At 37.1% G+C, this 250,310-nt stretch overlaps 2 protein-coding genes across 4 annotated transcripts; one reads left to right on the top strand and one right to left on the bottom strand.

Annotated features, from left to right (window-relative positions):
- The first annotated feature begins 12,023 nt into the window (after nucleotides 1-12,023).
- riox2 (ribosomal oxygenase 2) lies at nucleotides 12,024-88,614 on the top strand. 2 transcript variants are annotated; one of them, XM_028800232.2, is made up of 11 exons: nucleotides 12,024-12,175; nucleotides 15,506-15,591; nucleotides 19,296-19,720; nucleotides 20,146-20,265; nucleotides 47,805-47,933; nucleotides 58,197-58,300; nucleotides 63,601-63,703; nucleotides 83,818-83,983; nucleotides 84,135-84,223; nucleotides 84,511-84,612; nucleotides 88,266-88,614. In XM_028800232.2, the coding sequence occupies exons 3-11, from the start codon at nucleotides 19,298-19,300 to the stop codon at nucleotides 88,422-88,424; spliced, it is 1,395 nt and encodes a 464-aa protein (XP_028656065.2). In that variant the 5' UTR covers nucleotides 12,024-12,175; nucleotides 15,506-15,591; nucleotides 19,296-19,297; the 3' UTR covers nucleotides 88,425-88,614. The 2 variants fall into 2 exon arrangements, with proteins under 2 accessions (XP_028656065.2, XP_028656064.2); XM_028800231.2 differs by lacking the exon at nucleotides 15,506-15,591 and having other exon boundaries at nucleotides 12,025-12,175.
- A 3,843-nt stretch (nucleotides 88,615-92,457) lies between these two features.
- Nucleotides 92,458-241,596, bottom strand: LOC114650539 (uncharacterized). Of its 2 annotated transcripts, XM_028800230.2 has the most exons (22): nucleotides 240,773-241,596; nucleotides 237,930-238,020; nucleotides 225,076-225,518; nucleotides 204,642-208,014; nucleotides 204,509-204,556; nucleotides 198,476-198,594; nucleotides 176,947-177,097; nucleotides 174,050-174,189; nucleotides 163,082-163,202; nucleotides 160,711-160,746; nucleotides 157,660-157,781; nucleotides 156,216-156,342; nucleotides 149,835-149,980; nucleotides 148,937-149,063; nucleotides 146,947-146,979; nucleotides 141,977-142,086; nucleotides 140,367-140,493; nucleotides 134,888-135,027; nucleotides 128,027-128,150; nucleotides 109,326-109,484; nucleotides 105,601-105,760; nucleotides 92,458-94,459 (listed from the first exon to the last, which is right to left on the bottom strand). In XM_028800230.2, exons 1-22 carry the CDS (start codon nucleotides 240,898-240,900, stop codon nucleotides 94,371-94,373), a joined length of 6,114 nt encoding a protein of 2,037 aa, XP_028656063.2. In that variant the 5' UTR covers nucleotides 240,901-241,596; the 3' UTR covers nucleotides 92,458-94,370. The 2 variants fall into 2 exon arrangements, with proteins under 2 accessions (XP_028656063.2, XP_051782798.1); XM_051926838.1 differs by lacking the exons at nucleotides 225,076-225,518; nucleotides 237,930-238,020; nucleotides 240,773-241,596 and adding an exon at nucleotides 210,084-210,155.
- Nucleotides 241,597-250,310: the final 8,714 nt, after the last annotated feature.

Genomic DNA, 250,310 nt, shown 5'->3' with positions numbered 1-250,310 from the left:
CTGACGATGTTGCCGATGTACACTAATGATGTTTTCCACATGGATGAGTCTCTGCTCAGAAGGTGGACCAAAAAAAAGCTGGAAGGACTATGTGAAACATTCTTTCAAGGCATGCTCCATTCCACATAGGCAGCTTGAGACACTTGCTGAGGACCATGCATTTTGGAGACCATAAATGAAGGAGTCCATGACTCTGAACAACAACAGACACATCAACAAGGAGAGTAGAGAATGTCAAGACATCACCACTGAAACCTACCCACTGTGTCTGGGGGGCAGTTCCCTTGCCCATCGTGCCCCTGGGTCTGCCTTTCCTGAACTGGCCTGCTCTCGCACCAGTGCACACACAGGAAGGGGGAGTGATAGAGATGGATAAATGGATGGACAGCCATGACTTGAAATGGGTCCAAATTGATGCGAATGCCTTCAATGAAGCTTTGGTGATATCATGATCACGGATTGGTTTTAGACTTTGGCAAGGTGACAACAAGCTTGTAGTAAATGCATTGTTGTTATTTATGCAACTTTTCAATGTGTCCTTTGTTGTTTTGGATTGGTTTTGTTGTGAGTAATGGTCATTTTTCGTAAGATGGAATCCAGAGTGCATTATATTCTTCCATGGTTTCTTCATGGCTCAAGGTGGCAAAGCACAACAATGGTTGGTGAAATACAGGCATATAATTAGTACTGTATGACTTGAGTGAATTTTAATTTGATTAATTAATCATCAGTCTTACCTTCAGCAATACTGGTAATTGACTAAATACTTTGGCAAGGTTCCTACTTTATTTACCTCATCATTCTCTGCTGTAGGAAGCAGTTCTCTGGCATTTACACTTGTATATTTTAAGGTAACTGAGGGGCACTTGTTTTAAGGAAAAGAATTGTACAATTTATTAATAAACACAATGATTATAGAAATATGATAAATACTTATATATATCTTTGGACATAGGCTGGATACAGGCAGACTATACAGACAAACATATAACACAGAATAGGCTGGCTGATTACTGGTTATTTAGAGTTCTAATTTATCTTGGCACAGATAATTAGTTTTATTATGCCAAGTTTTTAAAGATGATGCCCAATGTTGTGTGGAGTTGTTGCTTTGTTGTTGTTCCAGGTTCAAGTGGAGGATTCTTCATGTGTTGGATTGCTCTTTTTCTCATTGCTTCATGGTCCCTTATCCATGGTATGCTTTGCCTTCACTGCTCACCTTCTGATATTTTCTCTGCAACTTCATGGAGAACAGCATCAGTCCTTCTGGCACAAGACTTCAGATGCTGATGTTCCCTTCTTGAAATAATGGCAGCTCCTTGGCAGACAGGACTTGGTTCTCAGCTTTCATGTCCACAGAAGGGAAGATTGGGCCACCTGTCCAGGAGGAGAGCAGCTCAAAGCTTTTTTTAGAATGTGATTTTGGAGAATGTGCCAAAAGTACCCCTCCAGGATTTTAATGAGTGTGTCCTGAGAGAATTCCATGAATGTGTCTTAACTTGCCATTCTCTGCAAAACCTGTAGGGTGCATTTAGTTTATAAAGGAAGGTTGAATCCTCCTGATTGGATTAAAGTCTCTTTCAGTTACAAAATCATTGTCTTCTAAGGGGCGGTTTATACTTCATGCTCAAAACGCATATGCACATGCATCATGGCTGCCACGCGTTCCCAGCATTCATTTGACGTTTCCTCTGACCATATCCTCCGAAATTAACGCAATGCATGCAGACATACAAACGATTTCGTGGTGCTTTTATATTCAAGTGTCGCATATTCCACAATGTAATGACACGATACATTTTAAAAGTCTCACTATACCATCTTCTGTGTGTTTTTTGTTTTTTTTTGGCACCTTCACAACAGCATCAGAATGTACGGCAGTGTATTTGAGCCACTGAGAAAAAAAATTAAGGACACAGTGAAAAAAAGTATTTTGTGATTAAAGTGGAAATTTTGGCTTTAATCTCGAAATGTCCACTTTAACCTCATAGGTTATTTTATCATTAAAGCAGACCATCGTAAATGTCATCTTAAAACCGACCTAGTTATTAATCGTTACGTGCTTCTGGGGCTTCCTCCTGAACTGACCACAGCGGCAAGCAGTAATAGATCACCACACAGAACACATTAAATTTATGATATTCCAGCTCTCTGCCATTTAGAATCCTTAAATTTATACTTTATTTCTTTCATGATGAAATGCGTTAAAGTATTTTTGTTACATTTTACAAACAAATAATTAACTTAATTTAAATAATAAATACTCTTAATAATTACACATTTAGGGGTCGGCACGGTGGCAAAATGACGCTAGTGTATGTGTATGCATGTGTTCAGTTTGCGATGAGCTGATGGCCTGTACAGGGATTTTGTTTCTGTCTTGCGCCCAATGCTTGCTGGAATGGGTGCATCCCCGGATTGATGGATGTAATCATTAAACATCATTTTCAGAGATATTGCGGCAAGGTGTCCTCGGAATTTAATGGATGTTTCAGGCAATTCACAACACAGCGAAACCAAACATTTTCTCACCGGGATATCTCGCACTGCCACCTGGTGGAATCTTCCACATTTACGTAAAGTATGCGTGCACGTTTAAACAGTACAATGCTTGCGTAGCAGTAGTGTCTACAGGTGCATGTGTCGTGTGAAGTATAAACCCGGCCTAATAAGTGAGTTATTCTGTCCATCCTAGTTGTCATCCCTTAAATTATAGTTCTTTGTCCTACCCAGAGTCTATTTTCATGCTATTTTGCTGGAGCGAGGGCTTTGGCAAATATGTCAGATTAACTCTGATTTACTCCTTATTACCTGCTGAAGTGCAGACATATCCTAGTAATAAGAGTTCAGCCATTTTCTGGAATGTACTGTAGCTTGGGAATCTAAATTGGAGGACTTGTGCAGCTGGAGGTCTGCTAAATTTGCTTCCTTTACTGTCCTTGTTTGCTCCTAAGGCCTAGCAATGCCCATTTAGTTCTATAGTACTGACAACAGTGTTTAATAACACTTGGAAAATTCAGTCATTAATAAGAAAGTATAAAGGTAAACTTCACAGAAGATTAAAGAAATTGGCACCATACATGACATAAAAGAGTGCAGGGAGATAAATAAAAAATAACACGAGTAATTTCCACTACCTTCTATATAGGCAGGCTAACAGGCACACCTAGAACCAGGCTCCTTGTTTTAGTGGAAATGTGTCATTAGAATAATTACATATTATAAAATTCTCAGACTCATTTAATCCTATTCTGAGGTCCACTGGGATCAAAACCTATTTCAGCAGCATCGGGAACAAGGTAGGAACCAGCACAGGACAGGTTGGAAGTTAATCAAAGGGTCATCTCCACGACATATACTTAACTAATTTAGAATCGGAGGTCAACCTAAATGTGGAAGGAAAACACACAGAAACAATGGCTATACACAGGATTTGAACCCAGAACACTGTATTGATGAGGCTGCAGTGCCTACCACAGCCTATTAGGATGACTGTCTGCTCTAAATTAGCACTGTGTAAGTAACTGCACGTGTGTCTGTTATAGTAACCCCATCCAGAAATGTGTCCTTCCTTGAGTCCTGACAACTTTCTTCAGAAAATGTATCGATGCTTAAAAGCACACACATTTTAACAATCTCTTAATTCTCATATGATCTTACTATAGGTGGCACAGTAGATAGCACCAGTCTCTCATAGCTACAGCCAGTTCAAAACCAATGTCAACTTTCCATAGTAAGTAGAATAAATGATTCCTTTATTAGCTTAATGTATATGCATTTTGGGTTTATCAGTTATAACATTGGTACACCTGTGCTTTTTGCATTCTCTTTAACTCTGTTTTGTACTTTTGCAATAATAAAAAGGCCACTATGTACTGTCAGAACAATCTAGTGTGTCGTTCATTTCATCTTCACCAGTGTTCACCATTCTCTTTAAAAATCCTGCAGATCACATTTCTAAGTAAAAGACCACTTTCTGCATATACAGGGTGGACAAACCTCTAACTCCTATACTTTAGATATTTATTTAAACATCCCAAACAATATTATTAGCTACTGGACTATTTACAACATTAACTGGTTTCTTTAGCTTATTTTTGGGCTTTTGCTTAATAAAACCAAAGTTGAATTGAGTTAGCTCCAGTTAAACTTTACTGGCATGCAAAACTTTATATTAAAGTTGCAAGTTAAATGTATGCTTTTCTGATCCATTTTCTTTTTTTCCACTCATTACCCCAGTACGTCATTAGCAACAGGCAAGCCTCCTAATCTGAAAACTGACAAAATGCCCATGCTCACAATAAACAAAATGTTAAAAATATCATGAAAATAATAAAATTAATAAAACCGGGTTGGACAATCAAAACTAGAGTGCACTAAAACGCAGAATCATTACAGCTATTACTTTAAATGGACACAACACATATCAAGAAGTCTGAGATACCTGAGGGAACTTTAAAATGGCTCCATTGATACACACGAACATCTATAATGGCATAGTGGAATCCATCCTAACTGACTTTGTTACTTCCTAGTATAGCACTTGTTCAGCTTAGGTACTACAAAGAACTGCACAAGGTTGTGAAGCTATGCACATAATATCACAGGCACACATCTCCCTTTTGTTCTAGATAATTATAACACATTGTAAGAGAAAAGACAGACAGCTGTGAAGTGCTGGGGCACCTGCAGGCAAACCTCATATAACTGAAATAAAACACGAGTTATAAATGTGTTGAAAAAGAAAACGCCTTTGCAGATGCGAGTCTCAAAATTGACTGTCTCAAGATGGAGGAACTTCCAGTGAAAAGGACTTCTGGCAGGAAGAGGTGGGTCTGGGTGGGCAGACACCAGAAGTGACATCAAGGGTGGTAAAACTGTCAGTCTTTATGTCTGCAGAGGGAGGAAGAGATAAGGTGTTGTTATGGTAGTAAACAGGGCCATCCTGTGTTCAAGTGGGAAATTATCATTATTCAAGCCTTCAAGCTGTCTCCAATTCACATGCGCCTGACAACGTGCTACTTTAGGAAGGCTAACTGCATTATTACTGACCTCCTTCAAAGTCCCTTTTCTGTTTTTTTTTCCATTTTGGTAAAACAGTACAGAACTGTTCACACTTGTTCCACTAGACTTTAAGGCTACTCAACAGCTGCTGTACTTCCGTCTGCATGAATTTAACTGATGTTAATTTCTTAAATTTATCATCTGATGTTATATCTAATGTATGGTGTTGCATTTCTGGAAAAGATGCAAGTAAGAATCTCAATGTACTGTGTACACATGACAAATCTGAATTTATCGGTTAACCTCAGGAAATATAACAAAATGAAATACTGAGACAACCAATGCTGTGATTTGATAAACTTGTAATTTAAATCTGAAATCACTGGAAACCTTAACAGTGGACAACATCAGTTTTCATGTCTATCAATTATTCCCCATACAATAAAAATGTAAAAATATTTTTCTGCTTTGAACTTTGTACTAAGTCATCCAATTAACTATAAAGCCTATCAAGATGAGACACAACAAAGCCCACATCCAAACATCGGCTTCCTGTTGAATGTAAGTGGTTTAAATACATTATCTTCTGTATGAAGTATGCTTTGATTTTTTAAATAATCCGTTACCTGTTCTGTAATGAAAGTTTTCACCCATTAGTGTGAAACTGGATGTTCAGTGAGGCTGCAACATGGCTGTGCAGTGTTTTGTTTTTTAATGTGGCTGACACAGATCTTGACTGTAGGTTAAATGAAATGCAGGCAGTGATCTTGAAATTTCTGTACTTAAAATGGCCATCAGAGAAATGAACAGAGCAGATTAAAATATGCTAATCTGATGCAATATATATTAAAGCCTATATGTCAAATGCTGCAAAACTAGGGATTAAACTGAACTGTCCGTACAGTATAATCCAGTATTAAGTGGTGTTATCATATTTGTTGGAGTGCTTGAAGAGTTTTTGAAAGTGGATTGCAGATATTTTGGTTCAGTTCATACTGTTCATGTTTTGTTCTCTTGTACAAAAATGATGACTGTGCTAAAACATACCTTATTCAAAATGGCTGTTAATGCAATGTGTTGGCTGTGTTGAGTAAAATTCTGGACTGCATTTTTTTTTTCATTTTCAGAATTTAGGTTGCCTAAAAGTATGATAACAGCTTTTGTTTAAGTGACATATACACATTTGTGGTAAGTATGATTAATAGTCTCTGAACTACAATGTATAAGCATCATTCCAAAAAAGTTCCAACTGTTTCTCAAAGCTGAAAAATTAATCTCAGAAAGTTACACACATTGTTCAAAACTGTGTATGCACACCCACACAAAACAATACTTTGCTGCAAAACTGCACACACAGTTTAACAAGTGAATGTAAATCATCACCCTTTACAGTGCATGCTTGATGAATAAATTAAAAACACAATTTACATTTTACTTTCTCTTTTTGCTTGTAAGTCAGTGTGTAGGTTGTATACAAAAGATATAATTCCCACTACAATAATAAACACAGCAAGAGTTCTAAGAATGGTTTTTAGTTTCCTTTAATAAGGGAAGTAAAATCCTTTACATCTTCTACCATTCAATGATGGACAATGAATCGTGCTGGACTGATAACATCACTTCAAAAGAGGAGCACCAAATCAACAAGTTAATTAAAAGGGCAGACACAGTTATAGAATGCAATTTAGACCGCCTGGTGGTAGTAGCGAAGGAGAGAATTAAAACAAAACTGGGTGCCATTAGTAACAATGCTGCACATCCTCTCGCTGACACACTAACACGGAGGACTTTCAGCCAAAGAATTATTCAGCAGAAGTGTGTAAAGAAACACTACTAGGGCTCCTTTATACCTCTGCATAATGCCTCACTAGGACTGTGACATCCAAGTTAGAACGTTTCTTTCTTTATAGTCATTCTGGTGTGTGTTCAGACCATAGGGTATGTGTATACAGTCATATGAAAAAGTTTGGGAACCCCTCTCGGCCTGCATAATAGTTTACTTTCAACAAAAAAAGATAACAGTGGTATGTCTTTCACTTCCTAGGTACATCTGAGTACTGGGGTGTTTTCCGAAGATTTTTAGTGAAGCAGTAGTTAGGTGTATGAAATTAAATCAAATGTGAAAAACTGGCCGTGCAAAAATTTGGGTACCCTTGTAATTTTGCTTATTTGAATGCATGTAACTGCTCAATACTGATTAACTGCAACACCAAATTGGTTGGATTAGCTCGTTAAGCCTTGAACTTCATAGACAGGTATGTCCAATCATGAGAAAAGGTATTTAAGGTGGGCAATTGTAAGTTGTGCTTCCCTTTGACTCTCCTCTGAAGAATGACAGCATGGGATCCTCACAGAAACTCTCAAAAGATCTGAAAACAAAGATTGTTCAGTATCATGGTTTAGGGGAAGGCTACAAAAAGCTATCTCAGAGGTTTAAACTGTCAGTTTCAACTATAAGGAATGTAATCAGGAAATGGAAGGCCACAGGCACAGTTGCTGTTAAACCCAGCAGATCTGGCAGGCCAAGAAAAATACAGGAGCGGCATATGCGCAGGATTGTTTGAATGGTTACAGACAACCCACAGATCACCTCCAAAGACCTGCAAGAACATCTTGCTGCAGATGGTGTATCTGTACATCATTCTATAATTCAGCGCAATTTGCACAAAGAACATCTGTATGGCAGGGTGATGAGAAAGAAGCTCTTGTTGTATGCAAATGCTCATTTAGACAAGCCAGATTCATTTTGGAACAAAGTGCTTTGGACTGATGAGACAAAAATTGAGTTACAGTATTTGGTCATAACAAAAAGTGCTTTGCATGGCAGAAGAAGAACACCACATTCCAAGAAAAACACCTGCTACCTACTATCAAATTTGGTGGAGGTTCCATCATGCTGTGGGGCTGTGTGGCTAGTTCAGGGACTGGGGCCCTTGTTAAAGTCAAGGGTCGGATGAATTCAACCCAATATCAACAAATTCTTCAGGATAATGTTCAAGCATCAGTCACAAAGTTGAGGTACGGAGGGTTTGGATATTCCAACAAGACAATGACCCAAAACACAGTTCGAAATCTACAAAGGCATTAATGCAGAGGGAGAAGTACAATATTCTGGAATGGCTGTCACAGTCCCCTGACTTGAATATCATCGAAATTCTATGGGATGATTTGAAGCAGGCTTTCCATGCCTTCAAATTTAACTGGAGAGATTTTGTATGGAAGAATGGTCAAAATACCTCCATCCAGACACTCATCAAAGGCTATAGGAGGCGTCTAGAGGCTGTTATATTTGCAAAAGGAGGCTCAACTAAATATTGATGTAATATCTCTGTTGGGGTGCACAAACTTATGGACCTGTCTAATTTTGTTACAATGCATATTGCATATTTTCTGTTAATCCAATAAACTTAATGTATTCACTGTTGAAATACTACTGTTTCCATAAGGCATAATAATAAATAATAATTCATTACATTTATATAGCGCTTTTCTCAGTACTCAAAGCGCTATCCACACAGGGAGGAACATTAAACAGAAGTTGCTACTTTGAAAGCTCAGCCAATGATAAACAAAAATCCAAAGAATTATGAGGGGTTCCCAAACTTTTTCATATGATTGTATATATTTATTTATCTACCTATTTATTTATTTTTTAAAGCGGTTCTGTATAAAGACAGATTTCCCCCAGGCACACACAAAGATCTATCTATCTATCTAAAAATGTTTTATACTAGTAATTTAGTGTATTCTTTTCCTGTATGGATAACATGAAAAGCAAAAACAATGAAAAATACTTCAAGTCAGCATCCAGCAGTATTTCAAATCAAACATTATCTGGCCATATATCAAAAAGAGGCAATAGAATTTGAGCAGCATCACAGTTGAATGTTGTCACTGGACTGAATAATCCATGCTTGGTAGGACTTTGGCCTTATATGCCTCCTCTATGGCTTGCAGTAAGGAGATGTGGTCATTGGATTTATGATTGTAAATGTTCCATTGCCACACAGAAAAAAAATTGTTGGGGGCATGATATGGAGTGAGATACAAAGATATAAAACTGTGGTTTCTATGTAAACAGATTTTAAAGTTGAGCTGCTTGATGGAATGCTGCAGTGTCAGAAATAACATATACAGAACTCTCTGCTCTATCATTTTCACCGTCATCCAGACAAATGAGAGCAGCCTTCAAGAAACAGCATTAGGTATTCAGTATTATAAGGACCTATTGTAGCAATGGCAATAGAAGACTAGCTGGTGGCTAATGGCAGCACAGAGAATAAGATTACCCTCACACTGACCTAGGACGTCTAACATAGGTTGATGGCCAATGTTCTACATCTCATCTTTGTCGTGTCAAACCCTGCCTCATTCAGAGAAATATATTCATAGGGAGCTGGGGGGTATTTTTCGTACGTCGCTTAAACCATCCGAGATCAGGTGCCTCATCTTGAATGAGTTAATGCCGGTGACACTCATCCAGATAAGTCATTTTTTCAAACGCAGCTGTGTATTAGATTAGTGTAGCTGGATCTAATCATACGAGATGAATGCGCGCGCCCGCGCTGAGTGAAAAGCCCATATATATTGAGTCTAGAAAACATGATCAGCAAGTCTTTGATAGGCTGCAACAAAATGATGAAAGAACGGGCGCATTTTTTTCACACACGCGGCGCAAGACCTTTTATTCGAAGGACACGAAGAATTTCAAGATTTAATTTACACAAGGGGTAACACTGCAAAAGCAGCCCAGACCAGAAAAGACGGCTGGCAAAAAGTGGCCGAAAAAATTAAACGCTAAGTAGTGTACATTGTACTTAGTGAATGCAGCGTTTCATTTCCTATGTGTCAGATTAATTATTATTTAATATGTCATAATTCCAGATCAAACGTGAGCACAAGGAGAACATGGGAACAGGTTAAAGTGAAGTACAAGAATATACTTCAAACTGGTAAATATTGGTATATAACTATTTAAAGAATTGTTGACATGAAGAATCATATATAATATAAAAAACATTAATTTTAAAGCTAATAAGGAGGCAGACAAGCAAAAAACAGGTGGAGGTCCACGCGGTCCAGACCTAACCCCTGCAGAAGAGTTGGCTCTCCAGCAAAATGCCCATCGCCCTGTTTCTGAGGGCATTCCAGGGGGAAGCTCCTCCTCAGAACCAGTGGCAGGAAGTAGTGGTCACTTCATTTCAGGTAAAGGATGGTCATTGCATATTTGTCCTCCATGTGTGCTATAGGTATGTTCCATATAGCCCTCTTTTTTGTTGGGTCAGTTGCAAGGAATGTCATATCCCTTGAACCTGTGTCTGACCAACGAGATATTAACGAAGGTCAAATATTTGATGAAGACACTGTGTCTGATTATTCATCAGGAGGAGAGGTACACTTTCCAAATAATGTTTGATCAAACTCCACTCTGATCAGTTCCATGTGACCCAATCACATTTGGAAATCCTGGTAATGAGAATGTTAGGCTGATTGAGATTCTTCGTGGAACTGTGGGTGTTTTAGCCTGTGTATTACCTACCTGCAATGGCATGAAACGCCTCTTTTATTGTCTGCACACGCAGGTGTCCAGGAAACACAATGAAAACCTGAAGGAAATGTTTCAGAGCCAAACAGACTTTACGAATTGCCTGGCAAACTGCACTTTTCGATAGATGTTCCACATCGCCTACAGTATATAAAAAAGTGCCGCTTGCAAGAAACCTCAAAGCAATGCCTACTGTCTGTGTGGTTGTGAGAGCCCGACTTCGCCGAGTTTGACTTCGAATATACGGAGCTAATAAATCTTTGAGGTACAATATTCCCCCTCGGCTAAAGCGGTATCTTTCGTACAGAATTTCCTCCGGGGGCAATAAAGGATCTTGCCGATCACGCAAAACCCTCTTTATATAAAATTCTCTTCCTATAATTTGCACACCAATATCAATTGGTCGCTCATTCATGAACGGCGAAGCCCTGACTGGATGACTTCCACGCACCGTCACTGATCACGTGTGTAAACTAATCCTTGTTTACGCAGAACAAACCTGCTCCGATCAGGTTTGTGGATTTGGATGTGTTGCTATGACAACACTTCCAGCAAGAGTTTCAAAAAACCGACAGATCCAGGATCAGGCCAAATCGTCAACAATTACATCCGGCTAAGCGAGTAATCCACGTACGAAAAATACCCCCCTGGACTTGTATCAAGTTCAAACATTATCTGGAAAAGAACCAGTAAAATATTTAAGCAAGTACAGCAAAAATTATTTGACATTTTCTGAGAGCAAGAATAGTTTAATTTTTGATTTTTCTTTTTATCTTATTAGGGGTCAGTGCTGGGCTTGCTGCTATTTTTAATATATATAAATGACCTGGATATGAATATAAATAACAAGCTGATTAAGTTTACGGATAATAACAAACTAGGTGGAATGGCAGATAATAAAGAATCAACTGAATCATAATGAAGGGACTTTGACAGCATACAGGTTTGGGAAGATTTGTGACAGACAGAAGTTAATGCGAGTAAATGTAAAGTATTAAACATAAGAAGTAAAAATGTGAGATTTGATTATACACTGGGAAATCTGAAAACTTAAATACCCCCTATGAGCAGGACCTAGGAGCTGTGTGTCTGTCTCTTTATAACAGAACTCCTTCTACCAGCAGCATCGCTTACTGTTCCTGCAGTCCAAAGGCAGCTGCCGGCACGTCACACTGTTTACTTGATGGGATAACTTAGCTGTTTTACTTGTAGTCTTACTGATTTAAACAAAGAAGATTTTCTCAAGGAAAACGTGTGTAATAAAGAACATTTTCTCAAAAGGGGTAAAAAATAACATAAAATTTGTGTGTAAACAATTGAAACGTGCTTACAGTTTTAAGGGATGTGTCTTTTTTGCCTCACTCACCTGTCCTTTGCCTTGTTGTTTTTATGATATCACTTTCAGTTTCCTAAATCACATCAGCCGCTCCCAAAGGTTGATCGTCGGCACTCTCTATAGTCGATTGAGAAGTCTGCGTGACGCAGGGACAGAGCCACGCGTTTTTCGCTTCCTGTTTGAGGCGGGGCTTCAGTCCTTAAACGTGTTTTTGAAACACCACGCGTTATGACTGACCCTGACTGTGTTTAGCTACGTGGGGAATAAGCGACGTCTCTTACATTTTATGGGTAAGGCGTTATTAATAATGACGTTTTACACAACGTTGAAATAAGTACATTACTGTACTGTGTACAGATCTCATATGGAAGAGCTGCATGGTGATATTACATTTTTGCTCTTCAGGTGATACGAGTACTGTAGTTACTTATGCGCCTACGTAAAGTGTAATTTATAAAAGCCGCTGCACATCTAATAATGAACACTTTGCAGATTGCTATAATTTGTAAATTAGTAAGACTCTTAAGAGATTGACCGGGGCGGCGCAGTGCTTAGCATTTCAGCCTCACGTGTTTCGCGTCTAAATTTCGAATTCCGTACCATGAGTTTGAAGAGTTTGTTCTTGCAGAGATGGTGTCGCTCCTGCAAAACAGTGCAGCATGTACAGTATTCCGGTTTTCCCTCCCACAACCCCTTGCGTGTCAGGTTAATCTAAACTGTCTTGAATTGAGCAAACGTTGAAATGTTTTCATTTATGAAAGCAGGAAGCGCAACAGTTTTTTGAAAGACTGGCGTCTATGATCTACTTAAATTCCCTTGTGGCCACAGAGAGACACTTCTGATCCCAAAAGGGATTCCAGTGTTTGGCCCAAAAAGTGACTCACAAATGGAGTGAAAAGCTTACCCATTTGGCATGTCGCATTGAGTCAGTATTAGAAAGTGGGAAAGTTCAGAAACAGCTCCTCTAATGTGCATGGCTTTAGGAACTGCTGCTTATTCTTTAGAAGAGGCTAAGGCTAAGAGTGGCAACGTACACTTTGTTTGTTTTGCATTTTTCTGTTTTATTCAACCTTGTTTTTACTGTCTGTTGTGTATTTTATTTTCATGGAATATGTATCGTAATAATCTACTAATTCCAAAAACTGTACATACATCACAGATGGGAGAAAAAGTTATATGCAGTAGTATTCCAATATTTTTTTCTCTGTGGACAAATATGATTTTTAATTCAGTTTAAGGTCATTTTGATTTTTTTTGGTACTTGTATAACAAAGTGTATTCATTCAAAAATCCCGAAACCTTCTTTTCTTTTGAAGGAACAATAATAGCCTGTGAACAGTTTTATTTATTTGTATAAGAAGTAACCCTTAATACTAGCACACTTGCAGAGATAACAGATATAAAACTACTGTTAATTTTTCATTTCATTTAGGTTTTTCATAAAATGAAAAGAAGAAAGAACATGTAATTAAACATAATTTGCAAAGCTTGTCATGCAAAACACCCAGAGTGAATTTTCAGAGCCTAATTACTCTGGAAGCATCATACAAGTACAACAAAGCAGGATTTTTTGTTACTGCCATCTCTTCATTACACATCAGTTACAGGAACAGCTTATTGATTTTTTTTTATATCTACTATTCTGTTTTCATATAAAAAATTACTCCTTGGCCCCAACCTTACTTTCAGCTAATAAATATGTGACTCTTCTCTCCATCAGAAGGATGTACTAATAGGCTGATTTAAATTTCATACAACCATCTACACATCTTCCAAACCCCCTTTATCCTTAGCGGGGTCATGGGAAAACTGAAACCTATCCAAGCAAGCATTATGTACCTGGATTGGGTGCCAGTCCATCACAGGGCAAATACGCACATACACTGGCCAATTTTTTTAAACTGAATTTTGGACTTTCTAATGCAGACAAGTGGAAAAGCACACACATCATGCTAGGGGTCCTGATATTCAACAGAGATATTGTGTAACAGATATTGAAGGTGAAGTCTGTCATCTTCAGCTGCAGTGTTCATATGTGTCCTGCAATCATTTGGTTCTCCCCTGCTCACACTTTCTGTACTCATGAAGTATTAAATTGGCTTGAACTGCAGTTTCAAAAGAAAAGCTTAAAAGATATTATGCTTCATCCTTTTCTCACATTGTTTGCATGTAATAATTAATTTACATGGTAGTACATATATATGCATTTCAAGAATATTTAAATGCATATGTTAACATTCTAATCTTACGCCCAGAGGTAAATTAAGACAAAGAACTAACATATGTGTCTTGTACCATAACTTACACTCACTGGTCACTTTATAAGGTACACCATGCTAGTACTGGGTTGGACACCCTTTTGCTTTCAGAACTGCCGTAATTCTTCATGGCATAGATTCAATAAGGTGCTGGAAACATTCCTTAGGGAATGTGGTCCATATTGACATGATAGAATTGTGCAGTGGCTGAAAATTTGTCCTCTGCACATTCATGATTTCACCACATCCCAAAGGTGCTCCATTGAATTGAGTTCTGGTGACTCTGTAGGCCATTTCAGTACAATGATCTCATTGTCATGTTCAAGAAGCCAGTCTGAGATGACCTGAGCTTTGTTACATGGCGCATTATATTGCTGGAAGTAGCCATCAGAAGATGGGTACATTGCTGTCATAAAGGGATGGAGGTGGTCAACAGTAATACTCAGGTAGGCTGTGGCATTTAAATGATGCTCAGTTGGATTAAGGGGCCCAAATTGTGCCAAGAATATATCCCCCACACCATTACACCACCACCAGCAGCAGCCTGAACTCTTGATACAAGGTTGGATGGATCCATGCTTTCTGTTTTTTCAATCTTCTATTGTCCAGTTTTGGTGAGCCATGTGAATTGTAGCCTCCGTTGCTCGTTCTTAGCTGCCAGGAGTGGCACACGATGTGGTCTCATGCTTCTGTAGCCCATCTGCTTGAAGGTTCGACCTGATAGCCCATCTGCTTGAAGGTTCGACCTGATACGCATTCAGAGATGCTCTTTTGCATACCTCTGTTGTAATAAATGATTATTTGAATTACTGTTGCTTTTCTATCAACTCGAAAACAGTTTGGTCATTCTCCTCTGACCTCTGGAATCAACAAGGCATTTTCACCCAGACAACTGCAGCTCACTGGATATTTTCCCTTTTTCAGACCATTCTTTGTAAAGTCTAGAGATGGTTGTGTGTAAAAATCCAAGTAGATCAGCAGTTTCTGAAATACTCAGACCAGCCTGTCTGGTACCAGCAACCACACCACGTTCAAAATCACTTCAGTCACCATCCTGATTCTTGCATTGAATTGGTGCCATGTGATCAGCTGATTAGATATTTGCATTAACAAGCAGTTAAACAGGTGTACCTAATAAAGTGGCTGGTGAGTGTATTTTACAAGTCCTACTGTGAAGATTGTTGAAATACTCAAAATTTGTTTCTACTTTGTAAAGAATCATAATGATTAGTGGATGAATTGATTTTTGTGGGAATGAACAGATTAGAAGGAAAATAAAAGACAAAGGATCATGAATTGGTGGAGGAATTGTTGGTTTGAATGTACATTGGATAAAAATTTTTGTGCCTTTTCTTGCCTTAGTGAATTGGAGGGAAGAGAACATACACAGTTTGAAGTAAGAGCAAATCCTATTGTAAAGGAAGAAAGAATTTAGAAGTGGTGGACAGGTACATTTTTTATTGCTTCTTGTAGAGGGAGTATATATTGTACTGTGTACACATAACATTACTACTAATATAGAATAATAGGAGCAAAATAATGTGAATAGTTTATAAATAAAATAATGGATGAGGATTGCTAATGTGTACAAAAAAACCAAGGAAACAGTGAAAAACGACGTGTAAAGGAAGAAACAGCTTTTGAACAGACTGCATAATTGTACTAGATCAGATATAAAATAGTGTTGTCAGTGAGCAATGTTTAATTGAATTTCAACACACAAAAAATAATTTTAGGTGTAACAGAGTAAACACATTTTTGCCCATTCCTGTATAATTTTGTACTTTCACCTTAATCAACATAAAAAGGAACTAAATTGCTGGATAATTAGGAATCTAAATGCAGTACTTAAATTGTGGAATCCATAGCACTTCCTACTTTAACTTTTTTTTGTATTATTGAAACTGTTTAACACAGAATCTTTTCTCATCTTCATTCAAAATTAATATATTAGGTGAAGTTAACAAACAACTGGTACAATGTGAAAAAATGGTTTCTTTCTTACACTTAAGAACTGGTTGTGCCACCTTTACCTGGAATGACTGCAACCAAATTCTTATGATAAATCAATAATAGTCTTTCACATTGCTTCAGATGAATTTTAAGCCACTCTTCCTTGCAGAATGACTTTAATTCTGAAACACTGCAAGGTTTGTTTCAGGTCATGCCTACAGCATCTCTGTAGAGTTTAGTTCTGAACTTTGACTGGGTTAGTCCAAACATTAATCTTGGTTCTTTTTTCAGCCATTCTGATGTGAGTTTGAACTTGTGTTTTTGTGTCATTGTCATGTAGCATGGCTCAACTATACCTCAACCTCTGCTTACAGCCAAATGGCTGGACATTCTTCTCAAACATTTAATGATTTAGAATAGAATTCCTGGTTTCTTCAGGTATCCAAGTCAGACATGTCCTGAAATAGCAAAGCATCTTCACACCATTACATTTTCACTACCATCAACTGTTATTGTTATTATTTTACTGTCAAATGTTATTTGTGCATTAACCTGGATATAATGGGACCAATGTTGTCAAAAAGTTTAACTTTGGTCTTACCTGTCCACATTATCCTCAAATGCTTGGGGCTCTTCTAGGTGTTTCCTATCAAATTAGAGAGTAATATTTATGTTCCCCGTGGTTAACAATGGCTTTTGCCTTGATAGTCTCATGAAGCCCAATTTGGTCAGAGTTTTTCTGATTGAGGAATCATGAACACTGGCCTTTGCAGTGGCATGCTTTTGGAGGCAGCAAGACTTCATTTTGGAGACTGCCCAGGAGTTCCCCTGAGAGTTCTTCTTTAGGGATGGTGCAGTTAGTTTTGAAGGAATGTATAATCTCTCATGACTGAATTAAAGTCACGTCTAGGTTACAAAATCAATGCCTTTTTATTGGTGCATTATTTTGTTCATCAGAATTGTAGTTGTAGCTCTTTGTTCTTTTGTGTCTATTTCATGCCTTCTATCCTGAAGAAGTCTCTGCAAAGAGACCTCTGCAAAGGTGTCAGTTCAAGATGGAACTACACCTTGGTTATCAAATGAAGAGTTCAATCACTTTCTGGAATGTAGGTTGGGGCAAAGTGAAGCTGGATATCTACTTACCTGTTAAATGTGCTGTCTTAAGAGTCCTGGTGTGCCACTAAAGGTTAGGAGAATGGGCAATGCCCACTTTGTGCTACAATGTACAGTTACAACTTATTTGGCAAACTGAAAAAAATGTAAATAAAATAAAAGAGTAAATGTGGCATCAGCAAATGTTTGCGCACCAACTAAGTCAGTACTTAGTAACATCCTGTTTGGTAAAAATCACAACATGCTAATATTTTTTATAGTCAGCTATGCATCTTTTGAATTCTTGTTTTGGAATTGTTCATAAAAATTGGAATTGCTTTTTACTACAAATGTAAAGACAAAATTGAATTATATAGTGTACACATGACAATAAACTAAAAAATCACTAAATTGGCCTGTGTGTGTGTGTGTGTTTTCCCTGTGAGGGGCTAGTGGCATGTCAAGGTATTGTTCCTACTATGTGTCCAATGTTTGCAGGTATTGGCTCCAGCTACCTGTGACCCTGATCTAATTAAGCATGTTTGGAAGAGGAATGGATGGATGAACTTGGCATTATGCGAGTGACCATTCTTGGGTCTGTTATATTTCACTGCTTTGACCAACCATTACTGACATGTACTGTAATCACAATTCTTTATTTCTAAATTTCTTTATTGCTTCATTGTAGTAGTAATTTTATGTGTACAGAGTACTGTGACATTTTTGCTTGCATGTCCTATCGACTTACAACACATCATCCCTACATAATGTGTAAAAGAAATTCCTGCTAAGGGTCAGTTTATGAAATCATCAGAAAACCTAAAAAGCAAACCTACTTTAGCTTCAAGTAATAATAATATATTCCTCTTTTTCTAGTGGCAAGAATAGTCTATTTTTTGTGTCTTGAGTGAAACTTTTATTTTCAGTGCCTAATCTGAAGAAATTAAATTTACTGTTGACCTGTATTTTGACAAGATTTGTCAAAACAATAAAATATATTATGGAAAACTTGTAAATGTTGAATAATTAATGAATGATTTACCTCTCAGTTTAATAGTAAGATAACCAAATAATATTCTTTTAGCATTTTTTAAATTTACAATAATTAATAGTTTTGACAAATAAGAGAATTAGAAAACTGATTTAAGTAATGGATGATTTAATAACAATATATAAAAATAATAAAATACGTTTCTTTCAGTTTAAAATGTTTGTCATATAATTAAAATTGTGTTATATTTTTAAGTCTGTCATGTTATAACCACAGCTGTATTTTGCTTGACATATTTTAACATCTAAGTGTGATAAATGAATTTTCTTACTCTTCGAGTGTGTCTGTATAGTTTGTTTCATTTTCCTGATTCTGAAACAATTTGCCTTTGTTCCAAATCTAAATTTTCTTGTATTAGGGATGTCTGATGGGAAATGAGCCTATGTAGGAAGTAAGTGGCGCAGCAAAATGCCATTTTAGGATTTTTTAGTTTAGTCTCCCTGAAGGCGAATGACTTCTTGCGAGTCACACCACTGCACCATTGCGATTGACCCAGAAGTACTTCCATTAGGTTATGTCCTGGCAGCAGAAGTACTCCCGGATCCAAGATAAAAGGAACTGCTCAACCTCATGTAATTGGAGTTGTGAGGTAGAGGAGTCAGAAGAAGAGAGAAGGAAGAGAAATCCTTGTGGTTATTTGTGATTTTGTTTGTGAAGAAAGGTATTGAGGATGATAAAGCATCCTTTATTTGAACTTGTGTGTATCAGTTGTGTCTGGGTTTGGGATGCCACACTATTTAAGAAAAGAAAAAAAAAAAATCAGGTACCTGATGTTAGTGGGTCATATGTAGGCTCATTCCCCATCAAACAACCCTCGTAATTTACCTGTTCATAAAACTTGGCTTGTATTTTCTTAGAAAGTTGATGTCAGGTAAATATTTATGCTATTTAGATTATTACAAGTCTTTGTAAAACATCCTAATAATATATTATTTTTTATTACTTTGTTAAAATATCAGTTATTGTAAGTATTTAAAAACATGATTAGTGTTTGACGTTTTAACTATCATGACTGTACATTGATTGTTGCTAATTTAAGTGTTTTTATTTATATAGCAATGCCAAAGAAAGTAGGAAAAAGACCCACAGAAAATGTTGGAAATGTTACTCCATTTAAACAAAGCAAGACTGAAACTCCGTCACCCCTGAACTTTGAAAGTCCCCCTAGCCTCTTTGAAAGTTTAATCTCACCCATAGGAGTGAAGATGTTTTTCCAGGATTATTGGGAACAGAAACCATTACTTTTACAGAGGTCTGATGCTTCTGTGGCAGCATATTATCAGACATTGTTCCAGCTAGCTGATATGAAAGACCTGTGCAGTAAAGGCATTTTCTATGGTTGGGACATCAACTTTTGTAGGTCTGTTGATGGCAAAAAGAAAGTTTTAAATAAAGAAGGAAGAGTGAACTACACCCAGCTGAAAAAGGACTTTGATAAGAACAAAGCTACCATTCAGTTTCATCAGCCTCAGAGATTTAATGTGAGTGCAATAACTGTAAAGCATAAGATACAGTTGTTTCTAGAGTTAAAGTGGTGGTTATGAATATTTAGTAATAACCATGACATTTTCTTCATATTTGCAAAATGTAAATGTTTTTGAAGAAAAAATAATTTTCCAAAATTATTAAATTAATGCCATTATGATTTCAACAGTTTTAGCTATTTAGTTTAAGACTATGTACAGCATGTTTAAATTTGATTTAAAAAGGGAATGTGTATATATAGTTACCTTTCACTTAAAAAAAAAATTAATTTATTGTTTGAATATTTGTTCTCATATTCAATTTTAGCAATAAACAATCAAATTTGTATTTTTGCAAAGATTATTTTTTAATAAAAATATTTTTTTGATTGATTAGTGTTTTATTCTAACATTTTAATGTATTTTTGTCATTTTAAAAATAGGATGAGTTATGGAAAATACAGGAGAAACTAGAATGCTTTTTTGGTTCTCTAGTGGGCTCAAATGTGTACATCACACCTCCAGCATCCCAAGGACTGCCTCCACATTATGATGATGTTGAGGTAAGGTTAAAATGATGGATAAAGATATTTTTTCTGCTGTCAAGATGTACTTTGCCATGTTGCTTTTATGTAATTATTACCTACTAGCAGTGGAGATACCTGGGTATTGACAGAATGCTTAAGAAGTGGAGTTGTTTCAGAGATCAGATATCCCCTGACAGATTACTTTGGTTTATATTTAGAAATGTGCAAAGGTAGGGAAGGAGGTGTCACTGCTCATTTGTCATCAGATGGCCTTCTTTTTTAAGAGGTATTACAGCTTGAATTATTTTAACAATTTTTCAGCATAAGCTAAATATATAGACAATGAAGTATATGGATATTATTGATCTGGGCAAACAAAAGAAACACATCACCTAATGATAGTTTGAAAACTCTGCATTATTCATCAAGTACATAAAAGAGACTGACCTGACAAAGACTCACTCTACTTACATGACTACATATCAGAAATCCATGCCCTATAAGTGCTCATAAACAGGCTGGCCAAGAGTACATATCTGGATAAGTCAGGACAGGTGTTTCTTGAGGCAGTAGGAAACTGGATATCTATTTTCAGAACACACAAGACTCTCTGTAAACATGGAAAAAGATCTACAATGTATTTATTTAAAAGATACATCCATTCAATGATGTTTCCCAGGTTAAGATGAGTCAAAACTATTTTGTAACATGACATTTGTATTTATTTCAAGTGGTATATGGTACATTTAAACTGTTACAGAAGAAATAAAACAACAAAATTACAACATTTTTTGATACTTTAAGTAATGATAAATGTTGTAATCATTATACTGTAAAGTACCAGTCATTATCAGCAATAAATTGTTTTCTTGGTTATATCTCTAATGATAAAATGTTTGCTTTGAAGTGACTAAATGTATGTTGTCAAAGCCTTGGCAATGTTTTCTGCTGAAAAGAATAGCGTTCTATGGGGTTTATGTCACTGATATCCAGTGTTTAAATAGATTAAATACATTTAAACAAATAAAAATAATTTAATATTATATATAAACCATATACACATAAATGATCTTACTTGTAGGATTGAGCATTTTAATTAAAGCTGCATTACACAATAAAATAAATGCTGTGGTAACACTAAAATACAACATAGTTTGTATGACCTTGTAATAGTGAATAGAAATTTGTCTCTTAAACCTAGCAGCTAAACACATGGGGTTTAGTTCTGTTTTGATAAAATGTATCTGATGGACTGGTGTCCTATCCATGGATATTTCCTGAGTTACACATATTATAGTGGTTAGAAAAAGTATGCTGACCCTTTGGAAATAACTGTATTTATGTATAAGTGTGGCTTAAATATAATACAATACAATACAATACAATTTATTTTTTGTATAGCCCAAAATCACACAAGAAGTGCCGCAATGGGCTTTAACAGGCCCTGCCTCTTGACAGCCCCCCAGCCTTGACTCTCTAAGAAGACAAGGAAAAACTCCCAAAAAAACTCTTGTAGGGAAAAAAAATGAAAGAAACCTTGGGAAAGGCAGTTCAAAATGAGACCCCTTTCCAGGTAGGTTGGTCGTGCAGTGGGTGTAAAATTGAAGGGGGTCAATACAATACAGTACAATACACAGAACAGAACAAATCCTCAATACAGTATAAAAATAAAAATTTTAGTACGGAGTAGAATTTAACAGTAGATGATATCACATAATATGATTTGGATTTGTTTAGAGTCCTGGAGACCTCATTCATCAAGCTGCCGCCCCCATTTGGCCATGCCACAGCTGAAATAGAGCTAATTTGATGAAAGGACCTCTCTTTCTCACGATTCTTGCAATCCTCCATCAGGGATGACTTTATCTTAGGCAGGCAAAACAACTTGGCAAGTGGGCCGTGGCACCAAGTGCCACATTTGAGTACCGAGAAGAGAAACAGAATAGGTGAGAGTTAGTATCAAATTATAACTATCATGTTACTTATGTTTTAGTGCTAATGACTAACAACAGAGATGCAGTCTGTACAGTTAATCAGCAGCTCTAGTCAGGATATGCTAAACTGAAGTAGTGAGTCTTCAGCCGGGATTTAAAAGCTGAGACCGAAGGGGCACCTCTTATAGTAGCAGGCAGACCATTCCACAGTTTAGAGGCCCTGTAACTAAAAGCTTGACCTCCCACTGTTATTTTATTAATTCTTGGAATCATAAGCAGACCGGCATCTTGAGATCTTAATGTGTGCTCAGGTTTGTAAGTCATGATAAGTTCAGACAAGTAAGCCGGACCTTGGCCATTTAATGCTTTATATGTTAAAAGGAGGATTTTGAAATCTGCCCTAAACTTAACCGGGAGCCAGTGTAAGGATTTGAAACTGGAGTTATGTGTTCATATTTTCTTGTTCTTGTAATAATTCTTGCAGCAGCATTTTGGATTAACTGGAGGCTGTATAGAGAACAGTTTGAACATCCAGTGAACACCGCATTGCAGTAGTCAATCCTACTAGAAATACATGCAAGAATTAATTTCTCAGAATCCTGTTTATTTAGAAAGCGCCTTAATTTCCCAACATTTTTAAGATGGAAGAAACATGATTTGGACAACTTTGTAATATGCGTTTTAAATTACATGTTAGAGTCAAAGATAACTCCTAGATTGCGGATTGATTCAGTAAAATTAATGGTAATTCCAACTGAGTTAAATGATAACAGAATATTGTTGTTGTGATGATCTGTTCATCATCTAAATTACAATAAATGAACACAAACAGTGGGGTTTAACTAATAACTAACAAACTATTGTATTCTACTCATTCATATTGAATACTCCATTCAAACATTCACATTCTCTCTCTCTCTCTTTATATATATATATATATATATATATATAAAATGCAAAGTTGCCTCACTAACTCACTAATCAACAAAAACACTAGTTCCCATTTAGTTAAAAAGCTGATATTTGACTGATATATCAGTATTTAAGGATATACCCCTCAAACACACTATAGATCAACTAAATACCGTATTTTTTGCTCCATAGGACGCACCTGACCATTAGACGCACCTAGGTTTAGAGGAGGAAAACAAGAAAAAAAATATTCTGAACCAAATGGTGTACTAATATGTTTAATAAAATATAGCAGAATAATATTTTAACCATGTAAATTCAACAGCGATATTAAGAAACATCATCACTGTCATTAACAAATAAGGAGAGACTTTAAGGTTCAAGCACTCTTCTAGTTTTATGAAAACCCCAAGAACTCCTCATCGCTAGTGTCAGAATTTATGAAGCCCAGTTGCTCACAATCACTTTGCAGGAGCACTACCTATCATCACGCGGCATAACCTGTCCAAAGCCACCAGGGGACAAAGCACGTTTGGACCAATGCTCCCTGAAGTTATATCGCCAGTCTAGTCCCATCTACTGTATATTTGTAATGACACAAAGCCCTTCATCTCGTGTTTTGTTGTGGGTTTCCAGTTTGAAAAACGAGAATGCGGTGCAAGCACAGCCCTCGATTCAAAAAATTGCTCTGCATACCTGCCTTTTTCATCTGACAGTAGCTGAAAGGCAGCTTCAGGAAAGAACAGCCTGAAGTAGTCCAGCGGCTGGTAATCTGTCGAGTCCAACAGCAAGCCATACTGTCTTGTGAAGTCCGATAGCAAGTTTGACTCCCACGGATCAATGTCTAGGTATTCCTCCCACACGAACCTTGCCATAGGTGCATGGCTGCACGAATGCGCTCAGCTGGGGCGGCATCGGCTGGTGTCCCGATCAGCTGATGCCAGTTCCTCACTCTCTTGTTCGGTCTTCTGATCACTCTCAACAAAATCAGATTCTGAAAAATCAGAGTCCGACTCAGTGATAATGCGCAAAACATCGTCTGCTGAGTATTTTGTTTTCTGCACTCGCTTTGCTCCCTCGTGAAATGTCGATGCCATCTTGCCTTTGTTTACATTTGTTTACATTTCGCAACTCATGCACACGCAAGGATTAGATGCCGAGTCAATGAGTCTAACATTCCTCCAAGCACAGAGGGAATGCCTGTAACGTAACAGTGAGTTTTGTCGCCCTCTACCCCTGGATGTCGACTTTTGTCAGGTAAAATACACATCGTGGTCAGTGACGCAGTATTCGCTCCATAAGACGCACAGACATTTCCAACCTTCTTTTGGGGAAAAAAAAGTGCGTCTTATGGTGCAAAAAATACGGTAACTGCACATCTCAAAATTGCTTTTTGGATGATTTGATTAAAATGTAGTGACATTATTGAAAAAAGAAAATTAATCAATGTTTTATTTGTCGATATTTGTTGATAATGGTTCAAATGGATGCTAGGCACAGCATACTTCAAGGCCAAAGTGAAAGTTCTGCAAAGCTCAAAGAAAATGTTCTTAGCAAGCAGCATCCTTGAATACTTGCAGTAGTCCCTAATCCACTAGTTTCTTCTGACTCCTCTATGTGGTATGAAATATGTACAAATTCAGGAGGTCAGATGTGATGCTGTGCAGAAACAGGGAATTTGAATTTCCCATTGGGATTAATAAAGTATCTATCTATCTATCTATCTATCTACTGATATGGGGTTCCGGTCCACTGCAAGCCCCAAGTATAACAAAAGCCAAGAGTGACAGTATGCCTTGGTCAGTTTAAGTGATTCCACAATTCAGAAATGGGTTCCCTCACGGGCAGAACATAGATGGGGTGGACATTGCATATAGTTCACCATATTACTTCTTTTCACCTGTTCTTTTCTATATAGTGCTTAAAATGTTCAATTCATTGCATGTACATTACATCCTGTAAACATCAATGCTGCATGTTTATAAGTTAAAGTAAAACATAATTCACTGTATATTGCTTTTGATCTAATCCCTCCAAAACTTTGCAGCAGTACAAGATTGTAGATCAAAGAGCTTCTTTCAAATCTGATTCAAGCTACCATTTTTACAAGATGTCGTACAGGGTAAATTATATTTATACTCAAAATTAGAATCCCCATTATTCCTACTAATTGTCTGTTTCAAATCAAAAGAATACAGTTTCCTGTATAATGGTGTTTTCCAGTCAGTAGGAAAAGCAAGAAATGATCTACGGCACAAATGCTCTTCTTATGGCCAGAGTACAGAGCTCCAGTAAACTAACAATATTAACCTTGGTTTAAAAAAAAACATATTGTATGCAGAAAAGTACTCAAAAATTTATGTAGTACTTCTGATACATCTGATTAACTGATGGCACAAAGCTGGTTAACATAGCTTGTTATATATAAACTAGGGGGCTTCGCCCCTGGCTCGCTTCGCTCGTCAACCCCCGTTTGCTTTTTATGTGTTTGAATTGTTGGTATTTCATTAGTTTCACTTTTATTTCTGAACCTCTGTAAAAACAATATTTGGTATCTTTCGAGTCCCAATGTGCTGAATCTTTTAAATGAGGTCCATTTGATGTGTTTCATGACTTTGTACCAATTATTCAGGATTCTCTGTTTAGCATTTCAGCACAGACCAAACAATTTACATCATCAGCGGTCAATAATTTCTTTTGCAAAGTAACCAATAAATGCATGTGTGGTATTTCTCTTTCTTTGCGCTAATGCAGTGTTTACTTTGGTTGTCTTGACACTGTCTTTTTTTTCTGCTTTCATATTCTGTGTCTTGCTCTGCATGTGTTTCGTGCCTACGTTTTTTTTTAAGCTTTTGCATTTGTAGGAGCCTGCGTTGTTTTGAACCCGTGCTTGCCCTGCTTCTGTGGTTTGAGACACGCGTTGTAGGCGTCCATGTTCATTGCATGTGTCTACGCGGGCTCGTTTCTGTAGCTCCGTTAGTGGAGCTGTATGGTTTTGGAGCCGAGACAGTTATGCTTCCGTGGTTTCAGATGCGCATTGTAGGCGCTTACGTGTATTGTGGAGCTGTATAGTTTTGGAGACGTGATCGTGACTCCAGTAGTTCTCCGTTGTATACCGTTAGTAATAACCTCTTTATGACGTTTTACTTTGTTTTCTACTCTGTCTTTCATTTCTGACCTCGCTTTATCCTGCTTTTGTTTCAATGACACCTGGTCCGTGGTGATTATATTTTCCTTTATTCGAGTAATAATTTCCATTTATTTGAGATACTGTGATCTTTACCGTACTGTTAATAATGCATCACTGTAATGTGATTCACCTATGCTGTATAGTTTGGACATGTGAGGATGACGTATGTTTAATACGGAGCGTTCGCCCGTGTCACTCTGGGGCCCCCCACTGTTAATACGGAGCGCTTTCCGAACTATTATGCGGTGCATTGTGGACCACTGCGGACTCCGTAGTGTTTCCTGTTTCACTTTGTATCTCGGTTAGTTGTTGAGCTGTTTGGTTTTGGAGCCGAGACAGTTTTGCTTCCGCGGTTTCAGACGCGTGTCCGTACTATCTCGGGTTTGATGTATGAGCCTTTGTGGACTCTGTAGTGTGTCCCATTTCACTCTGGGGCGGGGCGTTGACTGCTGTTGTTTTACTATGTCTTCTGCATCCATGGGTATGTACTTGCTTCCATATTACTTCTCACCCATTTCCTGGGGGGGGGGGGGATTGGGGCGGGGGGTTTTGGGGGGGCTTTGTGTGGCGCCTGCGCACATTCATAGTCTCTCCCGTTTCACTCTGGGGAGGGGGGCTTTGTGTGGCGCCTGCGCACTAGGTCTCCTGCGTCCACGGGCATGTACCTGCGTCCATATCCGGTTTACCATTCTCTATAAATGGAGATGATTTACTACTGTGGCTCCTCTTCCCAGAAGTGAGTGTCCAACTAAGATGACTCAAAAAGAACCACACAGAATGCTCAATGAGTTATACGAGAACCATAGAGTAACAGTAAAAGGATTGAAGGAATCATTAGAAGAGGTCAGCATCCATGTTAATGAGTCTACCATCTGCAAACATTGAACAGGAATAGTGTCCATAGCAGGGCACCAAGCAGGATTCCAAGCATGATTGCCCTATTCTTCAAAAAACTTCCCTCCATGCCCGTAGTTTGCCAAAGAACACATTGACACTCCACAACACTATTGGGAAAATGTTTTGTGCACTGTTGAATCTGGTGCTGAATTGTTCATGAAGAATATGCACCAGGGCAACACATACCAACATGAAAACATCATCCCAGTGATTAAGTATGATTGAGGGAGGTCCTGCAAGAAACAAAGAGAAAAACCGAGAAAAACACATTTCACTAGCCTTCAGAAATCACTACATAAGTTCCTACAGTAGTACAGAGCATGAATGTAACACTTCACATAGCCTAGTAACATTCAACCCATAATATGTCTAAATGTGGTGGTAGTAGTCCATGATACAGTGATATTTTTTTTTTTTTTTTTTGGTGACGGTATATGCCATGACAGCTGGTTGTTGATTCTATATTTACTTGTGTGCTGAGTCTTAGTTTTATTCCAGTTTCATCAACTGAGTGTGAACGTGGGTTTTCACAAATGAATCTAATTGTTACTCTAATGAGAGCCTCATTACTGACAAGCACTGTATCCACACTTCTCTTCATAAGATTGGTTGGCCCTCCACTCACACACTTCGATCTTGGGAATTCATGGCTGTTAGGAGGATGATGATCAGCCATTGACACTCAAAGCAAAGAATGAATTAGAAAGACTGAATTTGATAAAAACATGCAAAAATTCAATCAAATTAAGCATTGATTGCTTTGCAGGACTACATAACAACTTTTTTGTAGAATGTAGAGCTCGTTATTAACTTGGGGTTAATATTGTTTGATTTTTGGAAATTCTATGTTTGTAATTTTAAACTATCAAGCACAATATTATGCAGTACAGTATGTCTTTGCAGATAGCGTAATGGTAGCGCCGCTGTCTCACAATAAGGAGCTCTTTAGTTCACGTCCCGGGTCCTTCCAGCATGGACCTTGCAAAGTGTTTTGAGTAGTGGGTAAAGTGCTATATAAATATAAAGAATTGTTGTTGTTGTTATTTTTTTTTTTTTATTATTGTACTTGATGATTTGTTAATTTCAAATTTTAAGCGTTATGTGTTTTAACCAGTTAAACAAAACATCTTGGCCTCTATATACCATCACAGTACCTCAGACTTCAATGTATGCATAACACCACCTTTATGTTTACAAAAGAGGCACTGATAATCACACATGTGGTGATTTAATATGAATCAATGTTTCCTTAATGTGCAGTAGACGTTGTACTGTATGTGTGTTAGTTACTGTTGTCACTTGCTATGGGGTTTGTGTTAAATGCATTTTGTGATGTGCCTATGACCAATATAATATGATATAATATATGACAAGATAATTATTTATTTCAAAAGGGAAACACATGTTATTGCTAATACTGTACACTTTTTTGATTTTATGCACTTTGAGATGTGTCTGGGTCAGATATGAGCAAAATGTTGTTTATTTTTTTTATTTCAAAAATGGAAAAAGTACTGCTACCTCAGAATATGTTCAGTTATAGCTTTTTATTGTTTTTGCCCGCACTATCTGACACTTCTGTGTCAGATGTGACCAAATGTAACAGTGAAACAATGAATAAATATTACTTGTTTTTCAATACATTCATTTGTGTTGGTTTAAAATTTGTTATTTCCTCCTGCATACTGGCTGCTGAAATTGTCTGGCCCAGCAAAATTTCTTAGTTTGAATATCTGGCCTAACTGAATTTTTAATTGAATAACCCTGCGATAGGGTAATGTCAGGGGGTGGCTCTCCACCAGCTAAAGACAGTAGAAGCTGGGTGAAGCAGCAGGGCAATAACCGTAAACATCAAAATAAATCTACTACAGAATGGGTTCAAAAAATGGAAATCTAACTTTTGGAGTGGCCCAATCAAAGAATAGACTTTAACTCAACAAATATGCTGTGGAATGAGCTGAAAGCCATTTATACTAGACATCCTAAGAATACGACTGAACAGAAACAGTTCTGTAAGGAAGAACGATCCAAGATTCATACAGAACGTTGTGCAAGTCTGACTTGTAGCCACTGGAAGCGCTTGTTTAAGGTTATTGCTGCCAAGGGTGGTTCGAGCAGTTATTAAATTCACATGCTTTTTCCACTTGAACACTTTGAATGTTTGATGAGTGTGTTTAGTAAAGACATGAAAGTTTAAAATTGTTCGTGTGTTATTACTGTAAGCATATTGTGTTTGTCTACACTTGTTACTTACATGAAGATCACATTACACAGAAATACTAAAAAAAAGAAAACTAATATTAGGAGACAATGAGGTTAACTAATACATTTTCTGATGATGAATAAATGATAAAAAATTAAAATTAGTCAAAGTTATTGTCTGTCTGTAATACGCCATTGTTATCCCTCTTTAATTTAATATTGTTCTTTATCAGTATGCTGCTGCTGGAGTATGTGAATTTCCGCTTGGGATTAATAAAGTATCTATCTATCTATCTATCTATCTATCTATCTATCTATCTGTCTGTCTGTCTGTCTGTCTGTCTGTCTGTCTGTCTGTCTGTCTGTCTGTCTGTCTGTCTGTCTGTCTGTCTGTCTGTCTATCTATCTATCTATCTATCTATCTATCTATCTATCTATCTATCTATCTATCTATCTATCTATCTATCTATCTATCTATCTATCTATCTATCTATCTATCTATCTATCTATCTATCTATCTATCTATCTAAATGAAGTTACACCAATTTGAATTAAGCATGGCCACAATAGTGACTGACCACATGGTCTGCCCAAAACCAACTAAATGAAGCTGTTCTTTTAGACAGTGGTATAACTATTAAGTAATCGGTTTAAACATGGTGTGTTGGCAGTACAGTAAACCCTCGTTTATCACGGTTAATCCGTTCCAGACTCTACCGCGATAAATTAATTTCCGTGAAGTAGGATTCTTTATTTATAAATCGAATATTTTCGCAGTTAGAGCATAGAAATCCTGTTTACTGCCTTCTAAATATGTTTTTAAACATTATTAGAGCCCTCTAGACATGAAATAACACCCTTTAGTCAAAAGTTTAAACTGTGCTCCATGACAAGAGAGAGATGACAGTTCTGTCTCACAATTAAAAGAATGCAAACATATCTTCCTCTTCAAAGGAGTGCGCGTCAGGAGCAGAGTCTGTCAGAGAGAGAGAGAGAGAGAAAAACAAACAATCAAAAATCAATAGGGCTGTTTGGCTTTTAAGTATGCGAAGCACCGCCAGACAAAGCAGCTGCAAAGAAGGGAGAAATGTGAAGGTAGTCTTTCAGCATTTTTCAGAGGAGCATCCGTATCCTCCAGGCCAGTGTGTGAACAGCCCCCCTGCTCACACCCCCTCCGTCAGGAGCAGAGAATGTCAGAGAGAGTGAGAGAGACAGAGAAAAGCAAACAATCAAAAATCAATTCGTGCTGTTTCGAGCTTTTAAGTATGCGAAGCACCGTGCGGGAAGCATGTCTCTTGACAAAGCAGCTGCAAGGAAGGGAGCAATGTGAAGATAATCTTTCAGCATTTTTAGACGAGCATCCGTATCGTCTAGGGGTGCGAACAGCCCCCCTGCTCACACCCCCTCCTTCAGGAGCAGAGAATGTCAGAGAGAGTGAGAGAGAGAGAAAACCAAACAATCAAAAATCAATACATGCTGCTCAGTCTTTCAAGTATGCGAAGCATCGCGTGGGAAGCATATCTTATATCATTGAGGAGTTTTATTTAATACGTAATACGTGCTCTGGTTGGGTAGCTTCTCAGCCATCTGCCAATAGCGTCCCTTGTATGAAATCAACTGGGCAAACCAACTGAGGAAGCATGTACCATAAATTAAAAGACCCATTGTCCGCAGAAATCTGCGAACCAGCAAAAAATCCGTGATATATATTTAGATATGCTTACATTTAAAATCCACGATGGAGTGAAGCTGCGAAAGTCGAAGCGCGATATAGCGAGGGATCACTGTATTATATAAGTGACCAAAGTGCGATTGAAAATTACTAGACACTACTTAATTTTTCTAAGAAAAACACCTTTTCTCCATGTTGATCAAAGACATGATATAGGTAGAAAACAATGGGTAAAGCAAATAATGCAGTACTGAGCATGCATATTGAAGAAAGACATTATGAGATGTGTGATGCAAGGACAGTTTTTAATTTTTTATTTTAACTTTAACTGTATGGGAGTGAAATATGTATCATTGGTGGGGTTTTTTATTTACAGTTCTTCGTTTGTTCTTCCATAATGGTAATATATAACAATCTCATTTAACTCTTCATTTCCTGTCAAATGCTGAAATGTTAAATTCTTGAATGTTCAGTAAAGAGAAGTGACAAAGAAATTTAACAACACTGCAGAAGTGAATATGACCATCCTAGAATAGTTCCCAGTACATTATGTGAGAACAAGCTTCCTCCTTTGGAAAAATATTTTAAACATCCATTGTTCAGTTTTCTGAAGTTACCCATCCTTTCCTCCATAGACTGAACCCATTTAAGTCAAGGTTTTTATCCAACTAGCCACTTCACCTGTCAAAGACAGGTAAAAGCAAATATTTTAAAATTTTTTGTCCATCTCTCTACGTGTACCTTCAGCACATTTTCTCGGTACCTGCGTGTATCTGAACCTTTCTAGACATATGATTCTTATCTCAAGCATGTTCCTGTAAAGCCTGCTTCTCAGATTATGTCATTATTTTCAAGTCATTTTTCTCGTCTCCTGTCTGGTTTTATTCTTCCCTTCTTTGAAGCCAAGTCTCTCAGCATGCCCCCTTGCCTGTTTTTCCTCCTCATGTGTCCCACACTTCCTGTTTTGATCATGCCACCAAAGCCAAACTGACCAATCAGATTGCTCTGATGGACTAGACACACACACAGATTTTAGTGTTTGTACCAAATCTTGTGTAGCTAGAAAGTGCCAGCTTTAACCATTGTGCTGCCCATTTTATAAAAATATTTAAGCAAATTTGAAAATGTATCCATAATGTGACATTCATGTGCATTTGGAAAGTTAGTTAACTCTTTTGAAAGGTGAATTAAATATTTTTTAACAATATGTTATTTTCAAAAATAATAATAGATTGTAATTATAAGTATTAGTTGAAGACATAAAATAAGTGTTTTTAATAGCATTGAACAATATTGTGTATCTTAAAAACTGGGCTCACACAGACTTGTGGTGGATGAGACGGCGTATTCCAACTCAGGTTAGTCAAAACTGCATTTTTGTACTATTGTTAGCTGTTAGTTATGGGTGGTTTATTACTAATTGTAGTTCACATTTGGAAAGCTAGAATCTTTGTTAAAGTCTCTAGCGAAAATTGTTGGTGTCAAAAGACCATGATAGATAGCAGGTTACAGATAATGCAGCTGTGATGTTGATTTTATCCATCCATCCATCCATCCATCCTCTTCCGCTTATCCGAGTTCGGGTCACGGGGGCAGCAGCTTGAGCAGAGATGCCCAGACTTCCCTCTCCCCGGCCACTTCTTCTAGCTCTTCCGGGGGAATCCCAAGGCGTTCCCAGGCCAGCCGAGAGACATAGTCCCTCCAGCGTGTCCTGGGTCTTCCCCTGGGCCTCCTCCCGGTTAGACGTGCCCGGAACACCTCACCAGGGAGGCGTCCAGGAGGCATCCTGATCAGATGCCCGAGCCACCTCATCTGACTCCTCTCGATGCTGAGGAGCAGCGGCTCTACTCTGAGCCCCTCCCAGATGACTGAGCTTCTCACCCTATCTTTAAGGGAAAGCCCAGGCACCCTACGGAGGAAACTCATTTCAGCCACTTGTATTCCCAATCTCGTTCTTTCGGTCACTACCCATAGCTCATGACCATAGGTGAGGGTAGGAACATAGCTTGACTGGTAAATTGAGAGCTTTGCCTTACTGCTCAGCTCCTTTTTCACCACGACAGACCAATGCAGAGCCCGCATTACTGCGGATGCTGCACCGATCCGCCTGTCGATCTCACGCTGTATTCTTCCCTCACTCGTGAACAAGATCCCGAGATACTTGAACTCCTCCACTTGAGGCAGGATCTCGCTACCAACCCTGAGAGGGCACTCCACCCTTTTCCAGCTGAGGACCATGGTCTCGGATTTGGAGGTGCTGATTCCCATCCCAGCCGCTTCACACTCAGCTGTGAACCGTTTCAGAGAGAGCTGAAGATCACAGCCTGATGAAGCAAACAGGACAACATCATCTGCAAAAAGCAGTGACCCAATCCTGAGTCCACCAAACTGGACCCCCTCAACGCCCTGGCTGCGCCTAGAAATTCTGTCCATAAAAGTTATGAACAGAATTGGTGACAAAGGGCAGCCCTGGCGGAGTCCAACTCTCACTGGAAACGGGTTCGACTTACTGCCGGCAATGCGGACCAAGCTCTGGCACCGATCGTACAGGGACCAAACAGCCCTTATCACGGGGTCCGGTACCCTATACTCTCGGAGCACCCCCCTACAGGATTCCCCGAGGGACACGGTCGAATGCCTTTTCCAAGTCCACAAAACACATGTAGACTGGTTGGGCGAACTCCCATGCACCCTCCAGGACTCTGCTAAGGGTGTAGAGCTGGTCCACTGTTCTGCGACCAGGACGAAAACCACACTGTTCCTCCTGAATCTGAGGCTTGACTATCTGACGACCCTCCTCTCCAGAACCCCCGAATAGACTTTTCCAGGGAGACTGAGGAGTGTGATCCCTCTGTAGTTGGAACACACCCTCCGGTCCCCTTTCTTAAAGAGGGGTACCACCACCCCGGTCTGCCAATCCAGAGGCACTGTCCCTGATGTCCATGCGATGTTGCAGAGACGTGTCAACCAAGACAGCCCTACAACATCCAGAGCCTTAAGGAACTCCGGGCGTATCTCATCCACCCCCGGGGCCCTGCCACCAAGGAGTTTTTTGACCACCTCGGTGACCTCAGTCCCAGAGATGGGGGAGCCCACCTCCGAGGCCCTGGCTCTGCTTCCTCATTGGAAGGCATGTTAATGGGATTGAGGAGGTCTTCGACGTACTCCCCCCCACCGACCCACAATGTCCCGAGTTGAGGTCAGCAGTGCACTATCCCCACCATATACAGTGTTGACACTGCACTGCTTCCCACTCCTGAGACACCGGACGGTGGACCAGAATCTCCTCGAAGCCGTCCAAAGTCGTTCTTCATGGCCTCCCCAAACTCCTCCCACTCCCGAGTTTTTGCCTCAGCAACCACCAAAGCCGCATTCCGCTTGGTCTGCCGGTACCTATCAGCTGCCTCCAGAGTCCCACAAGACAAAAAGGTCCTGTAGGACTTCTTCTTCAGCTTGATGGCATCCCTCACTGCCGGTGTCCACCAATGGGTTCAGGGATTGCCGCCACGACAGGCACCGACCACCTTACGGCCGCAGCTCCGGTCAGCCGCCTCAACAATAGAGGCACGGAGCAATGTCCCCCACCTCCCTCGGGATGTGGTCGAAGTTCTGCCGGAGGTGGGAGTTGAAGCTACATCTGACGGGGGGCTCTGCCAGGTGGTGATGAGTTGACAGCTCCGCCCCTCTCTTCACCCGAGTGTCCAAGACATGTGGCTGCAAGTCCGACGACACGACCACAAAGTCAATCATCGAACTGAGGCCTAGGGTGTCCTGGTGCCAAGTGCACATATGAACACCCCTATGCTTGAACATGGTGTTCGTAATGGACAATCCGTGACGAGCACAGAAGTCCAATAACAAAACACCAATCTGGTTCAGATCAGGGGGGGGGGGGGCATTCCTCCCAATCATGCCCTTCCAGATCTCACTGTCATTGCCTACGTGAGCATTGAAGTCTCCCAGCAGTACGAGGGAGTCCCCAGAAGATATGCCCTCTAGCACTCCCTCCAGGGACTCCAAAAAGGGTGGGTACTCCAAACTGCTGTTTGGCACATACGCACAAAAAACAGTTAGGACCCGTCCCCCCACCCGAAGGCGGAGGGAGGCTACCCTCTCGTCCACCGGGGTAAACCCCAATGAACAGGCTCCAAGTCAGGGGGCAATAAGTATACCCACACCTGCTCGGCGCCTCTCACCAGGGGCAACTCCAGAGTGGTAGAGAGTCCAGCCCCTCTCAAGGATATTGGTTCCAGAGTCCAAGCTGTGCGTCGAGGTGAGTCCGACTATATCTAGCTGGAACCTCTCGACCTCGCGCATTAGCTCAGGCTCCTTCCCCTTCAGAGAGGTGACATTCCACGTCCCAAGAGCCAGCTTCTGTAGCCGAGGATCGGACCGCCAAGGTCCCCGCCTTCGGCCACCACTCAACTCACACTGCACCCGACCTCCTTGGCCCCTCCCATAGGTGGTGAGCCCATGGGAAGATGTTGATTTTAGGGTAACTTAAATACTGGGCGCAATATATATTCATTGTATACTTACAGAGTGATGCTTACGTATCTAGGAATGAATGGAAGTGGACTACTGTACAGCCAAGTGACATTTTGCTGTTTTTTTTGCTTTAATGGTTAACTTACCTCAAGCAGAAGGAGAAGTGACCGGTATCACAGAAGTTCACTCAAGCTACCACCACTGCAACTTTTTGTACAGCTAGCATCAAATACAAGCCACTGCACATACAATTCTCATGGCATTTCACTAAATTATGCTGAAGACCTGTTTTGCTACCAGCAGTGCCAGACACTTTAAAGGGGAGATACAAGTTGAAATAATTTCTCTCAAGGTAAATTTGAAATCTGTATATATAATTCACTAAGCAGCTGACCATGGCATGCAAGACAGAGACAATGGGATACGCACGACAGAGCCATGCCCGCTAACTCACAGAGCCTCGCCCACCAACAATTCACTAAGCAGCCGACCATGGCACGCAAGACAGAGACCATGGGATACGCACGACAGAGCCCCGCCCACCAACTCTAACCCTCCTCCCGCGTCATGGGATATGCACGACCGTGTCCACCCTCGCAAACTGTTTTACACGCTGCATACAGCGATTCCCATCTGCGACAAACATGCTTCTTCTTAGATGGTCCTGCAGGAACAGGGAAAACCTTTGTCTACAAAAACCTGATTCATACCATACTAAGAGCATAGTGTTTTTGTTGGCTTGCCTGCCTGCCCGCCCGCCTGACTGTTACCAGCATCTATCTATACTAATAAAAGGCAAAGCCCTCACTGACTGACTGACTCACTCACTCACTCATCACTAATTCTCCAACTTCCCGTGTAGGTGGAAGGCTGAAATTTGGCAGGCTCATTCCTTACAGCTTACTTACAAAAGTTAGGCAGGTTTCATTTCGAAAGTCAAAGTGTAACGGTCATAACTGGAACCTCTTTTTTGTCCATATACTGTAATGGATGAAGGCGGAGTCGCGTATTGCGTCATCACGCCTCCTACGTAATCACGTGAAACGCCTTGGGGCCGATCTGGAAGAAGGTGGCGCAGTGCCTTTATTTAAACGATTCCATGTCTTGGTGGGTTTAATACTGTGTAAGCATACATATTAACACATGTGCAATTAAACGTGTGCATTTACGGGGTGATTTCTCAGGCTTAAAAGCTCGCCTTTTATTAAAAAAGAAAATGCAAACTGTTTTCATTCTGAAGGGCACAAACCACGTTGGATTTTGTAATGATAGTTGATTAGTAAGGTCTATTAAGGGATACTTACAGAATGATTAGTAATGCCTGTGAATGCCGATGCAAGTAGGAGAATGGGCGTGAACTAAAGAACGAGTAGTAACATGTACAGTAAATGTCTCTAAAGTCTGTCTATTGGAAGAGGAATGTGAAGAAGAGGTTCAGCTTTTCGACGAGTCTCGTGTCTGTGAGTAACCCGAAAACGTGGTCAGAAAGCGCTAAGACGTTCTAGCAAAAGGGAAAAAAAAATATGGAAGGATTACAGCCCCCACCAAATCTCCAGTTAAAGGGACATGTAGCTGAAAATTGGAAAAGATTTAAACAGAGATTCGAGTTGTATCTTGCTGCGATTGAAGCAGATAGGAAAAGTGAAAAAATGAAAGCGTCTATGCTTCTGCATGTAATTGGCGAAGAGGCGCTAGAGGTGTATAACAATTTTCAGTTTGAAGAAAATGGAGACAATATGAAATTGAACAAAATAGTTGAAAAATTCGAAACGTATTGTAACCCAAAGCGCAATGTGACGTTTGAGCGGCACAAGTTTTTTACATGTTTCCAGAAAAGCGGAGAAACAATAGACCAGTATGTGACAAAATTGCGTAATAGGAGCTGTTCTAAGAAGAAACCGTCGAGACATCAAAGGACCAATAACCTCTAATCAGAACACTAACACCAGCGAAACAAATATTAATGAGAAAACAAGTATAAATCAGGAAATAACATCTCAACTGCAAACACAATTAACCAGAAGATCAAAACATCAAGTAAAACCACCAGAATGACTCATTGAGACATGTTGAGGATTAAAGGAACATTTTCAATTAAGAAATGCTGAATTCCTTTAACAGTTGTGCTTTTTATACATAGTTTGAATGCTGGATGTATGCCTGAAATGTTCTGGATAGTTCAGTTGTTTGAAGTGATGAAGAATTAAACATGTGCATTTACGGGGTGATTTCTCAGGCTTAAAAGCTCGCTTTTTATTAAAAAGGTAAATGCGAACTGTTTTCATTCTGAAGGGCACAAACTATGTTGGATTTCAGCCGTTAAACGCGCAAAAATGTCGGTACACCAGATAAATAAGCGCAACATATTATCAGTTGTATTGTATGCTTACAATACATATAGAAATGTGTTAATCGTTAACTAATAGTATCGGATGGTGTTTTTCGAATCGCGCCATGATTTAAACGATTGCATGTCTTGGTGGGTTTGCGTAGCTTATTGTCAATATCTTTACACCTCTTTTTAAGACTTATTGACTGAAACGGGCTTTCACGAAAAAAGTTAGGGCTTTGCTACAGGATACACCCTCCACAAGTTAAGGAAGTAAAAATAAAAGGTATATATTTCTGTTTTATGTAAACCTTTTAAGTTCGTATGCATAGCCCCATTTAGCTGTTTTAGTTTTTTTTTTTTCTTTCTTCAGTAATATTTTATCTCCTTAAAGAAAAACAACATATGCATTTTACTTTTTTTGTATCTCTTTAGTAATATTTTAGTGTAAAAGGATAACCAGTATTTAAACCTTTTATGTTACTTTATAAAGTTATTTTACACAATGTTGAAAAATTAATAAGAAAGCTACATATTTTGGCAGCTGCTGCTTTAATTTTCAATGAAATGAAAAAAGCTCTCCAAGAGAAAACCTCAATGAAGAAGAAACAGTTTGCACTATCTAAAAAGGAGAACCCCTCATTTATAAAGGTTTGCTGCAGATGACTTAACTGAAAATAAATGAATAGTTCCTATGTGTATAATACATATTTATCTATTTGACTTATGCCTTTATTCCAGCAACTTGCAACATCTGAGGTACAATTTGTTACATTACTTTTGTTTTTTGCAGCACAGGCAGGTGAAGTGACTTCCTCAGGGTCACACAGTGGTGTCAGTACCAGGATTTGAACTGACAAGCTCCGGGTTTGCTGAAATATTACTGAAGAAAGAAAAAAAACGAAAACGGGCAAATGGGGCTATGCATACAAATGTCCATCCATCCATTATCCAACCCGCTATATCCTAAATACAGGAGCCAATCCCTGCCAACACAGGGCACAAGGCAGGAAACAAACCCCGGTCAAGGGGCCAGCCCACCGCAGGGCGCACACACACCCACACACCAGGGACAATTTAGAATCGCCAATGCACCTAACCTGCATGTCTTTGGACTGTGGGAGAAAACCGGAGTACCCGGAGGAAACCCAGACAGACACGGGGAGAACATTCAAACTCCACGCAGGGAAGCGAACCCAGGTCTCCTAACTGGCACCTTTCACTGCGCCACCATGCCGCCCGCATACAAACTTAAAAGGTTTAAATAACACAGAAATATATACCTTTATTTTTACTTCCTTAACTTGTGGAGGGTGTATCCTGTAGCAAAGCCCGAAGTTTTTTCATGAAAGCCCCTTTCAGTCAATAAGCCTTAAAAACAGGTGTAAAGCTACAGTGGTGTGAAAAACTATTTGCCCCCTTCCTGATTTCTTATTCTTTTGCATGTTTGTCACACAAAATGTTTCTGATCATCAAACACATTTAACCATTGTCAAATATAACACAAGTAAACACAAAATGCAGTTTGTAAATGGTGGTTTTTATTATTTAGGGAGAAAAAAAAATCCAAACCTACATGGCCCTGTGTGAAAAAGTAATTGCCCCCTGAACCTAATAACTGGTTGGGCCACCCTTAGCAGCAATAACTGCAATCAAGCGTTTGCGATAACTTGCAATGAGTCTATTACAGCGCTCTGGAGGAATTTTGGCCCACTCATCTTTGCAAAATTGTTGTAATTCAGCTTTATTTGAGGGTTTTTTTAGCATGAACCGCCTTTTTAAGGTCATGCCATAGCATCTCAATTGGATTCAGGTCAGGACTTTGACTAGGCCACTCCAAAGTCTTCATTTTGTTTTTCTTCAGCCATTCAGAGGTGGATTTGCTGGTGTGTTTTGGGTCATTGTCCTGTTGCAGCACCCAAGATCGCTTCAGCTTGAGTTGACGAACAGATGGCCGGACATTCTCCTTCAGGATTTTTTGGTAGACAGTAGAATTCATGGTTCCATCTATCACAGCAAGCCTTCCAGGTCCTGAAGCAGCAAAACAACCCCAGACCATCACACTACCACCACCATATTTTACTGTTGGTATGATGTTCTTTTTCTGAAATGCTGTGTTCCTTTTACGCCAGATGTAACGGGACATTTGCCTTCCAAAAAGTTCAACTTTTGTCTCATCAGTCCACAAGGTATTTTCCCAAAAGTCTTGGCAATCATTGAGATGTTTCTTAGCAAACTTGAGACGAGCCCTAATGTTCTTTTTGCTTAACAGTGGTTTGCGTCTTGGAAATCTGCCATGCAGGCCGTTTTTGCCCAGTCTCTTTCTTATGGTGGAGTCGTGAACACTGACCTTAATTGAGGCAAGTGAGGCCTGTAGTTCTTTAGACGTTGTCCTGGGGTCTTTTGTGACCTCTCGGATGAGTCGTCTCTGCGCTCTTGGGGTAATTTTGGTCGGCCGGCCACTCCTGGGAAGGTTCACCACTGTTCCATGTTTTTGCCATTTGTGGATAATGGCTCTCACTGTGGTTCGCTGGAGTCCCAAAGCTTTAGAAATGGCTTTATAACCTTTACCAGACTGATAGATCTCAATTACTTCTGTTCTCATTTGTTCCTGAATTTCTTTGGATCTTGGCATGATGTCTAGCTTTTGAGGTGCTTTTGGTCTACTTCTCTGTGTCAGGCAGCTCCTATTTAAGTGATTTCTTGATTGAAACAGGTGCGGCAGTAATCAGGCCTGGGGGTGGCTACGGAAATTGAACTCAGGTGTGATACACCACAGTTAGGTTATTTTTTAACAAGGGGGCAATTACTTTTTCACACAGGGCCATGTAGGTTTGGATTTTTTTTCTCCCTAAATAATAAAAACCATCATTTAAAAACTGCATTTTGTGTTTACTTGTGTTATATTTGACTAATGGTTAAATGTGTTTGATGATCAGAAACATTTTGTGTGACAAACATGCAAAAGAATAAGAAATCAGGAAGGGGGCAAATAGTTTTTCACACCACTGTAAACTTGCAGCACCACTATTCAATTACACTTGCCTAACGCCTCTCCTAAGGGGACATACTGTGGGATCTAGGCATCAGTCAAACCACCAATCACAGGCCCGATTAGAAAGCGGGAAGCTGTGATTTGTCGTCTCCCTCCCATGTAACAATCACAGCCCGTGTTACAACGCACTATGTATGTATGTATATATGTATATATGTGTATGTGTGTATATGTATGTGTATATATATGTTGATATGTGTATATATATATATATATATGTATATATATATGTGGGTGTGTATATGTATATATATGTGTATATATGTATATATATATGTATATGTAGATATGTGTATATATGTATATGTATATATATGTTTACATAACCTCTTTAACACACTACTTCTCCGCCGCGAAGCGCGGGTATTTTGCTAGTATATATATAAAAGACCAAGTTGCCCGACCATGGGGTACGCATGCACGGGCGACACAGCCCCGCCCGCCAACTCTAACCCTCCTCCCGCGTCATGGGATATGCACGACAGAGCCCCGCCCGGCCAAATCTAACCTTCCTTCCGTGTCCACCCTCACTCTTGAGGCATGCGCACTGCCTGCTCATGTGCCCGCCCCCAACTCCTCACCAAACACATCCGCCCGCCAACTCTAACCCTCCTCCTGCGTCCACCCTCGCTCTTGAGGCATGAGCAGGCAGTGCGCATGGGGTACGCATGACAGAGCCTTGCCCACCAACTCTAACCCTCCTCCCGCGTCATGGGATACGCACGACAGAGCCCCGCCCACCAACTGTAACCCTCCTCCCGCGTCCACCATCGCTCTCAAGGCATGCACATCCTGAGTCGCTTTGCTCTGTGCTACAGTCCACATACACCTCTGAGCCATGTTGACTGTTCATTTTCCTAACATGGCCACCGCTTCACATGTATTTCATGGAACCAACTCTTCTTTCAAGGTTATACAAATTCCTGCATCAGGTAACTGTTTCTTTCTATCAGTCGGATATTTCTGGAAAAATGTCATCGACGAAACTGTTGCTCTCGAACTTCGCAACATGGCTGTAACCTTTGTTTGCCAACATTGCGATAACTTCCGTGACGTGCTGTCCGTTGTTCTTAGTCACGGAAGCATAGTCATACAGTCTGCTCAAGAATACGCTGACTACATGAATACTTCCAGTTTATGGTGGCGAGGCAGAAATTGTGGCGATGTCCCAAATACTTCCAGCTACTATCACCATTCACTTCCAAGAACGTCCTTCATTCCTCAAAGAATTTCTTAGCAGTCTTACTCCCACTGGCATGCCTCCGCATAAACTCAAAATTAAAATTGGTTCAGTCGTCATGCTTCTCAGAAACCTCATGCCAGCAAGAAGTTTCTGTAATGGCACTAGACTGACTGTTACCAACATTCACTGCAGTGTACTGGAGTGTAAAACTATCGCAGCTGCTACCTCACAAACTGTCCTTATTCCCCAGATTTCTCTGACCCCATCAGATTCAAATTTGCCTTTTACTTTTACAAACAGACAATTTCCTGTTAGATTAGCCTTTGCAATGACAATTAATAAGGCACAGGGCCAAACTTTCAAAAAGCCTGTATGCCTGTATCTGCCAAAACCAGTTTTCAGTCACGGACAATTGTATGTTGCTCTCTCCAGAGTTCCATCTTTTCATTCACTCACAGTCGTATCCTCAAACCCACCCCATTTGGACAACTGTGTCTTTCAGGAAGTGTTCACCCATCAATAAATAATTATGCGGCGTATACTACGCCGTGGGTCGGCTAGTAGTATATAAATCTGTAACTGAAGTTGCACAGACTGTTTCAAGACTGATGATTTTGAAAATTAGTTACTGCTTTTCAGTGAAAGTTTTTAGTACTAGGGTGTTGTACTGTGTTAGCCATTATGGATGTAGTGAGAAGTTAAGCAAAATGACACCTTTCATTGGCTAACTAGAAAGATTACAATAAGCAAGCTTTCAAGGCAACGCGGGGCCCCTTCTTCATCTTGCCTGAAGAAGGGGGCCTGAGTTGCCTTAAAAGCTTGCATATTGTAGTGAGAGTTTTTGAAATTTCAAACTTTTTATAGCATGCTCTATTTGAGATATCTCAATGAAACTTGAACTTTTCTGGCAAGTTTCCCTGAGGAATAAGTGAACCAGATTTCAACAATATTTGTTTACTTGGTTCCAAGTTGTTTCATATGGCCAGAAAGACATAACAGCACATTTTTCACATTTTATGACAGCACACTTAAAAATAATCTAATGTAGGATCACATGATTCCTTTTCAGTGTAGCATAGTGTGAGACCTCCAACCATTTCAAATTAGCTAAATATTGACACCATGCTCCAAATTAGTATACCTTTATTATGGATAACTGTACTTACCCGTGCTTAATACATGATGATATATTTCACCTTTAGAACCTGTTCAAAAGCCTTTAGCTGTCCCAGACAAGCACTGTTTTACTATGTTGTCAGAGGGCTTCAAATTTCAATAGGTCCTCATTCCCTTTCTGCCTTCTTTGGAATTATTCTGCAAGACACTCACAAATATTACTGCATCATGTTAACTTTTGACTATAATTATTTGGAGGAACCCCACACTACTTCAGTTCTCAGTAGGACCACTACTACCCAAACTTTAAAAAAAATATTTGCTCACTGAGGAACTGCTCAGTTATTTTGTAGAATGTTGATAAGATTTTTTGCGTACAGTTTTTCTTTTTTTATTTAAATCTCAGTGCAATTTTAGACCTTACTTCTTATAGTTTTTATTTGTGACAACATTGTTTTAAAGTATCAATAAATAGGTGGGGTATTGCTATAAAAATTGGAAAAATAATACTAATTATCTTATGAACAAAATAATGTAATATTGTATAGTTCTGCATGGTAGCACAGTGCTTTAACCCCACATATCCAACATCTTGACTTGGAACCCTATGCCGGATTGTTGTCCATGTGGATTTTGTGCATTTCCCCTTGTTTTTTTGGGTTTCGCTCTGAGTTGTCTGGTGTTCCTTTTACATCCATAAAGACATTTAGTAACATTTAACTGGCAACAAATGGCCCATAGTAAGTGAGTGCTAGGGTTTGTGTGTTTGAGTGTTGTTGTGGGATGGTTCCAGCCTTGTGCCTATTGCCACAACAATATTATGTCATGTAGCATTGTATTGATTTGTTACCTAAAAACTAAATAAAGTGATCTTAACAATAGTTTCAGATGTTTATTTAGAGATGTCTCCACAGCAAACACAGCTAATTATCTAAAGGATTTGTAAAAACCAAACAGATAAAAAAATGTATTTTTTATCAACACACAAACATGTATTAGTCCACAATTTTTTTTTGCTTTTTGCCCCCCTACATAGTGAGGTGATGGGGAAGCAGGAGCCAATACTGCCAGCAGCATACTCTGAAAGCCTCCTTTTTATAATAAAATATAGGACTAAAAAGAAAAGAGGTAGTGTCAGTTATAATCAAATGTGATTGCATTTACAAAGAGGTCAGTGCACAATGATGTGTACAAAACAACAATTGCAAATACTTTTTGCCTGATATTGAATCACAGATGGAGTTTATTTATTGTTATAGCATAGAATAGACACATCTCTTGATGCCTGGGTTTAATTATCAATAAGTATTTCATCATCTACTGACAGACAATGAAAATGCAAACTGCCAGTGCTGAAATTAAAGGAGAATTCTCGTTTATGATCATATAATATCGTATAATATGGAAAAATTATGAATATAGTTGACAGGCTAACACTTTGTTTAAAATTATAGATTTTAAGTTCACAATTTCCAGTTTTAGCTGAGGTAGGGTGTAATGTTTGATACAAAAGTATGAAAATGTTTGATAAAAATACAAAAGTGAAGCAGAACAATGAGAAAGCAGTAGGGAAAAGCACTTCCAGTGTACACTCCCTAATGCAAAAATATTAATTTTTAACTCTGAAAATGTCTTTTTTGAAAGATAAAAGTGTCATTTGTTTCTGCTTTGGATGTAAATTTAATGGAATTTTCATATTTTGTTATGTACTCTGACTATCCCCATAACTTTGTGCATTAGCTGGTGATTTGTATCGTGCAATCTGGCAAAACCTGAACCAACTGAAAAAACATATATATTGCACTTTGACAGTTAAACAGTTATAGACTAAGAGTAACCAGCAACCACTTTAAACTTTTTAAAGATTACCATTAGCACAAATTAACTACTGCCTGTAAGTCTGAAAGCTGTAACTGGAAAAGTATGGACATATGAATTAAACAGAAACAAAGAAATTTAATTGCCAGGTATTTGTAGAGCGAAACACTTTAGATAAAATGTAAGCAGTTTGCTGTTACAGCAGAGGGCAGTAGTGCATTTCTGTCTGTTACAATGAGCAAAATTTAAGGTAGGGACCAACCGTAGATAAACACCATGTGCTGAAAGAGCCATTAGCTAGGTTTTTTCAGTTGTGAAAAGATGTGCACATGTAGTTTATTTTTAACTACATAAAAGCAAGAATGAGAATGAGGTATATTCACAAATTAAAGAGAAGTTTGGACAACTGCTTAAAAAAGTGCTTTAAGAGAGCCAAAGTTTTCAAAACTGTTAAATATCACTCGTACAAAACAATGTCAAAATACAGTCTGTTTGAAATTATTAGCTGTTATTAACTGCATTCTGCTGTTTAATATCAGAAATGTTAGAATTTAATTTTGTTACATTTTATTGGCTTTGTTATTGTCGAATTTGGCTGTAGTTAATACTGTTTCGCTTAAGGCTAAAATCATTATAGTGCTCATTTTATCAATGCTTTTATTTAAAAAAACTTAATTTGCTTACTATTTTGTTAAAAAATCTGTTTAGAAAAAAACACTGTTACCTTATGCTAGTAGAGATGAGCCCTAACTTCTAGAATATTTAAGAGACTATGCTATTTAACCTCAGGGATGCTAAACTTCTCATTGAAAAGTAGCAGTAGAAAGAGTCAAATTCATTGTGATATTTGCAAAGTAAGTACACTATAGTAATACTTTTAGCAGAAGAAAATTATGTACACATATACATTATCAATATCCAATGTATATATTCATTTCTGTATATTGGCAGTTTCAAATTGTATATACCATTAAGATGTTTCTAAAAAGTAAGCATTTTTTCACTGTGATAACAAACACTTGTTCTTAGAATACAGTAGTACCAAGAGCATTTTTTAAAGTATGTATATAAACTCAATATAGTCTGAATATACATGACAGAGTTTTTTCCAAAACAACTATAGCAAGTAACGTAGTAGCTGTAAAGTTCCCTATTAAATGGATTTAAACGTATACTGTGAGAAATTAAATGAAGAAATCTTATGACTAACAAATGATTCATCATGAGGGCTAGTTTTGGTTATTTGTGCTAGCCAAATACTTAATGCAGTAGCTTGTATGGGAAATACTTTAGTCAGAGGGCATATTACCCATTTTTAATGGCTGCATTTAAATTTGCATTTTATAAAGTGAGGAGATACCTTGCCCGTACATGCTTTCAAAGTGTAGTATTTAATAACCATGAAAAAATAAAAAATGAATTTTAATACTCTAATGCAGGTTTTGTATTGTTTTATTACCAGTGTTAAACAGAACATTGAAAGCAATCACAGTAGTGTCAGTCACTTATTTGTAATTTTTAATTCTCAAAATGTATGTTAAAAATTGAATTCCAGCTATCCATCCATCTTCTTAACCTGCTTATCCAGGTCAGTGTCACCTGGCTGCTGGAGCCCTCAGCATCAGTCATTGAGCAAAAGGAAGGGAAAACAACTGGACAGGGTGCCAGAAAAAAAGAAGCCTTGATAAAATAAAATGGAATATTCAAAACAGTCAAGTTTCAATCAGGTTACACTTCTTTTTTATATGCTAAAACATGTAATTTTCCTGGTTTTAAAGGAGAACTTTCATATTGTTAATAATCTCAGATTTTTCTGTGGGTAGTGTACGTATCACAAATGTAAAGTGGATCTCATATTTTGTATTCATTTACTTATGTACACATATATCAAACTGTTGCTGCAATTTTCTTTTTCCCAGGAAAACTGCCTATTTTAAAATTTTATTTTTTCAAGAACAGTTGCAATCTGTCTTCAAGAATTGCTGTTTATAAAATATATTCCAGATTATGTGGTAGTTTAGAATAAGTGCTTTCTTAAAATTTGGATTATGATAAATACTCTGTTCAGCTCAGCATTTACCAGTGTGATCCTCATGGTAAATAAAAATTGAGAGAGTCAAGACTGCCCTGGAAAAATAATACCTGATTATAAATTCACAATTTGCCATTGCTTGTTAGAGTTATATCTGTCAAAAAGTACAAAATTTAATCTTCAAGCTAACTTTACATCTCTGTTACAAGTTGAAGAAACTTTTCATTTCACCATTTTCTGAACAAAGAGTTGCTTATATTGAAAAGTAATATATGTAGAACAAAAGATATTGGCAGGAATATTTGCTTACAGTTTTTCAAAAAATGTTTCTTCGGTTTTTAATATTGTTATCTAACACTTCATTAAAATAAAAGTAGACTATCTAAGTCTCACTATTGCAAAGACGCTTTTTACATTTTTTTTCTTCCTCCTTAATACAGCTTTGCCTCTGAGAAATCAGCAGTGCTAATGTATAATTGAGGATTATTTTGCACAACTGATGCATTTTCTAGGTGAAGAACACAGTGGTCATCATACCGTGATAATGTTTTTCAACAAGTCAACCAAACAAGCACATTTTTCAATAAAACTGTTTTTTAACATGTCAAAAATAGTGTATGCATTTTTTAAATATAAGGCATTTTACAATGGTTTCTTAATCACTTTTTCATATTTAATGTAGTGGTCTATAAGATACAGAGTAGAGTTTCTGTTTTCTGATTTTTCTTTTGCCTCATTTCTGGGCAGGTCTTTATTCTGCAGCTGGAAGGAGAAAAACACTGGAAACTCTATAATCCTACAGTGCCTCTTGCTCATGAATACAGCCTAGAATCTGAGAACCAAATTGGGAAGCCAACCCATGAGTTCACACTGAAGGTAGGGTATTTTGAATAAGTAACTATTTGCATTTTAGGGTTATAAATTGAAGTAAGGTAAGTTTAAATGCATCCTGTAATATAGTGTACAAAACTCTGTAAAGTGTTTAGATGCAGATTTATGTATATACGGACAAACATTCACAGTTACATTACATTTAAGAATTTGAAGGAAAACTGTAGTTGATTAAATATATGGTTCTTGAATACAGTCCTGAGGAAAATGTAAAAGAGGTATTTTGTTTAAGAAAATAACACATTTCTAGTGGTAGGCATGAGTAAATATTTGCCATATACAGGTGGAATCCCATTATAACGAAACTCCTGGTACCATAAAAATATTTAGTTACGATGGAAATTTCGTTATAATGAATGTGGGGAAAATACGTATACTATTGTGACTGGGGTTGCCATCTCTAACAGCAATGGTGCAAGGACAGCTCCGTAGCTGCTCTGCTGCATCTGGTAAACAATAAACCAAGGGCAAAGTAATTGGTTATCTTCTGCAGTATCAGGCTTACCATGTAACATGCATGTCACACAATGTTTAGAATGTTTAACATTGGGCTTTGAAATGCTCTCCCTCGCAGTCTCCTGATCTCTCTTCTCTAGACAGTGTCTACCACAATGGTGATATGAAGGCAAGATTCCGAATGCTTTCACCACATCATTTTTCTTCATTCTGGAATCAACTTTTTCTAGGATTGTTAATATTTCTTTCGGCGTAAAGTGACATTTTCTCATTTTTTATGTTCATCTCAAAGAAAACTTTGAGAAGCAGTATGAAATTCAAACAGTATAGTATCTGCACATGACATAACTACCCATGCGGACGCTAGGTGGAATGCTGATTCTGAAGTTGACTATACCTGTATGATGTTGTGCCTACACTCTTACCGAGACTACCTGAAACTGAAAATTTCACAACAGACTGTCTCCTTTTTTGAGACGGCCTGTTGCAAGATTCTCGAGACTTGGCGCAGAACGTGAAAGAATGGCATTAAGTATTTTTTGCATCATATTGTCATCTTCGATGGCCGTTTTTGACTGAAAAAACGTTTGTTATACTGAAATTTACATTTTGTTAAAACAAAATTTGTTTAACCTGATGTTGTATGAACCTTTGTCCGGTTCCACAAAAAGTATTCATTATTCTGAAACTTTTGTTACTTTGGTATTTCCTATAACGGGATATCACCTGTAGTACAGAAGTTTGGTTTTAGCAGTTGTACATCTCATGAGACATAGATGGAGAATATACAATTTAATAGAAGTCATACAACAAAAAAATTGATATTTATGTGTGTTTGATTCTTACAGGTTAGACAATCAAAACCAAAATTAAAAAAGAGCATTTATTAGGGAGTGTTACATTCACTGAGTCACTGCTCCAAATCACAGTGCATCAGCTGCTTTCTCTCTCTCTCTCTTTCTCTCTATGTAAGCTCAGCTTTTCCCTTTGAAGTTGCAGCACTGACACTGTCTTTGCTGAAATGCATTTAGCTTTACACTGTAATTAACTGTTACAGTTGTTAACAATCCCGGTATATATTATTCTGCCACAAAAAGTTGTGTTGTAAAGTGAAGTATTTTTGTAAGTTTAAAAAAATAGCATGCCTATTATCACAGTTTATAATGGGTTTCAAGGGTTTAGGAGTCGAACTAAACCAAAGCTCTTAAAATTGGCCAAATACATCCATTTTCATGCCATGGGTGTTATCGAATATTGATCCATGTCTTCAGAATGCAGTGTGAGACAGTTTAACCATATTGGTTTAGGAAGACTAAAAAAACAAAACTTAGCTATTTTAAACGATGACTGGCTGTGTGCTTTATTCACCTCACTACTTGTCTCCCTCCGCAACAACTTTCCAGCCTCGGGGATATAGCTTCCTCTAGCATAACTTCTTTGAGATAAAAGTGTATCTCTAAGTGCTGTCATTGAAATTATTGAATGTTGAAATCGGGGTGTTAATTGTTGTCTCTGTTCTATAGACCTCTTGACAGTAATTACTGAACATTGTTGCACTTAACAATCCACTTATTTCAGCCATAGACCATGAAAAGCTTCTGCAGTAGGTAGGGTGTTTGTGGATACTCAGATACTACTGCAGGATGGGAAGTAGGACAGCACCAGTACCAGTGTTTGCCAATGCTATAAAGTTGATTTAAAATTGGTATAAATTAAACTCAGAACTACCTTATCATATTAAGGGCTCATGTAAATGTCTACCGAGAAGAAATAGCGAAAGTTACTGATTACTTGGACTGACTCAAAAATGTTGTCCCCTTTTGTTATTTTTTTATCATATTCTCAGTAAGAGCATCTTGGTGTACACTATAAAGTTTGTTAATTGGTCTGTGGCACTTCAGTCAGTTTCAGGCTGTTTTAGCTCTATGGCATATTCTGCCCATTGTCTTTTCCTCAGTATTTTTTATCATGTGTGCACACAACACACAACAAAAAGTGTGTAATGTTGAGTGCTTAGTATTTTGAAGGCTTGAGTAAAAAATGCAATGTAGCGTAATCAATTCAGATTTATTGTCATAACTACATAAAACAGTGGAACTGTTATATGCAAGCTCGAACAATATCCAAACTGGCCACTGTGAGCAGACAAGCGAACAGGAAATATATCCTTACCTCAAAAAAATACTCCAAGTGTACCAAGTGTCCGCAATAAATGTATTACTTCTAGTTTACTTTTGTTGTCACAAACATGCCTAAGAAATGTGGAAAACACATTTTTTTTAAGTTGAAACCCGTGCCACTTCAAAGTGACATATTTGGAAGGTATAAAGGCTTTTGTTTTTATTGTTGGACTCCTGCCCCTTGACCTCTATTTTAAAATGCAAGAACAGGTTAGATGTTTTATTAAAATTTATTAAAAATGATTCACTTTAGAGTTCAGTTTTATGTGTCAAGTTAATAAATACCGTATTTATGAAGAAATTACTTTTAGCCTATCCTTCAAACCATTGCTTGGCACTGTTTCTGCCCCATTGCTACTACATGCAGTTTAAAGTTGTGCTTAACTGTCAACTGTGAAAAGGCCCTCAAGATGACATGTAATTGTCTGCATGTTTTTTTTTTTTGCACTGATGTACAGTATGAACACATAACTAGAGGAAGTAATATCATTTTTTCATTAAGGTGTGAGGTGATGGATGGAGCTGCTTGTTAAGATGCCACACACTTTACTATTGTTTTGGTAATATACAGTATTTCAATTTGCTCTTACTTTTGCTTTGACTATTGTATTTTTGATGTGTAATAAGCACATACATTACATTGCAAGTGATAAAAATGAAAAATATCCAGTCTTTTGCCATTTTAATGCTATTTGGAAATAAAGTGCAAGTGTGTAAATAAACTTCATTTGTGTCATTTTAGTAAATATTAAGAGTTCAAGTATTATGAGTGCAAGGATTTTAAGAAAATTACAACTTGAATGATTTTTAAAATAGTTAAAAATTGGTTAACTATGTTTTGTTGAGTACAAGTCAATAGATAAAACACCTAAGTGTTTTGTGAAGTTATGAATGTTCTTTTAAACAATTACAAATTGGTAACAGTGCTCTGTTGAGTACAAGTCAAGGCATTATATTGTTAAGATTTATTATGAAGTCACATGTTGAATATCATTAAGTTTTAGTCTCAATATTATAAAATATACTTTACATACAGTAACAGAATGTTAAAATTACTAAGAGAAAAATGACTACACCTATTCCAAGGTTGCATGGGTTTGAGATTTCGGGCTAGATTAAATGATTTGAATCTTCTCAGCTTAAGTAAATGAAGTTAATTGATGGAATGATAGAAGTGTTTAGGAAGAGATTTAGTAAAGTAAATATGTCTATTACTAAAATTATTTCTTTATGTGCAACATGGGGAACAGCAAAGGAGCTGATTAAGGGCGAGTTTTGCACAAATATTAGCTTATATTTCTTCACACAGAACCAAAGACAGAATAAATTTGTTGAAAATTGTTTAGTCAATAGTACTACTTTGAAGACCTAAACTCGACTTGACAAATTTGCAGGGTTAGCTGAGTAAGGATTGATAATATATTATGTAATTGGCTTATGAAAGCCTTCCTTTTGTCCATGAAAAGAATGTTTTAATTGAGTTGTTTTGCACTTATGCTATGTTTAACTTAGCAGTAGTTTATTGATTTTAACTCAATGTTATGATTTTATAATAACCAGCTTGGTATTGTTTACATATAGAGTTGCGTAACAGTATCTGTGTATTTTGTTTATGTGTAGAGTTACATAGTGGTATGAGCACATATTGTATTATATTGAATGTTGGGTCAGTTTTTTTTCCCCTATTTTTATCGGTATTTGAGTCAGTTAAAATACTTGAACTGATTCCTTTTGGTGTAGTTTTACATTTCTTTTGAATGCTGTCACTAGGTGGCAGTATAATAAAATTTTTCAATTACATTTCTTTATCCATAGGTACAGTACTGTATATGAATTTTATGATCATCTTCAGAACTTTATGCCAATTTTGAAGTAATTTTATAAATACTATATATAACAATAATGAATTAATAATTAAGATCTGTTACTACTGGTTTCAGGACTAAAATAAAGTACATTCCAAGCTGGGTCGGTTCATGTTACAATTTGTTGGAAATATGTTGACGTTTAACATTAATTATTGTGTCTATATATTAGTAATCTACATAATACAGTAATACAGTACAGTAATCTGTATAATATAACAAGAAAGTGTAAATGTATTCAAAATTGGTGTATTTATTACAAAAAAGAGAAGCAAAGTAATAGTGAAATTAACCCTACAGCTTTAGTATGGCCGTTGTCCACTGTTTATCAGGTGGATTGGGATTTCCAGTAGCATAACAGCAAGCACTACCTTTCTAACCTGATTATATAAATTAACTGAACAGTTAGTTGATAACCTTTTGTAGATGTGGTTAAAAAATCTGTGTAGAACCTTTACCAGTAATTACCTGGATGAATAGTTAGCTATTTAAAGTAAAGATTGATTGATTGATTGATGGCTATGTGAGCTTTTATGGGGAGCGCAAAATCATTTGTTTTCACTGTCACCACAGAGGTTAAAATCTGTTCTAAATTCTTTACCTAGAAGAGTAACATTATACTCAACAAACTGCCTCAAGAAGGTACATACGCAAACAAATAAATAAAAAGTCTGTGCATTTTTTAAAAATAATGGATAGAAACACAATTTAATAGTAAAACAAAATATGATGTAAAAGTACTTCAGATGTTTTCTTCTTAAAATTTTTTAAAGTTCATTTTTTTTAAGTTTTAAATTGTATCTGTCAATACAAATATAAAATGTAAACACATTTTTTTACATGAACTGTAGTATTCACTGTAGGGGAATTCCACAAAATGTGCCTATGAAATCAAGACTTACCTGTTGTGAGATTTAAGCAGCCCTGACAACAGATTGTCGACAGTATCAGTCACAGTTCAAAAAGCACAGAGGAGAGTGCAGCATCTGAAAATTGAGTACCTGTGATGTTAAGCGTGAAATTGAAGCAATGAATGTATTATAGGACAGCTGTGAAAAGTTACAGAGTTTTATTTAATTGTCATATAATAGAAGAACATATAACTGAGACAGTGGCGTTTTTTTCAACAGTTGATCAAGAAGCAATAGTTGATCTATAACAATACAAAAGGTAAATCTTTCCCCTATTAAGAAAGCTAGAGAGGCTGTGATGCAGTCTATAGCAGACCAATGCATAAGAATGGTACAGCTCTGAATTTGTGCATTGCATAACTACTTATTAAGAGCATTATTCACTTAAAAAATGTCCACGTCATAGTTTGTGAATGTCATACTTGAAACACTTGAAACAAGTAAAGTATTCAGTAGCAATATGCAGCGCATTTAGCAGCAGCTGTATGCAAGTACTTCAGTTTTACTGGCATATACTCAATTACAGAAAATTTTGTATTTTTAATATTTTACTAGTGGGGAAAAAACACAATCTGGAATTCTGTAAAATTATAAAGAGGCTGAATGTATTTAATTATTGAGCTGTGCAATCTAATCTATTATTATATGTTACTCTTTAGTATTTTACAATGTACATTCAAATGTTATTATAACCTGTATCAAAAATGACAAGGGTCTTTCTTTCCAATCCTTATATTTACTGGTGGTTTAAAAGCTCTACTACACAACAACAGGAGCACACCATGGTTGATCCTAGAAGGTTTTTAAGAATGTTGTTTTTTTTTCTTGAACATTACACATCTCTCCACTACTTTAGTGTTAGAGGTTTACTGACTTAAAATTGAAAAAAGTAGCAATTATAACGATATGGAACACCCCTTTTTAAATTTATTTTTTATTATTAATATCTGTTTTCCTTTTTTCTCTTGCGGACAAAAAAGAAATGGGTACGAATGATGTAATAATTTAAATGTGATATACAGTATTATTAATTCCTCTTGTGTTCCAATTAATAGTGTACCTTTTAATGTTTTAGCACTTTACAATGAACATAAGAAAAAATTTAAACTATACATTTTCTTCTTTATACTGCTACAACCCATGGAATGATCTCAACAAATCCACTTTCAGATATTTTTAGTAATTCAGACAGGAAGATGAGAGTAGACACCTTTTCATTACACTTATCATTCTCTCTTTCATTTCCTTTGAAGTAAATTTATTTTTTCATTTTGCATGCAAAGCCCAGATTAACCGCCTAATGACCCTGATACTCTTGGCTGTCTGACCCTGTGTTTTACTTGCTTTTCTGAATGGATGAGCAGTAACTCTGTCAAACTGTATAAGGTGAAAACAGAAATCTTAGTGATTGTCAGAATGGAAATAGTGAGAGTATTAGGTATAAACTTGATCCCTTGGGTTTAAAAGTCAAGTCAGAGGTAAAGAATTTAGGAGTAACTATTGACTCTGACCTAAATTTTAAATCACATATTAATCAGATTACTAGAACTGCATTTTTTCACTTAAGGAATATAGCTAAAGTTATAACTTTACACGATGCTGAAAAATTAATTCATGCTTTTGTTTTCAGTTGACTAGATTACTTTAATGCACTCCTTCAGAATGCAGCAGCAAGAATTGTAACTAGAAAAAAACTATCTGATCACATTTGACCAGTTTTAGTGTTGTTATATTGGTTACCTGTGTCATTTAGAATTGACTTTAAAATTCTACTAATGGTTTACAAAGCCTTAAATAATCTTACCCCATCCTATATTTTGGAATGTTTGTCTCCTTACACTCCAGGTTGTAACCTCAGATCTTCAATTGAAGGTCTGTTTAGAATTCCAAGAGCCAACCTGAAAAGAAATGGTGAGGTGTCTTTTTACTGTTATGCACCGAAAATTTGAAATACTTTACCAGTAGAAATTCACCAGGCTAATACTATAGAACAATTAAAAAACAAACTGCTAAAAACCCATTATTTTAAAATGGCTTTTTTGTAGCTATATTTTAGTTGTATCTCTATTACACTATATGGGCGCTAAATTATCATTTTCCTCTGGGTTCTGCAATTTGGTACTAATCTGTACTATTTTATGCTGTATTTCTGGTTCTTCTCTGCGCCACCACCACCTGATCAAGGTAACATGCTGCTGCATGTGTTGGATTGAATGGTGGGTGTCCCAAGATGTCCACATGACCATCATCATCAATTTCTTTCATGTGAAGCCTGAAAACCATAAGGACTGATTTAGAACATCTATGTCAGGTAGAATGCCCAGTTGGGGTTAGGCAGTCTTTTGGCATTGGAACCCCTGCAGATTTAGTTTTTTTTCTCTAGCCTAATAGGAGTTTTTTTTTGTTTTTTCTGTCCTCCTGGCCATTCAACCTTACCTTTTTCTTTGTTACATACTGTATAATATTATTGGCTAATCTTGTTTGTTTTATATTAACTTAATTTTATTTCATTTTGTAAAGCATTTTGAGCTACAGTGTTTGTATGAAAATGTGCTATATAAATAAATGTTGTTGTTGATAGTAAGAGGTTATGCAGAGCATTCAGCAATAAAGAAATGATAAAAGGTAGAAAAACAAGGTTAAGAAAAGGTAGGGCAAACAGGACTAGCGCTCTCACAGTAAGTAATATTGCTCCTCTTGTACAGATAGAGGATTGTGGTCTGGTAAAAAAAAACATTTTTTCACTTTTGGCAAAGTATGTATGAATGTAATGATTATGATACTCAAACGTTAGCATGACTGTTGAAATAAATTAAATTCAGCAGGGTAATCAAACTAAACATTAAACTTCTGCTTTGAAGTGTTTAGTGCAACTTTGTCAGCTGATACTGCTCGGTGCCCATGAGCACAAGCCCACCTGTATTACCCAGTGGCAAATGTCTTTTCTATAACTGACACAATGATGAATATGCACCAGCTTTCCATGTAGCAGGTCAAATTAGTTATCCTGTAGTTACATTTGAATTGTACATCTGCAAGGCTTTCTCAGTGTTTAAAGCTGCATTTAGCACATTTAATGCATGTTGACATATATGAACATATTATGCCTCTTTGATCACAGATGGCTGACCTAATTGAAGACATCAGCCTTATGTTTTCCTTTAAGGATGCTAAAAGATAACTGCCAACAACAAAATTATTCACTGAGAAATTCTTTTATAGCATCTCAGTTTCTAAAAATGATTGCACACATATATGTTATGACATTAAAAGTAGCTGATTTCAAAGCACTTACTTTAAAACTATAGCAAAGCTTGCTAATTTGTTTTACCTTAAATATCTAGCAAATGAATGCCTCAGAACTCCTGTGTTTATTGGTCTTTTCACCAGTAACTTCTCATTATCCAATGACAAAATGATTAATTAATCGGCACCACGATTTTTTTTAAACCTGTGACAAAATTTGGACAAAAATTTACTTAAGTAAAAGTTAGTGACATGGAAACTACTCAAGTAAATGTAAAAAAGTATCATCTGAAACAAATTACTCGGGCACAATATAGTTAATTCAAGTAAAAGTTTGTATCTTCAATTGGATATCTCTATGCAACTGTTTTTGGACTGTTTGATATCAACAGCTTTTTTCCCAGAACTTTTCAGGTCTTTTTTTGGAGTTGGCAAAATGAATATATGTTCTGACAACTTCACTCTGATGGGAGGGATCAAAATAGATAATTTATATTGTCCAGGACTGTTCTAAATTACTCTTGATTGTGAACTAATGAGATAGATAGATAGATAGATAGATAGATAGATAGATAGATAGATAGATAGATAGATAGATAGATAGATAGATAGATAGATAGATAGATAGATAGATAGATAGATAGATAGATAGATAGATAGATAGATAGATAGATAGATAGATACTTTATTAATCCCAAGGGGAAATGTAATATAATGTATGTATGTAATGGGTTTAGTAATTCATGTTTAGCTACATAGCTGTAATGCACACAAAAAATTGAGTTTTTCAGAAATTTAGCAATATGGATTGACTTTAAATGTATACATTACTATTTTTTGTAATCATGTATACTTGCATAAAGTAAAAAGTTAGATAAAGACAAGGAAGTCTCTTTCATTTTTAAGGATTTTGCTGTTGGTTTAGTGGTGGAGCACGTTATGCTTTCAAAAGTATTCCATTTAAGCTAAAGTTAAGTTTTATAAAATGTGTTGATGAGAGCCATTTGGCAAAAACTTGCTAAATTATAAGGCTGCAGCTGAAAAAAAAAACCACTAAATACATGCATTTATCATTTCATTTTTCCATGTATTTCCTAAACTCACTTAATCTTTTTCAGAGTCTTGGGATGCTGGAAACTGCTCCCGACCGCATTGAGTGCAAGGCTATTAGCAGTCCTGGACATGGCAAAATGCATAACCTAATACTGTATTCCGATCTTTGGAGTACCTAGAGAAAACCCATTCAAACTAACTATAAACAGACCTTTAAAGTTTACTTCTCCTTTTTGATTTCTCTTCTCTTACTCAAAAACTCAAAGATCAGATGTCTGAAGTAAGTTATTTAAATAGAAAAAAAAAACAAAAAAACTTTTTTGGTAAACTCTTGATTAGACCTCGAACAACAATTTTTCAACAAAGTGTACATTTTACTTGTCACTAGTTTATATTTGATGAACTCACGTGCTTTTTGTACTCAGTGGTAACGGCATTTTTTAAATAATGTATTACCTCATATTTCATAAACATGTTTTTTGTTCCTCTTAAAGTATATTATAATTACCTCCTCCTTTCTCCCTCCTTATGTTATAGCCAGGTGACCTCTTGTATTTCCCCAGAGGCACAATCCACCAGGCCGATACACCTGCTGGAATTCAGCATTCAACTCATTTAACTATCAGCACCTACCAAAAGAAGTAAGTGATTATTTAGTATCTTTATGAAGTATGGTCTGTTATTAAAGAATACAAGTTTGGTATTTTTCAAGTTTAAGATATTTCTTCATGGTATGTATTAATTTGCTATATAGAATTGCTTTCTAAAGGAAGAATTTTTTATATTTTTTTGTTTTTGTAGCTTATAATGGGGCTAACGGGTACATGGGCCCATAGGCTAATGAAAAAATTTAAGACTTACCAAATACACCTGTTTTCAAGCCAAAAATGTTACTGAGTGTTGATCTGTGTGTTGAGATTGCATGCATATTGCAAAACATCATATCCTTGTCATTTAAAGAAGTAAAAAAGCACAAAGCAAAACATTATTGTGACTTTCAGCCATTTTAAAAGGAGGCTATACACTTTACTGCTTGACTTTCTCTGCGGCATCTTTCAGGAATCACTTCTGAAAGTCATCACCAGTTAGCGTCACTGGATGTTCATGCCGAGATGTGAATTTCTGTGTGTGTTCTGTAGACAGCTAGGCAAGAATAAGTGAAAAAATCACACTTAATGATCACTTATATTCTTTCACTCTGTGGAAGCTTACTTTGTTTTGTCAGTGGCCACTTCCAGCATATGTGACATGCGCTTCTACCTCATTACGCTCACTCGGGGTCAACCCATAGGACACTATTTCTTCCCACTCCTCACCATGGGCTACACAATAGAAGTACAGTCTTAGTTGGCATTTTTCTATCAAACATGCAAGCTACTAGTAATCTATCATAAGAGGTTTGACTAATAGTGATAGTTTACAGGCTCAGGAAGTGCTGTGTCTGCTTTCACCCCCGCCGCAGACACCATTTTTGCCTTCGCTAGTGGAGCTCCTCTTATCCTGTCATTACTTCTTACAGGGCCAAGGTCTGCATGAATTTTACACGTCCTACCTGTTTATGTACAGATTAATTGGTATCAGTGTGTGCCAGTGAATTTGCTCAAACACATTGTCCTCAGTTCTTTTATTACCATAATATTATCATGTCCTCAGCAACAGTTACTGTGCATTAAAAAAGTTGATAATTGGTTTGTGTTGTTTCAACTTGCTTTATCACACACTCTGTCCTTGCCATTGTTTGTATCATGCATGCACAGAACACACCATGGAAACTGCGATGTGCAGTTTTTTTATTAAAAAGTACTTGAGATTTATTGTTATATGTACAAAGTACAATAAAGTTCTTATGTTCTGTTTTCACTACATTACCACTTGGTGTGAACCTCCCTCTGTAGACTGTGTAAAATAACAACACAATGTAATGGGGAAAAAGTTAGCCTTGTTTAGCAAAAATTAATTATATGATGTGAGCATGAAATTGTTTGTTATTACATGCCATGGCAGAACAGCCATGTCAGGGTTCTCATAACTCTACCCACAGTGGAAACAGTGAGCGGACAAGCAAGCAGGAAATGTATTCTTACCTTAAGAAAAATAGTTCCTATGAATAAATAATTACTTTCTATTTTTCTTTCATTATCTCAAAAATGCTCAAAAACGCAGAAGACATTTTTTCTGAAATCAAAACCTTAGCTGCTTCAAAGTGGCCGTATTTGGTACGTTTTAAGGATTTTTCATTAACCTGTGGACTTGTGTATCAATTAGTCCCGTTGTAAGCTGCAAGAACAGGCAAAAAAAAAATTATTTAAAATGCTTCACTTCAGAAGACAATTTTATGTGGCAAATTGATAGATAGATAGATACTTTATTAATCCGAAGGGGAAATCCATATTACTAACCGAGAATGGTAAACCGGATGGCATGGACGCAGGGACACGGCGATGGGACCATGAGACGTACTGCGCAGGCGCGTACAGCGCGCGTCTCATAAACCGCACGCGAAGTCTTATCCACCGTGCACGAAGGAGTCATGGCCCAAAAATGAAAGAGCTCAACTGATGTGAATGAGTAATGAAGCAACAACGCGCCCATGGCTAACGACTACCGACACAGCCACACAAATAAGAGGACTCTGCGCTGCAGCCCAGATTCAAACGGAAGAGGCTACGGAGGCCCCACGGGTCCATAAAGTACGGAAGGCGCAGGCTTCACCGCCACATTGTGAGTGGCACTACTGTGAAGTGAAGGCACAGGCGTCACTACCATATTGTGAGTGGCACCACTGCGGAGTGAAGTAAACGCGCGTCTGAAACTGCAGAAGCAAAGCAGGCACGGGTTTAAAACGAACGAGCTCGACTGACGGATATACAAACAATGTATTTCAGGATACCCAACACCGGGGGTAGGTGAGTGAAGTGAGCAGGGGGCGGAGCCCCCTTTTTCACATATAAACCAAGAAATAACATTGACTTGAAATATTCTAAACTTATCCTTTAGGTTTTTTGAGAAAATAACCAATGATAGACTCTGTATTCAAATATTTATATATTTTATATAGGCATCTTTGTTGGTTTCTCTACTTAGTTATTAATGATTCAAATCCTAATATAACTAGTTGTATGATCCCTGGTGAATGCAATACTGTACCTAAGGTAGCAGAAAATTATTTAATTTAAAATCTTTGGTTTGTCCATGTTATTTTTTTCTGATATGGAATTGTGCAATAGTCAGTTTATTTAATTTTATTTTTTTACATCAGAGATGGAACTATTATCTAATATTCATTGGCTTCACATTTGAAACAGAAATACTGATATACGAGCTGTATATACCCGGCGTTGCCCGGGGCAGAAGTAACCTAATCGGTCAAACACTTACATATATACCAAAGTAAACCTAATCGGTTAAACAGCTTCATATATACAGAAGCGAACCTAATTGGTGAAACAGTTATGAATGTGCAGAATGATTTTACAAACATTATGCGTGTTAACAATCATTAAAAAGAAAAGATTGAGGAAGTGTTCTTCTATATGTGATGAAGCCACTAATAAGACAGATTTTTTTCAGGACCCAGCTGTTTCATAACTAAACTACTGCCACCCCAAAGTAATGCCTAATAGTGGTTTTTGGGGTAGCTGTGGAATAAAAAGGGTGTTTTTTAGTCAGTAAGAATCTGACAGTACCCTTCAGTACGGGCTGAAGGGTGCCTATGTAAGGTTTTACATCCTTCCCGTATGGAAAAAAAAACATACTAAACTTTTTTTTCATCATTACAGATAATCTCAGTCAAATCGAAGTACGCATTCTCAATTTATTTTTATCTAATTTTTACTTTTTCACAAAGCCATCCCATGCCAATTTGTATGAATAAACTTTTGCTAGAGAGTTACCAAAAGTTTATTCATGCACATATTTTAATACGGATAATCTATCTCTAATCAAGGTTCTCATTTTCATTCTAATTTAAAATAATAATAGATACTCATTTTTTTCTTCTGTTTTAGAAAAACCAATCTATGCCACCTACGTCTTCGTCAAGTCAGCTTCATCCAGCTTCATCACATATAGAAGAAGAGTTCCTCAATCTTTTCTTTTTAATGATTGTTAACACGCATAATCTTTGTAAAATTATTCTGCACATGCATAACTGTTTGTCCGATTAGGTTCGCTTCTGTATATATGAAGCTGTTTAACCGATTAGGTTTACTTTGGTATATATGTAAGTGTTTGACCGATTAGGTTACTTCTGCCTCGGGCAACGCCGGGTATATACAGCTCGTATGTATATATATATATATATACATATACACACATACATGCAGTTTTAATAACACAGAAATCAATATAAACATTAACATCATTATCATATGAGAATATGAAGTAATATATAAGAAGCACATTTCATATAAATATAAATTATTAAACAGTAAAATCTTCTTCAGTAATTTGCTACCGTGGCAATTTGTGTGTCTGTCCAGGATTTTAAATGACCTGTAGCTCGCAAACCGTTGCACCTATACACTTGAAATGTGGTACACATATAGTACGTCACGTCTACTATCCGCTTTATGGGTGATGATTGTTTTAGTCTTTTTATCTTTATTTTATTTTATTGTACAATCAAGTCCTATCTGCGCACAGCAGGGCAGCCGTGGGCGGATGCGTATGGTGTATTCACTCGATGTTATCGTGCATTGCGCTGTCAGTGGTATTTTGATAAAAGAATTTGAACAACATATAAGAAGCGTATAAATTATTAAACAGTAAAACATTAACATTTAAGAAGTAAAGTTACATTAAGTACTACTGCTGTGCCTTCGGGTATACCTCATTTTTTGTTTGCCCATTACATGCTTAAATGTATACATTTTTTGGTGCACCTACCCGAGAACACGCGACATATAACCGAGCGTGGGAGAAGCATGGATTTTAAACACGCGTTGAGTTGATGTGCTGGTCTCCCTCGTGAAATAACTGGTAATGTTTGACTAAAATCTACAGCGAGTAAAACGACATTAGCTCCTATTTTTTTTTTACGATCTCTGAGATGTTGCTTTTTTCGGTTCAAGGCTTCATAAGCTCTTTTATGTTGTATGGTGTACTTATCCCAAACCATCATCTTTGAATGTTGCAAGACTTTCGCCTTGTATGTAGATCGGGGTAATTACATTCATTGCATTCCTAGTCTGAATCACAATGTGATTGTATGGGTGGTTACCTGGCACTGTAGGGTTGCCACCCGTCCTTTAAAATACGGAATCGTGCCGCGTTTGAGAATGAAATTGCGCGTCCCGTTTTGAATCAATACTGGACGGGATTTATCCCGTATTTTTTTTATAATTTTTTTTTTAAAGCAGCGTCTCATGCAAATCATCCCACACGCATTTTATGAAGATGCCTCCTTTCCTACTTTTGATTGGGTAATACTTGATGTCATCGTTAGTTTGATTGGTGTTTTTAACTGTCCAGCGAGTAGGGCGTGTCTTTCAACCGTAAGCAGATTTTTTGCAGTGGTATCACTGACCTCGACGACGGCGACGTTATACGTCAAAAATAAATTACGATAAATGACGATTTTAGCGATACTTTATTACGACGGCGGCTACATAGACACGATCAAATAAAAACAAAAAAAATCAAATAATCATTCTACATTTTCAAAACGTCGAAAAAACGACGGAATGAAAAAAAGGCCCACCCGACGACCCACCCATTCCATTTTTATATATATAGATTTACAAAGATAAAATAGTATATATAGTATAGATTTATAAATGTGTGTTTTCAGGTAGTCTTTACATTTTGCATCATTGACGTCTCACAGATGCAATATATATTTAATGTTATACTTAATACTTTTACTTTTGGTTTTGAATAGTCTGATGTAATAACATTAAAAGTGGGTCATATTAAAAGTGTGCTATGTTATGTTCATCAGCTCATGGGCAGATTTCTTATTGGATGTGATGCCTGGTCTCGTGTTTGACTGCATGAAGGGAGATGTGGCCATACGTGCAGGCATTCCTAGAAGAATAATGCTGGTAAGCACTGTAGTGTTTTGCTTCTGGAGAGAATCATAACTCTCTATTGATTTCTTACAGTAATCTTCAAAGCCTTTCCATGTGTTTTTTGTATGTTATTTGTTTAGTCATGATTCATTTATCATCTAAGTCATGTTAACACAGTAATAGAGATAATTCTAAAAAAAATTGTGTATGTGATGTACAGCTGATTGATTCACTCACTCGTCCATGAGAATGCTATTTCCTGTTTAGTTAGAAGGTTGAAATTTGACAGGCATCCTGTAAGAAAGGGCATTACAATGTGTCAATAGAAAAAGTAAATAACCCAACACCTCAAAAATGTCTTGACGGATTTGATTGAAATCTGGTGACATTGCAAAAAAAAAAAATGTATCCGACACGTGATTTTTATTTGTTCATATTTGTCAGTAATAGTGCTTTACAAGTGGGCTAAGAATTATTTTTTCTCCTGAGCACTGCGAAGAAGGAGGAAAAAAATAGTGAGCAGTGAAGTGGAGCTGCCACTTTATGCTAATGAAGGTTGATACCAGAAGGGGAGGGTAAGGACATAAGTTCTGAGCTTAAATACTTAGCAAGTTGCCCCCTTGTGTACATGCAGTGCTTCCTATTCTGTTGGCTTATTGCTCCTCGACATGTGTTATAAAATACTTACAAATTTGAAGGGGTTATTAATTTTGCTTATATACGGTACATAAACTTCTAACAACGAGGTGAGAGATAACATGCCCCCGTGGTGAAATGCGGCTATTTTATGGAAACTGGGGTGTCCCCTTGGAAGTCGAACTTCAGACTGTGATATGGTACAAACTAGGAGTGATGATATGCCTTGGTGAATTTAAATGTTTAGTCAGATCAGTAAACGAGTCCCAGACGATCAGAAGATGCAGGAGATCGACATTGTAGTGCTTTTTAGTGGACTGCTGCCTGGCATACCCCATCTCCCCACCCCAATCAAATTTTACTGTAGTTTGGTGCTCTGACTACGCACCATTCCTATTATACTAATATTTTGTTGTGTAAAATAAAAGTAATAATGGAAGCCAAGAAGGCGAAACATCCACTAAAAAGAGTACAGCCAGTAATTTGCTTCAACTTCAAGCACAGGGACACTGTACATAGTTCACAATGTTATTTCTTTTCACTTTTTTTTCTGTCAATTGCTTAATATTCATTGTATATTCAACAGAAATGTTCAGCCTGCAGAAGTCAATGTTATATGTAGTGCATTAAAAAATCTACAATTTAGTCTATGTTCCTTTTGATCTAAATCCTCCAGAACATTGTGACAGTACAAGATTACAGATCAAAGCATCACATTTAATTCTGATTGAAGATACCTTTTTACAGGATGTGCTACATGGTGAAATTATATTTTTAACTCAAATTTCCATTATTCTTACTAATTAACTGCTTGAATTCAAACAAGTAATTCATGTAAAACTGTATTTTTCCAATGACTGTCAAGAAAAGCCATGGTCAGTCACTAGGAAAAACAAGAATTGATCTAGGGTGTGAATGTTTTATTCCTGGGCAAATGTATATGACATGTTCAAAAGTATGGCTCTCCAGTGAACTAGTAGTATTAACCTCTAATAAAAAAATAACAAATATTATAAAGAAAAGTACTTAGTTACATACACCATTGTCTTAGGCAATTTCTTGGGTAAATCTAGTGCTGTATATACAATATATAAGTAATTTCTCTTCTGTGTTCTGTGGTCATCTCTGTTGTTGTGAAAAGAATGGAGATAAATGCCATCAACTCAGAGAGGGAGAGGCAAGTTCATTGTACCACATGAATGCCACTGACAGAATAAAACTGAATAATAAAAAAAGCGCTAACTTTTAAAAGTAGCCAAAATTTAGATTGGGTGTTACAGACTCAAATCAAATGTATATTTTTATTTTATTAATAGTAATAATAATAGCAGCTCATTACTCAAAATGAGGAACACCCAGACTCAAACCTAGAACCTTTTTGTTATAAGGGAGCAGTTCTTACCTCTACACCATCCAAGAAGACATATTAACTTTCTGTCGATTGACATTTCAGCGTGGGTTTTTAACTCATTGACAACAACATGTAAATAGCATGAAGTTTTTTTTTCTTTGGTTATATTCTTGAATAAAAGTGCACGTGTTTATTTGATATTTGGACTAAAGTCTTCACACATTATACACTTCACGTCATTATTACTATAACATGGAAAAAGTTTCTGTGTTAGGTTTGTGTTCAGCAGTTCTTGCCTCACATTTCCTGTCATCCTACACTTACACAGATTGTTGTAGACATGGAACACATGAAATGTATGTATTCCAAATAATGATATACAGTATTATTTACTCTATACACCTCCGGGCACCTCACATGCAGATAAAGAGACTTGAGCTGGGAGAACTTCAGCTGTGTTGGTAGGGGGGAATGGGATAGCAGACTGCTTGCTGCTTGTGTTGATCGACACATTTACAAACCAAAGAAGCTGATGGAGAGGTGCGAAGGGATTTAAGGTGGCTCAGGATTACAACTTTTTTTGTAGGTTTCAGATATTCTAGTGTTAAATACAGTTAACAGAGAGATGCAGTCACTTTGTAAGCTTTTTTAATCTTTAGAAGAAATGATTAACATGTTTGTGATAGTGGCTTTTTGCACCATTGAGTATTTTGCACATGTTTTGTTTTGTGTTTTTTTTTTTCTTTTTTTTTTTTATATGACCACAGGCGCTAGTTTAATTTAGTTAAGGTTTCCTCTATAGGGCTTCTTTTTTTGGATCCTTATTCATTTTGGTGAGCAAAGAACAAGTTGTTTACACCACAAATGGTTAATCTGCTTCATCTGTCTGTCACATTTTTTGAGAACACATGGCACCATGTGTTTTTTGTGTGTTAGCAAGTGTACACTTACATATCTAACAATTTAACCAACTGTTATTCTGACAGTTGACAGATTAGTTACAGAGTTCCAAGTATGCCATTATGCTTGTGTTCCAAAATAACAATGTATAAAATGTTTTTTAGTATGATAAAGAAGGTTGTGACACTCAATCACTTAATGATAAATATGCTGTCATCCATCCATTCACTCATCTTCCAAACCTGCTTGTTTAGAGCAGGGTAGCAGGAGCAAGTATAATCCATCCTTGCTTTATTTTTGTATTATTAAGCATGGTGTCTGTTTTTAACGGTTTATTATTTTTTCTTTAAAGGGGGTTGGCTGTCAAGCATGAAAAGTATTTGAAGTCTTTGTCTTTGTAAAGCTTTGCCCCAAACTTTAGTTTTGTTCATTATTTTTCTTTCTTTTCTCTTTCTTTGTAAATGACTTTGTTTTCTTCGTTGATGTGTTTGTGTTAACTGTTTTCCATTAACATTCTCATATTTGATATTTTTAATTGATTCTTTACTGGATGGTGTCCTGTCCTCCTTTTTCCCCTTCTTACTTGAGGCTAGGAAGAAGGGTCCCCCAAATACTACGGTGTGCTGTTGTAGAGGCAAAGCTTTCATGGTCTTTGTTTAATTGCCATGATATTGAGTCTTTATTCTGTTCACTCAGTTGTGTTTGTTCCTGATAGTAATGAATTTTGATATTCACAGTTGCAAGAAAAAGTTTATGAATCGTTTGGAATTATGTGAATGTCTTCTTTAGTTACTCACATCAGATATGGTCTGATCTTCAACTAAGTTGCAATAATAGGCAAAAAAACAATTAGCTTTCACTAATAATGCACAAACCGTTGTAAATGTATTTATTGTTAATACTGAATACATAGTGTAGTCATTCACATTGGAAAAAATATGTCAACCCTTGTGTTTTGTTCTGTGTATTGTATTGTATTGACCCTCTTCTTTTTTGACACCCACTACACACCCAACCGACCTGGAAAGGGGTCTCTGTTTGAACTGCCTTTCCCAAGGTTTCTTCCATTTTTTCCCTACTAGGGTTTTTCCTTGTCTTCTTAGAGAGTCAAGGCTGGGGAGCTGTCAAAAGGCAGGGCATGTTAAAGCCCATTGTGGCACGTCTTGTGTGATTTGGGCTATACAAAAAATGAATTGTATTGTATCTAGTAATTGGCAAAACCCCTTTTAGCAACAATAATCACCACTAAATTTTTTTTTATGACTTCTGTGGCTGGTAATCAGACTTGCATAATGGTTAAGTGGGATTTTAAACCTTTAAAAACTGGGTTCGCAAACATTGTCTTACAAATTGTTTTGGATATCTTACTTCAAAGATACATAATACAGATCAACATAACCTCCTATGATGAATAAAATATTTGGACGGCGTTTTCCCTCTCCCGGACGCGGGTCACCAGGGCACCCCTCTGGAGCCAGGCCTAGAGGTGGGGCTCGATGGCGAGCGCCTGGTGGCCGGGCTTGCACCCATGGGGCTCGGCCGGGCACAGCCCAAAGAGGCAACGTGGGTCCCCCTTCCCATGGGCTCACCACCTATGAGAGGGGCCAAGGAGGTCGGGTGCAGTGTGAGTTGGGTGGTAGCCGAAGGCGGGGACCTTGGCGGTCCGATCCTCGGCTACAGAAGCTGGCTCTTGGGACGTAGAATGTCACCTCTCTGAAGGGGAAGGAGCCTGAGCTTGTGCGCAAGGTTGAGAGGTTCCAGCTAGATATAGTCGGGCTCACCTCGACGCATAGCTTGGACTCTGGAACCAATCTCTTGAGAGGGGCTGGACTGTCTACCACTCTGGAGTTGCCCCCAGTGAGAGGCGCTGAGTGGGTGTGGGCATACTTATTGCCCCCCGACTTGGAGCCTGTACATTGGGATTTACCCCGGTGGACGAGAGGGTAGCCTCCCTCCGCCTTTGGGTGGGGGGACGGGTCCTAACTGTTGTTTGTTCGTATGCGCCGAACAGCAGTTCGGAGTACCCACCCTTTTTGGAGTTCCTGGAGGGTGGGCTAGAGGGCATACCTTCTGGGGACTCCCTCGTACTGCTGGGAGACTTCAATGCTCATGTGGGCAATGACAGTGAGAACAGGAAGGGCGTGATTGGGAGGAATGGCCCCCCCCGATCTGAACCCAAGTGGTGTTTTGTTATTGGATTTCTGTGCTTGTCACAGATTGTCCATAACAAACACCATGTTCAAGCATAGGGGTGTTCATATGTGCACTTGGCACCAGGACACCCTAGGCCTCAGTTCGATGATCGACTTTGTGGTCATGTTGTCGGACTTGCGGCCACATGTCTTGGACACTCGGGCGAAGAGAGGGGTGGAGCTGTCAACTGATCACCACCTGGTGGTGAGTTGGCTTCGATGGTGGGGGAGGATGCCGGTCAGCCCTGGTAGGCCCAAACGTGTTGTGAGCGTCTGCTGGGAACGTCTGGCAGAGCCCCCCGTCAGAAGTAGCTTCAACTCCCACCTCCGGCAGAATTTCGACCACGTCCTGAGGGAGGTGGGGGACATTGAGTCCGAATGGGCCATGTTCCGTGCCTCTATTGTTGAGGCGGCTGACCAGAGCTGTGGCCGTAAGGTGGTCGGTGCCTGTCGTGGCGGCAATCTCCGAACCCGCTGGTGGACACCGGCGGTGAGGGATGCTGTCAAGCTGAAGAAGGAGTCCTACCAGTCCCTTTTGTCCTGTGGGACTCTGGAGGCGGCTAATAGGTACCGGCAGGCCAAGCGGAATGCGGCTTCGGTGGTTGCTGAGGCAAAAACTCGGGCATGGGAGGAGTTTGGGGAGGCCATGGAGAACGACTTTCGGACAGCTTCGAGGAGATTCTGGTCCACCGTCCGGCGTCTCAGGAGGGGGAAGCAGTGCAGTGTCAACCCTGTATATGGTGGGGATGGTGCGCTGCTGACCTCGACTCGGGACGTTGTGGGTCGGTGGGGGAAGTACTTCAAAGTACTTCATCAGGCCGTGATCTTCAGCTCTCTCTGGATCGGTTCGCAGCTGAGTGTGAAGTGGCTGGGATGGGAATCAGCACCTCCAAATCTGAGACCGTGGTCCTCAGCCAGAAAAGGGTGGAATGCCCTCTCAGGGTTGGGAGCGAGATCCTGCCTCAAGTGGAGGAGTTCAAGTATCTCGGGGTCTTGTTCACGAGTGAGGGAAGAATGGAGCGTGAGATCGACAGGTGGATCGGTGCAGCGTCCACAGTGATGCGGGCTCTGCATTGGTCTGTCGTGCTGAAAAAGGAGCTGAGCCGTAAGGCAAAGCTCTCAATTTACCAGTCGATCTATGTTCCTACTAAGGTTGGGCGGTATCCAAATTTTGATACCATCAAACCTCCTCCCTATTTTACCTCGGTATACGGTATTACCGTGAATAATAAAAAAAATGTGAGGTAAGGCTCAGACAGCGTCACCAAACTGTTGGCTTGTGCCTAAACCGTTCAGAAACTGAATATCAAACACTAATACTGAAACAATAACAAAATAACATGCAGAACAATATTAACAACTTTTATTAGCAACAAATAGCAGTTTATAAAAAAGTGCAAATACAACAGTCAAACAGAATTAAATTAACATAAACATCCAGAACAGTTTTCGCGCGGAGACGCGCACACAAATCAATTAAATTAAATCACCTGAACAACTTTTAATAACAAAGAAGAGCAGCTTATAAAAAAGTGCAAATAGACCCACAACAGTCAACTAGAGTTGAATTAACATAAACATCATCCATATTATAAAAAGTATTGCAAAGCAATAGTCCTAAACAAAAACTTCTTTCCAGTCTTCTTTCCAATATTGTTTTTAACGTAAACCAAATAAAAATACCTGAATCAATTAAATAAATAAAAATAAACACAGTGCGAATAGGAACGAATGGCATGTGGCATCAATCTAGTCAAGATTTTTCGCTAGAAAAACCAGCATGTTTACTTTGTCTGGCTTTAACAGGGCACGTTGTGGACCGACAACTTTACCAGCGGTGCTGAAAACCCACTCCGATGGTGTGCTTGTGGCATAGACGCACAGGTACTTTCGTGCCACTCGCGACATCTGGGGAAAATGCCTGGCAGCATTTTTCCACCAGAAGTGGGTCCTCGTCTCCTTGAGTATCTGGCTCCAAACAGTAGGCTGTTATTTCAGCTCCGACTCTGTCCTCTACGGCAGGGGTCCCCCACTACCGGGCTGCAGCCGTCTGACAGCCGGGCCGCGAGAGAACTGCCGGCAACGGAGACTCACTCAGACTTTTCAGAACGCTTGGCGGGCGGGGCTTTGCAGCGGCGCAGAGAGAGGAGAGAGACCGAGGTGAGAGAGTATTACAACAAAGTATTGTTACGGTCCCGACAGTTTCCCCATATGACACGAGTCTATAGAAATCGCGTTACTACGAAGTACATTCAGCAGATGCTTTCATTACAATGAAGTGACCTTGAAATGCCTGAATGAATCATACACAGAGCAGTTAGATCTGTGGTCGCAGCTCAGATGTGCACGTTTGCACAACAATCCCCAAACAGAAACATTGTAAAAAAAATTCTTTCTTCGAACTTTCCTCGTTCTGTTTTTTTTCTTTTGCTGTTTTTGTTTTCTGTGGTTTTCAGTGATACCTTTTGCTTATTGCTTGTCAACATTTGAAAAACATCCATTGGAATTTAACTCATTGTCACCCTCCTATAGAAACGGCAGACACGAAAAAAACGATAACAGTGTTAATGTTTGTGATGTGCAATCTGTTGGAATGGCAAATGCAAAGCATATGTCTTTGTTATATGCAAAAAAAGAAGAAAAATCTCAGGTTGCAAACGTATGCGAACTGCTTAATAACTTAATAATAATAGAAATGTTATGTAAATTGTGTATAAAACTGCCCCCCCCCCGACCGGTCCGTGGAAAAATTTGTATCTAATAAAGTGGTCCTTACTGTCAAAAAGGTTGGGGACCACTGCTCTACGGTGCCGATGCCGACGGGACCTGCCATTGCATCAGATTTTTTTTTGCAGCATACTTCCCAGAGTCATCTTTTTTTCGTGAGGGTGCAGGTTGCGCCTCTCCCTCTTCCACTCTGATGGCCACTGGACCTGCTGCCTCTAAGCTCACGATCTCAGCATTTAATTCAGCCTTGGTCTCAGCCAATGCGTTGTCATCCGTCTCATATCCTCCACGGGAACGAGGGTCGAGGAAAGTGCATTTTCGCAATATTTTGCGCACTGAATTGGATTTTTACTTGGCCTCCAACTTTGTTAGAATTCCAGTTTTGATTGACTTTGTTAGCTGGAGGTCATTTTCTGACGCAGCCAACACATTGTCCCTGCAGAGCTGTAGTATGGGGAGGATACAGGAACTGGTCACATAATTTTCTCCTGACAAAATATCAGTGAAGTCACCGACTGGTTTCAGTGCTTCGTGAACAGCTTTCAAGACGTCCATGTCCTGCCAGGTCAGGGACAGGCTGCTCTTTCTGTCATCAGACAGGACGTGTCTGATCGCTTGAGCCTGCTCGAGGATGCGCTCCACCATTGCCAGTTTGGAGCCCCAGCGAGTTGCGCAGTCCTGCCGATGGATGGATGGATGAATTAATTAATGAATGATGAAAAAACGATTAAATGAATGAATAGGCCTAAATAAACGAATGAATGAATAAATAGGCCTAAATAAACGAATTAATGCATAAATAAATAAGTCCATTAATGTATATTATTCCGTTTGGTCAAATTTGCATGCACATTTATTTTATGCTAAATAAGTCCCTTATGCACATCAAGCCTGCATTTATTTGATAAAAAATACAGGAAAAAAATTACAATTTAAAAAATGGTTTTCTATTTTAATATAGCCTACTTTTCAATATAATTTATTTATGTGATGCAAAGCATATATATATATATATATGCCCCTTTTTTTATATTTGAGCCCCTGCCCCTGAGGAACTCTCTGCACATTTTATGCTTACCGTTATGAGACTATGTTTTGGGAGTCCCAAGTCCACTTGCTTCTTGTGGAGTTCATGCTTACGTTGCCAGCTGTGTGAAAAGGCCCCGACAATATTACGGCATAGTCCGAGGGCGCGCTCGTTTTTTTGCCTCTGGTCATGCAATCCATTTGTGACAGCCAAGTTTAGATTGTGACCGAAGCAGTATAGCCACGGCCAATGCAGGGACCTGATTGCGGCATGAATGTTGGCAGCGTTGTCAGTGGTTATGGCTGAAAGTTTTTTCTCGTCAAGTTGCCATTCCTGAAGTGCAGCTCTGAGCGCAGCAGCAAGATTGTCCGCTGTATGACTCTCAGGAAAATACGTAGTTTGGAGGCATTTGGATTCAAGTTTCCAGTCAGGTGTAATAGTATGGACAGTCAGAGACATATATGGTGTCATGTTAACTGACGACCACATGTCAGTTGTTAAGGAATAACTGTCTGCCGCTGACAGCAGCACTTGAACATTGTCTCTAACTTTACTATATAAATGTGGGACGGCTGTTTGTGAGAAATATTTCCATCCATGCAGCTCGTACTGGGCATCTAGGACCTTTACCATGTCTGTAAAGGACTTTTTTTCCACTGTGTGGAAAGAGACCATTTCCTTCGCCAAGTATTTTGTCACTGCATCAGTACAGGTTTTCCAACGGACACTGTCCCTTTTGTACTTTGTTGCTTTCCCGAAGGCCCCCATTATCGTCGGCTGCATACTGGCGGTGGACCTAGATGTTGTTGGTCCTGCATCAGGAGGCGTTGAAACTGTTGCACTGAGTGAACTCGGGTCCATCCTCGCAGCAGTGAGTGGATGGTGGTTTCGTATATGCGACCTTAGGTTCGAGGTATTTCCATCTCTCGCGGTCACCTTTTTGTTGCACAATTTGCAAATTGCCTCTTCTGTATTTACCGCCTCTCCCTTCTCGTTCGGTCGAAACCCGAAATACTGCCAAACTGCAGAAGTTGTGTTCTTTTTCGAGACCAGGTCACTTGGTGCGCGACTCGCCATCTTTCCCCACCTCTCTCTTTCTCCTCCACGCTGTCACATGATGACAACCACACATACGCATTTTTAGGCATTAAATAAATTATATTTAATATTTAATCCTTGTCTCCCATATAAGTGCATTGTTTTTATGACGGTATAATAGTATTGAAACTGATACCGTTGCTATTTGTAGATCCCGCAGGATACCATATTACCGTATTACCGCCCAAGCCTAGTTCCTTCCCTCACCTATGAGCTATGGGAAGTGACCGAAAGAACGAGATCGCAAATACAAGCGGCTGAAATGAGTTTCTTCCGCAGGGTGTCTGGGCTCTCCCTTAAAGATAGGGTGAGAAGCTCAGTCATTCGGGAGGGGCTCAGAGTAGAGCCGCTGCTCCTCCGCATCGAGAGGAGTCAGATGAGGTGGTTCGAGCATCTGATCAGGATGCCTCCTGGACGCCTCCCTGGTGAGGTGTTCCGGGCACGTCCAACTGGGAGGAGGCCCCGGGGAAGACCCAGGACACGCTGGCGGGACTATGTCTCCCGGCTGGCCTGGGAACGCCTCGGGATTCTCCCGGAAGAGCTAGAAGAAGTGGCTGGGGAGAGAGAAGTCTGGGTATCACTGCTCAAGCTACTGCCCCCCGCGACCCGACCTTGGATAAGCGGAAGAGGATGGATGGATGGATATTTCAAAGATGGTGTGGCAGCTTTTTGTCGATATTTCCAAAATTTCAAAGCTACTGGAAAGATTCAAGCATTGATTATGATGTAAGGACTACAAATTTTGCACTCCAAGTTATCTTCAAAGAAATTCCAAGCAAAAACAGTACAGATGTTTCATTTTCAGGTGTACATATCTTAGTTACTTTTCTTTAAGTTACTGCATTGCTATAAGTACGTAGCTGTATACATTACTGAATTTGAAAATATACTACATGAGTTGGGCAGCACGGTGGCGCAGTGGGTAACGCTGCTGCCTTGCAGTTAGGAGACGCGGGTTCGCTTCCCAGGTCCTCCCTGCGTGGAGTTTGCATGTTCTCCCCGTGTCTGCATGGGTTTCCTCCGGGTGCTCTGGTTTCCTCCCACAGTTCAAAAATATGCAGGTTAGGTGCATTGGCGATGCCTAAAATGTCCCTAGTGTGTGCTTGGTGTGTGGGTGTGTGTGTGCCCTGCCAGGGTTTTGTTCCTGCCTTGCACCCTATGCTGGCTGGGATTGGCTCCAGCAGACAAAGTGACCCTGTGTTAGGATATAGCGGGTTGGATAATGACTGACTGACTGGCTACATGAGTAAATATTTATTGTCAGAAAACTGTAGGCCTCTATACCTTTCAATTTTGTTTGTTCAAATTCATTATACAATTACATCAGAGTTACAGCATAGTACTAGAAATGTTCCTTTAACGTGTTATCTTATAGGCGATAAAAATCGAAACTTTCATTTATCTATATGGCAATGTAAAACTAACATTCTATTCTAGTAAAGCAAATACTTACGTGAGTTTGACATTAACTGTAACTTTCTAGGTCTGTCTCATACCAAAGGTGTGATTTTTAAAAAAAATATTTTTCTTCTGAAAAGTATTCTTTTTGAGCCTTTCATCTTTTTGCTTAAGTGTTCGGAATAGTATTGGACCTTCTGAAACTTATCTATAGAATTACTGAAGTACAGTGACATGTAAACATTTGGGCACCCTTGCTTCTATTACTGTGAATAGTTAAGTGAGCAGAAGATTAACTGATCACCAAAAGGCATATAATTAAAGATGACACATTTCTGTAAAATTTTAAGCAGGGTTACATTTTTATTTCCATCATTCACAGGAACAGAATACCAAAAACATTAAAAGGGCCTGAAGCAAAAGTTTGAGCGCCTGACATGGTCAATACTTAGTAACAACCCCTTTAGCAAGTATCATCAGAGCTTGTAAAGGCTTTTTGTAGCCAGCTAAGAATCTTCAGTTCTTACTTGTGGTATTTTTGCCCATTCATCCAAAAGGCTTCTAATTCTGCAAGATTCTTGGACCATCTTGCATGCACTGCTCTTTTGAGATCTATTCACAGATTTTCAGTGATGCTTAGGTTGGGGGGCAGTGAGGGCCATGGCAAAACTGTCAGCTTGCGCCTTTTGAGGTATTACATTGTAGATTTTGAGGTTTGTTTCGGATCATTATCTTGTTGTTGGGCCCATCCTCTTTTTAACATTTTTACATATGGTGTGATGTTTGCTTCCAGAATTTGCTGGTATTTATTTGAATCCATTCTTCCCTTTACCAATTACATGCTTCCCGTGCCACTGGCTGCAACACAAGCCCAAAGCATGATCGATCCACCCCCATACTTAATAGTTGGAGTGGAGTTCTTCTGGAATTCGGCACCCTAGTTTTCTCCAAACATACCTTTCCACATTGTGGCCAAAAAGTTCTATTTTGACTTCATCAGTCCACAGGACTTGTTTCCAAAATGCATCAGGCTGGTTTACATAGTCATTTGTAAACTGTAGATACTAAATTTTGTGGTTAGGACACAGGAAAGGTTTTCTTCTACTGACTCTACCATGAAGGTCATATTTGTTCACGTGTTGCTGCACAGTAGAACAGTGCACCACCATTCCAGATTCTGCTAAATCTTCCTGATGGTCTTTTGTATTCAAACGGGGGTTTTTTATTTGCCTCTCCAGCAATCCAAGGACCTTGACCTGCACTGTTCTGTTAACTGCCATTTCTTTATAACATTATGAACTGAGGAAACAGCTTCCTGAAAATGCTTTGCTGTCTTCTTGTAGCCTTCTCCTACTTTGTGAACATAAATTATTTTATTTTTCAGAATTTTAGGAAGCTGCTTAGAGAAGCCCATGGCTGCTGCTTGTTGGGACAAGGTTTGAGGAGTCAGAGGATTTATACAGCTTTGCAGTTTGCATCACCTGGGCTTTCCTAATGATGACTGTGAACCAGGCATAGTCCTTATGAGCTAATTAAGCTCTGAGACCTTTGTAAATGGTATCTCAGACCTCCGATATCTTGAAGTGCTCAAACCTTTTCATGTTGCTTCTTTCCTTTGTTTCACTATACAGTTGTACAAAACAAAAACAATATGCTAATCTTGCATAAAATGCTGAAAAGAAATATGTTATCTTTAACTTTATACCTTTTAGTGATCCATTCATCTTCTGCTCACATAACTATTCACAGTAATTTTATGTAAGGGTGCCCACACTTTTGTATGGCATTGTAAATTTGTTAGTTTTCTCTTTTTGAATTTTGTTTCTTGTATTTATTTGAATAATTAATATTGGCAGAAATACTATTTAGTTAGTTGTAATTCATTAATCAGTGCAGTTTAGTTGTCTCTTCTTCCTTTTATTTATTTTTGTGTTTTCTTACTCATTTTATTTTCTTAAGTGTTGAAACAATTTTTGAGTCTGCTGCTGTTAGTTTATTTTCCTTTATGAGAGTCCGATGATTGAGTATCTGTTTCAGTTCGTTTAATAAGTTTAATTTAGTTACCTGTTCCTTGCAGTCTAATTTAAGGGTTTTATGGGTATTTACCTTTTGCCCTGCCTGCCAGTCATAACACTGAACAGAATTTACCTGCGTAATTTCCATAATATCTATATGTATACCACATATGGCCATCCACAGGCCCTACCATTGACCCTAGGTTACTAGCCTTCAAAATAAGACAGACACATGACTGGCAGGATATATTTTTATACTGTATTGAGAATTTGTTCTGTGTATTGTATTGTATTGACCCCCTTCTTTTTGACACACACTGCACGCACAAACTACCTGGAAAGGGGTCTCTTTTTGACCTGCCTTTCCCAAGATTTCTTCCATTTTTTCCCTACAAGGGTTTTTTTGTGAGTTTTTCCTTGTCTTCTTAGAGTGTTGAGCCTGGGGCTCTGTCAAAAGGCAGGGCCTGTTAAAGCCTATTGCGGCACTTCTTGTGTGATTTTGGGCTATACAAAAATAAATTGTATATAATTAAATAGTGAGTCTTGACCATTAACATCAAGAGTTAAATCAAGGCGTGTTGGCTATTTTAAACATTTTATAAAATTTTGTCTTTTAAAAAATGTCCAAATTATTCCCCCAACATCTTCAAGTCTCTTCATATATTAGACAAGTATAGGAAGATTTATTATATGGCAGTGTCTTATAAGTTGTCAGGTGTCTCATCTCATTCTAGTACCATTCTTCCTCTTATAATTTGAATCACTTTTCTTGTTTTATGTAGCATTTATTTTTTTCTAGCTAAGCTAAGTACTTACCTGTGTATAAAACTGTGAATTAAACATATGTCATTAGACCAAAAAAAAGAGCATAAATGTCTCTAAAGGAATTTCAGTGGCATATTGATTAATAAATATTTATTTTTTGGGGAGGCTAAGCCATTTGCAACTTCTATATCTTATATAAATATAACTACTGTATATTCAGGGGTGGGTGTGGCCCAAAAATTCCTGAAATTGGACAATAGTATAGGAGTAAGGTGTAGTTCTCAAATATGTCACTAGGTATTGTGTTGCTGCAGCCTTTTTAATTAGTCCACCAACTGGCTTCTTGCTGAGTTGATTAAGTGCGTATTTCTGGTGTTTATTCTACAATCGTGCAGGTAAGTTCAGAGATTGTTTTATTTTTTTCATTTCTCCAAGCCACCATGCCAGATTTTCAAGAGACAATGATGATCTCATTTTTTGAAATTGTTGAACTTGTTTATAAACAGTTTGTTCTCTGTGAACAGACAATTAACCAGTAATAATACATTGAACTGCTGAAGCATCGTTAGGAAAGCAGCAGGAAAAAAAAACATCTGGAGAAAAGTGAATTTTGTAATGTGACAACGCACATGCACACACCGCAATGTCAGTCAACAAATTTTTGACCGAAATAATGTAGCTTTGCTTTTCACTCCCCATATTTGTTACTTCCTGTGACATAATTTTGTTCCTGAAATTAAAATTAAGACAAAAGTGAAGAAGATATGCTACCGTGGAAGAAATCCAGCAAAAAATGTAGGACACTCGAGACATGGAAGCAAAAGGTGAGTATAATACATATTTCCAGGAATACATTTAACAATTACAGGAATTTTTGAGCCCTCCCGTCGTATATTGAATAAGATTACTGTATATAAACACTCACTATATAACCAATTTTATACATATGTATACTCGTATATATTACTATTACAGAAAAATTGATTTCTTTTAGCTTCACCTAAAACAATGCATAGCTTGGATAATTTGTACTTTAAGTTTCTAGCATTAGTAGTAACTTTGCCACAGTCTATAGGATAATTTACTACTTTTTAGCTGTCTTTCTTATCTATGTCAATATAAACTTAGGAATCTCTTTATACACACTCTGAAGTCTTTGCAGAATGACTTTGGAACATTCATTTAAAAGGAATCCATGACACACAATTTAAACAGTCTGATAGTATAGCATTATAATAGTCGGTTCTGTTTCATACCAGTTAATGATCTGGGTTTTCAGTATCCTATGTGAGTGACTAAGCAATTGGAACAAAGTTAGTATGAGCAAGAAAACCACTAAGGGTCAGAGTACAAGGAAAAGTAAGTCTCCAGCCTGTGGTTGAGAATGACAGAGAGAGAGAGATCCGGCCAGGTAGGGAGAAAGCAACTAGGCAATCTAGTGTTTGAAGGCAGAATATTCTAGTGGCTTCTTGATTAGGGTTCCATTCTCTGATCCAGGAGGACCACAGAGGCTACAGGATTTTGTTCTAACTATTTTCTTTATTAGTGACCAGTTTTTACTGCTGCTAAAGTTCATCTAATTGATTTGCTATTTAAGACTCAGGCCCTTTAAATCAGAGGTAAGCAACATCTGGAGGGCAGCAGTGGCCTCAGGTTTTTGCTCCAAGCACTTACTATTCAAGAGGCATTTTTCTGCTTCATTTTAGTTTTGTTGCTTGTTAAGATTTTGAACCTTTAATTACTTATTTTAGTGTTCATTCATTGTTTTGAATTGATCCTTATTAACAATAAGGAGCAAATGACAATGAAACTAGCATTCCTCCATCTAGCTTGTTTCCATTTAAATCTGTGTGTATTTATTGTCATTATTTGGTTTAATAAACTATTCAGAATTATTAATCTATTTTAGGATTTAAATGATTTGGATGATATCATTAGAAAGGACAAAAAAAATCATGATTTAAGAATGACTAACATTGCAGAGTTAAAACACTAACAAGTCATGATATTAAATAATACTTGTTATTGGCAAGGATTGTTTTCTAATTAAGCAAAAGGGTTGGAACAAAAACCTGCAATAACTGAGGCCCTCCAGGGCCAACGCTGATTACCCTTGCTGTAAACCATGGTCTCCCATAGGACAATAGGCACGGTACCAATGCAGCAGGGACAGAATGACAGCCTAGATGTAATGTTCCTATGTGAAGCTAGAGGGCAGATGACACAGTATGTGCTTAGAGTGCATGACTATGTATCGACCTCACAGAGGCTATACTGTATATCGACCTCACAGAGTGAGGTATTCAAATGCTAGCAAGAGGGCACTAGAACTCTTGGGCAACAGGTGGCATCACTAGCTGCTGATGTTGGGGTTAAGTTACAGATTCAAGGGAGCGCTCAGAGAGGATTGACCGTGTCCCAGTATTTGCTTACTTAATAGCTATGTGTTCATGACTTGATGGAGCACAAGTGTGCTATACCTTTTAGAAAGGGCAGCAAAAAGACTACTTGAGCAGTCTGTCCCATTGAGGGCTACTCAGAATTCAGGGAAATAAACACACCAGGCTGTATAACTGTCTACATGTTCATTATAGCAAATGAAGGGATTAAAGCTACCTCACATCCGATGGAAACTGAGCAATGGAATCAAGAGGAGACCTTAGGGTCAAAGCATGTTGGCGAATGAAAGAGGCCAGGGTCATGAGAGAGACAGACAGAAAGACAGGAACTGAAGAAGGGACTGCTAGGTGATATACTGAATGTTGAGAAGTAAAACAGTTGTACCAACAGAAGACGTGAACAAAAACCGAGTTTTTGTTTTACATATGTTTAATTGTTTTTTGTATCCTCCCTTCTGTTTTCATCCTGTTTATGATTTTCAAAGAAAATACAAGCATTATTTTACATATGAACTAGTCAGAACTTATTAAGGACTAATTTTGTCTTGCATGAGTAAGAGTGGGTCTGTATGTATGCCCTGTGACAGACTGCAACAGAACTCCTGCCTAAATACCTGACAGCCCTTGCTCCCCATGACCTTTAAATGGATTCAGCTGGATCACATAATGGATGAATAATTTAGAATTCTGGCATAAAAATATAAAGCTGATATTTCTGAACCTGAAAATACAATAAAGTTATTATTTCCATTGCTGAGTCTGTTTCATCATGCACAAAAGCCATTCACAACTGCTGGCCATAGTGCTGCTGATTGTAATCGCACATACCAATTATTAATAAAAGTCAAACATCCCAAATTAAAAAGACTGTAGTATTTTATGTAATTTGTAAAGTTCTGTTTTGACTGTACTAAAATTTCAGGACACAACAAAATCATGACGGTTGATCCAGGCTACCCTTGAGCTGTCAGTGTATTTTTTACTAGGATGAAGTAAACAGTAGTCCATTTCTATAAAAAGCAGTGTCTGCATAGTACCAATAATAAAACTCTTGTCACAGTGAAAATTATTAATCAATGGCCGAACTTAGTGTTACATTAAATGTGGTATTTTCTGAATTAAACAGTATATAAAAATGTTTATAAAACATTGTTTTTCCTATATAATTTGAACATCTCTGATAAATGCACTTAAGTACATAATTTCAAGGTTCGTTATTTCCCATTTGTGCATAAAACCAACAGTCAAGGCACATTGGAATTCTTGTGCAGAGTTCTTTCAGAGTCATAGTAAACATTTAAAAAAAAATAATAATAAAACAATATAATAAATAATATAAATTATACCAACACTATACAATTTCAGAGACTTAATTTCAGATTTGTAATCCATGACATAAAATCTGTATTATAATTGATTAAACAAATAAAAGTCAGTTTTTCAGTTCTGAAGTAAACAATTGAAAAAAATGAGTAATTATAGCAATAACACAATGAATATGGTGCAAGTAATGGACCGTAAAGCCATGTTCAGGTGAATTTAACATCTCTGAAATGTTAGACCTAAACTTTGTCTTTCTGTTCCAGTTAGATTTAAGTGTATGTATTGTGGGAGGAGAACGGGGATCCCACATGAGGCGGGGGAAATATCCATTATCCAGATGGGAGGCCAGAGTGACAACGAAAGCAATTGGCCAGTGGACCAGAGAAATAACTTTGTGTCCAGATGGCAGGAAGTAATGAACAAACCAGCAGTAGTCAGGAATCAGGAGTTGTTCCATACCCTGTATGCTAGGTAGCAGTGGTCCTCATATGGGAACCTCATGGATGCTTGGAAATTGGAGTGCGGAAATGCAGCCCTTTCAGCATTCCTATGTGTCGATAGAGGGCCCTGTCAAGGAATGACCTCCCTTCTTTTCTTATGACCCGGAAGTGTTCCCCGAAGGATATGACCTGGCACTGGAAACACTCCCGGATCCGGCATAAAAGGAAGCCCACTGCCACACATGGACAAATTATAATTGGAAGGCCGTTGGAAACACTCAGCTGGAGGGTGGAAGGGGGAAGAATTGGTGTTTTATTGTATTGATTTATTGTATAATTGTGACACATTACTGGAAAGAGGTCTGCAAAGGTGCTTTGTGGAAAACATTTCCTCTATTTTATACTATTAAGTGTGGTGTATTTCTGGGTCTGTGGTTTGCGTTCTCTGTCACCCCCTTGTGGTTACAGTATGTAAAATTCATTGGATTTTTGTGTCTAAATTTAGATATTTTGCCCAGATTTAAAAATACTCCTTTTTTTTTCTTAATTACATAATGCAGTAGATAGTCAGTCTCCAAAATTATTCTGTAGTAAGTGTACAAACTATTGATATTTATTATTCAACACCTCTAATCACCTCTGCTTCACACATGTTGTAAATGAAGGTACACAAGTATAAATTGGGTGGTGTTTAAATCATGAAGGGGTTAGGGCAGAAAAAGTTTTCTGTTACTTTTGGTTAAATCATCCATGGATTTTGTGCTGAAGTTTTTATGTTTATGTCGTTCTGGTCTGACTATGAAGTTTTCTGATGCTATTCAACAAAAAAATTATGAAGTAAACTTTTCTATATTGTTATTAAATTAATAAAAACAATGAAAGAAGCAAGCAGGAGTATTTATTTAATACTTCATACATATTTTTCAAGTATGCAAACTGAAAACAAAATACTTCAAAACAGCAGGCATGTGCTTCATTTAACCTTTCAGCACTTTAAAAAGAGGGTGCTGTGGCATAGTTGTTAGTGTTGTTGCTTTTGACTGTCAGAGCCCTTTGTTCAAACCCCTGGTAGACGCCTTTCTATAAAGTGCGCCCATTTTACTTACTGAATGTGTACATAGATTCTCTCTGGGTCCTCTGTCTTCCTCCAGTATCCACACATGTGAATGGCTTGGTTAAACAGAGACTTTCAATTGGCTGTGAGTGAGTGTAAGCTTGTGTTTCTAGGCACCATGTGCCCAGTGATAGACTAATAACTCCATCTAGTATTGGATGCTGAATTGTGCATGATGCATTATGGACAAGCTTCAGCACCCAATGAGTCAGGAAGATGGATGGATTTTGTTGTGATATATGGGTAATACGTATATTCACAACATAAAAAAGCTGTATGTGAACTACAGTACAATGCAACATCAAACCTTTTTTTCTGATACGAATAGTACCTATTTTAGGCTTAATTACTTATTAAGTAAATAGATTATTACAGTGCTGAATTGTATGTGTTCGTTCTTCTTTGTACATTAAACCTACAATAAAAGAGCACCACTATAATCCATCTGCTGAAATAAATCAATGCCATTGCTCAATACAGCTGTCCCAATATATTAAAAATTACAATTTCAATGCAATTAATGTAACATGTTTAAGTAATTGGCAGAAAATAATTGTATTAAGTTAATCCTCGTTTTTTTTATTCATATAAATACTGAATGCTGGTGTATGCATAGTGTGTCAGACAGCATTAGACCCTGATTGAATTTGAAAGAAATGAAAATAGTATTTCTAAAGAGCATTAGGAGCTGGGAAGGGAAAAGGAGTCATACATTTTTTGAACAACGTATTAAATGTAAACTTCACTTTGTTTTTCTTACAGGAGGCAAATCCATCAAAGAATGCTAAAAATCAACTTTCCAGATTTCTGCGAAGTCTTGCAGAGCAGTTAGAAAATGGGCAAGAGCTTAAATCCATAGCCATGAAGAAAGATTTCATAACTAGCAGACTTCCTCCATATCAGGAAAATTCCTGTGAACTAATGCCAGGTAGATTTTCCCCAGAGTTAATATCCTACAGACTCATTGTGGGATAAATAGCCTGTGTAAGCCAAATAGTTTAAGCAAATGTTTACTGACATTGAGTATAAGGCAGTGTTTTATATAGACACAATAGGACTCACAAAATTATGTTTTACAGATGGAAATCTGCCAAAACTAAGTGACAGAGTTACAGTGGCTGTTAAAGATCACGTCATGATGCTGGTGGAACCAACAGAAGAAATGGTAGTAAGTGTATATTTCATTTAATAACCAATTCATAAACCAATGTACGGAGGTTACGGAGAACCATAGTGAAAATGTGTTTTTGTACAAATCTCTGAAGCATTAGTTATATAACAGTCTGAAGGGCAAAATTGTAGATTTTTTTTAATTCTAGAGAGAATATTTCTCTTTTAAAGGATGAAGCAATCTTTACTTTCAGGGGGTGAATGGAGCAGTCTCCCAGCTGTATAAATATCTGTGTTTTGCTATGTGATCCATCATCATTAATTTTATGTTAATAATCATCACAGGATATGAAGCCTGAGATGGCTGTGTTCCTATTTCACTCACTTAAGAATAAAAGAGACATTCACATGATGGGACGTGAAGAAGAGGAGGAAGATTCTGGACAGGTAGCTTACTCTGGAAGTCTTATGAGTAGCCTTAGTTGTTTTTGATATTATTTTATATGTTAAGCGAAGGCTTATGTGCGAACATAAATTAGGACAAAAATAAGATATTTTCATGCTTTGCCACTCTACGACATACATGTAATATATTTAAACAGCTTCAAAAATAATACATACAGTACTTTCATAAACAAAACATTTTTTCTTTCATTAATGAAATACAGATGTCTTTCATCTATTTCCACTTCTTTTCTTCAGTATCCTGTAGGCAGCAACATAATATCTACAGGTACGGTATCTTGCGGTTTAAACAAAATATTAAATTAAAAACCTGATAAATCCACCAAAAATTAATTTCACTACATTTATATCTGTTTTAAGATTGTGACGATCTAACTTCTTTCATAAACTTCTTCTAAACTTTTCCAAAAAAGTCTCTGACCATCATTTGTTTAGCTGCTTTTCCTCGCATCTTTGCTGCTGCATTCTGTAGGCGCCTCAGCAACATAAGATCAGCAGGCGTGGTATCTTCCTGTTGTTTGACATACCGGGGAACCGTCTCGATAGCATGTAGACCTTCCGTATGTGATATTTTTTCTACAACTTCTGTACACTCTTCATCCTCCCCATCATCACTTTCATCTTTTGCTTCATTCAATAATTTCACTATTGTGCCTTCAGTCATTTCCTGATGTTCATCATCATTCATCCACTTTTCAATATTATTTGTAGTGAGTGCCTCCAAAATGGGAAGGGTTTTGGCTAATTCAAATAGTGTTTCCTTAGCAGTTTCACCATCATTCGTCATCTCCTTCTGGCTGGTTTCATTTTGGGAACACAATATATTGTCCCAGCATTTATTCAGAGTGGATGATTTTATATCATCCCATGCTTCCGCCAACCAGTAAATAATATCTATTATGTTCATTTTTTTAATGCTCTCAGTAACACTTTTGCCATTCTCAAGGTCTTCAAGGAGATTTTTTAAAAGTTGCCATCTGTAGTTTTGTATCAAAGTCTCCAGTACACCTTGATCTAGGGACTGAATAAGTGAAGTGACATTAGGAGGCAAAAAAAGAGCCCTGATGTCACCAAAAACTAGTTTGCTTTCATCGCTTTCATCTGGGTGGGATGGAGCATTATCTAGTATTTAAGCGCTTTATGTGGAAGCTTTTTCTCATTCAAAAAATGTATTACGCTGGGAACAAAGTCTTCATGAAACCATTTTTTAAACAAAATTGAATCCAACCATGTGCTCCTTTGGTTTCTATAGTTAACTGGTAGATTATTTAAATTTACATTTTTTAAGGCTCTGGATTTCTTTGATTTTCATTTGAAAGTTAATTTAAATTTATGCCTACCTGATGCATTTGAACAGGCCAATACCGTCACTCTCCTCTTGCTTCGCTTATACCCAGGTGCTGATTTTTCCTTCTCTCGCTGCAAGTGTTTTTGGTTGGGAGCATTTTATAATTTATGCCCGTTTCATCACAGTTGTAAATTTGATCGAGACTTAAATCTTCTTCCTCTTTAGTCTTCGCCACTTTAGTGGTAAACCCTTCTATTTCTTCAGTACAAGCTGACAGTTTCTCCCCAGTAATGTTTAACTGTCTAACCCCAAAACCTTTTTTTTCCACCGGACCAACCAACCAGCACTAGCTGTGAATTCTTCTTCCCCTTCTTTGAAATGCTTATGAAATTCTAAAGCCTTTGCTTGTAATATCGGTCCAGAAATTGGGCTGCCTTTTTCTCTCATCTGACTAAACCACAAAAACAGAGCTTGCTCATTTTTTTCAAATTCTTCTTTCTTCATTGTTTTTCTTTCCGTATTTTCACATCTTACCGAAGCTCTTTCTAAACACCATTGTTCAATTTCTTTCTCTTGCAGTCACCTACTGTCACTTCACCAACACCTGGGTCACTAGCCACTTTTTTTATTGTTTCGCCTTTATCCAAGCGCTTAATTGCATTCCACTTCACCTCTAAGGGCACAACAACATGCTTCTGCTTCCCACTCATAATAACTTTTACTTTGTGGCTTAATAACATTAAAACTTGAATAGAGTAAAAAAAAAATTGCACAAAAAATACAACGTACTGTACATAGAACTGCAGCTTAATTAACAAAGTACAGCTGACGACTGAGACTACAGCCACACTGAAACCGATTTCTGCCAATATGTGGCATTGAGTGCATGAGCGAGAAAAATACACACTTTGTATGAAATGACCCGGCCACACAAATAATTTTAGGCAGTTATGGATTAATCTGATCCTCGTTGAAAAGGTAATCAGTTTGTGACAATGTATCGATGAAATAGTGCTGTGAATCCCTGTGAATATGAAGATCGAATCCAGTGCCGAATTCCGACGTTCATTTGCTTGAGTTGAACTGGTTTGGTACAGCCACAACATACGTATCTGTACCTCAGATAATACGGAAGTTCAGTAAATCGTGAGTCGGATAATCAAGACTGTACTGTATTTTTAAATTTTAAAAATGCTGCTCAGTGATGTCACTGTGTATTATGCTACTGCTAAAACATTGCTGGGTGAAGTATGCCATGTATTCAGTTTACCATTCAGTAATTAAAGCTGCTGGGCACCAAGAGGTTTAAGAAATACTGGTCCAAAGGTTCAGGTCTGGTCAAGGATGGGGAGCATGCACTGGTAAACGTGTTGCCGCACCCACCACATGACAAAACAGCTGGGGATACCTGATTGGCAGCGCCCCAGGCAGACATGCAGTCCAGTCCCACCTTCTGGAAATGACCCAGTATCTGCCACAACCAGGTGTGATTAGGGTGTCCCCTTGGCCTGGTCCAGCCACTTGGGTCCTCAACAATGAGGATCTTGTGAGTCGGATCTCCCTCGGAATGGTGTCACATGGCCATAGTGCCGTAACTGACGCTTCCTCACGATGCAGGTAATGTGCCTCATTCGGGACTCCACGACCAACTGCTCATACGACACAAAGTCAAAGCAGTGGTACCCAAGGATTCTCTGAAGAGACATAGTACCGAAGGAGTCCAAAGGTAATTGTAAAATTAGTATGAAAAGGTACAAGCTTATAGCAAAAGTTCTCAAAAGTTGCTCTGCTTAAAGATGACCTTGTAACCCAAGTGTTACACTCAACAGTATACTTTTAAATCAGTGATTTTATTATATTACCATAACTTCCTTAACTCAGTGTCAGTTTACAAGGTGAACACTTTTCATGTAAACTTTAAATGTTACAGAGTGGCACACTTATAACTCAAAATATGTACCAAGGATATGTTGACAGCTCTTTGCATAATAATGCTGTGTAAGGTATGAATGTCTTATCTGAAATTCCTTTTACTTGTATTTTGTAGATTTTTCATTGTTTTTTAGTAGCAAGTATAATGGTTACAAAGGGCAACTTACAGTAGACCTAATGCTCAAATCAGTGATACAGTTGTATGACTGCTTTTATAGTACATGAGATAAGCAATGTCCATTTGATCTCCAGTATTTTAGTTTGTGACAAGAAGAGTTTAAATGCAGATAGGGTTAATTGCAGCTGTGAAATATAAGGTTGTAACTTTGCTTGTGCAAGTTATAAATTTGCTTATGTCCGAATATTGGTTCTTCATGTGAGCTTCACCTTGTATGCTTCTTTTTTCTCTTCACAGTGTAAAGGGCTTCGATTTCCTCTGTCACACCAAGATGCCTTGATACAGCTGCTAACCAGCGAGTCAATTCTTGTTCAGGACCTCAAGCTGGACAAGGATGCTGATAAACTAAACCTCACTTTGTCTTTATGGACAGAATGCTTAATTCAAGTAATATAGAGGAATGGCAATAACACCGCCTTACTTGTCTGAGTTGCAACTTGTGTCTAATGGCAAATCTGCATATGAGGTGCGGAGTGTTTCTCATTCTCACACAAGTTTATCCAGTCACACGCTGCTCCTTTTGTAAAGCAAATAAATCATGTCAGTGAAGAACACGAAGGTGAATAAAGTATTGCTTGAAGATGTCCATGTGAATTCATGTATGCAAAATGTGTACAAAACATGTACTAAATATATTATATTATGTAATAGAAGTTTTCATTAATGAGATTAGAGAACAAATTCAAAATGAAAACTTTTGGAAAATTGCCCAGCAGAGAGCAGCAAAACAAACATGAGCTAAACTAAGACATACTGATTGCACCAGCTTTCTGTACAGAACATGACTATAAAGACATCTCACTTTCCAAGCCCCTAGGATTTAATTGTACATTTGTTTGTAGAATGATAAACCTCAGTTGATCCATGTCCTTACAGAAAAAGAATACTGTGGAATTAACATAAAGTGGTGCCTTCAGGATAAAAGTAGCAAGGGCACTTTACAGCAGGCATTTCACAGTCTGATACAGAAGTGAGAACTGGTGAGCTGTCAACCAGTCCGTATAGCTTAAAGTTAATGAATGGCTTCACTGCATTGCTCATTAATATTAGTTTACATGCAGGAAACACTTTGTGGTTTAATTTTTAGTAACATCCTAAACAACCTTGTTAATACAATTTACATTCTTACACATATGCACATATTTGGGCTAAATTAGACTGGCACATCTTTGGGAGGAAAATCTGACTACTACTACTACTTCTTCTTCTTTCGACTCCCATTATGGGTCATCACAGCGGATCATCTTCTTCCATATTTTTGTCCTCTGCATCTTGTTCTGTTACACCCATCACCTTCATGTCCTCTCTCACCACATCCATAAACCTTCCATGGCAGCTCTATCCTTCGCATCCTTCTCCCAATATACTCAGCGTCTCTCCTCTGCACATGTCCAACCCAAAGCAATCTCACCTCTCTGACTTTGTCTCCCAACCATCCAACTTGAGCTGACCCTCTAATGTACTCATTTCTAATCCTGTCCATCCTCGTCACACCCAGTGCAAATCTTAGCATCTTTAACTCTGCTACCTCCAGCACTGTCCCCAGTCTTTCTAGCCAGTGTCACCATCTCCCATATACCATAGCTGGTCTCACTACCGTCCTGTAGACCTTCCCTTTTACTCTTGCTGATACCCGTCTGTCACAAATCACTCCTGACACTCTTCTTCACCCATTCCACCCTCCCTGCACTCTCTTTTTCACTTCTCTTCCACAGTCCCCATTACTCTGTACTGTTGATCCCAAGTATTTAAACTCATCCACCTTCGCCAACTCTACTCCCTACATCCTCACAGTTTGTGAGTTTTAGTGGGTGTCATTCTCTTGTCAGGTTTGTAGTGGTGCCATATTCTGTCGTCCATTTTGTTATAATGGATTTAATGGTTGTACTTGCGTTATTCAAAGTTTGGGATTTTTTTATTACCCAACCCTGATCTCTACCTCTCCACAACTATATCTCTGACCTGTTTGGAGTGATCCTTGGTTTTCATGTTGCTTGCTTAGTGGTGTTGCAGAGTCAGGTGCCTTTAGAGACAGGTCTGTTTATACACACATCATGTGACCCTTTGGTTGCACACAGGTGGACTCTAATCAACTAATTGTGTGACTTCTGAAGTTAATTGGTTGAGCCAGATCTTATGCAGGGGCTTCATAGCAAAAGGGGATTAATACATATGCACTTTTCAGTTTTTACTATATATATATATATATATATATATATATATATATACATATATATATACACGTGCGCATGGGAGACAGCTAAAGCAGTGCTCCGCAACCGGTGTGCCACGGCACACTGGTGTGCCTTGAGCCGATACAGGTGTGACGCGGTCAAATAAGACAATTTTCTAACTAAATAATATTTCAACAGTCCCCCTTAGAAACACAATAACGAGAATACGTGCAATGAAATATTTGCGTAAATAGCCTTTTAAAGGTTTCATAATTTTATATGTCTTTTCTCTGAAATAATAAATCCCATCACCTGTCGCCTACGACGTACGCCCTACGTAGTCGCCAGACAACTCCGTAGTATGCTTTGATAGGCAGATCGCTCCGTGCCCTCACCTAGATTCAATTCAAGCTGACGTATTAGTCGTGCTACGTCGGATTCACTCGTCTTGCGACAGTAGTTATCATTCATTACTATTAGTTGTGTTGCTGAATTGTGTATGGTTAACGTTCTTCGTGTGATTCATATTTAGTTTTATACCCCTTTAAATATGGATAAATTTTTATGTGGAAAAGATTCGTCTTCACGTACAGATGATGAAGAACCCAGCACAAGTGTTGCAAAAAAAACAAAGAAGATTGTGAAATGGAAGTACAACGAAGACTACATTCGATATGGATTCTCGTGGTGTGGTGACGAAACAGCTCCAAAGCCACAATGCATCATTTGCGGCGATCAGCTATCAAACGAGGCAATGGCACCCAGTAAACTAAATCGCCATCTAAATTCAAACCATCCCAGTTACGCCAAAAAAGACAAACAACTCTTGTGTTAATTAAAAATGATAAGCGGTCATGCTTAAAAGATCTTGACCAAGAACTTTGGGTTGCGCTGTCAAATATTGAGCCGAATATAAAACTTTTGTGTTCATTGAAACAAGCGCATTAATCAGTCATTATGTTATAATAATTATTAAGATTGCATAAAAGTAAATATAGTATAGTTTTTATGTATGTATACTTATAATAAATGTATACTTATAATAAAAAATGAAAATTTATTGTAAAATGTGTGTATTACATTAATATCTATATATCAGTAGCGTAGCTGGAGATCATGTTGCCCGGGGCGGTGAAAAATTTGATGGCCCAAAGCTGAAAGAAATTTTTTTTGCGCCTCCTCAAGGAACAAAAAAAAAAAAGGAAACTACCGTAGTTTGGACGCCCCTAAATAGCTGGCGCTCGGAGCGGACCACACCCCCATCCCGCTACGCCACTGCTATATATTTTGGCTTTTGATGTGCCGCGGAATTCTAGGAAGAACTTTGGTGTGTCGTAGGAGAGAAAAGATTGCGGAGCACTGAGCTAAAGGGCCTGAATAAGGGTAATTCCACAACAGACCAGGAGGTGGCAGAGTGTACTGAACTCACTTCCTCTGCTCTCCCTTAAAACCACCATGTTTTGTTTCCTTAAGTCAGTTCTGTTTTGGACTCATGTACACAGTGTACTCCCAATTTAACTCTTTCGCAGCCAGGAAAAATTATACAGGTGGTTGCCCCAAACCTTTTTTCAACTCTATATAGTCAAAGATGAGACAAATATATATTATATACACACACACACAGAGGTAATTTTATTTTCATTCCTTGTCAACAAATGTTAAATCCATTACATAAAATCCAAATGAAAATCCATTTTAATTTCAGAGTGTAATGCGACAAAACAAGATAAACACCGAGGGGGAGGAATACTTTCGCAAGACACTCTATGAAGGATTCACAAGTCTTAAGTTGAAGTGCAATGCAATGACAAGAGACCCGCGTCTCACTTAAGCCATCTCAGACTGTTCTAAAGTGAAGTTATTTCAGTAGGCCACACTGCTGAGATGAATAATCGCTCCACTGATGTTTTATAAATGGTAAGACGACCAAAAGAAGCCTGTGTTAAGTTTTTGTTACTTAAGAGTAATCAATGAAATTTTTGCAGTACCCCAGCTTGAGTGTTACCTTATTTTCCACCCAGTTGATTGACCAACTTTGCTGCCACTGGCCCTGTGCTGTATGTGTGGAGGGTACAGCTGTGTAGTTCCTGTAATGTTTGGGCACAGCGTGGCCACCACAAAGGTTAAACACTTCAGGACAGTCCTCTGCTGTACCCCTGGGCTCTCCATGATGAAATTCCAAAGCACCGTCCATGTTCGCAGTGCTTAGCTTCATAAACAGTGATGGCTGAAAGAAGCAGGCTGAAGGAATGAAGTTGCATTTGGAAACCTTTTTATTCAATTTAAAAATAAAACAATTTGAAAACAGTACTTTACATGATGCATATATACATATTTTAAGATTATATTTAACAATATAGAAAGGCTAATACTGAAAATATTTACATTCTTCACAGTTTGTGCTTGTAGATTGTCATTGTCGATCACTCAAATGTTTTTTTACATAATTTTTTTCCCACACTTTTTTTTTTAAATATTATTATTGAGTAGCATATTCCCGATCGGGATTTGACAGATGTGACTTTTTTTTGGCTAAGATTTTCAGTTTTTCTATGTCACAAACTAGCAAATGACTTGCCACATAACCAAGTGCCGATTGTTTGTTCTTGTGTGTCTACGGCCTCGGCTCCCTGACTCCACACTGAACTCAAAATTCTTAGCAGTTTTACTCCCACCTGTCCGTATGTGTGGGAGTTCTGCTCGATACCTTCTTGAACCCATGCAAACTTACAGCAAAGATCTGACTACGTGATGCAATGGAGTAAAAGGAATAAACAGCAAGAATATGACGTCTGTGGAACTACTAGCTGTTCACAACATGGCGATTGTCATAAATTCTGTCATTTGCTTAAACATCTAAATCATCTTCACAGCAGTGGTCCAAGTGTATAATTATTACAACTGGAAAAGTGCTGTGGATTCTGTTTAAACATAAGAAAAGAAAATCATTGCCTAAAATGGTACTCCACAGCCCAAGTTCACTTCATCTTTTTTTTTTTTTTGATAGTTTCAAGACCCAATTGACTGAAGTTGGCCGTGTTTAAATTATGTAAAGAATGACAGACACGTCCTCTGAGGCTTCCACTTTTGCAGTTACCCTGTGGCTCGTCACCTTTATATTTGTGATTTATTTGGTTTCTCTAGCTCAGTGTAGCCACCTCGTGAGATCTGTTAACAGAGAAGGTGCTGCAGTTTATCGTGAGGGGCTCGTCTTTACCTCACAGAGGCTAACAAAGCCATATTTGGACTTGAAACTGGTCTGTTTGTAAATCAGAACTGACTGACCTCTTCAAAGATGATCTTTAAGAATTTGTGACTTGCTCATAAGATGTTCAAAACAGGCTGTTGTAAGATTTGTGTTGTTAAGTACCGTTATAGGAATAGTAGGTTATACTTTAAATTCTTATGCCGTAATTATATTCCTTGGACGGCTTCAAGTGGTCACATTTCATAATAATGGTTTGTTCAAGGGACGAAAGGTTGTTTTCCAAAACATCTTAATAAACTGTAAGACTGCTAGGAAAAAAGCTGGCAGACTGTTGCTGCAGTTTGATTGAAGAAGTTGTACTCTGCAGGATTTTTTTTTTAATGTTTTAAAAGGATGGCCTAGAAGATTATCTCATCATCTTGCTAGAGTCCATCAGTTCAAACTTTTTATAGTGGATGCTGAACATTCATCAGTTGAACAGTTGTTGACTGAATGGCGTCACTCGTCCAGCAAGAACTGAGCCCCACAGACATGCTCAGAGAGTTGCAGACTTCCATTTCTACTATATATATATATATATATGCACACACACGTTTACTCCATTTCAGTTTTTATCTGTGTGATCTACAGCCACCTTCAGTACATCAAATGCTTAGTGTCATTTCAAACTGTTTAATTTTCAAGTTTTGCTCACAGTAGCAGCTTTTGTGGTGTATCTTGTAATGTAGTGTGAACTGCAAATATTAGCGACTCGTACAGTGAGTTTCATAAATTCAACAGCGTTACACCCGAGAGCTCCTCACGGTGGAGGGTGCCTGCAATTGTGATAATGGCACAAAGCCACACGGGGGGGCTTCACAAAAATTAAATATAAACAGCACGCTGCACGTAACGTCTTTGAAGGTCACAGACTTCAGTTCTCTTGAATTCCATTCTGGATGAGTAAAAAACAAAATCATTTTAAAGCACCTGAATATCCCAGTACTGGCTCAGGTCACTTGCCGCAACAGGAGTTATAACTAAATGGTCCTTATCATAACTCTTCCCACCTAGAAAAAAAGAAAAAGACAGGTTCGAGTTTACCGTCTGGCTTCACTATCAGTGGCAATAATTTCAGTTCTGTCCTAACAAGGGACACGTTGGAAATGTAAAAAGATAAAAGGTTATATTATTATTAACACAAAAATATATTGATGGGCCGACCATGGCACAGACTGGTTTGGATTCCTTTTCTGTTTTCTTATGCAGTGTTAAGCCAGAATAACACTCTGGGTTGTATTCTGCTGCCCTCTTGTGGATGAAATAACATCATACTGCTTACTCCCACACTATGGTAACTCATTAATATTCATGAGTGGGGTGGAGCTTTCAACCAAAACACATAATGTCATGTAAACAGAAAGCTGTAAAGCCAGCTTTAGAACAAACTGCCATATGTGAAAAAGACAGCAGTGTCTATCCTTTGAAAGTTTTCTTGGTAACGTGTGGTATATTATTTATTCAATGTAAAATTCCACATTGATAAGACTTGCGTTTTGTTACAGTTCCCAAGCTGTACTCCCCATTTTTATGTATTTTTTTTTTTCCTGACTCAGGTTGCTTCCTACAATCCATTAAAACTGTGACTGTAAATTGGTATGGCCTTTGTGTGTGTGTGTGTGTGTGCAGAACAAAATTAAATGCAGCACAATATGCTATGCTGCAGTGGGCTGGTGCCCTGCCCAGCATTTGTTCCTGCCTTGCACCCTGTGCTGGCTGGGACTGACTCCAGCAGACCCCCCGTGACCCTGTGTTAGGATATAGCGGGTTGGACAATGACTGATTGACATTGACAATATGCTATGTGCGTGGAGTGGTGGCTCTGAAAGCTAGGGATCTGTTCCGGTAATCAGAAGGTTGCCAGTTCGAATCCCATAAACCCCGGAAGTGTTGGGCCCTTGAGCAAGCCTGGGTGTGACATTAATTTGCATCCAACCCTACATGTAGGCCCTCCGACCTGCAGGGAAAACCTGGCGGTTGATGGCAGAATTGGCACTCCAGCCACCATAAAAAACCTGACACTGTTCAATGTGGTGCTGAGGTGTCACCCGTTGCACTCGCATCTCAATCCGGGTGGGTGCAGCGCATGCTCCCAACTTTCCTACCTACTACAGTATACTGTGCTTATAAGCATCCATTCTGTTTTCCTAATCATGTTACACAAAAGAAAGGGCAATTGTAGCAACGATGGTACTGCCTTATACCAGCTCCTTCTCATCCACTCAAGTCTGCTAATGAAGGGCTTCTGGTGATACCAACTCTACATGGCATCACATCTCAACCCACTCTTATAACTTTCTTTAAACTATGGAAAGTTGAACTAAGCTTGTGTTGTTCTGGTTGATTTTGAGCTCTTCACTTGTGGTGGTCAATTCTGTAACCTTGTCCTGTGTTTCAGAACCGTCCTCACACTGATGTTTACTCGATTATTTGACCTCTTTTGAGTTGTTTTGGTTAAAAGCAGCTGCTAAGTGAACAAAGGTAAACGTAAAGAGAGTCATCTTATCAGAATGTCTTTAAAGAAGCTCATGAAATAGACAAGAGCACAAAAATAACAGTTGAGGACCCTACCACTTACTGAATATTGGAATTCCAAATTGGGTATTTATTTATTGAAAAAGTCATCAATTGGAATAATAAAGGCTCAGTTTAGTAAAGCCCATGTAAAGGTGGGATGAACGACCAACAACATCAGAAAACAAATCAGCAATCCCAGGGTGAAGACGTCAGCTACAGTGGTGCTGGAAAGTACATTAACCCTTTAGAATTTTTTTTCAGTTTCTGCATAGTTATGACCAAAAACAATCAGATTTTTGCACAAGTCCTAAAATTAGATCAAGAGAGCCCAATTAAACAAATGAGACAAAAATATTGTACATGTTTGTGTGTGAAAAAGCATGTAAATCTTTGCTTTCAGCAACTGGTGTGACCTCTCACCTGGACAATGCTGGCAGCCCTGGGAGGATTATGTTTTATGATGTTTTTAATGGCTTCAGTACCATCCAGCCACCCCTAGTAAAGGGTAAACTCAGAGATATGCAGATGGATGAGCCTCTGGGGTCCTGGACTGTCTGTTGGGCAGACCACAGTTTGTGAGACTCAGGGACTGTTCTTCTGATACGGATGTGAGCACCACAAGGAACAGTCCTGTCTCCTTTACTCTTCACTCTGTACATCTCAGACTATACATATAACACCAGGTCATGTCACTTGCAGAAATTCTCAGATGATTCTGCACTTGTGAGGCGTATTGATAAAGGGAATTAGTCAGAGTGTAGGAGTCAGGCTGAGAAGTTTGTTTTTTGGTGCAAAGAGAACTGTCTGCACCTTAACATCCGCTAAACCAAGGTACAGGTTATTGACTTTTGCAGCACCAAACAGCCTCTACGTCTCTTTTTCCTTAGGAGACTGCATTCCTTTGATGTTGGAAGTGGCAGCCTTCCTATCTTCTATAACTCTGTGATGGTCAGTGCGATTTTCTATGCTGTGGTGCGCTGGACTGCTAAAATGATTTCACGAGAGGCCCACTGACTCAACAGGCTAATTAAAAAGGCAGGCTCAGTTATAGGACGCACTCTGGACCCCTGGATGTAATAGTGAAGGAAAAAATTAAAACAGAACTGAGTGTCATTATGAATAATGCTACACATCCTCTCTCTGCCACACTAACTCTGCGGACTTTCAGCCAGCGAATCATTCAGCTGAAGTGTGTCAGGAAACACCACTGGGGCTCCTTTATACCAACAGCAATACATCTGCATAGTGCCTCACTGTGATCGTGACAGCCAAGTCAGAGCATTTTCATTCTTTGCAATTTCTTCCTTTATAGTCATTCTGGTGTGTGTTCCAACCAAAGTGTGTGTGTGTACATTTATGTATTAATTGTTTATTTATTTACCTACCTGTCTATTTGTGAATTAATTTAAAGAGCCTCTGTAAAAAGCCAAACATCCCCCAAGGACGAATAAAGTTCTCGATCTATCTATCTATAACTTGAGCTAAACGCTTCTGATAACTGTTGATCAATCCTAGAAGAACTTTAGCCCATTCCTTCTCCTTGAGCTCAGATGCTGGCAGGCTTCCTTGCATGAACTGCTTGGCCATGGTCCTTCCACAATATTTCTATAATTTTAAGGTCTGGACTTGTGTGTCTTACTCCATCACCCATTTTCTCTGGAGCTTCACTTCACATATGGATACCCTAAATCTTTGCTGTAGAATTTGCGGCTACATTTCAGAATTCATAGTTCCATCAATGATGGAAAGCTGCCCTGGTCCAAAGTCAGCAAAGCAGGTCAAACCACGTTACTGCCACCATCATGTTTAACAGAGGGGTAAGGTTCTTATAGTGGGATGCAGTTTTTGCATTTCGCTAAACACAGTGCTTCTCATTCAAGCCATACATTTCTAATTTGGACTCATCTGTTTACAGAACACTCCTTCAGTAGCCTTCTGGCTTCTTCACATAGTGTTTAGCAAACTTTAAACAGGCAGCAATGTTCTTCTTTGAAAGCAGTAGCTTTCTCCTTGCAACCCTGCCATGCACCCCATTATTTTCCAATTTTCTTCTGAAGGTGGACTCATGAACAATGACATTAGAAAATGCAATAGAAGCCTTCACATCCTTAACTGTTATCTCGTGACCTGGAATATTTCAGGCCTTGCTTCTGGAATGACTAGGGGGCTCCGCCCCCTGCTCGCTTCGCTCGCCAACCCCTGGTGTTGGGAATGACAAAGAGCGTGATGTATGAATGAGATATAGAATAGTGTGAAGGTGTAGATGATGCAAATAGAAAGCAAACAATAAAGTGTGTGGCACAGTGTAAAGGTTTATTTGAAAATTTCTTTGTACACTCCGTTTAAGTGTAAAAGGTAATTCCAGGTCAGAACTTGTAATGTCAATGAAGATGGTTATTGTTGTGATCAGAGTCAAGTTTGTCAGAGCTTAGAAAGAGTTGTGTCTCTCCAGGAAGTAATGGAATGACTTGGGTATTAATGTTTTCCACATTAATATTTTTTGGACATAATATAGTGCGTTGTGTTAAAAGGGGCATTTGGTCTAATGAGATTGCTGTTCCAAATGTCTCTGTAACTAAGTCGTCGCAGATAAAGGCTTGAGGAATTGTAATAACATGTGGCTGAAGTCCATCTGTATTGGTGAGTGTACCATCTCTCAGTTGTAATAAGCAATTGTTATGATCTGGTTCTGGACATCGCATCTTTTTTACTAACTGTATCTTTTGAAAGCAATGCCAATTGTCTGCGTATTTTAAGGTGCACTGAACAATAGCTGAGTGCATGGCATCTGGAAGAATAGCTAATCACTGTCTAAAATTTCCTCCTCATAAAAGTACCTTTCCTCCAAATGGAATATTATTATTCATAAATGTTTGTAGAAGTTTATGAATGGTGTTGAGTAAATGACTTCATGCCATTGAACATTCATCAATAAACAACATTTTTTCAAGACGGATGTCATGTGCAGTGCCACCGTTAATGTTCATAGTGGATACCGATTTGTAGGATCTAATGCAGTTGATAAAGATTTCACTTTCAGGTACATCGTTAGTTAGAAGCTTCTGTAGATATTCAGGATATGAATGTAAAGGAGGCAGTCTAATTTGACCCTTTTGACAACAACGTGTAAATGTATAACTTGTATTGCCAGTTGTTTCTTCAGGGAAGTGAACTGAATGACAATGATTGCAAATGACATTCATTAATCCGAATGAATTTTCCTGGTGTATGTTTTTCTTGTGTAGTTTGAGAGGCGCGTTGTTGCATGTGTAGTATTTGGGACGTGTTGTTTTGGAGCTGTAATCGATTTGCCTGTGCTGTGTGAGAAGCCCGTTGTAGCCTTCGCTGCCATTAACGTATGTCTGAGACGGGAGGTGTTTCGTTTTGAATCCGTGCCTGTTGTGATGCAGCACTTTGATTGATAGTTTGCGTAATGTGGATCTAGGATGTAGATTTGTGCATATTTGCGTTGTTGATTTGTTTCAGGGTGCACTGTTCCAATGCGATGCAGTATTTGTGCACATATGCGAAAGCAGTATGGGCCATTGCCTTTTGGTGGCCTGATATTTACTCCGGTAGATGCAAAAGCAAATGAACTATTGTAGGATCTAATGCAGTTCATAAAGTTTTTACTTTTAGGTACATCGTTAGTTAGAAGCTTTAGTTGAGCTTTGCGTTTTTGGAGTCGAGACATTTTTTCTTTTAGAAATATGGATAAGTAATAAGGAGTATTGCACTCACTGTTAACATGGAGCCTTTTCTGCGGTTGAACGGTTAATAGTGCCTTATTGTAATGAGATCCACCTATGCTGCATAGCCGTCTATTTTGTTGTTTCTTTCGTGTGTTTGTTCCTGTTATCATTTCCTTTTCGTTTTGTACCCGTGACCGTGTATTCATGACTTGTTTCTTTCTCAGCATGCGAAATATGGATAAGTAATAAGGAGGATCGCAGTCACCGTTAATATGTTTCCTTTTCTGCAGTTGAACGGTTAATAGTGCTTTATTGTAAGGAGATCCACCAATGCTGACACCTATGCTGTCTAGTGTGAAGGTGTTGATGTTCACTTTAGAATATGTGGCTTTGGGTGTCACTTCTTATGGATGTGTGTGTGTGTGGGGGGGAGGGGGGTTGAGGATTGTTGTTGCGCGAGCGTCTTCTTTCTTTTTGTGTTCCTGTGTCTTGTTGAATCCCCCTCTTTGTGTGTGTCCCGTCCCTTGCTTGTAGGGTCTGTGGGGTGGTTTTGTGTTCTTTTTTTTGTGTTCCATGGGCTTGTTGAATCCCCCTCTTGGTGTGTGTCCCGTCCGGTGCCTGTAGGGGGGGGGGGGGGTGCCCTGCTGTTGTGCGCGAGCCTCTTTTTTTTTTTTTTTTTTTTTTTTGGGTCTAGTTTCGTGTGCAATGTGTTTCGTGCTTTACTTGCGTTTGAATACTTTTTTATGTGCCTTTTCCTTTTTTCGGTGCTCTTTGCGCCTCATTTCTCCATTTTTCCTGTGCTCACTCCTTTTTTCTGTGGTTTTGTCCGCCTCTCGCGGCCCCTCATCCGCCTCTCTCGCCCTCTTTTGTCCGCCTTTCTCGGCTCCTCAGCCGACTCTCGCGGACTCTTTTTGCGCCTGCGCAGTACGTCTTTTTGCAGTTACGGCCCATTGCCGGATGTGCCTGCGTCCATCATCCGGTTTAGCATTCTCGGTTAGTAATATGGATCTTTGTTGGTTGACCACTTATGGGGAGGGTGACAGTGGTGTTGAATTTCCTCAATTTGTACACAATCTGCTTGTTTGTAGACTCCAAACTCTTTAGAAATGGGATTGTGACATTTTGCAGCCTGCTGAGCATCAACAACTCTTTTTCTGAGGTCCTCCAAAAATTTTGTTTGACCCAGGAATGACACACTTCCACAAGCCTGTGTAGTGAACATCAAACTTTAATAGTGAAGGCCCAGATTTATCTATACTAATAAAAGGCAAAGCCCTCACTGACTGACTGACTCACTGATTGACTGACTCACTCATCACTAATTGTCCAACTTCCCGTGTAGGTAGAAGGCTGAAATTTGGCAGGCTCATTCCTTACAGCTTACTTACAAAAGTTAGGCAGGTTTCATTTCGAAATTCTACGCGTAATGGTCATAACTGGAACCTGTTTTTTGTCCATATACTCTAATGGAGGAGGCGGAGTCACGTATCGCGTCATCACGTATTACGCCTCCTACGTAATCACGTGAAGTGAAAACAAGGAAGAGATTTACAGCACGAGTCAAACGCGGGAACGAAGGTAAATGACGTTAATTGTTGAGTGTCTTTTAATACTGTGTAATTGTTGAGTGTCTTTTAATACTTTGTAAGCATACATATTAACAGATGTGCAATTAAACATGTGCATTTACGGGGTGATTTCTCAGGCTTAAAGCTTGAAGTGATCACTCGAGTGAAGGCAGCTTCACAAAAAAAACAGAACCTTAACAAACTGTTATTGGTATATTGTCCCTCAATTTTAAAAGGTTTTCTTCTTAATAAAAATTTAAAAGCAGAACTTCGCCGGTGCGAACCGCGGGGATTTGAACGACTGACGCATACAGACATATTCATGAGTGCAGGTACTTCGGAAAGAAAGCAACGTGTAAACCTAAAGTTTAAATTAAGTTCATAGACCTACAAAAGGTTGCCATTGATTTGAGGCAAGATTGCTTTTCTCCTGTACAACTATACGTTGCATTCTCAAGAGTGTGCTTGCACGCCTTGGTCATATTACAACCGGAGTGCTGAACTGACAACGTGATATACAAACAGAACAATCGTAAAAACAGGATTAAATAAAAAGGCTGCTTCCGTTGGCAAAGCAACGAAAAAGGAAGACTTTATATGACGTTCATTTATAAAACAGCGGAGAGGCTGTGTGAAGTCAGCTTCACAAAAAAACAGATCCTTAACAAATTGTTATTGGTATATTTTCACTCAATTTAAAAAGGTTTTCTTCTTAATAAAAATTTAAAAGCAGTACTTCGCCGCTGCAAAGCACGGGGATGTATATATATAGATAGATAGATAGATAGATAGATAGATAGATAGATAGATAGATAGATAGATAGATAGATATTATATAAATATATATATATATATATATATATATATATATATATATATATAGATAGATAGATAGATAGATAGATAGATAGATAGATAGATAGAGATATATATATATATATAGAAAGATAGATATAGATAGATAGATAGATAGATAGAGATCCCTCGCTATATCGCGCTTCGTCTTTCGCGGCTTCACTCCATCGCGGATTTTAAATGTAAGCATATGTGAATATATATCACAGATTTTTCACTGCTTCGCGGATGTCTGCGGTCTACAGTACGTGTGCTTCCTCAGTTGATTTGCCCATTTGAATTCAAACAAGGGACGCATTTGAATTCAAACAAGGGACGCTATTGGCGGATGGCTGAGAAGCTACCCAATCAGAACACGCAGTTAAGTTCCTGTGTGCTGCTGATTGGCTCAGCGACGGAGTGCAGCATTAACCAGGAAGTCTCATCTCACTCATTCAGCATTAATGCACGTTACTGCTAATGCTTCAGGATTGCAGAAAAGGTAAAAGTTTTGGATATGTTGAAGGAAGGAAACAGCTACACCGCTGCAGGACACAATTACAGCATCAATGAGTCCACGATTCTTTTTATTTAAAAAGGAGGAAAAGCATATAAGATCTACGACTGCAGTGTCCTTTAATCAGGGCGCAAAACGAGTTGCAAGTGGACGTGATAAGGCAGTAGTCTGGATGGAATCTGCTTTAGCGATTTGGATTGAAGAGTGCTGGAAGAAGAACAACGGCGGTGCTACACAGTCGCCTGAAGAGGCTCCTTTAGAAGACCTGTAACGCTATCCTTTGTTGTGCAGTAAAATTAAACTCATCGTTATCGGACAAGTCGTCGTGTCATTGTTAGTGAGTAACCATAATTAATTATTTACATACAGTACTTATTACATGTACATAGTTTAGTGTCGCTGTACACACATTTTACTGTATACAGTTTTTCTTGCATTGTACGTATTTATTGCTGGTGGCCTGTCTGTTGTAATGGCTGTAACGTATGTGATATCGGAGACGCTCGATATCTTTAAAATAATATTTAGGTTTTACTGTATGTAAACTGTGTTTACATACATAATTTCAACGAATCTTACCTAATATCTAAGAGAATACAAAGGGTTTATGCTGTACAACTGTGCGTGAAATGTTTATAATAGTGTGGGAGAGTTTATAAGGGCTTAAAATATATAAAAAATAACCATATAAACATATGGTTTCTACTTCGTGGATTTTCTTATTTCGCGGGTGGCTCTGGAACGCAACCCCCGCGATGGAGGAGGGATTACTGTATGTGTATGTATGTAGATATGTATATATATGTAGATATGTAAATATGTATATGTATATATATGTGTCTGTGTGTATATATATATATATATATATATATATATATATATATATATGTGTGTGTGTGTGTGTGTGTGTGTATGTATGTATGTGTGTATATGTATGTGTATATATATGTTGATATATGTATATATATGTGGATGTGTATATGTATATATATATATATATATATATATATATATATATATATATATATATATATATATATATATATATATGTATATATGTGTATATGTAGATATGTATATATAAGTATATATGTTTATGTATATATATGTTTACATAACCTCTTTAACACACTACTTCTCCGCTGCAAAGCGCGGGTATTTTGCTAGTGTTCTATAAATACGGCAGGGCATCCATACGTAGTTAGCTTCAACTTTCTTTAATTACCCCTTCAAATGAACTAGAGGTTTACATTATTTTTTCCACATACAATTGTTTCATTGGATCATTTTCCTTAATAAATAAATAAATATAATGTTTTGTGTCATTAGTTTAATTGGATTTTCTTTATCAAGTTTGAGGACTTGTTAAGAAAAAACAAAGTCAAATTTTATACCTATTTAGATTTATGCAGAAATATAGAAATTTGACGAAATAAAGAAATATAGAAATTTTGACTTACTGTTCCGTGCATCCTGGTGAAATTTCTGAAATGTGCAGCACAGTCCGTATGTACAGACTACGGGCCTACGAATATTTACACTTGACTGAATCTTGAGAGATAACATGGTGAGGATGTTTACAACTATGAAAGAAGTTAACAGGCTGGGTGGCTGACTTTTTCTTATTGGTTTGTTTCATCAATAAATATGAAATTAGTGTGGTCTGTCAAGTGAAGTTCTCCCACAATTTCATTGGCTTTTGCTTGTTTTTGTGGCTTAGCTATGAGGCGGACAGCTTCATTTTTCTTACTCTTTTATGCAAATGGGCCAAGCTGAGGATCTAAAGGAAACACGTCCTATTAGCTTTCATTTTGTGGAGAAATTGGCTTATGATGGTCTCCAACCTTTTGCTACAATCATTACCCAAAGTCCAATGGCTAAGATGTTGACTCTTAAACTCCAAGGTTTCCAGTTCAGTCTGTGTGACCCTTAATTAAACTCCAGTTGTAAAAACTTAATACACTCGATTTTTGTTATCCGCAGGAGTTGCCTTCCTGAAAAACCCTGTGGATATGGAAACTGTAGATGCTGAAAGCATGACCCGTTAGCAAAAATGGGGTTAGGTTCTGTCAGATGCACCAGCTCTCTACATTTGCCTCTCAAGGCTTGGCAATGATCCTTCACAGAAGTTCATCTACGGAATCTGTGTTAAGACTTTTGCTTCCAATATAATGAAGTTCAATCGTCTTTTAGACGTTCCATCACAGGCCACAATCAAACACAGCAGGGCCAATCTGAGGACATTAAACCATCCAATCAGCAGTAACGATGGGCGGTGTGTACAATGGGCAAGAACTTGATCAGCGTGAGCTTTTGACCTGGACATTTGCAAGCCCTGGTCCCCTTAACAAAAATGGGTTAAATGGCTTACGCACACCTCTCAACTGATCCATTCACATGCTGACAGACAAACGTGAATCCATTCACTGTAGTGTGCATGCAGGCCCAGACATATAAAGTCATCACACACCGGTTACTGTCACATTTCACTACTTTTGCTTCTCGGAATCGGTTTTTCTGCCGCACATAGCTGTGAATAAGAAGGATTACACTGCAGGTGTTACATAATGGGTTACACTTTTATAATTGAGGATAAGCGAATTCACAGGAACGGAATCTGCAGACAGCAAGGATTTAGCAATGTATATTGTATAAACATTTGTACTCATGTATTGCTGTACTTATTGTTTTTAGCAACAGGTGATTTCTGTGCATAGGATCAGTTTATTATTTGCTGTCATTTTTTTCATTGCAAGGTGTCCTGTAAGCTGACTTGTGTTTTCTATCAAATGAAATGAAGTTCTGTACTTTATAACTTTCATGGTGCTGGAAAATAACGACATGTTGCATGTTGTTTGGACATTTAAGTAAGAATTCATCTGTATTCTGTGCATGTGACAATACCACTATTACAACTAAAATAAAACTAACTCGGACAAGAACAAGAGAGCGCAGATGGAGGGTGTTATGAGTAAATATTACACTCCTCTCACACAATGTTGTTCTTCTGTGTGTACACTCACCTTTAACACTCAGTACCAGTCCATCATCCAGACAAGTTGAAATTGTTCCATCTTGGTTTGTCTTCCACAACTGGTGAATTCTGCCATGCTTCTTCCATAGGCCTACTTTGGTTCCTGGCAAAGGTTTTCCTCCACTGACTACTAAGCATGTCTTATTTGTCTGGGAAGAATTAAAAAGAACAAAAAAAATCAGTTTATAATAACATAAGAAAAATATTAGGGCTTCTCGGCTCAGCAGCAGGGCTTGCAAACCATACTGCTGCCACTTACTTCTCGCTGCCGTATTAAAGGTGGGTTTAGTCTTACTAGATTTCAGAGAAGAGAAGTTAAGCTTTTGAAGGCTTTAACAGGGGTCTCAAGTGACTGCAGGGCTTTGCTGTGGCCAGTTACTAAATCAGAAGCTTTTTAGTGTTCTTGTTGTACTACCTTGGAAATTGCCAGTCTTGTAGCTCTATTAGTTGAAGAACATTGGTACTTTTTTCTCTCTTATTTCTAAATAGTTTTGCTGTAATGAGGACAGATCTTCTTATATAATACGCTACCGTGGCTGTCTGTTTGTCTGTCCAGGATTTTAAATCACCTGTAGCTCGTAAACAGTTTGAACTATTGACCTGAAATTTGGTACACATATACTATGTGACGTCTACTATCCAGTTTCAGGGTGATGATTGACCTCCAAGGCTATTCCTCTTTTTATTTTATTTTATTGTAGAATCAACTCTCGGCAGCGGCCAGCAGGGTGGCAGTGCATACTCGTGCTGTTCTCATTCCCTTTGCCATCACTTCCCCTACCTCTTCATATCTTAAATCATTCTTGAGACGGACTGGAGACTTCAGTGCCAGCTTCAGTGAAAAATTAAACAAAACGTACTAAGTAATTGCAACACAAACTCTGACTTAATCAGTTTTAATGCGAAAATATGCCGACAGAAGAAGAGAAGCAGCGAGCCACTAGAATGGAGAAAACAAGCTGCTCGGAAAGCAGCAAGTGCAGCAACATCTGAGCAAACGAATGATAAACGTACAGAGAAAGAGGATGAAAACTAGGAATGCTCAAGTCAAGTGCATTCACTGCACGTTATCATGCAGTGCGCCGTTACTGGTTTATTAATAGTACTGCTTACTGGACCCGGTATTCTGGTTTTGTATCCCACATTTGGTTGCCATCTATGTAGCTGCGTATTCTTCTTACATATACTTTGTTTTGTTTTTTTTTCTTTGGTATTCTGGTTTCCTCAACATCTCAAACATGCATACATCTAAAGTGGCTTCTATGTGCATGAGCGGGTTCTCTCATGGCCAGGGTTGTTTCCTGCCTTGTTTCATTTTGGGGTCACTCATAAATAATGTCCAAGATTCTATACTAATGCAATGTGACAGTAGGGATGTCAATGAGGGTCAAAGTCTGGGAGATGTAACACGATCCAAAAAAAAACAAAAAAAGAGAGGCAAAATCATGCACCAAAACAATTTCACTAGGCAGAAACAAGATACATAACTATGAATATTTAATATAATTTAGCAAAAATATTACTAAAGAAAAGGCAAAGTTGAAAGATACATAGCCAGAAATGTTTCTGAACCAAGAAACCAAACAATTAAACTGTGAAAGCTTTTGAAATGATCTGTGTTCTTGGATAAGCAAGAAGTGCAGTATGCTGAGCTTTATACTGCTGTGATGGTGACGCCCTCACTCATATAGTTGTGGTTCTGCTAGTGTAACATTCAGGATAGAAACTATAAACAAAGCTCGAAAAATGGCAGCACCCATGGAAAACAAAATGGCATCTCATGATAGATAGATAGATAGATAGATAGATAGATAGATAGATAGATAGATAGATAGATAGATAGATAGATAGATAGATAGATAGATAGATAGATAGATAGATAGATAGATAGATAGATAGATAGATAGATAGATAGATAGATAGATAGATAGATAGATAATTAATCCCAAGCAGAAATTCACATACTCCAACAGCAGCATACTAATACAAAAAAAACAACATTAAATTAAAGAGTAATAAAAATGTAGGTAAAAACAGACAATAACTTTGAATAATGTTAATGTTTACCCCCCTATATATCCTATATACAAATAGGATATAAAAACAAAACCAAAAGGTGAAATGTAAGGAAATGGATTCTCCATACTAAAAAAAAAAAAACAGAAACCAAATAAAATGATAAAATAAATTAATAAAAATGCATGTATTCATAACACCTTGCACCTGATACTGCTGATAAATGTTCTGCTCACCCTGTAACCACGAACTGGATTTAGTGGATTTGAGAATGTGGTATCATATACAGTCACGGAATGAGCTGATGGCCAACATGCACAGGTGCAAACGAGAGCTTGGCAGCCTGCATCTCAGAACTCATAATTAACTGGCAACTGGTTCAGCTATAAAAAAAAACAATAAAAGACTTGGAATTTATAGTAAAAGAACCAATGATGTGTTCCAAATCTTGGGCAGATTTATTTCTAAGTGCACTCCACCAGCAGCAACAATAGCAGATATCCATTTAAGGAATTGGCTGGAGTGAAAACCAGCAGTGACTGTGCCCATCTAGGAATTGAGTCTGGTTTAACATGCTGCCATCGATGGTGATGTCGGGTAAAGTGGTTCCAAACACATGTTAACAAAAGTGGCTCTGTGCTCTGGCCAATGTATTCTGAAGGCCACACCATTTTTGCAGACCATTTCAGTAAAAGTTGATAAGCTGGGATATCAAGATTTTGTTTTATGAAAGCAAAGTTTTCACAGTCGAAGTGACCCAACACATTTTGTGAAAACAAGATGGTAACACTGTAGGAACCAGGAAGGTAAGAGAGATGTAAGTTTCAAATTATGAGGCTGGGTGGGGCTGTCAAAGACTCCATAATTAGTCCGTCACACCCTCCTGAAAGCCTCAAAATCAAAATTTGGATGGGATAGAGAGAGGAGTCCTGAAAATGCATTGCTATGGTTTTCAATCACTCAATACGCATTGCTGGGCTTTTGAGCAAATAAGCTGAAATAGGAGTTTAGAAACTGACTAGTGCTGGGATGTTCCCTTTTTACTGTCGACACAACACACTTCGGTCATTTAGTGCTCTTAACTCTCTAAGGTTGAAACACTGGTCTGCAAGGAGTGCCGTTCCATGGAAATAGATCAAGCCTGCTTATTGAGGAGGGGAGAGTGCAGGCTCTAGGGGTCTCACTGCGCATACTGGGGGAGGAGACAGGGAGAACAGCGGGCTCTAGTGTACTCTCGGTGAGTACTGATGGAGGTGTCTGGGAGACAGTCGAGGAGACCGAGTTCAGTGGCATCTGGCATCCATTGCTTTACCTTTGAGCAAGAGCAGAGGAGACGAGAGGTTAGCTGGCAAAAGGAATTATGGCTGATTGTGATATTAATAGGTTTTAATCATTTATTCCATATTCCCCATGGCACTATGGATTTGATTATTCGAGATTGTTTTGTAGCTGTACTTGCTGTACTGGACTTTCTTGTTTTTAAATAAACACTTTTTTCAACTGAAACTTGTTGTTTCCTCACTTGTCTTAGTCCATCTTGCTTCATGGCCTACAATGCTCCAAAAGTAGTGGATGCCCATTGGCTATTGGCATGGAGTTTCAGAGTAATAATTTAGTGTAACGAGACTGACGGGCATTCTTACTTATGTAAGCAAAGGCTTACAAAGGCTAGAGTGTGAAAAAGTGCGAACATCTTACCTTTGATTTCACAAGGCCACTGCAGCAGGTCCAGATTTGTGTGCTTTTCCCATTGAACGGGCACACAGTAACTTTTACTGATTTGGAATCCTCTGTGTCCTGTTCAGCAGTCAAGAACATATCAAGTTCCCGGTTTTTTAATCTACAGTAGACTTTAGGCTGTGAAACAGATAAGAAAAGCTCAGTTTAGAGTTTTTGCTGGTATGGACTGAAATGCTGATAAATGTCCCGTAAGTGATCTGACCTGATGACAGAAATGAAGATGACTATGGTATGCATTAAACCAAAAAGGGCTCAGATTCATTTGTGAGTAAACACAAGTGACTGTAAGATATACCCAGTTAACCTGGAAAAGTCAAGTTTAAAAAAATGTTTCAGAGCATGGCAGTCCTGTTGAACTCCTAGAGGAAGTCCAGTGAAGTGTGACTAGGCGGATTTCAGAGCTGCGAGGTGTGAGTTGAGGAAAGATCAAAATTCTTGTCAAGCGTGGGGCACCAGAATGGGTTGTTCCTACCAGTATTCCAAAAAAAGAATTAAATACAGAAGAAGAAAAAAACACATACAATAAGAGAACAGCACACAAGCATACAACTGTCGTCTTGGGGCTTCTTTCACTATGGTATTCAGTAAGGTGTGCCTTACAGTATCTGACACTAGTTGCTGTCACTGAGTGCTGCTTTTATGTTCTCTCCAAGTTCATGCAGGTTACTTCTAGGTAATCATGTGGTAATCAGTTCAATTTGGACTGGTGTGTTCAAATCATGATGGACAAATGTCTCATCCACGTATTGTTGCTGAATGCCCTGCCCGTCTATAAAAATGACCAGACGTCACATACTTCAAGCTCTCTTCTGTTGAACTGCTACCTCAGCACTGTTTAAGTCCATCTATATATATCTTACCATCGGAAACAAAAGCTAACATTTGGAATCAAGAAGTATTAGTGCCCTATTAACGAGGAAAACTGGTTCAAAAATGGGGGAAAGAAGTAGTAATCGTACAGAAGGTAAATGGTTACACAGCCAGTGCTTAATCAGGTCCACTTAAAAGCTAAATTCTTCTGTCAAACTGAACGTGATATTTAATCTTTCCATGCCCTTTTCTTACCTGAGGCTAACATCCTTCAAACTATTTAACGAAACTCTGATTCATATAATTATACTGCTTATTTTACCATAGCTGTTCAATTCACTGTTTGTTTTGCCTTTGCCCTCTTTTTCTTTAATCTATTTGTAATTTTCTGTCTTTGTTAGTGAGATCTATCGTGGTACTCACAAGCCCTTCATTAGAACACTCTAGACGACAACAGGCCATTCAGCCCAACAAAGCTCGCCCGTACTATCCACTTATTTCTTCCAAAAAAACATCGTCTAGTTTTGGAAGTCCCTAAAGTCTTACTGTCTACCACACTACTCGGTAGCTTATTCCAAGTGTCTATCGTTCTTTGTGTAAAGAAGAACTTCCTAATGTTTGTGTGAAATTTACCCTTAACAAGTTTCCAACTGTGTCCCCCTGTTCTTGATGAACTCATTTTAAAATAACAGTCTCGATCCACTGTACTAATTCCCTTCATAATTTTAAACACTTCAATTGTGTCACCTCTTAATCTTCTTTTGCTTAAACTGTATTGGCTCAGCTCTTTTAATCGTTCTTCATAATTCATCCCATGTATCCCTGGAATCAGACCAGTCACTCTTCTCTGGGCCTTTTCTAGCTCTGCTATGCCCTTTTTGTAGCCTGGAGACCAAAACTGCACACAGTACTCCAGAAGGTTGAGCATAACCTCCTTGGACTTGTACTCCACACATTGTGCTATATAACCTAACATTCTGTTAGTCTTCTTAATGGCTTCTGAGCACTGTCTGGAAGTTGATAGCTTAGAGTCCACTACGACTCCTAAATCCTTCTCATAAGGTGTACTCTCGATTTTCCGACCACACATTCATATTGTAAAAGGAGTAACAACAACAACAGTAATAATAATAATACATTTTATCCCATGCTCAAGGCACTTCACACAGTGTTAGAAAGAACAGAAGGGTATATATAACATTGGATACAAATAATTCCCACATAGAACACTAAAAACAGATACATACAGGGTATACAAAGCATTGAATAGAAGACGACAATAAACCTGACAAAAATCCTAAATTCAGTACTAGAAGAAAAGCCTGAACAAATAATATAATTTGTGATATAACACACAGAGAAATTACCCCGAGAATCTGGACAGAGAGGTAAAACAGAAAGAAGGGCCAGAATGTTAGGTTAAGTTAAATGCCTTCCTGAACAGATGAGTTTTAAGTTATTTTTTAAAAGAATGAATGAAGTCAACTGAGTAGTACATTCAGATAGAGATCTTGTTAGTTTTACAGGATTTCATACCAAAATGGCAAAGACACAAAGTGGACTATAAAGATGCAGCAGCCAGGAACACTGACAGACAAACCAAACCAAACATTTAGGCTCTATACCAGATGGTTGAAAGAACATTAAAAGTTACCACATGACTGATAACACGGACAACATGAATAGTCATCCCGTAGTGTACACGATCATCCAAGTGTTTAAAACAACAAAGGGACATTTTGAAATTTAAGCAGAGAAGCTCTAGAATTAAATCCACTAGAAGTAACACGTGTATAGTTGTAACGGTTGTCACATATTGTTTTGTTTGTGTGCTTTTAACTGTTTCTGCCGCTTGCCCTTTAAAGGTGATGTCCAATGCAAGTAATGTCTGTGGGATATCTCTTTAAGGGGAGTAGGGGTCCAAACAATGCCTGGGGGTCCTTGCCAAAATGAACTGGGGTGTGACGTAAGGAAGAACCCTCTTTAAAAGGCGAGGAGGCACATATTAAAAGGAAGAAGAAAAAAAGGGAAGGAGGTCGAGAGAGGTTAAAGGAAGAGGAGAGGTGCGTTAAAGTCGATTTAAGGAAGGACCTGGGAAAGTGACTTGGTAAAGGAGTTAACGGTAAAAGCTCGTTAGGCCCCATTGTAATACCGATTGGACTCAACGAAAAGGAGCGCTGGCTAATCGGTAATAATCTTGGAGTTCACGGCTTCACTTTACATTTGTGCTGTGGGTGGCGGCCATTAAAGGACGCTAACGGCGAAACAACCGGGTGCTACGGATTCAGCTTGTGTCAAGGAATCGTTCGCCAGACCGGTGAGATTACTTCTTATTACCTTTTAATACAGTGTACGAGTCAGCGAAGTTTAACTGACTGGATTGTTGGATTTGTCACAGACTTCCCAGGCCGGGTGGATTAAGACTTTATCGACAAGACTGTAATATAAAAGGGACTGGGGATCACGGTTGGATTGGGTGAGCGGGTGTCTGATTCATATTTGTATATATTTGTATATATGGGTATTTATGTGTATTTAGTCGGTTATGTTCTGTGAATTAGTTGGGGGTCTTGATAAGTAGGTTATGTTTGTTTCTCTTCCTGGGTTTTTCTTTTTCTGTGTTTTCTTGCTTTCTTTCTGGATTTCTTTTTGTATATTTATAGAAGGGTAAAAGGGGGACTTATTAATTAGGATTTATTTGCTTTATAAATATTCTTTTGTTTTTTAAAATACTTGTTGGGGTGATTATTTTTCTTTTTTTTGTATAAATTCTTAAACAACTCCTTCTGGGGACTTCAAATAGGTGCTCAGGTTCTGTCAAATTCCTTAAATAATATACTTACTTTTCCTAAGAATAGGAGTTTTTTGTGTGTGGCGGGCTCCTTATCCATAGTAAGAGGGAGGTGCTACACAGTAACTGTTGTTTTTGTTTTGTTTTTTGGATAAACTAAAAGTGATAGAATACTTGAAACAGGATGAACTGGATAGTTTAGAGGTTGTCCCTAGATGCATGTTAGTTGAGCAATAATTGTCCTCATTTAAACAATGAGTAGAGGGCTTTATTGTTTTTAAAGCAGAAAATAAATACCTGAAGTCCAGAGAATGCAGCTCAGTTACATTTTTACATTTGAAGCTTAAGGTATTTGAACTATTGTGTTTTTTTTCCTTAAGCAAACAAGTTTGGGGGGGGGGGGGGGATTGGGGGATTAAAATTCATACAAAAAATAAGACAAAAATACCTTTAGGCAAAACATCTTAAGCAAGCAATTCGTCTTCTGTCATGAGCTGTGACTGGTAAGACGTCACATAGCCAGACTTGTCCAGCAGATGGCAGCACTCGGCATGAAGCTGACAGACCCACTGAGCCATAAAGGCAGCTATGCAGGGTGTAATGTACAGTAAGCTAAGGAGGAATAAACTGCACATACTTCAGTGGATCAATAATGCATTCTGAACTGTATGTACACTATTAGCTTTCAAAATAATTGGTAATCACTGTAAAATTTCCTTAATTAAAATAAGTCTTACTTGCTTACTTGATATTACAGTACCACAGCTGGATTGTGGTATATCTGAGACTCTTATACTGTCAGATTAATAATTTATGTATTTCATACTCAAGTACTGTTTGCCCTTTCATAAAAACACAGCAACAGCTATAACTAAAACTGTACATTTCTTAATCCTTAAATACACAAATGCTTACTCAATGAGACATATCCAAGAAAACAGCACTGAGGCAGGTGTCAGTCATGTTTCATCTTCAGATCATTACTTTGGTGGAAGGCATGATATATTATAACTCACTACATGTTAAAATTTAAAGAGGGCAAACCAATAAACTGGAAAGTTGTACTGAATAAAATATTAAAAAACACAGGTCTCTGAAGGACCCCGACTGTTGTACAGCTACACCCTCAAGCACTCAATAAATGCTGCTTCGTATTTTACTATTGGGCTAAAGATCAACAAATCAAGGGTGACATCAGGAACAGTAGAAGACAGCTGAGATGACCAGAATGCCCAATGGGTCCACTGCAAAAAGTCTCACTGAGAAATTCTAACAGCCTACATCTACAATCAGTTTTCTTGACCACCTCTCATCTCAAAGACCCAAATGTTAGGTGGGTTTTCTGAGTTCACCCAGGTGGGCTGATGCCCCCCCAAACCCCCTCAAATGAACAGTATTTTTGTTTATTTTTTGTTAAACAACCAGACATTCTTACTGGCACCAACTTCCACTGTGTGAGAGTGGTGGCTTTATTCTAAGCTCATGTCATAGTGGTAAATGAGTGTTAGATTAAGTGTGTGATTTGTGTCCAGTGGTGGACTGGCAACCCATCCCAAGTTGTTTTAGGCTCCAGTGTCCCTGCTTTGACAATAAAATAGTGAACTTTATTTTATACTGAGACATTCTAGATAAAGCTCACCTCAAAGCAGTTTACTAACACCATAGAATTCAATTTAGTTGTAGATGAACTGATTCACTTAGTATCAAGGGTGGGATTCACTATGAGCTAAATCATCAAGGCTTATCCCTTAGCCGTCAGTGTATGCTGAAGTGCCTACTGATTGTTGTACTTATATTTGGACGATGCTGTTCAAGTGAGCACATTTGTGGTAAGAAAGGGCAACAGCAAATTGGGTGAATGTGCACAAATGGGTGGTCAATGCAGTGGGCAACGACTATTCCACTCAGCAAAAAGGCCACCAGAAGCTAACACCATAATTGTTTGTTTTGTGCTCTGTTCTCCACTGGCTAAAAGAGAATGAGCAAAATACATTTGGACAAGAGAGTGGACTATAAATTAAGTACTACCGGATATTGCATTTATTTAATGACAAAATATGAATATAACAATCTCAAACCACACAGGAGGTTGCAGCCTATCCTTGACTACACTCAATGCACAGTAATGTATGTGTAGCAAGCTAGAATGTTGTGTCTGCATATTGTTAGATGTGATTGTGACATCAGCGCAGGGTAAAATAGATTGTGCTGTAATTCTACTTATTAGAATTTGTCATGGGGTGGCACAGTATGGAGACCTGGGTTTGCTTCCCGGGTCCTCCCTGCGTGGAGTTTGCATGTTCTCCCCGTGTCTGCGTAGGTTTCCTCCCACAGTCCAAACACATGTAGGTTAGGTGCATTGACAATCCTAAATTGTCCCTAGTGTGTGCTTGGTGTGTGGATATGTGTGCGCCCTTCCCGGGGTTTGTTCCTGCCTTGCGCCCTGTGCTGGCTGTGACTGGCTCCAGCAGACCCTCATGACCCTGTGTTGGGATATAGCGGGTTGGATAATGGATGGATGGATAATTTGTCATCTCTCTAATGTAGTTTCACAAGTCCTCTCACCCTGGATGCATCATTCTGAAGAGTTCAAACATGGCCAAAAGTATCAGCGAAACATCTGCAGACTGAGAGGACATGAAAGTCACTTGAAGGAGACACGTTCAAACATCTTCACCGTGTGACATGACTCTTTAGCAAAGTAGCAGATTTCATTATTGGAAATTAGAGGACAGGTCACTGACCAGATAATCTGCGTGAAAATTGCAGTGTGTGCCTGATTTGCAAAATTGCATTTTTAAATCAACGATCCTTTGGTTAACCTAAATGCATCAGCGTTCAGTTTCTGCAATTCACTATTGAATAACGCTAAGCTGTGCTGTTAGTTAGAATACACGGCTCTTCTGCCTGCACCACTACAAGGTTTTACTGTCCAGTTTATCTGATATAGAAATCACGCTTGGCTATGCATACTGTGGCCCCAAAGGGATATGCAAGTCTGAAGATGCCATGGATAGTAAAAGGGACAGAATTATCATCAAAATAAACCACTCTAAAGCATTCAAACTGGTGTGTCTATTCAAGCACAAGCACGTCAGAACTTCATTTTACTTCATGTCACTCCAGTGCTCACAACAAAAGAACACTGTCATGCCCTGTCATGAGCTATTAGTTTGACTTCGACTAAAATGAAGATTATTTTACCTTTCAGCAAGACCCAACAGGAATCTGGTAGGCTCCTGAAGGATAGAACACAAGGATGGTATCTGTATCCATGGACAAATCAGCTACAAAAATCAATTTCTTAGGCAAAAATGTTAATTTGCTTACAATAAATAAATAAATTATGTAAAAGGCACCTCAGAGGCCTATAGTCCTACAAGAATGACCAGAATTAGTTATCTTTAGTAGTTTTGATCCATTTAAGATTTATTCAAGGCCAGGTTATAACCATGAGGTTTGTGAGTTAGCTGGAGTGCATCAGAAATGGAAATTTAAAGGCAAACAACAATAAACTACAATTATGTACCCTCCAATCTGCTGACTTAACTGTGGCTCACTTCTGCCTGGAATTGTTTTTTTTAGCAGTGTAGCGTCAAGTAGCAAAACTGGGGGAATTTCTTCAAGAATCAATGTAAGTTGCTGTAGCAGAAGTGGGGTGATTACTAGTAAGCAATGGAAAAAGTAGTTATGCAGTCTGAGTAGTAGCAATATGTACAGCAATGAACCGCACACTAGAGGCACAATTCTGAAAACTGTATTGTTCTTTAACTCTCCTCACAGGGCTGAGGCGATGCGCAGGAAAATGGGGCAGTGTACCAGTTTAGTTTTAAAATCACTTGTAATGTTTTAGTTATGTTAACGGATAAATTCCATAAAAATTGTATTAATGCAGTAAGAGGAGCAGCAGCATTATTAGTACTGTAATCGTAAGATCACTACAACAATAAAATATAAATTACTTTGTGTGTTGTTCTGCTCTATGTAACATTTCAAAATTATGCATTTTTAAAGTTGAAATGTACAAAAAGGAGAACAGAAATATTGCTTCAGAAAATTCCTTGATACATAAGTAACTCTGAAAGAAATGTTCATGGTGAATGGGTCCAATTGATAAAACTTTAATTCTTGTAAACTGTTTTTTCCAAGTTTTGGTAAAGAATGCCTCCACATACAAGGCTAAGTAAAGGCAATTTGAAAATTACAGGTAGAAGTTGATGCATACAACATGTTTGTAATGGAATATGGGCAGTCTGAACGCACACAGAACAGCACTATGCCCTTAGTCTAGTTGATGCCAGGGTCAAATGAACATGGACGCTCTGCTGCAGGTTTTGCACCACTGGTGAATAATGCTCTACAATAAGACTGCTTTGGGCACAGCGAGTGAAACCTGCTGAAATTCAAGGGATATTGGCTCAGTATGATAGTGAAATGAGAGTAACTCAATCAAAAGTTAGATGGCGCAGTGGTAGTGCTGCTGCTTTGCAGTAAGGAGACACTGGAAGATTGTGGGTTCGCTTCCCGGTTCCTCCCTGTGTGGATAGCGCTTTGAGTACTGAGAAAAGCGCTATATAAATGTAATGAATTATTATTAAAAGTTTATGAATGGGTTGAAAATGGGAATATGAAGCTTGATCTGCTCAACCATCAATATGCACACACAAGCTTATATCAATATGATGAATGCCTTTATCAGAGAAGACTGGCAGATTACGTTGTCCTCTATTGCTGCATATTTGGATATCAGGTATGGATCTGCACATGGCATAGTGCATGATGACTTGGGTACTGTAAAGTTTATGCAAGATGGGTGCCCAAACAGCTTTCTGATCTACACATGCAACAGCGTGTGGAGTTTGCAACCCAATTTCGGAAACATTATCAAGAGCATCCAAGTGTTTTAGAGTGGACTGTCACCAGAGAATAGACATGGATCCATCACCATGAGCTGGAAAACAAGAGACATGGCATGGAGTGGAAAACCCCATCTTTACCGGTAAAAAATCAATTCAAACAGCTACTCTCTGCCAAGAAAATCATGATAGGTTTTGGGGCATTAATGTCCTATTCTGGCACATTTTCAGGAATACTGACAATCAGGGACAATTGCAACATACTGTGCTATGCTTTGAGAGAAACCTGAAATTTGCAGCAAAAGAAGAGGAATACTGTCAAAAGCACTCTTGCTGCTCCATGGCAATGTACATCCCCATGCAGCAGCTACAACAGTGGAGGCAATGCGACAGCTGTGGTTTAAATGTCCTCCACATCCCCCTTATAGCCCTGATCTAGCACCACACAACTATCACATCTTTGGTCCACTCAAAGTGGCTCTACATTGTCACAGGTTCACCTTTGATGATGATGTTAAGGAAGCAGTGCACACCTGGAGCAGCCAAAAAGCTTCTTCTCCGAAGGAATGAAGAAGTTTAGTAGAACGATAAGAGAAGTGCATTGACCTGCAGGGGGGCTAAGTGGAGAAATGATTTAATGCTTATTAAAGGGTAAGTTACCTTTATTTTTTGATTCTCCCTTGTACAATATATGCTGGTTTACCGTCTTGGTTATTTTTATCCCTTTTTCATGAACACGAAAAACCCAAATGAGGCTGCTGCCATGAATCCTGGTCCTTCTCTGTTACATGTAAGAGCTCTACATAAATTGTTCCTTGTACACCAAGTACATTAAACCTAAGTGACAGATATTAGTGCACTTCTCCACGCAGCTTTTATGGAGGAAGTTGCTGCAGTGCTAATTGATCTTCAGCACTAATATGTATTGTTCAGTACACCAGACTTTACTATTTGCTGCACAAATCAAAATTTCTAAATTGTGCTGAAAGATGTCAATAATGACTGCATTTTGTATAGCAGTCAAGTATTGCATAAAAAATAAAAACAATTAGTAGTACAAATAGTGCAGATATGTTTAACTACATGCTTGTTATGAAAACAATAAACAACACTGGCATCTCTACATACTCTTTGAAGGGTAGGACAGCATGGGTTCCCAATATAATGTAGGAATCAGAATGTTTCCTGAGAGATGAGATGTAGAATACCTCTGGTGGTGCTAGTGACCTTCTGAAAACCATGATGAAGACCCAACTGGTAGCAGGCTAGGCCTGGTTTCCCATGCTCCCTGGTATGTGTGTGTGTGTGTGTGTGTGTTAATGTTTCAAAGATTTGGATATTTGCTCTTGTATATTTTGGCTCTACAGAAAGACAGCAAGGCTGATACAGCTCTGCCACCTTATCCAAACAATTGTTAAGTGGCTATTGCTTCTTAACAGAAATAATTCCTATTAAAAATGTTTTGCTCCAGAAAATTGATATAGCTTTAGATTCTCAAAAGCTGAACAGATGGATGCCTGACTATAACTGGTTATCTCAAAGGTAAACCAATACTTCTACAACTAGAAAGTTCTGCTACTTAAATCTCACCTCATCTCATCATCTGAAACTGCTCTGCCTAGTGAGAATTGTGGAAGCAGCAGGTCAAGCAGGTCAGACCAGGACCTCACTGTCCCAAACTACAGATTGAAACTCTTCCTGGATAATTCCCAAGCACTGCCAAGCCGGCCGAGAGATATAATCCATCTAGGGTGTGCTGGGTCTACTGTAAAGTATGTCCAGTGGGACATGCCCTGTTAAATCCTGATAAAAGTACAAGACTGGTGTACAGGTGCACAAAGGGTAAGATGTGTGTGTAAGAAGCTCTGGGGACAGTGCCTCACATAGACTTCAAATGGCAGCTCCTTACAATAATACAGAAAGACTTTATTCAAATTGTGAGTAATGCTGTGAGGTGGATGGGAAAAGGACATGGAAAAATGAAGTTGACACTAAAGCAAAGGACTGGGATGAGAGTGAGAGATCAGGTAAATATTCAGAGTTGTGTGGTTAAGAGAAATACACAGAGGTGGTTTAGGGACCTGAAAAATAAGGGTGATAATGACTAAATGGAGAGGTACAGAAGATGAGACCAGGAAGAAAGCAGAAGGTAATCTGACAAACATGCTGTCTTAGCCTTAATAACAGCCAAGCCTGGAAAAAGAAGAGACATTGGAGGATGAACAACCTATATAAACCCAATGAATATTTTTTAAATAATTTGTGCATATGAACTATTCTATAAAATTAATCTAAGATATTGACCAACTTAGATTTTAGTAAGCTCTGATTATAAAATCATTTGGAGTTTTCTAAAGTGTTTTTAACCTTTCTGACATAACACTGTTGAAAACCTTTGCATGAGTAGCATAAACGGGCAAGTTGACATAAAAAAGATGACAAATTTAGGAATTGTTACTGGTATTTTCAGAAGTCAAAAATATAAAACAGTAACATTGCCTAAAAATGGAAGGACATAAGAAAACAGGAAACTCAGTTTGTTAAAAAACACAAAGTCAAGCACGTGGCCATGGAATCTCCATTGACAAACATGAGCTGTAGAATATGTCCTACTGAAGAGCTCAGTTATTTTAATTGTGGCACTGTCATTGGATGCCATCTTTGCCACAAGTCAGTACATGAAATGACCAGGGCAGATCAAGCAATGCAATCAAGTGTAAGTGCTATTGTTGTAAAGTGGAAGTGTCAGCCACAACAGCTCAGTCATAAAATGCTAGACTACACAAACTCACAGAGCATAGCCACCTTGACATGAAGCACACAGCAGGTACACATTTCCTATCCTCTGCTGCATCTCCCAGAACAGAGTTCCAAATTGTGCTCTGGAAGCAACATCAGCATAAGACCTATGCGTCAAGAGCTTCATGAAATGGCCGAGCAGCTGTACAATAGCCTAAAATCACTATACACAATGCCAAGCTTTGGCTGAAGTGGTATGTAAATCACACTTTACTATCTGGCACAACCGTGGACCAATCGGGGTTTGGCAGATACCAGGAGAATGCTAACTTCTGTACTGCATACTGCCTACTATAAAGCCTGGTGGAGGAGGAGATAATGCTTGGGGGCTGTTTTTCAGGGTTTAAGCTAGACCCATAGGTTCCAGTGAAGGGTGCTATTACCTACAGCAAACAAAGACATTTTAGACAATTCTGCACTTCCAGCTTTGTGGCAACAGTTTCTATTCCAGCAAAACTGGGCCCCTGTGCACAAAGCCAGGTCCATTAAGACAAAGTTGGCAATATAGTGTATACACAGCACTCTACTTAGTGGATTTAACTTATATTAATATGTATTCTTAAATGCAAATGGGAATACTCCATTAAGTGATTTCAGTTTTAATATAAAGAAGTCTGTCTAAAGGAGAGCTTTTTAAAATATGTACAGTTGAGCCATTTCAAATACATATGCCAGCACCCTAGATAAATAAATAGTGGAAACACATTGATTTTGCTTCTTGCTTTGAAAAGGAGTGGTATTTTAAAGTAAAAAGTTCAAATAAGAGAAGAGCAAATTCTACCACTCTTTATAACTTTCAAGCTTTATACTGAAGCTTCCCAAGCTGCATTTGGATCGTGAAATGATCAGAAGTGCTTTGCACAAAAGATGTCTTGAAAAAAATCTCTCCCACTGCAACCAAGAAGAACGAATCACTATCCTCAATTGAGACGGGTGCATGAATAACCAGAATTTACCTACTCACACCAGTAAGCACTGAAAATACATCAAATAAAATATAGACATGGTGGGGGACAGCTGGAGTCCTTGCCTGGCCGCGACACCTCCGCACTGGGAGGGAGAAGCAAGTGTGGTCAGAACTTTACCTCCCTCGAAACACTAGATGGCAGCCCCCCTGGGTTGCAGCAGTGCTTCGGACTCCCGCAGGGCTTCATGGGAGTTGGAGTTATCTACAGCCCTGTTGGGATCCGGGGGTGCTGCCAGGGGGTGCTGCAACAGCTGCTGAGCCCTCTTGGGCACGTTTCCACCACACCTACAAGTGCTGCCGGAAGTAGGTCAATGAGCATCTGGAGCACTTCCGGGGGTGTTATAAAAGGAGCCAGCAGTCACCACTCCAGGACGCAGAGTCGGGAGGAGGAGGACTAATTACTTGCTAAGGAGGAGTGGAGAAGATAAGAAAAGGACTGAGAGATAAAGAGAAAATAAAAAAGGAAAGTAAAGAAAGGAAAGTGGGTGATTGGGCTGTTGGGGACACTGTCTATAAATAAATTCACGTGTGCCATTGGACTTGTGCCTCTAGCGTCTGTCTGTGTTGGGTTAGTGCGTTATAGCGCCATCAATCTTCCACAACACCCTCTTACTGGAGAAAGTGCAAGTAATCTGCTGAGTTGCATCTTCATAGTATCCTTGTTTGAAAAGGCCCTAACCCTCTGTCGTTCAATGTCATTTACTTGAGCTGTTTCCCTTATGTGTGATTGGGGACTGAATGATGAGGGAGGACAGAATCAGATTTTATTGAGTAGCCATTATTTCTAGAGCAACACTGAAATGTTTACTCAGGATTAACAGCTCATTCAATCAATCAACTGTAAGATAATTGATAGTGCAATAAATGATAATTACCATTTACTTTTATTATTGGGCTTTAAAATGTCCATCTCTGAACTTAGCACTTCCACTTATGTCAAAAACTGCTGTGTTTTATTTCTTACTGTTTCATCCTCTCTTGGAACCTGTAGTACAGACTTAATTTATAGTTATGGTGATGGCTTAATTTCAGCATTAAACATCCATCCATCCATCCATTTTCCAACCCGCTGAATCCGAACACAGGGTCACTTAAAAGACCTGTCCATGCCTGGTCATTTTTCATGTGATACCAAATATTTGTTACTACAGTATAAAAAGAGGTCTGAAAGTCAATATCTGTGTATTATTCAATTCAAATATGCCCATTTAACAAGGTGAGTTAAATCTTTTGCTATTGTTCTTAACTTTTTTATCCCTTTTTCAAGCAACTACAAAATTATTAATTGATTGAAAATGATCGTGATGTAGTTTGCCACTCTTTAACACCAATTATGATAAATACTGTTGTAAAAGGCATGTGTCCTATAAACCTCCACTGGCCCAACCTAACAGTTGTAAATGAACCTGGTAGTGCACCTACAATGGGTTCTGGCCTGCAGATCATCTTAGCGGAAGTTAACTTCCTAGGAGTTCCTAACCTCACTGCTCCTGTGTTCTTCCGCTTTTAGCTCTATTAGTGTTCTTGTTCTTACAATGGTATGAGTGCAAGTCCAATGAGTGGTGCTGTAGCTAGACTGCCTATGATCATGTAGTGAGTCTGTAGAATTTGATCCAGATCCAGCACAGAGAAAAGACATATTAATTTAAGCAGGGTGACTGCTAGCAAGACAATTTCAGTAATCCAATGAAGGTGAAATGTAGACAGGTCTTGGGTGACTGAACTTAAAATGCTGCTTTAAAATTCAAAAGTGTCACGTGTATGTATTTAGAGTATATAAATACAGAATGATTCCAAACAATATGTGTGTTACACAAAGTGACTGTTGTCTCTCCATGCTTTATTCTGTCACTCTTTTTCAAGATTTCCATATGGCCTTGAAGGGTACACGCACAACACCTTCTCATTTTCTGCAAAATTCCTTTTGAAAGAAAATAGCAACTTCAGGAACATCAGAATTGTTGAGAACATCCACTGATTATAAAGAAAGCAATTTGAATTATGAAATGGACATGAGCAGAGGTTGCGCAGTTTTTAGTAATACATATTCTTAACTCTGAAATGCGGGACTAAGTTGTTAAGCTTTAGTTTTGATTACTATCTATTTCAATTTCTAGAAATGAATACAAAAGTCAGCCACTGTGACAAAAATGTAGCAATATACAGTAGGTTTTCAATAAGGTTAGATATTTTCAAATATATCATGAAAAAATTAAAACAGTCTAATTAAGATGCAGCCAAAGCCATGAAGGAGCTGAATGAAGTGAGCCTCTGTTAAATCGCTTTTTTATTTTTTTTAATATGCAGGAGCTTAGTCCAACTTCAGCTGCCATGCAGGTTATATACAGAGTTTTTAAGTTGATTATTATTAGTCAGTTCCTAAAATGTCTGAACTATTATTTTTTCATTGTCTGGATGCTTTTGGTTTAATATCCACTTTCAGGTGGACGAAAGACACACCTGAAAATTCTTGGCACGGGCGCAGCACTCTTGGGATTCTGATAAACAGATAACATTCCAAAGTGTGAGACGCATAAGCACATGAAAAGCCGATTACATAAGAAAAAAAAGACAAATCAATGAAACAAAACAGAGAAAGGCACTGCTTTTCGTGCTTACCTTTACTATGTAAAGCCTTACTTAAAGCACTCACAGAAAAATCAACAAACGGCATATGAAAGAAAACGTTTAGTCTGGATATACATTTACAGACTAAATGCTTATATATACAGTATACATAAACTATATATACACTGTATACATTTACTGTACATATACACTGTATATAAACATATGCGCATATATATATAGATATATATATATATATATATATAGATATATATATATATATATATATATATATATATATAAAGCGTTACCTGGTAGGTAACCACCCATACAATCAGATTGTGACACAGACTACGAATGCCGTGAATATATATATTATATATATGTATATATATATATATATATACCAAGGTTATTATAGTTTTGCCTTTTTATATTAGTTTTTATTTCTATATTTTTTCTGACCTTACTTGGAAATTCAATTTAGTTTTAGTTTTCCTTCATCGTGTATTTTTAGTTTTAGTTTAGTTTTTATTTCACAAAGACATTTCTATTTTATTTTTATATATATTAGTTTCAGTTTTAGTTTTAGTAATTATGGCATGGAGCGCCTACGGAGTTAGTTTTGTGTCACAATCAGACAGAACTGTACACTTAACAGATTGAATACGAGTTTAATGTTAGTGGAAGCTTACTACACTGCCTGGATTTACTATCTGTTTTTTGTTTTGTCTGATAAAAACAAGCATAATCAAAACTAGACACTGAATATGAACAATTTTACACAATTTTATAATTTTTAAAATATTTTCTCATGAATATCACAGGGGCTTAGGAAGAACAGGGCTCTTACACTAGAATGAGTGTGCAGACCCCACCTAGCTGTATTGAGGGAAACAAAGAACAACAAGCATGTAGTGTCAAGGTTAGGGGCAGTGAGTCTTGAACAGACCATCATAAAGGACAGTAATAATGAGCAGAGCAAGAGCAGGTAATAGGAGTATGGACGGGCACAAAATGATACAGAGACTGAGATTAAGAACAACATATACGTTATCTAAACCTGTTTATCCACAGTAGGATTGCAGGAAATCTGGAGCCTATTGCAGCAGGTTTGTATGTAAGGCAGGAAAAATCCCTGGTATCCCTTATATATATGATAAGGCTGATGTTAAGAACAAAAAGAATATGATATTTCAGCTACCTATTTTGAGAGAGACAGAAAAACACTGAAAAAAGGGAGACAAATATTTTAAAATATAATTCTGCTAATGGATTACTTTCACAATATCAGTTATTTTGAGTTGTGAATATGAACTAAAAAAGATAAATTAATAAATATGGAATAAATACAAAAACCCATTAGTGTGTGTAGTTTTTCATCACTTATCAGATGTTTTTAAAGGAAAAGTGATTGGTCAGCAACAATATGTTGATCTTGTATGATGACCTAGTTAGTCTCTCGGTCAGTGCCGTTTTATTTTCAAAAACCGGGAGTGCTCTCCCCTCGACTTTCTTGTATACTCAGATATGGGAATGGATCTTTGAGGAGTAAACCGCAAGACAATGATTATATTTTTATATTATGTACAGTACATTAAGGAACCATCAACAACAAAGCAAATTAATAATATATTGAACAGTTATTATAAAAGTAAAGTTGAATAAATCAGACTCTGCAGCTGTATATATAAAAAAAAAAAAAAATCGAGTATGTGTTCAGGTAAAGTACCACTTCCGGGTGATGGATTTGGCCCAAAAGTTAATACAGATCTATGGTGTAACAACCACATGCCGAATTTCATCCATCTATCTAGTTGTGTTTTTGAGTTATCGTGTTTACACACACAGACACACACATACACACGTGCGTACACACACAATTCCAAAAAACAGTATTGTTGGACACTGGTTAGTCTATAACGTCAAGATTCATCAAAATATCGAGGTTGAATTTTTTCATGATTACCATACTTTTTCTATACTTTGTATATGAGAAAATAAAAATGAATTCTCCTGTGCGAAGTGGCAGGTGAATTGATGTCAACAAAAAGCAGACACCTGAGAAATAAACTGAAACGTTACTCGCTCGTGATTTTTTTGTCCATATGGTAAAAGTTTTGTTGACCAGCAAATTTTGATTTCAGGTGTTTGAATTACATCTTGATATACAACAAGCACAAAGAAAGGCAGCATGCAAATGGATTTCTATTTCTCACGCTTTACGCACCCGCAATCAGTTTGCTCTGTCACTGCAAATTCTGTGTGAACAGCTGCCCTCCATCACCAGCCGTCGTTCACTGGATGAATATATGCGGGCGGCTCGTGGTGGATGACTTTCCTTTTTAGAGAAAATTTACAAGGGTTTTTTATTTCAGTTAGTCTTTCCAGCTACTTTAATAGTTTTGTTTAGTTTTCATTTCGGTTTTGTTAATTATTTTATTTCAGTTTACGAAAATGTTTTTTTAATAATAGTTTTGATTTTAGTTTTCATTAACTAATACCCTTGATTATATTATATATATATATATATATATATATATATATATATATATATATATATATATATATATACACACACACATACAGGTATATATACACATATATATACACACACACATATACACATATACATATACATATACATATATATATATATATATATATATATATATATATATATATATATATATACATTGTTAAAGGCAATACATTACTATATATTGCCTTTGATTCTTGTAAGTCTAAGCATTATCCTCTGATGAAGACCCCTGGCAGGGGTTAAAAGCTCAGGAATAAAAACTACTTTATGATATGTGATTCATTTTTTCTCCCTGTGTGGATCTCCAGCTGCAAATATACATATATATACACACACACACACACATATATATATATACACACATATATATACATATATATATTGTATACAAACACACACATGCACAAAAACACTAGTCATGAATCGGTTCTAAAACTTTGACTTCAGTATCGATACTAGCATTTCAACCCACAGTACCAGTACCAAAATGTTTCCAAAGCAATCAATGGATAACTAAAACCCTCCCATATTACTTCAGCCTCTCTGGTGCGCTGCACCATCATGCCATATTTCTTCTTTCTTGATAGCACAAAGTGGAAGTCAAAGCAATGGGAGGCTTGAGGGGTTTTCATGACTGCAACGAAGCTTATGGTTTTGGGACTCCAAACATCCATCTGTCTTACTCTAGCCTCCCTGGTGTGCTACTCCTTCTTGACATGCTAAACACAACTTCCCTCAAGATGAATAAAGTTCACGTTGAAGTCACAAAGGGTCAGCCTTGAAGTCTCAATCTCGTTGAATCCTGAGGTTTCAGAAAATCTAAAGCATGTCTTCTTCCCCGACTACTCTACCAAATGTTTGAGAGGGGTTAAAGAGTGGAAAGCTGATGTTTACTCCCAGTACCAAAAATCCTGAAATGCTGGTACGTTTTAAAATTTGTATTTTTTGGTAATCTTTCAGTATACCACACAACTGTAATACATAGACACAATCATTCTTAAGCCTGCCATGCAGAAAATATATGAATACTTTTTTAAATATACAGTATGTATATTTTTCTCCACTGAATTTTATTAAGTATTAGGTTAGAGTACATTACAGCAACAGAAGGCTCTTTCTCAAGAAGTGCTGGACATATGCAATCAAATTCAGTATTCGTTCTTAATTTGTGGCTGACCTAATACCAATATACTGTACAGTTTCCTCTTCAAGATTTGATGAACATTTGGTTTCACCTATAAAGGTCACTTGAAAATATGAAACTATAAAAGAAAATAAAAGACTATCAGCTTACTCCACCTCTCTATCACATGCCATGACGTATACCTGTTGTAGAGGACGAAGTGAACCAATTGCATTCCATCCGCTGTAGTCACCCCAGGAACCATACTGGCCAGGACTGAGAAGCAATTGCCTGCCTTTAAAGTTGGTGTATTCATATACTATCCACCTATCAAACCATAAAATAAAAGTACAGGTTAAGTAAAAAAAAAGGGAGGAAAAGTATAATAACCTCAAAACAATTAAAAATTACAAATATTTGTACATTTTTTAATCCATATATACAGTATTCAGTTCAGGGTAACATGGGGCAGAGTTAACAAGGCAAGTATCAGCACTGGGTAAGAATTTATCTGGATAGGGCTTTCTCTCTCTCTCTCTTGCACACACATTTACACACACACACTCCGTCATAGCTAGCCAATTTAGAGTGCCAATTTGCCTTACATATATATTTTTTTATGAAGTGAGAGGAAAACCAAAATAGATACGAAACAGTGTATGATTGTCACATAGTCGCTTTCTGGGTTTGGGATTCAAACCAAGGACTGAATAAAATTGTATTCTAAAATAAAACACACTGTTAAGTCACATTATTCTCAATGTCAAAGATTAAAATGTGGCATAATACTTCACACTAAAAAATCTTAATCACTTTGGTAGGGTAGGTAGTAACCAAGAAGGTATAGTATTAATATTACAATATTAATATACTACAAAAATCAAAATATGTTCAAACATTTTATAATAAAATTAGAAAAAGAGCACACTACATATTTTGTAAACATGAAAAGCAATTCCTTTTATCATTAAGAGTTTTATAATTTGCTTTTGTAACATTTTCTTCTACTGGTCATTGCTAAGGTGGCAACAAGCAAACCAAAGTGTATCTCTTTCAAAGGTCATCCCCAAAGATTACCTCACTGAATTGTACCTTCAGCCTTTCCCAATTTCTCCTTCTAGAGGGCCATGTCCAGTTCTACTCCAGTGGAGGTGGTCAAGGGAACACCCCTAAGAATTATTCACACCATATCTAGCATCTCTCTTGATTTATACGAGTGGCAGCAAAAGGTTTCCGAGACTGCATACTATGAAGAAAATTAATTCTAGCAACCATTTGGAGAAACCTAACTTCTTCTCTATGTTTGGGTGGATTCAAATTTAATTTGTATTTATCCATTATATCAGATGCTTCCTTTCAATGGAAAAGAAGACATCACTGTTTCTAGGGAGAAAATTGTGACCTGAAAGGTCATTCTCATACTAGATACTTTAGCATTAGTAATGAACCACTTATGCAAACTGTTTGATGATTCTGGAAGGATAACACCATCCTCCGGTAACTGAGATGGACTCATTTGACTGCACATGCCTTGATATCGTGGCAATGAAAATTACCAGTAGGGGTGGATATAATACGTAGTTCTCATTTGCTAGTGTTTAAAGCTGACCTTATCAAAATTTATTTGAATTTGTTCTTTCCTTTATGATGCGCTGATTGATTAATTAAAAAAACTTTAAGGTCTCTTAAAACTTTTCCCCCAAAAGTTTCACCTTCAACTTGAAAATGTCCTTTTTCACTGGTTTATATCAATTGGTACATTTACAAGGATTACCAAAAGCCACTGCCCATCCTATTGCCCAAATAATTTGCAGCTATTCTACTTCACCAACATCTAGATAACAATTAGTTGTAGCACATTTAAATGTCTTTCATTACTTTAATTAATAAATATTTACAATGGACAAAGAGTTCCAGCTTTAGAATAGGCACTGAAAAATGATCTACAATTAGTTAAATAATTTGTAAAGATGTAAAGAGCAATTATATAATGTTTGCTAATGACTTACTAAGAAAAGTTAATATGTTGCTTTAGTATTAATAATACAGTGTAAGAATTATTTAATAGCATTTATAACTTTTTGAATATACAGTACATCAGTTATCTGTTAATACATATACGAGGGCAATCCCAAAAGTAAGGTCTCCTGTTTTTTTAGAAATACAAACAACCGTTTATTTTCTATAATGTTTACATCATTTTAAAGGTTAAAGACTTATTTGTTTTTCTACATAATCACCATTTCGGTCGATGTATTTTTGTAGACGCTGTGGTAGTTTTAGAATGCCCATGTCATACCAGCTCGCCGCCATGTCCTTCAGGAAGCGTTGAACCTCATCTTTCACCTCTTCGTCGGAGCAGAATCGCCTTCCGGACAAATGTTCTTTCAACTTAGGGAACAGGTGGTAGTTACTGGGTGCCAAGTCCGGACTATAGAGTGGGTGGGTGATGAAGTTCCAACCGCCGATCTTTACGCATGTTTTCCTCAACCTTCGCGACTGTCTCGTCGGAAATTGACGGTCTCCTGCGCGAACTTCGCACTTGGCGGTAGCGTTCAACGGGAGCTCCATTTTCAAGGGCTGCCAAGCCAAGATTGAGCATCCCAGCGAAGCCGCACATGCTTGTTTGGGAGTGGAGGAAGCACCAATCACAACAGTGTGGCCAACAGCCGTACGAACAGTTTCTCTACGTCCCCACCGCTTTGGAGACCTTACTTTTGGGATTGCCCTCGTAGTTTCTAATGCTTGTTTGGGACTCATTAATGAAGGGTATTATAAATGGTTACCAAGCTAGCTCAGGCTTAAAATCCTCAAGTTCATTCTGAGCACAGGAAAGGTGCACTTCAACAAAGAAGTGGACTGTGTGAAATTACTCAGCCCTGTCAGATGTTCTAAAGAAGTTCTTTATTTTTGTTTTTTAAACTTTTATTGAATTTATTAAAAGCATGTAACATTCCATACAATCAATCAAACTTAACAAAACTAAATTCAATTCAACCCCCACCCATGAGAAAGGCCAACAGCCAGAGTAAAACATTTGAGAGTAGTGTAGAGGGAAAAGAGTCTTTCTCCCCAATATAAATGCTTAATCTAAAATATTATTGATTAGATCCTACCAGGATTTTAAAAAGTTTTGAACAGACTCTCCAAGAGAGAATTAGATTTTTTTCCAGTTTAAAAATAGTATATAACATCAGTTGCTCACTGACTTAACAGAGGTGGGTTAGGATTCTTCAAGTTGAGCAAGATAAGTCTATGTGCTGAGAGGGAAATAAAGGCAATTACAGTTTGTTTGTCCTTCTCCACTTTAATCCATCTGGGAGTACAGCAAACACAGCAATTAATGGATCAAGAGTGATTGGGACACCAAGGCTGTCTGATAGGCATTTAAAATTTTTTGTCCAGAATGATGTTAATTTGGTACACACCCAAATCATGTGGCCCAATGAGGCTGGAAGTTGATGGCAACATTCACAAGTTGGATCTTGACCTGGAAACATTTTGGACAATTTTAAATAAGCCAGATGTGCTCGATAAAAAAATTTAAGTTGAATAATTGAATGCTTTACGCATATAGAGTGAATTCTGTGTATGGCTGCCCTCCACTCCTTTTCTGAAATGTTGAGTAAGAGATCCTTTTCCCACTGTACTTTGGTATCTTTAAAAGGAAGGGACGTTAAAATGGTTTTATATTTTGAAGAAATGTTATCCGAGTCTTCAAGACCGATCAATATCTCTTCTGGAATAGAAATAGGTGGAAGGGGAGGAAAATTGGGGAGATTTTGTTTAGCAAAGTTTCTAATTAGGAGATACTGGAAAAATTGTGTTGATGGGAAACTAAATTTAGAGTGTAATTGTTCATAGGATGCAAAGACATTATTTATATACAAATCTCTAAATTATTTAATCCCATATGTTTTCCAAATATTAAAAACTAAGTTTGACAGGGTGGAAAAAGGTGGTTATCATGTAGATGTACCACTGATAAAATATTCTCGGACTTGAAGTGCTTCCTACATTGGTTCCATATTCTGAGTAAATGAAGGACAATTGGGATGTTAGTATATTGACGATACCTTGTATTTACTGGTGTACAAAGCAAGGAATATAAAGAGGTACTGCAGGATTTCATTTCTATTGCAGACCAAGCTATTGTGTGTTCATCTAGTTGTGTCAGTGTCCAAGTTTTTATAGCTTTTATGTTCTAAAGATGTTCTAAACAACCAGTTTGGCTTTACTAGGCTTATTAGTGTGATAAATTCATAAGTCAAATTTAACTCAACACTAAGTTAACTTTAGCTTTGCACACTTCCTTTGCCAAATATTCATAGTGTACGTACAACCAGAGGTGAGACAGAAAAAGTACAAAGTTAACTATTACCCACAAACTCAAGTTTACATACAAGCATGTATCAGATTTTATATCTAAATGGTCATTCTACCTAATTATAACCTTATAGGAATCTTCATCAAGCACTGAAACACCTCCTTAGGAATATCGAGTAACTAAGCCTTAACCGTTTGGATAACTTCACTTGGCCTCTCTAAGAATAACAACAGCTCTATTTTTGCAAAACAAGTCTTCATTTCAATCATTAGCAGTAGGGATATCTTCTCATTTCTCAGGAGATACTTCAACTGAACCATCCTAAGCTGAAGGTTTGTGAGTGTCCACACACCTGCCATGAATATCTTTAGAATAAAAAACTGAGACAGAGATCACATTTGATCTTGAAGTGTGACTGGACTGTCTAAGCACTAGAGAACAATGCAGAGTTGAGTTAACACCATCAAGGTGTTTGTGTAGGCTGAAATTTGTTTAACTTGTCATCTCAGATTAATTCACCTATCAGGGCATGCCAAATCAGCAAAACACATTAGAACTCCGTTGTACAGTACATCTGTAGTGCCATCTTTAATAACCTTAGTGGGATATTTCTGATCATATTGCTTATTCTTGACCCCTTATATCTTTTCTGTGTTGATAAAAGGAACACATTTCTGGCACCATTTTAACATTATGCAGCATTGTTAAAAATATGATCTCTATTTAACAGTTAGGCTTTGAAGGCATATTCAACCCAAAAATTATATTTTTTTATGTTACTTACCCAATATGGTTTGTAATGATAACTGACAAAAAAGTAATCTAATGGTAGAATGGTATGGAAAAATCACTCCTGCTAAAATTGATTGTAATCCAGTGCGTTAACTATATTGAAATGCAAGCACTTGGTGTAAAATCATGGATTGCTTTTCACTACAGCGCACAATTTTCATATCAGTTTAAAATGCAATACGAAAGCATATTGCATTTTAGTTCATGTCCATAGATTGCGTGTCTTACCTAAGCGCTAAGTAAATGTATTGCATTTCACTTAAGTGCCTGCTCAGGGTGGATTGTCTTTCAATTCAAGACCACACATTAATCATCATGCCAAAACTGAATGTAATGAAATAATCAATTGCCGTGAAAAGGTGGGGCAAGGAACTTTAACAGTTGACCTAAGGGGCATTCCGCTTCTAACATTTCTGTGTTCTGGCAGCAAGCATACATTTTGTTAATGTGGGGAGACTTATTGAAACAGTGAGAAGTATGCTTTAGGTCTCACTGAAAATGTTTACTCTTATGTTAAGCTGTCTAATGTGTTATAATTGCCTTGTATCATTTTCTTCCATTCTTCTTCTGATAGTACTGACTGATATGTCAAGAAGTTTAGCAAAATACCCATCTGCAGGTATACAAACCGTATTTACAAGAATATCAGAGTACAGACACCCCGGCTGATGGTATACATAAACATATGCTGCAGTTCTTCGGAACATAAACTCTTGAATGTGCTCTAAGAATATTACTGTAGCAGTTGGCAATTCTTGTCATGTTCCTGCTTCTATTACACCCGCCCTTTCCAACAAACAATCGATACAGAAGACATTAAAATTGTTATTTACATCAGCAGTTTCTACCTGCTCAATGAGACGGTAGATCACCTGCTTTATCAACTCCCCATTCCTCATCTTTAGTACTAGACGAACACACTTGTGATTGGAATGTCTCTTACCCCCACTGTTGACACCGATGCCTCACTTGACATGAACTGCACATTTGATTACATTAAGTTTTGGTATAATTAATGTATGGTCTTGAATAAAAATGCAGTTCACTCTGAGCAGCCAGTAAATAAAATGAAATATATTTCACTTTGCCTTCAGTTATGACACATGATCTATGGATATGAATTTAAATGTAATACACTTTTGCATTGCATTTTAAATGGAAACAAACATTGCATGCTTTAGTGAATGAAGCAATTAATGGTTTTGTTGATATATTTGTAATTAAAACTCAATGAAACCATAGCAAAGTTAAAAGCAAACCAGGCATATAAAGAATGGAAGCCAATGGTGAACAACAGCGGATGATATCAAAAAGTTAATGAAAAAAAAAAATCTTTTACTACTGGTGTCTCATAAACCACATGGCAAGTCATCCAGTCATCTGGTCACAATGTGCAAAACACATGCATTTTTTGCTAAAATATTGTTAAACTAATGCTTCCTGAAAATGAAAGTACCTACAAACAGGAAGCCATTTCACATGGGAATTGCACTGAACACTTACCTCTTCCCCTCCTTCATTGGTCAAGAGTCAAAAGTGTGATCCTTTGTTAACAGGTTTCCTGTTTGTGGCAATTTTCATTTTGTGGAAGTATTTATTTAGAAGTGTTTAAGCAAATAATGCATACAGTTTCCATGTTGTGAGCATACAAGCAGACGACTTGATATATAATAATAATAATTCATTACATTTATATATGGATTACGCAATATGAGTAATGATATTTTCATGTTTTTTTGACATTATTTGTTGTTGTTCAGCATTGGTCACCTCAGGATCCCATTCTTTCAGAGAAATTACGTCTGTTCTCCATGAAAACAGGATTACAATTTTTTCTGGACTTCACAACAAACCACATGGGTTAAAAAATATTTAAAATTATATATATTTTTGAGTGGAGAATTCCTTTAATTAAAAATAATTTGCCCACAACTCAGATACTTACTGTCCACTGTATACTCTCACGGACTGTGAAAAAAAGTGCTTCTCTGTGCTTAAAAGAGTGGAGGCCGATTCTTCTAGAAGTAGTTCTTTGCCTTCAAAGGAATCCAGAGAAAATACACTGATGCAGGGCTTTGAAAAATTCTGGGAAAGAGAAAACCAAAAACACGTTTAAGAAGGTCCACTGATGAATGTGGGAATTAGCCGATTCTAATGGTTATTACTTCTTCTGTTCTGTAAAACAGTAAATAAAATAAAAACAGAAATTTAGCTGCTGCTTCTTCTACATAGTATAAGACAAAAAGCAGCAATTTTAAGTTTCTGAGTATTAAGATAAATATTAATACAGCACACCAATTATGACAGCCAGCGCCATTCAGCGCCAGTGCCACCCTCATTGCAATTAGAAATGAAATCATCCCTATATACAGTATAAAAAATGCAAACTGATTTATTGTTGGAGATAAATTCTAAAAATAATATTTATACATAGTGTTGCTTTATTCGACTCTTCTTTATCCAATGTTTCAATATAACAGCTAACAGAAATTTAGCATCTGGGTCACTTTATAGTGAAAAAGCCCATTTTAAATGATGTCCTTAGGGAAAAAATGTGAAAGGATTGTGAAGCAAGGACTAGCCATGTCATACTACCTGCTGTCTTATTCCTTCACTTAGCTAGATTAAGTGGCTGCATTTATCACTAAATAGAAGTGAAAACATAAAAAATGCCCCATAAGATGTGGAAAAAGTAATGGCAATTGATAAAGGTAGTGTAATTTATTTTTCTTGCATAACTACATTCTGCTGTGAGACAAGTCCATTGTTATGGTCCGCATTGGAGTCAAGCCAAAACCTGGCTTCCCTCTAGCATCCTGAACACAAGCTAATGTGCTGAAGCATTTTTATTAATTGTTCCATTAACAGTCTCTTAATCAGGTAACTGATGAATGAATTGTTTTATATCATGGAAAAATCAAGGGATGATTGTTATATACTGTAGGTGTTTCAGAATTCTTTAGTGATATTTGAGGCAGCTGGTTGAGGGTTTTCTGAAGGGCTGGAAATGCATCATTATTTTTCACAGTTAAACAATAAGACCCAGTTTTTTGATATCCAATATTTTTTGTTTTTTGACCCATTTTCAGGAAAGGATTAGAATCAGATAGTGAGAGATGATTGTACCATGGGTCTGGCAGGTGGTTCACATGCCATTATTTATTTATTTTTTAAAATAATACTTTAAGCAAGGAGTTCTGGAAGTATCAGAGACCCATACCCAAACAGTTTCTTATAAAATTACTGTATGAAATGATGTTTCCTGCTAATGTGCCATATTTTGCAAATAGATAATTTGGTACTGTTCGCAATCTTCCTTTACGGACTTCATATTTATATTTACTTGTAAGAAATGCCAATCGTCCAACAATCAAGCCAAAGACAAGAGAACAAATGTAAACCTATTTTAGTCTTGAGGCCAAGAAGCATAGCAGTAAATCATTTGGATTTTAGTTTTGTCAAAACAGATGGATATAAATTAAACAAAAACACACTTTAAAGCTGAAAATCACCAGATATCAATTTCCTCCCATGTACAATAATAATGAATAGAATGTTCTGAGTTCAAAAAATGTACCAGCTTAATTTATTTATTCCACATCTGGCTGTGTCTTTACAGTAAAACTAACCAGCGAGCTTCCTCTATTTTTTTCCATTCTTCCTTAGTGCATATGCAAGCAGCTTCAATTAAAAGAAAGTCACTACCCTAGATGGGATTCCAGACAACTGCAGAACATACAGTAGTCTCAAATACAGGGTCATTAATTCCACCACTGAAGAACATGCAAGATTACAGAGACAAAGACTGGCCTGGGAATCAATTCAGTGTCACTCTCGCCACCCTTAGCAGTATAACAAACATATATTATTGCTTGACTGCATAGAACAACACCAGTAGGCTATTTCGTTTCATGTCATACACCATTACCCAGGAAATGAGCACTGTACATTTTGCCCAATGTGCATACTGCGATGTGTCACAGTGAAGGACATTCAATGTGTTTTCAGTAAACTGCATACTTTAGCTCTGTTTACTAAAGCTAGCCAGCTCTTTCACACCTTTTACATTCCTCACTTAGTAGTATTTCTGATTTGTCCAGATTAAATAAAACTGAAAAATATTTTCTTAAAGTTCGCACTTGCATATGTTAATCCACCATACAGAACCACTTAAGCAGCGAAATGTTTCTACATGTTGAAAAACCATGCCTAAGTGAATTAAATAATAATTACATACAATGTCAATAAAGCCTACATTTACAATACAATTCCTATTATAATGATTTGCCTAGTTACTGTTGAATCTAATTACATTGAAATAAGCATAATACACACATTGTTTCAATTTACTGTCAGTTGATTAAAATTAGGCCTGCCTGTCAGGTTTTCTCTAGTAATTCCAATTCCCTACCAAATTTCAATTATTATCATAATAATTTATTTGACTGATAAATTTAAACTAGTCCTGCTGTGGGTGTCTGAATGAGATGTCTGTGACAGACTGGTGTCCTGCTTTGTGCTGAGTGTTAGTCAGGAAGGCTCTGCTACCCTGTGATTCTGTAGTGGAATGAACTGGTCTTAATTGTTTTAAGGTTGTTCTAACATGAAATTATTTATTTGTGAAATACTGAAAGGATCTGGGGGTGGCACAGTGTCGCAGTGATAGCGCTGCTGCCTCACAGTAAGGAGACCTGGGTTCGCTTCCTGGGTCCTCCCTGCGTGGAGTTTACATATTCTCCCTGTGTCTGCATGGGTTTCCTCCGGGTGCTCCAGTTTCCTCCCACAGTCCAAAGACATGCTGGTTAGGTGCATTAGCGATCCTAAATTGTCCCTTGTATGTGGGTGTGTGTGTGTGCCCTGCCCGGGATTTGTTCCTGCCTTGCGCCCTGTGCTGGCTGAGATTGGCTCCAGCAGACCCCTTGTGACCCTGTGTTAGTATATTATGGGTTGGAAAATGACTGACTGACTGAAAGGATCTGGTACAAACAGATCATCATAGGAGGGGCAGTCAGAAAAATGGATAGGTTTCTTCTAAAAAGGAATAGTGAAATGCATATGAAGGAAAAGCTTGAATGCTATTTTGTGAAAATGACTCAATTCCACTATATTTACTGTTTGGTGAGACACCGATGTTCAGTTAGCACCAGTGTTTACAGACATTTTACATCAGTAGGTTTGCTTAATGCAAAGTTCCTGACTATTTCAAAAAATTCACAATCATTCCTGAATCCAAGAAACAAAATATTTCCTGTGTTAATGATTAGAGGCCAGTGGTATAAACCTTTGTAAGAACATCTAATAGCTCAGCATGTCAAGTCTGTCACAAATTCTCTCCTTGACCTGCTACAGTTGGCTTACTGTGCCAACAGGTTAGTTGAAGATGCAATAAACATGGTTCTTCTCTACATCTTGGAGCATTTGCTGTAGACTCTGCATGTACTTATGCAAGCATTTGATTTGTGGATTTTAAGTTTAGCATGACACAATCCTGCCAGAGCCTCTTTATGGCAAACTTCTTGGTATGAACTTGGACTATGCCACGTCTCTGGATCTGTGCCATTTTGAGAAGACATCAGACAGCAAAGCTATACAAATATTGGTCAAGGTCCTGTTCCCTAAGCACAACAGCCCCTTAGTAGCGTGTTCTGTCTCCGCTTTTTTAATCTTTCTATACTGATGATTGCACTTCCAGGGAAGTTTGCCGATGACACTGCTCTGATTGTCTTATTCACTGATGAGTGCAGTGGATCAGCTGTCTAGTTGGTGCACCGTCAACAATCTGAAGTTGAATTCTTTGATAAAAGTTGAAATGGTTGTACACTTTAGAAGACACTCCCATCATACTGCACCCCTAATTTTAAATGGCATCACTGTTAACAAGGTGGAATAATTTAAATTTCTTGTCACCAGTATCACACACAGTCTGAACTGGGATGAAACATAACATCTCTTATCTCTTATAAAAAAAAGTTTAGGAAAGTATGTTTCTTCCCAATAACTTAAAAAGGTTAACTTGCTCTAATTAGTGCTGGTTCAGGTCTGGAGAACATTCATTGAAAACTCCCTCACTTGCTCCATAACAGTCTGGTAAGGGAATGCATCTCCTCATTCCAAATATTATGGGCATGTGTACAATTCATCTTGTCTCTTTCTTAGGAACTACGCAATGTTCTGTTTTGTAATTACAGATTAGAGATTTTTATTTTCACATACACTGCAAAAGCATAGTGAAATTCTTGTGCCATTGTTGCAGTGATGTATAGATAGATATAGTAAATAAATAACATTAGCAAAAGATAAAGATATGTAAATAATGTAAATAAGGTAACCGTTTTAAAAAAAAGGTAACATACAGTATAATTATACCTAAACCATCAGGCAGGTACAGTACAGAGTGCAGGGCAGGTAGGGTCTGGTTAATGGAAGTTCAGTGACCTTATGACTTAGGGGAAGACACTGTTCCTGAAGCAGGTACAGAGAGTGGTGAGGCTCCGGTAGCGCTTCCCAGATGGCAGAAGTGATAACAGGAAATGAGCTGGATTGTTGTCATCAATGATGATGGATTCAGCTCTTCTCAGATATCTGGAGGTGTAGATGGCATGAAGCTATGTAATGTCAGGCTCAATGATTTTAAAAGCTGTATGGACAGTCCTTTACAAGAGTTTGTGACTCTGGTAAGTCAAGTTACCAGACCAAACCATGATATATCCAGTCAAAATAGTTTCAGTAGTGTAATGGTAAAAGTTCACCAGTGTTTTGGTTCCAATCCCAAAGCTCTTTCTTAAAATAATAACTGAAGTCTTAATGTCAAGTCTATCCTTGCCATTCCTAAAATCTTCCAGTATTTTTTAAATTCTTTATTCTTGGGATTGTACCAGCAGAGAATTAACACAATTTTACATTGGAGGCATACCATGTATTTGCTTTCACTGAACCTAGCCTATGAGACAAGTTATATTTGGTTAAATGGGCATAAAAATGTACCAGTTCTTTTTATATTATTTACTGAAAATGTGTTTACGGTGTACAAGCTGATATTTCAATTGCAACTGTCATTGCTATATTCATTTCTCTTTAGAGAACAAAATAAGGCCGCATCAAGTCATACTGTGATTTTATTATAGAACATTTAAAACTTGCAAAAGGCAGAAAAGGCAAAATGACAGAGTAAAGGAAAACTGTTCCATTTCTAACACTATAAACTTACCAATATCATGAAAAATAAATATATTGAAGTCAACTGATTTGATATTAAAAGCAATAATTCTGAAAAATGCAAAGTGTTTAGATGTGACACCATAGTATGCTGAAATTTATGAGAAAGGCAATATAAAAAGGGTGACTTGTGGCATATCATGCTAGCAGTTATGCATATAATCTCCAAGATCTAAACATTAAAACCAACAATATGTTTAAAGACTTACATATTGAATAGGCTTCAGTGATTTAATGCACGTTGCCACACACCCACAGGAAGTGAGATCAGGGTACAGTCCTCCTTCCAACACAAACTGATTACCAGCAAATCCTTCTTCATCAAAAAGCAGCCAGCTGGGGAGATGGGGGGGGGGGGGGGGTAGTGAGAAGGCAGGGGGAAGCAAAAGAATGAGATCACAGCCTATTATTAGGAAATGTATGCAACAGGAAAAAATGTTATGGAAAATACATTGTACCCTCTAAAGACGTAACTTATTTATATCCTGACCCTGCACAGGAGAAACACAGTAAAATATATTTGTGCACTTCTTTTAATCTACGTTCAGAAGAAATATTCTAACAATTGTGGACACAACACCTCAGCTTGTTTTTGTGAAGCAACCTGGCCAACAGGTGAGAAAGTACATTATAATCATTCCATGTATTTTTATTATTGTAACCACCTAAAGCAACAGACTCATTTGCATTCAAAGTGCATTTCTGTGAGGCAGTCAGTTTCCCAAGCCTGGTGCTAATGGTCTAAAATGGCTGCTTGCTTTTGGTTGGAATTCAACTTATTTTTCATTAATAATCCAAATTACAATAATAATTGGTTCCTCATTTTCGTTTGTGGAATCAGGTATAACAAAAAATAGTTTTCTAAAGAGGTATGCATTGTGCGCTATTTGCTTTACAACTGCTAAGTTAGGTTAGCCCTGATTTCAAACAACACAGTGAACTGCTCCATTAGGCAGTCCTACTACAAAGGTTACGTGACATAATCCAAACTTTCTGAGCATGTTTTCTTTACAAAGATAATCTTCACATAAACAGACGGTTATACAGTATTTGTCTCTTGTCTTTAAAGGCGATTTTAAAAATCCTCTTAAAGCAAGTGTAATTAATGGTAAAACAGATTGGCTAAAAGTGAGGTGGACACCAGACTGAAAAATTGGTGAGAGAAGCCTATTGGAACACAGTTTTTGTTTCACTAGTACAAAGTTACACATTTAATTAATGTGAGATTTATTAGTAACAGGAACAAATATATGCAGTTATCTTGTTTTTACACAATATTTTTCCTCTTAGAAAGCTTGTCCCTCTCTTTTGTATCCCAATTCACTCCTGTTTAACAGTTTTATTTTTAAAAAACAGTGTGGTTTTCTATGATTTTACTGGCTGAACTTTTTTGTAACTGTTGGTTTAATGGTTCATGGTTCAAATGTGGATTGAAATGGTGTCTATGTAAAGTTCTCCCCATTTTCACATAAGGTGACCTTAACGGCCACAAGACATGGCTAAATTACTCTGCAGTGGTGACTCAGTACTTCACAAGGTTGACACCTTGTTCCTGTTCCTATACCCAAGGGAACTTGAATTGACTCTGGTTTTTGTAACACCACTGCATAAATATTGTTGGTTTGCCTAAATAAGCCATATTTACCTGGCAAAATACATGTATAAATGAATGTATCATAATCAATAGCATTCAATTATCAATACAATGGTGTCATTAATTACTACTAGTAACAACAGTACTATTAATGATTGCTGAATTAGACTGGCTGCTGCTGGTAGCTAATTAATTTAGGCTATTAAAACACATGGTTATACTCACCAGCCACGAAGAACTTTGAATGATTTGGGTGAAAAAAATGAGCAACTCAAGGCTTCATTTGTGTACTCCTTACTGTTCCCATGATAATGAGGCTCACTATATGTTTGCAGCTAAAAAACGAGAAAATATGCTACCAATCAGAAATACAGAATTCATTTTTTTTGTAAATTTGTTATTTAGAAAGTACAAGAAAATGGCAAAAGGAGTTATGCAGAAAGATAACCCACATAAACTTATCCTTTCTTTATGGTCAACACCATCCTGCTTCCTTCCATTTAATTAACTTGCTTAACCCAATTTTTAAGTTGCAGGAAGCATCAGCTGCAAGTCACACACCAATTTTAAATGGTGCATTGGCCTATTGCAAACTACATAAATATACAAACACACAGGGCCAGAATTACAGTCAGCAACTGATTGAACATGAATGTCTTTGCACTATAGTAAGAAGCCCAACTAATCAAAGAAAATCCACAAAGACACAAAAGAAAAAAATGCACATTCTAGTGCTTAAATGAACTAGTATTAACCCTCAGATCACTGCTCCACCCTAAATATCAAACTCTTTTATCATTATAATAAATTTTAATGTGTTAATTTTTTTATGCTTTTTGCTTCAGGCAGGGCTGATGTGTGGGGTGAGACAAGGCCCGCCACAGGTGGTACTATGGTAAGGGCAGCATTTTCATGTAATTTGTTTATTTGTTTTTTCTCCAATTGCAAAATAATATTAATAATAAAAAATGTGTGAACCTTAATAATTGCATAAACATCTGGTGCCTTATTTATATACTAAATTTAAAAACTGTAAAAAATATTTTCATTTTAAGAGTTTTAAATTTCACATAATACATTACATAACACCTTGCCACACTGTCAGTGTCCTAGTACCAAACTGTCGTATGCACATTTCGAAGCCACAAATCATATTCATGATTTTTACATATCACCATAAGCGGCCTTGGAATGAATTTTGAAGCAATACTACAGAAATGTTGCAATGGTGAAATGGAGCTGATAAACCCATATTGGCTGCGTTTGACTCCGTATGTTGCTACAGCCTACTGAGGGTACACCTAGACTGCAGTTGAAAGTGCCTACATTTTGTTTTTGGATCAAATATAATTTTTTTTGTTTGACTGTTCAAATTAATTTTGCAGGTGTTTCAAATTTGATATGAATGTGTATTGATAGCTACCCTGAATCTGCAAAATCAATGAAAATTAATCCATCAGATAGATGCAACCTAATAAACATATATAACAGCTAAATGCTGACTGTGAAGTGGAATTATGTTATTTAAGGCTCTCAGTAAAACAGGATTTTGAGGTATGACACTGCAGAAAACACGCAGCTGTATTGGTAGGTTTTCTTTCTTTTTTTTTTTGATATTTCACATTTCTCTGAAAAGATTGAATCTATGTTGCACAACTGAAAAATACATTGTTTCTGAATGGTAATATACACAAACTGTATTCAGAGCAACTCTCTGTTTAACCTGCCAGCCTACTAGGTAGCTTACAGTGATGGTAACTTCCATCCATCCATCCATTTTCCAACCCGCTGAATCCGAACACAGGGTCACGGGGGTCTGCTGGAGCCAATCCCAGCCAACACAGGGCACAAAGCAGGAACCAATCCCGAGCAGGGTGCCAACCCACCGCAGGACACACACAAACACACCCACACACCAAGCACACACTAGGGCCAATTTAGAATCGCCAATTCACCTAACCAGCATGTCTTTGGACTGTGGGAGGAAACCGGAGCGCCCGGAGGAAACCCACGCAGACACGGGGAGAACATGCAAACTCCACGCAGGGAGGACCCGGGAAGTGAACCCAGGTCCCCCAACTGCGAGGCAGCAGCGCAACCCACTGCGCCACCGTGCCGCGTGATGGTAACTTCACAAATATAATTTCATTATGCAGCCCTATAAACTATAAGCAGTTTGCTCATATTTAGGCCATTGAACTTTGCTGACTTGCCTAATATAATCATAAAATTCAAAGAAATCAGTAAGTATAATGATTACCTCTAAACATTTAATCATGATTCCCATTTATCATATCCTCTTCTCATGTATGCAAAGAATGTAATATCATCATCCAATCATTGCACTGATAGTAGTTTTCTTACTGGCGCAATGCACAGCATAAGCAAGGGAACTACTATGGAGAACATTTTTAGCATGCCAGAAATGAACATGAATAGTATAATCATCAAGTTATTGATGATGCACAACAGAGAATTGGTTTTGCAGAGTTTTAACAGGTTTTATTGTAACCCCATTTGAGAGATGCTTATACTTTGAATTAAATTAGTGTTTAGCAATGCATTCAAAGTCAACAGTTGCACTCCTTTTGCTATGTTTATCATTTAACTTTTTTTTTGGAATGTCTGTGTATTCAATGCTAAACGTTTTTGAGGACTATTATAGTTATGCATATCACACTGTATATATACTGATTAAGTTGTAATAGTCTGGGTTGTCTGCAGCTGCCAGCACATCCTTGAACCCGGAACCATTGATAGTCATGCCCGGGGTGAGCCACTTGAACGAGGACACATAAATGGCTAGAGATGTTGTAAAAGTGCTTTTATTTTTAACAAAGTTTAAATCGTGCAGTGATCTTCAATAAATAAAACAGTTTCATAAATTATTTAAAATGTTCCAATAAATGCTAAGATAAAAAATAAAGGAGAGATATAAACAGTCATGGAACAGTCAGAAACAATTTTTTTTAAAACAAGTTAACAAATTCCAGAAGTCTATTGAATAAAATTGTACTGCAGTGTGGCAGACTATTGAAGTGGCAACTCAAATGAAGCATGAAAGGACACCTTCACCCAAACGTTAATGGCACGATCTTCACTGCTCTTGTCATTGCCATCAGCATCACAATAAGCACAGACCATAGATGTTTCTGAAGATTTCCCAGCAGTTTCCAGGTGTTTCTACTCTGAGGCAGCAGAGGACACTTCCACCTCACCTCATAATACTCTATGCTGTACAGGAGGTATTTCTAACAAAACTCTGCAATCTCCAATCCCAGTGCTCAGCAGATTGCCACAGCCACCACACATTCTTACAATGTATCCATGGTGGGTCATTCCTGGCTCACCTCCCATAAATCTCTTCCTCCTTTAACTTCCCTTTTTTTTCCTCCTCTCCCCTGTCTGCTCAGGCTCCTCTTTATACTGCTAGGGATGCAGATGCACTGATTACTGATCCTGGATAGCGCTAAAGAACTGCACATGTCTACATCCACATGCCCGATCAGCCAATCACCCCAATCAACACTCCGAAGACACTCCACCACGCTACTAAGCACACCTACATCCCTACAAACACCAAGCGCTCTGTTTTTATTCATTTAACACCACACATCACCACAAGCCATCTTGTACAATCTTGTAGGCAGTGTGGTGCAGTGGTTAAGACTTTGGATTTCAAGCCTTGAGGTTGTAGGTTTAAATCCTGCTACTGAAACTGTGTGACCATGAGCAAGTCACTTGACCTGCCTGTGCTCCAACTGGAAAACCAAAAGAAATGTAACCAATCATATCATAATATTTTGTAAGTTGCCTTGGATAAAGGCATCAGCCAAATAAATAAATGTAAAATTTTGTTAACTTCTGGAATTTCTTTAAGGTGTTTCTTAAGTACACACCGTACATGTTTAGTTAAAAAGAAACATTTTAGTTTGCAGGACAAAGTTTGAATTTGCTAAGGTGCTACAGAAGTGTACCAGAGGAGCGATACAGCCAAGTTTAAATTCACATTCAGTTTCATGTTACACATTTGTATTGTTTTTAATGTCTATTATGAGTTTTACTGTTGTAAAGTTAATTTTTATTGTTTCTTATTTTTTCCAAAAAATAACTTTTTTTTGTTCAATGCTTATAGAATGTACTGTACCATGAAGACTGTAAAGTAATACGTATTGTACGAAAATTAAGGGTAACCTCATGCATAGTAATGATATATTTGGGGTGATGAATGGGCAGCAAAAATGTACCTTGCCTCAGGCAACATTATTTAATGCACCAGCCATGGACTCAAGTTTTAATTAATTAAAAATTGACCCAACATTAAGACATTCAATATTATAATATATACTTGTCTAATATCTTTATCTTTACTTAAGGCAACTTACAAAAACTGTTTTCATTACAATGTTTATTTCTATATTGTACAGTTGTAGAACAAGCAGATTAAGGGACTTGCTCAGGATCACACAGTAAGTCTGAGACAAGAATTGGACCAGCAACATTGTGGTTTTAAGTCCCAGTGCCTTATTCACTACACCATACTCCTAACCTAAAGTTTTTAGAAGACTGAAAGAAATACACAAGAATCAAAAAGAGGGAGCATTCCAGGAGGCAAATGACTGACCAAACCATTATAGAAGAGGCCCCTCTAAATACAAAATCACAAATAAGCAAAGCACAAAAACAGTCAAGGTGACCACTATAGCGTGTTACCTACATCAGAAATATTTTAAGTTACGCTCAGCACCCAATCCCATGAGCAAAGAAGAAACTACGCTTAGGTTGGGTGTTAGTACAACAGACAGCATATTTATATGCACATATATGCCCTCAGTTACTTACATAAGGCAACTTAGTGATACCAAGTAAATAAATGTACAAGTCTTACAGATGTGTGGTGAAACAGGATGTGGGTGAAAAAAGCCAAACGGGCACTAGAAGAACATGCAAACTACAAATACACACGATGGCTGGGCTAGTAGTTGAGTCCAGTCTCCTTTAGTTGTGACACAATAGCATTGTTTCATTTCTAATTTTCCAAGGTCTTTTCAGCAATGGATTGTGCAGTCAGACATTCTACCAGGCAGTGATATTATTCAGCTTCATTAACTAAGAATAAATGAAACCCTTCTTTGGTAGGCACAAACTTAAAGATAAAAGCAGTGAATACACTAAATACTCTGAATCACACATACCACATGGTTATACTCATATCCTCCCATAGGCTCCTGTGAAAAAGAAACACAAAAAAAATCAACTTCAGTCTTACTTCATTTATTTCTTTATGTTAATAACAGTTGGAAAAGTATATTTCAAGCTTTCCTTATTGCTTGCTAATAATCAGTGATCACAGAGCTTTATTTTGCCTTTGTTAACCAACAATACTTTGATTTTTATTTTCTGTAACCTTCCAATGCGTTTTTCACACTGGTACCCACAGCTCAGTGCCCTTTAAGAATGGCTGCTCCTATCCATAATGATCCAAGGTAAAAGAACTGTACTTAGAATTTATATAGTAACAGCACATTCAAGTAACTGACAAAATAAAATGAACAATTGAATATATGAGAAAAACAAATTACAGTGAGAACAAGTGCGTCAGTACAGAGGTGTAGTCATTGATGCTATTGAGTAGTTAATAATATCCAACAGTGCCTAAGGTCACACATAAAAACAGTTGGTAGGCCCATTTTCTCATTATGCTAAACACCATGGCTTAAGGAGGTCATAGTGACCTTTAAGAAAAACCTGCTTGTTTGACATTTTTGGCAGCAGCTTGAGTGAGAAAGACTTTTTCACCTGATGTTTCATAAGTATCAGTGGGTAGAATCGCATTGGCATGGAGGTCAAAGAGAAAGACACTATCCATTAGTGGCAAGTGAGGACAAAACCACAAACTCTGCTTATTATACATATGATGAACTCTGAATCATATGATTGGAAATGTCACGCTAAAGAGTGATGTAAAAGCTTCATTAAGAAGAGTTCAACGACTCTTAGTACAAAGGAATACTATGGTCATTTTATAGTACAGTAATATGTTGTCAAGTGGGAAAAAAGCTTTATGGTCAACTTTCAAGTTGCTACAACAAGCCGACGACTACATATTTACAGCATTTCATATGAAGTCTGGAAGCCCAAATGCTTGTTTCCCCCCTACGAAGGGATTTACTAGCTAATGGTATGATGTCCATTTTTGGCCTGATTTAGATAGTTTCCTTTAGAAGATAACAAATAAAAAAAATACCTAAATGATTATGTGAAAGCCATAGTGAGAGAATAATCACCCCAGAATGTCAAAAAGCCCATACTCATAGGGCACAAGTAGTCAATGACTGGCTTGAAGAGTATGACAGTTGTTGTCCAAACATTCAAAACCAGCTCCTTCATCCCGATGGCTCCTACTATGTGGAACTCTCAGCCTGTCTTGATGTTCAGATCTAGACTGATCTATTGATTCTTGTATTTTATTATGTAACCTTCATTTATGACTTTCAGCAATCCCTGCTATTCATGGAGTTTGTACAGTCATTACCCTAGTATAAACCATGCTAACCTGGTCTGTAGAGTTATCAGTTTACTATGATCTGTCTTGCTGTAATGCATTCTTTTTTGCAGGGTTACATTACAACTGTCTGTTTTATAAGCCTCCCTTTGATGGTGTTTGCAGTTAAGATGCATCAGGGGCATTAATTGGCACTTCCTGGTATCTGTCTTTCCTGTACTCCTTTTTTCATTGCTTCCTAAATTTGTATCATACAGATTAGCATATGTATTTAGCAATACATTGCCATTCTGTTTCCTCTATAAAGTGCCATGTGTGGGTGCATGCTATTAAAGGTTTAAAAGGTTCATTCAAACAACACTATGAAATAACTGTTACAGAACTGATCAATGAAGGATAATTAACCATCAAACAACATATTGCCCTAGACTGCATGAAATAATGAAAATGAACGTTACACACAACAGAGTAAAATAAACTTACACCAGTGATCCGACTGCAAATTAAATTCCTTACATTTTTCTAAGACTGGTAAGTCAAGTTTTGGAAAAAACATATATACATTTGACAGTTTAAATGCCTATCACGGTAAACATATCATTCCCTCAACTTCCTGATCCAGATACCTACTGCCTTTAGGTTTATATTTCAATCTGTTCTCTGACTGTCAATGTACTTACCAGTCTCACAGGTCGGATAGAGAGGACTGCACTGCCTTCTCCCTTCCAGTCCATCTTATTCCTATAAAAACCTTTCTCTAGGATAAATTGCTGTCCACAAAAGTATTTTTCACTATATGCCACCCATCTACAAAATAAAAAAAGTGAAGTTGTTTGTTTATTATTGACTATTATTAAGAAATGAATTCAAAGACTAAACACAATAAATTCCGTTTAAAATCAATGGAGAATACCAGTGCATTTCTAAAGTGCCCTATGAAAAAACAGTGCACATTTTATCTTTCTGTTTTAATATTAATGTTAATTAAATACACTTTATTTTAATGAACGTACATATATGGAGGACCCAAAACACTTATTCTTTAGTCTTTACCTTGTATACTGCACCCATCAAACTCAGACATTTAAGCCACTGATTTTTTACAGCATATTAGTGAGTACAAATTAATTTTTAAAAATTAAAACTTAACTGAGCATTGCATTTCATTTATATTTTGATTATTCTGGACATGCATAATTGAATATGTCATATAAAAAATTAAAAGACTGCATCTGTGCAGGCTGTATACACAAGAGAAAGTGAATTGTACACAAATACCAAATACATACAACAAAACTGTACAGGCAGTTTATGAATATTCAGCGGCCATATCCAATATGCTGGTCAGATTTCAAATTTACTAATCCTTTCTTTAGTCCAAACATCAGCCAATGTACCAATCAAGATTTAACAGTCATTTAATAGGATGTATTTATGAAAGTTTCATTTAAGAAGTAGATAAAAATTAAACAAGTACTGAAAAATGGGTTTTAATAGAAATGAAAAATGAATAGATGGCAAAAGTATTTTTTAAGCAAAGTAAATGCACAACAAAAAATAGCTGACAGGAAAACTTACACTCCATTTTGTACACAGATTGATTGCACTTCCTTCTGTATGCCTGCAACTGTCAGGTCTGGAATGTCTAGATCTTCAATATTTATTTCATGGTCATCCTCCAAGTTTGGTTTTTCATTTAAAGTTATAATCGGTTCCATGAAATCCTACAAAGAGAGTACACCACAAATTGATAAACAAAATACTCATAGATGGTAAATAAAAACACTGCAGAATCAGGAAAATATAATGTTTTAATATAAGTAAATACATTAACCCTAGGTGTGTTCATAAGCATGCCAGGAGAAGGAGTTGTGTGTTTACTAATTACTAAAGCACACAATAATTAATTATTATTGCTTTCACATGCGCAATAATTTTGTCAGCAAAATTCACTGTAACATAAGCAGTTTATGTCTGAGTCAATGATTTCATAATGTCTAACATAACTATTATAAAAATCGTCAGATCAGGACATTTTATGAAATTAGGCTTTAATGTCATAAACAACAAAGTCATAAAGCTGTCCTGATCATCTGAAGTAGTTACAATTGCAGTCAGACACACTTGTTAATTAGAAGAAAGACAAATGTGTAAATAAATGGAAGTATATGAATTTATGCAACAGGAAGTGATTATTTAGTCTGCTAGAATCATTAATTAGCTAACAGCCAAATTGTCACAGTAATTTAAATGATATCAAGATGTCTGTGTTAACAAGATGTCCGTGTTAAATGAATTAGTAGTTTTTTTTCCCCAATTAATCACGACCCTTTGAGTGAATAAAATTTCCTGGATTTTGTTTTGAATGCACTTTACCTTCGTTTCCATGGATGCCCTAGAGCAAAATAACATGTGTGACTTTTCTATTGCGATTATCGAGTTTACCATTTTTCATTAAATGCACAGTAATGTAAAACTGCACTCCTGACTGGATTAGCAATAATCACTATAGTACCTTGAAATTGGATATCAAAGTTCTGTAGGACTCTAAACAGAAAAAATAATCTCCATTTCAAAGTGCTTTTCAAATTTTCTGTATGACTGACCTTTCAGCTAGGAAAAATAAATTGAAAACATATTTTCTGACAGTAAAAATACTCATTAACTCTAGAAAAAAAAATTTACTGATATGTTATTTGTCAGGCCTACTATATGAGCAATACAAGTTAAAGAAATTGAGCTTGTCACTGCAACATGTATCTTGTGATGAGATTTTCCAGTTTGGTTAATTGTTAAATAACTGTTGGCCATTTAGATGATTATAGAGTCTATTTGAAGAAAACCGATGAAACACAGCTTGATAACTGGATCAGGAAATGTCCAGTTTCTACCTATTATAAGTAAAAATGTAGTCCCTCCTATAATTTGTACAACTTGGCCTGGTAGTACACAAGCAAAAGCATTAAAAAAACAAGGATAACCTAATACAAATCCAAGAAATGGCTTCATTAAAGATATTCTGCATGTTTTCTTTCTGAAGGCAAGCAATGTTTTTTTTTCCCCCAGTAGTTTAATGCAGTTTTTACCCAAACAATTACTCAATAAATTATTGCATGAAACTTAAGCCTCATATTGTATATAGCTACAAATTCTGAAGTATATAAATATACAGTACTTAATGGTACTTATTAAAGGTCATAGAAATTCTCACCCCAAACACACACCACATTCTGTATCTCTACATCTACCACCCCCTTAATCACTCTTTTTATTTCAGGCCAATAAACAAAATAAAGTAACAATTATCTACATAGTAAATTTAACATGGTTGCATACATTGTTCTTATTATTTCAAACTAAAAACATTTAAACTATGAGGCTGAAAAGTATGCAACTAACACTTCACTTCAGAAATTAAGAGTGATCTATCACACAGAGAATTTAGTCATCATTTCTACCATTATTTAGCTTCTCACTCATCTGTACACATTTGATTGAATGTAGGACAACTGCAGTGTCTTGAAAGTAATGGCAACTGCTATGTATTCTTCTAGGCCAGTTACCATTTAGTGACTACAGGATTATAAAGCAGCAATGATAATAATATTTTGAAAGGTCAATTAATTTTATTCTTTTTTTAAGAAAGAAATTAAATCTGGCAGAAATACATGCATGCATAGGCACTTTTCACTCAATGTCTAAAAACACTAAAATCGGACAAGGGAATTTAATGTGCCTAGACTAGCATGAAAGCAAAGGGTAATTGAGTGGCATGACATGCAAAATCTACTTCCACGGTAGAGACGGAGGGGATTACTTTGATGCCTTTTGGACACTCCCACACAATTTCTTTCCATGCATTTTTACTTATTAGTATTGTCCTATCATAGTGATTATGGATCACTCCTGAAACTAACCACACCTCCGTGAAGTGCTCCATGACAGTACAATTTTAAGTATCAGTTTGACCTCACCTTCCACACATCATGTATTCCAAACCTCAAGGTATGTTATGAATTAATTTAATATTGCTGCTTCTTTGGAGCCCCCACATTTATGTTAGGAATTTTTACAATGGTATTTATGATTGTTTATTTTATCATTATTGTGATGGCATCACTATGGTGCTGTTATGTTATAGTCAAAGTTTGTTCAATAGCTTATACTTTTTTCCAAATTATTTTTTATGTGCTTTTAGTGTATGTAATTTTGTTAATATTGTCTTATGTAAATATTGTTTAATTGTTATGTATTGTGTATATGCACTTCAAGGCTATATTAATTATGATCAGTTGGTGGAAACTTAAGAGCATGGGCACCATGATGTCAGTTCAGCCCTCAGCCCTAATATTGAGGTAGAGGAGATGAATCCCATAAAGAGGTTCATTGATTGTGGTGGAGTGAATTTTATTCAATTTTTTTTTTTATTATTCTGATGGTTAATTTTTGTGTCTTATTTTTGGTTAATGTTTACTGGATTGTAAATTTGGACTTGCTAGCCTTGGTTTACCTAGATAGGCAAACCCATTTGGCCTATTTTGTCCTTTTCCCTTGTTTGTTTTTCTTTTGTACTTTTGCTACTTAATACATTCTTTAATTTCAAGGAACATTATTGTGCCATTTTTATTTCAAGCCAGAGGTTTACAGTAAGGGCGTTTTTGTGTATTTTTGAATATTTCAAAGTGGTTTTTGAACTTCTCAGCCTCAGCCCCTACTTTTTGAGTTTGGGCTTATGCTGTTGGGGTGAGGCCTATTTGGAGGGCAACTCAGTGAAGTCCTGGACTGGCTGTTGGTATTTGAAGGCTTTGTTTCCATTCTCTGTTGCATCTTTACTATAGGGCTTTATTTTGTGTTCGGTTTACTGTAATTATCTATGCATGGTGGCAGCATGTTGTTTACAGCTGCTATGCTCATTGCTGATCATGTGATGCAAGGTTAAAGGACATATTCCTCACCTATATAAGATGGCGACACACATCCGTCATATCCTAGTATGGGATCAAAGATGGAAAAAAAAAAAACAGCGCTGGTTTTGTTACAGCAGTTAAGGGAAGGAAACCCAAGCCAGTAAAAGGCCTGTTTGGCTAAAAATTTCTTTTGTTTCTGACCTTGAATTTTCAGTGTGCTCTGTGGTTACTCTCTCAGGTGGGCGTTAGCATATCATAATCCCTTGTACCAATAGCGACTTATAAAACCAACATTATAAAATACCAGAAATTATGCTGTGAAATCAAGCCCCAATTTATCCGTGGGAGAACTTATCCGCGAGTATATACGGTAAATGGAAAATATTTTATTCAAATCTTAAAACCTATGAAAGTAAACAGGAAAGGCAAAGTCACTATGAAATAGCCAAGTAATCTGGCATAAATTAAAAGGATATAAGTCTGGACAAAAATTAAGCTTTTGAAACAGGTTTATGGTCTATAAGGTTGAAAAATCAATGGGGTGGCACAGCAGTGCAGTGAATTGCATTATTGCTTCTTAGTTGCTTAAATGCGAGCTTGCACACTGTATGTGAAGAATTTGCTTGCGCTATCCATGTCTGCTAGAAGTCCAGTTTTCCTGAATATCTCTTAACACGTTCATGTAACCTTGACTGGCAACATATATTTCCAAAATGGATAAGAGTGTGGAAGGGTCTACCTAGAAACAGACTTGCAGTTCATCCAGGACTGTTTTTTTGCCATATGCCAAGTGCTGCTGGGACAGACCTTCTAACCCTATGCTAGATTAGTAGATTTAAAAATCGATGGATGAAGAAGTGTATTTCATCAAGATAAACAGCATCCAGTTCAAATGTATCAAGACAACCTTGGGTAGTAAAATAAATTACATCTCTGCATGATGCTTCTGTATATTTTCCAAATCCTCTTACATGGTCATGGTCATAGCATCTACCCCAGCAATATCAGGCACAAACACACAAGACAAACAACTAGTTAAACTTCTGTCTTTGTGGTGATGGAGAAAACTGAACTAGAAGGAAAAACTCCACATGAAAAGAATGAAAACTGCATTCAAACAGTGACCCAGCTGAAAACCACTGTATTTCCAAATGTCTAGGTCCTTGTTGCTATAACAGCTAATCACAGTGTCAACACAGCACCTTGCTACAATAAAATTTCTAACTTTCTTACAGTATGAACAGTATATTGCAGATTTTTCAAAATCAAATTCTATGTTTTACTCTTTATAAACATATCATACTATACGTTCAGGTAACCCTTTCCTTAAAACAAAGAAACAAATTAGTATTACTTCTTCCTGACATTTTAAGTGAAGAAGAGCTTGCATACTGACATTTTGCTACAGGATCAGCAACAGTAGAGTGTGAAAGACAGTTTAAGGAACCACGATGTCTGGTCAAGTGAAATAGTGGTCACCAACCTGGTGATTATAAATATGGTAAGATTCTCTTGGTTAACAAGAAAAACAGACAAAGACAAAACTAGGGATACCTGAGGCGCAGTGTCTTTTCTATACTCCTGTTAATGATTTTAGTGGATCATTGCATCTTTGTTGTTTGCAAACGATATTATTCTCTCAAAATTAAAATTTTCACCTCCAGATGTGAATTCAAGGTCCTCTCCCAGAACAGACGGACTTGCTCTCTACTAGTGATGGGGAAGCAACCACCCTAAGGAGGAGTCAGTTAAGTGAGGTAAATGTGATTAATGAGTTTCTATACTAACAAGCATTAGATTTTTAACTTACTGTATGTAATGAGGTCATCTCTAAAATATTTTGAAGTGACTATTCCTGTACAGCATTACTGGGCTCACTCTCTGTGATGGGGGATAGTTTAACAGTCCAGAAGGACTTAAGAGTAGAGTTGCAGCATTTAGCGTGGTTGTGCCATGCACATCCCACTAGAAAAGAGACCTATTGGCACATCCAGGACATGCTACAAAGAATGCATCTCTAATTTTGCCAGGGGATTCCTTTAAAGGGGTTGGAAACTGTTTCTGATTTGAAACCAATGTGACTCCCACCAGGAAAGCACATTATAAAATAATACATTATACATCAAAAACATTCTGTTCAGGTACTAATTTCTATGCTGCTTCTTTTTTGCAGGCTTGTCAACAATCTGAGATACATGTTGCAAGAAAACTCAAATATAATTAGAAATGCATATTTTCTTGTGGTGGGCTGGTGCCCTACCCGGGGTTTGTTTCCTGCCTTGCACCCTGTGTTGGCTGGGATTGGCTCCAGCAGACCCCCGTGACCCTGTAGTTAGGATATAGCGGGTTGGATAATGGATGGATGGATGTATATTTTCTCAGAAAGCAGTAAAGACTTACTAACATTGACTATATTTGTTATACAAATACACCAGGATTATTTATACAAAAACACCAGGATGATTTAAAAAACTAAATAATGGCAGAAAAGCAGACGCACAACTAAATATATTTAATGAGGGAAAAAAGTTAAGTACTATTTCTACTATGCACACTTATAAAAAAATAAAAACGGGAAGATATTAATAATGCCAGGAGACTTAAGAATGATTTGAATATTTAGAAAGCTGTTATTATGAAGTGATTTAATGACCAGAGTGGCAAATCTAGTTTTCAATTTTATAGTACCTTCCTAAGTGTTCACTATTTTTAAATGCAATGCAATTTCCAATTACTTGCTTATTGAACTACGTTTATATGTCTGTTTTGAATTAAAAACAAAGTTTTCCATTTTATCTTACATCCTCTGCTCCATCATAATTAATATAGCTTCATCATGTGTTGCTGAAATCAGCAAAAAAAATGGATATCTGATACAAACTCAATATGCTCCACATAAACTGTACAAGCCTTGTCTTTTTAATACTTTTTCCAACAAGCTTTGGAGACAAACTACCTAGAGTCAGCACATTTAAGCAGAACTACTTCCTAATGGATAATCGAGTGCCGTGCGTTTCCATACATTTTACTTATGCTGTACTAAAAGACTCACAGCTTGTAAATGGCGCAGAGAGAGTATGGAGCTGTCAAATCCTCCCCATGCATGACAGTCAGAGTATTCACCCTCTTCCAGCAAATATTGCTCACCCTTGTACTCCTCTTTGGCATAAGCAACCCAGCTGTAAAAGAAAAAGAAAATACATGGGAAATGATACTGTAGACCTCTGCAAGGTCAATAATCAAGAGCTATCCCTTAAATCACTGGAGGCCCTGGCTTTATAATTACAAATTCCCAGACTGATGCCAGTAAACCTTTCTAGTATGGTACTCAAATTATATATAGGATGGAAAAAATAACTCCATTTAACATTTCATTGACCTAAAGTACACACTAAGGCTCTCCAAAGGTTTGCAGCAATTTGATCAAAGGGATATTTACAGTGAAAATACCATTTCCAATTCCTGTATGAGCATAAAACTATTTAGATAATATGCCATGATGTACTGATTCTGCACACATAGCCCTAAGTAATATTTAGCTATTATTTTATATAACATCTGTCAAATGTAACATAGCATCAAACTTGGAGTAGCAGTAAAAAAGGTACATGATTTAGATTAGTACTGTGCACAGTTATCATTCTTTTATTTAAGGTTGTAGTTATTCCCTTCTCTCTATTACAGCATTTTTCTACTAAACCGCATAACATGAGTGGCACAGTAGTATAGTAGTAAATGCTGTCACCTTACAGCTCCATGAGGCAGGGTTAGAATCCCCTCCAGGCAGCTGCTTGAAACAAGGCTACACCTTCTCCATATATCTGCATGGATTTCTCTTTGTACGCTCTTGTTTTCCTCTCACATCCTAAACGCTGCCTGTGCAATTTAGGTTAACAGGTAAATCTAAACTGGCATGACTGACTGTGGGTGTACATGTGAGTATTTGTGTGTTTGATATGTTGGTGTCCCGTCCAGGGTTAATTCTTCCATTGCACCTAATGCTGCAAGAACAGGCCCCTGTTCCTTGTGAGCCTAATAGAAGTATTAAATATTAATTTTTTTTAAACACTGAAGAAAAAACAGGAGAGCTTTGTCAAGCATTTCTCAATTATTATTACTTTTAAAGACATTTGTGTTTACCTATGTCAATAATGCATATTAGCATACTTTTCTGGCACTGTTTTATATCTGTACATATTGAAGAGAACTGTATAAGTACTGAATTGAACTGAGATTACCTCTAAAACTTTTGCAGCTAAGTCAGGATGAAATCTGCTCTGTGAGCTAAAGCAAATATTACTTTCATAACCACACACCAACTACAACATCAGACGAATCACTTAAAAATATGTTAAGGTCTTCTTCTGAAAGAAGAATCACTTTAAAATGCCTAACTTCAGTGCGATACTGCTATATGCAGACCTGAAAACCGCACTTTGTTGGACAAATTTTCTTTAAGCCACCTGTGAATAAAATCTTTTAACACAGATGCTTACACTCCACCAATGACCATTAGGGAGCCAACTCCTGCTAGCCCTTTAACAGCAACCACAGAAGGGAGGTTGTCCTTGAACTCTTTAGATCTGCCAAGGAAAGAAGCTTTTTCATAAACTATGACCTGCAAGACAAGAAGTAACCAAAGTAAGCAAAAGACATGTTAATGGAGAAAACAGGCCTTTCTGAGGCTGCAGATTTTACAGATACATGTGTAGATTTTTGAAACCCTTTATGCTAAGGACTAAAATTATGTTCTACTAAATATGTAAGAAATTGTGTTATTTTTGAGTTCCTTGTAATACTCCCATAAAAATAACTATTAAAGATTTGCTTTACTTTGATTTGCCAAGGTGATTTCATTCTGTACACTATACAAATAGATAATCCACTAATTCAAACGAATCAAGATTATTGTCAAGTGCACTGAGCAGCAAATATAATAATAAGTAAGTCATTGTAATTTATGCTTTAAAGTAATTATGCAGTCATATGTCATTTATATACATGAATTTATAAGTACACAAGAAGTATTTTAGCTCGCATTATGAATATTGGATCCAATGTGAGCTGTGACACAAAGCCACTTTCAAATATAAACCTATAACTTGCCAGAATATTCTGTTTACATGATGGTTTATGGTGTATTGTTAGTGCAACTAAGTTTGCTGAATAATATTTGAATAAGATGATACAAAATATCAGCCACAACACTCTGCTGCTCACTTCTTTATTAGTTGTCTGTCTATTATAACTGTTTAACATTGAGTGTTGTCTTGTTGAAATGCAATCAGCCATGGAATCTTTCAACCTTTTCTCCAACCCAAGTCACAGCTGAAGAGGCAAGTCTTCAGTAAAAAGCAAGGCACTTGCCCATAATCCTGCTGTACCAAAAAATCTTGCGTTTCATTCGCACTGCCTTTACATTTGGTTATTTCAATAATTAAATTCAGCAGTAAAGGTTATTTCAAGAAGTAAACTTAGCATTAAAGGTCAAGTCTTATTTTATCTTAATGTTCTGGTATTTTTTCCTTACCTTTACGAGTTTACATGACTGTTACTGTCACATATACAGAATACAGTGAAATTCTTACTTGCTAGTGCTAATCAACATGCAACACATCACCACTCTCTGACGCCATGATTAATGAGTGTAACAAGCTTACTTCAAAACTTCTGTCTTCCTATTCTGAAATAAGACTACATGATAAAATAATCTATTTTTTAGGCAGCGCATGTCCCTGGCAAAATACACATGTAGTTCAAATTGCCTGCTACATTACAAAGAAGGATCACAAAACTCTTAAGTCTCACTCCTAGTAAGTTTCTACTGGATTTCAAAATTTTGCTAAATTTATTAATACTTTTATACGCAGCACAATAAGTTCTAGAGTCACAAGATACAAACACTCATATATTTCCAAGAACAAATACTATTACTGTGGGCAGTAGTGCTTTTGGTTCCACAGGTCATAAAGGCGGGAATGAATAGCCAACAAATATAAGGAATGCATCATTGGCTGCAGCATTTAAAACAGAATGTAATACTTAATACTTTTTGTACTGAGCAATATGAGCCCAAATAGACAAGTTTTTTGGCAAGATTCATGGCATCTCTATGCCTTTGGCAGAAGGTTTTATATTATTAAGTATTATTAACGTGTACTATGTCAGATTCAGGACTTGTGTGATTTGGTTAACTCATGTTTATTTTCAACTCCTTAAAAACGTGAGCGTTTGACATTTTTCAATGCTCTGCAACAATATCTTAAAATCCATATAACTGAAAGGAAGAAGAAACAATACTGCACATCTGAAAAAAAAATTAAACAGCGTTACTATAGCTACACTAGATCACACAATCAACAGTGTAGCTATAGAAGAGAGGACTAGACAGGGTATAGTTTTCAGGAGGAGTACCAGCTGAGTATAACATACCCTGGTAAATGCACACATGTACAAAGCCACATATGGTGGTTCTTATCAAGTCAATCACTAGTAGGACAGCCTGATATGCAGTCAATTAGTGCTGCATTTTATAAAGTACTGACAAAGTGCACATTCAAGTTTATTAGTTTTACTCAGATAAACATAATTTCCAGATTAGGAAAATTTGATGTGTTCCCAGCATTGTGTAAACATGGCCTTTGCACCAAATAAAAGAATCACTGCACATTAGTTAGTAGCAATCCAGTTAAATGGTAAACAGTGGAGAGACAAATCTTTAAGTGCTTCCACATCTTCTACAAGGAAACAGGGTATTGACCAGTAGATGCTTTGAGCATGGACTTAGAAAGTACTTACTAGGATAAAGTCAAATAGTAATCCTGGCTCATAACTACACAAATAATATAGTTAATTGCTTTTTTATTAGTTTTTCTGCATGTAATCTCAGGACTGGGTGTATTAGGAAACAAATACAGATTGGTGACCCGTAAATAAACTTGGTTAATAACTCAGTCTAGGTTTAGAACACATAAACCAGTTTATGTGCCATTACACAATATACAGTACTTTATTTACCATGTAAATTTGTCTGTTTTCAATAAGCATCTGGTGTCTACATATCTTCCTGCAGAGCAACAGACCAGTCCTTTAAGTCTAAACGATATGGTTCTCATTTTGTGCATGGTGGTGGGAAAGCCTGAGCTATGTTCAAAATCACCTTAATGTTGCCTTAGTTATAAAATTGTCTCTCATCAAAATTGTGCTACATGCAGCCAGAGTATTTTTGATATCATTAACAATCACCCAGTTCCGTTTTCTTTAAAGAGTGGTCACAGTTTTTAATAAAAATGTGTCTGGTTTTAACTGTTATGTGGGAACATTCATTCAGCTTTGTAAAAAGAACTGGATAAACATTATAAATGTAAATACTTTAACAATAACAAACAAAACAAGCTTTATATCCTGCAGCAGTAAAGAAAAAAAAATGAAGTTGAGGATTTATAATTAAAAACTTCATGAAATTCTGCTTTATTTTCAAAACTCTGTTAATCCTTTACTGGTTTGGAAATGAAATTACACATTCAAATAATCAGAATATTACTTACTTTGGGATCCAGAGGCGTCTGTACTTTAAGCCCTCCCTGAATAGAAAAAGAAAGAAAATTATTCCTGCTGCAATGAAAACATTCATATTTTAACCCACAACAAATGGAACACATCAGCACTGTCAGTTCTGCTGCCAGGCTGCAAAAATAAAGTAAATGAAACCATATTATTTGGAAAAGGATAATGATATATTTATGATAAACCAGTTTAGTTTGTATTAAACAAAAATAGGGTTAACATAGAAAACTCCAAGAGACATTAAAAATTGTCAGTTTTGCTTAAACAGTATATTAACAATCAGGTCAGTTTAAAGCATATATTGGAATAAACAATTCCTAAGACATGGAAACAATGAGCAAAAAGATGAACATGAAATCCAAAAATATTTAGGTTGCCCTGCCAAGCAAATATTTGGAACAATATAAGCAAAAAAATGCATTGCAATAAAGTCAATCTGCTATCTATTAATCCAGTATGTAGTGTAAATCTGCAATAAAGCGATCAAGGTGTACAATTTTTGGACAGCAGTGTTTTTGTTTTGCCTAAATAAACTGCTTTGCTTCTTATGTAGATATTATAGATCCAGCAATTAATTGAAAGTGTTTCAATAGACTAGACTAGACTTGCATTAGGTGCAAGGTAAGAACAAATACTTGAATTTGGCACTAGTCTAGCACAAAGAAATATAGATTAACTACTGTATACATACAGGCCCTAAAATGTTGCTTGGTAAAGTGATTTGATTTTCCTTATGGAAGACTACAAGATGGTAGTATAATCTATATAATATAAAATAAACATTGAGCACACAACCAGAAGAATATAGTAGCCATCTGTCTAAGGTATACCCGATTTATTTGATTCTACACAGAAAGATTTACTTTGATAAATATCAAAATGTGTTTGGCTGGCTGTGTAACTTTAAGCTGGCTCAGTATAAGCGAGTTCAGTAATGCTCAGGAAGTGTCCTGTCATGAACTGATACATTGTTCAGGATTGCTTCTTGCTTTGAGCCCAATACTGCTGGGAAGAGATCTGCAAAGAGATTTGCCTCACCACAATCTTTAATTTGGATTAACTAGGCATGATAATTAATAGATATAAATTCACATGAGACAAATTTAAAATTTAATTTCACGATTTTGATTTGTGCCCTAATTTTTTAGTTAACACAACATCTTTCCTAGATGAGTGTGTGGCCTCTTAGAATTATGTAACCAGATAAAGTAACCCATAAAGACGTAGAGTTGGGCCAATTGACGACCTCATGAGGAAGAGAAGTGACTTGGAGAATCTGTGTAGAAGTGATGCAAGTAAACTTTAGGCTTTAAATATGCATTTTGTGCTGCATAAATTTGTTGGCTTTCTTTTATTTGTCTTAAAAATGGCACTTAATTTCAAATCTGAAAATAGTGCATTGGCAAAAGCAGACATAGAACAATGACTTTCAGATGTGTATAATTTTCCATAACATAACATACTCAAATTTGATCATTGCAATTTATGGTCATGGAACAGTGTACCCTATTTCAGCAGGGCTGGTTCAATGCAGAAAACGAGTCTGGAAGATGAGACAGTTCATTACAGGGCTTATTCACACACAAATCACCCACTCACACCAGGCAAATTTGCAATTGTTAATTATTTAAAATAACCTTATTGCCAAATACAAATGGCCTGCTACAGTGCAAGCAGACTGTTTAACCTCTTTGCATCTACAGTATTAGCCAATGACTTCGATACTTTATTTAGAAAGTCTCTACTATATTTGTACTTCCTATCATAGTAGATGGTATAACTGTAAATGCGTGGACTAGTTCTGTCCAAAATGCAACTATACAGCTGGGGAATGAGCAACTTTGTAAAAACTGAATAAATATCAACATCAAGTGTAATTTTGGATTTGACTCTCAGTACTCATTCTTTTAAAAAGTTGTAGTTTAGTTTTTCCCCCCCAACATTCCAAAAAGAAAATATGAAATGAAATATACCTAGTTAAACTGCAATGTTCAACTAACTTAATTTCCAAGAGTCAAATGACTACCTTTTAAAGAGATGTAGCCTGCACTCAGCCAAAATATACAGGAAAATAGAAATGATTCCTTTTAAAGTATCTTGTTTCACTTAACCATGACAAATGTGGCAGCTTGCCAATAGTACATTAGGCTGACTGGCAAAATAAAAACAGAAGTGAAACCTTGATTTTATATACAGTACATACATTTTTTAATCATGCACTCATACTTTAATGGGCAGTTCTGCCTGGTGGATTTTCTATTAGTGGAGATGCATTCCCTTTTACAGTGGATCCTAATGAACTTGTCTGATTATCGGATCTGACTGCATTTTGTGTGTGTGGATGTCAAATACCATTTTCATTGGTCTCAAGGACCTGACACCATTAACGTGTTGCTTCTTCTCTTCTGAACAGCCATTAACTTCTAACACTGTGATGTTTCCGCAAAAGTTGAAGTCATCATAGGCAAGCCAGCTATAAAAACAAACAGAAAACAGTTAAGGAAATAGTTAGAAATACTTTATTCATGTGGTCTTATTTTGTAAATAAGTGAAAACAACTAATTTCATCAAGGAGTTAACGTTAATATTCTGGAGGACCATCCAATGAGCATTTACGAAAGAAAATTAAAATCATAAAGCATAACAAATGTGTAAACAAAAACATACATGCTTGTTTATGCACACCATTGTAATTTTTGTGCTGCTGACAACTTCAATCCAAATCAAAATTCTACTTATGATTGTGAGAGCTAAATTTACAAAAGGAATGAACAGGTATATCCACAATTTACAATAAAAAATGACAAAGAAAATATTTTGGCTGTATACAATTAAAATATAAAGCCAAAATGTAGTCTCTCTAACCTTCTTTTCCATTTACTTATAATTCCAATTATACTGAGGAAAATTGCACAACACATTATAAAAAAATATATGACATTATAGTAAATTAAGTGTTTACACATTAAGGTGCCATCACTGGTTAATAAACTGAAGACTGAGTGTAGAACTGAAACATATAAAATATTTTAAAATATTAATACTGATGTTCTAAAGTGAAAAAAGCAATTTATTTGTTCTATGGTAAGACTGGACACTGTTAGCTTCGCAAGGCCAGACGAGACTCTCAAATGAGAATACATAAATGGGGTACAACTCATTAAAAAATGTGTAGCAAGTAGCTATGAAATCCTATGCTGCAAAGGCTATACCCACTTCTTCCTAAAACATCAACTCCTAATTCCTCCAGTCCATGTGTATTAAACCACCACCAGGGTTTAAGGAAGAAACCAAAAGATACCATACAAAAGACTTGACTTTGAGAGAAAATAAAAAGCTAAAATTGCTGTTATCCATTCAGGAGCTCAGTAGCACAAGATAACTTAAGCTTAATAATTAATTTACATGTTGTGATGAGTGCTGCAAGAGTAAAGACAGAAGACAGACGCACATAAATGTAGACAACCACAGCTACAGAGCACCACATGTTTGAAAAGTGTCTCTTTCTGCTACAATATCTTTTTGTTGTTTTAACTATTGCATAACAACAGCAAATAGAGCTTATATATAAGCTTATCAGGTGAAAGAAAACACTTTTATACTCAATTGTTTTTTTACACAGCACATTGCTAAAGCAAGTATTTGTACTTCCAACAAGCAAAAGAAATTAAAAAAGTGGAATTCCATCACTTTGATTATAAGCAATTGAAAGGAAAAATGCCTTTAGATTAGATTAGTGTAATAGTGTAATACAGAATTCTTTTGCAGAGGCAGCATACATTGGTCGGAGTGTGTTGGTGTAAGGAAGAAAGAAAACAAAAAAGATTACAACTGTAAAAAAAAAAATCAAAAAAAGATAAAGGAACAAGTTATCCTTCCACTTGAAATGTTCACCAATTAAGCAAACTGTCAAAAATAAGTTGAAAGCAAGAAAGAAAGAAAGAAAGAAAGAAAGAAAGAAAGAAAGAAAGAAAGAAAGAAAGAAAGAAAGAAAGAAAGAAAGAAAGAAAGAAACTCTGTTATTTAAAACAATGAATCATCAATAAGCATAAAGCTCCTTTGTTACAATCTTCAGTTGCAAATTCCTTTACGGACAAATTTTGCCACTTCAGACATTCCAGGCCGCTGACTACCACTGTGACAAACATCCCATAACAGCCACTGCTAAAGCTGTGACAATTAAATAAAGCAAAGCTATAGCATTACTCAGGAAACCCCGGTACACCAAAAGCCATACAACTGCCAATGCAGAAATGCTAATGAAAAGGCTAAGAATATAGTTAACAATGTGAACAAAGATAACAAACTTTCAACAAGTTTAAATAAAGCCACTTATCACAAAGATTACTCAGTTATGTGATTTAAAAATGTGCCGTGTACACCTACAGAATTTTAATGTGTTTTTTCCTTAGCTTTAGCTTTGGCCTGTGTCTCTTTGTTGTTTTGTTTTTGATGTGGATAGCATATGTGTTTGTGTGTGTGAACTGTGCAATTTACCTACAAATGTTTAGGCCTGACAGGCTTTCACTGAGCAGCAAGATAGAAAGCAAAAGATCATTATGAAGATATAAATCACTTGTATAAAGTGGGATAGCACAGTTATCACAGTAGAAATGAGACTATGTAATAAAATTATTTACTTACTTATCTACCTATTAATGTATTTATTTATTTACTTACAAAGCCTCTTTAAAATGCCAAAATTCTCCCAGAGAACAAATAAAAGTTCAATCTATCAACCCGTTAGAAATTTTCTCATATAATTTTTTACTGTGGTTTGCCACATCAGGAAGCTGCCTGTGTTACCCGTTGCAAAAGAGACCAAGTACCCCTCGCTACAGACTGCAGAATAGAATGCACCTAAACATAGGTCAAATTAAACATTTAATTCTGCCCATAATGCACACAAGTTACATCCCATTCCACATGCTGGTAGTGACAGTTGTCTGGCTACAATGACTGTAAGCAGGATATGCCTGGTTACACTATGGTTCAGATTACGGTTGTGGAAGAGTTATTTAACTCAAATAATGGGCCTGGTCACACTATAGTTAAGATTATAGTTGTTGAATGGTTATCAGACTCAAATAAGGATGACTGCTGTGTGAACCAAGATAAATATAATGTGCAGTTATCATCATTTGTGTGTTGGTCATGTCTTTCCTGTCAAGCATTGAAGCCGGCAGGACCCAAAAGCATGACGCCTATGAACTACAGACAGAGTTAAATGTTTCACACTTTAAAGTTTAGGTGCACACAATTCTGCATGCTGCAGAAAAGACCCTCTAAAGCAGATAGCACGTGGTTCCAAGTGGGTGTTTGTTACCTTCTGACATAATGCAGCATATACTGGTACAACTGTAGAGATGGAAAAAGAATTTATAATCATGAATACTTCAGAAAATATATGCTATAATTGTAGACAGCAGAATCGGACAACAGCAGGGCTTTGGCTACTTTTGTTTTATGAATGTTAAAACTTATATTTTGAGTTGTTATGTTTTGTATGCGGTATAACATGATGACAAGAGAGTATATACTTTTTCCTTGTCATAACTTAAAGCTTTCAATTTTTGAAGTAGTCAGTTCAATCTCATGTGTGTTATGGTACTATAATTAACATGCTTTTTGCAATATGCTCACATATTTATTTTACAAATGTTAAACGACTAAGGAACAAAGAATAATACAGAGCTATGAAAAATTAGGAAAATAAAGTACTACAAAGAAACAACAATTATCAAGAAGTGGTTAAGACAGAGTGCTGACAGCATTAAATAAATCTGTGATGTTACTGTACATACATGCAGGTACTTCCACAGTCTATTATAATCAGTGTGTGAAGTGGGCTGGTATGCAGCATTTTCCCCTTTTTGCCTAAAGAACTGCAGCAGTAAATGTATAATTAAAAGTTGTGCGAATACAACGATATCAATTTTTGGCCATACCACTCACACCTATTATTAGGCTGGACCGCATTTCTGTAATAGACAAACTTGTTCAGAAAACGGATGGGTGGATAGTGTTTCTCTACAACCAATTGAAATGAAATGAAATTTCAAATGAAATTTCTTCCTCAAATCACATTTGCTTTGAATTAATTTTGTTTTGCAGGAGCAGATTTACAGGTTCCTTTCACTGAAGTGTAGACTTGAGCAACTCTCCAGAGACCCAAATTTATATGATCCTGATCAGACAGCCAACAAAGAGAAGTAACCAGTAGTGAGAAATCAAAGTCGCTCACCCAGCGGGTGGTGGAAACTTAAAGCCAACAGTCTCTTAGTGTTTCAAATGGATGCGGAAAAAGTCGAAAGCACCGAAGTTACTGCAGAAACAGATAAGATGAACTCAGCGCTAAACATAAGTTCCATCTGTTTTCTGCCTGTTGAGGGCACGTTTATATGTTGTGTGTCTTGCAGAATATACAGTTCAGGTTTTCTGGCTGACAATGTAGATGGCTGCACCTGCCAAAACTGTTTAGTTAATTCAGAGTTGGTCGGGAAAATACATGAATTGGAGGACCGCATTAGGAACCCGATAGCAATTAGGCAAACTGAAAATTGGATCAACTCGGTTTGCTACCTCACATGACGTTGAACTGACTACTTCTGATTTGGCTTCAGTCTCTCCAGGTCCCACTGTAGTCAGTATGTGGCTGAAATCAGCAGCACCAATTCAGCCACAGGGTGAGTGGGTAACAGTAAGACGGGGGTCTAAGATGCCAAAATCTAGTCCCTCGGCACTCAGGTCACCAATTCAGACCCAGAACACATTCTCTGCACTCTGCAGCGCGACCGTGGATCCTGAAAACAACAGTGCTCATAACTGGTGATTCCATAATGTGGAATGTTAGAATTCCAAAGTATGTTAAACCAGCAGTTAATGTTAAATGCCTCTCAAGGGCAAAGACTTCTGACATAGAGGCCCAATTTGATTGCATCGCCGACGATTAAGTATCTACGTTATTGCTGCATGTCAGTACTAATGATATTTATTTACAGCAATCTGAGGTATTAAAGAGGAACTTCACCTCTCTATGCACCAAAGCTAAAAGAAAATATCAGAATTTAGTTGTATCTGACCCTTACCAACATTACTGTATAAAGAGGGGATGTGATTTATAGCAGATTGAGTTCCCTTCACTGCTGGCTAGAAACCTGGTGTGCAAATAAAAGCATAGCCTTTGTGAACATTTGGGATGATTTTTGGGAAAGGCCTGGATTTTTCAAAAGAGATGATCTAACTGGAAGGAATCTTATGTATTAGCCCAAAATATGGCAACAAAACCATCTGGCTGACTGAATAGAGCACAATTCAGGCTGCAGTCGTGTGATCTTAAATCACAGGCTGTTATTTATCCCATCTGTTACTTTCCTGAAGCTGTTACCCATAATCCCTGCTGTGGGACATCCAGCAAATGTAGTCATGATATAGACCTTAAATTACTTGATAAGCAAAAAAAAGGTGTATAATTAGAAAAACAGATACAACCAGACCCTCCACCAGGGGCACCTGTAATAGAAACTTAGTTCGAATTAAAACAAATAATATATTACCAGTTCAGGAAGAAGTATGCAGTTTTAAAGGCTGCTTATTGAACATTCGCTCTCTTGGCAATAAAGCTGTTTTGGTAAATGATATTATATTAAGTACAAGGTCTGATTTCTGTCTTCTCACTGAAAACCGCCTTAGGAAATCTGATGCTGTTCCCCTAGCTGAGGCATTATCAGATGGATACTCATTCCTTGATAAATGTAAAGATTCTGGTCGACAAGGAGGCCTTGGAATAATTCATTGTAACAAAATGCAAACGCTTCTAAAAACTTCACATTTGAGGCATTCATTTTAAATATTAAAACAGATTCCAACACAACTGTACTGCTAGTTTACAGACCACCAAGGCCATATTCATTGTCCATCCATCCATCCATTATCCAACCCACTATATCGTAACTACAGGGTTACGGGGGGTCTGCTGGAGCCAATCCCAGCCAACACAGGGCGTAAGGCAGGAAACAAACCCTGGGCAGGGTGCCAGCCCACCGCAGGGCGCAAACACACACACACCCATACACCAAGCACACACTAAAGACAATTTAGGATCGCCAATGCACCTAACCTGTATGTCTTTGGACTGTGGGAAAAAACCGGAGTACCCGGAGGAAACCCATGTAGACACAGGGAGAACATGCAAACTCCATGCAGGGGGGACCCGGGAAGCGAACCCAGGTCTCCTAACTACGAGGCAGCAGCGCTACCACTACACCACCATACCGCCTAAATTCATTGTTCATGACTGAATTTGGCAACCTTTTATTCTGATTGGGCTATAAATTATGATCCTGTAGTTTTGATGTGGGATTTTAATGTACTCATTGATGTGGAAACTGACACTTTTTGCAAATGTTTTACTTATTTGTTAAATTTATTAGGATTTTGTCAGATTGTCAAAGGTCCAACATAACCACAAACTAGATTTAATTGTAACTTACAAAGTTGAAATTCAAAATTTAAATATTACTCCATTAAATGAAGTTATTTCTGATCACTACTTAATTGTATGAATTGGTTCTGCCCTTACCAATACACTCACAGATTAAAACAAAGACAGTGCGACATATAGATTGTAATTTTGCTTCAAAATTTAAAGATACTTTTAGTAAGTCAAGTGTAATTTTAGAAAACCATTTAGATCAGATAATATCACATTATAATGTGATCTTGAGAGATGCTCTGGATGCAGTGGCTCCCCTTAAAACAAAAGTGACCGTAGTCTAATGAGAACACTCGAGCTCTTAAATTAGAGTGCTGAAAACTGGAGCGCAGAATGAGAACAATAAAGCTGCAGGTCTTTTAAATTGCATGGACAGAGAGTGTTCTTAAATAACAGGTTACAATAATAATATTGTACAGTTTAGAACAGTGGCTAAATTAACAAATGTGAATTCAGATCTATAGTGCAAAATGCTAACAGACATTAGCAGTACAGATTTTATGAACTTTTTTAATGTGAAAATTAAAAATATAAGATTCCAGATCTCAGCATCATAGTTCAAAACACAAACTAGCTTGGCAGACCCCATCTCACCTTGCATTCAACACTTTAGAAATTTTAATCCTGTAGCAGAGCAGGAAGTCTGACATTAATTTCTAAAATGACTTCCTACTACTTGTTCCCTAGACCCAGTTTCAACAAAACTAGTAAAAAGTGCAATGGATGTTCTTGCAGCTCCTATTCTTCACATTATTATTAGTTCATTATTGCATGGCACAGTACCTGATGCACTAAAAGTGTCAGTCATTAAACCATTACTTAAAAAGTCAGACCTAGACCAACACATACTTAATAACTATAGACCCATTTCAAATTTACCCTTTCTCTCTAAAATACTTGAAAAAGTAGTTGCCAATCAGCTTCAGTCACACCTTACACATCACAATTTATTTGAGAAATTTCAGTTTGGCTTTCGCACTGGTCACAGTACAGAAATGGCACTAACGCGTGTTGTAAACGACATTCTGATATCCTCTAATAAAGGAAACTCCATTGCAATTATGTTGTTAGACTTAAGCACAGCGTTTGACACCATTGACCATTCCATTTTACTGCACAGGCTAGAATATAATGTTGGGCTTACAGGCAATGTCCATGCCTGGTTTAGCTCTTATTTATCAAATCGATTCCAGTGTGTACAGAAGTATGGTGATAGTACTCCATCACTATACATAGAACTGAGATATTGTGTCCTGCAAGGCTCAGTACTGGGACCTTTACTGTTTTCACTTCACATGCTTCCAATGGGATGTGTCATTAGAAAACATGTTTATTTCCACTCATTCGCAGATGACACCCAGTTATACCTTTCATTTAGATCAAATGAAGTTTCTCCGATGTTGTCTTTAATTAGTTGTGTTAGGGACTTAAAAGGAGCAGATGGATGAGAACTACTTGTCTTTAAATACAGACAAAACCAAGATATTAATTACTGGAGGGAGTGATACTGATCACAACAATATTCTGTCATCATTTAACTCAGTTGGAATCACCATTAAGTTTACTGAATCAGACCACAATCTAGGAGTTATCTTTGATTCTAGCATGTCATTTAAAGTGAACATTACAAAGTTGTCTAAATCATGTTTCTTCCATCTTAAAAATCTTGGGAAGGCATTTAAAATAAGTGGGATTCTGAGAAATTAATTCATGCATTTATTTCTAGTAGGATTGACTACTGCAATTCAGTGTTCACTGGATGTTCAAAGTGTTCTTTATACAGCTTCTAGTTAATCCAAAATACTCCTGCAAGAATTATTACAAGAACAAGAAAATATGCACAAATAACTCCAGTTCTTAAATCCTTACACTGGATCCCGGTTAAGTTTAGGGCAGATATCAAAATCCTCCTTTTAACATATAAAGCCTTAAATGGCCAAGGTCCGGCTTAATTATCTGAACTTATTATGACTTACAAACCATAATGTACATTAAGATTTTGGATGCCGGTCTGCTTATGATTCCAAGGATTAATAAAATAATAGTGGGAGTTCAAGCTTTTAGTTACAGGGCCCCTAAACTGTGAAATGGTCTGCCTGCTACTATAAGAGGTGCCTCTTCGGTCTCAGCTTACAAATCAAGGCTGAAGACTGCTGATTAACTGTACATACTGTATCTTTGTTGTTAGTCATTAGCATTAAAACATAAGTAATATGATAGTTACAATTTTTACTAACCTTCACCTATTCTGTTTCTCTTGTCGGTACTCAAATGTGGCACTTCAAACCACTGCCCTACTGCCAAGTTGTTTGCCTGCCTAAGGTAAAGTCATCTCTGGTTGATGATTGCAGGAATCATCAGGTAAAGGGGTCCTTTCATCAGATTGGTTTCCCCAGCACTGACTCAGCTGTGGAATGGCCAATAGGGGGAGGAAGTTTGATAGCCGCGGCCTCCAGGACTTTGAACAAATCTAAATCATATTATGTAATATCATCTACTGTTGAATTCTGCTCAGTACTTGTAATATTTCTATTGCATTATTATATTGTATTGAGGATTACTTGTGTTCTTTCCTGTATATTGTGTTGCGTTTACCCCCTTTTTTTTAAACCCACTGCATGCCCAACCTACCTGGAAAGGGGTCTCTCTTTGAACTGCCTTTCCCAATGTTTCTTCCATTTTTTTCCCTACAAGGGTTTTTTTTAGGAATTTTTCCTCATCTTCTTAGAGTGTCAAGGCTGGGGGGGCTGTCAAAAGGTAGGGCCTGTTAAAGCCCATTGCAGCACTTCTAAAATTAAATTAAAGCGTACTGATCCATAAGAGAACAACGCTTTGACTAGTAACATTCTTATTTCAGGCTAACCCATGAAGAATAATGAATGGTTCCCATAAGATGGGAAGCACTGCTATGGCATCTGATGTCTTAGATTTCAGAAAGTCAATCTATTGCAGAAATTATAACAACAACATAAAAAATAACTGGTATTCTAAACTGAAAGTGTCATGTGGTAATCATTTGACATGGTTAAGTAAAATATACAAACAAGGCTTACAAGTACACAGGCAAAAATGTAGACTCACACAGATAAATGAAAAAAAAAAACATGATTACGGATAGAATTGATAGAAAGGAAAAATCACTTAAAACCCAAATGTAAAATAAAACAAAATCAGTGTATGTGATCCATAGGTATCAGCTGATGTCTGAACTAGCTACAAATTGTGTGAATACACAGATGTTTTAACTTGTTTTATATATTGTTAAGTGTGCTAATCCACAAAGACTACCATTTTAGAACTCTTAGAACCATGGGTTATATGTGAAGAAATTATAGGACTATAATATTCCATATTTCATAAACATTCACTAGCCTTAGTTATGTTCTAATACTGTAGAAGATGTATATTACTGATTGGCTTCATATACCAGGACAATTCTGAGCCAGCTGTAGCTCATCAGCAATCACTCACTTTTCAAGAAAATAACTTGGTGTTTAGCCATTTTATCCTGTCATTTTGGAGGTAATTTTGTTCTATGCTGTTTAAACACTGCTTGCTCAACCATTTTTTTCACTCTGACTTTATTTTTATCTTTGATATGCAAGATGCCACCAAGTCTCCAGACGTCTTTTGAAAAAGTATTACCAATACTGGTGCTGATTTCTGTTGAGTTTGAATCTCATTCCATTTCTTCTGAAAGCATTGCTTTTCTTCTTTGAACTTTAGTTGTCAACTACTGTTAACATGTTTTATTAGAAGACATCTCGGCACAGTGTTTCATTTAAAAATAGCATACCATGCCATTTTCTGAGCCTGCTTAAACCTGAGCAGGATCGCGGGGGTAAAAAACACATACATACATACATACATATACATACATACATACATAATCATTTTAATTGACACAATGATGCATTTTGGAAACTGTGATAATGATTCATCATAACCTGTGACTGAACAATATAACAAACATTTATGATGATTCATTGAAGTCATCATTGCTTTTTATATCAGGAAACATTCCATGAATGCCAAATACAGTGTAAAAATAATAAAGTAGCTTTTCAGGTTTCAAATCTGATAGACTCCATCTGTCTCTAAATAGATGGTGCCCATGTCATTGACAGAAATGGAAAAAAATTAGCATTTTTAAGAAATGACTAGTAAGGCATTTTGGTCACTACAATGAGAGTGAAATGTTTCAAATTCATAACCTATTATTAAAATATTTCTGTAACAAAGTAGCAACCTATAGAAATACTTAATGTTTGTGATCTTGTTTGTGATCACTAGGTATTGCTGCACAATTCAGAATGAAGGAGTTGGGAATCGGTTGAAAATTCTTATTTTAAAAGAATTTTGACAATGGTTACTCATCTTTTTTTTTTTTTTTTTTAGGTATTTTCAGTTTTGTACATTTTATGAAAGTGAGTTAACTCTATTGATGAACAATGCCATCTGACAACAGAGATATTTTCAGGTGTCTAACAGAAAATATGCTGAATATTGAAAAGAAAATCTGCAGAATGAGCAATATGCCAGCACAATAGGTTTAGAGCTAGCATTTCAACTTTAAAACATGAGCATTTGTTTTTAAAAAAATCTGAAGGAAAAACCTGAAAAATTTAAGTGAAAAATATTTTCTTTGATAACATATTGTTTTAAAGGTATGGTCACAAAACTCAGGTTATTTCTTTCCACATTTGTTTATAAAAGTCTTTCTCCATTTTTTTCACATTTCCTCAATTTATTTTTCACATGAGAAAGGATATATTTATTTGCTAAATGGCCAGATTCTTTTTTTTCTCTCAGCAAGTATTACTCACCTTCCTGAATGAACAGTGAAGGAGGAAATGCCAGGGACTTGTCCATATGTTTCCAGCTTCTTGATTTCTTTTTGGATGAGCTGAGATGAACCCCCCCTCCCAGCTTCTGGCCAGATCTCAATTTCTGGTCCACTGGTGTCCTAATGCAAAATGACATAAGAGTAAAGGTCAGGGGATGTGTATGTGTTTTAAGAAAATAATGCTTTTAAGAATGATTATTCTATGCAAGTTAATAACTGAAATACCCCAAAACAAATGAGTGGTGTATATTTTCCCAATGAAACATAACACTTCAGCTCTAGGTCTATGAATGAACACTAGTCCACCACACACGTAAACGTTGAGATGCATTGTTATTTACATACAGTGTGGTGGCAGCAGTGTGGTACGGTGGTCAAGGCTTTGGACTTCAAACCATGAGATTGTGGGTTCAAATCCCATCACTGATACTGTGTGACCTTGAGCAAGTCACTTCACCCACCTGTGCTCCAATTGGAAAAACAAAAGAAATGTAACTAATTGTACCTCAAATAGTGTAATATACCCGTAAACCATACTGTATACAGCACCTAAATGAATGACCTATAAATAACAGACTTTCAAGATATAAGCATAGAAATGTATTTAATTATATGTCCATTACACAAACAGAACCACAAATGTAACAACTACCTCAGCAGATTTATTAAGCTTGTAACGGTTGTCACTGGCAGTCTGCACCTTTCCCTAGACCTGTTAATGATGAAATGGCTGAATGTGCAAGGCCAGCCAATGGTTCATGAGAAAGGGAACACCTGGCTTGGAGGGCCAAACAAACTAAGGGGAGGAGCCGACCATATGTAAATCTGTGGAAAAAATGTGAAGGAGGAGAAGAGAGGCCAAAGCAGAAGCGGACGCCACCAAAACAACAAGAGGGAAAGCTACTGAACTCACTGAAAAAAGACAGGTGAACCCGGGTTCATTTTTGTAATGATCATTTGTCTTTTCTTATGAATGAGGTGAAGTCAATCAGGAGAGGACCTGACTGGCCAGCATAAGGGACTGTGGTATTACGTTTCCCAGAACAGGAGGTATGGCTCAGTGCATCCTTTGTCATAACATAATGCCTAATGGTGAATATTTATAGGACTCTGGTTTCATTCATTTTTCACATTTGTGTATTAGTGTTGTATGTTGTGAACTGTTTTGTTTCGTGTGAGGAGTCGTGTCATGAGCGCTGCAGCGCAGTACTATGTGTACAGGGAGTTTGTTTGTTGTGCCCAATTCCTTACTTTGTGGGATAATAACAATTCTCTTGTAACCCAACTTTGCTTTCGCTGGTGTGTTTCTGGACTTGTGGTGGTGTAGTAGGGAAGTAGTGTTGGTCGCTCGCACACCGGATCATTTTTTTTCTTTCTCTTTGCTGAAACTCCAGGATGGAAGCACATATTATGATTGTGCCAGCTCAGGGAGCGGTCCAAGCTATCCATTGCACATCCTAAACCTGCAAGACAAGCTCATTGGCAAGTCTAAAAATACCCTGTGCGAGTGTGTTCTGGAATGGACTCCTGTACTGCTCAAAGCTGGGACCCAGCTTAAGGCTAATAATACCAACATTAGCTCCAGTTTTGAAAATGGATTAATGGATATATCAAACGGCTATTTCATTTAAACTACTCTTGAAGACAATGTTCCTTCCATCTATGCATTTAATCTAATTTCAGGTTTTCTAAGGGTGACAGCATCTGGAGTGATTAAGAATCCAAATTTCAAGATGGTACCCAATCTTTTCAAGGCACTCTTTCATACCAGTCCAATTTTGAGTTGCATGTTAAGCTAACCAAAACATCTTTAGGATTTGAAAGGAAAAGCAGAGTACCCAATGAAAATCCCACACAGACCCAGGAAGAACTCCACGCAGACAATGGTGAAACAGCAATCTGGCCCAGTGTCTTCAGGTCATGAGGCAAAAATGAGTCATGAGTGCTAACCACTATGCCACCACGCACCTTTATGAAGACAAACTAGATTAATTTAGACATGTGACATAATCCCAAAAGCTTATCATGCATTGGCATCTCTCTGTAGGGTCAAAGATGGTAGCTCAGATTTTACATTACTGTACAGTGGTAAAAAATCTACAGGGAAACATCACTTAATGTCAGCAATCAATGAACCAAACAATCGAAGGCACAGTACAAGGTTATTAACATCAAACCTGAGTAGGAGGTAAACTGGTATAAATTTGCCTTAAAAGAAGAGCTGAGCTGGTTTATATGTTTTGTTTGTAGAAATCAGCACATGTGATTTAACTATCAACTTCATATTATAAATGAATGTTGCCTGAGAGAAATAAGGTGAGTTGAACTCAGTTCATAGCATGCCTAACACAATGATGTTGTTGTAATTACAAACTTGGGCAGTTTTGGTAGTGAAACTGTCACTACCAGAATATCAATAAGGGGAACAGTTTCTCTTAACGTTGGCCACTCTTATAACTTGGAAAAAAAAAACTATTGGTCACCCATGTTCTTGTCCACTGTGATTAACATCAACAAAGACATAGATATGTTGCTTAACAGTTACTGGGCAAATATGGAATACTTGCAGATGTATCCACAACATACAAAGGGATTTACAACACAAGTAATGCTTTGTTATTTGGATAAATTTTAAGAAATAATAACTAAGATTAATTTGAGAAACAATAATATTTTAATAGTATCACCTTGGACTAGGCAATGTTTAAATAAAAATATTTTAAGCTAATGTGTAAAATCATGTTAATAATCATAAGGTATATTGCATGCTATATTTTGCAGATAGCAGACGTTAACATACATATGTACAGTATATAGTATTAATTTTAATGGTTGTATATTCATAGCAAATGATAACTTTCTATAATAAAAAAATACCTGTGTAATTCTTCGGATGGAGCCAATCATCATATTCACAGAACAGATTTCCATGCTGTCAACATCTGCAAAACCATGATTCAGCACCATTTCACCTTCCTCCAGAACTAAATATTGTCCTTTATAACCTGGGTTTTCATAGAGAATCCAGCTGAAGGGAGAGACATTTGCAGCAGTTTTTTTATTGTTTAACAGAAATTGTGTTAAATTAAAACAGTACGATATACCCTAAAGGTCTCAAATGGGCAGTAATATTGTAAAGATCTAAATGCTTTACTTGAGAAATAGGTTATTTAATATTGGGCAGAAGAAGAGACATTTTTATTCAAGCTCAATAACAGTACTGGATATAATGACAAATTCTAAGCCTTTATCAACAATCTGATAAATGAAATTATTAAATGCTATGACTCTTTTACAAATAAAGATTCAGTGCATAGGAAATATATAAAATTTGAAAAATGTAAAATTGTTCAAATAATAAACAAATTATATTGTCAAAAAATGAAATGACTGAAAATGTATTTATATTCGTTCCTCTTTTTATTTATTCATAATTACATAATAAAAGTGACATCCCTATGATCTTGAGACCAAGGTTGGAGGGAAAAAACTGCACAGTGCCTGCCTTGCCTTATTAGAGTTGCATGCAACAAGCGGAGCTACGTCCTGTGTCCTCAGTTTAAGTATTTCAACACAGCTGTGTACACCAATTGGCAGGTTTCTTTGAAAAGAGAGTGTCCACAGTCAGTACATGTATAGGATGCCAAAAAAGAACCCTCTCCTATTTGAGCAAGTTTCTTATTATTAAACTAGGCAAACCTCCAATACTCTTTATTGTGACAGCTTTAGTAACATTATCAGAACTGTTTCTTGCCTGTTAAAGAGAAGTTTTTTAGTTTATTGACGGTAAAATATCTAAAACATACCATACCTAACGTTCAAATAATAAAATATTTTAAATGTAATATAACATTCTCAAACCAACTTAATCCAATTCAGAACTAAGAGCACTGCAGAAACTAGCACTTTAAAGGTGTCAGTTCATTGCAGGACCAGTTTAAAATTTACCCAAGCAGAAATGAATAGAATAGAAACTGAATAGAATAGCTGCACAAATACCGAAAACAGTAAAGAAAGACCAAATAATGTTATTTACAAAGAATGTTAATATTCTCTTGATTAAATAAAAAGTGTAAATCCAAAACACTCCATTTAATCATTACTGGTTATAGAGGTTAAAGTCTGAAGAAAAAAAAAAAACACAATTCTTTCTTTTACATCAGCCAAATACATATTGTTGTTGCAGTAACAAATATTAATGTTATTACTTCATATTCTATGACCCCAACATTCAGCCTGAAACATGGGGATTTTAATTTTCTTATTCCTTGCTCATATATTAATTCTGCTTTAACTTGGACAGAGGTAATAAACTTGGAAGGCTATTTAAATAACTAGAAACACTAAGTTGCTTATATATCTATTAAGCTAATAACTGATCAGATAATTCCTAATATGCAAATAGTCAAATATTTCTTAATTTATAAATAGTAAACAAAGGTATCTGATATTTCATTTGTGAAATTTCATTATAATGTCATTCACTAAAGCTTACATTATTTTATTGTAATAAATTTATCACTCTCATATACTGATTCAGTGACTTAAATAAATCATTTAGGTATATTAAATGCAACATATTTAATGAAATTCAGTAGTCATATTACAGGCCTACTCACAAACAAAATTTATATCACATATGTATACACACTGTTGTATAAAGTATATAAAAGTGCATCTTCAGGGGGAAAAATGGTTAGCGCTACACCTTCACAAATTCATATTCCTGGGATTTAAACCAAGCCTGGTCCCTGCCTGTAGTGGCTACACATTCTCCCCGTGTTTTGGTGTACATCTTTTTTGCCCACATTCCAAAGGTATAAGTGTTAGGTAAACTAGTAACTTGAAGTTGTCCTAGCATAAGTATGCATGAGATGTGTGTGTGTGTCCTACAATAGACTAGTGGCCCTGTTCAGGGCTGACTCCTTCACAACCCTGGATGGGATTACAGAGACTAGAAAATGGATGCATGAAAGGCTTTCATTTTCTTAGTTGAAATTGGCAGTTTTCTGGCTGACTTTTACTCAATAAATAATGAAATAGTCATTTATTCTGAATAACCCAAAAAATATGAATGAATACTGTACAAACAAGTTGCAGCAATTAGCAGAAAATAGGTTATTGAACCACTTAACTCTGTAACTCTGTGGCAATGGAAACTAATCAATTATAAAATATGTTAAGGATTTTTATTGCTTTTTTCTAAATACTCAAAGAAAAAGGCAAGGATGTAGAAATATGGCATTTAAACATTTTTTAAATCACAACAACAACTGCTATATGTATGGAAAGCAACAGGATGAATTAAAATCTCGGCTGGATTAATAAAATTAGAATTACAAATTGAAAAATGTGCTTCTCTTTGAAACAGGTTCATGCAGATTTGCTTCTTATTAAAGTGCAGCATGGTGTGTTAATCTTTAATCCTTGCTTAATCCTACTTAATTGGACAAAGTGGGTTTGCATTCTTAACTGCTGATCCTCAATCAGATAATATTATAGCACATTGTGTGTTCTTAAAAATTTGTTTTAAGGATCTTTTTTATTTTTTTAACTGGAAGGAATAAATCAAGGAGATCCATCTGGGAAGTCAAGCTTTAATATTTGTAAGTCTACCAATTAGATCTGAAACATAACACAGGTTTAAAAATTTTTCAACGTATGGTATTGTTCCAAAATGCACATCTTTTCTGTACATTACTTTAAAAACATTAGTTTTCAACTTATCCCAGTTGACTCGGGCATGAAAAATACATTTCATGTTTTATTATTAGCAGCTCAGTATTGAAAAGAATTTTAAAAATAATTAAAACATGAAATAATGAACTGCATAAGCACAGTAGCATTCCAGCACACACAGTGAAACTGATTAGTTAATGCTTACCTGTTTTAGAATAGTTAGGAGAGGTGGTAATTTTTTTAATAAAGGTTTGTACTTATATATCCATCACTGCATATGGTAGTTATTTCAACAAAAAAGATTTGTGGTTACCCATGGTTGTCAACTGAACTAATGTGAGCTTCTCTAATTAAAACAGAATCAGAGCCAGCTTGTGGAGTAAGAGATAGGAGTGGTTGCATGATGCACATCTCTGCTAAATGGATCGCAAGAATGTAAAGCTTTTGCATTACATGGCCAGCTCATGAAGCTGTCTTGGTAGGGGTACCTAAGTTTAGTATTAGAACACAGCAAAGGCAATTTTGAAAAATACTCCATTTTATTAAAGTGAAATCTGAACAGAAGACATCCACTTACCATTCCAAGACGATATAGTAAATAATGCAGAGGTAAATTCATATATAAGAGCATACCTATTTTGACAAAAAAATATTAACGGTTCATAACTCTTTCACTACCCCTACCTCTGCAAAATAGTACTTATATGATAATTTGAGCTTTCAAAGTAGAAGCCAAGTACTACAAGTCTTTCTTAACTTCACAGTTTTAGCCAAACAGCTATTTGATTCTACCAAGGATGGAGACACACGTAAAACAGCCTTAAATTTTTTGCAGGTCTGTGCAGTTTTGTTGCCTTTGTACTTTTTCCTTCCAAAAGTAACTCAGTTAGTCATGCATGCAACATATGGTCCCTTCTACTGTATTAAAGGCAATTGCACAGATTTTAACTGCATTGGGCAAGCTTTGGATGTTGAGCATTACGGGATAAACAAACATCGTGCCTGCCTATGCAACAGGTGCAAACAAAGATACACAACCATATAAGTAGGCAGCTTACATAACCTGCACATCAAAACAGGCACTTCTGTGGTTTCAAGTGTAACTTTGTATATTAAGACTGCTGAATGGTATTACAATAATTTTCTAATAACTGCACATCAAAACATTTTTTTTGATTAAATCATTAAATTAAACACTACAATAAAAACTATAGTCCCCCAGATAAAGACAAGCATCTTGACTACAGTTGATTCCAGCTTTGTATGTGCTGTAGCTTTGTTTGCTGTAGCCTCCTTAAGATCAGGGAAAGAGGTTTAAAAAGCTATGCATGGGTCTTACGGCTTGTTTGCTACTGGAAAGGAAGCCATAAATGGTTTAAATGGGAACAAATTCAGCAGAGGTGCAGTATTATATAAATAGGCATGTTTATGTGGCAGGATAAAACATTTCAACTTGAAGATCCCCTAAGGCTATTCAAAAATATGATGCTGCAATAGTGAAAGAAACATACAGTTAAACTCTATATGCAATCCACAGCTACATACATGAGAAATTTCCTAATTTTATAACATTCTGGTAAAATCTCTTAACACCACTGCAAGCAAACCTGTTGGAAAGTTTTATTAGTAATACTCAGAAGAGCAATGCCAAGTAACTCAATAAACTAATTTACATGAACCTTACTGTATGGAGGCTGTATAAAGGTAACGTACTAAGATAAGTAGGCCTTTAACGATAAATAAATTTTTACTCTTCCATAGTCAAATTTGCTAAAACCAAAATTCGCTTTTCCTTAATAATACTGCATCAAATTGAACATGATAAATTTGCTTCATCCAGTTCCCACAGGAAAAAGTATCCTTGATTATTTGTGCGACAATCTGTAAATGATTCTTCAGAAATTTAAAGAATAATGGAGTCCAGCACATTAGATTTTAAGATGTCATGCTTTAGAACTGCTTCTCAGACAGCAATCCAATATATGAAATTTAATTTCAGTCAGTAGTGAACTATTAACTAAGCTGACTACAGCAATATATCTGTTGAACTATAGGCTGTATTTAACAACAAAATGGACCTGTTTTGTGTACTTATACTCCCATTTATGATTATAAGCAACCAAGAGCTTACCCTAACAGAAATGAACTCTCCAGACTGGGTGGATTGAATGGAATGTCAACAAACAGAAAAACCTGTGCTTTAATTGCTTGGCTTCTCTACATAAACTGAAGATGATTATTTTCAATTTCATTTTTGATTGTTATTTTAGAGATTATAACTAACAATGTCACATGATTAATTCATCATTATTTTAATCACATATTGCTGATGCACATACAAGTGCTTTAATGATTTTCTTCTAAAGTGCATTCTTCACACATTTTACTTTTGTATCCCTTGACTGTTGGGAATTGTGACTCACCTTACATCATTTACCTCTGCAAAGTGCCACAATGCACTCCCAAATTCACCTTTCAACTTTCTCTCACTGTCACTATACCTCTCAAACTTGAGGTGTCCTTTTCTTTTGTAAATTCAGCCCTTCCTCTACTTACCTAGTAAAGGACTGAACAAGGCTGTAAACTAAACCTCAGTTTCAATGCCATCCAAATTACAGAATTATTTTTGTAACCAGTGTGACCCGACTTTGCAATCGGGGCATCGGACTAAAGAGATTTGTAGAGTGGCCTTTGGTATTCCAGCATCATAGTGCTTTCAGTTTAATTAAGATGGTCATGTGTCATTACTTGAAGGGGCAACCTGGTCATATGTTGGCCTATATTGTGAATTTCCCATTGGGATTAATAAAGTATCTATCTATCTATCTATCTATTGGTCTGAACATACTGATTCTCCAAGCCTTCCATGAACTCTCTCTATAAGTATGGTCAGGAATTCCTGTTAACTTCCCTCTAGCCTTTGTCCAGCATGGCATGGTTTTGTCATGGCAAACTGCCTTTAGCAGTTACCTTTCACTTGTGCTAATAACATGCCATTTGCCATCCATACCAGTGCATTCTTCCCTCTCATTCCTAAGGACTTTTGGTTACTGCCTCTGCACTGAGACACCTCTTTCTATCTGCAATTCACTAGTGTGCATACTGTAGTAAAGACATGCATTATCATATACATATTTGTGGCATTTCTTACATAACATGTTAACTGTTTTAAATGGCTATTTAGCATGTGTACATACACATGCATGTGAAACATTTTACAGTGAAAGAAACATTCATTTCTAAGATACTTTGCTTTTAATTACCATTAATTAACCTTTAGCTGGAAAGCCATGAGGCAAGATTTTTCAAGTGAACTAGTCAATGCTGACAGAATGTGTTTCAAAAGAAATTCTAGATGAAGTGGGTGTCAACTGCTTAAAATGCAGAAAAACATTTTCATTAAAAGCATGACACATTTATACAAATGAGAAGAGATAATTCAGTCTATCCAGCTTCTTTGGTTAACTACTACAGTAGATAAGGTGTTCAGTATCTCATTCAGTTTGTTTTTTCCCCAAAAGCTATCAATCTCTCCATTTGTCAACTACATGATTTGATAATACAGTATGTTCCAAATTTCCATGGCCTTTTGTATGAAACAGTGCTTTCTGTTTTCCATCTTGACTGCACTTCCCGAATTTGTATTGGTGTCTTTGTGCATGTTATTCACTATTTAACAGACGGATCCATTTTATAGTCATCTTTGAGAACTCTGAAGACTAGGATTAGATCACCAATATCCTGCTGTGTTTTCTAAGCCTGCTAGATAGAGTAGAACATGACCTTTAGTTCTAGGCAATCCACTTAATTGCTCTTTTCTGTAGAGCTTCTACATGTTTTGGAAATAGTTATTCTAACGCTGTCTCACAATTGAGTCATACATTTTAAAAATAATATATATTTATGCTTAAATTAGTTTTCTTACATTTTTTTTTGTTTGTTGCATTTTTCAATTCTTTCTGTCCACTGATTACATTGTAATATTAACACTAATGAAATCAATAACTTCTTTATGAAACATATGGAGAAATTAATGAATGAGAAGGCTGTAAAAGGATATGGAAAGATCATGCTATAGGTTCTCAAAGGAGAAATTCATAAACGCGATAAGAAGAAAATTAAGTGATGGTGAAAATATTGAATTAAGAAGAATGGCTGACAGACCTGTGCAAGTTCATTATAAGGAGTATGAGATTTTATGCTGAGTGGAAAAAAGTGGTGGAGACAAATGAAAGAGTAACCCACTGGAATGTGGATTATAGTAGGCAAGGGCTGTGGCTGAGAGAGTGTTAAAACAACTAAATATAAACTCTTTGAAAATTACAGAAATTCAGTTTGGCTTCATGTCCTTAAAAAGGAATAAAGTACAAAAGCAATGCAATGAGGTAGATGATGGAAATACTGCTAGAGTTGGTCACCACTAAGTTCTCTTCAGTCTGAATCTTTGATATTTAATTTTTCCATGAAAACATGAGATTAAAAGTTTTTCTTTGCCACTATAACAAACTATATAGGGCATGTAACATAAAAAATATTCTTTTTTTAGGTTGAATACTCCTTTAAAATGAAAATTAAATTTGAAGTAGAATTCAATGTAATGACAATAAAACCAATTTACAGTATTTTCTGTAACTGTACCAGATGAACTCAAAATTCTCCCACATTTACATTTTTTCCTGAAGGGTGTAGTATAATTAACTAGGCAGGTCTGACAAACTTAGAAATGGAGGAAGTTCATTGTTGGCTCACCTAAAGTATTATCATTTTTCAAAATGAATGCAGCCAATGTGACAGAAGAATATGCAGTTTTAAGCATGAGCAATGCCAGATACTAAAATTCTTGACACTGCAATAAGCAGTGTCTACAATGATGGCAAACTGCATCTTCTGATGCTATTATTGTCAAGAAGAACAAAGCATATTTTTAGGGAAAACAAAACAGTAGAAGGTAATTCTTCAAACCTAAATTGCTTAACCTAGTTCATGGACATGAATGGCTAAAACCTATTCTGGTAGTAACATTATCAGACGCAAGGCATCTGGACAGATGCAGGTCCAATACAAGCATGCTTTCTGAGTCATTGGCTAATATACAGTCACCAATTAATTTAAAATGCACATATAAGAGAGATGGGAAAAAGTTAGTATATCCTGAGGAGGGAAAACACACACACACACACACACACACACCATAATATGCAAACATGAGTAGAACCATGTAGTACACAACGATCGTCCCTTAGGTGACTTCTAACTTCTTTGCGTGTGTTTCAGTTTAACTGTGGTCTTATGCATTCCCGTAAAGAGGTGCTTCAAAAATAGAAGTACCGTACATTAAAGCCAAAGTATATGGTATAGTTAAACCACAAATCTAATTTCTCATCTTTATTTTTTGAACACTTTTAGAGATACCCAAATACTATGCCAACCAGCTTTATCTTCGCCTAAACTGCAGGCCCTCAAATCACTAAACCTGCACTGACAGTAAGTGTTTCCAATTATATAACTGTAAAAAGAATGCACTGATGGCAGTAAGGATGGCTGATGACCTTATTGGTCTGCCATGGAAAGACAAGTATTCAAATAATGCTGCACAGGTAGAGGGCTTAAAGAGTAATGTGAAACCATAGATAAGCCAGGAAGCTTGCACTGAACCAAAAAGCATATCAATAAATACAGAAAAAAAATATGGGATATGGAGGTGTAGAATTGGAGCAAGCTGGAGCAAAGTAATGTGACTGCACAGACTCAGTCTCTGATATGTATGGAAGATGCTCCAAATAAAGATTTCCAAATAAGCCTTTCTTGCATTAAACACAAAAGTTTAAATAGAACTGTAAAAGTAAAAAAGAATTGGTTCCTGCCTTGTGCCCTGTTTTGGCTGGGATTGGCTCCAGCAGACCCCCGTGACCCTGTGTTCGGATTCAGCGGGTTGGAAAATGGATGGATGGATGGGAATGCATTGTGATCAAGGTGGAAGAATTGAGACCAAGATGGAAGTTGAAGCGAATGACATAAGGATGACCAAAAACAATCAAGATTATGGACAACAGAGGTTGGAAATGCAAGGTAACCAGCAAACTTAAGTAAACTATGATAACGGTATGGTGCTATCACTTTCACATGTGTTCCAATATCTGAACTGATAGGGCTATATCTTTAAAAAGTTATATTCAGTTACAATTAAGATCAAAAGAAATCACTTGAGATTATTCAATATCTCTATGTGGTACCATATAAAATGAGCATGAATCAGTTCCTAAAATATGCTTTTTTTTCTGCAATTACATTATTACAGGAGATAAAGCACAATGTTCAATAAGGACTGTAAAGTTCCAAGTATTTGAAGCAAATAAAATCGACATAAGTATCTTCAGGAGATATGGGATGGATATACTTATTTCTATTGGCACTGCACACAAGTTGATATAAATAATGCAGATCATCTGGAGCCATGTCTAGGCGAGTCGGCCGTAGCTCATCATTAATAAATTATGAGGTGCTGCATAACTTCCATGGGTAGTGAGATTATGATGGGTTTCTTTAGTCATTGCTTTCCATATTTATTGAATAAAACTAAGCGCACAATATGTTTTACTGCATATGGTTTTAAGAAGTGAAATTAATAAAACATGAATGGCAAATGTGAAGTACAAAACTTTCATTATTGCTTTCAGTGTACACTTTTGCTTTAATGCAGCTCACAGAAAGAGGTGCCTTATTGTACTAACTACTAAGAGCACCAAGTTTAAGGCTATTAAAGGTATGAATTAAAAATACAACATGTAATGTAAACAAACAGTGAGCTTCTATTATGGTGTAAAATTGTTGAGAAATAGATAACTATACTGGATGTTACACATAAAAAATTATTGAAAACACATTTATGGGCAAATAACCAATCAATGGTGCTAGAACAATAAAACAGTAATGTACTCTTTAAAAACAAGATGGGCTGCCGACTTGTATATGTGTCAGAGGTAAATTAGGATCTGGCAAAAACAAGCATCTTTTTACTGTTTGCAGCAGATCATTGGCTTGTACATTTGCGAATAAAATGTTTCTGTCAAAAATCGCACAAACAGTGAACATACAATGTTAGATATTATTTAGTGAATTATAACTACATCTATGTGCATTCACCAGATATTAAACTGACTGCTTACAGTCAAGTGAAATAATATAATTGGGCTGTCCTACTAAAGGATAAATTACAGTAGAAATAGGAGTGCTAATAGCAAGGGAAAATAAAGCATATACAGTAGTGCTATATAGATTTAACCTTGCATCACTGCTACACTATTAAATTTAGGCTTGTAACAACAACACCTGACCTGCATACTGTAGTGTTTTGCTCTGTGTTAGTAAGTCTGTATTTACTGTATATTAATATTTCCTTTATTTCTAATGTTTGCTGATATTAAAAAGGAGATTTGAAACCAGGAGACTTGCAATAAATTGCCACCCAATCCAGGGTTTGTTCCTAAGATGTGCTTGATATGAACAGATTAGTTACTGGCTTCTCTGAACCTGTATTGCAAGTAGGTTTGAAAAAAGTATAATGTAAACACTGTCTATTCCAAACTTTCCCTGTATTTGACGTCAAAAGGAGGACTACACATGGGAGGAATTAAGAAATTCCAATATCTAATTCTTGACCATGTTACACCAGGGAACACAAGGAGTGAATATTGAGGAGCAAATGTCTATGAGAGAAGGTAAGCACCCCATGGAAACCTCGCTCCACAATTCTGTACTGGGAACTAAGTGTGGAAAAGCATGTGGTTGACGGTTTCAGTATTTTTCATGACTCTTATGATTATAGAAATGGCCCCAGCATGGACCACAGGTGAACCTTGACAGGTTTTAAAGTAAACAAATATTAAACAAATCTAGTAGAAGGGGAAAACAACTTTTTTAAAGACACCTTTTATGTTTTATGTTTTCGTGCGCCACCACCATCTACCCAAAGCACCATGATGTTCCAACAATGATGGATGGATTAAAAGCCAGAAGTCTGTATGACCATCAGCATCAAGTGACTCCATGAAAAACCCGAACTACAAAGAGGACTATTTCATTTATGTTAGGTAGAATGCCCAGAGGGGACTGGGCGGTCTCGTGGCCTGGAACCCCTGCAGATTTTATTTTTTTCTCCAGCCTTCTGGAGTTTTTTTTTGTTTTTTCTGTCCACCCTGGCCATCAGACCTTACTCCTTTCTATGTTAACTAATGTTGTCTTATTTTAATTTCTTATTTTGTCTTTTATTTTTCTTCTCTTCATTATGTAAAGCACTTTGAGCTACTTTTTGTATGAAAATGTGCTATATAAATAAATGTTGTTGTTGTTGTTTTCTAAGGCTCTAATTAAACAGTGTTAAGCTCAAAATCTTAAGAAAAAATTTCCTGCCTTACAACAGTTCCAGCTGTCCAATGGTGTGTTGTGGAAAGCAGTGTAAGAAACTGAAGCCATTAAAAGACAGCATAACAATAAGTATAAGAGGCTGTATAATGGTGAGCAAACATTTTTGTGGACTACAATAAAGAAAGAGGTGATGATCAAAGACAGTGCATTGCTGGATGGGGACAATACAAGAAAAAATGAGTTATGTATGTGGAACAGATGTTTTAATATGGAAGTGTATACATTTGAAGAAGGCCAGTGATCGAACAGGTAGTTCCAACAGCAAAACAACGCTTTATTTATGCATATTTATAAACTCAAGAAAATTATCAGAAAAGGGTATCGCTTATTTTCAGATTAACAGTGCCCAATGAGGACATTTAGCTCTTTTCTGCAAGTTTTAGACAGCTGTCTTACCATGATTTCTACAATCTTCTTGTTGTTTTAATAGTGGAATCACAAATGTCTGCCATTAGCTGAAGCAGTAGAGACCTTCCAAACATAAAACACTGTTCTTGTTTTTCTGGGAATTCGATGAATATTTTATGTGTTACTCATTTTCACAGGATAATTCACAGCTTGCAAAATTGACAACTCTCCTCAACTTTTTCCATTTAGAAAATATAGCTCTGACTGTCACTGCACTGAATGCTAGAGCCTTATTAATGGATTGGTATCCCCTTCCCATTCACAGATACATTATGATTACTTATTTCATGTTTTTTTTTTGTTTGTTCATTTTTGATTGTGTAGTACACTGCATGGCATGAGTACACACTCACAATAGTGCTTATTTGGTATAAAAAAAAAAAACCACTTGTCTTTGGGGATATATGAGGTAAACATGAGTACCTACAGGAAAACCTACACAGTCATATAGAGACATACTAACTTCACACTAAGAGGAGGAGGATTTGAACCCTGGGTACTGAATCCCAAAGGCATCAGCACAAACTACTGTAACAACATTAGACCAGGTATTTACCTACCCTTAATTATTCCTTAACTTGTTTGTGCTCAGCATGGTAACAACTTGCTCAAATTTGAAAGTGTTGTATACTTGATTGCTCAACATCAAACAAATCCAAATCATACCTTTTTATTTCTGACTTTCCAACTACATCCCACTAACGTCAATGTGAAAAATATGCAATAATGCGTAAAAGTGCTCTTTGCAGAGGCTTTTTGTCTGAGATGCACTTATTCTATTAACTGAAGCTAGTTAACATGAAGTAAAACCTTTGAAACCTACCCTGATACACTTGTTCAAAACAGTCACCAGCCTGATGTTACTTCATTATGATGAAATGAGATGGCATGCAAAATGACACCTTTTATTGGCTAACTAAAAAAATTACAATATGCAAGCTTTCCAGGCAACTCGGGTGCTTGACCGCCTTTGTAAGTCACTTTGAATGAAACAATCTGTTATGCAAATAAATGTAAATATGAACCTACTTTTCACAATTGCACTAATACCATCTTAAGCAATCAGTAAATTTACAAGACATTTTATGAAGTAACTTGCTATACTCAAATATCAATGAATGTATAAATAATAACCATGTTGTTTTCCCAGCAAAGTCTTAAAACAATATCAATGTATGACCTTCTGAATGTAAAAGGCACAGTCATGCAGTAGTGAACTCTTTTGTCTGTCAGCTGATCACTATTAGCACATAGTTTCACTGTACATCTCTGTAATTTTTTTTCACTAGTTAATACAGTTGAAATGTTAGTTTAACTGGCAACCCTAAACTGGCTCAGAAATTGAGCCTCAGAAATTGTGCCAGCATGGGCCCAGAAATGGATCTTGTGTCTTGCACTCAGTGCAGCAGAAATAAACTGTCTGCCCACAGAAGCTTTATGATGGATGCAGTATGCAGTACAAGCATACCACTAGTTCACTGAAGATACTATATTTGCTTTTATGATTGTCTTGAAAAAAGCAATGACTAGGCTGCACATTGAAATAAAGTGCTATTATACACATGGGAAACATATTTCAATAAAAGATGCCTATAATTGTTTTCCCTGTAATTTTAAATCATAAGTAGCAGAAACAAAGGCAACTTTGAAACATTTTTTTATTCTGGCAAATGTTGAATGAAATGCAGTACTTTTCAAGGGCATGCAGAAACAATTTCAAGCAAGTTACCCTTTTGTGTCTGGATGCGAGTTAAAACTTTGCCTCAAGGCCACATAAATCTTATGAAAATTCAACATACTCCACAATACACAGTTTAAAAATCCACCTTAAGTTCAAATTTTAAATGTATGATTGCTGTTTTAAGCTAGGATCATTTTACATTAGCAGAAATAGTTACGGTCTCATTTAACATGAATAAACATTTAAAAAAATCCATCCATCAGTGGCATCCAATTTAGAGTCAAAAGAGACCACAACCTACTCCAGTAGCATTAGGCATAAGGCAGCAATCCACCCTGCACTAATCAAATTCCAAAAATAAATTCTCCCTTAATGTAATCCCCTTTATGCATTTTGTTATCTTTTACTTTTGAATACATTATGATTTTTATTTCTTAGCATTCTGTACTTTGAATGGCTTGACTTACTGTTTTGCATTCTTGCCATAATAATCAAAGGAATATTCCACCCAAAAATATGATTTGTTTATCTATTACTTACCCCAAATTGTTTGTGGTGATGGCCAAGAAAAACCTTTGATGTCATATTTGCATACAGAATAGATTTACAAAAACTCCTAATACAAAGGGCTTAATTGGAGAACCAGTTTGAGGTCCAACTTACACCAACAGTGAGACTCATACAGGAACCAATCAGTTATCACCAATGAACCTAACTTGCATGACTTCAAGGATGTGGGAGGAAACACCTATGCTGACTCAGGCAGAATGTATCATATCACACAGACAAAAATCTGGGTACAGAATTCAAAATCAGGACACTGTATTCCATTAGGCAACAGCACTACCGAGATCAATTTCATAAAATTGAAATAAAAATGTGCAGCTGTGTCCAGACCATTTCAGACAGAATCAGAGATATTTCAAAATGATCATATTGACTAAAATATAACTAAAAAAACAGTAGCCCCAAAAGTAAAGACAGTCATATAAATGCAAAGCACATGAGAGCTGCTATACGTTGACCATAAATTCAGGACCTTAAAGTTGCAGACTTCTAAGATCTTTGCAAGACAATCTGATCTTAGGGAAGAGAAAGCTTGTCTGCTAGATAGGTACAAAAAGAAGCTTCATCTGGAGCCAGAGTCGACTCTGCCCTGTCAAATCCATCCCATGCTATTCTGAACAGGGGCCAAGTCAAGCTTTGCAACTGCTCCTATCCACAATGATGGAATATGGGAGTTTCAGCAATGTGATTGGTGACCGAAGCCCAGACACCCTTGCTACTGCAGTCTTTATTATGTAAAACCTTACCTTTCCAATATCCAACCACAAAAACTTTGTGTTCTTCAAATTCTTGATAGTAAAAGAACAGTCACATCACTCTTCAAGAAGCACATGAGGAGGACTTTTGGGATGATAGTGCTGCATGCGGGGATAAATTAAATTGTTCAAGCCTTGAACATGAGGTCCCCTGCTGCAAGAATCATCTTTGCCAAACCACTGTCCATGCTGAGTAAAATTGGACAAAGTCTACAGCCAACTCCTGGCCCTGAACACCAAGGTGAGAGCCTTCTGCGTGGGCCAAAACATTGGCTTCATTGACAACAGGGGCCACAGTCTTTAAGACGTAAAGGCTTAAATCTGAATAGATTTAGCAGTAAGGTCCAAAGGTAATGCAGCATTCATAACTAACTAGCTTCATGCTTAATGTTAGTCATAAACTTGAATTAAAATATGAGAATTTATGAGTGGTCTTACCAAAAGAGGGGCATAATAATAACCCAATAATATAGAATCATACATCATCCACTAAAAAGTGCAGACAAACCAATATAAATGCAAATTACTTAATTGGCATCTCAAGTTGTCCTAATATTTCAATATAATTTTTCTGATATCATCAGTATTGTTTTACTTAAAATCAGAACATCTTACTAGTTAATACTACGCATACAGGTAAATTATCTTATCAGTGATAAGAAAACTGTGACTCTGTAGTGTTAAGTGAAGCAGCCCCGCCAAATTGTAATTTTGTTCTTGCTGTTCATCAAGAAAAAAGAACCAGATGTTTGACAAGCAGTTTTTTAATATGTTTAAACTGTAAACATAAGCGCCTTGGTACTTTCTCCTTTGTTGGTTATCTCACTATAATTATTCAAAAAGTATCGCTTTCTCACTTGTTCATCATTAATCAACCTCCGAAATGTGTGTTCTGTATCAGTGATTTCTTAGACTAATTACCAGTATGTATAATAATAACTAATTAAGATAAGATTCAGGTAAAAGGCCAGTGTGACCCCAGAGCAAGAGAAGTGATTCACATACTGCAGTATTTTGATCTCAGTCAGCATGTCATCAAGTCAATGCACAACAGAGGACATATGACAGTGTTAAGTCCTTTGTGAGATAACTAAATCTAACTTGACCCCGGTCCTGGACATCAGTAAATATGACTTCTATGTTTTCAAAAATGTAATAATACCTGTAAAATGAACTAAAGGGCAGCACTTTGTTAAAAGACGTTATTTTGATGCTGCCACTGCATTTAGGTTTCCTAAAGCTCCCTTTAAACAGCCAGCTATCTAAACAGTAAGATTACAAGTTTCAATGCTAAGCCGAGGGCCACAGCGGACAGTTATTTTCTGGGTCTATTAAGAAATCTTCTACCATGGAAAACTTATACTGTCTGTAAACTTAAAAGAGAGAGGAAAACTATTTAATAGTCCATTATGAAATTGTAAAGGCTTGCACAACAAAACATTATCCAGTAAGTCAACTTGAGAGGCAGTCTTAATTTTTTAAAATTATAAACAAAACACAAAAGCATTACATTCAACTAAAAATTGCCTATTAAACAAAGCTGCATCAATTCATCAGATCCTGAAAGTTTCTGTAGAGAAAAGCCAGGCTTTTGCTGATTTTTCTTTTTTTTATATTATAAAGTAAAAATATTATGAAATCTTCTTAAACCTAAGTGTGTTCAATACAGTGAATTCAATTCCACTACCAAAACAGGATTTCCTGTGCTCCTTAAGTTAATCACCTTGATTATTTCTTGATCTAATCCCAAAAGGTCATTTCAGAGAAGTTTTTGAGGGTCTTTTGACAGTGTACTAGAAATAGTTAACTGTTTATTATAAACGGACATTTTTCCAGATATTTAAAGATTGTAGTAGTTTATCTATGCATCATAGAAAAATAGAAAATAAACTTAACTGATTTGTCTTCTACAATAGAAGACCATTCTAACCTACTTTCTATAAGCAATGTTATAGAGATAACAGTTTTTCAGCAGTTAAAAAATTACTTGAATAAAAACTGTATTCCACATTATTGTCAGTGAGATTTTTGACCAAATCATAGTAGAGAAACTGCTTTAGTTAGGGTAGTTAATGACTTGAGGGCTAATGCTGATGCAAACAACACATCTGTTCTTTTCTATTAGCTTTGATACTGTAGATCACAGCATTCTCATTACCTGTAGTACTTTTAGTAATACTATAAATTAATTTCAATCTTATGTAACAGGTAGAAATATTATTTATAAGTTATGGTGTGTGTATGTCAAAGATCCATGATGCTTTATAATGGGCACTATAGGGATCAGATCTGGGCCCACTGTTACTCTTAATCTACTTGTTCCTGTAAGGCATGACTATTTTCAAACTCAAGGTGAATTACCACAGTTATGTAAAGACAAACAGCTTTACTTACCTGTAACACTAAATGATCATGAGGCTTCAAGCCCTCTGATTGAATGTCTTACTAGCATTACAGAACAACAGAGTAGTAATTTCCTCAAACTAAAGAAGGAAAAAACTGAAATTTTACTTCTTTGCAGAAGTGAAAAAAAGTGATGGCCTTAGATGCAAACTTGATCACCCGGTGTTACAAATCAAGACAAAAGTAAAGAATGTGGGTGTACTTATGGACTCAAGTCCAAACTTCACATATTAACCATATTACTAAGACTTTCATTTTGGAGACACTGCAGGAGTTTAAACTGACATAACATCTCAAGAAACAGCAAAATAACAAATGGCATGTTTTTGTTTTTAGCGGACTAATTTAATGCAATACTAGGGGGCTTTGCCCCCTGCTCGCCAAACCCCTGCCGCTTGAATATGGGGATATGGATGTACAATTTAAACAGATTTTAATTTTCATGTTAAGTGTTACATTTGCATCCATGTGACGTATAACTGCCTGTGATTGCATTTTGTTTCTCTCTCTATACTGAATAAAATGACTTTTTCGAATGTTTGGCTCTGAGATTTAATTGTATTTGCCAATGTTATTCTAATGGGAAATAGAATGTTAATGTTTTAATACGAATGGCATATTAAGATCTCCTTTGGTGTCTGATGTTATCCACGGGAGATGTACTCCATTACCTTTTTTGGATAAATCCTTCTTTCTACAGTGTGCGGTGGAAATGCTGGACGGTGTTAACGGTTATAGATATTCTTCGTGATATTGTAAGTTGTTGTTTTTATCTTCCGCACAATCACCACCAACTGTTTCAGCATAGTCTATTGATACGCATTTAACCATTTTGCCGTGTTACCGATCGACTTTTTTAGAGTAAATTCATTTGACTTCCTTGTTTCTAGGTGCTAGGATTGCCCGTGTACTCATTTTTTCTGTTTATAGCCCTTCGTGATGAAATTCTTCAATAAGATTTGGACGTAATATGTCTTCTTTAATTGGGAACTTAAAGTGAGGAAAACATTAAAATTTATAAAAACAGAGTGGCAGGAAGTGTGTCTGACAAAAGCATTCAGAAGACTGAGAGGTGAGAGTACCGTGGTCTTGTTTGAAAATGGTTGCTAGGAGGGCGTGACTTTTTAAAATATCATGGCAATATTCTTGTCTTGAGGAACTTGAAAAAATCTTTTCCAAAAAGTCTCGTCTCATCTCCTAAAAATTCTTGCTGTGTCGAAAATTTTTTTTATATAATAGAGACACATTCTAACAGGACTGTCTAAGACGGACATAATCCAACTGTAGCTACTTCAACATGCAGCAGCAAGAATCTTAACGAAAAAAGAAAATCTGAGCACATTTCATTAGTCTTAGCATTCCTTGAGAACTGATTTTAAAGGCTCTGAGTAATCTTGCTTCTTCCTGTATATTGATGTCCCCATCTCCTTACATTTAAATTCATAATCTTAGATCCTGAAATTCTGATTTATGCATTATTTTGAAAACAAAGAACAGAACAAGTGAAAACTGGCCTTTTCCTCTTATACACCAAAAATTTGAAATTCCCTACTGATTGAAAAATGACAGTCTCACATTGTGGAACAAGATTATGATGCATACTGTAATATCATGTACTGTAAACACTGGCACTTATTAACCTCTGTTTCTCCGTTTTCTTTTCCATTTTTTCTTAGGTCACTGACACGTAATAAAAGTAACCCTGTAGTTGATGTTGGGAGGAAAGTGGAGCTCCAGCATTGGACAAGACCCACAGTGTCTAATCCTATCGGGTGGCATATTATAACAATAGTTAGTTTACAACATTTATGCTTTGTAAAATGCCCAGTGGGATCTGGGAGGTCTTTGGACCCTGCAACTCATGGAGGTTTACTTTCTCCAGCATCTCGTCAGTGAATATTTTTGTTTCCCTCTCCTAACCTGGCTATCTTACCATAGCATTAGACTGTGAGTTTTACCATTATAACAATCAGATACATAAAAACTTGGTGTAGATTATTTTAATTTAACCCTCTATTCCATAATCGGTTTGTATCATTATTGTACCTAAATGACATACACAAACATAAATGGCTACTATTCTACTTATGTAATAAAGAAGCTGCAAATGACTAAAGTGTAGTGAGTATAACACTCCACATTTTTAAAAGAAAGTATTTAAATGATTAAAAACCTTTGTTTTCACCAATAACAATTTCTGCCTCACATTTCCCGTCATCCTACATTTACATAGATCGTTGTAGACATGGAACACACATGAAATGTATGTATTCCAAATGACAATATATTATTTACTCTCTATAATTCCAGGCACCTCACACCCAGATAAACAGACTTGAGCTCTGAGAATTTTCTGTGCAACTTGAGCTGTGTCGGTGGGAGGATTGGATAGCAAGCTGCTTGCTGCCTGTGCTGATCAACACATTTGCATAACAAAAGGCGCTAAAGGAGAGGTGAGAAGGAATTTAAGGTGGCCCAAGATTACACGTTTTTTGGCTTTCATTTATGGCTTTCATCAGGACAGGCCACATGCCTGTCTCAATATGGCTGCCAAGTGGTGCTTCTCAGTGTGGTCTTCAATTCAGTTCTTGGTGTGTGAGATGCTCCCTCATCATGATGGTGAGAGAGAGAGAGAGAGAGAGAGAGAGAGAGAGACAGGGAGGAATAAAACAACCGAATTTGTAGATTCTTTGTCCAGATCCTTACACCAATAGGGCACTGTGCTACAGAATGGCCTCTGATTCAAACCAATCCCAAACAGCCATATTTTAAACCAACGGGGGCACACAATACCTCTCACACCTGCCATAAAAACCATTTTTTGAGATGATATTTGCCTGCTACGTAATTTGGCTTTCCTGTGGGGTTGATTGAGAAAGTTCTGCAGAGAATTACATCCCAAACTGGTTTTAGGCACTTTTCCCCCCAACCATGTCATAAAATTCCTCACTCAATCCTAAAGATTGGGAGGGGGTGGGTTCTTAAACATCAAACTACTGCTGTTCTTATCAATGATATAACACTAATATTATATTACTCTGTCTAAGTTAAAAAAATAAAGACATACAAAATAATTATCAACTTATATACAAAATTTCACACCGCAACATATTTGCAGCATTAACATGTGATCAATGATCACTTGAAAAACTGGTTGTGTCATGTACTAAAAATTGAAGTTTTGTCCACTTTAAGAGTATTTAACATTTTCTAACTTTAAGTAATACATTATATCTTCTCCCCACTGTAATACAAATCTATTCATTTTTGCACACTCACTTCGGTACAGGTTTATAGACAATCAGGGCCTCTTCAACGCACTGTCAGAGGATGTCGCTCAATCACGGAGCACACCTACACTCAGTCATTCCTGGCTAATGTACAACATTCATATTCAATACTTTACAGAACATCAAGCACAGCGTCACACTTGCCGAGGATCTTTGTACTAAAGCAGTGTAGGGCTCATAGAACAAAGCCTGAAGAATGAATACAATAGGAGGAATAGCCCAAAGAACACCAAAACCAACAAAATAATTTTAAACAAAAAATTATATTCATTCTCTCTATGTAGTGGTGTGGCTTGTGGACAAAAATCACTTTCTGCTTGTGCCTCAAATAGATTGTACCTGTACTTTCTCCCTCTCAGTGAGCCTTTGCTCTAGCTCTAGTGTCTCTAAAGTCTAATACAATGAATATGTGAGAGTAACACAGACAATTAGGCTGCATTGTTTTACTGTGGCTCAGGCTGCTTCCATATGTATCCCCAAACAGAACAGAAAATCAATCTAAAGTACAAGATGCTGTGGAACACACCTCCATTGCTTAGGGTAGGATCCTTTTTGTCTCTGCTGCACCCAAAAGGGGAACTATGCTATATTAGAAGAACCTTCCAAATTAACTCCTTTAATCCACGACACCTTGTGAAACCAGCCAAACTTTATTTATATAACATATTGTATAGTACCCATCAATCTAAGTACTGTACAAGTGGATAATGACATGCAGAAGAAGAGATTTATCATATCTTTCAAAACTGGAGCACACGGAGTTTAGCAGTGAGTCAGCAAAAAGGAAGTTAACTAGTAACCTTGTAATTTAAAGTCTAATGCATAAACTACCTAGGCACAACCCACATTACCAGTTAGCTTTTCTTTAACAATTAGATCTCATTCTTGAATGTGGACTCTTCAGCGCTTTCCCTGTAATTCAATTTATTTTGTCCATTTGTATGGGTGTGCAACCCTGCCGTCTCTTACCTAAAAGACTATAGGGCATAAAAATATCATGGCCAATTTATAGCTCAATATACACACTGAACATGACACAGCACATGGAAAGCCATAAGTAAAAGCAAAAAATGGAGAAATGTACTTATGCTTCTCAGAAACTATTATTCAGCAAAATACAAAAAATGTAAACATCAACTAAACATGGAAAAACATACTTTGAATTGACAACTACTCTGAAATACTTCAAAGGCAATTACCTTCCTCTGACCACTTGGATTGAAACATTTTGAGGATATGTTATTGATCTGGCATCAGGAACATCTGTCAGGATTTCATGCTTTTTGCCAGTAAAGATTGGTCCACTGTAGAAAATGATCTGTTACAAGAAAGAAAAAAAGTGATTCTGATGAAAAATAAAAAAAACTATACTCTTATCATAATGCACATATGACTTAATTAGCCTTTTCATGCTTAAATAAGTTTCTTAGATTATCTACACTGAAAATATGAAGGATAGCTGGTGGGTGCACACTTCATTAATCTTAGCAAACACATTGGCAGTGTGGCCACCAGGGGGCACACCTGTTTCCCAAACCCAACGCAGACAGACACCTGGCACAAGTCCAGCAACACAAAAGGCTTTATTTCAATGGGAAACACTTTTCGTTTCCTACCACCACCAAGCGCAGTACAATAAGCACACTCTGTTGCTCCTTCCACTTCCACTCCCAGATGTGGTGGAAGCCCAGCAGTAGGGCCATACAGTTCCCTCTGGCAGCCCCCACAGAACTCAACAGGGCTATGCCAAACTCCAACTACTATGGAGCCCTGTGGGAATCCGAGTCATGTTAGGATAGACTCCAGTTCCCAATAACCCTGCTGTACACTGAATAAAGTTGGCTAAAAAAAATAGATTAATGGTGTGCTGCTATGATAGAAAAATGAGGAGGGAAGAAAGCAAGTTAGAAGGACACAGGAGATGAATTAGGAACAAGAGGACATCAGAAGCCAAAAAGGTTTGATTTAAAACACCCAAACCCAAAATGCTAACTTAAAATCAAAGATGAAGAAAGCACAGGAAAATCCTAACTTCCTGGAGGTATTTGTAACATCAAAATTCACTGCAAGAATTCACTCAACATCCAGAATGCCACTATCTTAAGTACCATCAGCGTATGTGATTTTTTGGAACAAAAAAGCTAATTCCTCGCCTACTCTAGAGCATGTATACACAAATATAATCTTTTATTGGTCTATACCACCATTATTAGTAATCTCCTCTAGTCCTTCTGGAAAGAAGACTAATAACCTCACCCTGCAAATGTACACTGTTTTTTTTATAAGTCCTGGTATTGAGATCTAAGAAGTCGCAATATTTCAATAAAAGACGGGCAAAAGTAATTGCTGCAGCACCGAAAAACAGGGAAAACAAAAGATGGACAAGTTATCAAGTGAACACATCACTCAAGCACTGAATCACTTTCCTCATAACCCTTAGCATCCTAAGGGGAGTTTGGCAATGTATTGCTTTACTTTATGATCTAACACAGCTTTGTTTGCACTGGGCTGCTCCATGTTTGATACAGCTAATGCATTACACACTTTGTAGCTCTGGGTACCTAGTATATTACCTGAAATGAAGTGTATGCATGAAATGCATGGTGTTTAAAACAGTTACTTAATTTCCCTTTGAACTATTTCATACAGATACTGCTTTCATCAAATATGTTGTATATACTGTACTGAAGTTTTCCTTCATGAGATGCACTCCCTCATGCCTTTACAGACAGACAGATACAGCAGCTCCAATCAACTCAGAAACCTACAGGCCTGTTAAAAAATCTTGAAATGCAACATTTTTAGTTCTCAGGTATGAATAATTAAACTATTGTTTTCTCTTATCTATACACATTCTGTTTACAATTCATTCCCAGTTCCCTGGTTGTCTACAGGGATGATGCTTCTGCAATGCACTAAATCACCAAACAAGCAATAAATGCTGGTTTTACAGAAAAAAAATCTGCAGAAAGACTGTCACTTTAATATTAAAAACTGCATATATTTTAGAAATTGGAAATATTCTGAAAAATTACTTAAATATTGTATATATTTAATCATAGCAAATGAAAAAAACAAACAAACTATACAGTACATATCAAAAATACATAAAAGAATAATTCTGGAAATTGGTGTACTGTAATATCAAACAACATTTCTGTACAGCAAATCCTACCAAGATGCTTTACAAATACAAAGTTACGGGGCATATGTTTTAATAGTTTAAGTGAAGTCAGTGATTTACTCAGTGTCACAGATTACTTTGGGGCTCAACATCCACTGTATCAGGCATGATGCCGCACTACCATCCTATAACAACTGTATACTAGAAAACAATGGAGAAACAGTTTTCTTGCATTTCTGCTCTTCAGAATCACTTTGCAAACCCACATTTTCTCAACATTTAATATGACTACAATTTCCTTATTTTAACTATAACATAAAAAAATCCCCATATTAATATTTTTCATCTTTAAATAATGACAAACAAAAATATAAATATTCATCTATCCCATTGCTTTTGAACATACTTTTACAGAGTCACAAGGGCCAAACCTTACATGGGCTGCACTGTGTATAAGACTGGAAACAACCTCAGAAGGCTCTGTCCAGTGCAAGAAAAAGCCATGCGCCAGTAAGAGGCAATTGGGGGTCTACAGTTAGCCTAATGTGTTTATTTTTGAAAAAAGAAAAGAAAAAACAAACAAACAAATATATACTAATGCATAAAGAACATGTAAATTATAATCTATTTACTTGAGCTAGGGACCAAGAATCTGGATGTATTAGGCATAATGAAAATATTTAGCAAATTGCATTTACCCTCAGATGGAAAACCTGCTGAATGAGTAACAGACTCCAATTATAACTTTTTTTTTGCTATAATATATCCACTGTTTCCAACCTGCTGTTCAACTAATCTGTGTTTTCCAGTCTTTCCCAGAAACAATCAGATACAGTAAGAGACAGAATAGTCCACTGCACAGTGCTCACTCAGATGGAAACTGAAATATTTAAAAGATACTAGGCCAGTACAAGAAGATGATGCAAACTCAATGCTATGGGCATCACTGTTCATACCTGAATATGGTATTAAGGTATTTTTAGACAGTAGCTATAGCAAGTACATGCATCACTCCTGTACATTATTAATGCATTTTAAGTGAAATTGTTTTATATGCCTTATACGCATATAAATATGAGTGGTAAGTTGAATGAAATCCAAAATTCACACATACCTGTATTCATTGTCAATGAACCTGTATTAAGGATATTGTACTTACTGGAAATTTTTAATTCCAAAATTAATGAATATTCCAAATTTACTATGTTTGTAAATAAATCTGTTGTTCAGTTTGGTCTAATAAAAAGTTATAAAAATGTAGCCCCTGGAGATGTTGTTACTTGACACTTGTTTCCAGGTGTGACAACAGCATTTCTTGTATAAAAAGTTTGAATAATTTCTCAATGTTGTCCCAATTTTTTATTACATTTAAAAGGCATTTTAATCAACAAAGGAAGACTCTAAACTGACACTGTATAGTTCTGTCTGTATGTGTTGCTGCGTTTGAATGTGCCCTATGACAAAATGGCACCCCATTCTGGGGTCTGAATACTGCTGCTAGCATGAGCTCCAGTCTCATCCAATCTTGACCAATAAAAATGGGTTTAGAAGATGGATGAATAATATCACAATCTGAAAAACTTCAGTGAGAATTTGCAATATTGTTTTTACCATGCGCCTTACCAAATTAAGACAATGCCAATTGCCTCATTTAAGTTTGATGTCAAAGTATTATCTTTTAAAAAGCTACCATCATTATCATAAGCATGATGAGACAAGATTTTTTTCATTTACAGTGTATCATCAAAGTTAAATTCTGCAACCAATGGTTTCTTATTACAGAGCCTCCTTCAAAGGACAGCCTCATGACAATATGGAAACATTAATTCCACAGGGCCAAAATTAACTTAAGGGGCTAATGCTACACTATGCTGCCATCTGCTACTAAGTGTCATCTGAACAAACTCAGTCTGACCTCCGACTATAATCTTAACCTGTCTACTTCCAGCTCTTTTGCTTTTTAAACAAAGATTTAGCACACAATTTGCAAAGGGAATTTTAAAGACGAATACTAGCTAGTCAAAATGAGTTCATCGCAATTATACACTGTAGAGTTAAATAAAGTGGAAAACCTTTTATACTTAGTAGTAAAGAAAGAATGACCCTTCTACTACAGTGGTTTCACATGCAAAGACACGTCCATACTAGAATGGGCTTCTCAAAATTAAAGGCATTACAGTGAAAATTCATATTTTATGCATGAAACATCAGAATTTCTGCTGTTTAAAAAACATAACAAGCTGAAGACTTCTTTTAAGTCATGTTTAAATATTTCAACTCCCAGAGACCTCTATTAATGACCATAACTACTACCCAGTATTTCCATGAATATATGATCATTCATCAATAAAATTGCCAGGCTATTGCTCCTCAAGCTACTGCCTCCTAATTTTGAGAAAGTATTTTAGAATTTGCATAGGTATATAATTAAGTTGAAAATGAATTACCAAATATAAGTGTTCTAGAAATTCACAATCTGCACCAATTGAACTTATTAATAATAGAATAATATTAATCACAAAATAGTGGTGGGGTGGTAAATATAGGCAATTTTATTTTTATAGGGTTGTTGCCACCATAAAAAAAAAAGCTGTGATAGATTGTTACAGAATAAGTGAAATGGATCCATCAATCTGCCTATAGATTTGCCTTTCATACCAAAGCCTATCCCAGAGCACAGTATATGTGAATTATGCTTCTGTAAAGGGAGACTTTTTTGCCATGAGGGAAGCTACCCTGAGCCCTGAATAACGTACTATGCAAAGCAATATACTAATGGCAGTCAAAGTACTTGGTTGTCTATCACTAAACCAGACTTGATATACAGTATGGTTTCACACAGTATTTTAGGATACTGATTTATGCTGACTCCAACAAGACACAATATGAATCAAATAAACAATAAAACCCTTCTCATATTGATTTTTTCAGTTTTGCTTGTAAAAGACCAACATATTGTTGTTTCTTCTTAAAATATTTAACTTTTTAAGGGATTTAGGAGAAGTGTTCATTTTTCCTGTCATGTTTTCTTTGTTAAAGTCATCCATCCATTAATTTTTGGAACTCTCTTTTTAAAATACTAAGTAACAGGCACAAGTCAAGAGTCAATCCTGAATGGGATATCAGTCAAAGGATACACTCAAAAGTCTCCTAATTGTTATAATCTGCTTCACAAAAGATATAACGGAAAACCAGAGCTTCCTAAGTATCCTGCTACCTACAATATTGCATTGGAAAAAGAAATTAATAAAAAGAATAAATCAACTAATGTTATGAGATCGGTGTCCAGATTTTAGAAGACATGTGGAACCAGAGTGAACAAATAAAAATCACTCTTTATGTTTCACTTTATTTATTTAATCCAATGGGTATTTTTCCGTGATATTTTGCAACTCTATTTTGAAAACATAAAACTGGGAAAACACAATACAGAATTATAAATAATACAACAAGTATAATCAAAACATTAAACTTGCAATCTGAAAGAGATCTCTACTCACACTTTGGCTTGAAAAGACTGAAAGGAATACAGAATACAAGGAAAATAAATGTAGAATATTCCTATAAAGATTCCATTTCTCAGATGAGTATTTTATAGATTGGCAGCCAAGTCACAATGTAACCAAATTATCTGATTATGGCAGTAATATGTCAATTAATTTTCTGATCATGCTCATTTCACGGAGCCCTAAAGGAGTGCAAAGTCTACCATAAAAGCAGATGCACAGCAGGAATCAGCTCTAGATATGACATCCAATGCAGGTCACATTCAAGTACGTACTCACAATTTAGTACTAGATTGTGAATGAATAGGTTTAACAAAATTCAATTCAAAACAAGTTATGTGAACATTCAGAACAATATTGACATGTTAAAAATAAAAGAAAACCTCTTACAGAAAAAATACATGAATACTATTTCATCTATCCATTTATTAAAGTTTACCAAAACCCATTAAATATTTTATGAAATCCAGAATATCCACTCATATCTACAAAAGATCACTGAAGATGCTACAAGATCCACCAATATCTCACCTGTACCCTTATCAAAATAATGTAATAATCTAGTTTAATGATAATATGGTCTTTAAAAAAAAGTAATTTACCTTTCCTGGTCGAGGGTTGATTTTCACATTCTTCCTGTCAATTAGACTCTACAAATGATAAAGGAACAACAGTAAAAACAGATCTTCAAACAGGACATATTAATCATTAGCAGTAACAGTTAAGTGTACTTACCAATGATGGCTTTTCAGATTGAAAATCAGGAACATTGTCATTCCAATTAATTTCATTTGATAAATCTTGCTTGATTCTCTTACTCTCTTGGGTATCATGTGGACACGGAACTGAGAGGGAGGAGTTCATACTTTGCACATACTGATAAAATGGAGTCTCTACAGTAGCTTTACGAGCAAAAGAAAATGAACCAGGTGAGGACCGAGATTCTTTATGATCTGGAAGTTGAGAGGTTTTAATATTGTGAAAAGATACATTTTGATTAGAAATGTCTTGTGGAACATTTGGTAAGCTCGAGTCAGTGCTACAGTCTGTTGTATTAGGCATATGGTTGACAATTTCTTCGCTTTGAGAGTCAAAATTAACTCCAGGCATATGAGTATCTGAACAATCGTCATCAATACTTTCAGATAATGTACTAAGTCTCAACCGATCACTTACCAGCTGGAGAAGTGAAAGAATAGAAGATGCGTCTTCCACCTTGCTTTTTAGTGCTTCATCAGGAAAGGGAGAGTCAGCCTGGTCTTCTAGAAGTGATTCTTCTCTAAAGCTTTCTTCTTCAAAAATGGGAGACAAGGAAGTGGGATAAACTTTCCCCCTTCTAAAACTGTGACACAAAAGCATATCTGAATCCAAAATAGAATTAAGTTGCTCAAGTTCTTCTTCCTCTTTCATGTCAGCAAAGATATCATTGAATATGTTATTAGGAGTTTCCACAGAAAGGTTTATATAGGAAGGATCACCCTCAGCTGCTTTCTGAAATGCACTCTGATCCTCATTCAAGCCTAAGAAGTCTTTTCTATTACTCAAAATTAGGTCTTTAGGGACTACAATGTCACTTGCTGGAAATGTGGAGTGAAGACTTCGTTCAACAGTATCTTTACACTTTTCAACAGGAGTGTCGGTATCAGTAAACAGCATTCTATTCACAATTTTTATTTTATCCTTTTCATTTCTATGACTCTCAGTGTTTTGATCCAGTGTACAATCCAAAACATGGGAATAATTATTATTAGTAATTGCCTTATTATTTGTTCTGAAATCACAGTCACCTGAAGCACCTTGTGCTGGACTCCCCCCTTCAAATGAGCCATGTTCATTTTGCTGTATATCATGGCTACTACAATTTTCTTGGGCATTATTTTCCATAACTGTGGTCAATTCTGTATCTGCATTGTTATTGCCCATTTCCATGAAGATATTCTGAGGGTCTACTCGTTCAGAATTCTGTGAATGTTCTAAAGTATGAGCTAATGAAATAAAAGTACCATCAGAAGAACTACGTGGCAGCATTAGAATATCAGAACTATCCTCTTGCACCACTACCAAATCCTCTGAATGGCCACTACCTAAGTCGCTTGCTTCATTGAAACGGTGATCTGAATTCTTTATCTCCTGTGATATTAACGCAGTGTTTTGTTTATCAAAAGTACAGGGTAAATGATTGCTGCACTGATCTTGGTTTGTTGCATCTTTAGCTAAATGAAGGACTTCATTAACTATTTCTACTGCTTTTAGATATATTACTCTATCAACCTCACATTCTTTGTTATCATTAAAGTCAAACTTTTCCACTTTTTCTGAAACAGCTTCCCTCCCCAGATTACATACATTGTAGATAGGTTCTAAATTCTGGTTTGCCTTTGAGTTTTCATTGAGTTCACTTGGTTTCCCAGTTTGAATGTGACTATGAATCACATTTGATTTGTTATCCTGTGCATCTGTTTGCTGGATATCACTGCTGGCTGGCCCTGTGAAATGATCTTTTTGATACCTGTTAAGATGGACATAACTGGAGTCTATAAAGAAATTGTTGGTTAACATTTCCTTGGCCTGTTTATTATCCTCTCCTTCTTTGGTAAAATCTGAGGCAGGTATAGCTTCTCTAGCAATAACTGAACTAGTATGTTCTATTTGTTGATTGGAGGGGTCTGATGCAAATACACAGTTGATGGCCATATTAGAAAGCACACTGTCCTCATTTAAACAAGCTGCCGTCTGATTCTCCTTACCAGTACTAGCTGGCCTCATTGAAGGGAGGGATGATGCCAAGTTCATGCTAATTGTACTGCTTCCCTCTCCTTCCTCTGTTGAGGACACTAATTTACTGTCATTCATTAACACTTTCTGTTTATCCTTTACATATGCAGATTCATCCACTGTAAAGCTTAGTTCATCTGCTTTTTTGGAAAGGTCCTCATTCCCTAAAGGAGAAGCCTCAAGTTTATTTAGCACAGCAAAGGCACTATTTAAAATAGTCTGAACCATATGTCTAGCCTCTGTTTGCAAAGCTTGTACGTCTAATTCCTTGTCTGCTGTTTCATGGAGTCCTGCCCTTGTCATCAATATCTGTTTGGCTTCACTTTTGTCTGCAGCTTCATGTTTCGGTAGGGAATTCCGCAAACACTCCTGTGAATCCACACGAGTTGCATCAGGCATTTCCCTTTCCCTGCTGTCAGTGTCCTGAGAAAAAGTTAATGAAATACAATCTTCAGAAGGCTGGCCTTTCTGGCCGCAAGGAGGGGGCAGTGACTTGATAAGGTGGTTTGTGTGCACAGTCTCCAGGGAACCATGATCTTGGCTGTAATGTACACTGTTGGCTTCTAACGTTGATCCCAAAGTGCCCTTGAACTGGGTTTGGTTTTCTGTGTTATCAGCAACTTCTTTTTCTTGTTCACTTAGAACTGCAGAGATATGTCTATCATTTAACTTGCTTGTGCACAATGTCAACCTTTCTGATGGTAATTGATTGTTTTCAATAAAAAAACATCCATTTGATAAAGAGTTTGAACTTATGCTGGTGTAAGAATTTCCATCAATGCAACCTAGGGAATCTGTGGAATCAAAAGGTAAAAGGCACCCATTTGTCAAACAAGCAGGCACCATGTTCTCCTGATGGAAAACATCAACTACATCACAATTTTCTTTCTTTTGCACAACAGCATTAATAAATAATTTTTCTTGACCTCTTTTCTTCTCATCATTGGGCATGCTGAAAATATTACTACTAAACTCTTGCTCAGAAATTGTCTTTGATGAAACTGTTGTGGTCAATTCTGGCAAATTCTTCAAATATGCCTCTGGATTTGGGACAAGATCATCTGCTTCAGCTTGAGTTGGTAAAATATTAGTAATTATGCAGGTCACAGGTATGCTTTCTTCGCCTCCTTCTGGTATAGGCAAATCAACTTGAGGATAATGTTTTTTCATTAGCTTTTTGATCTTTTTTAGTCCTCGATAAGTTCCATAAGTAACAACAGGTGAAGAAAAGGAGGTTAGATCAGATTCCTGGCTATTATTCTCCTCTGTTGAGCATATGACATCTACACCCAGCATAAGACGATTCTCATTGTTCTCATGGTCATTAAATTGCCTGTTAAAAAAGAAAAGAATACAGTTTATCAAAGAATTGCTTTGGAACATAAGAATATTATGACTTCATTTTCAAATCACATTGGCAGTTCAGCCATTGCAATTTCCATTTAAAAACATGGAAATTATAAAAAAACTAAAAATTCATTTATTTTTTTAATGTATCAATCTATCCATCAATTTTCTGAATTTGTAAACTTTAAATATTCAGTGGCTGGGCTGGGATTTTAACCTATGATATAGGAACTGTGAGGTAGTAACCTGCACTTACTACTGGGAGCTGTGCAATGTAGTTAAAATATTACTACATGACAAATACATTAATCATTCATTTATTTCCTTAATCTATTTCTTCCAAGCCAGCGCTCCACAGAACCAATACTACTTCATCAGAAGCCATACTTGCACATAGGCCCATACTCACTCATATAATAGCCATCCTGCATTTTTTGGATATGGGAGGAAAATTGCAGTACTTCAACAAAACCTACACAAAGAAATTAGAGGAATGTGTGCAGACAGTGATCAAGCTGGAAAATTAATCCAGGTTTCATGCACTATGAGACTGCAGTGGTAACCACTGTAGCAGATAAGGTCTTTGTTCACCTCTCGGACCCTCAGGTACCACTCCAAACACGATGTAAAAGCACGACTTCTTTATTTTCTTATAGTACAGTGCACAATGCACCCTCCACTCCACACTACTCATAAATCAATTCTCTCACAACAATACTCTTTCCTCCTCGCCCAGACACTTCGCCACCCTACCTCCCAGCTCAGCTCAATGTCTGGACTTTCCCATAGTCCTTTTATACACCCTGACCCGGAGGTATTCCTGTCCCACAGTCCACAGTTCCTTATTCCTTCCGGGTCAGGGTAAACAGTCCTTTTCTTCAACCCGGGAGCACGTCGTTTCTTCCTGTCACGTGACCATGACGTACTCCCAGGTTATAGGGCACATAAGAGCCCACGAGCCCCCCTACAGCGACGCCTGGTGGCCCCCAAGGTATCCAGCAGGGCTGCGTATAAAAACTACATAGTCCATGAGGCCCTGCTGGAACTCGGGGCACGTCCACGCTGTCCGGAGAGCTCCTCCTGGCGGCCTGGGGGTGAGGGCCGGAGTAAGAAGCCGGCAATCCACCACACCACTGTGTATCTATGCTGCATACCTAAAAAAAATTACCAGATGAAAAATACACTACTCCAATACAAGGTGCATGAAAGCCTAGGACTTGTCTCAGGAGGTGCAACAGTCAATTACAGAGCACATTTACTCAACAATTAACCCAATCACTATATTTTTGAGCCAGGGCATGGAAAGTTGAATACCTAGAAAAAAAAATATTCTAGCATTCTATATGTGTGATAGTCTTGCAATGTTTCTACATATAAAATTATAGGCTGGGCATGTTATATAAAAGCTTCAACTGAAAAAAGAAAAAAAATATTTTAATTAAGCTAATATAACATAACATTCATAAATTTGCTTAATCCAACTCAGGGTCACGGAATGCTGTGTGCAAGGCAGAGAAGAGCCTCAGACAGGTTGCCAGTCTGTCCCATGACCCATGCATGCACACATGCACACACATGCATACACACACACACTCACACGGGGACAAATTTGAGCAAGCAATGAACTTAAACAGAAAAGGGGAAGGAAAACCAGACTACACAACAAAAAAAGTACAATGACATTGAAAGAATGAACAAACTCCAGGTAGACAACATCAAGGAGTGGGACTGGAACCCAAGACACTGTATCTGTTAGGTGCCAGTACTACCAACTGTGCAAAAATGCTGCCCTAGACTAGCATAAATTTAACATTTTTTTAATCAAGGATTAGGTTTCATAAAAAACGTTTTGCTCTTACTTTGTCCTATTTACCCTTGGCAGAAGAAACAAGTAAACATTAACTTCTTACTGTACAGCAATCCTCAGCCTACCTGAAAAAAATACCTTGCAGTGCTTGCTTTCCAGATCTCGTCTCACAAGTTATAATTAGTATTAAATTTTTAAAGCTATGTATTATATTTAAAACCATTAAAAATTATCATAACATACAGTACCATTAGAAGTGGAGTTGATCTTTTTCTGAAATCTCGAATGGCATAAACAGCTTTACACCTGCTAACTCTTAAACAACTACTGTTATTTCCGTTTGCTTATCATTTACTGTGGGGTTGCTATGATTTAAAGTAATACAAACAGCTGGCACAGACTTACTGCGTCAGGTGAGCAAATGAAAAGAAAAAAAAACAAACAAAAAAAAAAAACTGATGACACTTCTGAAACACTACCTAAGATATAAAAACAGGGCTGAGACAACTTTTGTTTCTATAGATTAAACAAGCAGAATCTTTAATTTAATGCTGCAAAAGAACAACTTTGTAAAGAATAAAACAACTTCTTAAACATTCAAACTTCATAAAACCATGAATAGTTAAGAAGCTAAATATGGTGAAAGGCAGCTTAACTGCTTATTATTTAAAGATCAGTGCAATTAGAAAATGCACTAGCAACATTATTTACCATGACTTTGCAATGACCTGGTAGCGAGTTTAAATGATGCTCAATTGGTCTCAATATTTAAAACAAGGTGAAAGATCAGTTATTTTACCTTAGCTTATCTGCTATGTCTGTTTCGTTTATTTTTTTACATACAGAATCCAGAACGAAAATAATGACTTTTGCAGGTATTGCCTTAAAGTATATGTTTGTTCTTTTTTATCTCCTGGTTACAACTTTTGCCAAGCAATCACTCTTGTCATCTGTGCAACGCTCACATGCAGAAGACGCACTGAGATCCTAGCCTTCATTCAGTTAATGCAACCTTCTTCATAATTTGCATCAACCTTTTTCTTTGATCTCTGCTAACAAACAACAATTTTGATTTATAAAAACATGAATATGTACTACTCTGTTAATTTTATTTCTCACATTTACAAGATGCAGAATATAAAACAGAATTAGAATCATAGACGCACTGGTCAGGAATTTTATCACCATTTCTTGTCATCGATGTTCTTAGTGCAAACTCAGACTCTGCCCTCAGTTTCAGAGCATGTCCAAGTGTCGTCTGGATGATTCAGAACTGTGCCTTTAAGTTACTGAAAACACAGTTAAGGAAGATAAACGTCATTGTTTTGACTAACGGTCCTACACTTTAGAAGAAGCAACTGCTTGTCAGCATAAACAAATCTACAGAATATTTTTTTACAATAGAAAAAAGGTTATCCACCTAATAAAATTTATTTAATTAAAGTGGGTTGTTACATACAGTGAAGATATCAAAAGCCCATATGTAAACAGCAAAACAGGTCAAACTTGCCTGAAACAACCTACTGTGGCAAATAGTGGCAGTAACCTGTATGAATGGCAGCACACCATTTGTCTAGAATGTATATGTTGAAATCATAAAACTTTATAGGAGATATGAAATCTATGGTAAAGGCTCAGTGTGTGTTTGGAAGGAGAATGAGGGAATTAGTTTTTTTCGATGCCATTAGGAAATCAATAACAAAACCAGGTGTCATTTTTTGAAAATAGTATTCATGTATATGACAGGATTGTTATGATTCCATTTTTATCATTCTTTTAGCTACTTAGACGTAAAAGCTTTATGTTCTGACTATGCAGCATGCGCCCCTGATGTGGGAATGATTTGCTTTTGTTGCCAAAGAAGCAGCTGGGCAGGAGAAGTAAATCACTTTCACCATCATTGCACAAATGTAACCAAGCTTAAAATAAATAGTAAAGAAAGAAATTACTGATTTTTACTTCAGGCTGTTTGCACAACAGACAGTGAGTTAAGAAGAGTTGATTAAGACCTATAAGTTTTATAATGACAAATTAGGTCACAAAAGACTTTTTTCCTGCAATCATTCTGTGTCTTAGAAAACAATCTGTTGTGTTTTGTATATGGTATTCCAAAAGAATTAGCAAATTTGTTAATGGTGAAGGAGCTGACAAGGAGAGGCTAAAAGAGCTACTCTGGATCATCTAAGCAAACAAACTGCATCATAAAACTGCCTTCTTTTTATAGGTTTAATACCATATCACTCCCTCTAACTGGACAGTTTAAGAATGATACAAAAGGCCAGGGTAGAGTTAATGAAAACAGATCACAGAAGAAGAAAGACAAGAAAATATATACAGTACCAGTAGGGCCCATACACTTTTTTGCAGCCCCTAACTAACAAATAACCAGGTTGTGAACTGATGTTAACGATTACTAAAATTAAACAGTTAAATACTTTAACACTCCCAATATTAACAGATTTTTTTTGTATTTCATTTCATTGGGCATTGCATTATTGTACTTGTAATAGGTACAGTTTATTTACATCAGAGCAAGCAAATGCAGTATAGTGACTGCAGAGCTTCTTTTCCTTTTTCATTCAACATTCATGCTTCAGTCATGCTGTTGAGCTCCATTGTCCAGCTCATTTCTCCTGGGACAAAGATTCATCCGATTTTCTCTCTGTACATACAGTCTATACAAGTATAAGCATTTCTGTGTTTATACTAAAAAGTACACATCTATGTTATCTTATTATTTGGGTGGAGAATGGACATGGACAGTTCCCTGCATGCAATAGTAAGAACTTTAAAGTCTAAGGAGTTTAATAATGAATAGTGGTATTTTTAATTTAAAAAGAGGAGTTTTTCAGCATAAAATTACAGAATCTTCACACTAAAGTCACCTACTCATAAAAGAAAACTAAAAATATCCAAGTTTTATAAACTACCTATCACAAAAACTAATATCAGATCAGACCTAGCAATAATTATTAAGTAAGTAAGGGAAACAAAGGGTTTCTACTTAACAAATTGTTTTCTGCCTCTAATGCATACTAGTTCAAAAATATCACATCATGTCTAATGTACATTGTAGTTCTAAATCATAAAACTCAACACACAGAAGAATTTCACTTAGAAGATAGAGAGATTCGCGTGTCTGGCCATGTGGTGTTGGCATATATTCAGGTAGATATTGAAAAATAAAACAAAGATGCAAATAGCCGTTTTTCAATAAAAGGCAAATATTGGGGAATACACTCGCTTATTCATTTTTTATACTCACCTATTGCAAGACATAGCTACAGAAAGCTACAGCATACCCTGGAAGCATTAAGTACAATGCAGAAACCCAGTATTTCACAGAACACCAGTTCATCACTGGACACACTCACTCACTCACTCACTGACACACACACACACACACACACACACACACACACACTAAATCATACCAGGTTGATTTAGAGTCATAAACCACCTATATATTACATTTTTAGGAAGAAAATGAAGTGCCTAGAAAAAACCCACTTGGAAACTGAAAGAATAAGCAACCTCCACATAGTGAGCAGGCCTCGATCTGAACATAGCACTCTAGAAATGCTTGGCTGCAATGCATACTAATATAACTCAGGGAGAAAAAAAAAAAAACATTATATTTCTTAGATTAACCTGATCAAGATTTTGTCTGAAGAAGGGACCTGAGTTGCCTCAAAAGCTTGCATATTGTAATCTTTTTAGTTAGCCAATAAAAGGTGTCATTTTGCTTGACTTCTCATTTGCTTTCTTCTGAATATTTACGAATCTCTAATATATACACAATTCTTTGACAAAGCTGCATGATGCAAGACAATTCCCACAAAACACATTAGTGTAACACTGCACCTACTACTATTTTTAAGCAACATTGTACTTATGACGGTGGTCCTGGCTATAATTCAAGGTGTAATGTGAAGCTCCAAGACCTTTTCTGTTATTCCTCCTCAGGGATGCACCAGACCCAGCCCTATTCAGCTCTTCCATTTTTTTTTCTGTTTACCCCATTGAGGAACTCCGCTCCCCCCCCCCCCCCCCCCCCCCCCCCCCATGTTAAAAGGTGGCTTCTCTCCTAAGACCGCCTGCCAATTGCTTCCACAGTTCATCAGGCAGACACTCCCATGTGTCAACTAATGGGCCCATCTGGCTTCCCTTCCTTCCAGGCTGATGCAGCACATTATTGATGTGATTATTGTTGAAACTGCTTTCTCCTTTGCGTGTGAATGAGATTTGAAAAACACTATGGGCATCAAAGAGCTGCAGAAAGCTTTTTTTGACTTAAAAACAAGGAAACTTGTAAAGCAAATTGCCAAGTAGAAAATAAATAATTTTTGATCTACTTATTTTACTGCCAAACTGGAAAGCCCTGGCTCTTGTTTCACATTTGAAGCATGGTAGATTATACTTAGAATTCAAAAGCATGGTTTGCAATCTCTACTGCTGCTCCATCCATAGTTGGCTACTAACCTGCAACCAATGTAGTCAAAATGGGTTCAAGTCCCCTGCACCCCTTATTTGGATTCAGCAGGTTCAACAACAAATGACTTTGAAGTCTCATACATGAAGTGGCTAATGCCAACAGTGTATCAGTCCATGGACTATAACAACTCTTCACAAGTTAAATTAATTTTATAATATTTTCCACATTTTTCCAAAGTTTGGATAGTACTATTCACTTTTATTCCTACTTTACCCTCTTCGAACTTTATATGATGGTTTATTCATCCTGTAATAGTTACAAACAAATGACAGAGTCATTTTATTTGTAGTTCTAGTTATTAAATAATTAAATCCACTGTCTCCATCCCTCAGTTCACTTCTGAGAGTGGATTCCTTCAATAAAGTCTGTTAATTTTCATAATCATTACAGGATGAATAAACCATAAGAAATCTGAATGAGGGAATGAAGCAGAAAGTGAATGAGGTTATAAACAAACTCACTAGAGAAGCAAAGAACAAACAAACAGTAGGTTTATATAAGACTGTGTTAACAGTAGCAATATGTATATCAACTTAAACTTAAAAATTATGTTACTTAGCATCTCAATTGGCTGCAGTATAAGTTACTGATGTAGGCAGCAAGGATTTAGGCAAGCTGCCATATTACAGATCAGGTCCGGAAAGAAACACCACTGGTGTTCTGCATTTCACCACCCAAGGGACATAAAGCACCATGTTGTGTGTAGCAAGATCATAGGACTGGAACAATGCAAGTTCCTTAAAAAATTACGAAATATTACTTGGATAAAAACACTTAAAGAATAGAATAAAGCTATTTGAGCAGGCCTGATGGAGTTAATGGCCTTCCCTTTCCTGTAAATCACAGCACAAACAAGATTAGAATACATTAACAAACTCACAAACTTGTAAGTAAAATTGAAGCTGAAGAAAAAAAAACACTTGTGTGGCTGCAGACCAATACAGGAGCACAACAAGCATTTTGAATTAATATAATATCAAATACAGCTGCTACAGAAATTAGTAAACTAAAATGAAATGCTTTGCTCATTTATTCACACAAGGATGGCACATCAGGTACTATTGGATGTTCATATTGACAGTTTTGTATGTTAAAAACAGTTTTAAAAAATAATTCTGCATCTGTCAGGAAGCCCTTTGGGCCAAGTCAGAACACAAATGCCTTCATTTTCAACCGTTTCTTGTCCCGTAATAAGACACAAAGACAACTGCAACTATATAAACGATACATAAGACAAGCATAACAAAGGGCCTCAGCACCTGAAAACTATAGAAGGGGATGAGATCTGGCAAATTTTACACAAAAGGCACAATGAAGTCTTGACTGCAGTTAGCATGTGCGACTCTCAGTTGAGGTTTACTGTTCTGTCTAACACCAAAGGCTTTTCACAGAAGATGAACAGTTTATTTGACTTATAAATAATGACAATGGCTAGAGCTGCAGGTCAGAGAACCAACTATAGTCTATTCTTAAGAGTGGGTAAGTGAAAATGTTTAAACAATTAACAGCCTACCTCTAAATACACTATGCTGATAAAAAGGGATACTGAACCAGTTGGTGACATACAAAAGGTTTTTTTTTTGGGTAATATTAATTTCACTCGTGAAATTAAATCTAGGCAACAGCACACAAACATTTGTGTCTATTATTGGTTTAAGGTAAACTTTTTTTTATCCCATCACACCATACATAACAGTTTTATCTCTTCTTAGGAAACCTGTTCATTTGTACTTTACTAGGCTAACACTGATTTTACTAAGCTTGCTGTTGTACAGTGGATTCAGAAAGTATTGAAACCCCTTCACTTTCTGTATGCTACAACGTATGTGTTGTAGAATGAAGATTTAATTTTAAATGGATAGAAGTCAGTTTTGTCCAATCTACACTCAAAAGCTGATAACAACAAAGTGAAAACATGTTTACAGGAAAGATTTGCAAATTTATTAAAAATCAAAGACTGAAAACTGAAATCTCAATATTCCATTAAAAATGCTCCTGCAAAATGCAAAATTCAGCAATTGGTGAAGAAGCTGTGTATAATTGATTCTGAGCAAAATGTACCAAAAACCAAAAAAACTTTCAATCCTCCATGCCTATAGGGGTTTTGAAAAGAAGAGAACTCTATGATGACCAAAGTTGGACAATAACAAACAATATCAAATGTCAATAAAAAAAAAAACTCTACTAGTGTTTTACAATCAACATGTGAAATCATCCTGTTGTATGCTTACAATCCAAAACACAAGTGTTTTAATAACATATCATTAAGTACACTATAAAATAGGAACTATAGTTTAAAATGCTTGATTCCTGTGTGAGCATGATCCATTTTAGTTTATGAGAGAGTTTTACAGAAGGGACTTATTCAGCTATGTTTTAGTAAAATTACATGTGTTTGTGATTTTTTTCATTGATGTTTTGATATTGTTTGATATTGTTTGCTATTGTCTAACCCTGGTCACCACAGACTTCTATTCTAGCAGAAACTTTTTTATCTCCATTCTGCATGAAAACATTTTTTAGCCATCACTACAAACTACACAGGGTAGATAAAATATTTTAAAAAAAAATCACTATTTTAATGTAGAGTATTCCTTTAATGCAGGGGTCCCCAACCCCCAGTCCGCGACCTGCCGTCTGACAGCTGGGCCGCGAGAGAACTGCTGGCAACGGAGACTCACTCAGTGAAGGGCTACAGCAAAATGGCTGCCCCCTTCACTGAGGACACTTTTCAGAACGCTAGGTGGGCGAGGCTTTGCAGCGGCGCAGAGAGGAGAGAGACCTTGGTGAGAGAGTATTACAACAAAGTATTTTTATGATCCCAACAGTTTGCTCATATGACACGAGTCTATGGAAATCTTGTTACTATGAAATACATTCAGCAGATACTTTCATTACAACGAAGTGACCTTGAAATGCTTGAATGAATCATCCACAGAGTAGTTAGTTCTGTGGTTGCAGCTCAGTTCTTTGTGCACATTTGCACAACAATTCCCAAACAGAAACATTGTAAAAAAAATTTCTTTCTTCAAATTTTCCTCATACTGTTTTTTTGCTGTTTTTGTTTTCTATGGTTTTCAGTGATATCGTTTGCTTATTGCTCGTCAACATTTGAAAAACATCCATTGGAATTTAACTCATTGTCATCATGCTATAGAAACGGCAGACACGAAAAAACGATAACAGTGTTAATGTTTGTGATGTGCAATCTGTTGGAATGACAAATGCAATGCATATGTCTTTGTTATATGCAAAAAAAGAAGAAAAAATCTCGGGTTGCACACATATGCGAACTGCTGCATTTGAAGACAGCTTTTATGTGGTTCAGTGATGCTCGTTCAAGAAACATTCCTATTAATGCGGCACTCATTCAAGAAAACATGAGGTTTCTAAACTCTCTTGGGACTTCCCCCAACTGGACAACACGCCGAAGAGCGCCCCGAAGTGTGATCACCATGTCTGTGGAAGACTGTTTATCTGTTGCCGAGGCAACAGCAGGCTCACAGCTCTGCTGTGTCTCTCTGCCAAAGCAAACAGGAAAGATCTCGATGGGTGATGCAAGGAACATTGTAAATGCAGGGAACATGATTACTTGGCCACTAACCTGGTCACAATCCTGCCTGACTGCTGTGTCTGTTTATAGGAGAGTGGCAGATCCTGCTACAATAAATAACCGTGCTGTTCCTGTTTCAAGCTGAATGAAGCTGGTTTTGCTAAAGTACTGAGACTGAGGCTCATGTTTTGGGGTGTAAGACGGGGACTTATTACGCGACCACGATCTTTTAGCACTTCAGCGTGACTTTCCCTTTGGGTGAGATCCCAAAAGAGTTCAGAAACCTCACAATATGAACAGGCATACATACAGGCACTATTGGGCACCCCACCTTTAACCCACTCTGCAGACTCAGTATCCAGCCAGGCTGGAGGAGTGCTGGAGGAGCCCGAGGAGGAAAATCTGAGGCAGTGGTGAAGTAGCAGTATGTGAGGCAGAGGCAGAAGATACCTGTTGTTCAAGCTGGCAGATAAAGTGGCTGCATTCAAAGCCAAACTTGATTTATGGGGCCGACAAGTGAACATTGGGATTTTTGATATGTTTCAAACATTAGCAGAGGTTGTTAAAGATACCAAGCTAGGGCCTTCTTTCTCCCAGCTGGTATATGATCACCTATCTCAGCTTTCAATAGAGTTTGAGCATTATTCCCAACCACATAAGACCCCCAAAATGGGAAGGAATGGATCCATGACTCCATTTGTGAATAACCCAGGTGAATTAACTTTGTGCTTGAAGAGGATCAACTGCTTGAGGTTGCAAATGATGGTGGCCTTAAAAGTATGTTTGAGACAACTTCAAATCTCTATACATTTTGGATTAAAATTTTTGCCACAAAAGCACTGAAAAGTCTGCTTCCATTTCCAACATCCTATCTTTATGAGGCAGAGTTTTCTGCAGTGAGAGCAACCAAAACGAGATTACGGAGTAGACTGAACATAAGCAACACACTTCATGTGTCACTGTCTTCCATCGTCCCCAGATGGGATCGTCTGGTTGCAGGAAAATAAGCTCAGGGCTCCCACCGATTCTGCATTATGGTAAGTTGTATAATTTCTATTATGATATTATAACTTAATATAAATAAGAATGTAATGTAAATTGTGTATAAAACTGCCCTTCGAACCAGCCCCGAATCCACCAACCCCACCCAGAGTCCCTGGAAAAATTTGCTTCTAGTAAAGCGGTCCTTGGTGTCAAAAAGGTTGGGGACCACTGCTTTAATGGAACATGCGTTTTATTGGCCAAGTGGAATTCACTGTTAATCACTTCATATCACTTTATTTTAATTTATTTTTGTCTTATTCTTTCTTTCTGTAGATGAAGTACACGGAACAGCAAAGGATGCAGTTAAACTACAATGCAAGACAGGGAATACCTTGATGATTCACTATATCTTGATGCCCAGCAAACCCTCTTTGTTTTCTACTGAAGCCATCACTACAGATGCTGCCAACTCATACCTCCGTCCATATGATCGCTACTGTCTTTTATACCAAATCACACAAGAAATATAAGCCTCAGTTTTTAATAAGGCAGGCATAATAGACTTGCCTGTGACAGATGTGAGACTAACAAGGAAGCTCTGGAATGCTGACCACCCTCTGAATCATGCATTATTCATAAAATTGTGTACACAGGTAAGAAGCTGTTATACTTGTGAATGGAAACGATTGATAGCGGTCCTATATGAGCCGTGTTGTTTACTTAGGCAGTTTCAACACTTAAATAAATATTCGAAATTTGACTGATTGCTGGTAACATTTTTTCAGGTTCTGAACTCTTAATTCTAAAGAGTAAACAAAGTAATAAAGTGTTTTTTTTTCACTGAAGGCACTGGTCACAACATGTTAATTAAAATGCTCAGAAATAATTACCAAAACGTATAAGGTTGTATAACTTCTCATTTTTACCATGGACCCCCATGCAAACACCTTTACCTGTCTATTTCTGCATGTTGCTAAGGGTATAATGTTCTTTTAATGGTATTTCATATAAATTTAAACCCCAAGTTTAAGGGTTTAAACCTGACAAGAATTTTCAATAAAGGTTTAGTTCCTATCCGGATGCAGTCAATCTTCACACTCCTGATCTGCAACGAGGGGCATGCAAAAATCTTATGTATGGTTCAATAGGCAAGTCAAAAAGCAGTAAGTGGTTATTAGCAATAAGCAAAGCAGAATCCTATTTGCCAGTCTTCTGAGGTGCAACTACATTTAAAACCCTTTTGTTACATCAAGATCAAGAACTATTGGATTGTGAAACACCACTGTTATCACAAGAAACAAAAAGCAAAGGCTGCCTTTTATTACATATGAGGAGGAAGCTTGGTACTAGCTGGGGAATGTGACAGAGCCAGAAATGTCTAGTCACTACCCACAGGTTCCATTTATTAGTCACTGTTTAATGCACTTCCAAGCCTTACTCTAAAAAAGGTCTTTTGAAAGCAGGTGTTTGTAAAAGCTCTGGGACAGTAGAATGATTACTGGCTTTTATTACCTGCAGCACAAGTTTTACTAGATTGCATTTTCTGGCTTTAGGCATTTCAGTGTGGTGTGGCTTAAGTGCATGTTAACCTGACATACCTCCCAGAGATCTAAATTTTGCACTACCAATACCTGAGGGGTGTCTACTGGTTGCCATAGTAACAGACTAATATTATGCTTGGGGGTGCTAGAAGGCCAAACAGTTCTATGAAGAAAAGAAAAAAAGGAGAGTAGAAAAATGTTTCTACAGGTAGGAAGAAACCTGAAAGATTCTTAATATCACAAAATCTGATCTTCTAGGGTGAACTGCAAGAAAAATGTCACAGGAGAAAATGTCTAGGACACAAGCTTATTGCTCTTATATTTTAATGAACATCATCCATTATTAATTCTGCTTAATCCAGTTCACTGAGTGTTGAGTCCACTCTGACAGCAGTGGGTGCAAGACATGAACCAACCAAGAATAAGACTCCCCCAGTCTATCGCAAGACACATTCCTACATGGCCAGTTTAGAGTCACAAATCAGTCTAAAAAACAATTCATTTGATTGTATTTGTAAAAGAACCAGGAGAACAGTCCAAATACTGTATACCATTGAAGAACATGCAAACTCTACATAAAAGGTGCCTAAACCAAGATATAAACCCAGGACACCAAACCCATGACTCAGCACCACCAAGAACTGTGCCCTCATGCTGGAAAGAAAAGCATTTGTATGGTGTAATACTCCATGTTAAACTTACATTTTCTAAATAGTACTTTATGAGTATTATGAATTTAGCCTGAGAAGATTAGAAAGAACCAACAAAGTAAATGTTAAATGGGAGTCAGGGTCAAGCATATCCAACACATTTACTCATTTTGATAATTTAGAGCAGACTGTAGGTGGAAACCAAAGTCTTTGCAGAAAGCCATGGGGCCAAAGGAAGCAAACCCCAGCTGAGAATGACTAATTACCGTAAATGGCAATTTGAATTAGGTTTTTCTGGAAAAAGAGCATATTTGTATATGGATTTATTACATTTTAACTCACAGCAGTCAGAACAAATGAAATTAATGTCCATTTGTAGCAAACACTAAAGATTGTATTTATTCATCTATAGTATCAACCCCCACAAAAATCAGCACCGTTAGTGATTTTAACCATTGCTATTGCAGAAACCATAGCTGGGAGACTTGTTAAAAAAAGAACTCCATCTAACCTTGATATGGTTTGTCTTATAAAACATGTGCTCAAGGTATCAGTTACATTAGGTATATTATTACATGGCCAAGGTTTCCCCAACTTTTCTATTTAGCCTTTCTTCAGTTGGTGTGCTGAGTTGTACCTTTATTGCGAGGTGGTGGACTACCAAACTTTTTAAGGATTTGTAGCCATCTAGTCTAAAAGCCCAGTCCTCTGCAACCTTGACAGTATAATAACCCACATTACAGAAAGGGTAATGCTGCCATGTGCATTCAATTGGTTCATATACTCAATTGTATTATACAATCTTAATACATAATTCGCCTGCCTCCTCACTCACGTCCATCCGAAGCCGAATGCGCAGTCGCCTTCTGCGCACGTCCGAAGCCAAATGCGCAGTCGCCTTCTGCGCAGCTGTCCGAAAAACCTTACAAGACCGATATCCAACCCCAACATCGTGGCAGGCGGCGGATTTACGGCCGCAAAAATTCAAAGGCGACTTCGATTAAAGATCTAGAGGCCTGAAAGGCAATTTCGACTACAGCTTGAGGCCTAATTACGCATTCTGATTCAATTACGCATTCATTCAACACACCTATATCAGTAATAAGTATAAGCACCACAAACCTATTCCATATTGTACTGGAACATTCATCATTCAATATTATACTATAGGCCTGGAAAATTCATCAACTAACAGTACAAGCCTGTACAGTAATGAGTAAAGCGGACTACAATCATTACAAAACAACTTCTTCGTTACTTATCATTTCTTCTTCATACACTGCTGACACAAACTCATGCCCGTTTCATCTTACGTTGTCGAAACGGGCTCTTTGTCTAGTAGTTTATAATAGTACATTATAGACAACAAAGACTGATAACATACTGCATATTAAAAGCATCCTACATATTTAGAAATATAAAACATACTGCACACATGGCATACACTTTAGTAAGAATTTAAGGTAAATCTCAATTTGAAAAAGGTTGCAAAAAGTATAAATGGTTGGTAATTTTAAAATCTTCACAGTCACCATAAGCTTGCACTCCTCCGGCCTGATATACATTATAAGCTAATTTCTGCCACAGTCACAAAGGGCTCTCCTCTCTATGCCAACAAACACCTCAATGCAAGTAAACAATGGAGAGTCATGTGTATTTGCTGAATATGGAACACTTTCCCCCCATCAACAACATGTTAAATGCATTACTCAATTAGAGCCAAATTGAAATAGGCTTTAACAATGTATGCTGTGTCCCACAGGGTTGCTTTACTGTCAACCAAATTGTGATGTGGGGGTGGTGGACATCTTTTTCACTCCATACGGGAAAAAAATGCAACATTTCCAACTGTTCCTTAATGCTGTGTAAGTATTCGAATCCTGAAATACATAATCATTGAATCCAGATATTAGAAGACGATGAAGCTTGAGTCGTGGAGGTATGGTGGTGTGCACAATTGCTGTACTGCTATGAGAGCATGGACTTGATTGCAATTCTAGTGATTCTCAGTGTCAGTACAGATTTTCTCAGCTACTCTGAATTCCTTTTACATTCTAAAATGGACATATTATGTTAACTAGCTCACCATGAGAGACTATGCCATACGAATGGCTTACTTCCCATTCCTGGCAGGCTTAGGTCTCCCCTAGGCTATGCATAAACATACTATGACCCCCACAAAGAAATATTTTGCTCAGAAAAATGCAGTTATATTGATTTGGTATAACCGAGACGTTTGCGTTATGAACACTTTGAAATAAATTTCAGGTTTTTTTGGTTTTTTTTCTGTCTGGTGTGCCCTAACTCACATGTAACACAAAACCCACATATTACAGTTCGACTAGTCTTGACATGTCATCCTCACAGGTGGCACAGTGGTAGTGCTGCTGCCTTGCAGTTAGGAGATTGTGGGTTCGCTTCCCGGGTCCTCCCTGTGTGGAGAGCGCTTTGAGTAGTGAGAAAAGCTCTATATAAATGTAAAGAATTATTATTATGTAGTTATGCAAGATGTTAAGCTTTTTAGGGTTCCCCTCCATTTTTGGCCCACTAGACCCCCAAAGAAACAAATGTTTTGGTTATTTTTGATTGTATTTTGTGCAGGAAATGACACCCTTACAGTGTAATAAAGAGTAAACCAATAAGTGTCTTCAGCAGAAATCATCAGGACTTTAAGTTGTGCATACCATATCAACAGAACCCTGGTGTTCACCCCCTAATAGGACACAAGGGATCAAAGTTATTCCTTTTCACAAAACTTTGAAAAAATAGAGATAAGCAATAAAGGCATTTGGAGTGTTGTTTTACGCTATTTTATGGTTCCTGATCACGAACGTAATTGTATTTTTGATATTTGACTCTTTACTGCTCATTCTAACCCTATAAGAGCCACTCCCAGACGGTTAAAAATTAGCATGTGGGGATCAATTAGACTATTTTAAGATCAATTATTATGAATAGGATGTTACTGCATTTTTGATCCTATACTAGGGATCGAGCCAGCTATTCACTTCTATTAGAGGCTAAAAAAATTACAAATTTATATTACAATTGAGAAAATTCACACTGAAGCATACAATTTAATACCCCAAATATATGGCACAACTATTTGTGTTTATTAAGTTCTTCTACTTCACAAAAGTAAACCATTACATTTCTTATGAACACCCCGAAATAGGATGGCCTGCGCTAATTCAGACTTTTTGTTATTGGAAATGATCCAATTGAGCAAATTATTATATAGTCTGAGGCTATACTGCTGTTAAACGTAAATTAATGAGCATGATGTAATTATTACAACATGAATACCTTAGGAAGGTCCTCAGTTATAGTTTACTCCATCTCAATTAACCCTGGACATCAACTCCACTGGGGCCCACTATCAGAGACATGGTTTTAGGTTTTAAAATGATACAAATGCCTCACATATGACAGCAGCATGACTGTATCAAATTCTTACCATTTAAAAAAAAATGTGCAAGTGTGAGTGTGGTAATGTTAAATGCTAAACTTATTAGGAGGGAGAGGAGTTTGGCACACGTATTTCAGAAATTTTTCAGAACTATGGAACATTTTCCAGTGCTAATACTGAGTAACAAAGACATCGTAAAAATTGCTGCTAACGCTACAGATTAGAAACTGCGAACAATTCGCATTTGTTTTGTTTTTGTAAATTTGTCATCCGTGTCCACAGTTTTCCTTTTTTTCCCCCCACTCATTAGCTCGATGAAGACAAATGTTGCTAGAAGTTAATGTCTGGCCAGTTTGACTCTCAAATACACTAATCCAAGGTAAATAAGGTACGAAAACGGGTCAGAAAATATAGTTATTGGAAGCAAACTGTCAGTCCAGTGCTACAAGGATGCTAATGAACAGGCAAGCGATCGGTACAAACTGGAAAAAGCAACTTTTTAAGTTTACCGCTGCAAAGAACAGGCGTTTAAGAAACGCTATTCTTAAGACACCTATGTGTCCTGAATTTTTTTTAAGTCCCTACTAATATTAACCAAAGGGACTTACAGTTGTTGCAGCGACTGCGCCGCCCCACCGCACTCCTTGCCGGACTGAAGCCCGTCATCAAATGGGTCGGCTGCCCTCGGCTTGCCCTCCGCGTGCTCAGTGCTGCTTTCCTCCTCAGAAGGCTGACACGCCGAAGCGTGTGTATCTGCCAAGCTCCGTCCCGGCTCACTCATAGCTCCCTTGGTCATCCCTTCCATGACCGTCGTGTTCAGCTCCTGAGTGGCATCCTGCCGGGCGCCGCTCTGGGGACCATCCGGGTCCGTCTTTGAAGATGAATGAAACAGGCTGCTGAGCTTCTTGAAAAACGTATCTAGAGGGGGCGGCTCAGCAGACTCTTTGGAAGAGGCGGCAGCACTGGGGGGAGGACTGCTGGCCGGACCTTGATCTGGGGAGCGAGCTTCATCCTTAGAAGGTGTTTCCTTTTTTTCCGTTCCTTGGAATACCTTGGAAGAAAGAAGAGGGGAAAAAAAACGAAAACAGCGTTATTCTTCAGGCGTGTGTGAAGAGCGGACTTTTTCTCTTCAGTAGGTTTTTTTTTTCCTCATCACTGGTTTTATTAGGAACAACACGGCACTCACATGCAAATGAAGCTGGGAAGCTGAAAGCACTTTCACTCACCCCGCACCGCCAGCATCATCCCACATCCCAAAGAAAACTGATTATGTAGACGTTAACTCTTTCCTTTGGGAGTTGAAAAACAGACGCTACAACCCCCACCCGATCTCATACTACTTGGGTGGGGTGGCAAAACTATAATGGAAAGAGAGACATAAATGAAGCAGACAATGCAGGAGTTTAAAGAACTAAGGCAGTTACTCAACTTTCAATACTGTATAACTGTAAATTGCACCGTTTAGTTGGTAATGCAAAGTGGCACCCTGGTTAGAGCTTCAAACCCACCACACTCCAGTGACCTTGGGCTAAGTTCTACATGCAAGATTTGCCAGGTAGGCTGATTGGCAACTTTATATTGAGAGATTGGACATGGCCATTAGTCATTTTGTGTGTCTTAAAATTCCACAAATGTTACATTACTGGTTCCAAAAAATACTATAATAATACTGCATGTAATAAGAATTACTTATGAATGCTTTGAAATCACTTCAGATTTATTTTTTTACCTGATACATGAAAACCCCGACACATGGTATTCCGTTTGTCTCGTATTGAAGGTGTTTCCCCCTATTTTTGAACCCACTGGAGTTGAAAAACCAATAGCTGTCTTCAGAAAAAATTATCAGAAGGGCTTGAAATTGTGCATGACACATCAACCGACCCCAGGGGTTCACCTTCTAATGGAATATGAGGGGTCAAGGAGTTACTTCTTTTCACAAAACTTCAAACAAATGAAGATAGGTAATATAGGCATGTGAAGTGCCATTTTATGCTATTTCAAGGTTGTTGATCACAAATACGATATTTTTGATATTTGATTCGTTACTGGTGGTCCTAGCCCTGTAAGAGTCACTGCCAGAAGGGTAAAAATGTCAAATTTCTATTACTATCAAGAATGTTTAATATTTTAAATGTCTGATGCAACTGTTCTTGTTTATTATGTACAACTATCTCATAAAGTAATTCATTACATTTCTCATGAACACTCTAAATGAGGTCGGCTTGCACTTTCATAATACTGAATTTTTAACTGCAAGATATCTATTAATTCCTATAATAGTAAAGGAGCTTCAAATTGATATCATGTAGAAAAATAGGCAGCAGTGCCATTTGAAGAAAAAAATAAATAAAAGGTGCCCACAAAAAAAAACATCTAAATAAACATACAGTCTTCACACAGCTAATGCTTAAAACTTGTGCCCTCTGTAAAATGCAATCAGTGCTGGAGTTGTTCCTGATTTTTGTTAACATATTTTCCTTTCATCCAAGTGCCCTTGGCTAGAGTTGCACTATATTCATCAAACAGCTGCTCTGCTGCACGGGTACATGCAATGCAAGCTGAGACCTGCTGCCTTCTGAACAGCAAAGTGAATTAAATATCCTGTGGGTGCCCCTTGTGAAAGTATGTCAACCTATGCTTCTGTGACATCAAGTAATAAAAAAATAAAAAAAACTTTACTTGAAAGGTGAGTTGTTCAGTCTTTATTTAACAAGGATTAGGGTTTTGCCATATTGCAGACTTTCAGAAAAAAGAAAACTGTTGATTCTAGTGTATTATTTATGTTAAAGCCACACCATGAAGTAGCCACCATCATTTATGAGAAAAGCTTTGTAAGTTCTGATTCTTAATTCACTCTGAGTCTGTTTGTAAAGTTTTTGTTTTTTTTTTAAATTAACATAAAAAGTGCCAGTTAAAAGCAAAACTACTCAAATGCACTTTTACCTTTTAGAATCTAGCAGGTTTATTTAAGGAAAAACAGATAGCATAATTGCTTCAGACCACTTACAAAACACAGCAAATGCCTTTAATAGACTTGGTCTGCCTTTTTTGTTCTGTCTGGATAGCTATATTCAATCACATGAGAACATTTTAATTTAGCAATAAGTACACTAAGGGGCCATTTTGTTTATTACATTTTATATATTTGTCAAGTAGTATGGTCTCATAGTTAATGTTTTGAGTGCACTTTAAGTGTCCACTCCAGACATTTTCCATGATGCTAAGCAGGTCACTTAACATGGAGTACTGTGTTCAATTCTGGTCACCACACTATAAGAATGACATAGCAGCTCTTGAAGCTGTGCAGACAAAAGCAACCAAGTGCATCTCAGGACTTAAGGACACGCTGTATTCTGAAAGACTCAGAGAATTAAACCTGTTTAGTATCAAGCAGAGGAGAGTACATTTGAACCTAACCCAGGTCTTAAACGCATTGATAATGTAGACCCAGGAGAATTTTTTTCAACAATATGGTGAATCATTACTCAAGGACACCAGTCGAAATTAAGGGGAAGCGCATTTAGGACTGAAGCCAAGAAGCACTTCTTTGTGCAAAGCACTGTGGGAATGTGAAACAAATTGCTAAGACACGTAGTTGAAGCAGAAACCTTGACAACCTTTAATAAGTATATGGATGAGATGTTGGGAAATCTTAGCTAATAGCTAAACAAACTAATTTCATGGACTGAATCATTTCCTTTCACTTATCAAATTTCTTATTCTTTTATCAAATAATTAATTTACACTGAGGTGTAAGGAAAGTAAAAAAAAAACTTTAAAAACAAAATATGTTTCATTAATACAGCCTTGTACCACAATGACATCTAACATTTGAGTCCTGAGACATGGTTCACAAATATACCATTCACTCCCTGTTCACTAGGTGCAAAGCCAGATGCTCTGTGATTTTCTTCAAGGTGCAGGGTGGAGTAGTAGCACTAGGTCCCTGTCCTTCCACCTCCTGTTGTCTCTGGGCATGAGAACTAAATTTTAGAACACTAATATGGGGTAACTTTTGGCAGTGGCTACTTTGCAATGCTCCTTTTTGACCCAAGCGTATACCCTAGCTATAGCCTTTCAAAGAGATGGTATTAGACAGGTACAAAGACTCTTTCCATACCAGCTGCCCAGCTGATACAATTTTTTTACCTACCTCAATTGAGGGGATAAGAACACAGAATTCCACATCCAACCATCCAAAAACTCAAATAATCTACTTCAGGGTTGCAGTAAAGACAGCACATCATGGCAGTATCAGACAAAATGCTAGAATCTACGCTAAAAGGGGCCCTAGCCCATTAAAGGGCACATTCACAAACACATTCAAGGATTAAAACCCATAACTCTAGTTCTATGAGGAAGTACCACTAATCACTATAACACCATTCTTGAAGCATAAGTGTATGAAACTCCAAAACCGGCTAAGTTCTGCCACTTAATTCTTTAATCTTAGTAACTCCCTTTGAGCTCCAGCTTTACGTTATAAGACTACCAATTACTAGTGGTGTTGGCTGGCCCCTCCACTTAATGAAAGGATATATCTAATAACTAAACTGCCTCAGTCACCACCAATCACTGGGGTTTTTGTCTTTCCCCTTTAGTTTTCCCTTTAATTCTGTTTTGAAATAAAATCTTAAAACACTACCACTTTTCTTACTCCGTTTACAATTATAGCATAGTATACCAAAAATGCATGAGCTTGAAAGGCACATCACTGTCTGACTTCATTGTTTTTTTCTCTTTTTGGTTTCCATCTAGTTAAAACTACACACATCACAAAATGTGTTGTATTTCAACCAGTATCTATTCTGGCTTTAATTTGTTTCACTACTAATTAGCAATATAATGATCTGGAGATATTTTTTTGTTGTTGTATCTAAAATGACCCTTTAGATCACATTTAAAATGTTCCCTGCAACTCATATATCTACATTTCTATTAGAATAGAATATGTTTAATATAAAATCAAATGCAGTACATGCTCAAAGTCATTCAAATAAAGCTACTAAGTAAGTAACACTGCAGTTAACCAGTCTTTAGGAAAATGTAGGGAGATGTTTCGCGAAATGTAACCAAAAGGATGCAGTCATGGGGATCATTATTGTTCAGAGACATCTATTTACAAAGCTTGTTGGTTGGAAAAGTACTGGCTAGGGGCCAGTCTCTTAGCAAGGCACACTCTTACTTGACATTACTATATATGGGTCTGTTATATTGATCTAACAGACATAAATCTCACATCACTTTCACACATCTAGAAATGAGCTGAATTATCCAATTGCTCAATTACAGCAGCTGTCATAATGCCATATAATAAACCATAGATGTCATTGTAGATATTGAATTACTACTAAATCTGAAAATTGTTCAGTACTAAGGGGGAAAAAAAAGATGTGTTTAGCTTGGAAAGTGAATACCTAATGTGTAATATCCAATGCCTGTTTGGGTAAAGGATTCAAAGTAAAATCTCTTTGATTTTTCATATCACTCTGTACAAAATGCCGGCTGAACCTGTTATCTAGTGCAGGGATCCTGACAATGAAAGACAACCTCATTGCCTGTCTTTTAAATCAAGAAGTAGAAGAAAATACAAAATATAATACACTTTCCAAGCTTTTTAACAGGGAACAAATTAATAATTTATCAATCAAGGACATAAATGACAATTTAAAACAAATAAGAATAAGATTTCTATTCTTTTTAATGCCAGTTTATAGATTTTCCCCCCTAATGTGGAAAAATACATTCTCTGCACGCTGTCTGTCTTTTTTTATCTTCAAGACCTGAATTGCTAATATACACTCAAATGTGCCAAGATGAAAAAGGTTCTGCAACTCCACATTAGCAAAATCAAGGCACTCAACTCACAAAAATTGTCAAAAATGCCTTCTGGTTTCCTTCTCCCCCAAATATGTGCAATAAGGTTATTTGGCAATGGTGAATTAGTCTGGCTTAATGTGCAACTGTTCCTCACAATTCAGTAGTGCCCCATCTTATTTACTTTGCTTCCAATGACAGAATCTGGTTTAATGCAATTCTTTAATAAAAAAAATAAGATCAGAAAATAAATGGATGGGTATTTTTTATTTCATAGTTTTAGAAAGCCATAGTCACCTATCAGTACAACAAATGTGTTATAAAGGCAATATCTGCTTTTACGACTAATTTCAGTCAAACTTCATCAACACATTCCTTTGCGGGGTTAAACTGAGCCATCTCAGCGGTATTAAATTGAAGGTAACTTTAAGATCTAAAGCTGTATTTCTTGGTGTGTGTCTCATAAAGGTGAAATGGAGAAGTTAGCTTTACTGTAGGTTAAACAAAAGAGACTTCTATTTATTTTTTTTTCACTCATTCATAATAGTTGTACTCATCCCTCTATATTCAGCTTATTTGTATTTCTTATATTATCATACACCTAGCCTTTATGGGAAACAAATAACAAGTGTCCACGTATAAGCATTCTTTAGCAAAGGTATATTAATATTCTTTATTCAATTGGGGAAACTCTTAGATTTTGTTATAAACTTCTTTACCTGTAATAAGCATGTACAAACAGAACTGGTTGCTCTGTCTGTAGTAACCAGACTAGAAGAAGAAGCCATTTCATATTACCTCATTTTTTAATTTATTGCAGCCCACTTTTCAATTACACAAGATCATGGCAGCACTGAGTGCAACTCAAAATCCAATCCTGGGTGAATATCATTTGAATGCTCTCCTCTTTAATTGTTGGGATAACAGAAGGAGTACTAGCTTATTGCTTACTACTAAGAAATTATTTTTTTTATTCATTCATTGGGCATCCTTGAGATTGTTAAGCAGTTGTAAATTAAACATCTTGAAAGAAAAATATATTATCTTCTCCAGTGAAGTACTGGTGTCCCACCCAGGGTTGGTCCCTGACTTGCACCCTATGCAGTGGCTTCCTTCATTGCTGAACAGGATAAGATGGTTAGAAAATGGATGGGTGTTTAAGCTGATCCAAGTCTTAAAATATCTAGCCACAAACTGTATTTTGTGCAACAAGCCAATGCTGTAAATGGAAAGCCTAATGGTTTAAGTGCTATTAAGTAATTCTTTCCAGTTCTACAGGATTAGAATGCTTTTTCCTTTTGTAACACCAATAAGAACATATTTTGCTTAGTACTACAAGACAGTACTGTTCCAGATACTGTATATAAAAATAGTGTTACACAAATCTAAAGACTAGGTTTTTACAATAAGCACTTCTGAACAAAAGGCTTCTAAAAATGGATTTAAGACGTAACACACATGATCATGCCAGATCTGCTAGTGAGTGATTGGTACAACTGAAGTATTGGTGTCAGTAAGGAATTTCTTTGTGTATTTAACAGAGAAAGAAATCTCCACTCATCCGCATGTCAGCTAAAGGTGTTAAGAAATCCTATTGCAAGATCTTGTCACATAGGCCAGAAGGCTTTGGACTTTGATAGCTGCTTTGCAGCTCTACACTGCAGTCTGATTTTTTTTCTATATATAAAGCATCATTCAGGAAACATTTAAAACTTACACCTCTCTAATTTTGTATTCATAAGGTAAGAGAAACTGAAAGAGTCAGTAAAAATGTAATTAAACACAATATACTGTACACTGTGGATGTCATGTTTCTAGTGCAAAGAAAGGTAATCATTATATCCTGCTACACTGAGCCAGTGGTAATGAAGTCAGAATTTGATTATAATCCCAAATGGCTGTTAGGTCTATGATCTCAATAGCATGGAACACAGCCCAGCACTTGCTGGCTTCGGGGATTGTTTTTAAAGCTTTAAATGAAATGTACAGAGGTCAAAATCTTTCAGACTTTTACCGCCCAGGATGGTTAAAATGGCATATTCCTTTTATTTTTTATTTCAAGTTGTCCATGTTATAGAGGTAGTACCAACTCTCAAATCTTACTAAAAATCAATAATGGAAGTGAAATTGCTTAAATGGGCTTCTTTATAACTTTTATGAAATTTCTAAGATTTAAAACAGAACATCATGTAAAATGTGGTGGGGTTCTTGTCCATTACCTCAAACAATTGCTTTCCATGTATTTAGTGCACTTACAAATACAGCTGCTCCACTGATTGGTGTATGTTTAATCCAAATTTGACCAATGTGCAAAGAGCAACACTCTCCCTGCTCTTTATGAACAACAGTAGTAGTTAGAGTTATACTGTCACACATACACACTTCAGTGAAATTCTTACTTGTATGTTTTGTGACCAACAGACAAATATGTACCTTGTAAATTTAATCAATCAATTAATCAATCAATTACTTAAAAGGGCAGGTTCAGCTAAAGGACACACTCTGGCCTCCCTGGAGAGAACTGAAACAAAACCAAGTCATTATGAACAATGCTTCACATGCTCTGACACACTAACACAGAGTACTTTCAGCCAATGAATCATTCAGCAGAAGTGTGTCAAGAAACACCACTGGGGGCTCCTTTACACCAACAGCAATATTCCTTCATAATGCCTAACTGGGACTGGGACTTCCAAGTCAAAAGTGTTCTTTCCTTTTTAAATTTTCTTGCTTTATGGTAATTCTAGTGTGTGTTCAGGCCAATGTCCTGCGGTGGGTTGGCACCCTGCCCAGGATTGGTTCCCTGCCTTGTGCCCTGTGTTGGCTGGGATTGGCTCCAGCAGACCCCCGTGACCCTGTGTTCGGATTCAGCGGGTTAGAAAATGGATGGATGGATGTTCAGGCCAATATGTGTGTGTATATTTTATTTACTTACCTATTTATGTTTTAATTTATTTAAAAAGCTTCTATAAAAAGCAAAATTTTCCAAGGGGACAAATAAAGTTCGATTTATCAGAAACCTAGTTTAGTAGGAACCAAGATTTAATGAGACCTTTTAAATGGAGCCGAATATTCCACAAAACACAGTTCAGTTCTTCTCATTTTAACTGATGTAAGTTGCCAGAGGTCCACACATTAAAATCAGTGACACAGATAGTGAGTTTTTCTGTATCTAATATGGGTGCAGGAGTAATTTTAGTACTACACAGAAGTGGAGTATAAGGCCATGTTAGTGAATCTAGAATCCCAGTGGCTACATGTAGAACAGAAGTGACCCAAGCACTGATCCTTGAGGCACATGATATGACGGACAATGCAAAAAGCTGGATTCACCACCACCATACAATTCTGACTGCATTTATCCAGAGGCGTAGGAGCACTTCCAAAAGAAACACTGAATATAATAGTTCCAAAGTACAAGAGCATAGTTTGTTGTAGGAAGTTTTGGGCTTTCACTTATGCTTCAAATGTTTGATATCTCGCCAGCTTTGATACCTCTTTGATATCTTGCCAGCACACCACAGTATGGAGTATTCCCAAATGTTTTTAAATAGAAAACTTTCCGGCAATCCCAAATGGTTCTCCTACTTTCAAAAACAAGTACGAATATGTAAACATAGTGTAATATTCAGGTGTGTTTGGAGACTCGGTTAACTGTTTCAAAGTTGGATCCTTTTTCAATTTTCCTGTCATTTCATCAAAGAGTTTTTTTTATCACAATTTTGTTTTTTACATTGTTTTGCAACAATGAGTAATATTCAAAAATAACAGCGAGAGTAGAATGTAATTACATGTATTAGTAGGGCACATGAAATTTTTGTTAATATCATTTCACAATATCATGAGGCTGAATTTGCAATTATAGACAACAGATTCCAACCCAAGTCATGAAAAGATCCATGTGCTATTGTGAGTTGTTGAATGCTAAAGGTCTGTGCCTGTAGTTCAAACTTCATAAACATAAAGTTTTTCAAAGAAATACGTGATGGAGATTTAAAATTTGTCTTAAGCTAAAATTGTTCACTGCATCTGAACATGATGAGCAAAAGATCATCATTGTAGTGCTTGCCTATACATCATAGTGTCAGAGAAATACTGAATCATTATAATTTTTAGATATAGCAGCTGTGAGGTTGTTTTTGGTAGAAAAGAAATACGGAGTACACTTTAAGCCACTGTAACAAAGTTTAACCGAGCCACATTTCATACTTTTCTGCCTAAGTTAAGTGGATTTCATATTTTTACTTTTATGGACAGGAACACCATTCAATTCAAGAAGCAGGAAAAGTGACCATTTGTGAATGAGACTCATAAAAGATGCTGCACAGCCACAGAGTCAAGGATAGGATGGGACAGAGGCTGAAGTCAGGCTCAGCATATAATGAGACCTTCTCCTGCATTCTGGTATAGTAAGGAATGGTATTTACCTTGTACAGTGATGAATAAACAAACAATATAATTACTAGTGTATTGAATAATACACATCTAACATCGTATTTTCCTTATATGGTAATATTCAGTTATCCAACCCTACCTAGATCTGAACTACCCCATCCTGTGTCCAGCAGCAAGGAGTACTTGCTTCAGCATGCATAACTGCAGGTGTTTCACTATCATATGAGTAAAAGAAAAAGAAATGAAAGTGAAATGAAGTAACTGCTGTCAAGGCAAATTCAACACAGTAAACGAATTCACAGTTGACACTAGAAAGAATATTTCTCTGTTTTAAAACAGGTAAGATCTCAAATTCCCCAATGGTTTTTATTTAGTGATTTTTGAATTTTCACCAATGTGTCGTCAAGTTATCTCAACAAAAGCTTAAGTGTCCTGACAAAATTTCCCAAAAGAAAATAAAATTGGTCCACGGGGAGTGGAGTTGTTTCGTGCAGATGGACAGGCAAACAGACTTGGCTACTGCAGTAGGTGCCTTTTACATTTATATACAAACTCACCTAAAAAAAACACTGCTTAGCATTTCTCAGGTCAACCTCTTTTCAGAAATCTTTTTGCAACATTCCAAAAGGTAAGAGCCAGTCAACAAAGGAAGCAAGGTATTTAAGTGGTACAACTTTCAAAGACTAAGGTAAATTTTAAAGGTGTGCAGATCATAAATGAAATGGCCTTTAATATACATAAACCCTTTTTCACATATCAATCTTTTCCAGAAATGAAGCAAAAAACTGCATCACCATTTGAGACTACTTTTATTTCTTGAACATTTAATAATAAAGTGCAATTTTGATTTCCATGATAGCCATGAGATGTTCCTTAGATTTCTTTAAGATGTTATTATGCAAAATGAATCCATAACATTAACATATTTTTGTTCAAGAAGCTTTGAACCTTGTTTATCAAACAAAGGGGAAGCTGAAAATTCAGAGGAGGACAGTTTTTTTTACTTTGGTGGAAGCTGAGCCATTTCAACTACCCAATGAAGCTTTTCCTTCACTTTCAATCCAAATAAACAGTTAAGTAACATCTCCCTATTAAAACTTGACATTATAAGATCAAGCACATCTCTATTTTATTAATTGATACTGCATTTTCCTATTACTAACTTCAGCTCAAAAATACAATATAATATGGTTGTTCACTTGACTTTGAATAATCTTAACAGTTTCAAAGACCATCAGGACAATGTATTTATTTATGTTAATACAAAACAAAATGACTAAACTTGAATATCCATTTTTGCAATTAGGAACCTCAATTTACCTGCAAAATAAAAATACAAACTCAAAATAAAAATAAAATGGCCAATGCAGCTTACTCCATACAGGGAGACTGAATGATTTACACAAAAGAAAACCATGAAGACTGCTGTTTTCATTCCTCCTTGTAACATTTCAGTAACCGAACTGAATGAAATGGATTTCTGGTATGATGTGATAGCTGATTCATGTGGTTATCTGACTGGCAAAAGGCACAAGTTAAGTAGGCAAAAGTATGTTTTGCAAAATGTTCCTTCCTTCCACCCAATGCTTGTCCACACATACAAGAGAGCAGCAAACAAATTATGGAACTTTGCTTAGCAGGGACCCATTTTCCTAGGGCTGAGGAATAGCATGTTGCAGTGTCCTCATCATATGCAGTAATATGTTTTTTCTTTAGAAGTTGTACTGCTAGAATCTGTCATTCTAGGTAAAAAAAAATAATCGGTCTATAAACAGCAGTGCTAATCTTACCTGTTCCTAATGCTTCATCTTCTGATCCTTACTCCAAACCCCCCATCCATCACCACCATCACGGCAATTTTGGCAGAGTCAATGTAGACTCGCCTGGAAAGAGCACTAGAGATTTTCAGATTGATTTGATGTTCAGAAGACATTGTAGAAAAATTAAATAAGACTACTGAACATTACAATATTTTTGCATATTGATTTTTTTAAATATTGAAAATTTGATATGTTGCCCAGTCGTAATTTCAACCCACATTTATGAGACTGTTAGGAAATGGCATTATCCACTGCACCATCACTATCTGAAATTATAAAATTATATAAATTGCTATAATTACAATTCTGGCAACTATCTTTTATGTATATAGCATTGATATATAGTGAACATAACTTGCTTGTACTTTACAAGCACTGTACAAGGATTTATATAATTTTTAATATCTGCATGCACACTTTTTAGTGGGGCACTGTAAAATTTACATGCTAATTCTGACGTGATAATTTGAACCAGTGACTTTACAGCACATTTTATTTACTGGTAAATACATACCTAATCTTAAATATTTACCCTGCATTTTGTGTTTCCAGCCTTTTTAAGGATGCCACACACCTGGCTGGTTTCACAGATTAAAATATTATTTGCCAACAAGACTTAAATATTACAGTTAAAGGGTTACACTGCATGCTACTTGATCATACCAGGCACAATATCTTTTTAACATGTCACATCCTTTCTTGGCAACTTTCACTGAAGTAATTAGCCCAGCATTCTGTCCAGCACTGAAAATAATACATAGACCTTTATTTGACCCAAGATGATAATCTGGCTTTTTACAGAAGTTCATAAATAAATATATATTATAACAAATAAATACAAGAATTACTAAAAAGAAAGAAACTTTTATCTTTATCCAAGTCAGAAACTGTCAGAGTTACTCCAGAGCAGTTCAAACCTCTAGTCAAAAGTGCAACTTCTTCAACTTGAAATTCACTAATCATAGGCCTTTCATTTTCTCTTTCCATTTCTTATGCCAGCTTCATTTACATGTCCGTGATTGCCTTCTTTCATTTTTAGTATGCAATCCAGTGATCATCCCTTGGTATAACCACTGACATTCCGAAATGCCTTTTGACATTTATGTTTTGTTAGAACATCACCAAAAATCTCTAAGATTTTAGTGACTGTTTTTTCCTAATGTTTTTGTCATTAAAAACACATCCTTCTGATATTAGAGCCTGTGAATGTACCACCCCCTACTACATCCAGGAGTACTGGAGTTTTCATATTACTGTAAATAATAATTGGTTCAGCTTGTTAATTAAAGCTATTAAACAGCTGGACAGAGTGAGCACATGCTTTATGACATTCTTGTGTGACTGGCTGTGAACTTCCTGGCTACAGATGTTCTGCACAAATTGCAAGCACATGCTTTAGTGTTTTCATAAAATGTCAATCATATTACCTTTGGTAAATCAAGAAAAAGCCCTCTAGATGTATTATCTTCTTTGATCTCCTTAATAGTACTCTGGATTTCATTTCCTTTGTTTTCTGAGCTAAAAAAATGAAAACACAAAAAGAAAAATGTGAATTATTAACATTACTTTGCCAAAAATGTGCAGTTAAGAAATTATTATAAATATGATTCCTGCCATTTCTGGGCAGACCTGGTAAGTAAACTTTGTAAGTCCATCCATCCATCCATTTTCCAACCCGCTGAATCCGAACACAGGGTCACGGGGGTCTGCTGGAGCCAATCCCAGCCAACACAGGGCACAAGGCAGGAACCAATCCCAGGCAGGGTGCCAACCCACCGCAAGTAAACTTTGTAAGTGATAAATCAAATTGTTAAAAAAAAAGTATTCACCCATAGGGTAGTATGGTGGTGGTGATCACTAATGCCACACCGATTTAGCATTCTGGGTTCAAATCTTGTGCTCAGGTTTGATCTGTGTTGAGTTTACAGATTGTGTCTTAGCAAGTTTTCTCTGAGAACTCTGCTTTTCCACCCAAATCTCCAAGTACACACAGGTTAGGTTAACTAGCACAGATAGTGGTAGGTGTACCTTCCTATAGACTATGTCCTGTCCATGCTTGTTTTCTCACTTGGTGTCCAGTTCTATCAAAGTAGGGTCCAGTGCCCTGTGACACTTAATCAGATTAAACAGGTTTGAGATGTAATCAATTTTCATGTGAAATATTTTGATACATTATTCTTGATGAAAAAAATAAATCAGGATGGATTATGAAATTTGCCCATTGCAATTTCCTGTTACACATATAGTCAGAAACAAATACTGCCAATACATGAAATACCATAGGTAGGACATATCCTTATAAAGATCTGATATTCAGTAGTGATACAGTATTTTGCGATTTTATCTGGGTACTTAAAATTTCCCCTTACAGGCCCAAAGATGTGCATATTAGGCTAACTGGGGATTCCAAATTGGCCCCATTTCAGTGTATACTTTATCTGTATGTGTATATTATATATATGTACTGTATATGTGTACAAGAGTTGTAAAAGAGGGTCCTGTATTGGTGTAATGGAATCTCATCTATTGCTTTTTCCTGTTGTAAACCCAAATCTACCCAATCTGGTCCACCAAAACACATCATTGCTATGCTATGCTATGTTAAATATACATTATATACACACATATATAACATACAATATATACTTGCCACACGTATACAGGAACATTGCAATGCAGTAAGAAGTAAGGATTCACGGTTACGGATTTAAATGGACACACAGTTAAATGGAACTCAGTGTAAGTAAAATTCAAGGCTAATACTAAAAGTGTCAGAGAACTGGCTGAAACGTGGTTATCTAATGAAAATGCCATTAATAGACATTTGGATATGAACACAGCATATGCAGGCCTGAAAAGAAGAACATGCAAGTAATAAATAAGACTTTATGACCAACACAGTCTGAACCCCACCTCATCAATTATTCCCCCATAAATCCACCTACCCTCCTCTCCTTACTTGCTATAACCTAGTTAATACATTCAAGATCCTTTAGTACTTCTTGCACCCCTGTCCTGGCAGTAGGAGGATTTTTTTTCCCCCAAATAGAAAAAGCAGAATATTGCTTTACAGAGGTGTCTGTACAGTACATCTGTATAAATGCTCCCATCATATTAAAAAGTGCCCTACTTTTGAGAAGAAAATGCAAGTTTAGGAGTAAGGTTTTAACAAGTGTGCTGTTCAGTCTTTTGCACACAAAAAAAGCTCTCATAGAGCTTACCAAATTACCTCAGATGTCCTCTGTGAATAACATCTGCCATCCTTTTCATGGTCATCATATAAAGTGCAAGCGAAATTAACAAATATATCAAAAATTGAATTACACTGCCTAGCAAACTCAGAATCCACGTTAGCCAGCAGCTCGACTGCTGCCAGTAAAAAGGAACATACCCAGAACGTAGTGCACATTACTTTGATCCGAGAATGTCTGGTCGCACTGGTCTGTAATTTGTGACTGACCCAACATTGCGATTTTGAAGATAACTGGAAGCAAATTTCTGCAGTTATGTATCCATTGAATTTAGATCAAACTGAATCTTGCTTTCAACGTAAATCTGTCACTTGTCTAGGGAGTTTTGTTCCTAGCAAAACCGTCAGAATGTGAAATCACTGCACTTAACTAAAGTTTCACGACGTATTATAAAAGGAACCTGTTTCATATAGCACCTTTCAAAGATCGCATCAACACAAGTCGACTTACTGAGCGTTCAATGTTTGCAGTCTGCGAGAAACACATTTGGACATAAATCAGAAACACTTTAAAGTCTTTAGCTCAAGAAGTCTTTGAACTAGACCAAGCTAGATACTGAAATCTATGGTCCACTAATCACGACGTGTAAGTACTGCGGTCTAGAAAACATTAAGTGTGAAAACACAACAAAATAGCAGCTCAATTTTTGGAAAAACAATTTAAAGATCAAATAAAAATGTTTTGCTTGTGTCTGATACTTAGGAGACAATCAGTGTTAACGAGATCCCGTATGGATCTGCTTTACAGCTGGCAACCCAGGACGTTCCTTTAAGCTAATGTTGATACCGCGAGTTAATTTGAAATGCCAAAATGACAGAAATAGAAATCGACCACGTTGTTATTATCTCTATGTGCGCCCTGCGATTGCGCCTCACTTTTCTTTTAATTCACAGTTAGAAGTGAAAGAAGGCTATAAGATTAGCAACTTTTCACTGTATTCTTTACACTACTTTACTAAGCTGCCCCTCATACAATTAGACCGAAGCGCCAATTCAGATGTCAGACGCTCTTGTGCTTACCTGTCGGCTCTCTCTTCTGGTTCAAATGACGGCTTCGCCTCATCTTGAGATTTAGTTCTGGAAAAAAACCTCGAAAAACTTTTAGTCAGCTCCTCCTGCCAAGAACTTTGCCTTTTAAAAGTAGCCATGATTTACCGACAACGTCTTGTCTTGACTTTAGTAGCAGGCCGGTGCGTCCGATAATATTCTCAGGCGGTTCTTTTCAGCGCATATCGCCCTGACAGCGGATAGTTTAAAATGAACAAAAAAAGGTGTCAGGCATCCATCGGCATGGCTTCCCTATATTCCTCCTTTTCCTTTTACTTTAAAGTCTGATAAAGGAAGAAGGAGGAGTTTACAGCTTCGTATGTCCGCGGCTGCGTTCCTCTTTTTGAACAAGTTTTGACTAGACAGCACTTTTACGGTCGAGGCGTCCTGAGCCTGTGAGCCGATTGAGGAAATGTCAGAAGTGTGCATGTAAGAAAACACACGTTTGTGATGAAATCCGATCTCTTTCAGGCAATCAGAAATTCCAGAGTTTCTTGGAAGAGTGCTTCATGTCAAAAGGTGCTGCCCATCGGAAAAGTCAAGAGTGCTGAGCGAGCGCAACACGTGCAACAGACGGCTCGCACTTGTTTCAAAAGAAGAATCCGCGTGTTTCGAAAGGAAACTTTTAGAAAAGAAAAAAAGCGTGGTGGAAAAACAGAGTCGATCACATTGTGCGCAACTCCGGGCCTCGGCGAAGGCGGGGGCGCATGGGCTCGTCCTTCTGTGGGATCGGCTTACAAGCGCGTTGTAGGAACTTTAGGAAATCCGCCGGCAACTAATGCGAACCAATAATGGGATAGCCTCTATTATTTATTTATTTTTTTATCAAACGGGACTATCGTTTTACTTGTTTCTACAATATGAGGAAATGTGTGCGCTTATTCATTGTGATCTGTATCGGCACTGTGATTAGTTATTGGGGTTTCTGGTTTAAATTGCCAACTGGAGTATTTTACTAGTTCGATCTTTTTGTCATCAATTGATAGTATTTCAGAAATCTGTAATTTATATCCTAATTGGCTTTTTTTGTTTTTGCCCGTTAAAGATGTCAGCTTTTCACTCGGTTGCTGAATTGTGTTTTTTTCTGCGTTTAATGTGTGTAGTCTTTTAAACGGCATTTGTAAATTTATTCTATTCCGAAATACATTTTCTGACTTCATCTTCTGCATTTAACATTTAACTTGAGCTAGTTCGAATTTTATAATATTCACGGGTTTGTATATTGTAATCTTAATTGTTCTCTAAAGCAAGTCGTGATGGAGCTATATGAAATAATAACGTCATTTGTTGATGTTTGGAAAAAAATCAAAACTCCACTCAGCTTTGTTCTCTCTTTATAATTTTAACTATTACTATGTGTCGAAGTTTTATACATTTCTTCAGACTGATGTAACTCATTTAAATAAAGTGTTAAAAGTGCCATGGTATTTATTTTGATGAAGTGAATTCTTCATGTTTATAGATCCAAAAAGCAGTCATATGTAGTTTATTCAAAGTGTGAATAATGAGGAAAATTAATTTCGTTATGTAAAAAATAGCTTCATATACAGGAGTACTGCGCTAGTGAGTGTCTGTCAGTGGTATTTTCAGTTGAAATTATGCATAGATTACAATGGGTTCAGACTGGTGCTAACCACTAGCAAAATGCTGCATTTGGCTGTTTCATTTACATTTAGCCTAGATAGCTAAATAATATTATATGGTATTACTATCCTGCGGTGGGTTGGCACCCTGCCCAGGATTGGTTCCCTGCCTTGTGCCCTGTGTTGGCTGGGATTGGCTCCAGCAGACCCCCGTGACCCTGTGTTCGGATTCAGCGGGTTGGAAAATGGATGGATGGATGGATGGATGGTATTACTATCTTCTTTACACTTAAACTGCACAGAATATCTTACTACACTGTCTTTATAGACTCATATAACAGCTCAAGTTCACTGAATCTCACAATTCCAAAGTGTCATGAATGTGGCTACCATTTGATGGATGCAGCTAACAGAATCGCCTGCCCATCTCTTAAAGCTTTGTGTGTTTCCATAGCCATATCACATCAGATTACCTACTTCTTAAAACAATACTTTTATGTACAGCCTGTGGCATGCAGTTTTACTTTTTCTCCACTTAGTTTTTGCTTTAGAATTTTATGTCTCCCATTCTATGTTTTGTTTTACTGTATTGCTTTATTTCATCTTGTATTATAAAAAAACCTGTTCACAATAATATATATATATATATAAAATAATGATTAATTAGTTGGAACAACCACATGATATAACATACTGTCTTCTGTACTGCAGACTGTAGGTCACTGCGAGGATAATCTTCAAATCTCCTTTTAGTGGATCTCTCTCATGCTGTTTTACCCCTAAACTTGCCAATCAAACTTATAAGACTGATGATCTAAATATCTACAATACTCTTTTGTCTATCAAAACACATTTTTACCAACAATGAACAGTTATCAGGATAATTTTTGAGAGCTGGTTCATATAAATATTGAAGATGTCTTTCATTTTTGTTATATAGTATATAATGCACATTTTTTCACCATTCTATTGATGGTATACTTTATGTTTCCAAAGTGGTTTACTTTACAATGTTTAGAAAGTTTTTATTGTATGCATATTTTTTTTCTCTATTAATATATTCTTTAACTAGTTTGAAAGAGATAATCATTTAATCAGGCTTTAGATAAGCCATTGGCATCCCCTCCTAGAGTTCAGTGGGATTTGCAAATAATGGGAACCGTCCAGGGGGTCTGAAACATGGCTTGATGAAAATCCTGTCTGAAAAGGGTAAACAATGAATTTCGAGAAATAGGGTGAGTGTGCCACGGCAAATATGAACATATTACTCTATTACGAATTTGAGTTATAGAACCTGGTCAAATAAATCAATCAAATGCAGCTATTTTTTAAAATATTAAAAACTAATAAAACCTTTTTCAGTTTTTTTTTGTTATTGTTGTGAAATGGCTAAAAATGCATGTGAGATATTAAAAGTAAGTGCCTTTTAATGAATTGGACAAACATGGCAAACCTGTGGTTAGACCTCCTAATCAATCCACACAATTCAAACTAGAAGAAAGGAATTTTGGTATTGGTTTAGATACAGATGTACACTTCGGATCCCCTCAACGCTTTTTTTGTCTTTTTCAGAAAGACTTTATTATTTTATTTTAGGCTATAAGGATGAGCATAATGTGGAATGCAGTATGTGGTTGCTTTCTGTAGATAGAAACTTAACCTACTATGTGAAAATCATACCAATTCACACCAGTTTTAGCCTCATTTTACCAACTCCTTGTGTCTCTTTGGGTTGATTTTAAAATACCTTTAAATGCTTACAGTCATCTTGCATCTTTATACTTTTCTGAATGCCTGTTCATAAAAGTTATTAATAGTTTCTCTGAACCTCAAATTTGGATCAAAGTTTTTTAAGTTTGTGGTAATTCACCTTCATTGTGATACTGCCAGTATAGAAGAATGCAGTGTGTTCACCAAATAAGCTTGAATTACAATGTAACACCCTATATTTAAATTGTCAACACAACAGAAATCACTATCGAAAAGGTAATAAGACATTTACAAAAAGAGTGTATCAGCCCCAATTTTTATTCTGAAAAAATCTTCAGTTGCCTCATACTTAAGTCATTAGTGATTTCCAAATGAAGTTAATTGTGCAGACTTTGTAACATACCTGCTGTTGCACCCAGCTCCTTGTAGGTATATTGGTCCAGCTATGTATGTGCATGCATTGATGTGCATTCCTCTTAGACACCAATAAAGAGAAGCCACATTAGGAAATTTTTAAAGTTTCTCTTACAAATTAGTAATCACCATGAAAGCCACATCCTGTCCCCCAAAATTGCAATCACAGTGACCATACTAATCCACCACTTCAACATCAAAACACCACATTACTCAATGGGGCTGCAACAGTGATCACCAAAGAAGCTGTTGTTTTTATCAAACTGATAAAGCTTTGTTTTCTTAAATACATCTCCCCATTTCTCTTTTCATCATCTGTCCGCTGGTATCCAGTTTCAATAAGAGCTTGTGTGAACAAGAAAGAATGTACCCTGTGATAAGCTGGGATCCCATCTAGTGCTGGTTTCCTGACTTACACTTGATGGTGCTGGGATATGTGACCCCTTCTTACAAAACTGTATAAGAAGAAGCAACATTAAAAAAATAAATGAATACATTCAACCTCATGTACAATGGAGATGTATTTTTTTTATGTTTTTGTAATTTAAATTTGGTATACAAACTGCTACTGTACTTTAAGTATCCATAGATATACACTAAAGGAAAAGGAAAGAAAGGAAAACAGTTCTTAGTATTAACTAGTGTTGTTTTGTTATTTCAAATGTTTCAAACTCTCATAAATGACTAACAGGATGTCTAAAGTTATTTAAACTCCTCAATCGACAAGTTTCCATGAACGTAGCTGAAGAGACACTTTTTTCAATCAAAAGCCCTAATAGTGAATTGGACTAATGAATAGCTCCCTAACAGAGCTTATTTTTTTGCCGCTTCATAGGGGAGAACACTACAACCACCAGGACCTTAGTTTGCTGCTGCAGTCTGAATCTGGTACATTTACAGCACAATGTAAGTTCGAACTGCACACTGTGCTCCTGAAAGGCAGTGCACAGCTTTAAGATATAACAGCTTATAAACTATATACATCAGCAGTGTACAGTACTGGGGCTTAATGCACTCTGTAACACAGGAAGTATTGCCAGCGCTGACATTCACTCCTAGTATTTGAGTTAAAGGCACTTCCACCTGACTAAACCTAGAGATAGACGGTAATTGTTTTTTAACAGCTTCAACATTACAAAGGCAGGAGATACTTGGAGAATCTGGCATTTTCTAAGCAAACTTAGTTAATGGAAGAGTAAAATGGACTGTCAAGGTGTTGGGTGCTGATATTTTACCTATGATGTTTTCTTAGTAAAAGATGACAGTGGTGGTGATTGCTGGATATTATGAATACCATCTGCCTGCTTGTATTTAGGTTTGCTAAGAGGACAAATAATGCTACATGTTCTCGTTAGTCAGTCAGTCAGGCTTTTTTTTTCATTCAGTTACTTTCTTTTGTAAAACAGAACTGTCCAAAGGGTATAAAAAGATCAAGCAGTATGCTGTGAAAACTAATACTCACTGATGCTTGGATAGAGCTATCCCACTGCTGTCCATGCTCTCCCCTGAGGAGAACACACTGTCATTGGCGACCCCTCTAAAACACTGGGTAAGACAATCATGCTGTTCTGTGGAAGTGAAAACAACACTGCAACCAAGTTAAACGTATCCTTTCTTTAGTGTTGTTTTTGTGCTTGTCTTAATACCTTTACTGTGGCTGCTGGGGATGGATTTATCAAGTTTATTATGCTTGCAATTTTAAAAAACACATTCAGTGAAAGCATGCACTGTTCTCCTACCCCTTATTTCACCAAAGAACCTTAGCAATCCATTTTTAAACTACTTAATTTTCTTAGTCAATCCATGTTTAAACTACTTAATTCTTTTAATAAGCTGTCTCCATTGACTTGTGAAATTCAGCCTATATTCTGACCTTGAAGTTAATCTAGTGAATTAGCGTATCTTTGCCTTCTTCTGGGGGTTGATTCGCACCTTGGGCCGAATGCTTCCAGGATGGGCACTGATTACCCGCTACCCTGAAATAGATAAGCAATTTAGAAACAACATTTATTTATATAACACATTTTCATAAAGAAGTGTAGTTGTACTGTAAGTGCTTAACAAATGGCAAATTACAGTAGAATGAAAAAGTGGGCAATCTGAAAATATATACTAAAGTCAAATAGCCAGTGAGGAGAGGAAAACAAAAACTGCAGCCTGCACGGATGCCAGAGAAAAGAAACCTTTAGGGGACGCCAAGTCCAAAAGTCTGACTAGCTCCTTGGGTATTCTACATTAATAAAATGTGACAATACATTTAAATATGATGCAGTGTCCTTGACAAATTCAATCAGCATTATCTTAACAGTGGCATCTTTCATCCTGTTCATTAATGATGAAGGTGGCTACAGAGTGCTTTGGCCAGATGGCAGTGGGAGGTTACCAGAAAAAGAAACAGGCAAAAGTAATGATTAGTAATTGTAATAATGTAATATGAGTAATTAGCAGTTTAATGAATGGATGGAATACTTGGACCATTCTGCAATATCATAACACTGAATGGACCTTATAGTGCAGTTTATTTTAGTTTGTTTCTTGATAAAACTATGCATGCATTTATTGGTGAAAGTGAGACTGCCTGTGTAGTTGAAAAAATTCATGGCATCACACAGCCTTACAAATATTAGCTTTTGCAGGGGCCAGCCTGTGTCAGACTTTAGCAGCAGCTGGTATCTGTGGTATGCATTCTTAGTACTGTTTATAAGGACATGGCAACATCACGGAAGTACAGCTGTAGCCTGCATGCTCTAAAAATCTTAAATTATTACTCTCCCATTAACAAAGCCAAATGTGTACCTAAGACGAACAACAAATCTAGATGTCAGGAACAGAGCAACAAGTGCATGTCAACAGAGGCAAAGTATGTCAACCAAAAGACGGGCAGCTGTGTTAATTGATGCAGCTGGCAACACTCGAAAGAAATAGCTTAATTATTAGATCAAGTGTAATCTTACTTATTTCAGACAAAACATACAGCAGAATGAAATTTGGTCAGCCAGGTTACTTAGGAAACTTTAATATTTGATTCATATTTAAATCAAGAGAGCACTGATTAAAATTTTGTACTGTTCTGGTGAGGTATTCAGCAATATTGTGAAGATACAGTTTTAAGTATATAAGAGTTCCCAAATTATCTTAAAAATTAAATAAAACAGCCGTAAAAGTACATGTCTGTTTGGGTCTACTCTGGGTGCTCCAATTTCCTCCCTTGGTCTAAAGACATGCAGGTTAGGTGAATTGGCGATACTAAATTGGCCTCAGTGTGTCATTGGGGTGTGTGTATTCACCCTGCAATGGACTGTCCAGGGTTTGTTTCTGCCTTGCGCCTTGTACTGGCTGAGCTGTGCTACAGCACACCCCTGGCCACAATCCTGTTCAAAGCTAAACAGGTTAGAAGATGAAAAATCTTAAAAGATAAATAATCACAATGCAGGGTAGAAAAAAATTTGGTCAGCCATATTAGGCAACCTTTATATATGATTTATCCCTACACCATGAGGGCAGTAATTGAAAGCTGGTACTATGCTGGATAAGTATGCGTGAAAGTTGTATAGATATAGTTTTAAAGCATATGACAGGAATTATAAAACTCCCTTCAAAATTCAGTTAAGCAAGCTTAAACCTGAAGGGTAAATAATACGGACTGATGATTGCCTGCTTTTGACGTGAGTGCATTGTGTTTTCAGCATATCCATATGTTTTTAGACTTTGTATTTGCAAATTAACCTTAGACACTACATATTTATTCAATGTGAAGGCAAGCACCACTTGAGTAGCCACAAAAAGAAGACTTTTCTTTTTATGTACTATAAAAAACAGTGACATCAATAAAAATTGCTGTCTTAGTTCTTCTTTGAAACATCCATCCATCCATCCATTATCCAACCCGCTGAATCCGAACACAGGGTCACGGGGGTCTGCTGGAACCAATCCCAGCCAACATAGGGCACAAGGCAGGGAACCAATCCTGGGCAGGGTGCCAACCCACCGCAGGACACACACAAACACACCCAGCACACACTAGGGCCAATTTAGAATCGCCAATCCACCTTACCTGCATGTCTTTGGACTGTGGGAGGAAACCGGAGCGCCCGGAGGAAACCCACGCAGACATGGGGAGAACATGCAAACTCCACGCAGGGAGGACCCGGGAAGCGAACCCAGGTCCCCAGGTCTCCCAACTGCGAGGCAGCAGCACTACCCACTGCGCCACCGTGCCGCCCTCTTTGAAACATCTTCATGCTAAATTGCAGAATTCACTTTAACTGGAATGAAAGCCTTCTTGTATAATGGATACTCAATTACTGAACTATTGACATTTTCACAATTTGCTATTTGCAGCTTTTCTTCTTGGAAATAGCATGCAGGAAGAATTGTTTAACATAATTTTCTACTTGCTATGGCTAATTTGTTAACCATGAATTTTATAAAAATGAGGATACTAGTAAGTCCATTGGAGATTAAGCAAAATTCTTTTAACAATACACTGTTAGACATCAGTCATTTTATTTGGAAGAAGACAGCCAAGGTAAAATCTTGCAAGCTATTGGGCACCAGACATACCAAAGTGGACTCTATCAGGGATAGTAACTCTATTCTCCATCCATCCATCCATCCATCCATTTTCCAACCCGCTGAATCCGAACACAGGGTCACGGGGGTCTGCTGGAGCCAATCCCAGCCAACACAGGGCACAAGGCAGGAACCAATCCCAGGCAGGGTGCCAACCCATCGCGGTATTCTCAAATCAGTGTATATAAACCCTTTCACCAATATGTTTCTTTATCTTTCAGTATAAAACAAAAATACATTGCTATACATCATGTACTAGAGGGGAGCATTATCGTATCCAAGAATTAATACAATATTTTTTTTTTATTTGCATTTTCCCTTACAGAGTTGTGACAGCCTATATCAGCAGCTTTATTTGAATTAAACAGTATATGGGACTCCAGTGAATCAGAGGACGCACTTATAAACACTGAAACCTGGCCAATTTACATTCAACACAAAATATAACATGAACGTCAGAAAATTGTGAAAACACACATTACTGGGAAAAGGTGTAAAGGTGTAAACTCCAAGCACACTTCTTGATGCCGTTAGTTATTATATAGTAATTCTATATACAGTATAGTGAGCCCATTCCAATTGAAGAAAAGATCTCTATCATTTTCTGAAGTACTGTTGTATAGGCAAAGAGAATTTTTATCATTGTACTACACATTGACTGGTATAACCATCGTTGAACAACACCATGGAAAAAAAGACCATTTAGATAACTACGTGTATGACATCTAGTTAAAACTGTATCTATTCTTATTTTCTTTCAATTACACTTGTCTGCATCAAATGTTGATGTAATAAATTATATGCCATATTGCAGAATTTTAAACCAGCCTGAAATCTTGGACCACCAGGCAGTACTTGTGTTGAACAGCTACAACAGACCAATTGTTTGACTGTTATCTGTTAATACAAACACTGTTGTGTGTCATACTTCCTGTACTACATTCCTAAGCACTTTTGTAAAGGTGTGCTTTATTGTTTTATGATGCTGTTTGCTCTACTGTAGAAGGTATATTCAATAGTTGCAGTTTCTGTTGTTACTTATTTTTTGTTTATCTTGTACAAGAGGTGATTTCTAATTTTGGTTTAAGATTCCAACTTCTACCTCTTGAACATTTACCTATTACACATACTGTATTTTTTAATGGAAACTTGTTGTAAGTAAAGAGTGATCATCTTTTGCTTTGGTTGTTTGTTTACAGGGCTTTTTGTAGGCCATGGGCTTGCAATACAGA

This window comes from Erpetoichthys calabaricus, chromosome 4 (assembly GCF_900747795.2).
Source record: "Erpetoichthys calabaricus chromosome 4, fErpCal1.3, whole genome shotgun sequence".
In the NCBI taxonomy this organism is placed as follows: domain Eukaryota; kingdom Metazoa; phylum Chordata; class Cladistia; order Polypteriformes; family Polypteridae; genus Erpetoichthys; species Erpetoichthys calabaricus.
The sequence above is the reverse complement of the archived record's forward strand: the minus strand, read 5'-3'. Positions and strand labels throughout refer to the sequence as shown.

Excerpts from the sequence above, each read along its gene's own strand:
- riox2 (XM_028800231.2), top strand. Across the intron at positions 47,934-58,196 it reads CCCATGAGTTCACACTGAAG|CCAGGTGACCTCTTGTATTT; the intron begins GTAGGGTATTTT and ends CTTATGTTATAG. Across the intron at positions 58,301-63,600 it reads ATCAGCACCTACCAAAAGAA|CTCATGGGCAGATTTCTTAT; the intron begins GTAAGTGATTAT and ends TATGTTCATCAG.
- LOC114650539 (XM_028800230.2), bottom strand. The coding sequence starts at position 240,900 with ATGGCTACTTTTAAAAGGCAAAGTTCTTGGCAGGAGGAGCTGACTAAA. Across the intron at positions 149,981-156,215 it reads CTCTGCGCCATTTACAAGCT|GATTTCATGGAACCGATTAT; the intron begins GTGAGTCTTTTA and ends CTCTCTTTGTAG. Across the intron at positions 149,064-149,834 it reads ATCTGTGTACAAAATGGAGT|ATGGGTGGCATATAGTGAAA; the intron begins GTAAGTTTTCCT and ends TTTATTTTGTAG.